Source organism: Macrosteles quadrilineatus, unplaced genomic scaffold (genome assembly GCF_028750875.1).
Source record: "Macrosteles quadrilineatus isolate MER2022 unplaced genomic scaffold, UCM_ALF_1.0 Scaffold_9__3_contigs__length_116548681, whole genome shotgun sequence".
In the NCBI taxonomy this organism is placed as follows: Eukaryota; Metazoa; Arthropoda; class Insecta; order Hemiptera; family Cicadellidae; genus Macrosteles; species Macrosteles quadrilineatus.
Window position 1 is genome coordinate 105,459,446 of NW_026542602.1, and position 204,867 is coordinate 105,664,312.

Here is a 204,867-nt window from a genome sequence, read left to right on the forward strand (position 1 = left end):
TTTGAGCACTCTCCCGTCTTTCTACAAATTACCAGACGCCTACAATTTTTGACACAAAGAATCAAGAATCGCGTAATTACGTATATAGATACTGGAGATAGATTTATACAATTTAATAAACACATCACCAATATTTATGATTTTTTAAATTTTACTAGGCCTTTCGCCATCTATTTTTTTTATCACCAGACTCATCACAAAACTAAATCCTGAAATTGCATCTTTCGTCGTGTTGGTCTTGCTTTTGCAGTTTAGCTCAAATAACACTATATTTGGCCGCCCAGCCATATCAGCTTAGCCGTGATCGTCTAGTGGTTAGGACATTGCGTTGTGGCCGCAATAACCCAGGTTCGAATCCTGGTCACGGCACTGATAAATTTTGCTCGACACGTCATCCCACAAACATTTTTTAAAGGGGGTTACTGAATAGTTTTTCCAACTATTTTATTGAATTGACCGAAGTGTCGTATAGAAATGTTTGGATGAGTCATAAATTCAGCAAATGGAGTGGTAAATTAATTAATAATTAATTAGTGATTATTTCTAAAAAATCTGCGCATGTTATAAAGTTAGTTAAAATAAGAGAACTAGGTACTTCTACTTTCAAAATTATTTTTGCATATTAATTGTTGTTTTAAATCAATAAATACGCGTGTGGACGTGTGTATGATGAAAAATAAAAATACCAGGAACTGGTTCAAAGAATATAAATGATAGGCTTTTTCAACAATCTGTTGTGTTATTATATTTGAAAGATTCATAACAGAGAATATAGACCATAATAGTTAGCTGTCTGTCGTGGTCTATTTATTGTCTGTGATACTGATAACAGTCACACAGATATTTAAATTTTAACATTGTATTGAAATCTGAAAAGTGTAGAACTTACATTTTAGAACATTTTATTGAATAATAATGTACCTTTTACTTTATATAAGCGATAAAAAAGTTTTAGATGGTTTGTTTTACCAGAATGAAAGGAATTTCCATCATATTATATTCTGAAGACACTTATATAAACTATATCGATTAAAAACCCGAAAAGAGATGAGTGAGCAGAGAATCTGACGATAAAAATTAGTTTATTTTCTGCCAGAGCGCAGTGAAGTGAACGACGCTGGCGATGCCATGAGGCCATTCCGGGAACTTGCTCCTTCCCCTTTAATCTATGTTACCGACCTTTCAACAAGTGGGAATCTCAAATATTAGTGTATTTATTTTATTTACGTTTTATTGCACAGTATCCAATAGTCAATGTTATTATTAAGTTTTCAACAAGCCAACACTACCGCTTAATTTGAATTTGCAAACATTATTATCTGTTACTGTGCTTTAATTACAAATTACCTGCTCAAGAAAAAGAGGAGCTATGGTTGAAAAGACACTTTTTACCCGTGTTATGAACTATATTTTTCATCTTATTGCAACGTTATTTGACAATAGCCATTTGTGTAGCTACTACGCTAAAGTGGTACTTTTGCTGCACTTGAGATAGATCTTTATGCCGGTCTTTATGCACGAGCCGCAGGCGAGTTAGGAAAGTTTCTCGAGAACATCAAAGACATTTTGCGCTCGTGTTAATTACACTTTTCCTACAGTTACTATTAAGTATAAAAATAATTGTTAATATGATATATATATGCGTTGTATCATATATTAAAGGACTCCTTTAATCAATGGCTGTATACAGGTGAACCTTAATTTTGCTGTTTCACATCAAATCAGAATGTAAATTAAATTGACTCATTGCAAAAAAATCAAAACCTAAATTAAATTGTTTAAAAAATTTACAAATAAAAGTCTAAATGAAGTTTTACAAAATAATTAATCAAAATCCGAATGTAATTTTTGGCGTGTGATGTTTATGTTAACAACAACAGGTTATAGATTAAGCGTTAAACGACAAAATAAACACTGTACCAGCCGATCGATTTTAAAAGTGTTGCCAATTTGTTTTCTAGCGTACGGTACACGTATTGTTACGCGACGAATACATACACAATATTGTGTTGTTTGGTTTAAATACCGGAGTGTGGAAAAGTAAAATTAATGCGAAAAAATTAAATGAGTGCGGGAAAGTTTTATGTAGGATCAATTGACTATGACTATGTACCATAAGCTATGACCATGTATCACAATAGTAGTTATAAAGAACAACGTGTTGGACTGTTCCCCGCAGAAAATACCCTACATAAGGATCCCTATCCAAATACTCTGAACTACACTACTCTAAATTCCAATATAGTAATACTCACAAATACGCCCATAAATCACACAGTTAATTAGACTAAAATTTGAATGTAACAACATTTTTACAACATGCATATGTTGCAAAAGATGGCAACGATTCTTTCATACTGTACTGTTAAAGATTTAAAGACCGAATGCCGGTACCAAGAACCGAGATTCGATTTTGGTCAGGAACCGGTCGGTAGGCCTATCAGTACCGAATTTGAAAAAAAAGTGTACCGACGTTTAATCCTCCTACGTACCGACATACTTCTAGCATAGATAAAAGGAGTAATCTATGCTTTTAGCAAACAAACTTGAATCTAAAAGAGAGCTAACGCAGCCAAACCACTTATTTGGTTGTTCCTACTAGTTATCCCCCACCATTTACCAAACAACCAAAGATATATTATGATAAATGTGAACATGGCAGTTTGTACGAACTCAGCAAGGTTTCAGTTCTCACGCCGAGGCTGCTAACGAGTTTGCAATAATTCCACGTCATGTATTTAGTGTGTTGAATTTTCCTCGTACGACAATTTTACCTGTTCGTAACAAATTGTGATCTTAATTTCTCGCATGAGAACCAATAGTTTGGTAATTTGTTGTTTAATGGTACACATTAAACATTCTCTTGATTTATCAACATTTGGTGTCAGCTGAATGCATTAAGTTATATCTCTGTCCTGTTTTGTAGAGGAAGTCTGTATTAGTAGAATTAATTGTTACCTCAACAAATCCCAATTCTAAGACTTTATCATTGTTATAACAAATACAACGTTATAGTTGGAAAGTATTGCATTTCCTGTTCTGTGGCATTAATACCAACGGGTAAATTGTATAGCAAATAATGTAATGTGAAAATTACTGTACAATAGGATAAAAACTTTGACCATTGCATTCTCCGACATGAAGACATGGATGGATATACGTCGGGTTAATGGTTCAGATTTTACAATGGGGTTTGAGAAGTCTACTTTAAGTATCCAAAGTTGACGAATGGCAGTCCAGAATTTGTGCAATTTTGTCATTGAATTGTTATGAATCTAACTAATAGTTTTGTAGGTTATGGGAAAAGGACCGTAAAGACGCCATAGTTCTATCCGAAATTGTTATACAGTTATGGCACAGACAATGGAATATTGTCTGTGGTTATGGTTTAATAAAGCTTCAATTTCACCTTTAAGATATATATAAGAACCTTCTTTTTCATACAGTCACCTGACAAGTGGCCTTCCTTGCACTGATTATAGCACAGAAAGTAGCTAATTGCTGCATCTCCTTACTTTTGCTGCAAAGTAGTTTTCGTGCACTTAAGTCGCCCACTAGTTACGCAAATAACTATTAAAAATAAGTATATACTAGAGCTCGCCCCGTGGTCGAAAACTCGATCAAAAGATGTATAGTGCAAACTTCTCTATTTTCACTCCACGCTGTAAATAAGACATGTGATTGTAATTTCTTCCATTTATTTGATTTTCTGTTTATATTTTGTTGTTATTTCGTCACCAACATGGCAACCCATAAGGCCCATGTTAATTTTGAACCTTATTTTTGATTCTACACATCTACGAGCAAATATCTTTCTAACAGTATGCATACAGTAGATTTACCTGCGATGCACACAAGCTGAGAAAAAAGGTTTTAAAGAAACATGCTTGCATATCTTTCTTCTAATATATAAAATTCTCGTGTCACAGTGTTTGTCTGCAAACTCCTCCGGAACGACTTCACCGATCGTTATGAAATTTGGTGTGTAAATTCTGTAGGTATGCGAATCGGACGTAAACTATTTCCCGTTTCGAAATTCTTAAAAGGGCTCCGCCCCAGTGGCTCTGGAGTTTCCCATGTTAACCTTATGAGAAATGGAATTAATGAATCTTAACAGCTGTTTCAATTAAACAAGTTGGTTCTGTTCTATGATGTTTAATAGCATTAAAGTTACAAGGATTACCAACAGGGTGCAGCACTATTATTTCTTTTACATTTATGACAACAGCTAATTTGCAACCAAAAGGTGAGTGAGCGTAGCGAACGAACTTCAACCTGGAGGCGAGTTAGCGTAGCGAACGAGCTAACCTGAAGGCAAGTGAGCGCAGCGAACGAGCTCCAACCTAAAGGTGAGTGAGCGTAGCGAACGAGCTCCAACCCAAAGGTGAGTGAGCGTAGCGAACGAACTTCAACCAGGACGTGATTGAGCGATGCGAACGAGATCATCTTGAAAATTAAACGTAACGGTACTTTCTTTGCATCGGTCTGTCTTAGGGGAAACCTATAACTTAGGCGATACGAAGTTCGCCGGGTCAGCTAGTTAATATATAGAATTAGTCCCATGTTAAATCTCCATAAGACAAGTTGAATTTACATATTTGACCCAATTAACATAAATATTTTCAAAATAAAAATAAAACCTGCACATTTAAGACCGATAACCTTCCTTTTGGTACAACCCGCGTGTAAATCGGTCTAATAGTATGGTCAGGGTGGCTGTCGAAAGCTTAAACATTTCGACCCATGTTAAATCTCCATAAGAAAAGTTTATTTCCATTTTTGACCCAATTAACATAAATATTTACAAAATACAAATAAAACCTGCACATATAGGACCGATAACCTTTCATTTGGTACCAACCGCGTGCAATTCGGTGACCAGTAGTATGGTCAGGCTAGCTAGCATAAGTTTTGCAAAAGTTTTTAATAGCCTATATTAAGATTAATGAGACGGGTTTTCCTAGCAGATTACCTGAGACACTGGTATGTCACCTTACCTAATTTCCAATAGAAAAGTCACGAACGAATAATGAAACAACATATTTCGTTTCCGAAACGTTGTCTAGCGAAAGAAAAACAATTGTTACTATTTCCAAAACCACTAGTTTTACAAGTAGCTCTACCTTGAACGATGACATGTCCCCGTCGGTATTCCTAGTTTTGAGGGTCCGCAGCGGCGCTCCCATCATTTTGGAGACCCGGGCCTTGTTATGCTAAGTGAACTGTCAAAACACAAGTACTGTCACTGAATACCAGATCTATCACGTCACGCATTGTTATTACTGTACAACCATTACAGCGTGAGGCAATGCTGGACCTCCTGGATGAGTTAGTCGCGAAGGCCGAGGTGTGTGTTCTGCTAGGCTGGAGAAGACCGAGCCCCAGAACAGTTGTGATCACCCACTAACAGCTCATCACCCACTAAAACATCATGAAAGAAAAGGAAGGGTCTTATTCCCCCGAGGGTGGGGAGTGACCACACCATAATTCAGCTGATGTGAGACCTGTCACTTCAGATATCATCGTGTATATTTGTATGAATCTTACACGGTAAGGTGAGTATTTTAAGCAGGGTGCGTTATTTTGGTAATTATTATATTAGTCATGATCTTATTTCAGTATGAAAACAACGTTAGAAGGCTTCCTTCAGATCACCTCTGCAAAGATACCTGCGGATAACGTTTTGAAGGTGATGTTTCGATGCGAGGTAAGTGCTATAAGTCCCACACAGTTCCCGCCTGGGTTCGTGCATTAACCATTTCCCTTAAAACAAAAATAACACCTGGATCTTCGTGCTAAAGTTGTTTTGTATCAACAAAAGAAGTCTTCGTCCGCACATTTTGTACCATAAGCGCATTGCAAAAGGTAGCGCAGTAAGCTTATAACTCATGGGGTGCAGTACAGTAAATTGACAATATTTGTTCTTACTCTTTTGGGAGAAACCTTTATTTTTGTTATAATTAAAAAGACCGACAATTCTTCAAAGGTATATGACAACTTTTATGACGTGATAATATTAACAATGAGATGAGACATTACAGTACAGAAGTCTTGTTGTAGTATTCACGATCCATTATACATTGTTCCACACCCCGTTACCACATTTGTGTTCCCACAAGTTGCAGCTTGCGGAAGCCAGGTGACATGGCCAACTCCGCCAACTCGGTAATCAATTCGCTCATTCTGTTCAATCGTAAACCGAATCAAATAAACTCTAGCGATAAAAAGGAAATGGATAAAGCGGGATAGGTAAGAATGCCTATTTGATGACGCGGATCGAATGGTGCAAAACCGGTTGAGCGAAACGAGCGGCAGAGTGCAGAGGCGGAGTGTGGGAGGTGCAGGTCCACCGGTCCACGCCGGGAGTCGGGAGTCGGGAACCTGCTGGAGCAACGGACCAACGGAAACTCGTCATGTTAAATCTATCTGTTTATCTACAACAAGCTATGAGTATCTGGGTGGTTGTATTTCCCACCCAACATTCACAAGGTCGTTCGTTTGATCCTGGAACACCAAGTAAAAATTATCTAAAAATCATTATTTTAAGAAGCAATCAGAGGCCGCAATCAGTTTTTAAATGCCGCATTTAAATGATCTAATACAGATTGATCACCTAGATCATTCCACGGTCTAAATGAATCCAAGTAGGGGGAGGGGCCCGTCACTCAACATTAAGATACTGATTGCCTCCCGGAATTGAAGCCTGTTTTGATGCGAGTTTCACGACCGGTTAAAGGCTGGAGTGTGCTCATGTAGAGTAAATATTTGTATCTTACTTCATCATTAACATTGCCGTGAGGGCTTTATTATTGGGTTATAACATCAAAGGAAAAGAAACAGTGTGTAGATCCTCTATTTGATCGTAATAGTTTAAAGCTGGTAAAAGGATGAGAAGTAAATAAAAGAAAGCATAGCACATTAGCATTACTGGACATATACAAACGTTATTGCAATATAGTTGTATTTAGCTAAGCTATAACGTGAATATAATAAAAGTATTAGAAAATATGTCAGTAAATTATAGTACCGTACTTTAGTCCAAAAGCATGCGTAAATTTGCGTTTCGAAAATGTTCAGTAACCAAAAATATTCGTATTGTTTGACATACACAATTGTTTTACACCTCGGTTGTAGTCGGCTACCACAGGATACGGTAGTTTTAACGAATATCATTGTATTGTATCAAGTAGTAATTTCAAGGCTAAGACATTAAAACAAAGAAACTTATGGGAGTACTAGCAGCCTGCGTCACTTTGTCACTTCAAAATCCGTCATATGTTGATAAGGGTGAAAATGATTATTTCTCATCATATCCCTATCATTTGCACTGCGTGGTCTTCGAGGCATGAAAACACTAAACCCTATCACAACACAAAATCCATCGTAAGTACTGTAAATTTCTTTTTTTATATTTTATACAAAATAGCATTACACTATTTTACTTGAATTCACCGAAACATAACCAACTACAGATAATTCCATTTTCGTATGGATCCAAACAGAATTGTATTACGGCCATTTGTTTTTATGTAAACAAATGTAAACTTGACACAACAGTTCAGACATAACATTTTCAGATGCTTTGTTTGAAGTCATCGTTGGTGATGGTGAGTTAATGTTGTTCAAAAGTTTATTGCGGACATTTTCCATCACGATTGTAAAAAAAAAACAATACACAACGTTTCGGTATCTGGAATCTGACCCCTCCTCAGGTGAAAAAAACGTAACTAACACATTACAACTAACAATACACAAACGCCCAACCTAAGTTGGAATATACTACAGAAGGTAGCAGTCAAAAATATACACTGCTACACTGCTACAGTGCATATTTTTGACTGCTACCTTCTGTAGTGTATTCCAACTTAGGTTGGGCGTTTGTGTATTGTTAGTTGTAATGTGTTAGTTAAGTTTTTTCACCTCAGGACGGGATCAAATTCCAGATCCCGAAACGTTGTGTATTGTTTTTTTACAATCGTGATGGAAAATTTCCGCAATAAACTTTTGAACAACATTTTCAGATGATTGACAACAGAATTCAGCCAGACTCTGACATTTTAAAAGCCTGTAGGACGAAGGGCTTTCACGAGAAATATCATCCGAACCCGCAAAAGACACATCTAGAGGAGTCCAAGGATGTTTACTGCTTTATTTTAGTAAAATTGAAGCCTACATTCAGGTAATTTAGTCTTATTCTCACAACACAAAGTAGACATATTAAATTCAAGAATCTATTTAACGTTTTGGTCCGCTTGGCCGAACTCATTTTAATTTCCTATGATACTTACTGAACGATCTATTTAGTTGCATACATTTTATTAGATCAAAACCGTTCAATCAAATTTAAAACTTACAATTGCAAAAACGTAAACCCCAAATACTAGAATTTAATCTTTTTAACAATCAATGAAGTGCCTGCATATTTTTTTGACGTGGCCATATATTTTCTTACTGCAGGAGAGCCGGATATAAATAGAGATGATTATGGGTGGCCGCGCATCTACATGACACTGTTATCAGTCAGCTGGTTAGTTGAAACGTCCGATCAGCTGTTCTGTTCTCCCGCCGTGCCGCGGGTCATTCGCGCCGTCGACTCCGCCGCGCTCGCATCTCCATATCGCCTCGAACATCTTAACTGATTTTTTACGATTTCCATAAATTTTAGTATTTTTTATATTTTCCCCCGAAGATTATAACGATGTATATTACATAACCGGAACAACTTTGTTCGTGTGTAGTATACTCGTTACAATACATTGATGTTACAATGATAGCAGTCGTGTAGGACGTGTATAGAATGGCTGTGAACATCGTAGTCCTGGCTATCCTGGTCGCTGGGGGTTTTGCTGATCCAGATCCTGCCACTAGACCAGAGGCACCACCGCAGATCACCGGCCCTGTTGGAGGGTAAGTTCGGACGTTGGTTCTTTTAGAAAAGAATATTTTACGTGTCAAACAATTCAACTTCAGTTTACTTTGTTTATTTGAAAGTTTATATTGCGGTTTGTATTAAAATAAAGGAAATTTATTCATAGTGAAAGAGTAGCATGGCATCACAAAGTTTACAGACCTTAAAGTAACACCTCGAATTAAGGAAAACCTCGAAATGTCATCGGTAACATTAACATATTAACGTTTTGTTATAGAACGTAAAAAAGATGTATCAAATGTGTGTATGCATTCTTGAGGTGTTTTGTGGCTGGCACTCGGCTAAAGCACAGTGCTTGGTGACAAAATTAGTACTGAACTTGTTTAGCTAAATAATAACTAACCATACTCCCCCACGGATTAGCCATTTTCGTAATTCAGCTGAAGATTATTTTAAGGATGTTTCTGCCGTTGTAAGACGTAGGTAGTTTATGTTTTGATCTGTTCTATATTTATTTATTATTGTTTTAGTATTTTACTAACTCTCTAATTACATAATCCATATTCTCGTGTTATGGTTACAGTGGTTACGTATTATTGTAATACGTATTCTAATATGATAGTTATAGGTATAGTTGGTAGTTACTTGAACAGTAGTCTCCTATTGGAAGAGGCTGAGATTGGTGGAGCTAAACTTTCTTAAACAATATTATAGTTAATCTTCTTGTCTAGTATTTCTTATGAGTTACAATTTGTAGATATTAGCAGAAAAAACTATAATTATTCCCTTTGCCAAAATACTCTGCAGAAAGAAGTTAATAGAATAATTATATTTTATTGTCAAAATTGTCATCGTGTTTGGAATAACAGTAAAGGAAATGGTAAAAGTGTGTCGCAATATCATATTCCTTCCTACGTAAATAGCTGAATTATCAATAGGATTATTGAGAAAAAATTCAGCGTCCGTTTGATCATCTGTTTTCATAAAAATGCCTGAATTGTAAAAAAACAAAACATAAAATTACATTAATGATAAAATTAATTAAGACTTCAATTAGCATTTCTTTGACTATATGTCTGACTAATCAAGGCCCCACTAGAAAAAAACAATCCACCTTTTAAATCTAACGGGTTTAAAAGTGATGGGACCCCGTTTTGATTGAAATTGTTGTACTAAGAAGTCGATAGTATATCAATAACTTTGAAAAACTGCAGTTTCTATGTAAACCGTAGGTTTAGTGTGTTAACGAATGTGTCAATTTCTTAAGCATCTACATTATCCGAAACATAATTTTTTAAATATATACTAATACTATAATTTTTGAAACCAAGGTTTAAATTACGTGGTTGAATCTTCATCCTATATGATGATAGCTTAGACATAGGTTAACCTACAAACAAAATTAATCGTTATCGATTTTCCCCCTAGGACGCTAGGCACGAGCCCGGAATCGTTTTTCACATTACAGTACTTCAGGCTAGACCTAGGGGTTACGGCATTATCACTTAGATAAAATCCATTGGTTATTTGGCAGGATTTGAACCCGGGACCCCTGGAATCGGAGTCCCGCGCTCTAACCACTAGATCAGCTCGCTCCCCCAATCGTTATCGATTACGATTAATAATAAATACGAGTGGTATAAAAACTACTGAAGTATTCCAAATGCATTTATCTCAGCCATATTGTTTCACAATTTACAAGACGATGATACAGTTCAATAAGGAACTTTTCCTCAGTTACGCGTCACTTTTTCCTCTAGCTCAGTACTCAAACCTGTTCATCAGCTGAACGTAATCAATCTGGAAAATTGAAATTTGCAAAGCAATCAAGTTTTTACTCTTGTGATCAAACTGGTCCAACCAAGGTCGCGTCTCATTGTAATTGCTAATTGTTTGCCGATAAACTGATCGTAAACCGAGTAGATACAGGAGCGGATGCTCGCCTACATGCGTCAAGTGGGTGGGCATTAACTGGTAAATATTAGATAGGATAGGAATGCGTAAACTAGCCCCTGACCTCGTACTATACAACTATATGAACCAGTTGGGCAGAACAAGTGCAAAAAAGTGTATGAACGTGGGCTGCCAAAGGAGGTTAGCTAAATTATGCATTAAGAGATTTTTTAGGGATTGGGCGATCCAAAATATTGTTGAGTATATTAGCAGGAAATATCGAGTGTTTTATAACCACCCGCCGAGTGGTTTCACATGTGGTTAGAGGTAAGATTAGTGAGATCTATAGGCCTGGATACCAGAATATTTTACCTATTAAAGTGTAAATTTGACGTTTTTGAAGTTTTGTGTTGAAGTTTTTTTAATGATTAAATTATCTACTGCAAAGCTGGTCAATCTGCATTGGTTGCGAGCTCTGAAAAATACAAGTTATAATATTCTACATGAATAAGTCAATTAAATTAGTAAATAATAAATTAATTATTTCCTGTACAAAATTTAAGATAATCTGCAAAGATCACTCTGTTCCGAAAGTACAGATTACAGGTACAAGAAATTGCATATACGAGTTAATATCAAATGAAAATCATTGTGATTGTGAGTATATTTTAAAATTGAAATATCTTATACAATGTTAAAACTACTACACTACAGTATAATGAAAATGTTTTTGAAATAAGATTAGACCTACATAATATTATCATTGACTAACTTGGGTATAAACATTGCAGTGAACCCTTCCGCAATGTAGAAATAAGCTACCATGAACATTCTCCTTTATTTCCAAATCGGGTTTTCCAATTAAATAAAGGTAAAAATATGACGTTCAGACATACGTTGTGTCTATTTTAGTAAATTACTCATACGCTGCCAAACGGACAGAAATACAAAATCTACGGGAAAAATAAGCAAAAAGTTAAGTCTTCACGAACTATACTGTAAATGGATCGGTAAACGTCAAACTGGACCCGTACCTGTTGCCTCTTCTATGCTAATGTACGCTATACAGCCAGCTCATTACGCTAAACACCGGCATTCGTATGCTAACCGCAGCACTCACTGATTGGTCCTATTATCCTCACGTGACATTGCAATGTCTCCATCCCTCCAGAGTGCAGGACTGTCGTTTGTAAGGTGTGTAGAGTCATCAGGAAGGACTATGTTGAGTGAGAATCATTCTATGTCCTCGTGAAGACTACGTTGCACATTGCAATGTCTCCATCTCTCCAGAGAGCAGCGACGGTCGTTTGTAAGGTGTGTAGAGTCATCAGGAAGGACTATGTTGAGTGAGAATCATTCTATGTCCTCGTGAAGACTACGTTGCACATTGCAATGTCTCCATCTCTCCAGAGAGCAGCGACGGTCGTTTGTAAGGTGTGTAGAGTCATCAGGAAGGATCACGTTGAGTAAGAGGCATTCTATGTCATCGTGAAGACTACGTTGCACATTGCAATGTCTCCATCTCTCCAGAGAGCAGCGACGGTCGTTTGTAAGGTGTGTAGAGTCATCAGGAAGGATCACGTTGAGTAAGAGGCATTCTATGTCCTCGTGAAGACTACGTTGCACATTGCAATGTCTCCATCTCTCCAGAGTGCAGCGACGGTCGTTTGTAAGGTGTGTAGAGTCATCAGGAAGGACTACGTTGAGTGAGAAGCATTCTATGTCCTCGTGAAGACTACGTTGCACATTGCAATGTCTCCATCTCTCCAGAGTGCAGCGACGGTCGTTTGTAAGGTGTGTAGAGTCATCAGGAAGGACTATGTTGAGTGAGAAGCATTCTATGTCCTCGTGAAGACTACGTTGCACATTGCAATGTCTCCATCTCTCCAGAGTGCAGCGACGGTCGTTTGTAAGGTGTGTAGAGTCATCAGGAAGGACTATGTTGAGTGAGAAGCATTCTATGTCCTCGTGAAGACTACGTTGCACATTGCAATGTCTCCATCTCTCCAGAGTGCAGCGACGGTCGTTTGTAAGGTGTGTAGAGTCATCAGGAAGGACTATGTTGAGTGAGAAGCATTCTATGTCCTCGTGAAGACTACGTTGCACATTGCAATGTCTCCATCTCTCCAGAGTGCAGCGACGGTCGTTTGTAAGGTGTGTAGAGTCATCAGGAAGGACTATGTTGAGTGAGAATCATTCTATGTTCTCGTGTAGGCTACGTTTTACGTAGCAATGTCTCAATTCCTTCTTCTGAATGCATATTTTAAATTTAAACAGTCGTTTGAGTCTAACTGGTTGCTGGCCTGGTAATGAGATCCACACGCAATATGATGCCTGCTTACCTTGAATAAGTTCTATTATTGGCCTTGAATACGATGATTCTCTAGTCCTTGTGTTTATCAACCGTATGAATATTTACTTTACATTCTTGCAGATAATTTGTAGTAAGACAAGTTAACTAACTATAATTAAGTCTTAAGCTATTCATTATTAGATTCTTCATTACATTCGTAATCGCTTCTATTTTACCACAATGGTCAGAGAAGGAATAAACGTTGCTAATACTAATGAAGATAACATAATAAGCAACTGAGTTTATCCGTAGTTTGCAATTAAATTTAACTACAACTGTTTACACGTCTACAACTGTTTAGACCCAATCAGAATAAGAATGTCCATCTCACATCTCAGAATTTCAGGGTACCCTTTACTTTGGTTTCCAGAATCGTTAGCGGTTGATATTGATCGCGTCCTATGCATCCCCATTTATGAAAAGGGTGATTTATAATGCCATAGTTTTTTTTCAGTTTGTTTTTAAGTGGTTTTGTTGCTGACGTATCTTTCTATCTACGAATTTCATGTTCGGTTTTTCCAAACCAGTTTCGTCTAACCAAGCATACAAACGCCAGGGATTAAAATTTGTCCACATTAGTCAGGATAATTCATCCTGTATAGCACTCATTTTGAAGAGTTTGACTAATCGGAGATATAAATCATAATCTCTGGAGCCACGTTAGTCATGGAACGCTGGTTGAGGATAGTGATGTAGTGTGTGTAAGTGTAAGTCTCTTGTGGGCACACACACATGCAGGCTCGTGTTATGGGTCCATACTGTACTTGTGACGCCTGTTAGCCGGCCAGCAGTTAATGCAGCCTATAGAGTCACAGCAATAAGTTAATTCCTATCTATGAGGGCCGGTTGTTAATGGTACACATGTTGTCGACTCTCACACTAACACACATGATTACGCAACGGGACCCCCTGTACGGCGCGCGTGCAACTCCATCTCCATCTCGCTCTCGCTGTGGGAATTGAAGCTCTTCGGTGTTTTATGGTCAAGTTTGAGTGAGGTGATTGTTTTGAGTGGTCGCAGTTGGGGCACAGTTTAATCAAAGTGAACAAGATAATGAAGCATATGTAGGGCTTCTCTGGCCAAAGATGATTCAAGTTGGTAACCCCAGTACAGTATACGAGTACCCAGTACTTGTGTCGACTCTTGCGTATTATATCAATAATAGCGGGTTTTCTGTCACTGTCAGTCCGTGAGATCTTCATGATTTGCCCCTCGTATTAAATCAATAGTGGCGATTAGTGATGAAAATTGACCCGCTATTATAAAATGTATCCCATATCTGAAATTTGAATAACAGAAAAGGCCAAAAGAATTTTGTTTGTGTTAGCAGAAACGAATTGTGAACCACGCATACTTTTGAAGTGACAAAGGAATACTCTATTATAATGAAAATGGCACAATATGCTACTTAATTCCTGAGTTGAAAGGGACGCTTTTGGATTGACAAGAGCAAAAGAAACATAAGATCTACTAATCCAGAGAGAAAGAAATACGGTACTAGATCATATGTAGAATAAATAAATAAATAAAAAAATGCCAATTCGTGAAGCTAAGCCAGAAGTCCAGATCTTAATTCTGGTTTCAGATTCAGATTGAGATAAAGCTAGTACGCACACTATTTAACTGAATAAAGTTGGTTTTTAGAGTAAAATATTTAATCACTAGCAGGGCACCCGTCCTTCGTACGGGGTTGGGATATAAGCATAAAATGCTTATTGCAGTTATACTCAAGCTTTGCGTTTGCATTGAGAGAGGACACAGTTTGATAAAATTTGCTTCTTTAAATTTACAGTATTTTATAGTATTACGCATCTACCATAGCCATAATGTTCTACCACTTCACCTAAACTATAGAGAAGAATAAATTATAAAATAATCGCAAAATATCACAAAATATTCATGAAATTTAAAACAAACATAGCTGTAAACAATCCTACTTTGACAGTTAGTTCTAATTGCGTCTCACAGTTTTTTGTTGCTGCTTAGTTCAAATTTGCTGTTTTCATAAATGAAAAAAAATTTAGTGCTGCACCCTGTTGGTAAATCTTATAACTTTAAATGCTTTTGCTTATCATAGAACCAACTTTTTAAGAACCAACAGCTGACTAAATTCTTTAATTCCCTTTGAATATGAATACTCATAAGATTAATATGTGACACTACAGAGCCACTGGGGCGGAGCCCGAACGGATTTTTGAGATGAGAATTTGCCTATATGTTAAACGGTAATGTGAGCTGTCATCATGCCAAATTTCAGCCAAATCCGTCCAGTAGTTAAAGCGTGATTGAAGTGATCAAACAAACACACAAACTTTCACATTTATAATAATTATAAGATTCATCCTTAAATTAGGATTACCACTTAACGCTCTTCAGGGAAAACCCTCTGTTTATGTAGGGCAAACCAGTTTCTTACAATACGATGTTTTTTTTTCTAAATGCTCTATGCTCAATTCAACTAACAATATATAAAGAACCGTGCACTCTGTATGTACCGTTATACGTTATGCCACAGAAAACGTACTACTATAAAGTACGTTTTCTGTGGTTATACTATGAAGACCGGGTAATCCACGAGGACGAGCCAACAACGTGCAATCATTAACTGAGTGGTTCGTAGTCCGTCACTCCACTCAGCTGCATGACATGAACAGTGCCGTTTACTGTTGTAATGTAAAACTTTTTAAAAACTAAAACAACCAATTTAGCAGGTAAATGAGCTGCCTTTATCTAAACATACACTTTAGAAGAGTCATTCACAGGCGTAACAAGAGAGGGGAAGAAAGTGATATGACAGCAGTTAAGATAACTCCAGAGTGACCGCAATGTTTGTGGCTAGCGCGTGCCTGAGGTATTTACATAATACACTAGAACACTCACGGGTGTGTAGGCCTACATTAGACAATTGTCCTTAAGGAGTTCAAGTAGGAAGTACACTCTTCATTCTCCTGTAAAATGTAAAATCTGGCGAGGTTAGAGTTCGATGAAGTAAACTATGTCAGATGGACCTGCGGCTTGCGGTTGGTCTGTAATTATTATTATTATTAACGATACCGGTAATGATAATAAGGACGTTTCTGACAAATTAATAAAGAAAACAATTGAATCCTCGACGTTGTTTAAATTATCGGCTTTTTAAGTAACCACATATATGTATTACTGCATTCCCTTTTAAAAGGAGAAAAAACGGAGCGATGTTTAATTTAGTTCCAGCAAACCCTGTTGTGTGTCGCAACAATCTTAAGTCGGGCAAACACATTGTAATCCCCAGCGATGAAGAAACGGGGCCAACCTGCGTGTGTAGAGTAAACCTTGTAAATCACAATCACAGCGTAGTACAGTACTGTAGTTCACTATTTTACTGAATATTGCTAAATATATGCCAGGGTTTGGACCATCAAAACTAGGGTAAAACAGAAGGGTAAATCATAAAGATAATAACTCTGCTGATAAGTTCCTTAAATGTATCAAAACGTGTACCTATTTCATCTTTCAGTGATAACATGCATAAAAATATAAGGCTTTAGTTTTTTTTTATACGAAAACATAATGCTGCATGTTCCTGCATATTACCTTTGATTATGTATACTGAAAAACACATCCTATTTATATCGACCAAGTAGCCAAGTATCATTCAGCTTTTTACTTAAATAGAACATGAAATGAGCGCCGCTTAGAGTGTGCTAATTTTGACTGTTCATTCTTTTTATAATACAATTTAAAAATAATTTGTTCTTTGTGCTGATGAGAACAAGGTACTTTGATATAATTTGAAGTAAGTTTCGATCCCTTTAAATTTTGACAATATTTAAATTTTTGTGTAAAATCATTGACTATATATACGACCTATAGTCAATGGTAAAATACATACATTTCACTATTTCCGAAGACCATATTGGTAATCTTCCGTGACCGTGGAAGCATATCTAGATAAAATACATACAGTAATATTTTTATTTTACGAGTAGATTATCACGCCCTGACGGTGGTTTGGTTCGTGCCACTGACCTTTGTGAAAACAGATCACCATAATATATCTACATATGAGGCGTCGAGAGGCCAAGGGAGATATGTGACTTTTTAAAAAATGTCATTGTATTTTTTTCATGGTCATAAAAAATAAATAAAAATAAAAATAAATTCACTTATACCCCTTGGCTTCCAACTCTTAGGTGTTTAGTTTGGAGGCCAAGGGATATAAGTTAATTATTTGTTGAAATTCTACCCTTTTTTAACAAAACCCGTTACCATGACAACATTTTTTAAAAAGTCACATATCTCCCTTGGCCTCTCGACGCCTCATATAATATAGTAGTCTCTAAACATTTCCCCACGTCGGCCCTTGTCCAGTCCCGTATTGTTTATACCGCTATGCTATAGTAGTGGGCGAACCTGAAATCATCCGCCTAGTTTTGCCGATAATCAATTCAATAACTACACCTTATACTTAACCTCCAAAACTATCATCGTGATTGCCCGCAGCCAATTCGACTCAATTGCCTCCTCCACTTGATTACAGCCAAATGTTAAACGTTTGATGGAAAATCAGTTTGTTAGGGATTCACTAATGCGTTTGACTTTAGCTATACAGTACCTACTACGTGAGGTAGACATTGCATTCCTACTTTGAAGTCGTAGTTAATACCATGTTTAAATTGGGTTAGATTAGGAATATTGAACATATCAGTTGAACAGCCTCAGAATGTGCTGATGTACTTTGCTGATTTCTGGCGAATATGCCAACATTTTGAACCAAATCTTAACTGAAGTACAGTACGACTTATTATTACATAATACAAAATCGCAATAAAATCTGTTTTATCTTTGTCAAGTTAAATATCATAGGAAAAAGTGAATCGGTCCATAATTAACAAACTGAATTGTTCGTAGTTATTACACCCTCCCAGTCGCAAAAAGTATCGATTCCTTGCTACAGTACAAGGTATTGATAGGTTATAAGTTACCGTGAATAGTCAAAGGCTATACGGAGAATCCCTCCTAAGGTAAACAAAAGATGGAATCAAACAGAAAAAGAATGGCATATTACATACAATTGGAAATACTCATAAGCAGCAGTCCAATGAACTAGTTTGTATTTAAACATTTTGAATTATTGTTTTGATTTGTTAAATCTTTCAAGGAGCAAAAATGCTGTAACAAGTTGCATCATTAAGAAATAACAAGAATGCAAAATGGCCATCAAAAAGAATTTCTTAGCATCGTACAACAAAATGTCAACCTTCGGTGAAATTTAATCCGCAACGATTTTATTTTATTTAAAAATGAAACGAGTTTCATTCTATACCAGCTTCTATACCGACGTAAACTGGGAAGTAATGTTTGAATGAAGCCCATTGAACGATTGAGCGTCAGTCATGACAGTTTAAAGCCAAGGTTCATGATACGCTATCACGGAGGTCTCTAGGCCATATCACCATCTGGACCATTGCAATCTACTTCCTCTTACTCTTCCTCTATAGTGGAGTTGAGGTTAAATAGGAGCTGGCGCCATCACATAACCGTGGAAATTAATCTGGATGCGTAACGGAGAGCAAAAATATAAGAGAAAAAAAAACATGAGATTGTACGCTAATCATAGTCATGTGTACGAATCATTCCATGTTAACAAATGCAAGGTTAATTGAGAATATTGAGGAATACGTAAAAGGAAATGAGCAGGCAGTTTCAAGTGTTTTCTCAAAACTAATCTACGGTACTCTATGTACTTTTAGAAAATGTCGCCTAATTTCTATCAAGTAAAATTTGTATACTCAAGATGTTAGTAAATTTTGAGAAACACAAAATACAAAAGTAAAAATAAAATAACGGACTAAAATTTCTCACTCCGACGTTTCGCCGCAACAATATCAACGCAGGGCGTTTTCAAGGTAATTTTTCTCACTTCACTTAAACGCTGTGAGCGCTTCTTTTTAAAGAAGTATAGTTTGTAAAACGCGCACTATGTGCTAATGAAAAAATAAAATAACTTTCGATTAGAGTACAATAAAAACAACGTTTTAAATTTATTAATAAACCCAACAAACTCATACATTGCATTTTCGTATTTCCCTGATTTAAAATGAAATTCATGTTTTCAGCCCCATGACTATTTCGTTAAGACAATCATATTTCAAATAGTCCAACGATTATTTAGATTGATCAGCGCAGCTAACATACTTCGTTGTGAAGACAACATTTCCAAAGCCTACAACTCGTCAAAACAAAATTAAAACAAACACAATACGAACATAAAAAAACCGCAGTATACACAACGATTAATTAGATAGCTCTATCATAATATTACCTGTTGGTCCAGTGGGGTGCGGAGACAAGAGTTTGCGGTAGGAAAGGTTGACATAGTGTCGGGTCGGGCGAGTTGAAACAAAACTTCCAAGCTCTATCTTTAATCAACCACCTCATCGAGGTATTTCATTTGCGCGTTCCATTTGTTATTGTATAACGAGTCAATACGTTTTGTGGTAAACATGGTTGGCAGCGCTGGAGAGAATGTCGGTGAGTTGAACCTAAAAATCCAAGAAATCCACCACCTACGTAGAGATAACGCGTTATATTTGTTACTATATGACTAAACGATAAGAGTTTGCGGTTGTACAGGTTGACAGCGCGGTATGGTGTGGGTTATAACATGACCTCGAAATTCAAGAAATCAACCACCTAACATCGAGATGTTCCGCGTTCCATTTGTTATTGTATGACGAGACAATAAGAGTTTACGGTAGCAGAGGTTGGCAGCAGTGCAGGGAGTGTCGGGCGGGACCGGCACCGGAAACAGCAACGGCCACACACGCCTACCATAAACACACAACTGGCACATTGTCACTAGCACAGTGGAAATAGGGAAACTGTAGCTATAGCATTGTGTCACTTACTTTAGTAAAGTAAACGAATAAGTGTGTTCATCCCTATTTATAAAGCTTTATATACCACACCAACACCCAACACTCATCATCAAGATAAGGTGGTATTTAGATAAGTAACAACAACCAAAACACGAAGGCCAGTGTTGAATTTTTAGTTTTTCAGCGCCATTGGCTATATTTTCCGGTGGGAAATTCATTTCTTGTCATTAGTCATTATTATTGGGCATCCCTCGACTTTGCCTTTAGAAATGTCCTGTATGCACGAAACTACAGTTCTTATTGATAAATTCAGTATGGCCCATACCAAGAGCATATTATAATTGACTTTATAACTTACCTACACAGATATAAAATGTAGATATAAAGTCAATGATATTACATTAAAATCCTTATGTCGAATCTTAGTCTTCATGAAAAGGCCGCGTCGTTGAACTCCTTTAATTTATGGTTGAACTGACGGACTGGCCGAAGTTTCGCATGCGCTGTGGCTATCATCTTCGAGGCCAGCATAAGCTAATTCAACTACTGTACTTTGCAATAATACATGGTATATAGCAGTGGCGTCATTTCACCAAATCCTTGGGGGGGGGGGCAAACACCGGGGGGTATGGAATACCCCCCAGCAACAAAGAGGGGTCCGGGGGTCCTCCTCCGGAAGATTTTGCAGTTTTGAAACAAAAAAAGAGGGTATTAAGCTTATTTTAACTGTCAAAAACACTTCAAATAAAAAAAAATTATGAGTTTTTAACAGTTTATTTTGATTTTTAAATAAAATACAAGTATTCAAGAACTTAAAAGCAAATCAAATTTTATCACCAATAAAATAATTTGACACAAAAGTACAAAAGGTTCTATTTAACTACTGTATATTAAATTGGTAGTCTAGAATGTTAAAAAATTACGTAAAATGTATATAAGTACATGTATAATTTTAATGCTTGAATAATTCATAAAAGTAAATGACAAAGCAATGCTTCTAAAAAAATCTGAATTTTGATGTATACTGTTTATATAAACTAGAAGTAAGTGGTTTATCGTACAGCACCAAAAAGAAAAAGTAAATGAATAACAAAACTACTAATTTATGTAAACTCAAAATGTGCTATCTAAGACAATAAAACAATAACTAGGTGGCGTTCGCAGAGGCATCCACAAAATTGAGCGGAGTCATCAAGGGTTTATATTATATTGTTTTGGTCATACTGCAGTAATACTAGTCGTTTTTAATGCATGCGTTGCGGGTCTAAAGTAGCAATTTTACTCTTTAGGAAGTAAAAAAAGTTTTTATCCTCTATGGAGTAAAAATAGTTTTTATCCTCTATGGAGTAAAAATCAGCTGTTGTCAACTCAGTTGTAAACTTCTATTATAAACGATTGCATGTATCGAAATATGTATCGATTCGTGCTTCGAAATTATTTTAACCTACAGTCTACAGTCTCGTCCCAAAGCGTTTTAGCTTTGCAGATACATTTATCCGTTCCCACATTCAACACGCTCACCTTTACTACTTCCTTCACCACCCCCTACGTCGTGGACATATTTCCCTCTCTTCCCATAACATTTTAGGATTGCAGATATATTAATGCAATTGCCAAAGACAGTTCCCACACTCTGCACTGCAAGCCTTACCACTTCCTTCACCATTTCCTACGTCATAGACTTGTTTCCTTCCCTTCTCATAGCATTTTTGGATTAAAGATACATCAATCTAACTGCCACAGACGGTTTTCACACTATGCTCATACTTTACTACTTTCTAAGCCTTTTTCTACATCGTGGGCCTGTTTTCATCACTTTCCATAGCAATTTAGTATTTTAGATACGTTAATCTAATTGCCACAAACATTCCCCACATTCCGCACTGCTAGCCTTTACTACTTCTTCCACCATTTTCTATGTCGTGAGGATGCTTCCATCCCTTCTCATAGCATTTCAGCATTGCAGATACATTAATTTAACTGCTACAAACGGTTTCCAGTTCCCACACTCCACACTGCTCACCTTACTAATTCCTTCACCACTTCATGCGTCTCGGACCTTTTATCTCCCTTCCCATAGCATTTTATGATTGCAGATACCTTAATCTAATTGTCATAAACAGTTCCTATACTCCGGACATCTAGCCTTGACTACTTCCTTCATCACTTCCTACGTCGCGGACCCGTTATCCTTCCTTCCCATAGCATTTTATGATTGCCTTCGTGACGGACCTGTTTCCCTCCCTTCCCATAGCATTTTATGATTGCAGATACCTTAATCTAATCGTCATAAACAGTTCCAACACTCCGGACTGCTCGCCATTTCTACTTCCTTCGCCACTTCCTACGCCACGGATCTGTTTCCCTCCCTTTCCTTAGCATTTTATGATTGCAGATACCTTAATCTAATCGTTATAAACAGTTCCCACACTCCGGACAGCTTGCCTTGACTACTTCCTTCATCACTTCCTACGTCGCGGACCCGTTATCCTCCCTTCCCATAGCATTTTATGATTGCAGATATCTTCATCTAATCGTCATAAATAGTTCCAATACTCCGGACTCCTCGCCTTTACTACATCCTTCACCACTTCCTACGTGACGGACCTGTTTCCCTCCCTTCCCATAGCATCATAGGATTGCAAATACCTTAATATAATGGTCATAAGCAGTTCCCACACTCCGAAGAGCTTGCCTTGACTACTTCCTTCATCACTTCCTACGTCGCGGACCCGTTTTGCTCCCTTCCCATAGCATTTTTACTTCCTTCGCCACTTCCTACGCCACTGAACTGTTTCCCTCCCTTCCCATAGCATTTTATGATTGCAGATACCTCAATCTAATCGTCATAAACAGTCCCAACACTCCGGACTGCTCGCCTTTACTACTTCCTTCGCCACTTCCTACGCCACGGAACTGTTTCCCTCCCTTTCTATAGAACTTTATGATTGCAGATACCTCAATCTAATTGTCGTAAACAGTTCCTACACTCCGGACAGCTTGCCTTGACTACTTCCTTCATCACTTCCTACGTCGCGGACCCGTTATCCTTACTTCCCATAGCATTTTAGGATTGCAGATATCTTCATCTAATCATCATTAAGAGTTCCCACACTCCGGACTGCTCGCCTTTACTACTTCCTTCATCACTTCCTACGTCGCGGACCCGTTTTGCTCCCTTCCCATAGCATTTTTACTTCCTTCGCCACTTCCTACGCCACTGAACTGTTTCCCTCCCTTCCCATAGCATTTTATGATTGCAGATACCTCAATCTAATCGTCATAAACAGTCCCAACACTCCGGACTGCTCGCCTTTACTACTTCCTTCGCCACTTCCTACGTGACGGACATGTTTCCCTCCCTTCCCATAGCATCATAGGATTGCAAATACCTTAATATAATGGTCATAAGCAGTTCCCACACTCCGGACAGCTTGCCTTGACTACTTCCTTCATCACTTCCTACGTCGCGGACCCGTTTTGCTCCCTTCCCATAGCATTTTATGATTGCAAATACCTTAATCTAATCGTCATAAACAGATCCAACACTCCGGACTGCTCACCTTGACTACTCCCTTTATCACTTCCTACGTCGCGGACCCGTTTTCCTATCTTCCTTTATAATTTTTGGAATGCAGATACCTTAAATATAATCGTCATAAACAGTTTCCACACTCCAGACTGTTCACCTTTAGTACTTTCTTTAACACTTCCTACGTCGCGGACCTCAAGCTAGTGTCGTCATTTGATTATTTTATGATCCATACCACCGTTTATGTTCTAATATCTGTGGAATAATGCTATCAGCTATTTATTTATCTACTGCATTCAAAAGTCAACAGCTGATCATATGTCTTTGTTTATGTGTCAAATACTGCTTCCATAAGGATTACATTGAAACTTTGAGACCCAGTGGGGCGGATTCCTGAGAGTTATTTTTAACGCCATATAGATGTTGGCACTCACCGATATGGTCTTTATCACCATCCAAAATTTTAAAACGATTGATTCAGCCGTCTAGGAGGAGTTTGCGTATTACGAAATGCATAAAAGTCGACGTATAAGAGCTTCGCTCGCTTCGCTCGCTCCGCTCAATAATTTTGGTTTCAAATTACTGTACAAGAATATACAGATTTTTGTCTGCTGTGCTTTTTAGGATTTGACAGGAGAAAATATTTATTTATTGGCTAGTTCAGCATATTTTTTTCTCTAGCCCAGGATCCAGGGGGGCGAATGCCCCCCCTGCCCCCCCCCCCAAATGACGCCCCTGGTACATAGCAACTAATATTCGTGGTGCATAGTACATTTCAACGGTTAACGAAGTCTACCATGGCCGCGGAAGCCTAATTCTAGTTTAAAACTAGATGGATCAATAGAATCATCATTGAGAGGCCTACTTTCTGTCCTATACATGTTGAGTCAATTGTTATGTATACAATTTGATTATTGTTATATTCTCAACTTCAAAACCAATTCAACCAACTAAAACTATGAACTTGTATGATGTTGGTTTTCTAATGGCAATGTCCAATACTCATGCTAAAGAGTAAACCTTTTAGTTGTGAAATTTGCCCAAACATAAAATACATACATTTAATAAACAATTACTCTTCTAGATTTTTGATTTACCACTCATCGAACAAACAGCAAAATGTGGTTCTAATTTGACAATACAATTAAAGGTTTATTTGCAGTATATCATGTGAATAGTTAAAATACAGAAAAATATTTTTGTTCTCTTTGCTTAAACATGTAGCCTGAAGCCATTACTTCTGAATGAAATCTACTATGATATTCTTGTAATTGTGTCATTAAACAAGAACTGCAATATTTTCAAAATTGAGGTGATGTTTTTCGCTCGAGCATACACTTTGCCCCACTACATTCCAATGAGAGGCAGGCACGTTTGTACTGTGTAGAAACATACAATTACATGAATTACAAACCAAGCACTGACAACCAGGAGACAATGGGTGATTGCTTTTTTTATTTCTTCAACGATTTTTCAGCACCATTGTTATGCACGTAAACTGTTGTGTACTTATCATTCTGAAGAAGCGCTTGTTTTGGATAATTTAAAATGATGTTCTAAAACCAATATAGTGTGAAGCATATTGGACCTATTTGTCACAATAATTGTCATTGCCAGCTCAGAATATGTAGAAGCATTGTTGTTTACATATCTATATCCAAACCTTCTGTTATAATGTATTATTAGGGTAAAGCTATACATGTTCTTCAAATCCTAGCTAAACTCTATGTGTAAAACACTATTATGAAACAACACTCATGTCCTGTGTAGTGTTCTTCTCCGTTAACTATTTTAAGTATTTAAGTCCACATAATTTCAAAGTTAGAACCACCAAAGTGGATTTGATTAGCCTATAGATTAGGGCATTCGATCATTTTGTTGACATTAGCTCAGCGAAAACAGCTATCTATAAGAAGTAATCAACAATATAAATGTTCAACAAATATACAGCCATTAAATGTTCTCAACTGCTTACAGTCGGTTCCTAGGTTGGAGCGCATTCCAGCCATCAAGGCTGTGATGGCGAGGTCAATAATCAATCTTCTTGCGCCTCCAACTCTAGACTAATTAACCATCTTGTCAGAAATCAGAACAGGCCATCTCTGACAGTCTGCACGCCACAATGCTTGACTCATGCGGTATTCAATGGCCAAGGGCAAATCGGCAAATCAGCAAATGGCGTCACACATTTTTGTGATATGCTTTCAATTTTTTCCTATGAGACTTCATTGTCGAGGGATATTCCTCCCTGATGATGACGTGAGTGTATTGGTCGAAATCAATCGCAATTGTAACACATACATTTTATATTTAACGAGTAAAACTAATAGTATCGAAGAATTCGTTCTAAATGTAAAATTTATATTTAGAACAAATTTTTGTATTTTTTTGTGTCCATACATTTTTTGTAACTAATATACACAATCTATGTAACGAAATACAAAACTCTGTTTTTGGTTTTTACACATAATGTGTTGGTTAGGCGTGTGTCTAGTCTTAAAGTGTGATTTATAATTTACACAGATCTACAGCTCAAGGTGTGTTTTATGATATTCCGGGTGTGAAAAGCTTTATAGGTTAATAGTTTCTGTGTTTACTGCTTGCTTATCACAGACCAGTAAACATAATGGTCCAATCTAAGGATAATCTTTGAAACTACGTGACTTGTCAAGGATTCAGACAATGCTGCGAAAACAATAAAGTGTTTAAAACAAGTCTAGCTATGATTGTTGAGGTTACCTAATCACAATTTGAGTCATATTTTTAGTAAGGTAAAACACAACCGATGACTTTATGTACAATTGTTCTCATTCAACTTCGAGTTAATTTTATTATAAATTGAAGGTTCTTTGTCTATTTTTCGAAAACCTTCAGAAATATCCTTTTAGCCTATTTACGTAATTTGTTTGTTGGAACCTTATTGAATCATTTAAAATCCAATAAATGAATTGTACAATAAAACCACTGGACAAAATCAGCTGACATTTTGTACATAGGTACCACACAACACACCACACACATAGGTACCACACTGGTGGCATTACGCATCCAGGATGCCTTGATTACTAGACTATACCACACGCACTCCTACTCTGCGAAGACCTTTCCATTCAACTCTCTGAGGTAGAGCTTTTGAAAATAATAATGTTATTACGTAATCAATGGTATACTGGGTTTTTGGGACGTTTAAACAAACATTTTTAGTCAATTTTCAATTTGCAATCAAGGGTAAATGGTCTATTCTCATAGATGAGAATCAAAGAGGTTCTGATATTGTTAAATACGAAACTTTATCCAGTTTATGATGATACAGCAAGGATAAGGCGAGATAAAGTCAGTTACTCATCTGAGATTAGCAATATAATTACCCAGAATTCGTATCGAGTGACGTGGTCACCACTTTGGGAGTTAGGTGAGTCTTATCAGTGGCGGAAACTGTTAAAATAATTTCACTTGACAATGCGTGTTTGTGTTTTAAGGAACTTAAAAATAAATCTATTATATATCCGAATCAAACCCCATTTGCAACGGAGTTCGCAAGTACTCGTCTATATGAGTAGTGGAGAACTACCGGTTTAACAGCACTTGGGGCGTTTTTTCCCATAAGAATAACATGGGGATCATTTTTTGGCCACCAAAACCAAAAATCCTGATCTTTGCCTAAATATCCCTATATAATTGTCAAACCTTATTTCTTACTTATTCCCTATAAATATATTCGATATTAAGCTAAAAAAACTATTTCTTACATTTATTTACCCTTACAAGTGTACATTTAGAGTAGATACAATAGGACAATATGACACCACTTTAGGCACGTTTTCCCCATAAGAATAACATGGTGAGCTTTTTTTGACCACTTTTTTAAAAATCCAGCTCTCGACCAATACAAGCCTATATAAATGATCAATACCATTGTATAACTTCATTACTATTTCAAATCCACATGCATTCACATGTATATTCTCAAAATCATCAACTTGACAGTGCGAGGTTTGTACGCGAACTCGTGCGCGCTCCCGGCTCATGGCGTGCTCCCTTGGACATCCTTAGTGGAAATCCATGAGTTCTGGCTACTTGGGAACCCAAGCCATTTGACATACAATAAATCACCCTTCCTCCTAATTACCTTCTCTACCAAATACATGTCTTTATACTTGGTCTTTAACAACTCCTCTGTATAGAAGCCTCCCCTGATTATATTACCATTTTCATCTTTCAAGATATAAGTCACAGGCTTTGTATTCTTAACTTCTGCTATTGTAAATAGCTCACCTGTCCAATTTGGAGTATATCCTTTACTAAAAACATGTTTATACTTGGAAATCCTCACACTATCACCCACCTTATATCTTGGCTTTTTAACTTGCACTACTTTAGAAGTCCTTTCATGCAACCTCTCATGCACATATTTACTATTCTTAATATTCACTTGGTTAGGCTTCATACCTATAGATCTATGCACCTTATTATTATATTTTCGAATTAACTTTGGAAGTAAATCCAACCATTTATAACTTCCCTGAGCACTAAATTCCCTATATAACCAATTTTTTAAAGTTCTCTGAAACCTCTCCACAATTGCAGCCTTAGTTGTAGAAAACGTGTGATAGTGATTAATATTTAATTTTTTCATTAGTTTGCTAAAATATTGATTAAAAAATTCTTTTCCATTGTCAGATTGAATGTTTTTAACCCCCTTTGGTAGAATGGTTTTAATGGCTTCTGTAACCACCAACCCTGTCTTATTCTTTAGCGGAGCAGCATAAGCTTTTTTAGAAAATGTATCTATTAAAGTTAAAATATATTTATTGCCAGAATTTTCTCTAGCATAGTTTTGCATATCAATTAAATCTATTTGTAAGGTTTCGTTTATACCTAATACTTTAAAAGATCTTCTAATGAAATTCTTTCTTGCAGGCTTATGAAGTTCGTATGCAATTTCATTCATTTTTTATAACATCACTCTTTCCTTGTACTGTAAATATATTACCATTAGCCCCAATCAATAGATTATCTTCCATTCTTTTAAATACATAGTTTTCTGGTATATAAGGTCTATTATCTATATACTTAAATCCACTCAAAGATGTAGGGTCGGCAACTAATAAATCAGGATTGTATTCCATCAAATTAAATTTTCTTCCTGCATATACAAATTTTGATCCATCATAATACATAGCTTGTGACATTAAACAAATATCATCTAAATATTCCCCCTTTGGCAGATTCCTTATAAATTGTTTTTTGGCATCCCAACATTTTTCTTTTTTATCAAAAGTTATAGTCTGTTCTTTTGTAACACAGTCAGTGTCATCAACGGCGGGTTTTACACGTACTAACCTTTTATTATTAAAATCCCAATAGCCTGCTTCCATTTTTGGAACTTGTGAAACATTCACAGCATCTTTACTATCTGTACCTTCCATCAAATTGCTAAGTTTCTGTTTCTTAGCATTCCAAACACCATTCTCAGATTCTAAAAATTCATAATTATTATCGTCTTGTACAAATTTACCATCTTCTTTTCGTATTAAAGTCTGTTGTAAAGTGGGCACATCATTTAAACTTTCACCCTTTTCCACATTAGTAATTTTCTGTTTCTTAGCATTCCAAACACCATTCTCTGATTCTAAAAATTCATAATTATTACTGTCTTGTACAAATGTACCACCGTCTTTACGTATTAAAGTCTGTTGTAAAGTGGGCACATCATCTAAACTTTCACCTTTTTCCACATTAGTAATTTTCTGTTTTTTAGCATTCCAATTTTTATTCTTGGATTCTAAAAACTCATATTTAGTTTTACCTTGTAAAAAGACATCACCTTTTCTAGTTAATGTCTGTCCCAAAGTTGATACATCATCTACAATCTCCCCATCTTTAACATTACCAATTTTACGGTTTAAACCATTCCAACTATCGTCTTGTAAATTTAAAGTAGGTTCACTACTAGCCCTGGGTTCTGCAGGCTTATTATATGGATTATATAAACGATAAAATTTATCTATAAACATATTTTTATTTAATAAATAATACCACTTTCTCTCAATTCCTCAATAATGGAATCTATTTCATTATCTACTCCTGAGTTACCGGCTTGGCGACTTAGCCAAAGAAGTCTTAACCTATCTACAAGCTCATTAGGATCATCCCAATAAATATAGTCTATTTTATTACCAGTCACTTGTCTCAAACCTTCACCAACAGATTTAAAAAGAGGTTTAATTATATTAAGATATTTAGTATGTCTATTACTTGAAATTGGTGCACCATCTTTGTAACTCTTTAAATGCCCATTTGTAGCTTCCAAAATTTCTTTATAATTTTGCAAATCAGCCGGAGTATAATCCTCAGGTTCTTTTAAAGTTAACAATTGCCACAAACCTTTTGTCCCCTTGTAAGTTTTATTTGCAATTGTAACATCAGTAGTGATTAAAGGACAAGAGTAGGGAGGGTGGAGGCGGTGGATAATTAGTGTAATTACTCTAATTAGTGTAATTACTCTAATTAGTGTAATTACTCTAATTAGTGTAATTACTCTAATTAGTGTAATTACTCTAATTAGTGTAATTACTCTAATTAGTGTAAGTACTCTAATTAGTGTAATTACTCTAATTAGAGTAATTAGTCTAATTACTCCAATTATGCTAATTAAAAGTGATTAAATATTGCAATTTAATTAAATGAATAATTAAAAAATCTTTTTATGCAAATGATAATATAAATTATTATTAAGTAAATTTATAAACTCCCCCCACCCATCGTCTCTATCCGATCAAAAATGACATTTACAAATAGACACCTGGTGTCCATTAATCTTTTTCTAGTCTTATTGTCAATGATTTATATTTCCAACCTTTTGTGTGAACATCTGGCACTCAACAATATACATTCCATCGCCCCATTGTTATAATTTAACTTTCAACCTTTTGTGTGGACATCTGGCCCTACCTTTTGTGTGAACATCTGGCACTTAACAATAAACATTCCATTGCCCCATTGTTATAATTTAATTTTTCAACCTTTTGTGTGGACATCTGGCAGACACTTAAGGTTCCATTTTCCTTTGTCCACATGTAATTCCTGACTCCTTCCCCCTTCCCCTCCCCCTTTTTTTAATTCCGTGAGAATACTTTGTCTCAGGGCTTCCCACACTAATCCCAATAGGTTTTGTCACACAATGGATCCATCAATCCATATTCATTATCAATGTGTCACTTTACATTTGTTTTTCTTAGCTTTTTATATGTTTTTTATATTTTTTCACTTTTATATTTCATGCTTCTATTTTTTTTTTATTTTTTTTTTTTTTGCATTTTATATATATATTTTTTTTTACATTTATTTTATCGTACAGTACATCTTAACATCTATTTTAAAACTAATTTCGACGGTTCTGTTCTTCCTCTCGCTGTCGGAGTTCCGCATGGACATTATTATAATGTTGCATGAATCGATTATATTCATCCCATTGGGCTTCGTCTCTGGGTTGTCCGCTCCAATTAAAGACAATACTGTCATCGACATTTTGTTGCTCAACAATTAGTTTCTCAAATGATAATGTTTTTAATATTTTTCTGTCATACTCCGATTCAGCAGCAAATAAAGCACTAAGCAACTGTTTGTCGGAGATGTCTGTGGCAAAGGTGGATTGAGCCATAGCTACTATTCGGCGTTGTAAAGAAGAATGATCCAAGTGAATCTCCCAAAGCTTAGCACTAAATCCCCCCTCCCCATCCCCCTAACTCGGTTAGTCTCCTTCTAACCACACCCCTTCCTCACCATCCCCACCAACTTTCCCCTACTACCAAACATAGTGTACTAAAAGGAGCGACTATATATTGAATTATTTAGTTTTATTTATTCAACATGAATGAGAGTGCGAGACAAGTAATAAATGTTTCAATGAATAAATTTTGGCGATACAACCGTAAAAATAAGGATATGCGCAAGTTACTTTTAATTCAAAGTGTTCTCGATCGTGCGAGAGAAGCATTCTACGAGGAAGAGTTCAACGTAAAACAGAAACGAAAGAAGTAATTGATTTAAACATGAACCAATGTAGGAAAAAGAGTGTCTCTTTTACAAATCCTATTGTTACGGTATTTTACTTTACCGATTACGAAGATAGAAGGTGTTTCTCTTATTTAGACAGCTTCCGTTTTAAGCTCAAAATATTACAAACTGAAACAATTTTGCAAAAATATATGCTGCTAAGGATGCGACATATAAAAGAGTGTTTACATGCAGATCATACATTATGTTAAAATATTTAGTTTGGTACCCCTGCGGATCATACATTATGTTAAAAATATTTAGTTTGGTACCTCTGTAAAATTAATCTCACATCGAGGACTAATAACTCGACGTTTGGTTAGTTGAAGCAGAGCAGTTGCACAGTACACATCGCAACAGAGAAAATGAACATTGCTTCCACATCCGAAACTATTGATGAATATATCCAATCATTCATGGAAGAACATGGATTGAACGACAACGCGTCTACCCAAACTCCAATTGCAATCAATGATAAAAGGAAGAAAAGATCGTTACCGAAAACCATTGCAGAAAAGTCAGGATGGGTGCCTAAACCACCAGCAAATTGTCCCATAATATCATGGGTGGAGAAAGACAATATGTACGCAGTACAAAATCCAGAAAACAAAGGTTCTCTACTTTTAAAAATGGAATTGTATGACGGTAATAATATGAAGTACATGTGCGGTTTATTTTTGGACAAAGACAGTGAAATGTACGAGAGTGTTAATACAGTGATTGAAAAAATAGAAAACATGTGGATAGACAAAACAACAGGAGTGCCAAAACTTCCAGGTTTAACTCAAACAGTTACGACTTGCAAAAGTCTCAACACATCAGATAAGAAGCGAGTAGTGCGTAAAAAACAAAAGATTGATGCATAGAAACCTCTGAGTGATCAATCATGGTAGAACACCTGCCTACACACCTGTCTACACACCTGCCCAGAACACCTGCCTACACACCTGCCAGAAATACAACCCCTAATCCCCTCCCCTTCATCGGCGAGTTTAAAAAGCCGAACACTTTCACAGTGAGTATCATTCTTCGCTAGTTCACCAGTCAGTTAGATCAGACCTCTACAAGATGGACACTGTCATCCCACAGAGCATTGAGCAGGAGCAGCAGCAGCAGCAGCCGACTTCCTACGTCACACTTAGACCTATAGAGTCCATGCTGTCCACTACATCGATGCTATCAGCCGCACCAATGGATCTCAAAGACGCACTCAACTCATGCAAGTCCAACAACCCCACATACACCAGAGTTGGCGACCTGTTGGCGGAAGTGCCCTATTTAATCACATTGATTGAGAGGGTTAAATCTCCATACGGCGAGACAGTCGTTGTGATCCTGGAGGGCCAAACCGGAGACGACTTCTATCTGCGCGTGTATCTACCGAGACGTTTCAACGCTGCGCTGGGCGATTCAGACATCGAACGCTACAACAACGGGTTTGGTGACCGTCTTCGCTTGGTGAAGCACGAAGCCCGTGGAGGTAGCAGATTCACTCCATTGGAGTTTGTGTAAATATTCTAATGTAAAGCAAGAAACTTTTAGAAATATGTTTAAATAACCTTTATACATTTTGATAGTTTTCGTAAGCATTAAACATTATAATATATAATCAGTTGTATTGATTTACATAAACCTCAACCAATATTATACTTAAGTATTAAGGAAGGTGTTTGGTATCAGTACCAATTATGAGTTTGAAGTGGTCACATCCTTTCTCTACCATTGTAGCAGGACCGTCAGGTAGTGGAAAGTCAGTATTTGTTTCAAAGTTTATTGATAATGTAAGAGAAATGAGTGATACAAAATTTGTTAAGATATCCTGGTATTATGGTACTGGAGGTGGTGTAGGTAATACAAAAGCTACCAATATAAATTACATAGAAGGTCTTCCTATTTTAGAAGACTTTGATGGTAAAGATCCAACTCTTGTGGTTATAGATGATATGATGCGTGAAGCAAACAATACAGTAGTTGATCTATTTACCAAAGGATGTCATCATAGGAATATAAGTGTATTTTTTATAACTCAAAATATTTTTCACCAGGGGCGGGGACAGAGAGACATATCATTAAATGCTCACTATCTGGTTTGTTTTAAAAATCCTAGGGATAAAATGCAGATTAGGTGTTTAGCAAGACAGATTTATCCTGAAAATCCAAAGTTTATAGAGGAAGCATATACCGATGCTACTAGTAAACCACATGGTTATCTACTCATAGACTTGAAACAAACAACACCCGATGATATGCGAATACAGAGTTGTATTTTTCCCGATGATGAAAAAAATTTTGTGTACATACCAAAAAATAAGAAAAACTAACACCTCTATTCACTTTAGTTGTCATCATGGTGTGTTTGAAGAAGGACAGAGCTCTACTTGAGGCTTTAATACATGCAACTCCAAAGGAGCGCAAAACACTGTTGAAGGTGTGTGATATAAGTCGCATTCACGCAATATGCGAGTGTGTTCACAATTTGTTGCGTGGTAATGTACCTATATCGGATATAAGTAAAAGAAAGTTGAGTAAACACAAGTCTACCCTTCGTTTAATTGTGAAACGAGGCGAAGGATGGGCCAAAAAACGCAAGTTTTTAGTTCAACAAGGAGGTGGATTTATCATTCCATTATTACTGAGCACAGTATTACAAGCAGTTGCACAATCAGATCTCACTAGATAAAAATCTCATAACGTAAAAAATTCTGATCATTCCATTTCTGGACTCCGAACGGAAAGCTTTGATGAACATAACCAGGGTATAATGGAACACGCAAGAAAAATGGTTATTGTACCACAAGAATTGATTGACAAATTTCAATCATTTGATTCTAGCCAAAAGTCAGCTAAACGAGCGTATAAGAGTTTGGATGATGAAATGGAAGAGATCATGAAAAATAAAAGATTCGATGATAGTGAGAAGTGGAAGTTATACAATCAAGTTTTACAGAGATTTTTAAATTTAGCATCAAACAAGCGTAAACCAATTAATATTCCAATTGTAAATACAACATTTACTGACCAAACACAGCGACAACCACTACAGGAAGAGTGGAATGAGGAACCTCAAACTCACTATATTCCGCCTAATCAAATAGAGGAAATTACTGGATCCTTTAGCAAGGCGTATCAGAACGATGCACGTAGCCTATTACGTTTCATGATACGCAATGGAAGTCCAATTAGTTGGGATAATAATCTTGAACTGTATATAGATGGTAAAAAGATTCCTGGCTCCAACATTGTGGACTTAACACATTACGTTGTAAGAGCACGTTCAGCCCAATCATTACCAGAAGGTGCTCGCACATTGTTGAACGTGTTGAAACAAATGAACGTTCCTAAGGAATATTTCCATAACAGAAGAGCATTACAACATTTGACTGATGATCCAGATGCAGAGATTCCACCTTCACCCCTTGCAGATGATGAAGTACCGTTACGCAGGACTCCAATGCGTGATCGTTTACGTTCTAGAGAAAGAAGAAACATAGTCAATCAATCATTTTTGGAATCACTTGATAATTGGGAACCGTACGAGCCGTAAGTGTAATGGAACAATTGTATTATGATCCGAACCATCCTGCCTCATACGGTGGTATTGCACCGCTGGTGCGAGCGGCAAAAAAGAATCAAATATCCAAGAGTGATGTTATTAATTGGTTACAAACACAAGACACTTACACTTTGCATAAGCCCGTGCGCAAACGGTTTACACGCAACCCGTACATAGTTTTTCGACCATACGAACTCTGGCAAGCAGATCTTAATGATATGCGTGGACTCAGTAAGTACAATGATGGTGTCAACTACCTATTAACTGTAATTGACGTATTCAGTAAACGTTTATATGTCAGAGCATTGAAACGAAAAGGAGGCGCAGAAGTATCCAGTGCATTTGAGGATATTTTTAAAGAATCAGTTATAACACCAAAATGCTTACAATCTGACAAGGGGAGTGAATTCACTGGCAAACAGACCAAACAAATATTTAAAAAATATAACATAAAATATGTTACTACACAAAACCCCGATGTCAAGGCCAGTGTTGTAGAACGTGTGAACCGTACGTTGAAAAGTCGAATGTGGAGATACTTGACTTGCAAAAACACATATCGATATATCGATGTGATTGACCAAATGGTTAACGCATACAACAACAGTTCGCACAGAAGTTTGGGAAACGGATTATCTCCACTCGATGTGGACTCCAGTGATGAAAAAGTAGTATACAGTGTTTTTAAGAATATGTTTAAAAAAATGCCACAACGAGTTAAGCCAAAACTAAAAGATGGTGATACTGTACGCATAGCCAAGGAAAAAGGAACATTTGCAAAAGGTTACGAAACCAATTGGAGTAATGAAGTATTTTTAATTCATCGAGTTAACACATTGATGCCATTACCGTTGTACTCTATCACCGACCTCAATGGTCAAGAATTGAAAGGTCAGTTCTATGAACATGAATTACAAAAAGTAACAATCCCTAGCGATTACTTATTCAAGATTGATAAAATACTAGACACTCAGGGACGTGGGCGCAGTAAGCGTTACCTTGTCAAGTGGGAAGGATACGGAGACGAGTTTAACTCTTGGGTGCGATCACAAGACTTAAAAAATGTGTAACAACATCAGTAGCAACAACAACCAATTTTTCTTGACAATACCCAGTAACAGTTCAATGGATTATTTCCCAAATAATACAGTGTCCACTTATACCACACATTTGTCGAAACAAGTTCGCTTGGAAGGAGGTGGCAACGAATGGGAAATGTCTTTAGTAGAGGCTCATTATCCATGTTCATTTCCATCAGTGATCAATAATTCGTTCATATCATTTACATATGAATCTATTTTAGCACGCACTGCACTTACTGATAAAGAAGAAATTGTGATCAAAGTCAAACCTGAATATTATAGGAATATCAATAATTTATTAAATTATATCAACAATTATGAGGATGTGTACGAACATTTGGAATTTAAATATGACATGGATCTGGACCGAGTCAAAATAAGACTTTTCAACTCAAATATAACCGAAATTAAATTAAGTAAAACGTTATCTTTACAACTAGGGTTCGATCCCCTTCAAGAGAATTTATTGAGTAAAGACAATTATGTCAGCGAAATCCATAGTTTGTGGGCACCGAATCTGAACATGGGACTTCCGGCCCACATGTATGTTTATTGCGATCTAGTTGAGCCACAAATGGTTGGTGATACTACTGCGCCACTCTTGAAGATTGTTAACATAGACAGAGAGAGTTATTTTCACGGGGCTTACAATTCAGTGACTTACACTACTCCTCATTATGTGCCTTGTATGAAAACCACGTTTGAAACTATAGAAATCGACTTAAGGGATCATACGGGAGGAAAATTACCATTCATGTTTGGGACGTCGTACGTGAAACTACATCTTAGAAGAGCTCAGGATTAATAACAATGCTCAATTCAAAGGATCCTTATATGATGTACTACCATCGACAGCAGCAGAATCAAAAACATTTACAGGTCGGGGGCACTATTGACCAAGTATTTCATGGAGCATCATTCCAGAGAGGTCATGGTGTGGGTAGTTTTCTTGGTGGTATGTTCCGTACCATTGCACCGTTACTCAAGTCTGGAGCAAGAGCATTAGGGGAAGAGGCTCTGAGATCAGGATTCAGATTTTTGGGTGATATTACAACCGGTGGTATGAACCCAAAAACAGCAGCCAGCACAAGACTAAAAGACTTCACAGGTTCGCTTAAACGTAAATCTGACGAACAATTTGATCGTGTGCTACACGGTGGGGGTATTTGTTCTAAGAGACGTCGCGTTACGCGCAGGAATTCCGCAAAACGCGTCATGCGTGGTAATGGTGCCGGTAGTCGTTTGGTTCGTGTCACCCCTCAGTCATTAGCGAAGCTCCTTAGAGGCAAGTCGTCATCATTGTCCATGAGACGTCCCATCGCTAAACTTAAAAGGAAGAAAGTGTCCAAAGGTAGGAAGAAAGTGTCTACAGGTAGGAAGAAAGTGACTAGAGGTAGGAAGAAGGTATATACAGCCGGGAAACAGATTAAGAACCGTAAGAGTAGGAGGAGGAGATCATCAGTTAAAACTACAAAAGCAAAGAGAGATATTTTCGACTTCTAATTACATCTTCAAACTATTGTTATAATGTCTTTTTTACATCAGAAATCTTGTGAATGTGTGAAAACCGAACTGGACTTGTTCTCCTTACCACCTACTCAGACTAGTATTGAAAACGGGAAATGGGTTCAGTACAAACCAATCTCAACTCTAACCAACGATTCACCTATTGAGTTTGTTGTACCAGGCAATGGCGATGAATACACTGACCTATCACAAACGCTGATTCATATCACAGCTGCAATTGTTAAGTCTACAGGAGCAGAAATTACAGATGATGCGGAAGATAAAAAAGTTGGTCCAGTCAATAATTGGTTACATTCGCTATTTAGTCAAGTGGATATGAGTATGAATCAGAAACTTGTAACACCACAAAATAATACCTATGCTTATCGGGCGTACATTGAGACATTGCTAAATTATGGATATGATGCTAGGAAATCACATTTATCATGTAGTTTGTGGTCAGCAGATTATACTGGGAAAATGGATGATTGTCAAGATGGAAATGAAGGTTTGAAAGAAAGGCGCATATTTACATCAAAAAGTGAAGAAGTTGACATGATTGGGCATTTGCATGTGGATATGTGCAACCAAAATAAATTCCTACTAAACGGTGTGGAATTACGATTTAAATTTATCAGAACAAAAGACACGTTCTCAATTATGGCGCATGATGGTGCTTATAAAGTGATGATTACTGAAGCTAACCTATGGGTACGAAGATGTAAAGTCAGTCCTACCGTTTTGTTGGCGCACAACCATACTCTCCAATCAGCTACAGTCAAATACCCAATCACTAGAGTGGATGTTAAAACGTTTACTCTTCCCACCGGTATAAGGAACAAGACTCTTGACAATGTATTTTTGGGTCAAGTACCCAAACGAATTATTGTTGGTATGATCACTAATGCCGCATATAATGGGGATTTCACTAAGAATCCGTTCAACTTTCAACATTTTAAAACAAACTTTTTCTCATTGTACGTTGACGGTGAGCAAATACCAGCTAAACCGCTACAGCCTAAGTATGAAGGAGCTGATAACAAGGGGAAATACGTTATGGCATATCACAGTCTTTTTTCAGGCTCTGGCATTCACTTTAAGGATACTGGTATTCTAATAGGAAGAAAGGACTATGACGAAGGGTATTGCCTAATGGCTTTTGACCTAACACCAGATTTATCGGCTAGTGATTCCACACATTGGAATCTGGTACGCAACGGATGTGTTCGCGTTGAAATCGGATTTGACGATGCACTCACAGAAACTGTCAATTTTCTGGTATATGCAGAATTCGATAATGTAATTGAAGTCGACCGTCATCGCAATGTCTCTGTGGACTTTGGTGGTTAGACCCAATGAGTTTAGTATTTATGAATCACTCACACAGGATGGATCGTTTACGCAGAAAGCTGCGCAAAAGTAATCAGTCAGCACCTATTATTGTGGATATTCAATGTTTCAAGGATAATAAAAACGAATATATTCTGAAGGAGGTTTGCGTCTTGGATGGGGACACGGGTGTTTTACTCATGCATCATATTGCTAAACCACCTTACAATCAATCAGAGTTGTCAGACAACAAGCTGAAGGAAAGCTACTGGCTCACAAAACACTGTCACGGTCTACAATGGGAAGATGGTGATATTCCATTTTATGAACTACACAACAAATTGACTGATTGTATTTCAAACCATTCCACTGTATTCGTTAAAGGATTGGAAAAAAAGGAATATTTAAAACGAAATCACGTTGCGGAATTTGTCACTACTAATATAATTGATGTGACAAATATTGGTTGCGGATCAATATCATCAATGAACAATCTGATGTCAACAAACATTGTGCGCTGTCATAATCATAACTCAACAAACGTGCGTTGTGCACTGACCAACTGTATCTCGTTACGTGGCTGGTTACACTTAACAACTAAGATTAATAAAGATGAGGATACCTACTTTTGCTCTTGTTTTAGCTCTACTAGTACTTCTACTGTTGCCACCACTGTTGGTTATGATACAGTAGAATGAATACATTACAAATTGAAACATATCTATCTAAACTACCTGTACATAACGTTGGTGTTTATGCGGCTGATCATTTGCCTCGATTTATCTCCCCATCTACAGCTCTGATTGTAAACACTGATCCACACAGTGAAAGTGGAACTCATTGGGTGGCATTTTACTTGGATGAAGATTATAATGATGGAAGAGGAATTATTGAATTCTTTGATAGCTACGGACAACCACCACATCTTCACTTTTACCAAGGGTTCCTGAGACGTAACGCTCGTCGTTACTTGTACAACGAACACCGTCTTCAAAGTGATGACTCACAAGTATGCGGTCACTATTGTTTGGTTTATCTATACTTACGAATATGTTATGGATTAAAGATGGCAGACTTTGTGCAGCTCTTCTCTGAAGACACACCCACTCTTCACAATGATTTACTAATTGAAAGACTTTTTAAATATTTTTACTTAAAAAACAATAATATTTAAGAGTATTGAAAATGAAAATTAGCATTGTATTTTAGTACTGAATAAATGTAGTCAATTGCATTTTGTTGTTGTTTTTCTTTTTATATTTTCCTTATGACTCTGTCTCTTAAGCTGTACGTTTCTGGATATAAAAGTGCGAAATGAATTTCCTTATAATTTAGACTATGTTTGGGAAATAAAAATAACAAGAATATAACAGTATTTGTACTTTATTTACAATAAGATACATAGAATGGATTTTTTTAAATTACACAGAATGCTAGAAGTTTACATAGTGTAAGAAATATTTACATTAGCCAAGAATATAATACAGGTAGAATGGTTTAGTTCAAAATTATACTGAATACTAGAAGTAATACTCTTGAAAAAAACATTAATATTTAAGAGTATTATAAATTAAAATTAACATTGTATTTTAGTACTGAATGAATGTTGTCAATTATAATTTGTTATCGTTTTATTTTATATTTTCCTTTTTTTGAAATAAAAATAACAAGAATATAACAGTATTTGTACTTTATTTACAATAAGATACATATAATGGATCATTTTTTAAATTACACAGAATACTAGAAGTGCACATAGTGTAAGAAATATTTACATTAGGAACATAATAAATATTACATTACTTAATAACAATATTTACACAAAGATAGGTAAAATGGATTAGTTAAAATTGTACTGAATGCTAAAAGTGTTCATAAGAAATATTTACATTAGTCAAGGATGTAACAATAAACATTGTGATATATTTTTGACACTAATATGGAATTAATTCAGTCAATTTCTATTAGCTCTATTGCTAGTGGTTGTACCGGAATAATTGGAGCTTCGGGCAATGGTGGTGGTCTTGGGGGAATTGCATAGTGACCCCAGGGAAGCGTATTGATCCCATCTTCTGGCATTACATACCGTTTGTCGTCAAATGCTCCCAAAGAGCGCTTCTGTACCACAACTGTGTACAGAATATGGTGTCGACTCTGAAAACGTTGATTGTTTGTACTCTTTGTGGTTTTGTTGTACAAACATTCGATGTAGTCCTGGATGGTAAGATCACGCTTTACGACTGATCGATTAACTCCTTTCGCTTTCTTCACAGGCGGTGGTGCACATATGGCTTTATTTTCATTGTTGGCTTCTGGCGTACATGTTAAAATACTATATGTTAAGCAGTACAGTTTTGCCATTAATCCAACAAACATCTTAATTGCTACACCTGCGGCCTCGTCCTTAAACTTCCCGAGTACTCTAGCGTTTCGAGCGTCATAACATATGTGGTTATGGGGGTAGTTACTCGTATCGAAGTCGTCCAAGTGTTCTAGCATGTCACGGTAAACATTTCTGGTACAAATACGATATTTAATCCCGTCTGTATCAATATATGCCATTCTTAATCTTTCGATGCCGTATCGTTCTACCATTTTGTAGTGGAAGCCGTACATCCACATTTTGCTATGATCCAGAATTACCATTCCCGCGTATACTGGTTTGTTTAAAACAACCCGCACTTTTGCCATGTGGAGTAAGGCAAGGTTTTCCTTGTACCAGGTGCGATCAGTGAAATTTGACTTGGCAACATATTTGGTATATTTATGGCGACATGATATGATTTTCATGTTTTGGTGTTTACGCACATTCTGGAGACTCATCCCATAGACAGCATTCACCATCAATTTAAACAATTCTACTTCGAATTTATTGTTTGCACGCTGCCTAAGTTCTGTATTTAGCGTCACGTATGGCTTCAACCATGGTGATTGTTTGAAACGTAGAACTCTGTGGATTTGTCTAATACGTAATCCATTCTCCAAAGCTTGTTGAAGGTACCGATAGTGAATAACGTATTTATCCTTATCCAATAGAGTAGTCATCAATTTCTCTGACTGCCCTGCTCCACTATTAATAATGTCCTCGGATGAGTATGGTAATTGACATACTGGTGTCTTTCGCACCTCAGGACAGAAAGGTAGGTCACGATGTTTATCATGTAGTGCAGGATCTCTAGGATACTCTAGGTCGACTTCCAACACATATCCATAGTCACCATCTGATGGGATTCTCTCAATTACCAATTCATTACACTCCTCGGGTGATAACCATTCAAATTGAGCGTATGGAAGTGATTCTGACATTGCCAATCCATAAAGATTATTGGCGTCGTAGTACATGATAAATGTATCATCATTATTCTCACTATCAACACAATTTTCACTTGTTGATGCGTTCTGACCGTTTCGATCACCGCCTAACTCTTCCATCCTAGTGTACTTATTGTTGGCAGTGACGTGTCTCGTAACGCATTGTGTTATTCCTCCTCGAATTCCCTTCTCAAAAAATAGATACATATCGACATCTTGAAGGGTATCGAGAACCACACCAGTTTTAAATAACATCACATCCCAAGCGTATGATGGTAAGGTCAAGTAATGCGCTGGATCCAATCCATAATGTGTTAAACACATTTCCCTAAAACCCTCGAACACGTCTGCCAGTAGAAGGACATCAGTCATCAGGTATATATCAGCATATTGTCCGAGCGTTGTACAATTGAATTTATCCCATACTTTTTGGGCGTGGGAGTAGTCTTCTGCACTCACGTTTTCTCCAAAAACTTCCTTAGGTGGTAAATCATTTTCCTCCAGTGCCTCCAAAGACGTAATGTGTTCGTATGGAAACACACCTTTTCTTCTCAGAAGATCAAATTCTTCTTGATCAGGGTAGCGTGATTTAGTAATCTTTAATTTGTCAACCGGCAGGATACCAGCCAATGTGCCCAATGCTTTTGAAAGAAGACGATACGAATCAACAAACTGTAGCTGAATGCTACCTTGGCGACCGGCTCCTGGATATTTAAATCTTTTGGAGAAAGTAATAAATTTCTCCTCTGTGTTTGCAAGCACCTCAATGTTTCCTTTATCAATGGATAACTCTCTGACTATAAAATGAGCGTCATAGTTTGATAGGTTGTGTAGGTAAATGTGAATTCTTTCCTGCTCTTTGTGCCGAAGGTTACAGGATCTATGTGCTGCTCCCCTATAGATGTATGGAGGCGAATGTTGATGATCCCTGACCCGAGGATCGGCGTCAGTAAATACATTTTTGCAAATATAACAATTTGTTTCCTGAAGGAAGTTAATTTGATCTTGAGGTGTTAATTGTGGAGGATCATTTGGGATGCGTTGTCCATAAAGAATATCTCCAATTTTCTTAACGTCATCCCTTACTGAGTTTATAAAATGTTTAGCAGCATCCTCGCCTCTATACAACCGTAGTTTGGAGAATGTTGTGTTTGTTGGATCATTATCGTCTGTGTCTCCATCGACAATGTTCCTATGGTCGTCGCGAATATAGTAAGCATATGCATATGGCTGATGGACATTCCTGGCATTTGGCATTTCCCGAGGTATACGGTTTGTCGCTCCTCTTGCCGCTGCAGGATCCCATGCTGGAGGTTGGACTGTTGGAGGAGGATTGAGTGGATCGTTATCATACGGTACAAGCAAACATTCAAAATCGGCATAAATTGTAAACCTACTACGTTGAGTACGCTCAAATCGATTAAATTTTATATGTTTTTCCTCTGAAACATCAGTCCTCAATGGAGCGTGTGCGTAACAGTATCGTTTATGTTCTGTGAGACGGTCGGCTCCTCTGAGGCCTAGCTTGGTTGGACGTTCGTCGAAGTATGCAAAGCATCTTTTGCATATATGAACACGACCTTCGTGACGAGTCAATTGTCTACAAACCAACCTCTCAAAGTTCTTAATTAAAGCGTAGTGCGTTGTTTCCTCGTTGGTTAGGAAAAGCAAGTCAAAATGGTTTTCTAGCTCTTGACCTGAAACTCGAAGTGGGTAGACAATGTGTTCACTAACAGCAGGAACATTTTTCTTTTTCTTTATGTCCAAGCCATAAACGTTAACGCTTACACCAGGGTTGTTATGTTCAAATTTTCGAATTTGGTCCAGACTAACTGGAAAATTTAAAGTATTAAAATTTAGATTTGCTCTTGCCCTTACATCTGCAGTGAAACTGTTGGGGGTGAGATGAGTATTAAATGGGTTGTCAATAAATTTTGAAAGGATAGCATATTCAAAACAACGATGATCCGCAATATTTCTCACATTAACCACAGCTTTTTTCATTGCGATATCATGAGGTAACAGGATAAAGGAGCTACCTCTGAGAGGATTGTACACATTGATTCTAACTTGGAGATCTAGAACCCTAACAAAGCTCCATCCCGATCCTTTCATTTCGCAAGTTTCCTTTTCCAACAATAATTTATTTATAAACTCTTGAACAATTTCATCTACGTTTGATGCTTGAAACATTGGCACATTTTTTGTTTTAAAAGAACGCCTACAAGTTTCGTTATGAATATTTGTAAATTCACATTCAACAAATAAATTGGCTTTAATGGATTTGATGCGGTTTAACGTTCGTTGAATAAGTGTAATTACCTTTTCAAATACATTTGACAGAAATTCTTGAAGCGAGACAAACTCTTCCGCTGGTTCAATGAGACGGTACGATTTCAATCGTCCACGAAAAGCTGTCTCAAATTCCTCAAATCCCTCTGGCACTATGTCATCGTGGGGAGTAGGAGCGTTGACGTCATCTTGATCATCAATCACTGAGTCGTTTGACGATGTTGAAGTGGCAGGGGAAGCAGGTTCTTGGAGAGCTGAGCTTGGTCCAAATTGTAGCGGTTTCTGGTTCTTTTGGCATGAAAACAGTTTGTGTTTACGTAGGGCATCTGGTCTTTTGAACACACTGCCACAGTGATCACACACAATACCTGTAACAGGATTCATCTGTGCATTAGAAATGTGAAATATAAATTGATTAAGTCTCGAGAATGTCATTATTGAAAATATATATCGGGATTTTGTTATTAAATATAAAGTTAAATAAAAATAAAAAAGAACTTAATGGATTTATAAGTCTTTAATATAATTTAATTATAATTGAAAGAAACATAAGGTTATTTGTACAAACATTATTAATTATCTAGTAACCGACCTTTAAACAAACCGAGCTACAACGAAGAAGTCGATTATAGTTTTATACAAAAGTTATACAATTAAAGTTTATAGTTTTCAAATAATATATTAATAATTCTTCAATACAGACATATCATTAACTGAAAGTGATAATTAAACTATTCATGAAAATAAATATTATTTTTATTTGTATATGGTAATGATATGGAAATGATATGGAAATGATATGGAAAATAAAATGAAAGGAAATCAATTAAAAGTGTAAGTAAATATGTGTTACCTGTAGGGTTGTTTTCTATAGGAAATGAAGCTGCACTGGATGAAGGTAGTCTGGGGTCTGTCATTGACGCAGTATTTCGATTTGCTTGACATGAATACGCCTTGTGTCGACGTAGGGCGTCGGATCTTGTAAACACTTTGTTACACTGATCACACACATTGTCTGTAACAGGATACATAATACACGTTAGAAAAGAAATTATTTAGATTATTTATTGTCTTTCCAGTGGAAAGAACTAGAAATATTTAATTATTGAACTATTGATACCTTAGCCTTTGTTCTTACAGACAGATGTTATTCCTCCAGCACAATTTCGCCCATAATAATCCCAACCTCAATAGTAGCCAAGCAACTTAAACAAAATCCTACCCACGAAAACGCATTTCCTGATTCATTAACAGTTCTAAACCAGATTCATTAAAAACAATAACTAAAGTACAAGAGAACTACCAAATTTACAAACACATCAACAATGGACCTAACAACCTACTTAACAAAAAGAATAGTATAACTATTCAGTAATTTTTGAAACCATTTATAACATGGAAAATTCAACACCAAACGGCAACAATGTAAATCTAAGAACGAATTGGCAACCCCGCTATAGTGAAAGTTCCCTGCCCCAACAAAGCATAGCCTTTCAACCTGCAAACCATCCCTTCTCGGCAGTAGGTCAGAGTCAGTGAACAAAGACATTGTCATTGTACCCTACAGGTGTCCGTTGTGCGTTCTCGCTCGCATTCGCGAAGTCGCCGCGACGTGAGTGTGTCCTCTTAGTGATGTGTGTGTTGGTGATGTGTGTTGGTGATGTGTGTAAATATCGATGTGGCGAAATATATTGGAGGATAACATCTGTATGCAATAACAAAGGCTAAGGTAACAATAGCTCAATAATTAAATAGAAATTATTTGTTACTAATACCTTAAAATGTTATAGGCTAACTGATAAGACTTGGAATAATTTTATAAATAAATTTAAATAGAAATAGGACGTATGTATATTTCATAGTTATTTTTAATTATCTAGCGCCATCATAATCGACCTAATTTAAATCAATGATTTGTTTTTGTATTCATTGCGTAAGTTTTGATTTTCCAATAGAGCATTTATAGTCTTTTTCATGACGAATATTTAATTATATTAAACATAATACTGTTTATAGTATTCAAATAATTAGTATAAAAATTACATAGTATAATCGAGTTACCTGTAATGTTGTTTTCAACAATCGTATCTGGTGCGCTAGACGGTCCGGGTCTCGGGTCTTCTCTAAACGCAGGATTCTCCGGTTGGAAGGGTAATGGACGATGAACTATCATAATATGATATTGAAGGTCTTCCTCCCTGGTGAACCTGGTTCCGCAATTGGAGCATGCGATAACATCACCACCGTGAGCAGTCCTGCTGTGGCGTAGAAGATTGTCTCTTCGTGTAAAACTTGCGTCGCACAACATGCACGAAAATCGCTTTCTAGTGGAGTTCTCCATTGTCTGAAAATTAAACCATGATGTATAAGTTTACACTCTATAATGGTAATGAATATTGAATCATTTTTATTTGGCACTAATATTTAGTATATGCTTCTAAAACCCTTACGGGAAATCTCCTACCTTTTAAACAACGAGAATGTTAATTTTATAATAACCTGTAATTCGTCAAAGACAATTTTGGTATTTTTTCAGTCTAAATTTAATATTTCAGTAAAATATTTAAATGGTCTCAAGCTTACACATAAAATAACATCAAAAGATTTAAATGGTCTCGAGCGTACACATAAAATCAATGAAACCTTAGCTATCAGTATAAATTTAATATTTCAGTAAAAGATTTAAATGGTCTCGAGTTTGCATATAAAATCAATTAAACCATTACCTTATAGTCTTTATAAATTATACAATTTAGCTAAATATAACGGTTATCTGTTACGTAAGTATTTGGAATGTACATAATATGATAATAAGATAATTCAGCAATGTTTAACATCCACATATATGCTCATTAACTAACTTGCAAATATTAATATTTACAAGTATCAAAATTCATCTTTTAAGATAGAAAATGAGATTACATTCTCCAATAGTTTCTTGTTTAATATGGGCGTTTAACGTAAAAACAAATCTTTTAAGTTATACAATATATGTTTGATAAATAATAACATTAATATTTACAAGTATCAAAATTTATCTTTTAAGATAGAACATGAGATTACATTCTTCAATAGTTTCTTGTTTAATATGGACGTTTAACGTAAAAAACAAATCCTTTAAGTTGTACAATATATGTTTGATAAATAATATTAAGTACTTACATTAATATCTTGAAGTTGTCGCTAATGTGACAGCACCGTAGTATATACCATGAAAGTAAAGCACAGACTGGTGTTTGGTGTTTATTCCGATATTTATATGGATGAAATAGAATGTTAATCAAATAGTGGGAGGGATAAATGGTTAATCTGGTAGTAGGGGAATGGTTCAACCAATGATCTAATAGGGGGGAATGATCTGACCAATGATCAAATAGTATAAAAAATTGGGCGGGATTAAAAAGTAGGGATTTGTGATTGGGGAGGGGAGAAGGAATCATTTCTATCTTGATGTCATTCCTCGCCCTATACTCCACTAAGCAACACGATGTCGTTTGGAAATTATATTAATGATGAGGAGTTGCTGGAAGCTTGCTGTTTGGTGGAAGCTGAAGAGAGCATTATGCAATCTATTGATAATGCATCCCTCCTCGAAGCCGTTTTTGACGCCGAAAACCGTGTAGAAAAGGAGATGATGAAAGGAATGAGAGAAGAACAGTTGATATCTGCAATTGCAGATGTCAACTTTGAATGGGAGCTACGAACTTTTTGCGAAACTAACTCACTGGAGACGATGAGAATTCTGATCCAACGATACATAAATCTGGACGCAGAAATAAAAAGTCGAAACCCCTAATATAATTACCATTAGTACATATCTATATAAGTGTGTATTAAATTTATGTCTTCCTCTTTCCTCTTTCCTCTTTCCTTAAACAATGTACATTAAAATTAAAGAATAAAAAAAAACAACAAAAAAAAACAACAAAAACAAAAACTTTGTAGTTACTAGTGATGTGCAAAATGTGCATCGACCTCACGGCTTTGGTTTAAGTCATTGAGATAAAAAACTCAATAATTTAAATCATTTTCGTGTGGTGCGTGTATATTAAAATGCATTGTTTCCGGAACGATGTATTGTGCCACACGCAGGTTCTACAAAAGGAATTAACGAGTTTAATCAAACTCAATAACAATTATCCTTTTGTAGAACCTACATATGTTACATTGCAAAGTTTCCACAACTATGCAATGCGTCATGCGCTCTACAAATGATTTAATCTATTGTTTTTTTGTTGTTGTTGTTTTTTTTTCGTTATTTATTTATTTTTCATTTTTTTATTTATTTATATATATATATTTTTTTTTTATTAATTTGTACAATATTTACTTATAACTAATTAAAACTAAAGGATCTTTATTTACAATTTAATTGTACATTTCTGTGTCTCCATAAGTATCTCCAAACTCAAAGTCTTCGAATGATACGTCGAAGATCCGTACTCTCATAAAGTAGCCCCTGCCACTTAGTACTGCTTCGGCGATGAGGTACCAAAGTACTTCGATGATTCTCTCGGTCGGCTTTCTAAATTTGTTCAAGCTTCTATTTAAGAAGCCGTACTGAATTCTTACTGACTCATAAGTCTCGTCAAGATAGACGAGCTCATTAAGTTTTGCAAGGTCGTCTTCCTCTGTGAACTTCCATTCCAAGGTGTAAGACATCTTTATGGGTGCAGAGTAACAGTTTGAATGAGATTAGGACTCACAGTTGAGATTTGGTGGAAATGTATAATGGTAGTGGGGATGAAATGGGTAATGGGGAATGAAAGGACCACAAAGGTCTTAATTTGAAAGGATAGTGGTGAGAATGAAATGGGAAATGGAGAATGGAAGTACCACAAAGGTGTTGGTTTCAAAGGTTGCTATTATGCTACAGATAACTAAGCAATAGCGGATGATATTTATTTCTCACGGCCCTAAACCCTCACCTGTGAACGCAAAACACATTATTGAAGGAAAACCATGAAAGGGTCCTTTTAACAAACGAATCGTTTCAATAGACCCTTTACAGCCGGTGGGACACGTCAACACAGGTGAGGCTTCAAGTCATTTTGCTTTGTTAAACACAACAAATGATAAGTCATTGACAACACGACAGAGGGATGATTGATGCGCCCAGCTGCTTGTGCTAAAGGCCCAAGATATTGTTATCAATCTTGGAATGCGTGGTAATGGCTAGGTGTCCATTTGACAATTGATAATCGACAGAGGGATGATTGATGTGCCCACCTGCTTGTGCTATAATTTATATTATAATTTTCATAAAAGATTTTCAAATTATTCATTTAATTAAATTACAACATCTAATCACTTTTAATTAGCATAAATTGTAGTAATTAGACTAATTAGAGTAATTTTACTAATTAGAGTACTTACACTAATTAGAGTAATTACACTAATTAGAGTAATTACACTAATTAGAGTAATTACACTAATTATCCACCGCCTCCACCCTCCCTACTCTTGTCCTTTAATCACTACTAACATCATCATTGGCAATATCAACTTCCTTATTTCCAATAAAAAATTTATTTGCTTCTCGTCTAATACCATATGTAGTGTCTGTCATACTACTTTTACTGAGGTAATTTCCTAAATAGTCTGATGCTAAAAGACCAAAATCTAATTTCTGTGGAGTAGATTGTTGTAATGGTTGTAATCTTGGTATTATTGGTATTCTAGATGGAGTCATTGGGAGAATCTCCATTCGAGGCCTCTCTGTTTTGGCGATTTTTTTTAATTCTTGTAATGGCTCTATTAAAGGTTGGAATGTTTGGAACCTCTCTTCAGCCTCTAGAAACTTGCCACGTTTTAAAGCTCTATATTTCTCTCGTATTTGATTTGCAGAGTCAACCAATTCTTGTTGAATGTTTTTCATCTTTTATTTACATTTTATTTATCTCATTTGACAAAGGATTGTACTCAAACACTTTATCATGTATTATCAAACAATATGCAGATGTATTTGCTGGCACATTTTCTGCAGTTTCAATCTCTAATTTAATATCAACAATTCCTTCCTTCACTGTTTCGTTCTGTCTAGAACAGTCTATTACAATTAGTGGATATTTCTTCATAAACTCAGCCCTACTAATCATAGGATCTGGGATAGTATTATAGTAAGTCTCTCTAAACCTCATAAACATCTCATAAGCTTTAGAGACATCTCCATTTTCAAAGTCGAGATTTAAATCACTATAAGGATAATATTCAGAGTTTAGAAATACTTTGAGATTTTTTAACTTACAGTGATCAAATTCATCAGTTCTTTTTCGTGCACTATTATCCCTAGCTGTTTGGAAACCAAATATAATATACCTAGGCTTCTCCAAACTTGAAGATGTCTTTACTGACCATGTATGTCTTGTAGTATTGGGATATGATGGAAGTTCATGCAACTCTAAGCTTCTAAATGCAATTTGCAAATTTTTATTTTGCAGTAACATCTTTTGTAATTGTAACTTCTCCCCATCTGATGGTATTACATGTGGCATCACCCATTGAATTGAGTTAAGTGTAATTTTAGGAATCATATCAGCAGTACCACTGGCTGGAGCACTAGTGGTTGTTAATATACAATTCAAATCATTTTTGGATCTTTTTAACACCAATTCTTGTTTGACATTTACTAATACCTTATTAAAATCCTCAAATACACCCATTAACAGTTCTAATGGCAAACAAGTACTAAACTTGCCACTTTTATGGAACTCTTTTAAATTCGTGTCAGAATCAAATGCCACATTTGACAATTTAGTAGTTTTATTGTAAGAGCTCAATATTTTCATAAGACTAGAAATTCCTGGGTTTCTTACAATGTCTATTTCTTTACCTGCGACTTCATATCTAATTTCATCAAATAAGAATGCAAATGCATTATTTATAAAATGACCTTTATCATGATTTTCAATTTCTCCCTTAATATACAGATAACTCCTACACGGGAGAGTTAGCAAATCTTGATTATTAATACATATTCGAATTTCATCGGAATTATTTATTGCCAAAGTGTTGTGGGGAACATAGGAGTGATTTGTAATTTTAACCACACTATCGTCGAATTGGGATTTCCCTGTAACGTCTAGAAAATCTTCCATTTTTATTAATAGAAAATTTTAACTTTAGTCCTATTGATCGTAGGAACCTAGCATTTTGTACACTTATAGATAAATTCTTATAAATTCTCATATCTTTTTTATATGACAAGTAATTGTAGTTTCTTCTCCATTAAAGTCAATTGCCTTGTCATGCTGATCGGCAAATGTAATACTGACAACATCTAAACTTCTCTTATTTACAGGAAAATATATAATATTTCTTGGAACTTCAATAATTTTGTAGCCAGGAGGAGCTTCTGGATAAAAGCTATGTATGGTGTGTGATTTGTTTCCGTTTAAATAGGACCCGTTTGCAATATTACATTTTACTCTAATCACATTTACATTATTAATGTTTATTTTATTTGTAGATTCAAACTGAACACCAGGAGTAGAAACACCTTTAAATCCCAATAAAACAGACCCTAAACATGGTTTTGTAAAATCAAACACGTGGCTAGAAAGTAATGTTGCTTTCATAGTTTTATTATTAGCTGTAAGGAAAAAGTCTGGGATTTGCTTTTGAATTTCCTTTGCAAGCTCAACCACCTCATATGTTCCTTCAGAAATTTCTATTGTAACTGGAGCTTTGTGGTCATAATAGAAAACATCATCACCTTCTTCAATGGTTAATTTGTTGGCTTTAAGTTGATTTAATTTTGGAATAAGCCCTTTGAATAAAAGTTTGACTTTAGTATTAATTAATGCTTCTCCATTCTTATGTATTATAACTTTAAGTTTACCATCTAATAACTGGTTTAAATCATCAACTAAGATCTCTCCCTTTGGTAATGTTTTTTTCTCTACTTTGTAATATGTTAAAGTATTAAGTGGTTTTTTTACATTAAATATAGAATTATAACTTTGAAAATCTACTAATCCAATTACATAATCATCATTTAATTCTATGGGAGGAAAGAACACTGACTTTAGCTCTGGCTCTGTACCCGAAAATGTTATAGTAAATGAATCCATTTTTATAAACAAAAATTTTTTATGAATGATAAACATAAAATTCCACAAATAGAACTATTTAAATCTTGTATTTGATCGGTTGTATAGAATATTTTATGTCCCTCAAAATATTTAATTACTTCTTTTGGAGGTTGGATTCCAAATGGGTCAAAATAAATTACAATATCTTTATTTTTACGATATGCTGTCCAATGTGTGCCAGATGAACTGTCTAAATTAACTATTCCACACTCTTTTACTTTTGGTGTTAGATTTTTTAGCTCGTTTTTTAGGTACACCCCCCGGAAGTGAGGCACGTCTTTTGCGGCCTCTAACAGCTGGTAGTTGTCCATCTTTTTTATTAAATTTTAATCCCATTCCCATTTTTGCTTTTGCCTTCATCAAATTTGTCACCGCATAAGCTGCAGCTCTTTCAGCAAGATTTGCGTCATTTGCCGTTACTCTAGTCCAAGCTAAGTCTGCTAATCTCATGTCTGCTTTGTTCCGAGCAGCGGTATCGGGATTATTCATGTAGAATATGTCATGCTCTTTACAATAAGAGTCTAGCTTATTTTTTGGAGGTACATTTTTGGCTAAATTTTGACGTATATTCGTTCCAGGTCCACAGTACCGATATGATGGTATGTGAAGTGGAAATGGAAGATTATTTATAAGAGTATTCAATAACCCTCGACCCCTGTAAGGCTTTAAGAATAAACCTTTGCCCTTTTTACATGTTTTCTTATTATTTTTCACCATTTTTATTATATAAAAAATGTCTTTTATTCAACAAAAACATAAATTTAAAATAGTACATACTAAGGAAAATATACCAAAGAAGTTGGGTCTATTTCCTACCAATATTCGATGTGTTATTTGTGGTCCAAGTGGAAGTGGGAAGACGGTTGTAATTTACAATTTAATTGTGAAAAAGGAAGGATTAAAATTTACAAACTTATATTTAATATCTAAATCTTTAGAACAAGAAAAATATAAAAAAATAATTGAAATATTTAGTTTGTGTGACGAAGTGAAATTACACACGTTTACTGACTGTGAAATCACACCAAATGATGTAAAATCACAGTCAGTTGTTGTATTTGATGACATAAATAGTCAAAATATTACACAATTTTTTTCAATGGGTCGACATAAAAATATTAACTGTTTTTACTTGTGTCAATCTTACAGCAAAGTACATAAACATTTACGTGATAATGTAAATTTCCTAATATTATTTAAACAAGATGATTTAAATTTAAAACATGTATATAACAATCATGTTGGTAATGACTTTTCATTTAACCAATTTAGAAATCTCTGTCATCAATGTTGGGATAAAACTAAATATGGCTTTTTCGTGATAGACAAGGAAAGGTCAAAGAATAATGGCAAATATAGATTTATGTTTGATCAATTTTATAATGACCAAGCGCAAGAGTATTGATGCCATCTTCCAGAATAAACCTCTTGTCATCGTCAAACGATAGTACTTTCTTATTCATAGTTAAGGTTTGAAGATGATGATTTGTAGATTTAATTCTTGTCACATTCTCATAATAATCTTGCCCAGTTGCAAGACAGTTTAAATAATGTTGATGTCTGAGGAGATGTTTAACTGTAGCACCATCAGCTCCTTTAGCTTTTTTGACCTCTAAAGCTTGCTTGTCTTCTTCATATAACCATTTTAGAGGAATATAAGAATATAACTTTGGTCTTAAACCACAATATTCATACATAATATGACCATCTAATTCGTCTTTAAACTTGCCAGTGACTTTTTTATTTTTATCAGAGTATAAGAAATGGTCTTTACTATATCCAGAGGTATCAAAAAAGTGCAAGTCACATTCTATTTCCTTGTAAAAGTCCTCTGTAACTATAGAATACATTAAAGAATCTGTATCTGTCATAAGAAATCTTTTGTTCTTAAATTTTGACATATAATTATAGTGGAAATCATACATTATTACTTTACTGATATCTAAAATGGTCATTCCTAAATATATCGGCTTATTAAACTTTACAACTAATTTATTTAAATGTATAGCATGTAAATTGTTATCGAACTTTTTGCTACAGTCGAACCTTGGATTAGTGACATATTTAGTTAATAGTGACTCATCCTTGAGATATATATCACGAAACTTGCGTTGGTTCATAATTGTTCGACCAAAGAGACTATTATTTAACAATTTGTAAAAGTCTTTTTCAAAATCATTTTTAGCACATTTGCGTTTTTCAATATTAAAATTAATATAGGGCGCAAGCCATTTAGACTGTCTAAATTTTAAAATTCTATGGTATTTTGTAACAATCAAACCCAATTCTTCATATTTTTGTAATGCTTTATAATGTAAAATATATTTAGTTTTGTCATTTAAATTAGGTATTAATTTGCCATTCATTTTCTCAGGTGCTAATGGATAGTCATTATGTAAATCATGTAAGCTTTTATCATATTTTAAATCAACTTCTAAAATGTATCCAAACTCATCATTTTGATTGTTTTTGTATATTTTGTAGTCTATCTCATTCGTCCAACGAAATCCATCCATGGGTAGTGTCTCACACATAGCTGTGGAGTATAGCGAGTTACAATCTAAATATACTAAATACACACTCTCTTGTTTGGGGTCATAATGTTCACCCATATATCTATTATTGGCTTTAGCGTAACGTGTGGAAATCATACTGACTCCTCCTCTGATTGCACTTTCTATGAACAAATGCATGTCAATATCTTGAAATAATTGTAATTTTATACCAGTCATTCTAAGACAGGCCTCCCATGTAAGTCCAGGAAGTGAATACATATGTACGGGGTCAAGTTTGTAATCTTTTAAGCACAGGTCTCTAAAAGTCTCAAAGACATCAGCCAGTAGCAATACATCTGTTTTAAGATATAAATCATGATATTCTTGTAAATTATTTATATTAAAATGTGTCCAGATATGTTTTGCATGTTCATATTCGATGGGAGAGATATGTTCTTTAGTTAAAGTACTGTAAAATTTTTCAATTGGAGGTAGAGACTCTGCAAACTTATCTGGTCCTGTCATATATTCATAGGGAAATACGCCTTTGCGTTGTAGTAGTGGATTGTCTATAAATCTAAATGTGTTTAAATTGGAAGCCAATTTATATAATGGAAGGGACAGAAAGTTGTATGAATCTAAAAATACTAAATCATCTACAGAGAATGATATATATTTTTCCATATCTTTAGCTATGCAATTTAATTTACGATTAAACTTTCCCAAGTGTTGCATTATTAAATGCCCATCGTAATTTTTCAAGTTATGGAAGAATACTGGTATTTTCTTTGTTACTTTATAGTTTAAATTACAATCATTGTGGGCAGCTCCACGGTATTGCCCAGAGGAATGGCAATGATCTCTCACCCTATCAAAATATAGGGGCTTTTCACAAATATGACAATGTGTTGAGTTTTGGAAAGATACCTCTTGCTCTGGAGTCATTACAAGGGGAATGTATATTGACATTTGACGTTTAATGAAGTCATAAGTCTCAAACAACCTTTTGAAAAACACATCCATAACGTTTGCACCACTATATAACTCTTCAGAAATAATCTTAGAATCTCTCACGACAACAAATGCAAATCCAGATGGAGTATGCTTGTTAGAGTTTATAAAGCATTCAAAATCTGCATAAATCACAAATGGGGCTTTAAGTTGATATTTATAGTTTTTAAATTGTAATGTATCTTGTTTAGACATTTCCACTCGTTGGGCATCAAAGTTTTTACAATATGTTGCATGACGTTCTAATATATCATTACTGTAAAAATGTTGCAAACACAACTTGCAAAAATGCTTCTTATGGTCATCTTTTGTAGAGTGGAACATTAACTTATCAAAATCACGAATTAAACAGTAATGTAATTTACGACCTTCTTGTAATAATAATAAATCTATATGAGTACTACTATTTAGTTTGGTTGTTCTTAATGGATATATAAATTTATCATATTCAACCCCAAATACATTAACACTTATGTTATTTTGTATTTCAAATTTATCTATATCAGATATTTTCACAGGATACTTTATGTTTGTCATATTCAACTGACTTTCATAGGGTACATAATTAGAGACTCTATTAGCACTTTCATTAGAGTTCCTTGGATATAAAGCTGCTAAAATTGACCAAAGGAAGCATTTATTATCAGAATTTTTTATATTTAAAACTGCATGTTTTGATTGAATACTTTTTGGTGTGGGGATATATGACTTTGGAGTTAAAGGCTTATACTTATAAACATGCAACTGCCAATATTTAGTATGGTCATATATCCATCCACTGCCTTGGGCTTGATATTTATGAATCGACGCATCAATCTTTAAAAGTGCATTTTCAATTTGAGGTTTTAAATCTCTCTTCTCAATAGTTAAGGTAGTAAGGCTTCTAAAATCTGCAATACATTCTTTTTCATTAACTAATTTTCCATTTTGATCCATTGAATATTTTATAAATTTGATTCTCCTAACTAAAGTCCATTTTATCGGCAGAGGACAAGACTTCAGAGTACTTTCAAGGTCAGTTCTAATCGATTCACCGACAAATTTAATCATTGTATATGGACATTTTATGCAAGAATTGGCGTGTCTTTTAAAATGTCCAACAACATTCGTTTTACAGAAATTACAAGTCTTGTGACTTTGTAATATATGTGATTTTAAAGCCACATTATTATCACAGATTAAATTGCAAACTTTGCACAGTTTCACCTTCATTTTATGAATTACCTTGTAGTGGCGAATCAGGTTACTTTTGGTGGAGAGCGACACGGAGCAGTGTTGACAGGTCGGCATCATGCACGAGAATGAGGTCTTGGGCCAATGCCACCTCTATTTATAGATTTTTTGAAATTTGCAAAATTTTTTACCAGAAATTGTGAAATTTTCTAAATTTTTTACTAGAAATTAAAAAATTTCAAACAATTTAACTAAAAATTACTTCAACAGGAGGTCTCCCAACTAGGACTAGACCACTAGAGACAAGAAGACCGACCATGGGTCAGGAGCAGGACCATGAGCCGGGAGCGCGCACGAGTTCGCGTACAAACCTCGCACTGTCAAGTTGATGATTTTGAGAATATACATGTGAATGCATGTGGATTTGAAATAGTAATGAAGTTATACAATGGTATTGATCATTTATATAGGCTTGTATTGGTCGAGAGCTGGATTTTTAAAAAAGTGGTCAAAAAAAGCTCACCATGTTATTCTTATGGGGAAAACGTGCCTAAAGTGGTGTCATATTGTCCTATTGTATCTACTTATATGTGTTGTCACTGTTGCAAATGTGTTTAACTCCCTTGGATCAACAAATAGCGCAGCTCTTTTTTAGATACGTTCCTACTGACGTGGCCCGGTGCATAGCTCAGCTTCAGTTTGTTCGATGAGAACTGCTTCACTGAAGATCTTCCACAAAAGTCATTAATCATACACCGTTGAGCGTTGGCCAGTTAACACCAGCTCACTAGTCCCTGACCTACGTCACGGTGTTAAACGTGACCACACGCACCTCCCTCGCCCTGTAATGTCTCTATACCGCCATGCCACACCTATACTTTACCTGTGTTACAGTTAGGGCAATCTGGCCGACCATGAGAATATCCACACCTGAGACTAAACTGTTATAAATGTCCTCAGTTATGGGCAATGTAGGCTAAACAATAGGCCTACTAGAGATCAACATATTCCTTCAGATTCATCATCCTCGATGACAGCAACACCAACAAGTGTGGATGATTGCGGGATGAGTGTAAAGAAACTTACGTATTATACCGACCACACAGATTAATCGAATTCCAAATACGATTTTACCTAACCCTTAGGTCAGGTTAGGTTATAATTATTAGGTATGGTCGGTATAGTACGCAAGTACCCATTTGTGACTTTTGGGCTTTTGGATACTGTAGACGTCCCATAATTTGGACCAACTGTAAAATAATTGACACCATTCTAAGTGAGCTATAAAATCTAAAATGCAATTTCCTCAGTCAAGTTTTGTTACTCTGATAGTTGATGTGACATATAATATACCATAGACTACAAGAATTTGCATTGCAGTTAGGTTGCGTTAAAAAAACCTTGGCGACTTCGACAGAAAATCACCGATTTAGATCTGCACACTTTGTTCGTGGCTCCAACCACGTTAAGTTTTATTCTTGAACTGGCAAAAACTTAGCAATTGGAATGAACTGAAATGTCTAGTTCTATAAAAGACAGTTACCGGTAGTGGTAGTTCTATAGACTAACAGAGGTAGTTGTGGTATACTAAGAGGAAACCGAATGTCCCGATTTCATTGTTAGTTGCGTAGTTTATTTATTTAGAATGAAATGCCCTTATAAATAAACGTTCAACAAGTTTTAGCGATGGGTTGTTTACGAGCGACATCTGTTGTGGCAATTTTGTAAACATTAACTTCCTTCAACATTTACAGAAACGTCTCTTGTTAAACTATCGAAAGACTTTTAGTGAAGGGTGAAGGGCATTTTCTTAAATAGGTAAAATTCCTCACCTAGGCGTATATTTGTTGTATTTTACATATTATTCTCAACTAAGTGATCTCTTTACATGATTACCAAAATGATATTCTGGTATCGATTGGCAGGATTTGAACCCGAGCCGTCAGTCGCTCCAGCATTTAGAACAGTCTCGCCTTGAGCCTTTCCATTGGTACAGTTGACTTTGAATAAAGTCACATCTCATTTAAGTCATAAAGTCTCATCTTACAATAATACTCATCGTTCTTCTGTAAATTTGAAATATGTTTCGTATGTGCTTAATGCTGTTGACGTTTTTCGCTCCATTCGAATATTCTTTGCTTATTATACCTCAAATAATATATTTTATTATAAGTACTGAACTTGTAAATTTAAACTGTATTTTATAATTCCTTGTAATTACGGTATATATTTAATTTGGTTTCAAAAAGCTTTGAAATTTGTCAATACAAAACATATCCATTCGAATATTCTTGGCTTATTATACCTCAATAATATATTATATTATAAGTACTGAACTTGTAAATTTAAACTGTATTTTATAATTCCTTGTAATTACGGTATATATTTAATTTGGTTTCAAATAGCTTTGAAATTTTTCAATACAAAACATAGGAATGTCCTCTACATGAATCGGACGGAATTTTAAAATTGTCTTCAGTTGATCCAATGTGCATGTTTTATCGTCAGTGATTGTGATATGCAGCCATAATCCGTATGATAGAGACATGACGAGATTATACGTGACACAGACCCTGTAACTATTATTATAAAACACCAAATAGGTAGCTGTAGAATAATTGATTCGATTATAATTTAAATATTTGTACTTATATTATGCTACGAACAGCGTCCTATCGGCAACTCCTTACAATTCTCGATGCAATGAATGTACACCACTGTGCAGAATTAGTACTGCAAAGATTGCAGGCGTATAAGCTATAGAATACGTACTGTGCACGAATACGTGGAAGAAATACAGAATAACAGAATACTGTGCAGTTTCGTACACTATAACCCCAGCCCCGTTGCAAACGTGTAAACCTACGTTTATTCGAACGAGTTCGCGAACCAGCATAATCAGACTTTGGGAACAGGGGTTTATGGGGGGTTTTATGGGGTAAAAATTGATTTTTCCCATTGTGACGATAAAAAACAAAATTTTATAATTTCTCTCCAAACCATTTTGTAGAGCTTAAAAAAGTAATAATTTTGTATATTAAAGCATATGCCCAACGGTTACGGAGATAATTAAAAAAATTGTGAATGATGTTCTACCACTTCCCCTAAACGATAAAAAGTGAAATTCTCATTTTCACAGCATTTTGTTGCTAGTTGGTTCAAATTCACCCCTTGTTTTGCTGGATACGTTCCACGCACAGATCTGTAGTGTATGTGAAAGGGCAAATGCAAGGTTAGGAGGCCGCAAACCTCTTAAAAAATTAAAAAAATAAATTGGATGTTGTCATAAAAATGAAAAAAAGAAAATAGTGTTGCACCCTGTTGGTAAGCCTTATAACTTAATGCTATTTTAATATAAGAACCAACATTGTAGTTGAAACAGCTGACAAAAGTCTTTTATTCCTTAAACATGAATACTTATAAGGTTAACATGGGAAACTCCAGAGCCAATGGGGCGGAGCCCAAAAGGATTTTTGAGATAAGAATACGTCTATATGTTAATCGGGATGGTAAGCTATCACCACACCAAATTTCAGCCAAATCCGACCAGTATTTTTCACGTTTACTTGTCACAAACATCCATCTACCCATCCATCCATTCATCCATACATCCAAACATCCAAACTTTCTCACTTCTTATAATATTAGTAGGATAGTAGAATAAATAAACTGTTGTAGTTTGCTTCTTTATGGATATATTTGAACCAAATTTGTAAATTTGGTTTATTTGATACTAAGCTATCAACATTGCAATAAAAAAAAAAAAAAAAACACCTCAATATCTTCCCGTAGCAGCAAACCTATAAGTAGGCCTGCTCAGTACTCACTAAAATATAATGTTACAGTATTTAAATAGGAAATAAATCTGAAAATTTGTTAGGGAATATTTTAGTAGAAATAGAAATCCAGCCAGGTAAATGAAAATTCGCTTAGTCTGCAGGTTTGCTGTGGCGGGAGTATTTTAATGTTGTCAGTGTTAAATCGTATAGGACCAAAAGCTTATGGTAAATTTAATATTCCTATATAACTTTAGTATACATACTAAATCTTATATCCTATATAAATCTTGGGAAACATTTGAAAATATCAACCAAAATAGCAAGTAAGCTTGATAAGCTTGTTTATTTAATTGTTAAACATGTTTTAATTTATTGTGTATGTTAAACATAGGACTGTTTTGTTTCAGACCAAATGTTTGCAGAAGTAGGCATAGAAACTACTGTTGTCCGGGATGGTCAATGAAACCTGCCACCGGCCTTTGTATAATACGTAAGTTGGAACAATACGTGCAACCATAATGGAAGGAAAATTTAATGTTTTTCCTTCCACCATGAAATGCAACTATAGTATATTGAGCTGAATGCTGAATGAGTAGAATTTGTTTTTTGTATATCATGATATTATAACACATTATGATAGTATTTTACCATAATTCAACCTAGTCGAAGGTGTCAAAAATGAAAATTGTTTTATTTGTATAACGTTCCAATGTATTCGAATATGAATGATATAGGTACTTAAGAATATTTATAAGCTATATACTTGCTGGGAAGTATCTATGAAAACGATTATTGATTATACTTTAAGATTTCTAAAACCCAAATTTATGTTTTTATAGTATACTGACGATAACTAAAACTACCTATAACAGCTATAAAATGGTCGTTGGTAGGACTGTACTTAGCACACAAGAAAATCAGCGATTTAAATTCGAAAACCCAGAACAGAAGCAGACGTCAATTAATTATTGTCATTTGTCAATTGAATGATTTGTAAAGAAACACAAACAGAGTAGAATAGTAGAAGACAAGACGACATTTTTTTAAGTAAGTGTCCTGAGAAACGATGATTAAAAATAACGTTTGAAATGTTTCATAGGGTTTTAGAAATAGCAGGTTTAGTGATTAACTGGCAGCATAACCCATCTATGTTTTGTCATTTGACAGATAGGCTAATTCATGCTATGCTGAATATTGGTCACATTTTTCGTTTAACATTATTGTAGGTCCTGCGCTTTTTAGAATTTAGATAGCCTATTTTAAAAAAAAATGTTGGCCTGAAAGGTCGGTAAAAATGTTAAAATACGCTTTTTTATCATAAGTTTTAACGCATACAAATTATTTTTAGAGAAAGAATATTTAACAAATGGGGGAGTGCAATAGATTCTTAAAAACAAGAATCTGCAGTTAGTTTACTTTAAGGTTTAAGGATAACGATGTAATCACCCAGATTCAAAAGGCTTGTAAGCACTAGGGGAGGTATTTCTAAACTTAAGTGTCTCTGCTACAGCAGATGTACGAAAGTAGGTGAAATGAAAGTGTTGTTTATTTTACTATTTCAGCTATTTGTATTCGTAAATGTGGACGTGGAAGATGTGTCAAACCCAATCTCTGCATGTGCGAGGATGGCAACCTTCAGTCCACTTGCAACCACAATCAACCCAAACAGAATGGTAAGCCATTGCTTTTGTGTACCGTAATGAACGATTAAAAAGCCTAAGTATTGGTCAGAAAGAATAAGTACAGCTAGGCCTATAATTATATTTTAAATAGCCTATTTTTAATTTTATATAACGTAGGTATCAAATATGCCTTAAAACCTAACACCATATATTTGGTTGGATATTTTTAGCATAAATTAAACATAAATTTAAATGACTTATTAAGGCTACCAATTTTGAAAATTATTGTGTTAGGTACCGAAAAATTGGAACTCTTTGCCATAGCCTATCTTTCCTCAATTAAGTTAACGGATCTCTAAGTTTCTGTTAAAAACTAAAATGAAACAACATTTTTATGTTTCAACCAACAACACTTTTTTATTTAAGTTAAACCACACTTTGTGCTTAAGTCTTAAACGCTATTGTTTATAGCTCCGGAGGTCTTTTATGAAAATTTAAATACAGTAGAGTTTTGTTACTAAAAATTCAATTTATGTTAACTGTATTTAGGCGTTATATTCTATAAAATAAGCTTATTAATGCTTCACACCCTCCTAAGAAAAACATAGCAATTATCTTTAAAATAGTTAAGAAATAGTAGTAGAAAACGGTCTAATATTTGCCAGGCCTACTGTTCTATTATTTTAGGAGACAGAGAGAAAAGTAAATCATCCGGTAATGGAGAAAGTTCCTATCTGACTAATCCCCACCCTGATGCTCCACCTAATGGACGGGGGTCCCCCACCAACAACGGGGGCTGTCGAGGGCCTTGTCACAACGGGGGCTCTTGCGTCGGCTCAAAGTGTGTTTGTGCTTCCGGTTACCAAGGAGAGTTCTGTACTGAACGTAAGCTTTGCCTGAACTTAAATTTCATTTAGATTTAATTTAGTTTATAACGTATTCTCTAAAGCTTAAATTTGTTTGGTTAAAACTTTCACTAGTTTGTACAACACTTAAGTCACCTACGAATGACATGCACCTTGCACGTACCATGCCACATTGCCTAAATGGCACATTTACTGTAAATAAAATATAGCCTACATGCTCAAAATAGTATGGTTCATTAACGTCTATGACCACAGATAAATAAAATGTTAAATGATCAACTTACAAAAATATAAGTTGCATATTATAAGTAAAGAACCTGCAATTTTGCCATGCTATAATAATTAAGGCAATCATTTGTATTCAATTGCGCCTTTTTGTTGCTCAGTACTATGTCTGTCTCTTTTTCAAAGTAGCCTGTTTATAATACTACAAGCAACGCAAGTCCTCAAGTATCTCATATATATTAACATCAACCTTCTTATCATTACCCAAGTTTAGTAATATTTTTTAGTTTTAAAAGGATTTATCTTAGTAAAGGAGGGAATTGAAAATGATTGACCTCTATGATGTGTATACTCACAAGCATTGTTCTTTCAGCTGTCTGCCGTGAGCCATGTCTCAACGCAGGCCGCTGCATAGGGCCGGACAGATGTGCTTGTGTGTACGGGTTTACTGGGAGACGCTGTGAAGCAGGTCAAATTCTTTTCTCATTCACTTTTTTTATACTGTAAAAATTTAAGCTAGCCCATAACTTATTTAGTTGTAAAACAGAAGTGGTTTCTGACAGTAAATAATGTGTTTTTGAGGAGCGAAAGACAATTTTAAGCTGCAACTTGACAAAAAGATTTCACAAATGTAGATTGTTATCATCCCTTATGTAGACATCTATTCATTTCCTTAGTAGAACTCCAATAATCTGAACTCCAACCATCCAAATCGCCAATCATCCACAGTAATAAGAGTTGTTATTAAAAGACAGAAACTGTGATTACTGCAAAATCCAAATCCTCTCTCGCGGTTGTATCATTGTCACGGGAACATCTTCATTGTTTTTAGCGATCGTGGCAAAATCTCGTACTTTTAATCTGCGGTTTTGTATCTGGTTAGGCATCATTGTCTCCGGCAGTCACGGAAACATCATCATCATTTTCCATGATCGCGGCAAAATGTTTAACATTCCCACGGTCCTGTGGACATGCTCATCATCTCATGCAGTCATGGAAACATCTTCATCGTTTTCCGTGATCGCGACCAAATCTCTATCTTCTACGGTTGTGTAGATATGATTATCTTCTCCTGCGATCATGGAAACTCGTAATCTTTTTAGCAACTTGCGGCAAAATCTGGAATATCTTAATAGGTTTTGTTAACTTCGTCTTCTGTTATCAGGGGAAATCATAATTGTCCTTCGCAATCGTGGCAAAAGCATGAATAAAAAATTTTGATATAGCGAAACTTCGCAGACACGTTTTGCGATCACAATAGTAAAAGCTCGGCATGTTTTGGCCCATTTTCTGGAACCACCCCAAATTTTGGAAAAATCCAATTAAGTCATCTGAATTTTTGATTATTCGAATGGAGAACGGTCCCAATCGATTCGGATGATTCGAGTTCTACAGTAGGCCTACTTCACTCTGTGGACGTGCAAAGCTTTGAGGAAGAGGTCTTGGATGTAAATATTCAAATGACTCAATGTCAGGAAAACCTTACGCCATCATCATCATCACTCTTTCCCATGCATGTTAGCCTGCTATCATAAGAACAATCCTTAAAACCTAGTAATTTATAAAAGTGATAAAGTTACAGCTGTGTTATTTTTAAAAGCACACCTAATTTTTCAATGTTTCTCATCATTCGGCTTTTAATAAATGGTATTAGCTAAAGAATCAGGTGATCTTGGACTGTAGCAAAGCTAACATACCAAGCTGTTTTGTCTAATTCATTCAACATATTTCATTCTTCATCTCCGCCTTAAAAAAGGCACCCTGCTGTGTCAGCAATATAAATCTTATATGTGATCCAAGATAATTTAATTTTGATAAGTAATACAAAGCGGTTTTACACTAGTGTGTCATAAACTAACTACTTGTTTGTTCCCTACAGACTATCGTACAGGGCCATGTTTCCAGCGGGTGGTGAACGACATGTGTCAAGGTCAGTTGGCCGGGGTCGTCTGCACCAAACAGCTGTGTTGCGCCACTGTTGGCCGAGCGTGGGGCCATCCTTGTGAGAAATGTCCAGCAACCCTCCCTTGCGACGAAGGCTACCTCAAGAACATCCACAGTGGCCAGTGTGTCGGTCAGTATCACTAATCTGATGAACATTTTTACTGTGAATATTTCTTATTCAAAACCAATAAAGCTTTTAAAATAACACTTTTGAGTAAAACTAGTATCTAAAGATCTTTATAGAAAAACAAATAAATTTCCCAAAGGAATAGGCCTATTGGTAGAATCCTGGAAACATGTTAACTGTTAATGATACGAATACTTGTCCAATCATGCCAATGATATTTTGGTTAGGCTACTTAAAACTATCAATTCATAAACTTGATATGACAATCTGAATGCAAAATGGTTTTAGTGTTTTTTTTTGTGTGAATGAATCGATTTTGTAGTAAATATGATAGTATTTTAACAGTTCATAATAGTGTTCAGTGTTGTACAGTTGTAATAAAATTGTCCATAATAATGCACACAGTGTGTCTAAATATTACTTATCAGATCATAGATTTTCCATAGAATTGCTATTTTAAAAAACTGACCTGAAAATAAATAAAAAATACACTACCTTTATCTTCAAAAACTTAAAAACAGTCACCGGCACTCAAAATCACAAATTTTTGTTGTTCAATCAAGTTATTAGTTGATATTAAACTTTTGCAAAAATGCAAAGTAGTAGGCCTACCGGTAATACAAAATAATCTTGAACTTTATCCCCCAGACATTGACGAGTGTGAGGCTATCCCGGGCCTGTGCCTGGGTGGCAAGTGCATCAATACAGTTGGATCGTTTGAGTGCGAGTGCGGCGCAGGACACCGGCGCGACCTCGACAACAACGAGTGTCGAGACCTAGACGAGTGCACTACTTCCCCCTCCACTTGCCAGGACGGCCGCTGTGTCAACACAGAGGGCAGCTTCTACTGTGTGTGCAACCCGGGCTTCATACCAACACAGGACCGAAAAAACTGCATAGGTAAGCTATGAGACAGTTGTATGCATATTAAAATATGAGGTAATGTTGAACACTACCTTGTTATATTTAGAAACCAGCTGTGCCAGCTGTGTGCTGTGTTGATGAGTGGTTTTAGTGCACATCTGATAGCCAAAAGCTTGCATTACCGTATTGGTTCAAAATTGGACCCAGCTATCCTTGACTATTAGGCTTTTGAAAATGATTGTCCTGACTAAAAAACAGCTTGTCTTAGGCAGTAACAAAAGTATGCATTACACTAGACATGATCATTCCATTCCACACTCACCCTGCATTCACATTCACATATTTCGATTAAAATATGCACAGTTATGTTCCAATCTTAATAACAAAACTATCTTTTAGTACATTTCTGTCATTTTGTATTATTCGAATTCTGAATAATACCTTTGAACATCCAGTGCCTTGAAGGAAAAATGTCATCTCTATGCCATAAAGTTAAGGCCAGTTTTTAGAATAAAGATTTATGACATAAAAACACTCAACCTGTTCTGTTTCAGATGCACGCCAAGGTAACTGCTTCTTGAGTGTGACACCGAGCGGAGTTTGTCACAACGAGCTGCAGATGCGACTCTCACGCAGGGACTGCTGTTGTGGTATGAACATGGGTAAAGCCTGGGGCGACGACTGTCAACTGTGTCCTGAGCATGATGAAGGTAAATATTTTTCATCACGGTTTAGTAAAATACAAGTTTTACAATATTTGCAATTTGGAATCTGACTCCATCTTCAGGTGGGACTGATGCTTATGTACTGTGATAAGATTTGTTACAAAAACTAGGTGGTGGCATGAAACACAATAGCTGTACCGGTACAAATGTTTGAATAAAGGGAGAAAAGTTCTCCTTGCTATATAGCTCTGATACTGTTCAGTTGTGAAGTGACTGTGTGTTAAGTGGTTATTATTGATTTATTTTCCTTAATTTTTGCCTTTTGTCATTTGGTTGCTTCTACAATTGTTGTTTTCACTTTTCAGCTGTGGTTCCCGGTGCTGCACGGTTTGTTACAGCCTACTAAACTTGTTATCTTCTAGGTTCTTCACTCCCTGAAGAAAACTTCAGATTTTAGATTCCAAAACAATATAAACTTTGTGTTTAAATAACTGGCGATTAAAAATTTTTTTTAACTACAACATTTTAATTTCAAGATGTAACATACACTGCATGGTATTTTTTCCATAACACAGCCACACAACTTGGTAGGCTATACAAGTTTTTTAAATTCAACCTTCAAACATTAATTCTGTTTTATTTAAAAAATCAATAGTTTGTGGCTTTCAAGAAGAAGGGGCAAGTATCAAATCAAATTATCTTTATTCACAGTAGGCCTACATAGGCTTATCATGTGTACTTATGCCCTTTCCTCTTTCAAGCATCGAGTTATAGTATACTCTAAAACCACTTTTAAGCATTTTGCAAACTATCGTAAAACTGTTACAGAGGGGTACAGAAAGCTGTGTGGAGGAGGTGTGAACGGTGGTGGTCCCCCGATGGCTATAGATGAGTGTGCCTTGCGTCCCACTATCTGTGGCGGGGGTGACTGTATAGACACACCAGACGGTTACATCTGCCAGTGCCATCCAGGCTTTATTGCGAAGGGCCAGTCGCAAGTGTGTGAAGGCTAGTTCAACACTATAATACCTTAGTTACAATACTTGTTTTATTTGCATAATACGGTACACCAAGCATTTTTTTAGGTGTGTTTTTTTGCTTGAGTGATATAAAAGGGCAAGCAATGTGGATAATTTAGGAGGGGTTTTTAATTGATTGAGTTAAGCTAGTTTTATCTGAGAAAATGAGTATTTTCCCTCTCGGAGGAAGTTCTAAAGTAGAGAAAAGTAAAAAAAAAACGCCTTACTCAGCTTTTTATATGTGTTATTAAATTTACAGATACTGCACTATAGATTAAGTTAATACATTTGTCTTGAAACAAGTTAAGCAGTGATCCAATCAAGTGCTTGTAGTAGCATCCTGTGCCACCCATTCATGGTGCGAAATACTTTTTATTGTTACCTTTCCTGTGATGAAGTGTCAAAAATATTGTCTTAACATTTAACTTTATTAAGATAGCGTGCGTCACCCTCAAAGTTTTGAAGATAGTAGCTGAAATCTAGCCATACACCTAAGTAACTACTTGGTTTTCATCGCTACACTATAAGATGTTTTGTTTACATATTGTCTCCTATTGGTGGCTGTTTAATCAGTCAATAATCAATGTTGGTGTGCAATAAGCAGGTACAATAAATGTTTATGTTTGCATGTTACAGATATAGATGAGTGCAGACAAGGGTTCTGTCAAGGAGGTCAATGTACCAACACTCCGGGCAGCTTCACCTGCCACTGTCCTGTAGGGTTCGATGTCTCCTCCGATGGCAGATTGTGTATTGGTGAGAATTTAGTTATATCATAAAATATTAGATTCAAAATAAAAATTTCTAGTTGCCACACAGCGCCAACACCGACCCGGCACCAACATATCCTCTAGTGTGAAAGCGGTCCACAATATTACATGCTTTGTTTCAACCAATGTTGTTGGGCCGACATCGTGCCGATATTGTGTCGGTGTGGGGTCGGCTGGTGTGAAAACGGCCATTACGGGAAACAACAATGCTGTTGAGATGGTCCATGTTTGGAATTGTTGTGTGAAATTGCTATCATCATTGACACAAGCAGTATTTTCACTATTCCCTGCAGTTCTTAGGTTTTTTAGCAGAGGTAGTAGATGAGTTTTTAAAAATTTAAAAATGTTCATAGTCACAATAAGCTATTAAATTAAAATACCGGTATCAATATTTCCAAGCAGATGAATTTTTTTACTGCTGTTGTACTCATTGATGTAGGCCTATAGCTTTAATTTACTAGCAAAATTCCTGACATTTAAGATTTAAAATCTACCGTTTTAATTAAATATTAAATTTCTGTTAACTTTCGGCTACTGTACTCAATGATCAAATAAACATCACCACATGCCATACATACAAAAATAAATCTTCATTTTAGAAAACAATCTCAAATATCCAAAGTTTTACATCTGGTTTGTGTAAGTGTTTTATTGTTTTACAAAGCTAGTGATTGGCTGTTGCAGACCATGACGAGTGCAGTCAGACTGGCATGTGCTACAATGGCTTGTGTATCAACATGGACGGATCATTCAAGTGCAAGTGCAAGGAAGGGTTTATACTTTCTCCCACAGGCCATTCATGTATTGGTGAGTTTTAATGTTTTTATTTTACACTTTTTCACTTCTTACTTAGGAAGTGGAGGGATAACTTCCAGACTTAACTCAGGAGCTCCATGGGAAAAATATTTTTTGGCCCAAGTACTGTATTAGCTATTTCTGTAAAAATTAAAATGAATTCTAGGCCTTTTATAACTGTAAAATATGATAACAATAATTGATTTATTGTCTGAGCAGCCGAGTGCATGTCCTGCTCGTCTTCAAATCTGGAGGTCACTAGTTCAATTTCAAGGGAGACTCAGATTTTTACCAGATTCAGATTCAGATGCCATTTGTCAATTAACTATGAATTAATGATAATATCTAACAAAAGGTCGATGTTAAATAGTAACGAGACCAGGGTTTCCCTTATTCACTTACGAAAAACCCCTTAAAAGTTCCAATGGCATGGATCAACATCAAATTTAAAATATTCATCTTAACTAAATTGATTTTATGATTAAAACAGCATAGATTACGACATCATTTAAAAAAAAAAGTTTAATTTTTATGGTGTCATGTTTTGTGTCATTTTATTGTGTAGGTACTTTTTATTCCATGGACTTAATGTTCCAAGGTGAACCATCTAATTTTTGAGGTTCTTGACAAACTTTCTATAACTAATCTTTTGATTGTTGAATCTGAGGATCTAGACATCGTGATTCAATTTTCTGTTATTATTTTCTCATATGAATTTATAAATAAATTGTTTCTAGATGTGGACGAGTGCTATGAGAACCCCCGGATCTGCCTGAACGGTCGGTGTGAGAACACGCCTGGCTCGTACCGGTGTGTGTGCACCGCTGGGTTCACAGTGTCGGCTGACGGTTCATTCTGCGTGGACACCAACGAGTGCAGTGTGGGCGGCGCATGCGCTGGAGGCAAGTGTGTCAACATGGACGGATCATTCCGCTGCGTTTGTGACTCTGGTTACAAACTGACGCCGGACCGGCGCTATTGTGTTGGTAGGTGGTAGTTTCATTTAATTTGGTTGAAGACCATAGGTGAATTGGATTTCTGAGTATTTCCTACATCTTTGAGTACCGGTAGTAAAAAGTAGGCTACTCAAATTCCGAGCTAAGTAGTTGTAACTGTAATTAAAAGATGTACTCGGAGAATGACTATTCTTGTCCACCTGGTGCTTCAGATGTTCTTTTAAAGCTTGTACAAAATTTAAAAAAGGAAAACATGGAATATTTTTTTCCAACAGTTCAACAAGGTGGCTTATGTCACAATCCTAAAAAATCAGAACATATTTAGCAAGGAACTTAAAACATAATAATATATGTACAAACAAAAACCTGATCAAACATAAATCAAAATCCAGTTTAATAATAATTGTTGATAAAACACAGTGCTTTTCCTATTACAAATATTTCTTAAAAGTTTCTCTTTCAAATTTGCTTGTTTGATTAATTATTTACTCCGTCCATGACAATGTTGACTTTGTTCTGCAGACATAGACGAGTGCCAGAGTTCGCCGTGCCAGAACGGAAGATGTATCAACACTGAAGGCAACTTCCGATGTGAATGTTTGCCAGGCTTCACTCTAGGACCAGATGGCAGATCTTGTGTGGGTAAGTCCTCATAGCAATGGTACTGTAACCTTATAAAAGCTCATAGTTATACCTTCCACCCTATCCTCAAGGTTCAACCATAATTTCACAATGGATATGAAGCCCATCAATTGAAAACTCATACAATTTAACTCTTAATCAAAACTTTAGTCAGGGAACCAACAAGGAGTAATAGTGGGGTAATATAAAGTAGAGTCTTGATTACCTATTTGACTTTCTAAGTCGTCCAACCTTACTGTTGAAAACTCAGGACGAAAAGAGGCACTGTACGCCCTACTGATGAAATATAATATTTCACAGACTATTGCGTTAGATTAGATCAAATTTATATGTTGGCGACACGTCTTCACATGTTTTAAGGCAAAGATAACATAACAGACGAATGATTCTTGACATACTTGGGAAAGTTAGTAAACAATTCTAACTAGTTAGAAGTTATTAGTTAGTCCCGTAAAAAGTAACTGATAGAAGATATTATTTATTTAGTAAAAAAAGTAACTGATAGAAGTTGTTAGTTAGTTAAAAAATTAACTGATAGAAATTATTAGTTAGCTAAAAAAAAAACTGATAGAAATATAAGTTAGTTTTTGGAGAAGTTTGCTGTTTGTTGGGCAGTTGTTTTAAAGGATTTCATATGAAACTAGCTGTACCCACGGGCTTTGCCCCGTTTAACTTCATAAGTATTCGCATGGCTCAATCACGTCCCGGTTGAAGTTCGTTCGCTACGCTCACTCACCTTTAGGTTGGAGCTCGTTCGCTGCGCTCACTTGTTTTCAGGTTAGCTTGTTCGCTACGCTAACTCGCCTCCAGGTTGATGTTCGTTCGCTACGCTCACTCACCTTTAGGTTGCAAATTTTAGCCGTTGTCATAAATTTTAAAAAGTCATCCCTTTTATCGTTTATAATACTTTGATAAAGGTTTTTATGTTTTAATATTTAACATTGGAGAATTTAAACGTTGTTAAGTGCACAGGTGTGCTGCGATTGGGTTTAATACATTTGGACTTATTCAAAAGTAAAATAGTTTTCTGTGCTGCACTCTGTAGAAACACTGGCACTATTTCAAATCATGACTAATGCTAATACAGAATGTTGTAATTATTCAAACCTACAAAACAGTTGGTGAAAGTAATCATCTGCTTTTAAATTATATTTATTTGTAAACATTGTAGATCAAAAAGTCTGACATTGGCCCACTTTTAAAACCCTCTGGGGCAGAGCCCTTTTGACAGATCTGCACCAAACTTCACTCGAACCATCCTTGAAAGATGCTTAATAATGCCTGAAAGTTCCATTACAATCTGTCGAGCGGTTTCGGAGTCCATAACGTATATACATAGTTCCTCTTTTATAGATATAGATGAAATAATGACACTCTTGGTATGTAATTGTGTTATTAATAATTAAACACTGTCACATTACCTTAATAACTTATTAAAAATATTACTTAACTAACACTAAAATATAACAACTAAGAAAGCTTATAGCATGTTCACTTAACCGGGACACGTTCCAGGAAAAATAAGTAAAATGTAATCCAGACATACAGTCTTAATTAGCAACACAAGTCAATGTTTTTAAACTAAGCCAATGTTGTTGAAACTGCAGTGTCTCTTTCTGGGTAGGAAGGGCAGTTATGATGTAAAACATACCAATAAATAATAAACCACTGTCACCAGCCAGGCCTGGGGCCACTCAAGGTCATAGACCCTACCCTCTGCCCCAGTTTGCAATACAATGCTCCAATTATTGCAGACAAAATTGTTTAACAAAACATGAAAGTAGAGTAAAAAAATATATTTCTTTGTTCAAAAACAGAAAACTGTTACAGATTATTTTCAAAGAAATTTATTTGTGGTAGTTTGTTTCTTGTTAATATTTTATTTGATCTTAAATACCAGATCTGCTTTGTATTTACGAGTGTCATTGTGATCAAATATGTGTGTTATTCATTGTGATTTCTGTCAAATATAACATTCAATTATGTTTTAGTGCAATATAAACATGTTAATTACCATAATTTTATACTGTATTGTATTTCAATACACTCAATTCAATAGTATTTTGTTGATTAGCGCGATTTTACGTATCCAGGAAGCCCTACTTTATCCCGGTTAATCGGGAGTTGAGTATCACAGGTTAAGGTTGCTACCACAGAAAAAAATACTTCTCACACTTGTCAGAGAATGAACATCAACATCAGCTGACTGAAGACAATGTCACTGCCCCCCCTCCATGGTCAAAATGCATACCAAATTCCAAAGCATGTGGACTTTCCCTTTCCCCACTTCCGCGTTGTTTGTCAACAAGGGCGCTGACCCTCTTATCCGCACACAACCCTCACCGATCGATTGCTCAAAAAGGTTTTTGAGGTTCTTCCACCTGTCCAAAAATCTAACTATTTAAACTCCTAAACTACTAATGAGTATATTATCTATTCGTTAGTTAGAATCTAACTGATTAGAAGTTAGATTCAGTACTTTTTAAAAACTTACGAATATGATAGAAGTTAGCCGAAAAACGAAGGAATATCGCTAATCATTAGAATTTCTATTTGTTATTCCCAAGTATGATCCTTGAATGGATAAGATGATAACTTTGTCAATGACTAAGATCATGTGGTTCCTTATCGAGGACCATTATAAAAGCCCAATGATAAAGGATAGTTTGGTACAGCTTTAAAGGATCAAAAAGCCACAAAGTTTTCTCAGTAAACTGGCTACCTTTTGGCTATTTGTTAAGCTCTATAACTACTCGGCTATCAAGCTTATAAAGCCTTACATGTAAGTTATACAATTAATATTTTTATGTTTCAGACAGTAGACGAGACCTGTGCTATGCAAGATACAAGGACGGCCAATGTTCCAATCCATCTACAGCGCCAGTGACCAAGTCCAGCTGTTGTTGCTGTAGTATGTTCCCTGATCAACCCATGGGATGGGGCACACCCTGCCAGCCGTGTCCTCCGCTACACAGCCCGGAGTTCAACCAACTGTGTCCTCATGGGCCCGGCATGACCTACAGTGGAGATGGTACGTTTTATTACAGTTAAGACTACTCTGCAAAATTTAATTTCCACACTTTATTTTAAATTTCTAGTTCATTAAAGGTTGTTATATAAATGAGTAAACAAGCAGCTCCCACTGTTAGGAGTGGGATTTTTTAAGCCAGACTCTCAAAGATTTGGGCAGGTGTAACTTCTGAAATGTATGTGGGTAGGAGCACAAATCAGTCATGTGCTCCTGCTGCTGATGCTTTAGAAATGAATCTTGAAATATTAGTGAATCACGCATATTATGAATAATTATCCTTAACGGTGATGACCAGGTTGTTTTGCTCTGCTTACAACCCAGATGAAGCAGTACTAGCTTGGATTAAAGAGCTAGATTTTGTTTTGTAGTTAACCACAGAACCAAAAAGGTTTTTTATCAAACATTTTTTTAATACAATTTTTAAAGAAAGCGATACAGGTCACTTTGTTTTTAGCGAATTTCCCATATAGGGAATAAGCTATTACCGTAGTACTCATGGTAAGACCTGGACGCGGGACCGATTTTTTTTTCGTTTTGAGGTCCCTAGAGGCCAAAAACACCATCCGTATATATATATATAAATATATTTATATATTTATATATATATATATATGTGTGTCCGTCAGCACAATAACTCGAGCAAAAATGATCCGATTTTGATGAAATTTGGTACAAACGTGTAAACCTACGTTTATTCGAACAAGTTCGCGATCCAGCATGATCGGACCATGGGAACGGGTGTTTACGGGGGGGGGGGGGGGGGGGGTTTATGGGGTAAAAATAGGTTTTTCCCATTTTTGACCCAAAAAACATAAAATTTAGCAATTTATTTCCAAACCATTTTGTAGAGCTTCAAAAAACAAATAATTTAGTATATTGAAGCGTTATTATGCGCCTAATGGTTACGGAGAAAATTCCAAAAAATTGTAAATTTAAAATTCCCATGTTATTCTTATGGAGAATGAGTAAACTGTTGTAGTTTGCTTGTTTATGAACATATTTTGATCAAATTTGGAAAATGTTTTTATTTCTTACTAACTATTAACATTTTACAAAAAAAAAAAACAGTTTTACCCTCCCTGATGCAGCAAACCCAAGTACTTGTTAAACTAATTCTATTTAAATCGGGAATAAATGTTATATTTTTAAGTAGACATTTCAGTGTAAATCCAATCAGTCAAATGGAAATTCGCTTAGTCTGCAGGTTTGCTGCGGCGGGGGTATTTTTATATTTAAAACTACATAGAATTTCACTGGTACCATATGTTTACTATTCACTTTGAGAAATTTTTTTTCATAATAGTGCCATATTTCAATTTTGAAAGTAGAAACACTGTACTGTTCTTAACCATAAAATAAACAATAACTGAGTGCTTTTTTTCAAGATTCAAATGTTTAAATGCCAGTAATTTATAAAATATATAAGCTCAACTACTTTGAAACATATATTTTTCAGACATCAACGAGTGTGCTCAAAACCCCAATGTCTGTGTGAACGGAGCTTGTGAGAACTTAATGGGGACCCACCGCTGTATATGCAACCCTGGCTATGAGGTATGAACTTAGTTGATCTATCTGCATTTTAATATTAGCCTTCTAACCGGTTGTCTACTAACTCGTTCAGTCTAGTAACAAAATCTTGCTATTCAATATATATATATAAAGTGGATTCTCTTTTTTTTTGACACTTTGGGACCGAATATTGTCAAATTAAATACATCTTTTTAAGAAAGCATGTACTGTAACATGTGTTTCATAAACTAAGTTTTGGATTTTATTTTATTGGAATCTAATGTCAGTAAATCTACTAGTATTCTCATACACGTCTGTAATGAAATACACTCAACATTAAGTTAATAATTCAAGAAGTAAACATCTCAATCAAAAATATCAATCCTGTTCCAAATTGAAGCCCTGCCCTCCCTATGATAACCTCACTCATCCCCAAAAACATCCTCACACAGCATGTTTACTACAGTCTGTAATCTTGAATCATGTAGATCTAAATTCATGAAATAATCTTGAATGTCCAACCATATTTTTTACTAGCCAGTTTTATTTGAAAAGTGTAGTCTTATAAAGATATCTATTGCCTGTGAACATGTGCCACCCTGGGACAGTGGTGCCCATCCCCCCCAAAGCTCACGTCGCAGAATCCCCCCCAAATTCGTTGTTTAACCCATGCCGGAAGGTCTGGCGGCTAACCCATAGTTATGTTTATAATGCGGGGAGGGAAGGGGTGCCCCCGACACTTCTTTAAATTTATGGGAATTTAAGCGTTTTAATCAAACTTTTAACCCAATTTAAATGGACAATTTTCCTTTATAACTCTAGTAGCAAACTATTTGTTAGTTTAGTTTTAATTTAAATGAGTTGGATTTTTAACATGCACACAATTTGAATCAAAATTGGCCATGTAGTTTTTTTTTATCCGATTTTCCATGAGTTAATAGGTTTTAAAAGGGAAAATCACAAAAGTTGAAATAACTTTTGAACCACAATTTTTACGGCATAGAGGGTTTACACAATTTTTGTGTAAAAGAGATTGTTGTGTCAAAGAGTATAACATGTTAATTTTTATTCAAAATCGTTCGGGCCAATTCTGAGAAAATTTTATTCATCCATTATTTTATAGGGTTTTATAGAATATCACTATTAAAAATCCAAAATGAAAAAAAAAACATCTGGAGAGACCATGGATTGGTACCTACAGACAGACACACACATCACTTCAAAAACCACTTTTTTGGGATCAGGGTTTTTACATAAACAATTCTTTTACCATATTAAATTGTAGGGGAGGAAGTACTTTAAGTTATGTCAAAAAGTTTGAGATATTTTCTAAATTGCCCTTTAATCCACTTCTGAGTTTGGTCCTTTTTAAATAAGTGTAAAATATTCAGTCTCAAAAATATTACTAGGCCTAAACTTAATAGTATATTTCGTGCCTAGGGCCAAAATGAGGTTTTGCAGGTTCGAGGTAGTTTTTAAGTTCGATACGAGGTCGAGGACTTAAAACGATTGAGAACTGCAAAACCATTTCAGTCCGTGGTACGAACGCTATTATTCACCACCCCACACTATACCCTATTACCACTAATTCACCTCAATGATAATGCACTGCACACTGAAATAGTCAACACAACTACAACTTTAAGGTCATGTGGACAAATAATTTGTGGAATTAGCAAAAATAATAATAAATAGTTGCTAGGCAGCGGTGACAATAAAACAACTATATTGCAATGCTATGGATACTGATTGTGTATTTAAAACGGGCAGCTGATTTTGCGGCCCTAGGGATGTAAAAACCTGCTCGATCCCCAAATGACGATGACAGCTGGCATGGCCTGCAAAACGTAACTTTCAGCCAGCACCAATTAATGTACCTATATGTAAAACAGTTAAAAACATCATAGTGTGGTAAAATAGTATATTACGTTACTAGTCCTGAATCCCGTGCGAGACGAAGTCGAGTAGTGTTTTTTTTTATACGAGTCCGGCAAACACATCTTGGACGAGTGACGTACGATAGTTTACGCCATACTACTAAATCCGTTCAAATCCCTATATTACCACCAACTAAAGGACTAAAAATCACTAGTCATAACCTCTAAGAGAGGTTATGTTTTTGTTATAACCACTCATTGCCACCCAAATACAGTATAATCAGCTGATTGGTGTCCGGCAAAACTCATTACAGTACAGTGTAGTACTGTATGAAACCCCATTTGATTAAGGACAAACAGCTGTTTTCTGGACTAAATCCTTGCATGGGAAGTTCGTCAAAATAGTGTAGTGTGGCGTAAAAATAATAATTATATATCTATTCTAAGACTAGTAAAATTTGTTTGAAGCTCTTTCTAGATTCAAGAAAAGACAATAACAAATACAATTTAATTAATCCAGAATCATGTGTTCCAGTTCTTGATTTTTATGAATCAAGAATATATTATAATAAACAAACCTAAAAAACCATCAATAGGTCCTCAAGGCAATGAGACTATTTGAGAATGAGTTCATAATGAAAGGTAAAAACAAACTCAAATTGCAGATACAATTTAATAAGCAACCATAATCCTTTGACAGCAGTTGGCATGGAGTTGTTCTCACTGTCAAACATGATATGAGTCAGAAAGTGGAAATCCACATAAAAGTATCTATATATTTTATAGCAATTATAAAATGATTTATTAATCAAGATAAAATGTCCAACGTAAAAATTATCTGATTAATCTTTTATGTGCTTTTAACCAACCAATGGCTTGAATCCCCCCCAAAATCATAAAATCCCCCCCAAATAAAATTCTGATGTCGCATTTTGCGACATCAAACCCCCCTGTGGGCATCCCTGCCCTGGGAGCAGCTTAGTTAGCTTCATTAGAAATATGTCTGCAATTTTGTTATGGTTTTCATCAGGAATAGATGGAAAGCTTTTATTTATTCAACTCACAAGTATGTTGTGTATGACAGGTAGATCCATCTGGTAAACATTGTCTGGATATCAACGAGTGTGAAGATGAACTTATCTGCAGCGGAGGACAATGTCGCAACACCCCAGGCAGCTATCAGGTAGCCTGATTTGTGTTCAACTTTTAGACAATTTATTTTCTTTATTTAAGTTTAGATAAAAAAACCATTTGGCGATTTAAGGAGTTTGTTTAAGGATTAGAGTGAAAGATAGTTTATCCGGGATCTTTACACTGAACAAAACTGGTATTTTACCCTGGCGTAGGAATGTCTGGCGAGGAATAAGAAATTGACAGTAAGACCCCTTGCAGTCTATGACAAAATATCAAAGTGTTGTCTTCAGAAAGGTCTCCGGCTAAGCAAACTCTACTACTTAAAAATTTTTTATTTTTATTTGGGGTTATAATATTGGGATACACATGTAGTTGGACGTTTTAAGGACTTTTTAAAGGTATGATAAGCTGTCTTGCCTGAAAAAAAAATTATTTCTGGGGGTTATAGATGGATACACAAAATAGTTACAAAAACAATCTTGATAAATTTTTTCCTAGTGTGGGATTTCAAAGGATTGATCAGGAAAAATGACTGGTAAATAATGCAAAATAGTCGATGAGCAGTTAGTTTTTTTTTTAAATTTAAATATTTTAATAACCATAAGATGATTTAAAATCCATTTTTAGCCCCTGAGCTGTGATATTAATTAAAAATAGGTATTTACCTTCGTCTACAGCTCAATCTGTTGTAACTTGAGTTACGGCCGTTTCGGCATTATAATGCCATCGTCAGACGTTGAACATTCAGCTGAAGTAGCGTCGTCATAGTTGAAACACAAAACACGAACACGAATAACATTTTACTTTTACAATTACTAACGAAAACACAACGAACAGGCCTGTCGCACACACGGTACCGGTTGACATTGCCACGATCTGAACTGGATGCCGACTGGAGGTTAATCCTGCATCGTTCTTTGCGTAGTGGTGTTATCAGCTGACCTTTGTACTCCTGCCTTTTGTCTCTTGTCCTGGTCTAAAATACTATTGAAAATGATGTGTGATTTATATTGTAGTTTGTCATTTAATATTGTGTCATCAAAATTATTTTCTGTATAGGCTCTGTAAATTTCGTATTCTTCTAATGTGTCCAATTTATTTCCTTTCTTGCTTGTGTGGAGTATATCGAGGCCAGTGTTCAGATCATACATGTCATGGTTTTTATCAACCAGGTGTTGCGCAAAGGATGATTTTTGCTTGTCGGCTCTTGGACATGGGTGATGTTCTTTGTACCTGGTTCCGAATGTCCGTCCAGTTTTTCCTATGTAAAAGCTCGGGCAACTAGCACATTTAATTTTGTATACACCTGACTTCTCACTTTTGTCGATTACACGATCAGGAACGTTTAATTTATTACTTGTCTTGTTGTTGGTCTTGAACGCCAATTCAAGGAAACGCGACGAGGAAATAAAGCGCCTGATGGTTACCAACCCCACTGCACCAGTGTTGCGAGGATTGCCTAAAGTGCACAAGGAAGGCGTCCCAATAAGACCGTTGGTGGACCACACCTCTGCACCAACTTACTCACTCGCTAAAAAGCTCGAACAAATTTTAAGAAACCAGATCCAATTCCAGAATAATTTTAGTCTAAAAAACATCTATGATTTTATTGAAAAAACTAAAGATTTAAACATAAGGATGCATGATTTATTGGTTTCATTTGACATCGTTAATTTGTACACCAATGTACCGGTGGAGAAAACTTTGGAATTAGTCCAAGGTCACCTGACTTCCAGTTCAAATATGTTGCCAGAAGCAGTCGATGAATTTTTAGTCCTTCTGAAAGAAGTACTCCAACAGAATTATTTTAAGTTTGAAGGAAAATTCTACTCACAATCTGAGGGCCTAGCAATGGGCTCCCCTCTATCTTGCATACTCGCTGACATTTATTTGAATTATATCGAAAATGAATTTATACTATCAGATCGTAACAAACAGAAACAAAAAATACTGCAGTACCACCGATATGTAGATGACACCATTCTTTTGTTTAACGGTAACGTCCGACAACTGGAATTATTACACAAATATCTAAACAATATTGCCCCAAATTTGAAATTCACGATGGAGATCGAGGAGTCAAACAAAATGAATTTTCTAGACCTGACAATAGAAAAATTGGACAATAGATTGGATTTCAGCATTTATCGTAAGCCAACCACGTCAAACCAAACCATCCATAACACGTCATACCATCCACCATCACAGAAATATGCCGCTTATAATAGTATGTTATATCGATTATTAAATGTTCCAATGTCAGACAACAATTTTAATAAAGAACTCAATTTGATCAAACACATAGCGCTATCTAATGGGTACAACAGCAATATGATTGACAGGTTATTAAGTAAGATGAAAACTAGGGATGGACGATATTGGATTTTTAGTTCGAGACGAGACGAGACGAGATTTTTTATTTCTCATAAAATTTCGAGACGAGATCGAGACGGGATTTCCCTTCTCATACACAACGGGAAATGCACGTTCAAAATTTTTACCTGATTTTGTAACATTGTTAGATGACTGTTTAAATACAAAAATAATGATAATAGGCAAGAATATTTACAATCTTTTATTAAAAGACATCAGCATAACATTTTTTTATTAATCATGCCTAACTTATTAAAAATGCCTACGATTAGGAAACATAGTGATATCAGTTAGGATAGAGTTCAACTTATCCTAAAATAAAATAAATCTTAAAATAAAAGCAATATTAATTTTTATAAAATAGTTACTTGTTTTGACTTTTTATAGTAATAAAACATTCCTCACACTGCTTACACTTAACAAAACTTCTCAAATGTTATTAAAGTAATATTATTAAAATAATTAAAGTAGCCTAATATTTACATTTAAAGAATTAATTAAATAAGAACGCGTTCGCAAAGGAAACGCAACTACAACACGCTTCTGTATTGCGGGTATTGCATTGACTTTCTGCAGGCGTTTTTAATTTTTTTTATTTTTTATTCTCGTCTCGATAAAATCTCGGCCAAAAATAAATCTCGTCTCGTGTAACGAGATTTAAAATTTCCCGAAAATTTCCCGAAATTTCGAGACTTGACCATCCCTATGAAAAACAAAAAGTCTGGAGACGTCCAACCACAAAAGAAGAAGTATGTGTGTGTAGAGTACTCACATTCAATTCAGTACTCACTTACGAAAGAATTGAAAAAACATGGTATCGAATTGGCGTTCAAGACCAACAACAAGACAATTAATAAATTAAACGTTCCTGATCGTGTAATCGACAAAAGTGAGAAGTCAGGTGTATACAAAATTAAATGTGCTAGTTGCCCGAGCTTTTACATAGGAAAAACTGGACGGACATTCGGAACCAGGTACAAAGAACATCACCCATGTCCAAGAGCCGACAAGCAAAAATCATCCTTTGCGCAACACCTGTTTGATAAAAACCATGACATGTATGATCTGAACACTGGCCTCGATATACTCCACACAAGCAAGAAAGGAAATAAATTGGACACATTAGAAGAATACGAAATTTACAGAGCCTATACAGAAAATAATTTTGATGACACAATATTAAATGACAAACTACAATATAAATCACACATCATTTTCAATAGTATTTTAGACCAGGACAAGAGACAAAAGGCAGGAGTACAAAGGTCAGCTGATAACACCACTACGCAAAGAACGATGCAGGATTAACCTCCAGTCGGCATCCAGTTCAGATCGTGGCAATGTCAACCGGTACCGTGTGTGCGACAGGCCTGTTCGTTGTGTTTTCGTTAGTAATTGTAAAAGTAAAATGTTATTCGTGTTCGTGTTTTGTGTTTCAACTATGACGACGCTACTTCAGCTGAATGTTCAACGTCTGACGATGGCATTATAATGCCGAAACGGCCGTTACTCAAGTTACAACAGATTGAGCTGTAGACGAAGGTAAATACCTATTTTTAATTCATAAGATGATGTTTTTACAGATGGCAAATTTTAAATACAGAAAATTGTACTGTTACTCTACATACTCCTGCTGACGTTTTTGGGATAAAAAAACCACTTTAGCCTAAAAAAATACCAAAAACTGTTTTTTTTTATAACAAAGAATATTTATATAAACACAATCTATTTTACGTACTTTGCACAAGAAAAACGGCAGTATTTGTTTCAGTGTATATGTCCCACAGGGACCCAACTGAGTGTGGCCAAGCACGTGTGTGAGGACGTTGACGAGTGTCGACAGTTGGGTCCGGAGGCGTGCTTCAACGGAGAGTGTGTCAACACGATCGGCTCCTACGAGTGTGAGTGTCCGCCTGGCAGTGTGCTGGATAACACAGGTCGCATCTGCATTGGTGAGTCTCTATACTTTGTCTCTATACTTGCATTATTTGGTTGGAGGTTGCAGGATTAGAGTGTCCATAAGCCATGTATTTCAATAGACAGTTTCAGCGATACAAGCTGTCTTCAAATATCAGTGCAACTTGCATATTTACCTTTTAAACTAATTAACATTTTTGATTACTGATCATCCATATTAATATCCAAATCTAAGTCAAAATACCTAACTTACTTGGTAAAAAAGCATAAAGGTGTAAAAATAAATAAATTGTATAGTTAATACAACTAACACTCACTTTTGTCCAGTGATAACACTGATTACACTGTTATCTTGTATAGTTAATACTTCACGAGGGTTGTGATACAGTTGAAACAAGCAGGCTACGCTTCACTATTAACATGATATTTTACAGCGTTAATGATATCACGATTCCTACTGCTGTACGAGTTCTACTGTAGTAAGTAGTAAGTAGAACCTGAATTGTACAGTCTTGAGGGAGAGTGTAGAACTTGATCGTTATCAAATATCAATGAACACATTATTAGAGATCCACCTCAGCCAAGAGCACAGGTGATATTTCAATGTGCTTAAAACTAGATAAATAAGATTAGCAGAACACTATGAAACAAACCGTAACTTGTAAAATGTGTAACATTGATTGTCTGTTGGTCAGATGCGAGACGAGGCACATGCTGGTCTAGACTAGTGGCAGGGAGGTGTGAGAACAATCTACCTCGCCTTACATTGCGCTCAGAGTGCTGCTGCAGCATAGGCCTAGCATGGGGCAGCCCTTGCGAACTGTGTAACCTGCACCACTGTGACTGTAGCAAGGGATTCGCTAAGGTAAATTTGATTTTAAAACCTTAAATGTGGCTGACTTATGACTCTTGATTATGTAAGAATTGATGCACCGATGGATAAGCCCGAGGATAGTCATCGTAGTTGATATGTTGTTACAGGCACCTTGTGTTTTCTGGAATCATTTTCAGTGGCTCCCAGCTTGATCGTACTAGATAAACATACATTGCAGTATTTATTAACACTCCTTAAGATGAGTAAGACAGCGACCTGCCGGCTAGTACCATAATTCTTCATTTCTGGAGCCTGAAAATTGATTTCATTGTTTCTTAATGTCATGTGTTAACTGTTGAGTTGGCAAATTTTGTCTGTAGGTCTATTTTGATGCCTTAAAAGATACCTTGTGAAGTTTTTAAATCATTCCTACTTCTTTGTATTGTCTCCAACTGACAATAGAGACAACTTAAATTTAGCTCAAGAGCATCAAAAGGTGACTTTTGAAGCAAAACTAAAGAATTTTTGTTTTCCTACCTCATTTTTACATACCATAAAAAACAATGTTTAATTACAGTGACTTAATCATATTCCTGCTAGAAGCAGGAGAGAGTACAAAATTAAGAAATAATAGTGAAAAATACTGGTCGAAGTGTTAAAAGAGAAAAGCAAAACTTGGGAATTGATTGCAAAAGAAGCAACCAGCCAAGTCAGGTGGAGAGGAACAGTTAGAAGCTTCCTCCGAGAGAGACAACATTATTAAATGCAGTCAGTTATGACAAACAATAACCCTTAAATGTTTAGACTAAACTTTGAGCAATAGTCTCATTAAATCTGATTACACCCTAGAAACAGCACTAACAGCTGCAAAATAAATTTCACAAAAACCACCAGTTGTCTAACAAAAACCAATGAATACAAAACCTATAAGTGCAATGCCATTGTTAAAAATTAAGTCCGTGAATATTTTGAATTTTGGTTAGTTCTTGTGGCAGCCATTAGATAGACTATCGCAAGCACGCGGCCAAGTCAGCTGACTGAGTGGGAAAGTGGAGACAAAAAATCGGCTTAAGAGGGATAGAGTAGCACGGCTGCCGCGCGAGCGATCCTAGTGGCGGCTGCACGAAGCTCATTTCGGGGGCAAAATTCCAGCCTAACTATTCTCCATAATTAAGCATTTCAATTCTTAAAGAGTTTGTATTCGGACGCGTTGCAGAAAGTCAACAGTCCCGGAAGGTCAAATAATTTATACCTGTGCCGCTAGGTCAAAAACTACAATGTTTGCAGTGTCTGTAGATCAAAAATCCCAGTAAGTCAAATAGTACAGTCCGAGCTAAAAACGTGGTCTATGTTAAAGCAATTGACTTATTGGGAATTTGATCTAATGCAACAGCAGTTTTAATATAACGAAATAAGATAAAATATAAGTTCAGTTTCGCTAAGTCAACAGTGCCGGAAGGTCAAAAGTATAATCTGTTAAAAACAACGATAGTCCTCTCGACGCAAGACTTCAATAATTTCGTGTTTTGGTGTACTTAAAGTTGTGCTAAAATTTTGAAAAATGGCACAGAGCTTCTTTGTTAGTCCTACTCGATGACTATTTTGTCGGAACTTTAAACTAATTACCGATCTAATTAATAAAAATTGATATGTATGGTGAAATAGTTTTAAATTGTGATTTCTAACATGAAAAAGTTAGCATGCGAGATTTTTGTTTGTTTTTGGGTTAGAGAGGTTTCGTCTGTGGCAATGTTGTAGCCAAAAGTGTGATGCGTAAAATATATTTCTTTTTTTAATTTTTTACAATCAGTGGTTCAATAGATAACTTAGGTTGAAGAGGACGGCAAATTTAGCATTTCGCAACGCATGGAAAGAACTACATCGTACGATGCGACTGCTGAGTAGACTTTTAATTTACAGTTCTAAGGACAAGAAAAAGATGAATATACAGATCACCAGTACATTTATATTATTTATAAAACATCTTTCTGTATTACCAGCTTACATTTTTCACTTATAAGAATACATCATAAACAGGGTGTTTAAAATAAGCTGGGAGATACTTTACCTAGTAATTCCTTTGGTCAAAATAAACAGAAAATCAAGGATAACATTTTTTTCGAAATCGTTTCATTAACCAGATATCCACCATTTTGTATTTTTTACATACAAATATTTATCTTTGCACTTTTCCAACCGATGTTTATGAAACTTGGTATGTATGTTAAGGTAGGAGAGACCCATGTTATAAAAAAAGATTCATCTCGATTCACCCTAAAATTTCAAAATTTAACACTTAACTACAATATAATATACTTAACTACACCACAATATTTACGTATCACCATAAATCTTTAACAAAATAAAACGTTAACATTTTTAAAATCCAAAGTAAATCAATATAATCTTTCTTTTTTGAAAAATATATTTAAAAAAAAGGCGATGGTAAAATAACGACAGGCGAGTTTCGATCTGGGTGTTTCAGGTTTGAATCTAGGAGGATTTAACATTAATTAGGTAACATTAATGTTTAATCCTCCTAGGTTTGAACTGATTGAGAGGAATACATGAAACCGAAGGGGGGAGGTAGCAACAAGTGCACTAGTATTTACTAGTGTCCAATTCCAATTTGATGGATTTAACCAAAACCTTTTCTATTTCACTTATTTTCAGCTGTTAAATTTCAAACGATACGTTTTAGCGACATCATTAACGTTATTATCATCATCATCGTTTGAGTTTGGGTTTGCGGCAATGTATTTTTATGAGTAAAACCTTTAATTTGATACCAAACTTGACCTCTGCTGCTATTAATTGACTGTATGCACTATTAATTAACAGCTGTGTCTAAGGATTATGTCGGCCTTAGTCACAAACAGGACAACAAGATCGCTCCACTCATCCCACACTCATCTCCATTCATACTTGGCTTAAAATGCATACATTTGTATGGTCGCCATTTCAAAGCAACATGGCTACATTATCAATGACAAACGTGGAAAACCTTATACGAGTGTGAGTAAGTCCGAAAACAACTCTAAAAAACAATAAGCAATAAATTGCAAGAACCGTTGCTTATATCATTGGGTATACACGTATGTACTGACGTGTATACTCAATGCTTATATCGAACGAATGTACATCGTGAGAATTTCCATTAGTTGTTCCATTTAGTTGTGTGTCCATTAGTATAATAGTTTAGTTTACTCTTTTAAAGTCAGCGGAAATTGTGACTGTTATTACCCTTGAAATAATGTTTGTGTAGTACTTTGCAATCCTACCAATGCTTATAGAATCATACGATTACAATTTTCTGGTTAGAATATGTCGCATAGACTGGTGACTACTGTATCTTTTTGGTTTGCTTGTAAAACAGGATCAACAGAGATTTTCCATCGACTTGAACAATACGATACTCTCAAATTGTTCATTGCTATAACAAAATATCACACAGTTTGATGAATATCTGTGTGTAAACCACATACACCTGTATTCTATCTATTTTTCCTTTTATTTTTCCAAGACTTTATAGAAAATCACGCATTACGTGATCAGTGAAGAAAGGCTGTATCCCATGTGTTTTATAGGTAAAGAAGTAAAGAAGAACACTGCTTCAGGTCAGAGCATTCAGTTATCATCAGCAATTGTAATTCCCGAATCAGTAACTGAATCAATAGTCAATTATGTTAGGGTTTGTTGATTATTTATAATGCACTTTACATGCTCCATTTGATAGTTTATAATAATTTACTCGGAATCTATAAGACACCTTTGGCTTGTATTAAATATTGGGTTGGGCCGTTTAGTATTTTGAATACAATAGGGGTACTCGTCAAACAGTTAAATATTATTATTTCTATGAATTTAATGGGTAACTTTAAAGATTAGGTGGAATTTCTAACAATACTTCACCGTAATCAGCAGCAAACATACATAAGGAATTCCAGTTATTGCAACAGACGCTCTGACAGCCCGTCAACAAAAGACCTGCAGACGGGTCAACGAATATGCTGAAAAAATAACGAGATAAGTGAGTGTAAAGTGACTATTTATATCCGGTCGTCATACGCCACGAGACATTCCGTCAATGAATGGGAGGGCCCACACAAGGGTGAAGATCGATAACGCGCTGCATTTGGAATGGAATAATTTGCACAGGTCCTCGAAAAGTACTAAATTCTCGAGTCCCGAAAAAGTCAAGTGCCCAGAATGTCTTATACACATACGCAAATTCAAGTCCTCAAAATATTGCAATTGTGTATTTTCGTATAAATTCTTGAGACCCGAAAAAGTCAAGTCCCCAAAATGTCTTATACACTTACATATATATGAATTTGAACGGATGGTGTTTTTGGCCTCTAGGGACTCAAAACGAAAAATTACATCGGTCCCGGGTCCAGGTGTTGCCATGAGTACTACGGTAATAGCTTATTCCCTATATGCGAAATTCGCTAAAAACCTAATAATTCTATAGAGTAACTAGCTGTACCCGCTGGCTTTGCCCCGTTTAACTAATTAATTTTCAAGATGACCTCGTTCGCATGGCTCAATCACGTCCTGGTTGAGGTTCGTTCGCTACGCTAACTCACCTTTAGGTTGGAGCTCGTTCGCTGAGCTCACTTGCCTTGGGGTTAACTCGCCTCCAGGTTGAAGTTCGTTCGAAACGCTCACTCAGCTTTTGGTTGCAAATTAGCTGTTGTCATAAATTGTTTAATTGACACAGCTGTTAAGATTCATTAATTCCTTTTAAATATGAAAAATCATAAGGTTAACATGGGAAACTCCAGAGCCACTGGGGCGAAGCTCGAATGCCCTATCATAATAAAAATTACTCAGTTTTCCTATTTAATGCCCAAAGAATCGGTGTATCGAATTTCAGCCTCCTAGGTAAATGGGAAGTGGGAGAATTAGTGATGATGAGTGAGTGAGAGTGAGTGTGTCAGTGAGGGATTTGCCTTTTATAAGTATACATAGCACATTCAACCAGCTGTTAGTTAAAACAAATTATATTGGACTAAAACAAATCGATGATTACAAAGAATACTTTAAAAATAATTAATTTGAACATCCTACTACTGTATTTTACTATGCATATTTAATTAATGTGCCATCCTCGTACCGAAGAATTAAATGTATCAATGGTCAGCATTACACATAGTATAAATAAGCCAACCATAAGTATGTATATAAATTTTCTTCCAAATGCTGAATTTGTGTCACAAATGCTGAATGTTACAGCTGTTATGTTAAGCAAATTATATTGTACTAAAAGCTAGCTAGAAGCATTGACTTATTGGAGAAGGTTAGCATCGGCTGCTAGACTTTTTAAAAACTAAAACTTAATTTATAAAAAACTGGGACACTAATTATAAATTATAGCTTTGAAATTCCCTAGTTCTCAAAATTGTCTTTCTTTCAACACAAAACTAATGAAAATCCATCGTCTGGTTGATTCAGAATCGTGAAAAAACCCCATTTACGTTTTAATAATATATATGATAGTTTGGACAGGTTTCAACCCTTCCAAGGCGTAATACATTTACACAGTTTATATGTAGACTACATTAATACTCATAAAATAGTTCTACAATTAAATGGATCTCCTTTTACAAACGTATATGTTAACCAGAAATTTTCAGATCGTCCTTGCGGGTATTTTATGCCACAAATTTTAATGAAATGCTATACCTATTTACAGTGTTGACCAAACAGTTGGCAAGAAGCATTAATAGATAAGCTATGTACCAAATATGATAATTTTAGCTCTATTCTAATTATGACAAAACACGAAGTAACTAAAAGCGAGTTTTGTTGGTGTAGTAAGCGTTGCAGGAGGTCTACTTTACACTGAATCGACGTTCACTTTTATTGCTTTTGATCTTCCGGCACTGTTGAGTCAGCGAAACTGAACTTGTATTTTACCGTATTTCGTTATATTAAAACTGCTGTTGCATTAGGTCAAATTCCCAATAAGTCAATTGCTTTAACATAGAACACGTTTTTAGCTCGGACTGTATTATTTGACTTACTGGGACTTTTGATCTACAGACACTGCAAACATTGTAGTTTTTGACCTAGCGGCACAGGTATAAATTATTTGATCTTCCGGGACTGTTGACTTCCAGCAACATTCCCTTGTATTCATTGCAAAAACTCAGAAATCTATCTTTTTTTTTTTTAAAGAGGTTGGCTGCCTCTTTTAACCTTGCACTTGCCCGTCCACATAGACTACAGATCTGTGCGTGGAACGTATCCAGCAAAGCAAGGGGTGAGCCGGTACAGTACAAAGGTGAACAGTACTGATAAAAGTTTGTGGCAGTGACCAGGATCCGAACCCACGACACTTTTGCCTTGGGCCCAAAGTCCGTGACGCTACCAACTGAGCCACCGACTCACCAAATCTGACTCACTGCTGACACTACTGGTTTAAAACTACTTGCTGAATAACAAGCTAAGTGAATTGCATTGTAACCAGTGATGTTGTTGGACAGGTGGATGGCAAGATATGTACAGACATCAACGAGTGTGAGCTGAATGCAGGACTGTGCAGAGGAGGAGGGACTTGTGTCAACACTGAGGGATCTTTCACCTGCGTCTGTCCTCCTGGCCTCACCCTCGACTCTACAGGTACAATATACAATAAATAGACAGTACAAACGTTAAAATATACAGGTTATTTGGGTAGTTATTAATAAGCATAAGGAAATTAGTGCAGTTTTCTTTTTCTACTAATTTTTGGGTGAACTCGATCCCAGCTTAAAGCACCCTCTAGCAGCCAGTCTGTCAGTTTGCTCTTGAAATGGTTTCTTCGTTTCTTGCTTTAGCTGTTCTGGAAGCATATAAAAAGTTACAGCTCCTTTATAGTACCAGGGCCACCGAGTGTGTTAAACTCTTTCAACAATTCTGAAATGCATACAAAGCAAGAATCTCTATTGGTTTTCTATAAATCACTGTTCCTTATCAACAAAATTATTCAACCCAATGTAAAATGGTGTTACTGAACGAGTGAGTATCATGACCCGCAAGATTGAAATACGGTAACATTGACACTCGTTAACTGCCTGGAGAGCCTGGAGGCCTGGAGATTATAAACTAGGCACAAAACTGTTGTAACCAAACATGTCTAAATGATCCAGAACATTGACTTACAAAGTGGTAGGGAAAACCAAATACTTAACCACCTAAGTTGCCCAAATCCTTCTACCCGTGTGAGAATAATATGTTCTTAAAGCATCTGTCTTTTCTGCTACACCCTGTATTTTGAATGTGTTTGTCGGCAGGTACCATGTGTCTAGATGTGAGACAGGAGAGTTGTTTCACAGAGTACAGACACGGCGGGGGTGTGACAGTGCTAGAAGGTGTCTACCCCCGCAGTCTGTGTTGCTGCTCTACTGTGGGGAAGGCGTGGGGTGGACCATCCGATGGAACCAAGTGTGAGCAATGCCCCCGTCAAGGAACTGACAATCACCAGGAATTGTGTCCAAAGGTATGGTTTTAAGTTTTTGAAAATTCTAACACTATAGAATAGTCTGTTAAGTGCCACAAACTCAGTAATGTGGACTGGAATGGTGCTAAGTTTGAGAAATGCCAGGTTATCAGTAAAATTGCCCAAAATAAAAGCCAAGGTCAGGTCATCAGATATATGACACAGTTTTTAAATTTATTCAAAGTAAATGTTTGTTGAAGGAAGTAAATCAACAAAGGAACTTAAATTACAGTAAATACAATACATTACCAATGCTGTTTCAGGGTTATGGGTTTGTTGATCGCAAAGACATCAATGAGTGCACAGAGTTCCCCGGAATGTGTACTAATGGACGATGTAAGAACACAATTGGAGGCTTCAACTGTCGCTGTAACCAAGGGTACGCGCTGGACGAGAATGGCATCAAGTGTATCGGTGGGTTGTAAACCATATATCCTTTTCTTCTCTTAATCCCTTGTCCTAAATCCCTTGATCAAAAAATTGTGCCAGAAAAAAAATTGTAAAATTTATATTGTAATGATATTGAAAAATTGAAAAACTTGATTCCACCTGGTTTCTTGGAGTGTTGATGTGAAAGACATTGTTCGGTGCAATCCAATTTTGTTAAATTAAAAGTGTGAAGTTTTTCACGCCAAACACCAGACAGTTTTTGAGCATTCCTAACTAGAAAAGAAAGCCGAAGGTTGAAGAACCCAAAAACCTGAAGAATACCCCCGCCGCAGCAAACCTGCCGTCTAAGCGAATTTCCATTTGGCTGAATTGATTTTCAATTGATCTATTTAAATAACATTAGGTTTAACGAGTACCTAGGTTTGCTGCTACAAGGAAACTAATAAAGTGTGTGTTTTAAGTAAAATAATTATTGCTTAGTATAAAATGAATATATTTGCCAAGTTTGATCAAAAGATATCCATAAACAAGCAAACTACAACATTTTACAATATTCTCCATAAGAATAACATGGGAATTTTAAATTTAAATTTTTTTTAGTTTTCTCCGTAACCAATAACCGTACAAAAACACTTTGATATACTGAATTGTTTGTTTTTTTAAGCTCTTTAAGAAGGTTTAGAGAAAAATTGGAAAATTTTGTGTTTTGAGGGTCAAAAGTGAGAAAAACCAATTTTTACCCCATAAAACCCCCCATAAAATCCTGTTCCCATGGTCCGATCATGCTGGATCGCGAACTCATTCAAGTTTATCCCGCCTTACACCTTCAAACCAAATTTCATCAAAATCGGATAAAAATTACTCAAGTTATCGTGTTCACGGACACATATATATATAAATCTATATATATATCTATATATATATATATATATATATACATATATAAAAATTTGAACGAATGGTGTTTTTGGCCTCTGGGGACATCAAAATGAAAAAGTAAATCGGTCCCGGGCCTAAGTCTTACCATGAGACCTACGGTAATAGCTACTTCCCTATAGGGAAATTCGCTAAAAGTGATAAAGTCGTCATCAATTTTACTGTTAATCAGGGTTTTGATTTAAAAGCTAAGGGGTTTAGTGTAGATGTATACTATTGCAGTATTGACCAATTTTAGTTGTTGGGGTATAGATAATTTGAGTCAGTTTCTATTATCATTGGTAAGGAATTAAACCACATTTGATGAAATTGTCTTGTGTCTGTACCACATGTTTGACACAAATTTTGTAAGAAAATTAAATTGTATTTAAACTTTTTAATTACATTGATTAATTTACCATATTGAAAAATATATTGCTGAGAAATAAATTTTATGACCAAAATTAAATCGTTTTGCTTATATTGTCTCAGGGTTGCCTCAATTTGGGTTTCAATTGGAGTTCAATTTTCCTGGTACTAAAGTAGCTGCAGGAGCAGGGAGGATGTCAAAAAAGCTCCAAAATTTATATTATTATTATTTTATATATTATTTTTGGGCAGGTTATTGAAGACCTTTCGTCCCATGTAAGAAGGATTCCGCTGTATTGAGTTGTATGTTGAGTTGGGAGAAGATAGTTTATAGCTCTTCGAGTGTCGTGGGAATGAAAATCTTCTCCTATTCTAAGTTCACTCTGTTCAGTATAGTTAATCATTGCAAGGATGTATACATATAATACATTTAGAGAGCTAATGAGAGAGCTAGTATAATCTTTCAGCTGTAATCTTAGAACTAAACTATAGTATGAAATATTTGAATGTTGCAGACATAGACGAGTGCAGCATCATGCACGGTGTGTGTGGAGACGGTGTTTGTCGCAACACCCCAGGCAACTTTGAGTGTGACTGCAAGGAAGGATACGAGAGCTCTTCCATGATGAGAGTCTGCATGGGTCAGTACTTGTTAGTTTGGCTGTCTGCCAACGTGGTTTAGACTGATGGATAAGTAATGTTCCACCATTTTCTATTTGTAGCCCTAAGCGTATATATTTGAGACATTGTCTGTGACGCCCTTAGCTTGTATTTTTTTTCAATTTTTTTTAAATTTAATTATTTAATATAATTATTTTAAATGATTATTTTGTTTCACTGTTAGATTTATCTTAAGCAGTATTAGATGCGTTGACACCTAGCCTGTACTCTATTGTATTTATTAGTCTACAATTTGTGTCTTCGGATTAAAGATGATTTGATTTAGAAACTCTTTAACTTCAGATATCATTGCATAGGTAGATTGAATCTAAGACATAGCTTTTTTAATGGCTGAAGAATTTCAGTCAGTGTTCTGCTTTGCAAACATTCAAAGTGTCCTTGTAATATTTATAATGGTACAATACTGCATTCTGCTGATGATGTATAAATTATAAATAAATGTTTTAGATGAAAGTATATTTTTCATACACTTTTTTTGCTGGGAGGGGCGGGAAGTCTTTAAGGCGATTCATCCAGATGTATCAGATTATTGCACTTTCCAGGGTCGTCACATAGCTAAAAGCCTTTGAAGAATAACAGAATCTGAACCCTGGGAATCGAAACCATACGCTCTACCGCTACACCATCTCACTCGTTTTTTAAAAAAGATATTCATTATTTGAATCAATGTATAACGTTATTGCATTAATCTTTTTTAACTTTAAACAAGGCTGCTTCTATATAATTTTATTATAAGCTGGTCAAAACAGGCGAACTTTAGTAGAAAGAAGGATGATAAATTTAATTTAGTAGGTATTATGCAATATTATTTTTATCTTGGAACCTAGGGATTTCAAGTCATGATACAGCAGAGAATGAGTAGTCATGGGAAGTGATGGTGTGTAGAATATTTAGATTGATAAACAAACAGCTTAATCAAATATATTTACTTGGTAAAATAAGACTTATTAATAAAATAATGCATTGAATGAATAGATTCACTATTTGTTGATTGAAGTTTCTCTAATCTGCCGCAGATATCAATGAGTGTGAGAGGACGCCTGGCCTGTGTCGAGGAGGAACATGTCAGAACACACCTGGCAGCTACAAGTGTCTCTGTCCGCCGGGACATGAACTCGCACCAGACAAACAATCTTGTAAAGGTAAAATAAAAATTATCGGCAGGAATATTTAATGATTCAAACTAAAACAATAAACTTTGATATAAGTATGTTTGATTTGAATGTATGTAGGCCTAAGTATGTTTTAAATATCAACTCTGAAGTTTATAACTTAAATTAAGGTATGCTACCCATCAGTGATGACATTCCGATCCTTATGTTGATTTATCATCTGTTACTTTCGGTACCTTTTTTTAAAGTTAATACCAGTACCTTATCATGGCCCAATCGATACTCCGTTTTTGAAACCGTTAAAATGGTTGATTTTAGGGATGGACGAGATTGGATTTTTAGTTCGAGACGAGACGAGACGAGATTTTTTATTTCTCATAAAATTTCGAGACGAGATCGAGACGGGATTTCCCTTCTCATACACAACGGGAAATGCACGTTCAAAATTTTTACCTGATTTTGTAACATTGTTAGATGACTGTTTAAATACAAAAACAATGATAATAGGCAAGAATATTTACAATCTTTTATTAAAAAACATCAGCATAACATTTTTTTATTAATCACGCCTAACTTATTAAAAATGCCTACGATTAGGAAACATAGTGATATCAGTTAGGATAGAGTTCAACTTATCCTAAAATAAAATAAATCATAAAATAAAAGCAATATTAATTTTTATAAAATAGTTACTTGTTTTGACTTTTTATAGTAATAAAACATTCCTCACACTGCTTACACTTAACAAAACTTCTCAAATGTTATTAAAGTAATATTATTAAAATAATTAAAGTAATATTTACATTTAAAGAATTAATTAAATAAGAACGCCTTCGCAAAGGAAACGCAACTACAACACGCTCCTGTATTGCGGGTATTGCATTGACTTTCTGCAGACGTTTTTAATTTTTTTTTTTATTCTCGTCTCGATAAAAATCTCGGCCACAAAAGGAATCTCATCTCGTGTAACAAGATTTAAAATTTCCCAAAAATTTCCCGAAATTTCGAGACTTGACCATCCCTAGTTGATTTGATACCTAACTAAATATACATTCTTTAAAAGACAGTTGAGTTTCAAATGCAGACTGTTTTATTGACATATTCATGATTGTGAAAAGATGTGGATACTAAACAGAAAGAAATAAGCAAGTATTGCAGTTTTTCATCATTCTTAACATGGGGTCTAGCCATAATTTACATTTCTAAAGACTTATTCAAAGTCATTGTACTAATTGACAGACTAACTGGCTAGACTACAGGCAGCTCTCCAGTTGTCAAATATGCTCGACTGCTTGACTCCCTGGTTATAGTTTTGGCAATAGCGCTCGGTCCGATTGGCAGAGACAATGCACTTTGTTACTATTGGTGCTGTCAAATTCTACAGTCCACACTAGAGTGGCTCCTAGCAGGGCCGGATCTAGACAATTTTTGAGTGGGGGCAAACTAAAATTTGCCGCCCCTCCCCCCCCTTCACCCACAACAAAAATCCCTCACAAATTAAACAAAAATGGAGGGTTAAGTGGAATAGGTAGATATAACGAATTCCTTGACATAACGAATTTTTTTAATTCCCCTAGAACTCTCCATAAGACACAATGTATATTTTACCTCTACATAACGAACAAACTATAACAACGACCTTGATTTAACGAATTTTTCGTGATTTCGGCTAAAATAAGACACCTCAATATAACAAATTTATCATTGTCAGAACCTCTACATTGCGAATTTAACCTCTGCATAACAAATTGTCTACGTCTTTCCCTCGATATAACAAATCCCCCACCCAATTATTGTTTTGGGAAAATCTGTTTCTTTATCAAATGAAATGGAAAGGTCACGTCATCGCTTGCGCTAACATTCGTCTGCTCCGTTTTACATCTTTGTCTGCTGTCTCTGTGCGCGCTATGTTGCAATTGAGAACTGATTTCATTCACTGAGGACTGATGACGACGTAATGTTTAGTAAGCTGTGATTGGGCGATATGGGATAACTATGGCGAATTGTACAATTTTTTTGATAAAGAAAAACCTAAGAAAGAATATAAAAACAAAACCAAAGAGAAAGAATAACAACATCGTTTTTTTAACATTCCTTTTACGAGTATTTTTACTATCCTTAAGTTGGCTATGATTATACACTTTTATAATGACTTATCTAATAATTTATTGTTTTCAATACGATTTGTTTCAACTATTAGCAACACCAATGCTATAGTTAATGATTATTATTGACATTCCTCTGTTGTGATAAATCAGTACTGTACTGTAAGTAGCCTACCGGCATATCGCGGGCAGTAGCTACACAACTTTCTACTGTTTTGTTTTGTTCTTTACATAATTTATGACTACGCAATACAGTGTTTGGCTAGGTTTTAGGAGGGTTAGAACAAGCTGTGATTTTAAACTTATAGTTTTTAACTTGTACCAAGGTCAATGCCATTGTCATGATTGCGCAATATTCAAGATCCCTCCCCTTTATTATGCCGGATAATTTAGGTTCTACTGTACAATGTAAACACTGTACTGTAAAGTATTGTAGCCCATGCTACTTTAATTGTACTGTATTTTAATGAGGTCAAGTCCCGACCTATATTGATCGACGCTGGTTCTGAACCTCGACTTAGCGAAATTCCTGCAAACCTAACCTCTATATAACGAACCACGGCAGTGAGGCAGGGCGGCATGGCGCCTTGACAGGGATGGCGATCAGCTGAAATTACAGTATAAACAAACTTTTCTGTGCTGCTAGCTACTAGGGCTCTCAGTGTTTTCTACTCCGTTGCAATTTATATTGATTTCTATTGTAAAATCATTGTTTGTTTATTACGTTATGCAGTTTTGAAATTACTTAATTGATGTTCCTTATGACGTTCGGCTCATTAAAAACTTTTTACAAACTGTATTAAACAAATTTACTGCAACCAGAAATTTGCCGCCCCTCAACCCTGCCGCCCGGGGCAACCGCCCCCTCTGCCCCCCCCTTGTTCCGGCCCTGGCTCCTAGGGTTCTGTGCAACTTCTGTAGGTACACATTATTTATGGGTTCACAAAGAATTTTAACTGAAGGGTTATTGGGTGCCAAGTTTGTGGGAGTTTACAGTATTGCAAAACTGTAGTATTTCATTAACATTTGATTGTGGTCATGTTTCAGACATTGACGAGTGTTCCCGCACATCAGGAATCTGCAGCAATGGAGTATGTGAGAACATGATGGGCACCTACCAGTGTGTGTGTGATGATGGATATCAGCAAACTGACATGAAGTCTCATTGTGAAGGTATGCCTACTGCAATTAGCTTTAACCATGATGTTTGCCTTTAGATATTTGTTTCCTTTATTAAAATGCTGACATAGGCCTAATGATTTTCTTTTTTCTGAGAAATTTAATGTTTGTTTACCCATACAAATTTGTATGTGCTGTGTTTTTGCTTCTGAGGACAAGTCCAAGGATTGGCAAAAATTCAATATGGAACCTTTTCATAGGAACCTAATCATATATTATGATTTATACTTGACTTGAGCTTAGATTGACTCCCCTATTGATAGATTTGAAATATTTCGCTTGGGTTATATTTAAGCTATTCAGAGACTAATTTAACCATCTTTTAAGTCCTTTAATTCCCATTTTTTAGGTTAGCTAGCTAAATTTTACTACTCAAACAAATCAAAAAGTCGGATACTAAGTTTAGTTAATCTATTAAATAAAGTCACTAACCTAGCCGTTTCTGAATAGTTCTGAACAGTTTTCAGGACTTCCCATACATTTGAACAAGATTAACTGATAGCTACTTTCCTTAACATCTTCTTGTTTACTGACTGATGAAATGTTAACAGACATTGACGAGTGTGCCAGTGGCAACGGAGGATGTCAGAGCTTGTGTCTCAACTCAGCCGGCAGCTACTCTTGTGCATGTAGGTTAGTGATGTTATCCTTACAGACTCAAACTACATCAATCAAGTCAAATAATTAATCACTAATTGATCATTAATTGATATCCTAACAATAACAATAAATATCTTCTAGGTCCAGAATTGACACTTGGGATTGAACCATTAACCATTAGATTTGAAGATAACCACAGTAACCATAACCAATTAGCTATCAATAAAAAAACAAAGATCTCTCAAAAAGATAACTTTCTCCATTTTAAAGAATTTCCTTAATTTAAACCTTTTGTAAAAAACAAAACTACTTGCACTGTTTTATAAGTAAACTGGCAACACGTACCTGTAAGGTAAGTATTATCAACATTAAAGTGGGAAGGACGCTATGTGTTGCAGTGATGGATACCGCCTCACTCCTGATGGGCGGGGCTGTGTGGACGTGGACGAGTGTAAGGTGAACCCCCGCGTGTGTCTGGGGGGTCAGTGTACCAACACGATGGGCAGTTACAACTGTCACTGTACAGACGGATTGCTGCCGGGACCTGACGGATCGTCATGTGTAGGTGAGTAGGTGGAGTGCACTCTTTGAAATGTTTAGCAGTCTATAAGTAGGCCTACATCAGATTTTCTGTTATGAAAGTCCCTTACTTGATTTCTGTGGCTCCTAGATGGAGCTTAGCGCCTCATCATAACAGCATTTAACTTTGTGTCCAGCTAGTGCCTACTCCTCCCTCTATCTCATTCATCTTCTCTTGTTCCCTTTTTAAAATGTTTGCTTGCTTTGGCCATCCTCTCCTTCACTATTCCTAATGTTTCTATCCCAATGCCTGTATTACTATGGCATCCTGTTCATTTTGTTAGGTATAACCTATCCACTGCCAATTCCGTTTTTTTTATTTGCTATTCTTAGAAGCTCCTGTGGTGAGGCTATCCATTTAATCTCTTGTGAACCTTTTGTGTGCCTTTTAACGCCTAATTTAATTGTGTTGGTTAGATGGCATCTGTTCTCCATCTTCTATAATGTATTGCAGTAATACGTTTTTTGCAACACATTCAACCTTTTTTAACTGTAAATTCCCTTAAAAATATGTCCCGGAATGTGCCATTCTACAATATCCCTTATGATTTGATGTGAGTATATTTAACAAAGTAGAATCGTGAGTGGCTTAGTGAAATTGATGTACTGATTACACTAATTCCTAGCTAAATTATCCTACCTTAAGAACGTCCCTGATATTTGAAAATGCAGTCTACTCCAGTTAATTATACATTACACATTAACAGTTAATAATACACCACAGAGTTTTAATTGTTTAAAAGTAGCTTTTGGGAAAATGATTACTGGATCAGTTTTACGATTTATTTTCAATATTCCTTAGTTTTATTAAGTGTCAGAATTTGTAATCAAAATATGGGTAGAATTGATGTACAAAAAATGAAATCATATAAGCATTTGTGACAAAACCCAAAATCAGATGCAGCACGTTAACACACTTGATTATCCCCAATCAGCAACATTTCTTAACACTCTTGTGATTTTATTCCAGATGTGAACGAGTGTGAGAGCGGCAAAGACGTGTGCGGTAATGGTGAGTGTGACAACACAATCGGTTCGTTCTTGTGCCGCTGTGAGGACGGCTACAGTGTCAAGCCCGGTCGAGGACCGCAGTGTTCGGACGATGATGAGTGTGCACTGGACACACACCAGTGTGACATCAATGCTCACTGCATCAATAACCCAGTAGGTATCTATTTGTTTTTTTCTTCTATTAACTTTATAATTCCAGAGATTGTTTAGTGATTTGAGCATATTTAATCACTTTTTTCCACTGCACAAAAGTTTTAGTTATTTAAAAGTTTTCAGTGTGGTTTGGAGACACCTATCAAAATATCCTGTCAATTGCCATCCGAGCCGTCCTCTGTTTAGGTGGGCCTTTCTCACCTAGCATTGTTACAGATAGGTGAATTTCTCATGAGCTGCACAACACACTGACTGAGAAGGGATTAAAGCTCTCAATCTGAGTTGCTGTCTCCTGGACAAAGAGACTTGCCATACACTATCACCAGACTTAGATTAGCCATTAATCAGACCTGTCTACCACACTATCAACTCTTGTCCACACAAAGCCCAAGCGTAGTAGTTGTAAAATAAAGTTTACCATTGATGAGTAGTTAATCAGTACAAAGGATAATCTTTACAAATAGGACAATTTCTAGCACTTCCTATAAAAGAGTGGAAATGAATGTTTCATTGTCAATATACTGTACCATGGCCATGAGTAGACTGTACTACATGAAACCTATAATCGTACTCTTTGTTGATGAACACCTGTTAATTGCTTGTTTGGAATGGCTCTTAGATTATTATCAAAAGCAAAAATATTTTGTGTTACCAAAAAGATCTATTGTGAAATTTACTATAAAATACATTATATTTGACCTTAACCCAGATGGTGTGTGCTGGTTACAGGGTTCTTACAGCTGTAGATGTCCGGACGGGTTCACTGGTAATGGACAGACATGCAGAGACATCAACGAATGCCTCACCAACAACGGAGGGTGCGATCAGAACGCTCAGTGTATCAACGCCGATGGATCTTTCAAGGTAGACCTCCGTTGCAAATAACAGTTTAAACACTCACAGATTGATTGAACTTATTTCTTTGATGTGTGATCATTAACAGGGAGGGAGAAAGTTATGTTTTGTTAGAATTGTGTCACATCACTATTATGGTGAGTTAACGTTTCAGCCTAGTTGCTGATGGCCGTCTTCTGAGACGTAACAGAGTTCTACCACTTGTCTACTTGAGATTTAATCTGACAGTATTCATAAGATCGTAATCTGTAATCAGACCAAAGCGTTAGCACACCATGTTAGTGATTAGCCCGGTTCTACCTTACGACCACCATACTGTTAAACGTTACTGTGATAGCCTTACTTCTAGTGATGAAAAAATATATAGTTAAATATTTTATTAAATTATTTCTAATAAATTATTTTACATCAATAAAAAAAGAGAGATAAAAAAACAGAGACCAACAGTTTAGACATAAGAAGTCATAAAAGCAACGAACAACACTGCTGTAGATAGTAAAACTTCATAAAAAATAACTTATTGCCTAAAGGAAACATCTATAGCAAAAGGGAGAGGTGGAAATCTATTTAGGAAGAAGGATGGAAGAGGTACGGGAAGGACAATCAATGCAAATTATGAATATAAAAATAGTACCTGTTTGACTTTCTCAGTGAATTACTATTGTCTGTTTCACCATTCCCTCACAGTGTGTTTGTGACTCCGGGTTCCGAGGAGACGGATATTCCTGTCAGGACGTAGACGAGTGCACTGACAATCCTACGTTGTGTGAGAACGGTCACTGCCTCAACTATCCGGGCAGCTTCCGCTGTGAATGTGAGATGGGCTTTATGCACCCTGACGACAAGAGGGAGACAGCTTGTGTCGGTAAGAATCTTCTTTTGATCTAAAAATTTCTTGATTAGCATAAGAATTCACGTATTAGTGTGGTTATACAAATACATAAAACACATCTTCCCACACTTTCCAATGAAGGCCTATCTACACCTATACTTTCAAAAGCCATATTAATAGTTTTTAAGTAAGGACGTCATTAAAAATCTCTCTGTCTCCGATTGAGCCTGATGATGAGCAGTGTCACTGCTTGGAATCGATCTCCATTGTAAACTCTTTTTTTAAATATTGATCATTCATAAACCCGACCGTTCACAGATTAGGTAGATACATTAAAAGTGTTAAAAAGACACATTTGATAAAATTTGTGTGTCTATTAAATTAATTTATTGAATCTTATCAATTAGTAAAAGAACAAATTATTTGCAAAATAAATACATCATGGAAGAAAGCACAGGTTCAAAACTAAACTAACTAGTGATGGGCGGATCCAAGAAAATGTTGGTACCGGATCTGGATCCGGATCTTTAAAAATTCGGATCTGGATCTTCGGATCCGGATCCAGATACACACTGTCATAAGGGCTTGGTAAAAAAAAGTAATTAACAGAATGCTAATTTAAATCCTATTGTTTAAAATTAAATTGGTAATGTTTAAGGGTTAATATAGCTTATATATAGAGTAATCTCTAGTTGAGCCCATAATCCCTCATTTTTTGGGGACACTAAAACTTTTCCAAATCTTAAAATGAAACTATTAGTTGGGCAATGTCACAGTATTGTATATTTCGACATCAATAACCTCTATGGTTAGGCAATGTCACAGTACTGTATATTACGACGTCAATAACCTCTATAGTTAGGCAATGTCACAGTACTGTATATTACGATGCCAATAACCTCTATGGTTGTGCAATGTCACAGTACTGTATATTACGACATCAATAACCTGTATGGCTGGGCAATGTCACAGTACTGTATATTACGACGTCAATAACCTGTATGGTTGGGCAATGTCACAGTACTGTATATTTCGACGTCAATAACCTCTATGGTTAGGCAATGTCACAGTTCTGTATATTACGACGTCAATAACCTCTATAGTTAGGGTCCTTTCACACGAGGCCACTGGTGGCCGCCACCGGTGGCCGCCACTGGTTGCCCGCCACAGCTTTAACATTATTTTTAATGTGACCTTTCACACGCAGCCACTCTAGTTGCCCGCCACTACACAGTGGCCGAGCAGTGTCTCCTCGCGCAACTGCTAGTCGGCAACCGCCGGCAACTGCAGTGGCGGCAACTCGTCGCGGGGCATTGAATTAAATGGGAGCTTTCACACGTAGCAACCAGTGGCCGCCACCGTGGATGAGCGCGCAGCTACTATTTTGAATCAGTTCACGTGCAGACTGCAAAGACAAACGCACTATGGTAGTTGTTGAGTGTTTTCGTGTTGCCTTGTTTGTTTGTGAAAATGAGTGATTAGAAGAAAAATAAAGAGGACGTTGCTGAAAAAGAAAAAGACAAAGGAAAATAACAGACTAAGAAATAAACAAAATAATAGAAGACAAAGTGGATACTGAAGATCTAATTTGCGAATTTGAAAAGTAACCAGCAATTTGGTATAGTACGCCTGTGTCTTTGCCTTATTTTCTTTATTATCAACGCGAGAAGAAGGAGATGTTCATTGTACAACAGCACTTTCACAACTACCATTGTACAGTGGCTGTAGTAAAGTGGCTTGTAAGTTATATGTATCATCCACTGCAGTTTCCCGGCCGGTAACTGGTGGCGGACACCGGTGTCCGCCACCAGTGGCCTCGTGTGAAAGGGCCCTTAGGCAATGTCACAGTACTGTATATTACGACGCCAATAACCTCTATGGTTGTGCAATGTCACAGTACTGTATATTACAACGTCAATAACCTGTATGGCTGGGCAATGTCACAGTACTGTATATTACGACGTCAATAACCTGTATGGTTGGGCCATGTCACAGTACTGTATATTACGACGTCAATAACCTGTATGGTTAGGCAATGTCACAGTATTGTATATTACGACGTCAATAACCTGTATGGTTGGGCCATGTCACAGTACTGTATATTACGACGTCAATAACCTGTATGGTTAGGCAATGTCACAGTACTGTGTATTACGACGTCAATAACCTCTATGGTTGTGCAATGTCACAGTACTGTATATTACGACGTCAATAACCTGTATGGCTGGACAATGTCACAGTACTGTATATTACGACGTCAAAAACCTGAAAAAATCGGATCCATCAAAACCGGATCCAGCCCAAGATCCGGATTTTTTTGGATCCGATCGAGTGCCGGTTCTAGCTCGGATCCGGTAATCCGATATCCGGATCCAAAATATGACAGCAATTAAGAAATCTTGATTATTAGGAGTTGATGGAATGCTTATTAGGGTTGTTAGTTTTAGTGATGGTCGGATCCGGATATCGGATTACCGGATCCGACCATCACTAAAACTAACAACCCTAATAAGCATTCCATCAACTCCTAATAATCAAGATTTCTTAATTGCTGTCATAAAATAGCACTCATACACCTACTACCACACACTTTGCCATTTATAGTAAGTTTTTCATACAATTTCTAATGAACTGTGTATGTAATTTCAGATATCAACGAATGCATGATGTTTAACAACCTTTGTGTGTTCGGGCGGTGTGAGAACATTTTTGGAATGTTTCGTTGTGAGTGCAACGAAGGCTACCAACTTGACAACTCTGGTGGTAAGTGCTCCTTTTGTTGTAATCTTATTTGTCGTAGTGTCAAGTGTTACATCTATAAATTAACAGGCAAGAAGCATGTTTCTTTAAAACCTTTTTTCTCAGCTCCTGTGCATCACAGGGAAAATATACGAATACTGTTACAACAATATTTGCCTGTAGATGTGCAGAATTTCTTTATAAATTAAAATAGGCTCAAAAATAAGCACAACAAATTAATTTAAAAAAATTAACATGGGCCTTATGGGTTGCCATGCTTGTCACAAAAAATATATCACTTTCTCTAATATCACCAAACTGAAGTTAGTCTACCATAGTCTATGAATTAAGGTAAAATGAAGCCACATACCAAATTTCACTAGTACAATGATCTAAATAGCAAAGTCTTTTTCTAAGATAAACCTATTGTTTTGCAGGTAACTGCACTGACGTGAATGAGTGTGATAGTCCACAAGCCTGTTTGTATGGAACTTGTATCAACACTCAAGGCAGCTTCATCTGCCAGTGTCCACCCAACTACCAACTGGTGCCAGCCGGTAATGCGTGCGTAGGTGAGTGATATCACTAGACTACAGGACTAGACTTCCCATTCCTACATCACACATAATATTGATTAAACATTATTATTATGTGTAAATTATTGTTTTTTAGTATGTTGGTTTATCCTACCAAATCATTATCCGGCCAAATCGTTATCGGGCCAGGGGCTTGGTCCGATGCTGGCCGGTTATGAGGGGTTCTACTGGAGGTATTAATTAAAACCTAATGATCAAGGAAAGCTAGATCTAGTTTGAACCATTAAAAAGCCAAAAATATGGCTAAAGTTGTAGCATAGCTCATTTTTGGGCCACAGATAGAATGTTAATGCTATAAAACACCATTTCTTCCTTATAACTTGAAGATGATGCCACTCTGCAAAAGGGATTTATTGTTCTATAATTTGTCATCATAACATGTCATAAGTCCTTGTCAACTATCATGGCAAGAACAAGTAAAAGATTAAATAAGTTTACCTCAATGGGTAGGAGTTTATTCCGACACAAGAATCATAGTAAACGTTACACCATAACTTACTTACTTACTGCCGTGGCTCCACAAATCTCAGTTGATTCTTTGCCTTGTGTACCAGCCTCGTCCACCCTTCTCTGTCTTCTGCCAAGTTGACACTTGCACCCATTGTCCTGATGTTGTTCAATACTTGGTCAGTCCATATCAATTTCGGCCTGCCCAATGGACGTTTACCTCCGGGTGTGGCTCTCCAAACTTGATACAGTCTTGTTCCTTTCTCTTTTCTTAGCACATGCCCTACCCAACTTAACCTTCTTCCTTTAACTATTGCAACAATATCTGGGTCGGTGTATAGTGATCTTAGCTCTTTATTTTCCCTTATTCTCCACATTTCTCCCTCCTGCACTGGTCCAAATATTTTTCTTAGGACTTTATTTTCAAACACCATGAGTCGGTTTTCATTTTTCTTAGACAATACCCATGTTTCACTACTATATAGCAGGATATGTTGAATTATTGTCTCATATAACTATATTTTGGTTCTGTGAGATAATACTTTAGATGAGATCTACTTCTTGCAGGCTCCCCAACACTTATTGGCATTTGATAACTTAGTTAGTATATCTTCGTCTTCTGAGTTTCTACTATTTACAGTTACTCCTAAATATTTAAAAATTTCTTTACCCCATAAACAAGATTTAAAATATTTCACTGTCACTGACAGCATTTTGAACCATGAGAGGTTAGAGAGTAGAAAAAGAAAGTTAGTTTTCTTATGCTGTTATTCTTATCCTAGAAACTAGAAATCCAGTCAATGGTTGTAAAATACTTTTATAATTGTATTGTGTTTTTGTGTTTATCCTGGTAAAAAATTCTTTAAACTGGTACACAGCCTGTATTTTAACAACAGTCTGTTACAAAACTATGTACTCTAATCTGTCAGAAGTAGGGATGATTGAAGATGGAGAATACTGATTAGGATGCTACCACTAGGCTAGCAACAAACCAAAAAAGCACACTTTGTTGCAAAAGTCTATTGATTTGCTAAAACATATAATATAGCCTACTAATGGCAATAATGTATATATGTTAACAGACAAGCGAGAATCCCGCTGCTATCTAGAGGTGGAGGAATGGCGGGGTCGGACCCGCTGCAGCCAGGAAATGGGAGCCCCCGTCACCAAGGCTACGTGTTGCTGCAGTGTAGGGCGGGGCTGGGGTCCTACCTGTGAGGCGTGTCCCCCCACAGACTCTGAGGAGTACAAGGCTCTGTGTCCCGGCGGCACTGGCTACAGACCTAACATCCTTACTGTGAGTAGGCCATACCTTAAACATAACAAGAATGATCACCTGAGAACCTGAAATGAAAACTTTGAGCAATAATCTCTGAAATAGGCCTAGCTTAAACTCACCATCACCAAAAAAAAAAAAAAAAAAAAAAACTTTAAATAAAAAATAGCACACTTGTTTTGAAAATTTCAGTATTTGAATGTATGTTAAACCCTGTATTGATTGCGCCAGGTTGTATTAGAGGACATCAATGAGTGTGAGGAACACGAAGGGATCTGCAAGAATGGCCACTGTACAAACACCTTTGGCAGCTTCATGTGTTCTTGTCACACAGGCTTCAGACTGGACGACACCCATGTCAACTGTGTAGGTGAGTGGTACCTGTAGTTTGACCATTGACTTTGAGTACTGCAAGTAGATTTCTCATCCTATTTTTAGTGTGTGTTTTAATTTGACATTGTGCACACTTTCATTTGCCCAGAGAACTATAAATAGTAGGGGTCTGCGGTGCACCGAAAAAGTCGGTACGGTACGGTACAAGCTTAATTACCTCACCGGTTCGGTACAGCATTTTACACGGTACAAATTCGGTTCGGTACAGCCTATTATAATAATAAATTACTTTCAGTTTACTATCGTAGTCATGCAGTTGGTTCTGAGCACATAAAAGTCTTATCAGATGTTTGTTTACGATCTTCATAATTTATTAGGAGGGTGATGATGCAATAAAAAACCCATTAGCAGTCCCAAATCCATTAACTTTTTATCACGACAATAATAGTTCTATTCAAGTACTTCCAAGAACTGTTGAGTTTTATCCAGTGGCAGCGGGGGGCCCGCGAGCTACGGGGGCCCGTGAGCCCTGACTGGGATTTTTCGGGAAATTTTACCGGGACACGGGCCTGCCATTGTGTGACAGGCTCAGCCACACGGGCCCGCTATCATAACAATATTTATATGAAAATTACCATAAGTTTTTTTATGCCGAAAATTTGTTAAACCCAGTAAGAGCACTAGGACAAGTAGTTTACAACAGCTTAACTGACACTATTATTTGGCCGATCGATATAAACTCTCTACCAACCTAAGTAAAAGAATTGTCATCAGTCATGCAGGTTGCATCAACAGTCCTCATGGACTGCGTGAAGGCGCTATTTATAATAGGGCCGTATTTAGAACCAATGTGTCCCCGGCCTAGGAGGATAAAACATTAATGTTAATCCTCCTAGGCCCCGGTGGGACACACCAGAGAGGGCCCTCAATGCTGATTTAACTTTAATGAACTTGACAATTTTTTACGATCAAGTCGGCGAATTAACCTAGGTGCCTGATGCACTAGCTAATAAATAATTCCATTCTTTCATTGACGCTAAAGAAGGATTTTCATTTCACTTCATTTCTTACTATTAGGAGGCTGCACTTAAGATTTGTTTACTTCGCACTTTAGATTTGTTTACTTAGAGTCAGGTAAAAAATTTTACTTACTTATAGGCCTCGGGCCAAATTAGAGCGGTTCAAAATCGGTTTGCTTTGGAAACTGTTGATTTTTATATAATGTCGATTTTCGAGCCGAGCACTCGAGCAGAGCCTGTATATAAGCTTGAGAGATCAAGCACAAAGTCAGAAAATCAAGCTCAAGCGATTTTCTCAGTACAATAATGCCCAATTAAAATTAAAGCTTTTATGTCCGCGAGGATTACGCTCACGAAATTGAAAGATAGGCCTACGTTTTTGCCGCAATCGCGGATATTGACGAGAACATTCCCCGCGGGTGACGATGACGATGTCTCCGCAGGAGACGTTCAATATTTTGCCGGATTGCGGAAGACGTTATTGACGTTTTTCTGCGAGCGAGATATATTTAGGATTTTGCTGCGATTGCGGAAAAAATTATTTCCCCGTCACCACGGGTCGCGGGGCAGGAGATATTAGGGATTGGGCCGTGAATGCGGGAGACGATAATGTTGTTATCTGATGATGTCATAGGTCATTTTGCCGCGATCATGGAAGACGATGATGACGCCACGGGAGACGCCGTACCAAGCTAAAGTGCAAGTTTAGGCGGTAATACATGTGATATAATATTTTATATATAATATTTTTTAAGATTAGTGGGAGGGGGCCCAACTTGTGGGTCTTATCGCCGCCACTGAAAAACTCTTTTATTTCTTTACGACTTTCCCCAATTCTGTCTTATCAAAAAAATAATAGTTTTATGATGACTGTTAAATGTTATCTCTAACTCAGTCAGTATTTTTGTGAATATTCAATTTGCCGCTGGCCATTGCCTACTGCAATAAAACTGTTTATGGCTACATATGAAACTTGTAACTAATCTACAATCTTATTTTATAAGTTAAAATATTTGTTATAGATAATTTATCTTTCTATTGGCGAAACCTCAAGCATAGTTGTTGTTGTTTGCATATATATTTTTTTTTTATGCAATCCTACTCGGTCTCAAATTATGTCATTGCATGTTCTGTATCTTGTCTAATATTGTTAGATGTGGCTGTTTAAGGCTTAAATGTTTTTTAGTTTCCTGTATTTTTTATTGTGTTGAAGGTACTTTATGCAATCTAAATCTTATGAACTAGATAGTGATTTTGCTACTCTCATTATAAATAAATTTATATATAGGCCCTCCTAAATAATTAGGTCTAGGCCTGGGTCCTTTGATTCTTTGGAAGAGCTTTAAAATATACTAAGAAAATTTGATTGAGCCTGAGATATAAACTAATGATTGATATGATTGATATTGTGGATGTTAACTTTGTAAATGAAAAGACAATAATCTTACTCTGTGATAATCCAAATTTTAGTTTCATAAAAAAACTTTGCAAGAGTTGTATCCATCTTTATTACCTATCTTAGTTTTGAAGCTGATAAAAAAAGATACTCTTTGCCATTACTTCATCATAACCTCCAATTCTTCATTGTCTTTTGCTGTGAACAGCTGGCAAAACTACACTGTCTTCGTACTGAATGCTTTTATATGTTTTTAACAGTTAAAAAAAAAAAACAACTAGACATTGTGTTGGTTGGAAATAATTTACCAGTTTTGTGAAATTATCTTGTCAATAAATGTTTCAAACATGTTTATTTATAAAAACTCTTATCCTATTTTTAAACCACTTTATCATGGCTATTCAAAGTATCTCAGAGTAAATAGGTAAAGCCTTTATCTTAACTGTGATTTTTCTTGACACAATCCTCGTAGTAGTAAAAGGTTTTGTTTTAATAATGTGTGGTACAGTAATTGTTGTTAGAAAACCATGAATGTAGGATACTATCCATTTTCATAGTAATGTCAATGTATTAAAGTTAAAAATAATGGTTTAAATACAGTTCTGAGAAGAAAACCACAAAAATACGGGTACCCGCGTACCGTACCAATTATTTACCGAGAACCGAGGTACCAAATATTGTACCGTACCAAACCGTACCGACCTTAAATTTTCTATACCGTAGACCCCTAATAAAATAGGCATTTTATTGAGTTAACTTATAAAATGTAAGTTATTTTTGTTGAACATATTTTTGAAATCTTTTTGTTTGTCCATTATTTTGTTTTGTAAAAGTGAGAATCTTAGTAAGACTCTAGAGTCTATAGCGGTAATACAACTTTAAATAGAAAGTTGAATTTACATGAAGTTAAACTAACTAAATTAAATATAATCCCACCTGAGGGGACAGTAGAAGCCACAAGCATTGTATGATATTGTTCCAGATATCAATGAGTGTCAAGAGAAGCCTGAGATATGTGGTGTTGGATTCTGTATCAATGATGATGGAAGCTACCACTGTGTATGTCCTGATGGTTACATGCTTCTACCCAATGGCAGTGAGTAATACGTATTTATGTTTTTTACCAAGTTGTATTATATTTTACTGTTCATGTTTTTGGTTATGCTATGCTTAGCCTGTAAGTTATGTCTAGCTTTGTTGTAGTTTTGTATACTTTCAAGACCATGAAACAAAAGTTAGTTTACGAATGAATCTATTTATTGAAAACAAAACCGGTGCAGTAATTTATTGGTGGACAATAAGCTAACTTTTTTCTGCTCTGCAAGTGCACTATGAGACAGCTATTTAACACCAAACACATAAATATCAGATAGTCCTACTGTCCTACACCAATTTGCATCATAGTTAACTGGCGTTACCAATTTTTAATATATATTACGTCCAGAATATATTTAGTTATTGACTGCTAAGTTAGGCATACCAACATCAATGATTCTTTAAGTTATTTTTATTATATTTGTATAAAAAATAGCACTGTCCCTGTTTTGATATTCTAATGACTATCCATTGATAATATATTAAATTTACTCCATTTTAAATGCATGGTGCTAGTAAAATTGTGGCAAATTTTAAAATTCTGGCTATTGTAAGAATGGGCAAAAAATGTCTAGATTAGTCAGTAATCAGAGCTGCATTTGGAATTGATAATCAAAGTCAACATTTTAATCAGAAGTTTTTTAATGATTATTGAATCAGCCCTTTTACCAATACCTTGCCTTTTTAACCATAAAGCAAGATTGACATAAGTTTTGTGTTCTAATCCAACCTCTTTCACCAGCTATTATGAGGTAGCATATGTTTGTTGACTTTCTAAGTGTGTGACTGTGTATAGAGGAGTGTGTGGACATGAGGAAGGAGCTGTGTTATCTGTCGTACGAGGGCGGCCGCTGTACACAGCCGATGACCAATGAGCAGACTCGGATGTTGTGCTGCTGTAGTATGGGACAAGCCTGGGGCGATCCCTGCCAGCCCTGCCCAGCCGACAAGTCAAGTCAGTATCAGTGAACTCGCCAACCTGAAATCATATTGGTATTTTGGGGATCATTTTTTGTACATATTCAAGTATAGCCCTCTTTTTCAAATACATCTATCATACAAATTTAGACTTACTACTATTAGTGTTCACATGTTCTCCTTGTTAGGGCAAAAGTTCATTATTGCCTTTTATGTACAAAATAAACCTAACATACTCCTAATTTACTTTAATAATGCATGTATGTACAGTTTGAATAAAGGCAATTTTATCTCTTATATCAATCAATACAATGTTGAAGTCTAACGCACAGTTTCTGTAACATTCACAGAGGACTATCTGGTGCTATGCGGCACACAGCCAGGTCAGATCATGGACCCGATGACCAACGCCAGTGTAGAGATAGACGAGTGTACACTGATGCCGACCATGTGCAATCACGGCTCTTGTCTCAACACTCCCGGCAGCTTTGAGTGTCAGTGTAACCGTGGGTTTGTCTATGATGTGGAGAGTCATCAGTGTATAGGTGGGTGTGTAACTAACATAACCTAACAACCTTTAAAAATTGGATAATTGTATGGTTTTATTTAACTGTTCTACAACATTAGTAGTTTTGAAGTTTTTTTTTTAGGTTACATATCAAACCCTGGTCTTGTTAGGCATATAACCTAATGTCAACCTTTTCTAAGTATCCTTATCTAAGCATCTAACCCCAATCTTGTGTTAGATAGTGCAATTTATTGATAGCCAGATGATAATTGCATCTGGGTTTAGAACAAAAAATCTGGGCTTAGATTTGGGTGGGCGACACTTTTACTGCTCGGCTACCTATATAAAGTTGACAATGGCGTATTTTTTTTTGCAAATTTTCTATATAGGAAATAAGCTATTACCGTAGGTCTCATGGTAAGACCTGGACCCAGGACCAATTTACTTTTTTGTTATGTGGTACCCGGAGGCCAAAAACACCCTCAGTTTAAATTCATATATGTGTGTCCGTTAGCACAATAACTTGAGCAGAAATGATCGATTTTGGTAGAATTTTTGTACAAGCATGTAAACCTATGTTTATTCCGAGGAGTTCCCGAACCAGCATGGTCGGACTATGGGAACATTTAGAGGGAGTATTTTAGTGGAAATCTAGCCAGGTAAATGGAAATTAGCTTAGTCTGCAGGTTTGCTGCGACAGAGGTATTTTTATTTTTGCTGAAGGTACAATTATTGAATAGAGTAAAACTATTGTATTTTCACTCCAGGAAAGGTCTTGAAGTTTCTTTGACTCTAATACCAGTGTCACCTGTTTGTTTTTGTACTTGTTTATTAGTTGACTAGTACTAATCTTTTTGATTATGTGTTTGTTGTACCAGATGACAACGAGTGTCTACGTATTCCCAGCCCATGCAGAGGCAATGCCCAATGTATCAACTCCCCGGGCAGTTACGAGTGCCAGTGTCCCCTGGGATACAAACTGGGCATGAGTATGCGTGACTGTGTAGGTATGTCTGACCTCATATGCTGGCAATCATGCTTTCTACAAATTAATATTGTAATAAAATTACCACGTACTGTAATGTAATAGTTTATTAATACAACAAACTCTCTCTAGCTAGGCCGAGGTTTTTTAACCAATGGATGGTTGATTGTTCTCAAAATGATGTGATTCTACACTGTATTTTCCATAGTTTCTGATTGTTATGTGAAAAAATACAAATTATCTGCATGATTTGACTATTACCGTCCAGGCTAGGTGGATAGCTATGACAGAGTGCTTTATTCAACCCATTAAATAAAAATATTGTCAGTTTTAAATTTATTGTGAGTTTTTTTATCAAGCTTTATTTCTATAAAGTGTCATTGCAATATTTTGTGCCCCGCATTAATTAATATTATTCCATATAGTCTAACAGTAATATTTTCCGACGCAATCTGATTTGCATTTGTATTTGCCCAGACGTGGATGAGTGTGTGGAAGGAGCCAACATCTGTGAGCACGGAGACTGCAACAATGTGCAAGGTAGTTTCCAGTGCATGTGTCACAACGGGTACGCGCTGACGGCAACACGCGAGACGTGTGCGGATGTAGACGAATGTGCGCGACATCCCAACATATGCAACAATGGCACCTGCATCAACGCTGTCGGCAGCTTCAAGTGTCACTGCTTCCCTGGGTTCAAACTGAGCCATAACAACGACTGCATAGGTTAGTTTATACATCTTATCTTCCAGTTTTGTAGTAGAATAGTGCTAGAGGCATTTGTTACGAGTTTAGAAATACTTCAACCATTGACTTTGGATACTGCTAATAAACTTCTCTTGAAGCATGCAAAATTCATGTCCAGATCTGTTTTAGTCAGCTTTTGTCTAGTAAATGTGCACGAGACAATGCACAAGCAAAATCCATGTGCACAGAAGGAAGCTTTTGTGGTAATAGTGTTTTCTATTGCGGTAAGCGTAGTTTTACTTATTTATTTTAACTTTGTTTTATTAGAGGAAAAATTTAAGTTTCTATACGTTTTGTTTTACTTGGGTTAAATTATTTTAATGTCGGTGAAATAATATAAAATAAAAAGTAAATATAAAATTGTACTTAATATTTACGAGTTAGTAATGATTATACATTGAGTTTTAACTTTTTACTATAATAAGACATGTGTAGGAAAGCAGCTAAATTGCCAAACCAAGCCTAGCTTTTTTATATGCAGGATATTATCGTAATCTTTATAATTAATACGCTACATGAAACTTTGTCGGTTGAACTCCTCCGCCATTTCTTAACCGATTTCATCCATTGACGTCTCATTGGAAAGAGCGTGTCGAGTAGATTTGCAAACTGGCCTTACATTTATGAAAAAGTCCCTTAGGCTCTGCCCCAGTGGCTTTAAACTTTAAAGGTTCCCATGTTTTCCTTATGAAGAACATAATTGTTTACATTTTGATCAGCTGTATAATTTAATTACTGTTATTTATCTTTCAATTCAACGAAACGCATTGGGTTCATTTACTGATTTTGGTTGAATAGAAATGAAATAAATGTACTACTTTAATTTACAATTTAAATAATCGAGAAAGCCTTGGCAATTTGATATATTTTACCTCCTATATAATAAAGAACACCTACAGTATGAATATTCCCACAAAAAATTAACAAGGATGTTAGTCGAAGTTTTACTATTTTGTAGGAAACACGGACTTAACTTTATGATTATTGGCAAAGGAAAACACTCTAAGGCTGAATTAAACTGTTACGGCAAGGATATTAAATATATGTTTTATTAGAAGTCAAGAGATTTTAAAATAATATGACTACATCCAAAAAACTTTAATAAAACTTTCATTGAAGGATTTGCATTATTCACATTTAAGGGAAACAAAAAAACCATCTGAACAATATTAGGCCTTTCAATTCTGCATTTTTTCAGGTAAATTTATCTATTGAGTATACACGTATATAATTGAATATACGTGTACTCAATTATTTAACATACGTTATAACAGTAACTAGCCAAATTATTGCCAATTGAAGCGAATACAATTGTGATAGAGAGGTTATGCAGAAAATCAGGCAGTTCTTAAGTAATGTAAACAAAATGTTATCGTTGTAAAAAAATTACAAAAATTTGTAAACGTACTGGCAACAATGGGTAGTACCATGCAGACTACATTATCATTGACGAAGATCAACATGGACAACCTAATGCGGCTATAAGTGGGAAATATTTGTAAAATACACTAAAAAACTAGATCAGCTTTTGAAAAATGATAAAATATTTACAAGAAATGTTGATTATATGGAACTGTTAGGTACGTGATCTATGAGTTGAGTCTTTTAAACTCATCGGAAATTATGACTTTTATTAGGTTATAAATAAGTTATTTGTTTTTAAACAACTACCGTACTTTACTTCTTTGCAATTGCTCGATTTCGAGCAACATGTACACTTGTGTTAGAAGATTGCGTGATTCAAAATACACTGTCGCCTTCGGTGGGGAGATAATAATAATCTCTTCAACATCACAGAAGTTTACAATTTGTTGCCATCACTAGCATAATGTTAGTTTTTATTTCCTTGACTCTATTCATGTATGTATGTACAGCTTGAATAAAGATGATTTGATTTGATTTGAATGTATCAGCAACCATGGGGGGCTTGTGCTTTTGTTAAAGCTTGATTAAAAATCTCAAGGTTGCGCAGATGTTATTATTTGTGTATAACAATGATTAAATGATGTGTGGACAGATGTGGATGAGTGTCACATAATGCCGTACCTCTGTCGTAATGGGAGATGCCGCAATGTGATTGGGTCATTCCGTTGTGAGTGTGCGGACGGCTACACTCTCTCACCGGACCAACAGCAATGTCAGGACGTCGACGAGTGCCATGAGGTAATGTCAGGTCTGGCTGATAAGTTTGGTATCAGAACTGTTTTTCAGGTAACATTAACTGAAGTTGTTTATATTAAGATGCAGACTCTAGATCCAGGTCTGCATTAGCTTATAGTGTATATAAAAATTTAGGTGGATTGATGCTTGCTTGCCTGTCACTGACTGTATCTCTGATCCAACAACCTGCGCTTCTTACTTAGAGCAAGTGCTTTGTGTAGGCCAGTACTTGTAGCAGATCAAGTTATTGTTTCCACTTCCAACACTCATCCAGCCTACTCTCAAAACATCACCAAACACTTCCCCTTTACAACCTGGTGGTAACCTAATCGAGAGCATCACAACAGGTGTTGTATTCATCACATCTACTTGTCGTTCCTGTTGATAGGTGTGAGCACAATTGTTTACACCTAATACTTACTTGCATACATCCTTTACAGGATATTTTAGTAATTTATTCAATAAACAGTTTCTAACTGTTCTCAAGACATGCTTTATAAATTTGGTTTGTAAATAAGGTATGGTAACAATTACACTCAAACATACAAAAGTTAATTGGACGAAGATAGCTGACATTTAGCTTTGTTGAGGTTGTTTTGTGGTGTCAGACAGGTGGGATGTGCGGGTCGCCAGGTCGGTGTCAGAACCTGATGGGATCTTTCCAGTGTTCCTGTCCCTCAGGCTACAGGCTGAGTCCGGACAAGACCAAGTGTCAAGGTTAGTGGACATTACCTACCTAGTGTAAGGGATAAATAGTTCTCCATCAGGCTCCTCCCTCAGAGTAGACCCAAACCATAAAGTGCTATTATGGAAGCCATACTTCTAGTAATGAAAGGGGCTAACTTGGTGCATAGATGGGTTTTAAAAGTTTAACGGGACAGTGGCAGAGACATTTTCTCAGTTTAGCTCGTTTTCTTAGTTGAGCTAAGTTTAATCCACTTCTAAAAGAACTTGAAAATGGTCTGTTAGACATCTTAACTCTTAACCTTGTTGCAAAGAACAATCACAGCATAAAGTAAGAGGATTTGTGTGATGAAACACAGTGTTCTGACAGGCTTAAACATGTTTTGACAAGCTTTTGATTTATTGTAGACATCAACGAGTGCCAGGACAGTGCAGGTATATGTGAGGGTGGAGCCTGCATCAACACAGAGGGAGGTTTCATCTGTGAGTGTCCTGACGGATTCATCCTCAGCCAGAACGGCATGAAATGTATCGACGTGAGGCAGGACATGTGCTTCGATGACTTGCATGCAGGTGAGTTTATGATGAACTGATTGTAGAAATAATGTACAACTACTGAAATGATTCATGAGTAAAAGGGTTGACTGTAACAACTAAAGTTAATTCTTTTTCTGTTTATTATCTGATCTATACAGCTTTTATTATTTTCTCTTGGCCATTATTCTCCCCGTAGTGTGACATTAACACTAGTTTTGCAAAGTGACTGAATTACAACATAGGAAATTTCCCGGAAGTCATTATGTTTCCAGGGGCTTCCATTAACATCCTTACAAAGTTTTGTGTTTAAGCTTTTTCCTAAGCAGTTACACCACTTTTCCAACACAATCCCCATATAGAATATTTGTTACTTTAATGGTCCGGTTTGTAGGATCTCTCAAGCCCTGGTTGCCACAGCTTCTGCAGCAGACTCGGGATCTACAAAGTGGTCTTGTAACACTGCACACCACCCCTACTGGTTTTGATGTTTTCTTTAGCTTTGTCTTGTGCTCCCTGCTTTACACACCATACCCCACATTGTTGTCTCCAAGACCAAAAATTGTCACCAAGTTATAAGCAGGATCTAGTTGGGTAAAAGTTAGGGATGGACGGGATTGAATTTTTAGTTCGGGACGGAACGGGACGGGATTTTTATTTCCTTCCTGATTTTCGGGACGGGACGGGACGGGATTTTTTCCTGTGCATGAAAAGAAAGTCTTGAGTATTGCAGTTACCAAAAAGGACAAACAAAATCAATATTGACCATTTTTGTTAATGATCTATAAAAACAAAAAATGGGGAGGCCTAAAAATTTACAGGTATAGAAACTTGTGACTCTTGGTCGAAATGACTCTTGGTCACTGAGCAATCGTCAAAATGACACGTGGTCAAGGCGGAATCGTCGGTATGGGTGATCGTCGGTATGACTCATGGTCACGGCATGATCGTTGGTATGACTCCGCGGTCACGGATAGATTGTCAGTATGACTCGTGGTCACGGCATAATCGTCGGTATGACTCCGCGGTTACGGCAAGATCGTCGGTATGACGTGGTCATGGCGCGATCGCCAGTATGACTTAAGTATGAGTTCAGGGTCACGGGTAGATCGTCGGTATGACTCGCGGTCATGGCGCGATCGTCGTTAATTTATATTTATTTATTGAGTTACGTGTCAGTACATCATAATAACAGGACATATTGTCAATGGTTAAATAAAGACTTAAAACTAATAGATAAAACTAATATATCTGTATTTACACAAAATCAACTGAATCTTCCCAAAATACAACATTGTTACATGAAAAAAAATTGAGCTATAAGGAGTGGGAAGGTTAATTTATACCTAATTCCAGCAGTCCTTAAAATTATCTGCCAATGAAAAAACTTGTACTTTGAGTAAAAAGGGAAGAGGAGGTTTGGTGGTGAGAAAGGAATGGGCCATAGCTTTTAAAATAATACTTACTAAAATAGTTTAAGAAATCAGGCACTTCTTAAATGTGCAGCTGTATTTTTCCGTGTTTATAGGTAATCCATTCATATATGAACAGACACTCATCCCATGACTTGATATTTAATCCAAAACATAGAACAGTATTAACTTATTTTGTAAACTTTTATTTTCTTGTTATTTTTTTTAATTAATGATTTTAATTTATTTTTTTTCAATGGTTGTTCTCAAATAGTTAAAGCCATAATGTACAATTTTGACATGGATGATTTATATTTATTTTTTTTTTTATTGCTTTACTACTCAGTACGTATGTGATTGTCAGGTAAATGCTCGCTGGCCAGACGAGAGCCAATGACTGTGAAGGAATGCTGCTGTTCTATGGGAGCTGCCTGGGGCCGCTATTGTGAACAATGTCCCAAGCAAGGCACTGGTGAGTCTCCGAGACAAAGATAATTGAGAAATGAATTCAATCTGTTCTTGTGCGTAAGTAGTTGCTGGTTTACCTTATAGAAGAAAACATATAATCAGTAGAGAAATATAATACAGAATAAACATGCTGTTAAAATATTTAAATAATGTTTTTTTTTTTAATTAAAAGTTAATGCAAGTTAAATTACATACATACAATATATAGTTGCAATTACATAATTACAAAATACAAATTAATATTTAAAATTAATCCAAAAGACTTTGCAAAGATGTTTGCGTATTTTTTACTTTAATTGTGAGTGAAAACAGACATGTTATTAAAATTCTCCTGATAGTAATAAATGGTAAGTTTGAAGACTATTGTGGTCCAGTATGCCTCAATTAATAAGGATTTTTTTTTAAAGTGAATTAAAATATTTCCACACAACAAATTTCTTTCATTTTACTAATCCGTCCAATCCATTTTTTTTTAAATTCATTCGTGTGGTTCTATTCCCAATTTTCATATTTTTGTTTATTTTGTTCATACATCCACTCCTTGAATCAATTTACTTGTTTCTCAGTTCATCCACTTTATCTTCATTTTATCAATATCGCGGATATCCGAAAAATCATCGGGTCGGATTCGGTTCGAACCGAGCCCAAATTCGATATCCGACACTATCCGTTATATATCCGACTTTTTCGGATAGAAAATATATTTTGACGTTTTGGACAGAAAGCCTCTATAACCACCATTAGTTTCCCAGGACAAAATTACAGCAATACGTTTCCAACGACCTAACAGCAAACGGCAAAGAAGCCGTATGATGCAATACTGATAACTAGTTTAGTCGTTATCGGCTGTTTTGCTTTACGATTAGATTCGTCTGGACCGAACAGACATAAAGCAGAAAAGAACTACCATGGTCAAATGAAAGTCAACTCGTGCTTGTCTTGCTCCTGATACTAGGGGCGCTGCGTAATAGTTTTTTTACAGTACTGTTTCAAAGTAGAAAAATCTAGCCTACTACTGTGATGTTACGTAAACAATAGATTAAATGTTTCCCGAAAAAAAGTCAGAATAGAAACAATAGAAAGGCAACACAATAGAAGGGTGGGAGGGGTTGGGCAATAACCTCGAAAGGAGCGCCGGTAGTGAGTCAAGTAGGACCGGAGGGGGAAGGGGTGGGTAAGACCTTGAAGCTATATATAGACTTGCACTACTTCCCTAAACCGAAAGGACTGGCCGGCGAGTGGTATTCCAATCACAGGACAAGATACGTTGTTTTTTGGGTATTCATTGCCCGGTTTGACTTTGGATTGTCTTACTGTGTAGAAACTTTGAATAATAAAAAATAAAGTTAGAACTAACCACGATTATTTAGCATTTATTGTGTACATATTAAATGATTTAACGATAGGGACCATGGATATATACAAACTTTTGTCGTGATTTTAATTTCAACATCAAAATACAATATTGCACAATCGTGATATTTTAGGTCATTGACCTTTATTATGCATCCGGTATTGCTGTTTCAGAAGAGAAGCACGTTGATAAATTATAAATTGATATTCCCGTAGTTAAAAAGAATTATTTTATAAACCTATAAAACAAAATCATAAAATCTTACATAAAGATAACAAAAAATAACGGAAATTGTAAAAAGGGAATACAGATAACAACGTCATTATTCTTTCTCTTTGTTCTTCTATTTCTTGGGTTTCCCTTATCACGCATTCAAGTCGTTATCAGCTTTTATGACATAGCGCACAGCAGGGGGTAAAACACTTGAGTGCAGCCGAGCGGCACTAATGAGGGTCGGACCTTCTTGGGGGTGAACAATAGACGGCTTATCAGACCCTCCCCTCCCCTCCCCCGTGGTCTGGAGAAAGCTTGTAAACAAACTATTGCACAAGCGGTGACTTGACATTGGGCTGCTTCAATTATAATTTTGTCAAATGAACTGTGATGTTTCAAAATCAAAAACAATAATTTGGGACCATACTGCTTAACAATAATGGACTGCAATTATTGTTGAACATACAATCCATTTTTAACAAACTAAGATTATAGATTCAAATACAATTATAAAGATTATCTTGGTATTTTACTTGGGGTAATGAAGTTATGTCTAGGCTAGTGTAATTCTCGGTTCATCAAGGTTCTACTGAATTATGTTTGGCAGTGAATATGTGTAGAATGCAATTTATAAATTCAGGGACCTTTTACACAGTTATAAAGTCTAATTGCCCAACATCAAATCGTGAGCTAGAGCCAATTTAGTGCATTAGTGATTCTACACTTGGCAAACCCACAAAATGCCACTTAAGCCCAATAATCCGTTCCAAAAAACGTAACAAATACAATGTGAAAATAAACTTGAGATCGAACTCCTTGGCTTGTGAGAACCAGGAAACAAGATAAATCATAACCTCAAGTAAACAAGCCCAAACGTTTGACACCAGTCCTGCTGAGCTAAGGTGTTTGTGAAGATTTCGGCTGCTAGTGTACTTAATTCAAGCAACCAACTTTTGAAAATAAATGTTGTGAATTGTGATTTTCAAGAGAGAGAAAACTGTGGACTTGGCTAATTTGAAATTCTATAGTTCAAAATCGTCATTTAAGTTTATTTACACAGCTTTACATTGTTTTGTAGGTTAAAAATACATATGCAGCTTATTATTAACCGCGCCGAACTATCCGAATCCGAAAATATCCGAATCCGAACCTCCCAATATCCGATCCGATCCGAACCGAGCCTCAACTATCCGATCCGAATCCGATCCGAAATGAAATTTCACTATCCGCACACCTCTAATATCGTATCAAATCTAGTTTATCTAATCTGTCCAGTCTGCTCATTTTGTCCAGGCCATCCCCTTTGTCTAGTTAATTTGCTCTTATATTGTCCAGAACAGTTTGACCAACCAGTTTGTCTACTGTTTATATCTTATCCAGTTTGACCTTTTTGTCCAACTTCTGTTCTTTTTCCACTTTTGCCTCTTTATTCACGATGACCGTATTAGAAAATATCTTCACCTTGACAACTTTGGAAATTGTGGATGTAAACTGCAATAAATATTTCTTTAAGTGAGTCACACATATTACACAACACATATTATGCAATTCCAAACACTACAAAATAAGCAAAACATAATTTTTGAATTACCATATGAAAATGATATTTTAGCTTTTGTCGAACAAACAAAATTTGTAGGCTTAAATATTGATAAAAATTTGACTTGGAAACATCACATTGAAATATTAGCTAAAAAATTACATACAGCTTGTTTCCAGATGTATGTTTTAAGAAACATAATAGATTCTAAAACAAAGGTCATAGTTTATTATGCCATATTTTTTTTCCATTATGCAATATGGTATTGAGTTATGGGGCTCAACATCATATGCCTCAACTATTTTTAAGATACAAAAGAAGTTTTTAAGAATCTTATCATTTACACGCAAAAAAAGTCATGTAAACCGCTTTTTGAAACATATGGAATGTTAACAATGCCTTCACTTTACATTTATAAAATTCTGGTATACTTCAAGAGTAATGCACGATTATTTATAGACAATCAATTTATTCATCAATACCAAACACGTTCAAAAAATAATTTTCAGTATCCAAGACATCGGCTATGCCTGTATGAAAGATCGCCGTACTACATGAGTCTGAGGCTTTACAACGGTCTACCTGCTCATTAAAAAAATATCAATAGTATTGTAAAGTTTAAGAAAGAATTAAAAACATTCCTTATAAAAAAGAAATATTATACAATAGAAGAGTATTTAAATGACTGTTTTTTAAAAAGTGACTAGTTTAATTTTAATCCTTAGTTTTAATTTTTATTTTTGTTAGCTAAGAATGGCAATGTCATCTGTTTCACCAGCTTTGCTGGGAATGTAAAATGTTTTATGACAATAAAGTGATATTATTATTATTATTATTATTAACTCTCCAGCTGGAGTAGCGCTACACATTTACTATCAGTATGATAATTTTGCCAAATTTTTGTTTAATTTTTTCCGTGTATTTGTGTTTATGTATGTGTTTGTGACAATTATTGCTAGCTTCATGGATGAATATAATCTCTAAAATAAACTGTTTTACTACTTGAGAATGCAACTTGAGATTTAAGACTGTGGTTGCGAAGCCAATCACTCGATAGAACAACTGGAATTTAACTTTTATTAGTCCTGAGGCTAAAATGTTTCCTTTCGTTACAGAGGATTTCTGGAAGCTGTGTCCGCAGGGCTCAGGCAGGATGGATACAGGTGAAGACCTCAACGAGTGCCAGCTGATGCCCCACGCCTGTGATGGTGGTGACTGTATCAACACTGATGGTTCGTACCGCTGCGAGTGTCCGGCCGGCTACACACTCGACGGCACTGGCAAACGTTGCATCGGTGAGTTAATATGACATTGAGGTATATATTCTGTGATGGTCAAAACCAGCAATTCCAAGTCTCAAAACTGATATAAAAACTTTAAAAATCTCAAATCTCCAATCTCAAGACCTATTATGTGAAATTTACTGGCCTGTTTCAGTTTACAAAAAAATACAGGTAATATAAAATGTGAAATCAGAATTGAATGAAATTGGTCTCCTGACCACAACCAACCACTGTTGGCTTAATGTGGGACTAAAATACACTTTAAACTTATACCTAAACTTCTTACAGAATGTTAACAAATTATTTCAATAGAGCTAAAAATTTTTATAGATAATCTACAAGTGCAAATTATTTAAAATGATCCATATTATTTGCGAGGAGTAAAATTATTTGTTTTTTCGTATAGGCATTTGTGGGTTTTGCACATTTTTTCAAGAGTGGAAAGGAGTAAGGGGTGTTAAGGGAAGAGCGAATGATGTTTGAGGACCAATGACAGAAGGCTTGTGACTTTGTAGGAAAGATTGGTGGTAGCAGGAGACTTGCAGCATAATTTATCTAATTTTTATAAACATTAAAAATGGTACAAAAAATGTTGGCAGTTTCAGTTTTGAATCTCAAAACTTGCTAATCAAATTTTAAAAACTGAAACTCTTCCAAGTTTTAGTGTTTTTAGATTTGAGATTCGTTCATTCATGAATAACAACAATCTATCCTGAGCAGTTTTAAATTTTGCCGTTGTATCTAGATAACAATACTTTCTAATTCTGTGAACTTTGGTTATTATTCTTAATATAATTTTCCAGACGAGGATGAATGCATGAGCGGAGCAGGGGTGTGTGGCAATGGGACTTGTACCAACCTCCTCGGAGGTTTTGAATGTTCTTGTTCTGATGGGTTTGCTCCTGGGCCAATGCAGGTAATGTTACACATCTAAAATTTGTTAGAATACAATTTTTTTTTGGTGCATTTGTTATTTAGTCAAAATCAAAGGTTCATGCTTGATGCCTTGCCTTCAACAGTGTGCTATGGGAAAGGCAAATATGATTTAATTCATAGATAAACAGAATTGAACCCAACTGTACTCTTGATCATTGTAATAAAATATTGGACATATTGAACTTTGCCTATATAAAATAATTTGTGTTTGATTTAATGACTATTTCCCTTTTGGTAAATTTTTTCAACATTTATAAATTGGCGTATTACGTACATTGTAAGGTTTGTTAGAAATTTAACTAAAGATGTTGTTCCTCCAACTGACCAAATTGCTCTTTGAACAAATGTCATTTACAATGAGTATAGACGTAAGTGTTAATTTATTTTGATATTGAACCTTCTTAGAATGAAAAACTCATCAAAGTAACAAGAAACTTGCCTAGTCTGCATGTTTGCTGCAGTTAGGTTATGCATATTCTGAAAAAGGATATGTCCTTCTTGAAATACTTGTATGCACAGTTTTGAATGGAGAACTAGATTACATTAACATACTAGGACGCCAGTATTTAGATTTGACATAAGTTGATTGGGGATTATACAACCAATGTTCACCTCACTGTGCAGACTTGTGAAGACATTAACGAGTGTCTAGAGACGAACAACCAATGTGCCTTCCGCTGCCACAACGTGCCTGGCTCGTACCGCTGTATCTGCCCTTACGGCTACTCACTGGCTCCTGACGGCAGACATTGTGTCGGTGAGTATAGCTTTTTGAAGCTGATCTCTGATGAATCTTTATGATTAATTTGGCTTTCCTAGTCAATAGACTCAGTAAATTTAAATAGAAATTTAAAATAAATTCCCGAGGTATGTAAATTTGTACAGGGCTATTTTTGTAGCCTTCATATAAACTAGGGATGGACGGGTCCCGAAATTTCAGGAATTTTTTGAGAAAACAATATTCCCGATTATCGGGACGGGATTACATTTGATTCGGGAATTTTTCGGGACGGGATTTTGTCTGATCGTCGGCGATTTTGCCGCTCCGCGAGCGCCGATGACACCGCTATTGCGAGAGATAGGTCCGCGAACGCAGGAGACGAAGTCATAACGACGATTCAAACCCGTCCATTCCTAATATAAACTTAGGTTATCTCCGTAGTTATCTTGTGTAGTTTTAACAGACTTCCATATAGGGAATAAGCTATTTCAGTACCATTGGTCTTAAGGTAAGACCTAGACCTGGGAACAAATTTTTTTCACCGTCTATTCAAATATGTGTGTTTGCATTTGTCCAATAGATCGATAACTTGAGTAAATAAATCACACAATTTTATTGAAATTGGGTACAAACAAGTTGACTTATGTTTATTCTAACTAGTTCGCAAACCCACATGATTGGACTATAGAAACTAAGTTTATAGTGTTACTAAAAATAGTTTTTCCCCATTTTTAACTCTCAAAACAAATTTTGCAATGGATGAAAACAGAATCATAGAAACTTATAATTATGTGGAAACCTGTTTAGAAAATTTTATTAAACATACATGTAATTTATCCATCACACAACAATTGTAAATTATTTTTTTTTTTTTTTAGCAGATATAATAAATAAATTTACATAAATAATTCCAATTGTTTTCTAGATGTCGACGAGTGTGTGACACCAGCCAACAACTGCAAGTACAACTGTAAGAACCTGATTGGTTCGTTCCTCTGCAACTGCCCGGACGGCTACACACAGGTTGGCAACACTGACGACTGTCGAGACATCAACGAGTGTGTTACGTTGCCTAATGTGTGCCTTAATGGTCGCTGTGTCAATATGCAAGGCAGCTACCGATGTGACTGCTTTGAAGGCTTCAAACTGAGCTATGATTACAAACAGTGCATAGGTAGGTGGACAGTTTATAATTTTATGATTATTTATTATTTCTAAATAGTTAGAAACTTTTGTATAAAGGATTGTATTAATTTTGTTCTATACTAGTGTAAATTAGATTTATAAATTGCAGTAATATAAGTTGATTGGATTTACACTTAAAACTTTCATAAAATTTCTTGGCTCTTTTTTAAATTGTTTGTAGATACAAAATCTGTACGGAAAATGCAATTTGATGATGGATGATTTAATTTTGGAAAGGTATAAGATTCATCTTAGATCTTACATGGAATGGTTACGAGGGTTGTCCGTTAAAGGTCACCATTGAGCTTCCTGTTTTTGCCAAGTAAGCTAGATTAAATATGAGACCAACATCGTGCTTCTTGGTTCATCCACTACTACCTATTTATGTGGTTCCCACCCTTGTGGAACGATTAGTCTCGTCAAAGTATTAAAAAAAATATGTAAAAAAAATTTACCCCCCCGCCAACCTTGAATCACGTTCTGTGATTATTTTTCTCTTGAAAGGGGGTCAATTCCGGTTGTGTAATGTTGCCAGTTAACAGACGTGTATACAGACAAGTGTTTTGACTTAGAAAATGTGAATAATTGGCTTAGTGAGTCTGCTAAAAGCAGGCTTCTTTTGCACAATGGGACAGGCAGTGAGTATCCACCAGTTTCTATCGCGACAGTGATTGATTAAGACCACAGAAATCAAATCACAGATTGCAATTTATACTTGGTGGAGCGTCAATTTCCTTTCACAATAAATTTTCGCTTTCGAATACTATGAGGAGACTTATATCCCCATAGGTGTGGAAACTAAATGGAATAGTAGTTGATGAGCTACTCAATACGACTCTCAGATTTTATCTGTTTTGCTTGGCTAGGACGTGAGCTTGATAGAGATCAGGCAAACCTAGTACAACATTTTATAAACAAACTTGCTGCAAAAGCCAGGAAAATTTGGCTTGTTTAGCTCATAGAGATAAACTTGTTTTTGATAACAATGTACTTTGTCCCTTGGTCAGTCCTTGAGTAGTTCATGAACTCGTAGTAACATAGTTAAAGGTTATTCAAAAACACATTTATTACAAATCTAAGCAGTTTTAAAGGAGTGTTGATTGACTTTAACAATTTGACACATCAACACTTATTTTAGTTATGTGACCTATTGTAGTGTAGGCCTACCTACATGTGCCGAGACTTGTATTTTTCCAAGCATAAGCTTAGAACTAAAATACATTTGGCCCCAAAAACTTAATTCTAACAGTTATGTTTATGTTTAGAAAACTAAAGTAATGCTTGTAAATTATTGATTAAAAGTATACCATCAACACATGTTTCATTCATGAGAAATTTCAAACTTACAAGGCTTTAGCACAAAACTGGTTAACATCTTGAGGTCAGCAATTGGTTGAATGTGAAGCACAGCTATTGGTTTGTTGTCTACTGTGCACAACTACTTTCTGCCGCTCGTTTTGTGTCTACTGAATAGTGAATACTGAACGGTTGGAAGTGGAAAATGCACTATTATGTTCATAAAATAAGATTTTCTTGGATTGTAAATAAGTTCTTTTGTTGGTTTGCTTATTGCTCTTTAGCAAACGTGATATGTTGCAGATGAGCGGCAAGGCTACTGTTTCCGCAAGCTTATGAACGGCCGATGTAGTCAGGTGACACACAGTGAGGGACTGATGTCAGTGACGAAGGCTGACTGCTGCTGCACCATGGGAGCTGCGTGGGGACCACTGTGTGAACTGTGTCCTAGCCCGGGGTCTGAGGAGTACCAACAACTGTGTCTGGACACCGGCTACTCCATTGACGGCAGCGGTCAGTATCATAAGCTTATAGACGTAAAATATTTGAATGTTTTCCTTATGATAATTTGACACAATGGGAAACGTCACATGGCGGATTTAGTGTGAATATTTGTCACTAAATTAATGGTAAGCTTTGAAAAGTCACTATTTCTACAAGTTCACCCAGTATATTAGATATCAGAAATGTTGAGATACATAAGAGGTGTTTAAAGTTTTACTTCACTGATATTTAGATTAAATTTTCATGACTGGGACACTCCCTGGTGGGTATTTGAAAGAGAATATGAGTGGAACAATGATTATTGAATGAATGAGATGACAGCTTTGTTACCAACTATGATCAATTACATATTTAGCCTGGATCATTTATTCAAATCCCAATTATCAGAAAAGCTGGGTCCAATTTAAAATCATTAACAAATATTTTGACTTTTGTTAGGATCAAACCAGCAGCATTCTCATTACTAGGCGAGCAAAATGGTCACTTAGCTACCCAGCTATATCAACAGGGTGTCCACATTCTGGAAAGTCAGGGATAGTCATGGAAAGTCATGGAAACAAATTTTGGTCATTGAAAGTCACGGAAATAGGCAAGAAGTCATGGAAAGTCATGGAAATTTCCAATTATGGATGGATTTGAAGGGACCATTCAATGCTCTAGTCAGCCGTAACCTGGACTGTTGTAGCATTTTTCAGGATTTTTCACAGATGTTCGACAATTCAATTTATTACAGTTGTATTATTTTATGATTTTTCGGTTTGTTTTAGTTCATTGTTGTACCTATTGTACTCCATTGTTATATGTTATTACATATTTTAGTATTTTCTGCAAAATAACATGCCCAGGCAGTATTATTTGTGTGTGTATGTTATATTATAATTTGCGTGTTTAGTTCGTGAGTCATGGAAATCAATGGTAAATGGTCATGGATAGTCATGGAAATTCATGGAAATTAATAACAAATCTTTTGTGGACACCCTGATCAACCATCATAATCGTAATGACTTTTTCAGAGGGTCAATTGTAATGTCAGTTTTATCCAGGAAAAATATACGTGTGGTGTAAAGTTATCTTTATATCTCTTACTAACCCCATGTTCTTTTTGTGAGTAAGCGACAGTAGTTGAATTCAATTTTTTCAACTTATTGACACAATTTGTAATTGACACACTAAGTAAGCTAGCAAACAAGATGTGTCAGTTAGTGGCTCAGTCGGTAGCGTGACAGAACATGAAACTAAGGCAGGAATGTCTTGATTTATTGGTCCATGTGGGAGGGCAAGGCTTAAAGAAGTTGCCAAGTTAGACAATTAAATAACAGCTTTGATGGATAGATGATAAGAAATAAACTAGTCTGCTAATTTAAGGAGGTAAACTCTAAAATTTATTTAATCCAGCCTTTTAGGTCCTGCTGGATTTTGTAACCTAAATGTAATTTTGTTGACAGACATTGACGAGTGCCAGACAATCCCAGACTTGTGTCGCAATGGCCGCTGCATCAATACTCTCGGCTCGTACCGCTGTTTATGTAACAAGGGGTACAAGCCGGACCACACTGGCAAGCACTGTAGAGGTAAGGTCAAACATAGTTTATTGACAATAGAAATAAGGCTTCATTGGTTAGTATTAATAACACGATTGTGGCCTTTAATGTGAAACCACTGTGTCACATTACTAACATAACGAACACATTAGCAGCCCTTCTTGACTGAAGATGACTATCTATAAAGAGACACAAATGATAGTACATGTTAGTGGTGTGACACAATTTGATCTTAAAGACCATGAGTTTGTTAGCTTTTCACAAATTAATGTTATGGTCGTCATTGGTCCACTTTAGTTAGTTTTTTATGTATTTGAAATCACTCTCTCTTCCCTCTAGCCGTTTACTTTCATAATTAGTTGTAGTTTTCTCATCCTTAAAACGGTATGTAACTAAATCGCTGATTGTAGCCCAGAATTCTAATTAATGTTTGGCCTGATTAAATTTACACTTTAAATCACATATAACCTCTTTGTATGTTGAAAATTTCTAAAAAATGTGACTAATCTTAAAAATATTTTTCCAGAAATCTTAAAAAGTAGACAAAGGAAAAATTAAAATTTAACTGCTTAGGAATAAGGAACTACTAGTAAAACTTTTAAGTAGAGATGCATAGCACGGACTGAAGGAAAAAGCCTACACTTTATTTATTTTCTTACATATACATCAGTAATGTTATACTATACATTTCTATGTTAAACATGCAAGTGTTCAATGAGCCACTGGGTTTTTTTTCTTCCATCTAAATTATTGTCACATTAAATGCCATACTATGTGTTACAGATGTTAACGAGTGTGATCAGAAGCCTTCCCCGTGTCAGTTCGCTTGTCAGAACACTGAGGGCAGCTTCACATGTTCATGTGCTGCAGGATACACTTTGCACTCTGATGGTGTAAGTTAAAGAGTTTGGAGTGTTATATTCTGAGGCCACACTTGTGATGATTACAATCCTTATCATGAAGGTTTTGAAAATAAGGTTGAAGTATAAATTAAAACAACAAAACCACACAATAGTTATGACATATTTTGTTGTCATTGGGGTTTGATTCACTATGTTTATTATCTGCTTGAAACTTTGAATATACAGGGTGTCCATAAAAAACGTTTCAGGACTTTGGGAAATGAATCCCCATACTAAAAGGAAGAAAAAAGTTTATGGGAAGGTATGTCCGAAAATGCATATTAACCCAGATATCCGCCATTTTGTTTTTTATACAAAAATATTTTTATCTGTAAAGTTTTTTATTCGACGATTATGAAATTTGGTATACATGTTAACATACACAAGACCTATGATAGAAAAAATAATAAAGTTGTTCCAATTGTAAATTTCAAAATGGCGGCCGTTTGAATTTTTCTAACTTAAATAACTCAAAAACGGCTAATTCTATGAAAAAATGTCAAGAATACTTTTTTTTAGCATTTTTAATTTCCTATCAAACGATACCAAGATCAAAAAGATCGGACAAAAGATAACTGAAATATAACGTTTTTTGTGTAAAAATAAGGCAAAAATTAAGGGTTCCCCGACTAACTTTGCCTTATTTTTACACAAAAAACGTTATATTTCAGTTATCTTTTGTCCGATCTTTTTGATCTTGGTATCGTTTGATAGGAAATTAAAAATGCTAAAAAAAGTATTCTTGACATTTTTTCATAGAATTAGCCGTTTTTGAGTTATTTAAGTTAGAAAAATTCAAACGGCCGCCATTTTGAAATTTACAATTGGAACAACTTTATTATTTTTTCTATCATAGGTCTTGTGTATGTTAACATGTATACCAAATTTCATAATCGTCGAATAAAAAACTTTACAGATAAAAATATTTTTGTATAAAAAACAAAATGGCGGATATCTGGGTTAATATGCATTTTCGGACATACCTTCCCATAAACTTTTTTCTTCCTTTTAGTATGGGGATTCATTTCCCAAAGTCCTGAAACGTTTTTTATGGACACCCTGTATATTAGGCCTATTCAATAATATTGAGCCCTGCTCAACACTAAAACAATCATTCAATTATTTACACACCCCCTAGGGTTTGTATTCAATAAATATTCTTTTTCTTAAATAATATCAAACCGATTTAATTCAAAGCCAAATAACAGAAAAACACACAAAAGGATTCATAACTTGATTTGTCTTAGGTTATATTATAAATATAAATTTAGCATAATGTTCGGTATAATCCTAAAAATACTGAAATCCGATAAATATACTGGTAATCTAAATCCCTCCCAGTACTTTTAGTGCCAGATATGAAGACTATCAAGAGTTGTCTGTATTTTGTATGTTAGCATTACCTTTGCTGATCTGATATTCAGGTGAGCTGTGTGGACTTGGACGAGTGTGCCACAAGACAGCATGTGTGCCAACATCAATGTGTTAACACTCAGGGCAGTTACCAGTGTGCTTGTCCTTCAGGGTACAACCAGGTCGGCGACCATTGTCTGGGTAAGTCACCTACCTTATTGTTATTTGTTTTATTATCTTAATGCAATTGTCTTTGTTTTTACATTTTTGAAGGGAACCACCCACTATCTAACTTACTTGTTAGATCTTCTGTTAGATTAGATAGCATTATCAATTGATAGCCCAATGACAAATAGCATTTGGATCCAGATTCTACCTCACAAGGAATTGAACCAGCAACCTTTAGATTTGAAGGCAAGCATTATGAACACTCAGCTAGCCAGACAAAATTAATTGATTTCTCCATCTGTTTCCCCCAAAGTTTACTTTCATGGTTTGATAATTTCAAATAAATATGGAGCTTTTAAACATATTTACAAGCAAAATGACACAATTTTATATGCAACAATACAGCAAACATATACATACAGTAAATACATATAAAAGATTATATATAATGGCTATGCATTTTGGCAAATTAATTACACTGGTCATCATCAGGACTAACATACGATTGGGCAGCACTTTGTTGCAGAAATTATTAAAATTTTGAACAAGCTAAACACAGTTATGGCATTTGTTTACTCTTTTATTTTCTACAGACATAGATGAATGTGAGACAGACGCCATGTGTCCTCTGCCTGGCAAGTGTGTCAACACTCTAGGCAGCTTCCGATGTTTGTGTCCCCGGGGCTTCAAGCTGGACAAGACAGGATCTTACTGCCAAGACGCAGACGAGTGCACTGATGATTCCAAGTGTGAACATGGCTGTCAGGTAAGGATGAGTGGAACGGGGGATGCCCCTGTGGCCTTTCTTTGTCCCTATTAAAACTGCCTTTGAGCACTATTTAACCCTTTTGAACTACAAAGATTAGTAATTTAACTGTGCAAATTTTTACCAACTTTAAGTCTTTGTATTGTTGTATGCACAGACACTTACTAATGTAGATTAGTTATGGTTTGCAAGGTGCTTTTAATCCATTTCAATCTATTTTATCAAAATTGCATTCCAACGTCCAGCACTACCACTAGTTTACTTAATTAATGAATAGATGAATGAATGAATAACTTAATAACTGAATCTACACCTTAATATGCGTGTTACCAAGGGTTGTAGAAAAGAAAAGTCAACTATAGCTAGTTTTAAAGCTGATGTCTTCAAGTTTTTTTGGTACCCTTCAACAGTAATCAGCATTAATCAGCTATTGTTGTTGCCACGTTTTAATTTTCAAAACATTAAGTTGCAATTTGGAGGTGCAGTTGAAAGCACTGTGTATTGAATGGTTTATAGAGACAAAATTTGTTGTGTGATTTTTTCTGGGGGTTTGTGAACAATCGAGTGTATCTAGCAAGTGTATTGAGATCTACCAATCTCAAAAATTAATGCTGATTAAGAAGTTATTCATTGAATGTGTAACTGTTTTATACAGTAGAACCTCTTATTCTGCTTCCTCACATCTTATGAAGCAAAGGAAGAGCAAGTATTCAATAAATCATATTTGTTGTTTGTTACAGAACTTCATGGGCACCTACAGATGCGGTTGTCCGGATGGTTTCCTGCAACATGTGTACTACAACCAGTGTGTGGATGACAACGAGTGCTCACAGAATCCTTGTGGGGATCAGAAGTGCTTCAACACTATTGGCTCGTACCGGTGTGGCTGTCCAGACGGCTTCCAGTTTGACCAGGCAATGCTTGTCTGCATCCAGGTAATTTGTATTTTGGTAAATATGTAAGCTTTGGTTTGGAACTTGAGTGGACTACCGTACATACTATTCTTTTTATTTAATACTTAATACAGTCCAACCTCAGTATAACGAATCTGAAGGGACCGAACTGAATATTCGTTATATCAAGGATTTTGTTAAAACGAGGTTCGTTATATAGAGGTAAGGTTTGCAGGAATTTCGCTAAGTCGAGGTTCAGAACCAGCGTCGGTCAATATAGGTTGGGATTTGACCTCATTAAAATACAATTAAAGTAGCATAGGCTACGCTACAGTACTTTACAGTAGGCCTACAGTGTTTACATTGTACAGTAGAACCTAAATTATTCGGCAAAATAAAGGGGAGGGATCTTGAATATTGCGCAATCATGACAAAGGCATTGACCTTGGTACAGGTTAAAAACTGTAAGTTTAAAATCACAGCTTGTTCTAACCCTCCTAAAACCTAGCCAAACACTGTATTGCGTAGTCAAAAACCATGTAAAGAATAAAACAAAACAGTAGAAAGTTTTGTAAGCTACTGCTCGTGATAGGCCGGTAGGTTACTTACAGTACAGTACTGATTTATCACAACAGAGGAATGTCAATAATAATCATTAACTATAGCATTGGTGTTGCTAGTTGAAACAAATCGTATTGAAAACAATAAAGTATTAGATAAGCCATTATAAAAGTGTATAATCATAGCCAACTTAAGGATTATAAAAACACTCGTAAAAGGAATGTTAAGATAACGATGTTGCTATTCTTTCTCTTTGGTTTTGTTTTTATATTCTTTCTTAGTTTTCTCTTTATCCAAAAATTGTACAATTCACCATAGCTTTCCCATATCGCCCAATCACAGCTTACTAAACATTACGTCGTCATCAGTCCTCAGTGAATGAAATCAGTTCAGTTCTCAGTTGCAACATAGCGCGCGCAGCGACAGCAGACAAAGATGTAAAACGGAGCAGACGAATGTTAGCGCAAGGGATGACGTGACCTTTCCATTTCATTTGATAAAGAAACAGATTTTCCCAAAACAATAATTGGGTGGGGGATTTGTTATATCGAGGGAAAGACGGAGACAATTCGTTATGCAGAGGTTAAATTCGCAATGTAGAGGTTCTGACAATGATAAATTCGTTATATTGAGGTGTCTTATTTTAGCCGAAATCACGAAAAATTCGTTAAATCAAGGTCGTTGTTATGGTTTGTTCGTTATGTAGAGGTAAAATATACATTGTGTCTTATGGAGAGTTCTAGGGGATTAAAAAAAAATCGTTATATCAAGGAATTCGTTATATCGAGGTTCGTTATATCAAGGTTAGACTGTACTTCTAAATGAAATGGCGACCATACAAAGTAGGAATTTTAAGCCAAGTATGAATGGAGATGAGTGTAGGGTGAGTGGCGGGATCTTTAGTCTTGTTAGTGACTAAGGCCAACATTCCTTAGACACAGCTGTTAATTAATAGCCCAAACAGCTAATGGCAACTAAGCGACCTACAGTTTATAGTGGAATCCGAACCACATTTTTGCCTTTGGTATATACAAATTGGTCTAATTATCAGGATAGTACTGTGGATAGTCGTAGTACTCACCTGTGCGGACGTTAATCCACACCAGGGAGTATCGCATCCACTGTGCATGCCTATAAATATCCACAATTCGTCTATTGTGACAGATTACCAAAGTTAGATTTTACAGTGTCGAAACTCCAGGGTCTGCATTTTATAGCAAAATATATTGAAAGGTGAGCGTTGGATAACAAAAATTATAACTTTGTTATTAAATTTGTCATGAATTTTTTTAATGGAACTAGACGCCCTGTGATGAACAGATAGATTCTATCTGTCTTTAAAGTTCTCCAAATTTCTATAACATTTACATTTCACATTACTTATAAAAACAACTGATCAAAAAAACATAGTTTTAGGTAGATTTTAAGAATGATGAAATAATTTAATATTTTTGTTCTATTTTATTTTGTTTCTACGCCAGGGGAGTTTTCCTATTTTTGTCTAAGGTAAACCAAACCCTGGTTTTGATACTATCTGTACTGTCCGTCAACCAGTTGTTACTGAAGTAAGTCTATATAAGGGAAACACATACATTCAATAGAGCTTTTCCTTCTATCAGTAAACATAAAACATAAAATTTAATTTTCTATGTTTCTTTTCCTAACCTGAAATTTGCAGATAGTCACCCAAAGCTATAGTTTTGAACATTGCATGTAGTATTTGATAAAGGGTCAAATAGTCAAGGCAGAAAAATAAAACACATCATTGGCATTTGCATGTGAGTGTTCTGAATAGATAAGGTTCTATTCTATACTTAACTTTCCAGGAGGAAATAAATTTGAAATTACCGTACCCCTTATATGGATTCTTTTTTGAAAATTCGTGTTAAATTGATACTGTGAGCCTTATTACATATTTAGTTGCAAAAATAATGTTCGTGTGTACTTGATATGATCAGCTTTATTTTATATACATACAAGCTGCTATACCCGTGCTTTGCAACGGGAAGAAAATGTGACCTAGAGAGCTATTAAAGCAATCCTGATGTGTGTTTTAAAATACGGCAACTTTATGATTTAGTTTGAAAATATAAACTCTGATTCAAAAGTGTAAACCTGCTTACTTTCAAATCCCTACTTTTTTATGTTAATAGATCCAAAAGAATATGACAACATACCTTAGTGTAGCAATAACATAAATTATTTCATATTGATGCTTCACGAATGACATGTTTTACCATAATTCTTCAACTTTAGTCAAGCCTCTTTACATTTAGCTTACTATATAAATTACAAAATGAAACTTTGCGCAATTCTATACAAAACGTATACAAACTTTCTTTAAAACCAAACATAACCCTCCTAAATCTACATAAAGCTTCACAAACATCTTTTTCGAGTAAATAAACAAACACCATTCATTGTACTGACCAGCTGTTTCATTAACTAAATTAAATTAAATCATGTAAACTTAGGAAGCATGGCAGGCGTAGCCCTTTGGAAATCAGCCTGTGGGGCAGAGCCCTTAGGAAATTCGTCCATATCAATACTTTTCGGCAAATCTACACACTCTAAGCTTCATTTGTATGTGTCATATGCCTATATTTTTATTTGGTAAATGACCTTAACCGTTTACATAAAATTTGATTGTATCACTTTAATAATATAATAGATTTTTAATTGTGAGTCATCATTGAATAAAATAATAACACAATATAATTGTTAGTAAAACACATGATTTTAAAATATGTGACAAATTTTAAGGTTGATTAATTAATGATATCATTATCTACAACTTATTTACATTTACAACAAATATTTTTTTTGTTTTATGTTGTCAAGATGATGTTTATAAAAAAATGTAGTCTTTTTAATACTAATTTCCTCTCAACAACATATCTGTGCAAAGAGCTAGAACATTAACCTTTAGAGCAACTTTTAATGTAAGGTCTGGTAAATTTGTTGGATGATTTTTGGTACTTTGGCTTTGTAATATTTTCCATTGTATAATCTCAGTAAATTTGGGTCCATAGCACCACTGTTACTCATGTTTGCAAACTCTTTCATGTCAAATTCAGCCATGTCAAGAGCATCCTTTTCTTCAGCGAATGTCATGGGCAAAGTTTGACATGCGATTACAAGAGCAAAGTCAACCGAATTCTTTAAATCTTGCCATAACTCTTCAGAAGTGTACCTCTCTTCACATCCTAGTAGTTTTAGACATTCGTTGAGTTCTTGTAGGTAAATGTCGTACAACTCTTGTAGTCTGTTTTCCCGCACTTCTTCGTCTGCACTGGTCCAGGTGAAGTACAGAATGTCGATGGCCGGGCTCGTGTATCGTAACACTTGAAAGTCAATGAACTTTACTTCCTCCACTTCTCCTGACTCTGAGTGTTTGAACATCATATTGTTGTTCCACAAATCTCCATGGTTCATAACATTCAAACCTTCTTTTTTGGGTTTAACAATTTCTATCAAGGAATTGTACAGTGTTTCTTGCTTGTCAAGCAAAAACTGTAAGGCAGGTTCACCATTTTCTGTATTTTTCAAGCTTTCTTTTACAATTTCTATCGCAAACACCAAAAGTGACTTCATCAATTCTTTCATGGGATTACCTTCCCTAAATATGGGCTCTATTCCGAGTGTTTCGATTTCTTCAGGATTTTCACTGTGAAGAGCCACTGAAACGGCATGGAATTTCGCTAAACTTTTCAACACTACCTCACAATGAGCGTAATCCAATTGTTTAAATTTATCACACATGATGTGCCCTGTTTCTTTCAGATCCTGAAATACCAACACACTTTTTTGTGCACTGTAATATGTTTTAGGACCAAAGTCAACTTTTATCTTTTCTTTCATTTTTGGCAAAATAATGTTGTATATAACCGGTTCTTTGTCGAACCATTCACTTAGTCCAAGTTCTGCTCCCATGTCCTGCAACTGAGTATGAGGTGCCTTAACAATAAGAGTTGTGGATTTATCTTCTGATCCATTTGCTGTGTATTTCACGACCACCCTGAAGATTTGGCTTGTGTAGTTGTTACCGGCCGCCACCGCTAGTTCTGCAGTAAAATCATTAACTGTCACTTTGGGTTCGTTATCTTCTCCTCCTTGAAGAGCAGCTTGTAGGAATGTCTTGTCCAACCACTCTGGCAGCTTTTGTGTCATTCTGGCTGAAAAGGATAAAACTTAAGTGGTGCATTTGTTAAATCAGGCTACATGAAGGTAAAGAATTCTCCAAACACGTAGGTAAAGTATTAAACCAGAACTGTTATAAATCTTTGATAATTCCATAACAATTGCTGTATCAACCTAGGCTCTGCTCCTAAGTTTTCAAAGTTAAGCTTGTGAAATTATCTTATATGGTCGATGTTCATGGAAACCGAGGTATGATTACAAGTTGTTTTTTTTTAAATTATTTTAGTAATTTTATGGATACAATTTAGTTTGACCTAAAGGTACAGACTTTTTTACAAGGAGATACCTTGTAGCCTATACTTTTACGAATTTAAGATAGCTAATTTCTAATCTTAATTTTATATTATTCCAATGAATTATGAGGATTTTAACAGTAGTAGCTGCTACTTATCGTTTCTTCTATAATTGACTTCATTACTGTCCTTGAAAAACTAGGGTAAATCACTCTTGTTTAGAAGCAAAGTTACCAGTTTAGCTTTTAATTTTAATTCAAAATCAAATATATAAACAGAGTATACCATAAATTTTGATTTGACTAAAACACAAGTGTGGTGTTCATAGGTCATACAAATATAATATCCACATAATGTGATAAATAATCTTTGCTCAGACCAAGTTGATTGTATGTAAAAAAAAAATTGGAAAGTTAAACATCCTTTGAATTCCTTTACAATAACTTTTTTAAAGTGTGTGGCCAAATTAGCTAGCGTAAAAAGAGTAGATTATCTCTTTCTAAAGATAGGAATGTACTACTTCAATTTTGAATTGGCTATCAACAGCTACCATACACTACTGTTAAACATGCTCTGCACTGTTTATAACTATTAGTACCTGGGGACCGAGCTTTGCTCGGGAAACTAAACATTAAAGAATAAATAATAATAAATTTAAGCTTTAATTTAAAATACCTTATGTTACACGCTTTCATAGAACAAATTGTCCTAATAACAACACCATTATGGTGTATATGGCATAATTAATGAAAATATTGATTGACATCAAATCAAGAGTTAAGTATTTATTTTATCTATACAAAAGACACTTTAGGGTTGGATAATGAGTAGTTTTAACTTGTTTTGCAGCCCTTGATTGGGGTTTCCATTGACAAATATTTCCTGTATATTTAGTTTTTGTTTTGGATTGGTTTAGTTGTATTACTTAGGCCTATTCACAAAAAAATGTGGATAGCCTAGCCTAGTTTAGGAGAAAACCCCTGGACACTTAAAGTCATCACACTCTTGTGTATGCCTACAGATAATATAGGCTATAATGCTTAAGGATAGATAGCTTCCAGAGCAAATTCAAGTTTTGACGTTTGTCGTTTTGTAACATTTGTCGACATACGACACGCTGCAACACAAACATTTTAAAACTTTTTAGGCAGTTTAGGAGAAAAATCCCTATACACTTTTCAAAATCATCACAGTCTTGGGTACAGATAACATAGGCTACAATGCTTAAAATACAATAGATAGCCTCCACTCTCCAGAGAAATTTCGAGCTGGTGACATTCGTCGGTTTGCAACATTTTATGACATGCGACGCATGCTTTAACTTGGGATATGTTATATCATATTAATTTGCCAAACTTAGCTCAGTGATACAGAACTTAGTTATTCCGTAAATATAAACGTTTTTGTTAGGGCCGATTCCCAGATCGAGTTGACAATTATTCAAACTTTACTCGTATTATATATAGGATAGGATAAACATTCTGTTAATGTTGTTTTACAAAAAAATATAACCAGGCCCGTTTTTGACCCTGTCAGCGCCCTAGGCACGTCTAATAGTAGCGCCCCTTTGCAATATATATATATATAACAGGGTGTACACCGACCGGGAAATCCGGGAATCATGTGGGAGATTTTTGAACCGTGAATTTTGTATTTCTACCTGGAGTTTTCAATTTTCCGTGATCGCGCATGACAACAGTGACGTTTCCGTGACTGCGGGAGACGATAATATGTCTACCCACGGCCGCGAGGGATGATCAAAATTTTCCGCGATCGCAGAAGACGATAATGGTATCTACAGAGCCGCAACGGATGATCAGAATATTGCCACAATCAAGGAAAGTGGTGATAATGTCCACACGACCGCAGGAAACCGCAAGAACTTTGCCGCGATAGCGGAAGACGATGATGATCTCCACAAAACTGCAGGACATGATTAAAATTTTGCGGCAATCGCGGGAGACGATTACCATGGATTCATGACTGCGGGATACGTACGATATCTACAGGACCGCGGGTGATACAATAAAATTTCTACACGGCCACGAGGGATGATCAGAATATTGCCGCGATCACGGAAGACGATGATAATGTTCACACGTCCGCGGGAAACAGGAAGAATTTTGCCGCGATCGTAGAAGACGATGATGATCTCCACACGACTGGAGGACATTATTATCATTTTACCGCAATCGCGGGAGACGATAACGATGTCTTCACAACTGCGGGAAACGATTACGATGTCTACAGAAACGCGGAATACAATAATGCCGCAATCGCTCAAGACGATGATAATGTCCAAATGACCGCAGGAAAAGATGAGAATTTTGCCTCATCCGCAGAAGACGATTATCTCCATATGTCCGCGGGAGATGATTACCATTTTGCCACAATCGCGGGAGGCGATTACTATGTCCAAACGACCGACGGGGACGATATAATAATGTCTTCACTGCCGCGAGGGGCGATCAGAATTTTATCGCAATCGCGCAAGACGATGATAATGATAATGATAATGTTGCCTAATTTGCGTAAGAGGATGATAATCTCCACAAGATCGAGGGAGATGATTACCATTTTGCCACAATTGCGGGAGGTGATTACTATGTCCACACGACTGCGGGGGGTGGTCAGAATTTGACCGCGATCGCGCAAGACGAGGATAATGTCCTCACGACCGCGAAGAAATATCAGAATTTTGCCTCATTTGAGGTAGACGATGATAATCTCCTCACGACCGCGGGATATGTTCATATATTGCCTCGATCATGGAAGACAATTTTATGTCCAAACGACCTGACTGCAGAAAATAGTAAGAATCTTGCCGCAAACGCGGGACGAATACGATGCCTACATGGCCGCGGGGGGTTATCAGAAGTTTACCGCGATAGCATGCAAATACTACCACGAATTTTTTTAATTTCCAAATTTTTGGCGCCCCCAAAAAAGCCAATTGCCTCGCGCCCTAGGCACGTGCCTACCGTGCCTATTCGGTAAATCGGCCCTGAATATAACCACACAATCCTACAGATTTGAGAGTTGTCAAGTTAGGAATAGGTAAATGAAGATCTTCAATTTAATTTTTACTACAGTTACCTGACAAAGTGGGCTTCTTTGCACTGATTTATAGCACGCAAACTAGCTAATTACTGCATTTACTCACTTTTGCCGCACTCTTTTTCTTTTCCGCACTCCTGTGTTTTATTTTAATCAAACAACACAAAACAGTGTTCTTTTATTGGATTTAACCTAACCTAAAAAAGTTTTGTATAGTGTTTGAAAGACTACTTATTTATATGGTTTATAGTAACTGTAGGAAAAATATAATGTGTATCGCAAGTGCAAAGTCCCTATGCTGCACTCGAAAACTTTCCATGTGCAGCAAAGTGCCACTTTGCACACTAGTTGCACAAATAACTATTGCTCGTCAGTTCTCCATCATCAGATTTGAGTTTGGCCATGCCAGTTAACACTGACTATACAGTAGATGTACTTGTCTGCCACTCAACTGCTAGTTGCTGGGGACCTTCAATCTAATCATAACTTTGTGACTGATAGCAGGCTTGTTTTTGTTTTCTTTCTTAATCAACTTCTAAGAACTCATAATAATGCTATCTTGTCTTAATCAGGTTTGAACACTTTGTGAATTGTTGTTATTATAAAGGTTTTATTTATGCTTTTGATGATATGTTGGTAAGGGTGTAATGTATTAATATATGCAATATATATATATATATTATATATTATGTTTGTAATTACTTAGCCAACAACAATTTTCTTCTAAATGTAAAAAAATCATTCAAATATTTTAGTGTTACATTTTTGGTAATTATATTCTTCTCCACACAACTTCTTAAATGTAAAACCCTATAACACCCCGTTTTCATTACCCTGACTGCTGGCCTGCAACTCAATCAAGTTCATCCAGCTCTACATATTCATGTCAAACTTTTATCAAAATTGGACAAAAATTACTCTGTATAAATACATACAGGACAAATTTGACCAATAATTCGTGTTTTTGGTCTCTAGGGACACAAAAAAAGTAAAACAATCCCAGGTCTAGGTCTTTCTGTGCAACCAACAGTAATCGCATCTCCCTTGTAGGGAAATTCACTAAAACCTTAAACTTTACACAAACATTACTATTAGAATAGTTCACTGTCACCAACAGCACTTTTACAAAGGAAAGTTCAATTTGGAAAAAAAAATATCTTTAGGTCCAATAATTGTGGTCAGGAAGTTTTTATTTTTGTGAATAGGCCTAGTGTAATATTTGGGTTGCCGGAATTTTATCCCCCTGGAATTTTACCCCCTGGGCAAAGTTGACGTCACTATGACGTAGTAACCTGAGCGTTTGAAAGTTTGTTCGCGGCCAGAATTTTACCCCCGCAGATTTCGAGGTCTAACAAAAATAGACAGAGTGTGATTAATTAGATTAGCAATAAAAACCGGAATTTTACCCCCTGTCCATATAACTAGCGTTTAGACAACTGAAGATGTACGGGCTGGATTTTTACCCCCGGATTTTTACCCCCTGGAATTTTACCCCCTGGCCAGATATAGAAATTATTAAGAATGATTGATTTTCCTATTTCTGTTTTTATTTAATTGTTAACATTTTATTATTAAGTAGCCTATCTTTATTTATTTATTTTGTAATCTCTTCTAACTAAACAAAATTCGCTGTTTAATTTTGATATTAGGAATTTGCGTTTGATTTACGTCTTTATTTGATGTGTTCTGATTAAATTCACAACCATGAAAATATACATTTACTGTCCGCAAGAGTAAAGATGTCCCTTGAGCCAGAGCGATACGCAGCTATGTTTGGAGGGTATCGCGCACTATTTGCAGGCGCTAAGCATCTGGGCGCCTCGCCTCGATGTCTGTCTGTATACAACTGTTGTAAACATAATTACTCATATCTTTGTTTTGGTAAGTGGATTATCATCATGTGGTCACGTCATTCGATTCATTGCAGTCTCTTGTGTTCGCGTAGTGAGTTCGTTTTGTTTTGAACGGTCCTTGTAGTTATGGATTTAAGAAAACGTCATGCTACTATACATAGTGGAGAGAGGGATTTAATAATTAGACGGGTGATCAAGAGTTGTGACAACGAATGTAAAGACAAAAATTTATTAGTGCCGATAGAAACGGCAACAGAACGTGCCGCAAACTATTGTAAAGTTCCAAAAAAAAACTATTAAACGAATTAGAAAAGCCGGCAAACAAACTCCCGATGAAAAACTCTGTACACCCGGGAAAAAACGCAAGAAGGCTGACCACCATAAATTACAAATAGATAGCTTTGATAGGCGTGTAATTGTAGATGTAATACGTGATTTTTACAAGAACAAAAAAATTGTCCCTACATTTAAAAAACTATTACCTGTTTTGAGAGAAAGAATTAATTTTAAATGGAGCGAATGGGCACTTCGGCGTCTCTTAAAAGATATGGGGTTCAAGTGGAAGAAATTTGGTCCTAAAAGAAAATGTTTGATTGAAAGGTCTGACATCATTAATGGAGGTATAAGTATTTGCGAGAGATAAGAAAGCTAAATGAACAAAAAGGAAAATTTTCTATCTAGACGAAACTTGGATGGACAATAATATAACGTTCCAGAAATGTTGGAAAAGTATAGACGTCAATGGCGTGTTACCTGATGTGAACGCGTCAAACCGCGTGATTGTTGTAGACATTGGGTCAAACGAAGGGTTTTTGCTTGTTTTCGTGTTTTCTTGATTCTTGATTTTGCTTAGGTTTATGGTAATAGGATTAATAACTTTAATAATGAGTTGTTTATTGCGATGCATGCTATTGAAACTGCTGTACTCAGTGTATAATGCTTTCAAACTCAGATTAATAATTATTTAAAAAGGATTTTATTGTATTGTATTTTATTGGTATTTTTATATTTAACTAAACAAAAATCATATAGTAGAAAGGTTATTAATATGCCTTAGTAACACTAGAAAATGGGTTTCCTTCGATTGTATGACTATGCAAAAAAATATTATGACATAGATTTATAAAAATCATACAGATATTAAATACAAAAATTAAGCCTTAAAACTAGCAGAGCAGCGTCAAGACGGCTCTACAGTAATTGTCACGCGAAACGTTCAAGCGTAACGCCTTCAAACTACGAATAGGCCGGAGCTCAGGGGACTTCTTTAGTCTCGCGGACAGTAATTCTGCGTTTAATCCATGGAACTGATATCGCTAAACTCAAAAGTTCGCGGCCAGAATTTTACCCCCTGTTTTGTGACGTCACGTTTGCCCAGGGGGTAAAATTCCAGGGGGATAAAAATCCGCTACCCCTAACATTTTTGCCTCATTGTGCCAGGTTGGACTCCTTCCGGTTTCAGTTAAGTCTTGTATCCTAAAAAACATTTTCAGGTATTCATTAGGTTTTTAAAATTTAAACATATTTTATTTTAAAATATTTGAAACTACTTTTGTTTTTAAATATTAATGTGTAGTCACAGTTCATTATCTCAAATTAAGTTTGGAATTAAGTACAAAAACACACTGTGATTGGTTATTTTAATGATAACACCACTTGTATCTCAATTTTCTGATTACCTTATAGGTTCCTTATCTAATCATAAAGGTTTCAAATCTCCTCAAAACCCCATAAAATTACTGTCAATCAACAGTAAACCCTTAAGAGTAATTTGCAATCTTATATATTAAAAAATTTTGTTTTTCTTTTCCGAGTTCGTTTGACTCTTCTACCTGACCGATTTTGATGATCGAAATCTCAAATTGAAGATATGCACGCACAGATTTCACATCAAGCATTGGCATATATTTATCTATTGCATTACTTGACCAAAAATCATAAGTTTTATTATTTCTCGGATATGATATTCATTTTAACGCTTCGAAGCAGCATGGGCCCTCTAGTTCCTATTTAATTTAAATGTAACAGATTTAATTTAATTTAATTTGGTTTGGTGAATACACAAATTTGTTTGTTAATATTTTAAACACATGTTATTATTTTAACAAATAATAGGAAACATTATCCTGATATCATCATTTTTGGAAATTCAAGCAAGGTTCTAGATCATAAATGTGACTTTTTGGGGTAAATTTAAGTGAAAAATTGCTATGTTGGTAAGCTCAAATCAACATTTGTGTGAAGCAATACTAACTTAGATTAAAAAGCTAGATTTGGCTTTGCAAAGATATTGCCAATATTCTGCAAATCATGATTCACTTTTATTTTTATCATTTTTAAAAGAATTTACCCAGACCACATACCCACATTATAAAGTTCGAAATGACAACTAGTACCATATCCTCAATTATTTAGAAACAGCTATAGTGATATAGGAGTAGAAGTATCCCAATTTTCCAGGCTATTCAGACTCTAGTCATCCAAGGTCAATGAGGATGTGTATGTTTATCCTCATATTGCCTCATTGCTCATAGGATAACGGCCAGCTACTCAAGGCCATCAACTAGTTCTCTAATTTTAGTATCTAAACAGAGGATTGTAGTCTCAAACAATATATTAAGAATTAGTAATATATGACATTGGTATGGAAATATTGAAAGTGAATTAATATGTGCTGATGTTGTGATTTAGTAGTAATCACTCTTTAGGTTCATCAAATTAGTATGGTTGTTTACTTAAATGCAATTGTATTTTTTGTGGGTTTCCCATAAAGGGAATATACTGTTACCGTATGTCCCATACCAAGCCCTACACCCGGGACTGATCTACTTTTCATTTTGATGTCTCAAGGGGCCAAACATCCGTCCAAATGTATATTCATTCATATATTATATATATAGTATATATATTATTAACAAATAATACACCATAGTACCCTTTTTTAAAATTATTTATTTATTTAAAAAAAAGGGTACTATGGTGTATTATTTATTAATATTATACTAGAGGTCATCCAGTGGTCGAAACTCGACCAAAAATATTTAATGTACAGACTTCTTTATTTTCATTCCACACTTTGAATAGAACATGTGATTGGAGTTTCCTTCATTTGTTTTGATTTTCTGTTTATATTTCGTTGTTATTTCGTCACCAGCATGGCAACTCATAATATCCATGTTAAATTTTTCAAAATTTTAAATTCATATTTTGTGCTTATTTTTGAGCCTATTTTAATTTATAAAGGGATTCTGCACACCTACAGGAAAATAGCTTTCTAACGGTATGCGCAGATTTACCCCACGATGCACACAAGCTGAGAAAAAAGGTTTTAAAGAAACATGCTTGCCTATTAATATATAGATAGATTACAGTAGCCCTACACATGAACAATATCAAATATAATATATATATATATATATACATACATATTGTATGTGTGTCCGTTAGAACAATAACTACAGTTAAAATCATCCGATTTCGTGAACCAGCATGATCGTACTATGTGTATGGGGTTTTATGGGGTAAAAATTGGTTTTCCTGTTTTTGACTTTTAAAGTATGAAATTTCACAATGTCACTCATAACTATTTTGTAGAGCTGCTAGCACATATAATGAAGTATCTTAAAGCATTGTTGTAGGCTTAATGGTTATGGAGAAAATTCCATAAAACTGCACATTTACAATTCCCATGTTATTCTTATGGAAAGTAAGTAAACTGTTGTAGCTTGCTTGTTTATGGATATATTCTGATCATATTTGCAATGCTTACTTATTTTTTTATCCTAAGCTATTAATATTTCACTAAAAACACACCTTAATACTGTACTTTATTGTAGCAGCATTATTATGAATCAGACATTTTTAAGGAAATATTGAAGTAAAAAAAAAAAAATAGAAAAATGCAAATTAGCTTAGTCTGCAGGTTTGCTGTTTTTTTTTGTAACTAATCAAATAAATAATCAAAGTTATTAAAATATTTTTAGAATTATTTAAAATAATGAATCCAGTATATTTTTTCCAAGTGCAAGTTGAAAAGCCTAATGTTATTGATAAAAAAAACAACAACAATGTTCTCAGAAGTATTGGCTGAAACTATAATAGTATTTGACTTAAAAAACATTGAAGTTTAATATACAAATAATTGAAAAAAAAATCTAAAATAACATTTTGACCTTTACATAAATGTTTTTAAACCGATCATAAGTTTTCCTCCACAAACTGAAGTCCAACAGAACTCAAATGAACAATTACAATTCAAAATTATATTACAAATTAGTAAAAAAGCATACCTTGTGTTTGAAAGGATGTAGGTCCAGTGATGGAGGAGACTAACACATTGGGCCTACAATCATCTGTGGCCTTGGTGCAGGGGCGTCGCCTTGTGGTGGGGGGATGGGGGGGTAGGGGGGGAGCCTCCCCCCCTAGAATCTGGGAAAGAGAAAAGTTGGGAATTTCCTTGCCACGAGTTGGGACAGTTGGGAAGTCAGATACAAGAAAAATATATTTTTAAACTAAATAAAATTTAAATATTAGCAAAAATCCATCAAAGATAAAAATTTCTTTGACTTGGACAAATAAACTTGACGCTTCTTTTATTTAATTTAACTTTGATTAAACAAGGCTAAACCATGGCTAAACACGCCTTATTTTAAGAAATCAATAATCAATTAGCGGTATAGCTTGTTGGAATTTCGTTTACGAGAAATTTTGTTCCTTATTGGACGTATGTGGGCTACCTTGATCCTGTCCTGTGTTGATGATTCTGAATGATTCGTCTGCGAGACTGCGAGTTTGAATTTTGAAAGTGCAAGCAATGTAGCTCTTCTGTTCAATTATGTTGTTTGTTAGTGTTTACAAGAAATTCTAAAATATTTTTCACGTCAGTCTAATGAAATATATTTTATACCTTTTTCGTGGCATTTGGAGCAGGCTAACGGACTCCGTACTTGCTAATACGCAGATTAAAATAACATTAAAGATAGGTTTTGTGTATCGGTATTACCTCTAAAACTCTTATTTTTATAATAACCTAAATGGAATATGTATTCTCTGAATATATTTAAAAAATCTACACAAGTTTTTCTCATTCCTAATTAAGGATTTACAAATGAATCAACTAATCACTCTGAAACAGATCTACGTGGGCAAAACATAACCTAAAATTTGATGTTTGACTTTCAATCTCTCTAAGTTTGATTTTTGTCTAAGTTCTAGTTTCATGAAGATGAAGGTTAACATTTTTATTGTATGTATAAGTTTATTATCAACCAAGTTGAACGTTTTTATTTTATACGAGTCTTATTTTAGGTTTATTCTTTTCTATAGGCTAGAATAATATTATTCACAACACTGATATTTCATCCTAATATTTCTTCATTACAAACTTGTTTAGGCCTACCCTAGTTGTAAGATTTATGAAAGTTAAAATGTTGATCTTAACTTCTAAAAGTATTTTAATTTCATTATTTTTTTATACAATATTTTTTCTATACTAATTTGTACTCAGAGGCTTATTTTATACCCCTAAAATGTTACACTGCTACGTCTGCTACCACAATGGTTTGCAAATTTTTTTGATTTGAAACATTACTTGTTCAAGTCATAAAATTTCATTATGAATTGGTAAATGTTTTAGAAATTGAGTAATTTTATATATATGTAAAACTAATATAAACTATAATATTTATAATATATATAACTATATATATAACTATATAAATACTGAATTGAATGTTACTGCAGTGTAGTATAATAATTTGTAGATTTTTAAAAATAGTACAGAAATTGATTTAAAAAAAAATAGTTGGGAAATCTATGTTAAACATCCTGACACTTCAAAGCTAATGGAGTTATTTATATTGCTATCATAATAACAAGTAATAAGATATTCTCGTTCAAAACAATCAAGTTATTTTGATTTTAGGAAATAGTCATCAGAATAATTTTGAAAGTTGAATACAATGAAACAAATCAAATACCTACAGAGGATTAAAGTTTTTTAACGGTGAAAGTGCAGCATTTTTTAATACAATTATTGAACAAATCTAGTCATTTTAGAACAATTACCCATACACCACTAAGCATAAAACAACTTTACCTAATAGAAACACAAATTTATATGCTATAGAAAAGTAATCCGATGATTAAAATTTCTTAAGTACCTACCTTGCAACAGTAGACATGAATAAAACTAAAAAAAAATTAATTGACAGATTATTTGGTAGAGAAATGAATATTCAGACACCTTTAGAATTAACACAGGACTAAGACAAGGCGATGCACTATCCCCATTATTATTTAATCTAGTCATTGAAGAAGCGCTGAGATAGGTGAGCAGTCTTCAGGGAGGTGCAAGGTTAGCGGGAAGACAAAGGTTCTAGCATTTGCAGACAATGTGGCACTTATAGCAGAAAATAAAAATGATATTAAGGAGCTAGCAGAAAAGCTAATCACTGAAACACAAAAAGTGGGACTAAAAATAAATGAAGAGAAAACTAAGATAATGAAGATAAGTAGACTACCTGATAACCAACCATACTTGGAAGTCTTAAATTTTAAATTCACAAAAACTGACAATTTTAAATATCTGGGAGTGACAATAACAAGTGAAAGCAGACAAGACGACGAAATCCAATGTAGATTAGCAGCGGCTCAACGGTGCTATTGGAGTCTAACAAAACTATTTAGAAGTAGACTCCTGACCAGAAGAACTAAAATAAAGATGTATAAAGTAATAATACAACCAATTCTACTATATGGGTCTGGACGCTTACAAAGCAAAATGAAAAGAAATTGATAGTTTTTTAAAATAAAATCTTACGTAGAGTGTTTGGAACTATTAATGACAATGGTGAATGGCGGATAAGGAAAAACCAAGAATTAAGAGAACTTTATAATGACCCAGATATGGTAAAGAGCAGAAGATTACAATGGCTGGGACATGTATATAGAAGAGATGTTAACAGTATGATTAAGAAGGTATGGATGGGGCAACCAGAAGGACGACGGCCGCTGGGACGGCCCAGATTAAGATGGAATGACCAAGTGAGGCAGGACCTCAGGAGGTTAGGAGCAAGTTTGTAGGCAGCAGTGGAGGAGCATTGTTGGGGAGGCCAAAAATCACTTAGGATTTGTGTGGCCACAGGAGTAGAGTAGTAGTAGTAGGGAGTATCGCATCCACTGTGCATGCCTATAAATATCCACAATTCGTATATTGTGGCAGATTACCAAGGTTAGATTTTACGGTGTCGAAACTCCAGGGTCTGCATTTTATAGCAAAATATATTGAAAGGTGAGCGTTGGATAATAAAAATGATAACTTTGTTATTAAATTTGTCATGCATTTTTTAAATGGAACTAGACGCCCTGTGATGAACAGATAGATTCTATCTGTCTTTAAAGTTCTCAAAATTTCTATAACATTTACATTTCACATTACTTATAAAAACAACTGATAAAAAACATAGTTTTAGGTGGATTTAAAGAATAAGGAAATAATTTAATAGTTTTGTTCTATTTTATTTTGTTTCTACGCCAGGGGAGTTTTCCAATTTTTTCTAAGGTAATGGTCCAAACCCTGGTTTTGATACTATCTGTACCAACCACTACTATCTGATACTATCTGTACTATCTGTGTCAACCAGTTGTTACTGAAGTAAGTCTATATAAGGGAAACACATACATTCAATAGAGCTTTTCCTTCTATCAGTAAATATAAAACATAAAAATTAATTTTCTATGTTTCTTTTCCTAACCTGAAATTTGCAGATAGTCACCCAAAGCTATAGTTTTGAACATTGCATGTAGTATTTGACAAAGGGTCAAATAGTCAATGCAGAAAAATAAAACACATCATTGGCATTTGCATGTGAGTGTTCTGAATAGATAAGGTTCTATTCTATACTTAACTTTCCAGGAGGAAATAAATTTGGAATTACTGTATATGGATTCTTTTTGAAAATTCATGTTAAATTGATACTGTGAGCCTTATTACATATTTAGTTGCAAAATAAATGTTCGTGTGTACTTGATATGATCAGCTTTATTTTATATACATATTTTTACTTGTGAGTCATCATTGAATAAAATAATAACACAATATAATTGTTAGTAAAACACATTAATTTAAAATATTTGACAAATTTTAAGGTTGATTAATTAATGATATCATTATCTACAACTTATTTACATTTACAACAAATATTTTTTATTAGTTTTATGTTGTCAAGATGCTGTTTATAAAAAAAATGTAGTCTTTTTAATACTAATTTCCTCTCAACAACATATCTGTGCAAAGAGCTAGAACATTAACCTTTAAAGCAACGTTTAATGTAAGGTCTGGTAAATTTGTTGGATGATTTTTGGTACTTTGGCTTTGAAATTTTTTCCATTGTATAATCTTAGTAAATTCGGGTCCATAGCACCAGTGTTACTCATGTTTGCAAACTCTTTCATGTCAAATTCAGCCATGTCAAGAGCATCCTTTTCTTCAGCAAGTGTCATGGGCAAAGTTTGACATGCAACTACAAGAGCAAAGTCAACCGAGGACTTTAAATCTTGCCATAACTCTTCAGAAGTGTACCTCTCTTTACATCCTAGTAGTTGTAGACATTCGTTGAGTTCTTGTAGGTAAATGTCGTACAACTCTTGTAGTCTGTTTTCCCGCACTTCTTCGTCCGCACTGGTCCAGGTGAAGTACAGAATGTCGATGGCCGGGCTCATGTATCGTAATACTTGAAAGTCAATGAACTTTACTTCCTCCACTTCTCCTGACTCTGAGTGTTTGAACATCATATTGTTGTTCCACAAATCTCCATGGTTCATAACATTCAAACCTTCTTTTTTGGGTTTAACAATTTCTATCAAGGAATTGTACAGTGTTTCTTGCTTGTCAAGCAAAAACTGTAAGGCAGGTTCACCATTTTCTGTATTTTTCAAGCTTTCTTTTACAATTTCTATCGCAAACACCAAAAGTGACTTCATCAATTCTTTCATGGGATTACCTTCCCTAAATATGGGCTCTATTCCGAGTGTTTCGATTTCTTCAGGATTTTCACTGTGAAGAGCCACTGAAACGGCATGGAATTTCGCTAAACTTTTCAACACTACCTCACAATGAGCGTAATCCAATTGTTTAAATTTATCACACATGATGTGCCCTGTTTCTTTCAGATCCTGAAATACCAACACACTTTTTTGTGCACTGTAATATGTTTTAGGACCAAAGTCAACTTTTATCTTTTCTTTCATTTTTGGCAAAATAATGTTGTATATAACCGGTTCTTTGTCGAACCATTCACTTAGTCCAAGTTCTGCTCCCATGTCCTGCAACTGAGTATGAGGTGCCTTAACAATAAGAGTTGTGGATTTATCTTCTGATCCATTTGCTGTGTATTTCACGACCACCCTGAAGATTTGGCTTGTGTAGTTGTTACCGGCCGCCACCGCTAGTTCTGCAGTAAAATCATTAACTGTCACTTTGGGTTCGTTATCTTCTCCTCCTTGAAGAGCAGCTTGTAGGAATGTCTTGTCCAACCACTCTGGCAGCTTTTGTGTCATTCTGGCTGAAAATGATAAAACTTAAGTGGTGCATTTGTTAAATCAGGCTACATGAAGGTGAATTAAAGAATTCTCAAAACATGTAGGTAAAGTATTAAACCCGAACTGTTATAAATCTTTGATAATTCCATAACAATTGCTGTATCAACCTAGGCTCTGCTCCTAAGTTTTCAAAGTTAAGCTTGTGAAATTATCTTATTGGTCGATGTTCATGGAAACCGAGGTATGATTACAAGTTTTTTTTATAAAATTATTTCAGTAACTTTATGGATACAGTTTTGTTTGACCTAAAGATATAGACTCTTCTCTTTTACAAAGAGATACGTTTGCGATAGCTAATTTGTAATCTTAATTTTAAATCACTTCAATGAATTATGAGGATTTTAACAGTAGTAGCTGCTACTTTATCGTTTCTTTTATAATTGACTTCATTACTGTCCTTGAAAAACAAGGGTAAATCACTCTTGTTTAGAAGCAAAGTTAGTTAAGGAGCGAAGCTTTTAATTTGAATTCAAAATCAAATACATAAACAGAGTATACCATAAATTTGAGTATACCCTAAAACTCAAGGGTAGTGTTCATAGGTCATACAAATATAATATCCACATAATATGATAAATAATCTTTGCTCCGACCAAGTTTTTTGTATGTAAAAAAAAAAAATAGGAAAGTTAAACATCCTTTGAATTCCTTTACAATAACTTTTTTAAAGTGTGTGGCCAAATTAGCTAGCGTAAAAAGAGTAGATTATCTCTTTCTAAAGATAGGAATGTACTACTTCAATTTTGAATTGGCTATCAACAGCTACCATACACTACTGTTAAACATGCTCTGCACTGTTTATAACTATTATAAACATTCTTTTAATGCTGTTTTACGAAAAAATATAACCACACAACCTTACAGATTTGAGAGTTGTAAAGTTAGGAATAGGTAAATGAACATCTTCAATTTCATTTTTCCTACAGTTACCTGACAAAGTGGGCTTCCTTGCACTGATTATAGCAGGCAAAGTAGCTAATTACTGCATTTACTTACTTTTGCCGCACTCATTTTTTTCCACACTCCTGTATTTTATTTTAATCAAACAACACAACAGTATTCTTTTATTAACAATGTAATATGTGTACTCTTGAAAATAAGTAGGTAATACTTAAAGATACTACGACTACAATCAGCTGGTGCAGCGTTTTCCATTTTGTTCAACGCTTGGATTTAACCTAACCTAAAAAAAACGTTTTGTATAGTGTTTGAAAGACTACTTATTTATATGATTTATAGTAACTGTAGGAAAATATAATGTGTAACGTAAGTGCAATATTCAAATATGGTACGCTAAAGCATAAAATTTACATCTTGTTGTCACATCTCACTAAAAATAAAGAATAACGTTAGCAAAACGCTCTCTGTCTGCTAGACTCGGTTTGGCTCTGGTAGTGAACACGGATATGTTCGGACTTTGGAGTTCGAACTGGCCGGCAGACGCAAATTAAAGAACTAAAAATATGTCAATAGCGAGTACAAGAGTTGCATTTTTCAGTCATTGCATAGAATAACAATATTTGTGAACACAAACATTTTATTTATTCCAAATGTGCCGTTATACAATGTATTTTGATTGACAGTAAAAAAAGAGGAGATATCCCACTTTTTGCAGAAATCCCCCGGAGCTAAATTTTGACCGTCAAAATCCTGTAATCACCGGGGAAATCCGGGGATATGGCAACCCTATCCATCACCAGATTTGGGTTTGGCCATGCCAGTTATCACTGACTATTGATGTACTTGTCTGCCACTTAACTGCTAGTTGCTGGTGGCGACCTTCAATCTAATCATAACTCTGTGACTGATAGCAGGCTTCTTTTTGTTTACTGTCTTAATCAACTTCTAAGAACTCATAATAATGTTATCTTGTCTTAATCAGGTTTGAACACTTTGTGAATTGTTGTTATTATAAAGGTTTTATTTATGCTTTCGATGATATGTTGAAAACGGTGTGATGTATTAACATATGTAATATGATATATATTGTATATTATGTTTGTAATTACTTAACCAACAACCATTTTCTTCTAAATGTAAAAAAAATCATTCAAATATTTTGTTTTACATTTTTTGTTTATTATAAATTATAATCTTCTCCATACAACTTCTTTTAAAAATTTAAAACAAGTAGATTTGGCTTTACAAAGATATTACCAATAATCTGCAAATCATGATTCACTTTTATTTTTTTTCATTTTATAGGGTATCAATAATCAATTTCTCTTCCTCCCCTATTTAAATAACATTAGGTTAGCGAGTACTTAGGTTTGCTGCTACAGGAAAGTACAATAATAAGGTGTGTTTTTTAGTGAAATATTAATAGCTTAGGATAAAAAAATAAGTAAGCATTGCAAATATGATCAGAATATATCCATAAACAAGCAAGCTACAACAGGTCACTTACTTTCCATAAGCATAACATGGGAATTTTAAATGTGCAGTTTTAAGGAATTTTCTTCATAACCATTAAGCATAAAACAATGCTTTAAGATACTTCATTATACAGGGTGGCTGAAAAGTAACTTGCACCCCCCCTTAACTTTTGAACCTTTTGAAATAATTTGAAATCGGTTTGTGGCAGCAATATTGTAAAATTTTTTAGTCTGCATGTTTATGGATATATTTTGATCAAACTTGGCAAATTCATTTATTTCATACTAAGCTATTAATATTTTTTTACTAAAAATACACTTAATTAGTTTCCTTTTAGCAACAAACCTAGGTGCCAGTGCTCATTAAACCTAATGTTATTTAAATAGATTTAATTGACAAAATGGAAATTCGCTTAGTCGGTAGGTTTGCTGCGGCAGGGGTATTATGAAACTAAAGAGTGATTACAGTACTACTAAATCAGAACATCAGCACATATTAATTCATTTTCAATACTTCCATACCAATGTCATATAGTACTAATTCTTAATATATTGTTTGGGACTATAATCCTCTGTGAGACTCTAAAATTAGAGAACTAGTTGATGGCCTTGAGTAGCTGGCCGTTATCCTATGAGCAATGAGGCAATATGAGGATAAACATACACATCCTCATTGACCCTGTATGACTAGAGTCTGAATAGCCTGGAAAATTGGGATACTTCTACTCCTATATCACTATAACTGTTTCTAAATAATTAAGGATATGGTACTAGTTGTCATTTGGAATTGTAAATATAATGTGAGTAAATGGTCTGGGTCAGTTCTTTTAAAAATCATAAAAAATGAAAGTGAATCATGATTTGCAGAAGATTGGTAATATCTTTGCAAAGCCAAATCTAGCTTTTTAATCTAAGATAGTATTGTTCTACACAAATGTCGAGTTGAGCTTACCCACATGTATGATCTAGAAACTTGCATGAATTTCCAGAATGATGATATCAGGATAATTTTGTCTATTATTTGTTAAAAAAAGAATAACATATGTTTGAAATATTAACAAACAAATTTTAGTATTCACCAAACCAAATTAAATTAAATTAAATCTGTTACATTTAAATTAAATAGGAACCAGAGGGCCCATGCTGCTCCGCAGCTTTATAATGAATATCATATCCGAGAAATAATCAAATTTATGATTTTTGATTGAGTCCTACAGTATCTTGAACTTAACTGATTCAAACAATCAATAGCTGAAATTAAAGCCTATAATTAACTGATTATTTTGAGGCCGATGCTTGATGTGAAATCTGTGCGTGCATACCTTCAATTTGATACCTCAATCATGAAAATGGGTCGGGTAGAAGAGCCAAACAAACTCGGAAAAGAAAACCCAATTTTTTAATATATAAGATTGCAAATGACTTACTGTTGATTGACAGTAATTTTATGGGGTTTTAAGGAGATTTGAAACCTTTATGATTAGATGAGGAACCTATGAAGTAATTAGAAAATTGAGATACAAGTGGTGTTATCATTATAATAACCAATCACAGTGTGTTTTTGTACTTAATCCTAAACTTAATTTGAGATAATGAACCGTGACTACACATTAATATTTAAAAACAAAAGTAGTTTCAAACATTTTAAAATTAAATATGTTTAAAAACCTAATGAATACCTGAACATGTTTTTAGGATACAAGACTTTAACTAAAACCGGAAGGAGTCCAACCTGGCACAATGAGGCAAAAATGTTACACTAGGCCTATTCACAAAAAAACTATAATAGTATTTGACTTAGAAAACATTGAAGTTTAATATACAAATAATTGTTAAAAAAATCTAAAATAACATTTTTTACCTTTACATAAATGTTTTTAAACCGATCATGAGTTTTCCTCCACAAATTTAAGTCACACAGAACTCAAATGAACAATTACAATTCAAAATTATATTAGAAATTAGTAAAACAGCATACCTTGTGATTGAAAGGATGTAGGTCCAGTGATGGAGGAAGACTAACACATTGGGCCTACAATCATCTGTGGCCTTGGTGTAGTGGGAACCTTGCAGTAAATAGTGTCAATCTAATAACCACTTATAACCATGATATCACCACTACACTGAAACATCCTGACACTTCAAAGCTAATGGAGTTATTTATATTGCTATCATAATAACAAGTAATAAGATATTCTCGTTCTAGACAATCAAGTTATTTTGACTTTAGGAAATAGTCATTAGAATAATTTTGAAAGTAGAAGAAACCAATCAAATAACTACAGAGGATTAAAGTTTTTAATGGTGAAATTGCAGCATTTTTTAATACATGAAGTAAACAGTAAAAAAATAAATTGACATATTATTTGGTAGAGAAAACTTTGTTAAACCTGGAGGATTATTTTTATTTCTTTCTACCTTCCTATTTAGCTTTAGTTTATATCAATTTGTTTGTAACATTTTCTCACATTGTTTCTTATTTATGAGACCTCACATTATCAATGTGAATTGTATTTACTTATTCTTAGCTGTATGTGAAGCCATTCAGTCTACATACTGTATACAAATATTTATTTACATAAAGTGAATAACACTAAATGTCATGAATGAAGAAATTTGATTCATTTTTATTAGATCTCTATTTATAAAAAAAAAAAACTAAAATGATCAACTTTTTAATCTGTTTACATTTACAAACTATACATTAGATATTTTAATATAGACCACAAAAATAGTTATTTAATTCTACTAGGTTTCAAAATATATTTCAACTGCCTATTTACATACGCATTTAGTTTTATAGTATCCTGCAATGTGTAGGGAAATGTTAAACGAATCTACAAATTTTAAAAACCTATCAAATCAATTGAAATATGTGACATGGAAGTCTAAATATTTTAAATGGACAAATATTGTTAGTGCATAGATGATTGTTTTAGTCTTGTTCCATACAAGTTTTGTACATAATATGACCAATATTGATTGTCTGTTTTTGCAGCTCTTGGTAGCAGATTAAAGCATTAAAGTAAAGATTCATGTAGATGTTTGATTTTAAACAATCAATTAGCTATTCATCAGTTGATTTTCAACTTTCTTTCAATAATGAACCCTTTTGATAATTTACATTGTTGTAGATTAGTTAATAATAACTAAAATTTAAAAGAAGCTAAGTTAGCTGTGAAAGCTAGTTCAAAGAACTGCAATTATTTGTATCATATTTTTTTCATAATATAGTTATATTCCATTGGCAAACACACATATTATTATCACTTTATTTTACAATAATCTACTGTGAATTTGCCTGATGATAGTGGGTATTTTGGTTTTGAAGTGTTTTCCATTGTATACTCTGAGTACCTTGGGATTGATGTTGCCATTGTTAGCCCATTTTATGAACTCTCCCTCATCAAACTTTGACATATCAAAAGCTTCGAGGGGCTCTACCATCATCAACGGTAGATTTAAAAGCGTAATTGCCAACACAAATTTTACCGAGGACTTCATATCTTGCCATAACTCTTCAGAAGTGTACCTCTCCTCACAGCCTAGCTGCTGTAGACACTCGTTGAGTTCTTGTAGGTAGACATCGTACAACTCTTGTAGTCTGTTTTCCCGCACTTCTTCGTCCGCACTGGTCCAAGAGAAATAGAGAATATCTATGGCAGGACTCATGTAACGCAACGCTTGAAAGTCAACAAACTTAACATCTTCTACTTCTCCCGAGGATTTGTGTTTAAACATCATGTTGTTGTTCCACAAATCGCCATGGTTCAGAACATTCAGACCTTTTGCTTTTGGTTGGCAGACTTCTATAAGCGATTCAAAAAAGTTTTGTTTGTTGTCGAGTAAAAACTCAATAACCTCTTTACTATTGGCAGTTGCCTCCAAAGCTTCTGTGACAACTGCTATTGAGTGTGTTAAAAGTGGTTTCATCATTGCAACAAAAGTACTCCCTTCAGTGTACAAAACTTCTTTTCCCAAATCTTCAACCATTTCAGGATTTTCACTGTGAAGAGCTACAGAAGCAGCGTGGAATTTAGCTAGTCTCCTGAAAACAAGCTCGCAATGAGGATAGTCTAACTGTGTGAATTTGTTACACATCACATAACCTGATCCTGTTAGATCCTGAAGTACAAGTACGTTTTGCTGGGTGCTGTAATAAATTGTCGGTCCTAAATCAAACTTGATTTTCTCTTTCATTTTCGGAAGAATTTGTTTGTACATTATTGTCTCTTGTTCAATCTTTTGAAAATGAGGATAGGGTGATTTAACTATTATGCTTGGAGAGTTGTGCAAGTCTTCTGATTTGTATTTCACATTTACTCTGAAAATTTGGCTTGTGTAGTTGTTACCCGCTGCAACTGCTAGCTTAACAGAGAAGTCTTCAATTGTTAACGTTGGTTCTTTTTCTTCCTGTCTCTGAAGAGCCTTTTGTAGAAACGTTCTATTCAACCATTCTGGAATCTCAGGTGTCATTGTTTGCTAAAAAGAAATAGAATTATTAACTCTCTTTGAAAATGTTTAGCTGCTTGTTGAAAAAGGTACATTTCCACATAAAAAAATAAAACGTAATTTGAAAAAGTAGATATGGGATTTTCTTTACCTAGGAGTCACTGTTTGCACATTTTATTCACAGGAAAAAACCATTCCAAGTTTGTCTGAACTTATTTAAATATTTGGAGTTTTATCAAAGTGTTGTTTGTAATGGAATCAGATTCTGCCTAGACACCAACCATTTTTTTAACTTTCCACAAAAAATCATGGGAACAAAGGCGTTGGCTTAACTGAACAGGCTAAGTCAGATATCAGGCCATGATACATGTTATAAAGCTTGTGCTATAATATCTTGCAAAAAATTAGCCTCTTAACTCTAGCCACCCCAAAATCCACCATTAATTTTTTTTTTATGTAAGTAAACTCAGGGCTTGAGTGTAAGAGGAACACTTAAAACAGCTTCTGGGCAGACCTTTCTTTCTTGAGAAAATATTTCTAACTCTTAAACTTGTTTAAGCAAAGCTTTTAAACAAATACTGATGCTGCAGATTGTTTTACTGGTTTTTAGTCATACAAGGTAGAACTACAAAATATGTGGAGAGCCGGGAACAAGAGAAATGGTGAAGGATGGAGTAGAGAAAGTAAACGTTTGCTAGTTTTTAGCTGTGGTACTTCAAATTCTAGAAATAAAGTGCTAAATAAACTCTTAAAGGAAAAGTAGTTTTCTAATTTACTCGGTCACACACTTAACAGCTTCAAAATAGTACACTAATTTTAGCGGAAACAAACTGCAATATCATCCTGCAACATAATTCATTGCATAAAAATAGATTTTAATGCTGACTATTTTGTTCATAATTTAAAAAGTTTATTCTAAGTGAAAAGATTTTAAACCTTTGCCTTTACATTTATTTGAAAAATAAAATTCATCTACTTACGCTTATCCTAACTGAACGAAGTCTTTTGAAGTCAACTTCTGTTGCAACTGTGTTTAAAGTGACTTTGTCTATCTAATCTTACAAACACCCAAATAACTTTACTGTTCTTAATTCTACCTATAAGCTTACATTGCAGACAGATAATTTTGTCTGCAACCATCTTTTTCCTCAACCAAACACTATAACTAGACACATCTTAGTTAACTAGAAAACTACATCCCTTAGTATGATTTAGATAAAAACTGCAAATTATCTTTTAGCTTTCTAGAAAATAAAAATAACTGAGCTAGGATAGAAAAGAAATCACAATAGAAAATGGAATTGTGTGAAATAGGTTTATTTCATAGTAGGCCTACTTACTTGATTCATATAGCTTTGACTGAATCAAACTTACCATCTTAAAGCTACAGCCAGTTTTAGGATAAAAATCAAACCATAAACATTTACAAGTTATAGTTAGTTTTTATAATTTATATTATGCAATTCTGGTTTAGCACCAGGTGCAACTCGTCCGCTCGATTCTAGTTTGAGCACAAACAAGAATTTCTTCTTGATCCCCGGTGTGACGGGTTTGAACTGGAAGAGTAAACTACCGGTAACTCATGTTGCAGAGAGAACAGTTGAAAACATTATAAAAACATTAGTAACCTTTTAACTCGTGATTTGTGTATATATGAAAATCTTCTTTAATTTTTTTTTTCATATTCTAGATTTTATAAATTTGTATTTATATTTTTGTATTCATGTCGCGTTTTGATTAGGTGCTCTGCAAAATTTTATTTCATTGTTGTTTTATATATATTATATGTACCTATACAATTTTTAACGAATAGTATTTTTTGCCTCTGGACATCAAAACGAAAAAGCAAATCAGTCCCAGGTCTCTAGTTCTTACTATGAGACTAACAGTAATAGCCTGTTTCCTATAGGTGAGAAATTCACTGAAAATTAAAATGAGGGAGAACAAATAATTTTGACAGGAGCACACTGTGTAAGTGTTTCATTCAATTATGTTTTTTTTATTTTTATAATTTACTAAAGCTGGTCCATATAGATGGGATGTCTACTTCAGTACCTATATAAAAGTCAATGGTAAATCTTTGTTAGCACAGTTTTGATTTCATTTACAACGTAAGACTAATCGTAATGCATGTTGGCAGGTTGCGTCCAGTTGTCTTGGCAGCCCTTGCGCTTTCGGTTGCTCTCCAGGACCCAGTGGTAATGGTTTCCAGTGTGGCTGTCCCTCTGGCTACGAACGAATCGGACAGGTAAATCATCCGCTTATTACATTTAAATATAGCTTACACCATCCAAATGTTGCTTACCGGTATGTTAGGGTTAATTATAATATATTCTTATTCAACTCACATAAAAATTGTAAAGAATCAATGACAATAAGATTTCATAGTTTACTTTTATATGTGTCATTATGAAACAAGGAAGATGTTTGAAAATGCATTGTATCAAAACTTACAACTGCATATTGAGTAATGTTCAAAAACCTTTTCTGAGTAAATTTGTTCAAGTTCTAAGTATGGTACCCTATATCAGTTTTTTATACCACAGATGAATTATTGTGATAACATTTATGTGCAATACTAAAATAAATACTTACTTAAAACACTAAAATAAATACCTAAAGTGGATAATTGTTTTGTTAGGTTTTCCTCGCTATATGATTGTCTGGGCAGCTGAGTGAATATTGAGCTCGCCTTCAAATCTGTAGGTTCATGATTTTATTCCAAGGCAGATTGTTTCATCAAAGGGTTGACTTTAAATAGCAACCGGACCTGGGTTTAAAACGTATCCTCACAAAAAAGGTAAAACAAAATTCCTTTAAAAAGGAATTCAAATTTTTCTTCAAAAAAGGTATGATAATTTAAACTGTCAATGTTATTACAAAGTAGATGTATATATAATATTTTAAACAACTAACAGTAGTAAAATTTAACACACATAAAAAGTTGTAAGGGTTATAAATTACACAGATAATTAATTATCAGATCAGAATTAATTAATTATCTGTGTAATTTATAACCCTTACAACTTTTTATGTCTGTTAAATTTTACTACTGTTAGTTGTTTAAAATATTATATATACATCTACTTTGTAATAACATTGACAGTTTAAATTATCATACCTTTTTTGAAGAAAAATTTGAATTCCTTTTTAAAGGAATTAATTATCTGTGTAATTTATAACCCTTACAACTTTTTATGTGTGTTAAATTTTACTACTGTTAGTTGTTTAAAATGTTATATATACATCTACTTTGTAATAACATTGACAGTTTAAATTATCATACCTTTTTTGAAAATAATTTGAATTCCTTTTTAAAGGAATTTTTTTACCTTTTTTGTGAGGATACGTTTTAAACCCAGGTCCGGTTGCTATCTAAAGTCAACCCTTTGATGAAACAATCTGCCTTGGAATAAAATCATGAACCTACAGATTTGAAGGCGAGCTCAATATTCACTCAGCTGCCCAGACAATCATATAGCGAGGAAAACCTAACAAAACTGAGCCATTCATGATTTGAAAATGTATATCTGTTATTCTTTGTAAAACATTACCTTTTAAAATTAAGATGTTTGTATTTACTATCATTAAATGTAAGTATGCAAGGGTATAATAAACCCATGGATTTTATCTATGTATGAACTATACTGTTGTGTTCAACAGGGACATTGTCTGTCTACCATCAACCCGGCAGGACTTGGCTATGGTGGAGGCTATGGTGGAAGTTACGGGGGAGGTTATGGGAGCTATGGTGGGGCCCCCAACTTGGGTAGCAACATCCCCACATACCCCATAGACAAGGACCCGTATGCTGTTCCCCATGACAGACTCATATCTACCGAGGGCTGCTTCTCATGCAAGGTATGCCAGTCAAAAAAATAAGCTTATCGGTAATAATATGTTTAAAATATATTCACAAAGGAAAATGTGTCTAGAGGTTGATGCAAGGGAATTTAATCCTGAAGATGTGGGGATTAAATTTTGCTGATCAGTATCTAATGGTTTAACTATTAGATAAAGTAAGTCCTTGTTGCTGTAGTGCAATTAGCTTTCGTTCTTCTGTCCTACAAGCAGTAAAAAAACAATCACTAGAGTTTTAAATTGAAGGTTGTTTGTTGTCAATAAAGTTCAATAAAAACGAACACAAGAAAGAAGTACATCACATTTTGAAAAAATACAATCTGTAGACTTTTCTAACCTTTGTGAACTTTATTGACTGTAGTGAAAGCTACGTTGTTTCTAGTTTCTGTGGGTATATTGAAAAAGAATAAAAGGTTAATTGTCTCAAGGTTAATTTTTTTTTTTTTTTTTTTTTTTTTAGGGAGAGGAGGGAAAATGCTTTTACGCACACAGGTAGCCAGCCTGTAGTGTGAGACTCCTGAAAATTATCAGACTACTCACTAAAAAACCCCCTCTACTCTGTTGGACACAGACCTGGAATTGTTTGTCACATTACTTCAAGTCTGGCCAACATGTGACCTAAGCCCTCAGGGCTCGCACCGTTTCTGGCATTTAGATTCTTAATGACCTACACCGCATCCCGGTCAAGGTCGATCTTCTTGGCGCGGAGAATACTCTGGATATAATGTGACACACAGGTCCAATTGTCCTCACCCTCCGTCATAATCGGTATGACCGTGTCCACCGACAGCAGTCCTATTAATTGTTGAGCCTCCAGGCGGGGCCTTTCCCAGCGCTGGCAGTGGAAAAATGTATGTTCCACGTCATCGAGAATGCCTGGGCAGTATATGCAGTCGGGTGACACGGCTTTGCCCATCCTGAACAGGTACAACCGGAAAAAGCCGTGTCCCGTCAGAAATTGGGTGAGGTAGAAGTCCACCTCTCCGTACCGCCGATCAACCCAAGGTTGGACTTGCTGTATCAGTCGCCTGGTCCAGAGTCCCCGTGTCTCCTGTTCCCAGCCCTCCTGCCACAGCTGGTAGGTGCGGGTGCGTTCCTCTGTTCGTGCCTCGTCCTCCCCACGGCGCCGGTAAATTGCCTTTCTCTCCGCCGCCAAAAGTTTGACGGGGATGACTCCAGCAATCACCAGGACGGCGGGCTCGGACACTGTTCGGTAGGCAGATGCTACCCTCAGTGCTGCCTGACGCTGCACTCGGGCGAGCCGCATCCTGTATGCCTCCTTATTTAGTGCGTCTGCCCACACCTCAGCACCGTACAAGAGTACGGACTGGACCGAAGACATTAACAGCCTTCTACTACTGGACCGAGGCCCTCCGACATTGGCCATCAACCGGCTAAGAGAAGAAACCACCCTAGCGGCCTTGTCCGCTGTACGGAAGATCTGATCCCGCTAGCTAAGCTTGCTGTCTACCATGACCCCAAGATACTTGGCAGAACGAACAGTTTGAACCTCGACGGCTCCCACCCTCAACGGCACGATGGTGTCAATCCGTTTTTTTGTCAAAATCACGATCTCGGTTTTGCTCAGAGCAAGCGAGAGACCGTGGTCTGCCATCCATGCGTTTATGGTACGCATAACTCGGTTTAGCTTTAGCTGAGCCAGCTCAACGCTACGTGCAGCTATCAAAGCTGCAACGTCGTCTGCGTACCCAACCAAGACCGTTTCCTCAGGCATTTCAGACCTCAGAAGGCTGTCATAAGCGACGTTCCAGAGGTCTGGGCCGAGTATGGAACCTTGGGCAGCACCAGAAGTGACACTCATCGTCCGCGGGCCCTCCGCAGTGTCATACGTTAGGAGGCGAAACCGGAGATAATCCTCTATGATGCGCATGAGGTATGCCGGCACGTGGAAGGTGTTCTCCAGAGCATCCAGCATATCGCACCACCTCGCCGAATTAAATGCATTTCGCACATCGAGCGTTACGAGCAGCACAACCCTGCGAGAGTAGTGGGTAAAATCCTCAGCTCTCATCACGGCTTGCTTCACCTCCTCAATCGCATCAATCGTTGATCGCCCCATCCTGAATCCATACTGACGAGGGGAGAGGTCCCCCGCAGCGACAACGGCTGAATTTAGCCGGGAACGGATCAATTTCTCGAGGACTTTGCCAGCCGTATCCAACATACACAGAGGTCTGTAAGAGGATGGCAGATCTGGGTCTCCCTTGCCCTTCCCAACAAGCACAAGCCTAGCTGTCTTCCAGCACAAGGGGAATACCCCTTCAACCAGGCAGGCGTTGTACATGCCCAAAAGGATCAAGGGGTTGGTAGTCAAAACCTTCTTGAGGACTTCACCGGGCACCCCATCGGGACCAGGAGCCTTGTTGTTCTTCAGGGACATGACGGCCGCCACCAGCTCTTCAGGGCTGAAAAGTGGGACGTCGTCCACCCTTCCATAATCCCGCAGTGGGCGCAACGCGTGAGCCGGGAAAAGGGACTCGACTATCCTCTCCATAGTGACCCTGTCCATGACGGAAGGTGGTGAGCGGGTTCCAAGTTTCTTGGTTACAAGTTTGTAACCCAGGCCCCACGGGTTGGAATCAACATCGTCCCTTAATTTATCCCAGCAACTGCGTTTACTCCGATTGATGGCTCGACGAAGATACCTCCTAGCCACCCTATAAGCATCCGACTTACGCCGTCTGTCTAGGGGTTCTCTAGCCCTGGTAGCAAGTCTTCTGGCCCTCAATGCCGCCCGACGCAATTCCGCAATCTCGGCAGTCCACCAGTACACAGGACGCTTATTGCACCGGTATCTCCTGCGAGGCATAGACTCATCGCAGGCCGAGACAATCAGTTTCATCGTGGATGCAACTAACGCCTCTGCGTGAGGCACGCCAGTTGCAGGATGAACCACCGGCGTTCTTCGTAGGATGGCTCCGTTGAATTTTGCCACGTCCAGTTTTTTAATGTTCCATCGAACGGGCACTTGACGAAACGCTGCCACTTGTCTCTGATGACCATCCAGGACGTCAAAAATTATGTACTGGTGGTCACTGGCCGTGTAATCCTCCAGGACTCTCCAGGCTCTGATCCTTGGCAAAAGAGACTCAGATGCAAGGGTAATGTCTGGGATCGTTCCCCGCATCCCAGGGCGCCGGAAAGTTGGCGTGTTGCCCTCGTTGACGACAACGAGTCCGGCTCTGGCAGCAAAGTCCAGAATGTACTTGCCCCGGGAATTTGTGAGGGTCATTCCCCATTCGACAGCCCTAGCATTAAAATCCCCACCCACGACGACGTGTCCTGTGGTATTGCGCACGCTCTCTTCCAGGCGGTCTATCTTCTCACGAAAGTCACGGATGGCCTCATTGGGAGTGAGGTAGACACTAAAGTAAGTGACATCCCGGCACCGAACCCAAACGAAACCTCGGCCCTTCGCGTGACCCCGTACTTGTACTGTAGCTGCATTACGCGCCCAGATTGCAGCAGTACCAAGACTATCAGGGAACCAAAAAGCTGGATCCCTATCACGGTACTGGTACTGTTCGCTGATTAAGAGAGCGTCGACATCGTGTTCGAGGGCAAACTGACAAAGAAGTGCGTCAGCCGTCCTGGATCGCTCCAGATTGCACTGAAGGATTCTTATCTTCGTGGGAGAGATTTCGCTTGCTGTAGAGCAGTTTTAAATACACTACACTGCCCAGACCCAGCTATATGCTTTACATGTTTGTCAGCGAGCCCATTTTCTTTGCAAAGGAAACAGGACTCGACTTTGCAGTCCTTACGGATGTGACCAACCTCCCCGCACCGAAGGCAGTTCTTGCTTCGGTCGGGTCCCTTGCAGTTTCGGGAGGAATGGCCGAAACAGAAGCATTTAAAACACCTCTTCACTTCCACTCTCCGTCTGAGCCTGCAGTTGACCCAGCCGACTCTCAGATGCTGGAGTGCCAGTACCCTAGTGGCAAGCGCGTCTGCCATTTCGGCGATTGCCATCCGCTGCTGACTCCTATTGGGTTTTGTGAGCCAAACCCTTAGGATGGCCGTTTGCCCGGCAAGCTCGGGTACAGCTTTCTTCAGGGCCTCAACAACGTCACTCTCCGTCGACACACAATCAATGTCTCGAACCTCAATTGATGTCTTGGGCTCAAGAGCACGGACGGTACCCTGGCCTTCAACAGCTGCCTTCAGTTCGGCAGTAAAAGCAGCCTTGTCTTTCGACTTACCCAGTTCAAGGAGAACGTCCCCTTCCCGGGTTTGTCTAATCGACCGTACAACCGTATCGGTCTGCTCCGGTTTAGCTTTGGCCTTTATTACGCCCAAGACCTCGGCAAAAGATCTCCCCCCTGAGGGTTTGACAAGGATTGCCTCCGTCCTGGGCTTTTTGGGCCGCGACCTTTTCGGAGCAGGGACCGAGCCGGGCCCAGTTTGGGCCACGCCAGTTGGCTGTGCCTTCACTGCCTCATTCTTCATGGAGGCGACCTCCGCCCGCCTCAATTGCCTCTTCTCCTTTTTGGAAAGGCGTTTTTCCCACACAGCCTCAGGTGTCTCCACCACTGACCCCTTTCGGGAACTTCCCTGAAGGGGGGTCGTGGGTTGCTGTGCCTGTCGGCGCCTCGCTGGAGCTGCAGCTACGTCCGAAAAGGATCTGGACACAGCAGACGAGAGGTCCGTCTGAGTCGCCTTGGCCTTAACCGTGGTCTTTTTGGTCTGGACGCCTTCTTCTCTTTTTGGAGGACTCTCCGATGTGGAAGGCCTCCGACGTTTCTTAGAAGGCAGCGCTCTTTCATCGGGCAGGGACACTACCTTTTCGGCAATCTTTTCCATGGTCGCCTTGCTTACCAGACGGCAGGCAAAGACAAAGCCAAGGTCATCCTCTAGTTTGGCCATTCCATTTTTGACACTTGATTTACGGCTCTCTGGGTCCGGAAGGTGTCCAGCATAGCCTTAATGGTCTTTTCCATGTCACGGAGCCGGGTTTCAATGTTACTATCTGCGTCAAGATATTCCTGACGCAGAAGCACAATCTCAGAGCTTTCCGACCGCAACGTCGCTGTGAGGGTTTCCTTCGGCATCCCTACAGCATCTACGTCGCCAACATTTTCTGTCCCGTTCCCAGCTTCACTTCCCGAAGGAGATCCTAACGGGGGAATCGTAGAGCACTTGAAAGGTGCAGGTGGCGGAGATGTCCTCACGTTTTTCGGTGGTGGCGACCTCTTAAGTTTGGAGCTTCGGACAAAAGGGCTCTGCTCCACTTCAAACGAATTTACTTGCTCATTTGAGCTCCTCTTCAATGATGTGTTTGGGGTATTTTTATCAAAACTCATCGTGTTTTCTCCAGCGCATCGTGCGGCAAGGAGCGGCCCGGAATCAGTCAGGAACGGGTATACCCTCGGGGACAAAAACCCCTACCCCGGTTCCCCGGGGCCCGACCTCCGTTTGCCCAGCACCGGATACCTGACGTGCCGGGGGTCGCCCGTCGCAATGCAGAGCCCGACCTCTGCATCCATGCCGCACTCCCTGACCAAGGACCGAAGTGGCTGGTTTCTCACGACCCACTGAGAATACCCATCGGCAGTGCAGAGCACACATCAACCCCTGCAACACAACAGGGGCACTCCCAGGGACTCCCAGTGAGTTCGTCGGTCACCCTTTTTGTCGCCTCTTACGACAAGCCCGAGAAGGCTGCGGTCCTATTCTAACACGGTACCGCACGGGGAGTCTCAAGGTTAATGGAAATAAGATATTTACTTACTTATCTGATAAAAATTAGGTTCAGAGACTTCATATAAATATTTTTATAGCATAAACCTAATAAATAATTTTAGTGAAGTACTTTGCAGAAAGTATAATATTTAAAAAGAAAACTAGTCAAATCCCATCCATTTAAAAAATAATCATCATTCTAGTTGTTTAGCTTGCTGAAAGAAGTTTTTTTTAGGTGAATGGACGCCATCGCAGAACAATAACAGACACAAAGCACAACTCCACAGACCCATCTTACAACCCGAAAAAACTGAGAGAACTGTGGCGGAACAGGGTAAGTAATATGACATTCGATTTAATCCAACAAATGTTTTCACTATGTTCAAGCTAAATTTTCTTTGTTGTTCCGATGGCATTGTTATCAATAACAAACTTATCAAGAAAGGATAGATAACTAACGAGAAAGTCACAAACCTCCCTTTCACATTCCTCTTGATCCATATTTTTACTATTAACTCAGCCTTTAATTATGGATAGAAATTTTAATTCCACTCCTAGGTTAAAGTAGTTGCTAGTTTCGAAATAAAGTTCAATTGGGCTATCAACAGAGTGCGATGATATCAATTTCTAAATTTCTGTTGAATAACCTGACTGACTTTTTATTTTATTTAACCATACTAAACTGACAACTGATTGTAAAAAATATTGACTCTTTTGTCACGTAACTTATCACAGTAACAGAAACTAAAGGGAAAAATATAATTATATACTGAAGCACACTATGTCTCATTCAACCACGTTGATTTTTTATATAAAAAATAGCTACAGCTGGTTTATATAGATGGGTACCATTTTGTGTTTGCATTTTAGGTTTTTGTGTACCCACAATTACTTTGGAGTCGAAGCTCAAAACTCTCACTTTTTAATCAAACACTATTCTATACCTAAAAGGTACTCAACAATATTTCACATATATCTAGATTTAATGGTACCAAGATTTGTGGAGATCTATTCATTGTATTTGTGCCTGGGAAAAGCTGAGCTTTGCTGCTAGATACGTTAAAAAATATGTCAGTCATAAGACTGTTCATAAAAATTTACTCATTCTTCCATTAATAAGATAGTTCTAATAAGATAGATTTAAGATTTTTATGAACATCCTTAATTTAAAATACCAATTTTTCTAGGTCGATCCCATTAAAAATGATTTTGTAAATAGTTTTTGTCCTTAGGAATTTTTGTTTGAGGGCTCAATACAACCTAGTTCTACATAGTAATATATTAAAGAGAGTCTATTTAATTAATACCTCAAATAATTTCAAATAATAATAATCTATTTAATTCCCATCTCAATTAATAATAATATAAAAAATAAAAATAAACATATAGTAAAAAAAAGTTGTTGAGACAGGTTCTGGATCAATGTACCATTAAATCCTGCTAGCTGAATGGATGTGCTTGGGGATCAGAAGGTAGCTGATTCGATCCTTAGAAAAGTTAGTGTTCTTTTATTTGTTTAAAACTGAGCCCAGCTGAACTTAACCATTGGGTCTTTTGATATTAATTCTGTCTTAAAAACCAGCTTGTGGTCAGTAAGAAAGCTCACCTACACTCTTTGCAGGTGAGCAGACATCGTAGACATCACCACGGAGACAGACCTCGTACTGAGCAGCCTCACAGACTGGTGCGGCTCAGTCTCGCTCAGACCAAACACCGGACCAGAGTCATCAAACTGCAGCCAGCCATCAAGGTAGCAAAACAACTTTATAATAATCTTCACCCCATGTAAATCTTCAGTTCGGACATTCCAAATTGCTTCTTTACCTGCTTGTAGGAACTGGGGAATATCAACTAGTTTCTGTCACAATATGATGCTTTGTTTACCATAAAGGAAAGTTGCATTTATATTTCCATACATTTTTTATTGTGGTGTTCCCGGACCAATTGATTGACAAATAATTGGACTTCCATACAGTTGATGATAGTTTTTTTATTGCCATAAAATGTATAAATTGGTGCTATCACCAATGTATTATTTGGTGCTTTTGGTGCTTCACTCAGCAATAAATATGAATTTAAATTTAACACAAGCTTTGCTTTTAATGTGCAAAAGCCAACATGAGAGACCATCAAGTTTAGTAAATAGAATACAGTTAAAACATCTGAAAACATGTAATATTCTAGAACTAGCTTGCTGTCTTCAGATTGCAGGTGAAGACATAACCAGAAGAATCCTCACTGAGCCTAAAGAAATGTTGCATTTGAATCTGCTAGTGTCCACACCAGAATCTAGGAGCACTGCTGTTGCTCACAGGCAGGCTAGGCCAGACGTCCGAACTTTCGTTACTACACCGTTGCTATAAGCTGATCATATATAAAAGTGAAATGTATGCTTAAAAAAATCACTGTGACAGCAGCGCTCCTAGATTCTGTTATAGCCACTAGCAGATTCAAACTCAATGTTTTTTTTTTCTCAGTAAGAGTTTTTGGTTAGGTCTTTATTCTGTACTTCAGACTAGAGTGGGGGAACAGCGAAGGGCCTTTAAATAGGTCTTATTCATTTCATACCTAAGATAATTTTTGTGACTCAGCTTTGTTAAAATAATTCTTCATATTTATAAGAAATCAATTTCTCCTGTACAATCACTACGTAATATAGATTATCAACTGTATGTAAGTATTTTTTAAACAAAATTTTTAGTTTTACACGACAAGATTCGTCTAGGTAATTTAATTTTGTTTAAAGAGGTTGGCGGCCTCTTCTTCTTTACACATCATGAAATTTAAATTATTAAAATACAAGTCTAACTTATACTCCATTGCTTTTGACCATTGTATAGTAATCCAATAACCCTAACAACCTTTTATGATTGCAGAACGATTTTGAATACAGCATAACCAAAGGAAACGAGGGGGGCCAGTTTGAGATGGTGCAGAAACACGGGATTTGGGCGTTACATTTCCGAAAGAGGTTGAAACATCCGGGAACGTTCCCGTTGGAAATCACAGGCCGACGGACAAACAGGGAGAGTTCTAAGGACGGCTGGGAGGCCCCGTTAGTTCTGCATGCTACAATCATTGTGTCATGAGGCCCTGCTTGTTAACACCACTGTGTTCATCTGTACATTACCAGTTGTGTTCATCAACCGAGAACACGGTTGCTACTCGCGCCTCGCTTGAGTGGCAACTTTATCTAGGTATCGTATTTGTCTTCTTAGTGTGGACTTATTTTCTTTCCCGAATTTGAACTAAATGGTAGTGTAGGATTTTAAATTGTTATATATTTTGTGAGCTAAGCAAAAATAGTGTTTGACTTCTTGTTGGTGTGCACCAAGCATCTTGATTATTTTGTGAATTTAATCAAATATTTCATTTCCTATTAATAGCAACCAAACAAGTTTCTTCCTGGTGATACTTGTAAACCATGTGATTTTCCTGTAACTCTAAAGTTATTTATTTTAATTTGAGACATAAATTAATTTGTTATGACACCATCCAGTTTGATAGTAGAAATTTGTGTTTTTATCAATATCCAAAGACTTTTTCAAAAGTAAACCGCTCAAAAATTGGTATTACAGGAGTTTTAATATTTGCTTCTATTCAGCATTGTGCTCATAAGAAATTTGGTATCACAGTGCATCTACTGTACTCTTACTACTTCCAAAATTTAAGTCAACATTTTCATGCAGCCTGATAAAACAACTACTTTTAGCCTAAAATTGCAAATTGCTGTAATCAATTACATAAATATTTGTTTAATACCTGACTCTGTCAATAGTATTGTTCAATGTATTTTCTTTATAAAAAAGTTTGGTCTAAGATATTTTATGTAAGAAGTAAACAAATAAATTAACACCGTTTTTAATTCTTGAGAAATGTTTAAAAATACCTATATTCTACAATTTTTATTTATAATGGTTTGAATGTATAAACCAAAATCACTCATAAAATGATATTTTTGTAAATAATAATGTTTTATACCTAATTATAAGTATAGCACCTATAATCTATTATTTTAAAGGGCTATCAATCCTTAATGCTGTATGTTAACTCTTGCTACTTAAATCTCTGTTTAATGTATTATTGTATAAAAATTATAGAAAATTGAATAGTATGATGTTCAGTGTATTTGTTATATTCCTTGGTTACAAGTTTACTCCCCTCTTTTATAAAAGTATGTGTTTTTTAGATATTAATGCTAGTACGATTGATGCATTATTTTTAAGATTTTAACTGTAGTATTTTATTTTCTAGAGGCCATTTTAACTTCATGATAATAAACAGCAATGAAGTATTATCTTGAGCAAAACCTATTCCACTGTTTTGACGTTATTCCCTAAATTACAAGAGTTCAAAAACAAAACTTACCATTGACTCTACTTTGGATTATATTCACTTGAGCTTGAAACTAGCTACAGTTGGTCCATATCAACGGTTATGTTATATGGACCAACTTTATTGATTTTTTTTCAACCAAGGAGACTCAAATGACCCTAATAGATATTTGTTATACAATAAGTTGCCCTTTCAGTTTGGCTTGGTTAAAAAGTCAGTGATTAAGAAAGTAGTTTAACAAAGTATTTTTTCCTACAGTCACCCGACAAAGTTGGCTTCCTTGTACTGTTTATAGTACAGAAAGCTGCTAATTGCTGCATATTTATACTTTGCCGTACGGTTTATACTTAGCCGTACGGTTTATACTTTGCCGCACATCAGGATTCCAACGAAACAACACAAAACAGCGTGGTTCTATTATGCACGTAATCCGTGTACGCTTGGAAATAGGTTGGCAACACTTAAAGATAATAATACTATGAGCAGCTGATTGACTATTATAACTTCGATTTAACCTGTCATATCGTGTTTATAGTTTCGGTATTTCTGAACTTCCTGGACTTTTCTTTTAAACGTTTTAAAAACATTCCTACGATCTTAATAAAAAAAAAATGAATTTAAAGCATTTTTTTAGGCGCGGAAACCACTTCAAATTACAAAAACATACGGAACTATATTCTCAAAACGCGGAGCACATTTCTTGCCGAGGAAAAATAGCGGAGTGATACGGACCGCGGGTACTACTTTCTCTAAGGACACCATTTGTGTTGCCAGCTGAATCTAAAAACGTCTTGTATAGTGTTTGAAAGACTTATTATTTATATGATTTATAGTGACTGTAGGAAAAATATAATGTGTAACACGAGTGAAAAAGGCCTTTGCTGCACTCGAGATCATTCCGCACTCGCCTGCGGCTCGTGCCTAAACATTGCTCTCGTGTGCAGCAAAGTGCCACTTTCACCACTAGTTACACAAATAACTATTTTCCTACAGTTACCTGGCAAAGTTGGCTTCCTTCCACTGATTACAGTACTCCAAGTGATGCATTTACTTACTTTTGCAACACTCATTTTACTTTTGCTGCACTCATTTTTTTGCCGCAATCCAGTATTGTACACTTAAAATTAAGTTGGCAACACTTAAACTACGATTAGCTGATGCAATGTTGCTCATTTCGTTCAATGCTTGAATTAACCCAAACTAAAAAGTGTTGTATAGTGATTGAAAGACTTACTATTTATTTTATATGCTTTATAGTAACTGTAGGAAAAATATTATGTGTAAAGCGAGTGCAAAGTTCTTTTGCTGCACTCGAGAAACTTTCCACACTCGCCTGTGGCTTGTGTGTAAACATTTCTCTCATGTGCAGCAAAGTGCCACTTTGCACACTAGTTACACAAATAACTATAGAGTAGGTAGCACACTCTGGCTTAGTTTAATAAATGGTTTTGAACCCTTTAAGACTGGATTTTTTACCCCTACTAGGGTGGGTTTCTCCCAAACCATGTCAAACCATCTCTTGTTTTGTCCTTGTTAGTCATTGGGTGTTTGTGCTGGTCATGCTTAAATTCATTATCAAAACATAATTCAAAAATGCCTATGGGTCTAGGTCCATTTTCATAACTAAATTGTTCCCTATAGGGTTCAACATTAACTTCCTTATCAACCTTTCATAGTTTTCACGTTTGAAAACGACACATCTGTCTCTGTCGCACTCACTACGATCAAGAGCAGTTGTAAAAGATTGAGCAACTAGTGAACAATGTGCTGTATACAGTACTATTTCAAAATAGTTCACTGATTCATCGTCAGATGCCACCACGACCAACTACCCGGGTTGCGTCATCATGAGTGAGTTTTGTCAAACCGTAGCAGCGCATATTTACAAGTGACGAGTAAAGGCTCGTCAAACCGCCGTGAAAGGCTAATTCTAAAACTAGCTAAAAGTAAGTAGACATGGGTAAAGGATAGTCAACTTTTTGTTAATGTATACTCATGGATACTAAAAAACTCGAATTCCGTTAATTTTTCTATAGAAATAATTTTGGAGAAGTAAATTGAAAATTTGAATGTAAACAAAAAATAATTTTATTGAACTACATATCAGCTTCAGTACATGGCACACAATCTTGAGAATTTTACTGATGCTTCAATATTTTGGTATCCAAGCCTTAAACTAAAGTCTTAATTCAAGGACTAAACAAATTATAACTAGAGTAAATAGGTAAACACATTCAGTTTTTCATGAGTTCTATAATGCTGGTCATTAAGCATGAGTATTATTTTAACCATTCTGATTAGTTCAACATGATCTCATGTTGGTAATATTATGTGAAACTTGCATTTTTCTCAATTTCTACTTCAATATTATCAATAGCCAGTTTTAGATTTGAAGAAGTTTTATTAATTCAATGTAACTAAGAATAGTGGTGGCATTATTATTCACATTAAAAATTATGAACCCTTCTCTAAACACATGGATTCTATTAAACTCAATACTTAAAAATAAGTTGGCAGCTTAGTTGAAATTGATAAATACCAGGGGTTTTTCTATGAACAGACATTTTATCTAAAATAAATCAAATCTTAAATATAGTTAAAGCTAAAGATTTAATTTCTCATAAAATCAAGTTCTAATCTTTAATATTACATACCTGCTTATTTAAAAAAATCAGACCTCCACATTACAACTTTTTCCATCATAAATATTTTTTTACACAAAAAATATCAAGCAAAATGTATTTCTGTCAGTTATTTTATCCAATAACCATAGCCTACCCTGCAATTCTCTGTAACCTAACTTAAATTCGTTTATTGACTGTAAAACGTAAAACAAACCAAAAAATACAAGATTCTACCAATAAAATTTATTATTCCAAGTTAAAATTCATGTACAAAATAAATAGTTAATTACAAAAACGCAGTTTAATTAGTAAAAGGTATTTTACAATTTACACACAACTTAGCTGCTCAATAATGAGGGTTTAGGTTATTTTCAAACAAACCTTAAAATTTATTATTGACTTTACTTGAGACCAACAAAAAATCAGCCATTAGTTTTCAAAACATTATACACAACACGTAGCCTCCTCAAACACAAGACCGCGGTGAGACAAAAGTGGTAACACCGCTGTCCCGTCAAAACAAAACAGCTGTTGCACTAATTTATAATGGACAGTATAGGCAATGTTTAAGTTTACCCTTTTGTTATTTCTGTTATTACCATAGCAATAGGCATGATGTTGCCACACACCAAAGCCGCGGCCTTGTATTAGGGGAGGTTATGACAACACTCTTAATTATTGTAATGGTAATACAATTTAACTCCAAAAATGAAATATTATTTCATCAATACTATTACTTACCAAGCTATGATTTTTAATTGCGTTAACATTGTTATTGCTTTTCTTTTCTTTGACAAACTCATTCTCTAAAATTTGTTCTTACATTCTCTAATTATTTAACAGATATCAATATTTCTACAAATTATAAATTTTAGTCCAAAGGATAAAATGTTTCATTTTAGAGATAATTTACAACATAATCATCTATCAACTAATCTCATCAGTAACAACATTGTCCAACTCCAGGATGCAATCGTAAAAAAATCATAGTAACATTAGTTCTAAAAACTCCAGTAACAAAACAACACTATTTGTACAGATCTAAAAGCTTACTACTCTCGCCATTAACTGAAAGAAATTCACAACCCGGTATACCTGATAATTAGTTACAGAACAGTTATTATAAACAATTATTTAGTAAAATATGCTAAATACAATCTGATTACATTTATTAACAATGGAAATGTACAATAATATTATCTGAGTTAGTTACAAAGGAACGTAGTCCCTCACTTGCTGCAACGTATCGGCGTCAACAGTCTGCAGCAACTGGGCAAAGACTAGAGGTCCGGCTTGGTTCTGCAGTTCTTTCAGCTGGAAAATAAGTGTTCTAGAGTTATGTTTCTTTACGCATACACTCGAACGGAGATCATAACCCATTTTTGAACAATTCACTACACAGCAATCAACAACAAAACCAAAACCTAAACAATTCGCCATTTGCAAACTAACGACAGCTGTTTTATTTCAGTTCCGTGTCAGTCAGAGAGAATTAGAGAAACAACATATAACGATAAAAATACATCACTAAACGGCCGTCTCTAACAGTCACCACGAAGCTCTGAATTAGCTGAACAGTTAGTATAAGTAAGCCGGGGCATTGATTACGCATATCAAAATAACAAACAAAACATAGTGCCTACAAACTCGCCCAATTTTGGGCGGGTGACACTTAAAGGGTTAAAGGATCAACCATTGATTACATATACTCCCAAAGTGTGTTTATAGTCAATGATATTATATAAATACATGAGCGTATCAATGACCATAGCATTAGACATAGTATAAATAAGTCAACCCTACGTATGCCATTTCATTTTTATCCAAATGCTGAATTTGTGTCATACTGAATGTTTACAACTGTTACGTTAAGCAAATGGTATTACGGTAAACTCCCTCTTATCTGGACACCTTTTAACCGGACATCGGTTTGACCGGACTACACTCGGTAGAAGTGACATCTCTTTATCCAGATAATTTTTATCAGTCGGTTTAACCGTACTAGATTGGCAGGAAGTGTACTGAAACGACTGTTCTCGTGGGAAAGATTTGAGACCAGTGATTACGTGTCTAAATACAATGCTCTCCTAATTTTAGGTCAAATACTGTATAGAGTATGCATTTAAACGGTCCGTTTTAACAAGATTTTGGGGACGTTGGTTTAACCGTAAAAGCCGTTATCCGGACTGGCCTCGGTCCCGAGGAGTCCGGTTAAGAGGGAGTCTACTGTATATTATACCACAAGCTAGTCTAGAATGTTAGTGTCGGCTGCTAGACTTTTTAAAAATATAACCTTAATTTCTAGAAAAACTGAAACCCTTAACTAAAATTATGGCTTTGACATTTCCTAGTTCTCAAAATTATCTTCCTTTCAACACAAAATCATGAAAATTCGTCAAGTGGTTGATTCAGGATCGTGAAATAAAAAAACAGGATTGTGAAATAAAAAAACAGGATTGTGAAATAAAAAAACCCTGTCAAGTTTTAACTATGACGTTACATCTAAATATAAATCTCAATAATTTAATTGATTTTTAATCATTTCAAAACTGTTTACATTAGAATCAGAACAATATTATGGTCATCTCCATTCTCCAACAATCTGTAGTCACCCGCAAGATCCAATAATCTAATTCTCACCTGTTCGCCGAAGTATTTCTGCAGCTCAAGTTGGTACACAGGGTCCGAGGCAGCCAGCTGTTCTCTTCTTTGGTCGTGTTCAGTTTTGTAATCAATATCACTGTCATACTGACTGTTCGGACTCAGGTCATCTCCGTTCCACATTATTGAACTGAAAATAGAAAATAAATGTCACATAATAATTCAAACAACTAATTTCATTGATCAAAAAAGGAAATGTTTAACAATAATGGTTTTGACTAAGATCTATTTCAATAAACTTATAGAATGGCTTATAAATGCTTTTACTAATTTTTCATCTAAATGTAGAATTTCAGAGAGTACCGTACTGAGTTTCTGGAGTCTACTCACTTACACGAGGTACAAAATATCAGAGATATCTTATGTGACCTTTTATTGAGTATCTATAACAATTTAGACTCTACTCTAACTTTCCAGTTAAGCTAGCTAAATTCTACACCTTTTCAAAAGAAACTTCTTAATAAGGCACTCGACTTCCCTTAAATATGATTCTAAGGTAGACAAATTTATGAGAGTTGAGTCCTACAGTTGTGTAACCAATGAATTGCTAATAAAGCAAAACACTCACTCAATAATCAGTCCCATATCATCAGTTCGAGTAATATCATTGAGAACTTCTGATACACTCAATAAAATACTGCAAAACCTTTGCAACACCACCCTGAAACACATAATAAAACTGTTAAACCTGAAATCAACACATTTAAACCAAAGAGATTTTATATGTACGAAATATGATGTAATGAGTGTAAACTAAGACAAGCATATAAGAGAGCATAAATAAAAATAGATACACAATAAAAGAACATTAAATGTAACACTGATATTTTGTCCTGATGTAGGGCTTCTTCAGAGAGCAGGCAGAAGGGGAAAAAGTAGGTTGATTTTTCTCTCTGAAGAAGTCTTATACATCAGGATGAAATATCATTGTTATGTTTAGTGTTCTATTATTGTGTATCCATCAGCTCCTGGACTTTTTAATTTTTCTCAGGTTTCACAAGCTAGCTGAACTGTGTTCCTAAATAAAATCCTTACTAGCCGATTGGCTTTCCAAGAGAATCACACGCCATTAATATCCCTTATCACTTGAGGTCATCTTTAGGTAACTAACTTTAGGTATAACAACCTAGGACAATATGCGGGCTCGGATAGTCGGGAATGTACTGTTGCAGAATCGAGCCACTGTCATAGCGCACTAAAAATAAACAAATGATTCCTGATTATATCTAAACATATAAAATGCTAAGCCCTCACTCACTCAGTCATTCATCACTAATTCTCCTACTTCCCATTTACCTAGGAGGCTGCAATTTTGTACACTGATTCTTTAGGCATTAAATAGGAAAACTAAGTAGGTTTTATTCTGATCGGACATTCGGGATTCCCCCAGTGGCTCTGGAGTTTCCCATATTAATATTATGAGCATTCATAATTTAAAAGGAATTAATGAGTCTTAACAGCTGTTTCAGTTAAACAAGTTGGTTCTAGCATTATAAAGATACAAGGTTTACGAATAGGTTGCAGCACTATTAATTTTTTGTTTAAAGGTATGACTTTACGAGCTAATTTGAATCGTTTATTGTAGATACCCCATAACATTTTTAATTTTAATTTAATTTTTCCTTTTTAGTATATTAATGATGTACAAATTGAAATAACTTACATCATTTGGTGCAGAAATCACACAACTGCAAAAATTTTAGTTATGGGGTTTCTGCAATATTTAAATGAACTGAGCAGCAACAAGCTTAAAAAAACACAATGAGAACTGTTTAGTTAGGTATGTTTGTGGTATTGTGAGAATAGGGCGATTTTATTTTTAAGTGCATAATTTGTCAACTTATTGACTTTATTTTGATCTAATCCAAAATGTTTATAAAAAAAAAAACTATTGTGTTTGATTTACGCCAACGAAATTTCTGGGAAACGGATTAGTGTGTTAATAATTTTTGATCAAGTCATTGACTTGGATGGATGAAACTAATATTATAGATATGAATGTTTCAAGTATGTCAATAACGTGAAAACTACTTGACCAATTGAGCTAATTGACTACAGCACTGCACTTTGTGATTAACTGATTCAACTGTGTGACTTGAATATGAAATAGGCTTAAATTGGCTTTAGCTGGTTCAATGGAATGTCTACTCACGGGCTCTGTGAAGTTATCAAGGAGGCGAGTGCTAGTGACAGAAGTTTGCTCCGCTCCGGCTGTGTGACCAGAGACATCTTGTCCAACCAGACGTCCAGGATCTTGGAAGTGACTGACTCTAGAGTCACCTTGAGTGACTCAGCCAGGTGAACCACCACCTACGACACATGGGAAATCTGAAGAATCTTCTTCACGAATGCAAACATGTCTTGTTAAACAGTTAGCTTATTGATTATTAGCTTATCAGTTAGATTATTAGCTTATCAGTTAGCTTATTACTCATAATTATTATGAATAACTAATAATAGTGATGTCTGTTAAATAACAGACTTTTAAAATAAAAAATAAAAAACAAGTTACTTGGACAGTTTGTAGTCTAGAATAATTTTTAAGGTAGGGCCTACAGAACTGAGACCGCAAGATGTGCTTACAGGTATTTTTTAAATTGCAGGAGACCAGGATTGCTGGTAAAAATACTGTATATGTAATAATGTATTTTAATGTTACCAATCTTAATTTAGAATAACGCAGGCTATATCATTTTTACTGACAACGATCGATTATCCGAAAAAAACAGTTATTTAACAAATTGAATAGTCGAAATATTTAATTTATCATGATTTTGCACAAACTAATTTATCTCTTCTGCATAGAAGGCAGAATTCTGCAATTCTTACAAAAATTCAGTTTTTTGTTGCTGATTTAAATTTTTCAGCATTCATTGTGAAATCAGTTTAACCAGTTTAAAAAAATCACTCCACCATAGCCTTCCTTAGCTTTCATAATTTCTTTTTCCAATAGGTCATGATTGTTTAAACAAAATCTATGGGGCTTCTTAAAATCAGGATCATATTTGACAACTGGCAGGATTTTAAATTTCAGTATTTTTTTAAAATTTAACTGTAGACAAAGTACATACACAGTCGACTACAGCTGGAGATGTACCAAGCATATGAACACTTTGTCAGCTAGATCAAAAAATAAACTGGATTTGACTGATTTGAGCTTGTCTTGTAAACTGAAGATCTAATCATTTACCAAATAAAGGACTTTTACTCACTCTACTAAACATATCCCTCGAGATGAGAAGCACTCTTGCAATAATGGAAAGATACATAGACATCACCATTGGGAATTCTTCACCAACATACACAGCTCTAAAACAAAATATTTACACTGTCAATTTTGTTCTACTTGGAATAGGTTACCGACCACCAGGAGAATTCTCTTTTCAATTAATACAAATCTAAATTATTCTAAAGAAACCATTTTTTTCTGTCTTCTACCTGATATTAATGTTCATATAATTTAATAAGGTAAAAACCAATAGAAATCCAATGAGAAATGTATTTGGCCGCAATAAATGATCACCATAATCACAGGAGATGCTCCGGGATGATACCACGATCACATGATTTTGTGGCGATTGCAGGGATAATCAGAGATGTTGCCACATTCATAGAATATGAACACAAATTAAGCGATCTCAATTTCAATTTGTCATTTTTATCCTTTTCTTAAACTATAAGTTCAATCTTGAATTTATCTAGGCACATAAGCAAAGTCAACATAAGGAGGACTCACTGGAATATCCTGGGATAGACAGGCTCCAGCAGAGTGACAGCTCTAGTCGGGTTAGCTTTCAGACACAACTCCAGCAGTCTCATGGTCATCACAATACCTTCACTACGCATGTCAGTCAACAGGTACATACAGCTGCGCATCACCTGCTCTCCGTAGTGCTGCACACACACAACAACACTTCATTGCTTCATGTTCATAAGGTTGAGTTTAAAATGTCTACAGAAATTGTCACAAATATTTTACATTTCCATCACTGATTAGTAGTACAATTTTAATTTTGAATAGAATCTCTCTCTGCCTTGGGAAAGGAACCAAAAACCCTTACAAGATCACTTACCGATCCGGTTTGGGTATTCATTGTGCAATGTTCATGTCAAGTTCGATATCACCTGAAGCAGGAGTCACATTCTAGACTGTGAAACGTTATGGAAACAAGAGTTTGAATGTTTAGAGTTAGAAAACGTCAGCCATAATTGTCAAGGTCAAGGTACTAAAACTTACACATTTACATGAGCACATCATCAGTAATGTGTGTTGCTATACTACGTAGTACCTTTTATCAGTTGTTTACTTGCCAGTGTGAAGCATTTATAAATTTACCTGTAAGAAAATTTCAGGTGCTAAGAGGATGTACGCTTGAATGATGTAAAAGCATGTCCTTAAGTTTTCTGATGAAAGTTCTGGGAAAAAAAACACAATGATTAATATCCATACCAACTAGTGATATATATATCATACGAGTATCACTAATTATTTTTTAACTGGGGCCAATATTATGAACCTCAATAAAAATAAGTGTTAGACACCAAACTTTCATAAAATAGATAAATCATCGATAGCCCAAGGACAAATGGTTTCCAGGACCAAAATCAATCCCACTCGGCTACCCAGAGGACTTACAAGCAACATGCATAATCATACAACTACCAAATAGAGTATCTCTGTTGTACCTTGGGCATTGTATGATTGGTAAGCCAATCATTTCCGGTTCGCATGTATGATCTCTACAGTCATCAATTGCTTGACCATGTGTCATATACCTAAAGGTACTACAAGTCTACGGGTCCCTGATATTTTAGGTCGGGTCAGGCCAACAGTTGGCCAAACGAATCGGTTCAATGCGGAAATAATTTTCGCACAGGTTGAGTAATTTAAGTTAGAGGTTTGCAAGCTGTCTCAACCTGCAATCGCAGAGAGGGACTGCTAACTGTGCAATAGACAATTCATGATTTTGCCTTGTTTGGGGCTGTTACCCACAGCTTTTCTGTTATCCCAGGAAAAGGTATTATTTTACACTGTAAAAGGAAATCTCAATTTTAACGTGATCACAATTGAGTTTCTTTTGCCAAGGTCACAGAAAAAGTGCACGTGCAACTTTGCAGTTATCGTAACAGATGTTCTCGATTATGACATGACTACAGAAGAAGTTCACGATTTGGCCTTGACTGTTGAAGATGTTAACGATTTTGCTATGGCCAGAGGTATTTTTGACTTCGCCATGTTGTAGAGAGTTTATGATTTTAATGTGATCTCGGAAGATGTGTGCAATTTCACCGATATTGAAGGAAATATTGTAGCCTACAATATTGTATAAACCAGTATGTAGTATTACAATAGGCTTATTTTAAAATATCAACATTTTCCAAAGCATCACGATTTTGGCCCAACTCCTAGCCCGACATTGAACGATGACACAACTTTTTAGCTAACCCACAGTAAAACCAATTAGTTTATCCTTTCACAACAAGATGTTGATGTATACATTTTAAAAATGCTAGTTAATTATAGCTTTAGCTTACCTAACAGTTGAGTCATGTTGTTGTACAGGCCCAGTAACGGTTGAGAGATAGTAGCAGAGTTCTCTAGCAGAGTAAGCCACAGCTCCAGTCCATCCTCCAGCAGATACACATGACTGGGCTGTTGTGTGTCTGTAGATAGTTGTATTACACCTAGCAGGAACTGTGCCAGGGACCCACTCTCTGACACTGTCCCCAGAGCCTGCAAGAGAAATACAAGAGAAATGCTCATCATCTCCACATCTGAGGATAAATATGCCTAAAAGGAACGATATTGTGGTACTGATGAGTTTGTGGTAAGGCTCAAGAATAACCACTGCATGTTTACTAAGTAACTCATACAGTAACTTTTAATTCTGAAGTGACTTTTGAGGAGCAGACTGGAACTGAGTAGGAAGGTTAAATTTGTTTCCTCTCCTTTCCAAATGAATTCCAAAGCCAAGTAACTTTCTTTAGAGGAATAAACTATCAATACCGGTAGCTACATCTATCACTTTGACCGGCCTTACCTTGACTAGATGTACAAGGGTAGATACAATTGCGCATCTCAGCATGTTGTGGTCGGTGGATTCTTGCCACAGCAGAGGTAGATATTGAACCAAAGAGTTGGCATAGGGACGGATAGCAATCCCTACTCTTTCTACCACAAACGACAACACACCCAGTACGTGCATCTGGACAAACAGACAAATTATCTTAATTTATGTAAACTGGTAAAATAAAGATAACGATTTACATGGGTTGAAATGGATCCTTGAATTGAACTAATAAAACCCCAAAAGTTATTCATTGATTTAATTTTTTATAAATACAATGTACGTATAGAGCAGAGCTAGTTGTTATTGGACGGACACACACAAATAGTTAAATATTAGTGGAACAAACAAAATGACTACTAAATATGTACCTCTTAAGGAATTTACCCAACCTGCCCACTTCTACCAAATACGTCTATTGTTATTTTATGTAAGTCTTGGCGATAGAGGTAAGGAAGTTTAACTCAATCTCTTTTAAAAGAGCATCCTTGTTTATTTTAATTAATATATTTTTATGACCTTCATTTTGACAAATTTAGTAGGTACCTATTAAGTTAATTTTGGTGTTCATCTTTTCACCCAATATTTCGTCATTTGTAATTTAATATTTTCATTTGAATTACTAAACTACTTTTCTCCGTCCATTATCCTTCTTTTTCATCCTTGGCTGTTCCTTAATTAGGTATTATTATTCTCTATTTTGTTCTACAAGTACTCAAATCCTACTCAAAGTTTTATACATGAACTATTAACAATAAATCTCACAACAACCCACCTTTGTATCACACTCGTGAACTTCTTTGAGCAAAGCGAAGAGAAGGCCAAAAAGTGGGTCTAGGTATTCCATGAACTGTTCAGAGTTGAATTCAAAGTCATCGACGGCACTCTTGATGGTGCTGCAGGCAGTAAGTCTTACTGCAATATCCTCGTCACTACGCAGCAGAGGTAACATTGCTGCGTACAGAGCTGGCCGCAGATCACATGATAGTTTCACTCCAGTCCATTGTCCCACTAGCCAAGCAACCTGCCACAATCAAATTCAACTTCAAAATAAAAATCTTTATTCAACTAGTGGCATTATCAATTTAAATGTACAGTATATTAAAAGAACTATTTCTCTTAGTGCATAATTAAATGCCTTTAACCGTTGTAGAACTTGGGTTTGTTATGTTGATAAGTTAAATAACAACGGATTCATTTGAACAACAAAACCAAAATACACTTACCCTCCTTCTGATAACCCTGTAGTTTCCTTCTTTCATCTGAAGCTCTGTCCTCAATGTAGTTGTGAACCATTCGTCAAAGTTAACCTATAAAAAAATTTTATATAGAAAATGTTATAAACAAAAAACCCTGTTGTACAATTTTAAGCAGCGTTTTAGATCAACTTCTTATCATAAACAAAGTATGTTTTAATGTGCTTTTCATATCCAGTTCGACCAAAGGTCTAACTCATATTTATTGTGAATTTTACGGTGGTATTGGAAGTCTTTTGTTTTAAGTCAGTGACACCTTAAAACCTTTAATTTTAAATTCTATTAGTATTACAGTCAATCAAATTATTACAAAATTCCCCCAATCTAGAATCAATAGTTTTTCTAGCATTACTTTTTTGTTATCATGTTAAGAGTTGTTTACAGGCAGGTGATCACCATGGACCAACCTTGTCTTCTCAAATGTGGCTTTTCTGTTTCCGAGTCGTTCATCACCAACTTATCAAATTTTAATTAGAATTTTAATAGTTGAATTTTAATTGATCTAATTATAATCTTTAATTTTTTTTATGATTGAAACTGTTCACTAGTGTCTTGGTGTTACAACATAGCCACCTCTAATACAAGGCCGCGACGAGAAAAAAGTGGCAAAGCTGCAGTTAGCCGTTCTGAAAACACCTGTTGCACTTATTTATAATCAAGCGTACGAGCAATGTTTATGTTTACAAGTTTGTTATTCTTGTTTTTCCCTTGGCAATTGCCATCCCGGTGTGGCGTAGCCACACACCAATTCCGCTGCCTTGTATTAAAAGTGGCTATGGTTATATTCATCCAAGATCTACTGTACTGGTGGAGTGTGATATTTCATCCAGCTGCTTTGGATAATTTAAAGCCCTGAGACTGAGATGAGAAGAGGATCAGGGAGATATGCAAGGTATGAGGACTTAATGAATTGTGTGGTTCTGCAGAGCACATAAACAAAGAGAAAGTACAGTCAAATATGGTGTCTATCTTCAGAGTAGTCAAGGGTTGGATAAGATGTTGTTTCAATGTTGTTACATCTGAGTCCAGTCATGCTAAACAGACAATTGAGACGCTACTGGCTGGTGACTCACCTCATCATACAAGTCAAAGGCAGCCAGTCCAACAGCGTTGTATACAGCGTCCTTGGCCAGTATAGCGTCCAGGTTGTGAGGATCCACTGGAGTGTGGTTCTCCGTGATCAACTGCAGCAGTAGAGGACTCAACGTTGTGCGGAAGTCGTGAAACAGTCCGACAAACAGTGTCTCTGTGCATGGCTGTACAGTAAACAAAACACACAAAAATATTGAATACACAGTTAAATCCGAAGAAACCCTTAACCGACTTACAATGGTGTTGAAAGAATATTACAATACAACAATTGAGGCAATGTGGGAGTGTGTACATTATGCCTGATTGTAGCAAAGAGTGTATGATTGTGGGACAGAATATTTAAAAAAGGATTTTTACTAGATCTTATTTACTGCCTTATAATATTTTTTGTACACTATTTTTGCTTATGATTTTAGATGTTTACCATAATAAACATCTACAAAGTACTAAGTTTGCTTTAATTAAGAAAACATAATAATTTTATCATCTAATGCCTTTAACGCCTCGATTTATATAAAATCACATTGTTTGGGGCGACAAAAATGTAATGCTTGAACTTAACTTATAAGACCTTTTAATTTAAATAGTCTAGATGGATAAGAGCTTACTGATAAACAGTTGTTTTTTCAACAAAGTTTTATTTACAATCTATTTTACATTAAACAATAAGTAAATATGATGGCATTTATATAAATAAAATAACAATTAGAAAACATGAGTACAAATCATGTTGTACAAATCAAGTCGGAAGGTCTAAAACATTTTCTCTTTTTAGTCTGTAGACATGTTGACTGTTGTCTAGGAGGTTGAGGGCCAAATGGTTTGGATGATACTCAAGCTTGGAGATGTATTTTTTACTGCAGCTCATAACTTCTTCAGTAACAAATGGAATTTTGCAATCATTGTGAATGGTGACGTTGGATACATACCAAGGGGCTTTCAGTATGGTTCTTAGTAATTTTGACTGAAATCTTTGTAATATATCCAAGTTTGATTTTGAAGCTGTGCCCCACAAAGAAATGCCATACCGATAAAAAATTAAAAACATATGATTTAAGACAGGTTATAAATCTAATGATACAGTAGAACTACAATAATTCAAACTCATATTTTTGAAAATCCAACTAGGCTATCTGGATTTCCATTATCTGGATGGTGTCCGATCCAAATTGATCAAGATGATTGGAGTTTTACTGTGCGTACGTTTTTATATTACACTAGTGATCGTCCTGTGGTCGAAACTCGACCAAAAATAATTAATGTACAGACTTCTCTATTTTCTCCCCACACTGTAAATAAAACAAGTGATTGGAATTTCTTCCATTTGTTTTGATTTTCTGTTTACATTTTGTTGTTATTTCGTCACCATCATGGCAACCCATATGGCCCATGTTAATTTTTTGAAGTTTTCAAATTAATTTTTTGTGCTTATTTGTTAACCTATTTTAACTTTTAAAGGCATTCTGCACATCTACAGGAAAATATCTTTCCAACAGTATGCGTGGATTTTCCCTGCGATGCACACGAGTTGAGAAAAAAGGTTTTAAAGAAACATGCTTGCCTATTAATATATAGATAGATATTTGAGGCTGAAAAATATATTAAATATTGAAAATAGAGAAATTTTAGAAAGGTATGTGTCGCTAACTGAAACATAGTCATTGTTAACCGTTTGTATAGAACCTTCAGCAAGAAAATGATTTGAAGTGTTAAAGGAACATAAAATAGTCAGTTAATTCATCCAATAAATTTTAGAAGATGAATAAATAAGCCATGCAAAATCAAAATTATCTAATGAATAATACCCAAACTGTTTCCTTACAAAACTCTCACTGATTTCTATAGTATTAACTTGTAATGTTTCCTTACCCTTAAACTGTATTTCCAACATTCACCTCCCTCGTCAGTAACTGTAAAAAATAAACAAACAAAAATTGGTTACAGTCAATGTTGCCTGCGAGTCTATGTCAACTTAAAAAGTTAACAATTGTTAAACTGTGCCACAATACATAAGCAATATGACTTAAAAAAGAGATGAGGATGTTGTAAGTGAAACAAGGGAGATCTGCTGGCCTAGTGGTTAAGAGGCTGCCATTTACTGATGACTTTTGGCTACTAAGAGATCCAAAGTCATGTTCCTGATGATTCCAACCTTAAACTTTAAGTAAAAAAGGGATAGGTATGCAAGGAGAACTCCCTATAAAATACAGAACTCCTTCCACTAAAATCCAATACTATATTCTAAATTCCAATAAGGTATATGACCTGTGACCTACCGAAGCCCTCAGGATCGGCGTCCCATTGCTGGAGGTCCTGAGGAGCCAGAAGGAAGTAGTGTGTTATGAGTTTGCGGCACATAATGTTCAGGATGGGCGTCTCAAAAAAGCTCATCTTGATCTGATGAGCCCTTAGTGTGTCTGGCTCTTTGGTTTCTGAAAAGAAGTCAAAAGGTTTGGTATATTTTTATTTATCATCAAAATCAAAATAGCAAATGTTTATAACATTAACATTATGCATACAACATTTTTTGTAAAATTGCAAAAATACATTATATCACTACTGAATAACCATTCTTTCTAATAGAGCTAGTAAAAGAATTTGAAATAAACTTGGCAAAAAAATTCACCTTAGTACGTATCAAGCTGATACATAAATAAAGGAAAGGGATAGATACTAGCATACCCCACAAAATAATGGGCATTAACAATTTTGAATGACTATTTTAGGTCTAAACTCTTGATTTTTCACATAGGCAAGCCCATATAAATATAATATGTTACCTAAAATACACAATCATAAATCATGATATATAAGTTGATATATAAGTAGGGTATATTACCCTAAGTTCAATCTGGCCTTTCACCCTAGTTGTTTGTATATCCATAATATATTTAAAATTACAGATTTTTTTAAAATTTCCATTTATTTCATAAAGTTTTAAAATGCATATCACTTAAAAAATAAATACTAACCTTCAATAATTTTGGCAGGCTTGTACTCCGGACATAGTAGAATACCCTTCAGCAGGTTTAGGCACTGGATTAGGAAGCGTTCAAACAACAGTGGTGCGCCTTCTGGTGTGAAAGCGTAGTGAACGGTAAAGTTAAGCGTAGCCGGCAAACAATCAACAAATGAGAGAGGATGATTCTCCAGCACAGAGAGAAGAACTTTTGTCAACTTTACAATACAACGTTCCACCTGAGACTGAAGTTCCCCCCTGGTTGATACTCCTGTAAAAAACCAATTAGCTGATTTCCGATTGGTTGAATGGAGCAGACCTTATTCCTAGGAACATCAGCTACATGAGGGTTTTTAACACTCTCCCTTTTGTACTTTCGAGCCTGTCAAACTTGAGGTGCTTGATGAACTGCAGCATCCTGTCTATGAGCTCCTCCTGATGAAGGTTTACTGACTTGGTTGAAATTAAATATTTACTTTTTGAATTTGGGCTAGTGTAAATATTACAATGGAAAAAGCTAAAAAGCTTGGACAATTTGATATACTAAAAAGAAAACTGCATTAACACTGAGCTGCATTTCTTGAGCAATCATTAGAAGAGCCGATTTGCAAACTATGAAAACATAGGAAAGTCATAGAACACCACCAAGTAAACCTAATGCGGCTATGAGTGGGAAACATTTGTAAAGAACACTAAATAACCAGATCAGCTTTTGAAAAATAAGATATAAGCAAGAAATTTATTAGATCGAACTTTTATGTACATTGTGAATATTTCCATAATCTTTGTCGACTCTTTTAAAGTCATCAAAAATTATAACTGTTATAAGTTTTAAAACCACGCTTGTAAATTTTATCTTACAAGATCAATCCAGACATCTGGTCAACGATCGCCAGTTGGTAGTGGTAATGGTAATACTTCGCAATTGCTCGAATTCGGGCAACAGGTACACTAATCTTAAGAAATGTAGGTGCTATTTCAGGTAACCATGACTTGTGATCATTCCTTTGACCCGTCTCAGTTGCCTTCTGTCTAGTAGAAGAGTTCAGACAGAGGGGAACGAGTGAGCTTATTTACCCTTTGATGCTGAAGCCTTACCTATCTTCTCCTGTGTTCTTTCTGAGCCCATGACATACAAACCCACAAGAAACAGTTAGCTGATGGACCAAGTTGTTAATTTTGTTTGAGTTTTATGAATAAGGAACAACATTTATCATTCATTCACATTTTGGTTTAGATACGCTAAGTAGCGGCCGCATCTCAATTTTTAATGATTTAATAAATAGCAAAGAATGATGTAACTTACTGCAATGCAACATTGTTTTCGCCCGTTCAAAGACCAATTTGAGGAAGGTGTTAGCATCTGGGAACTCATGAGGTTTCTTGAGTCCATGAATTGTCAGTTTTGTTAGAATCCTCAATGATAGCATTGCATTCTCTAAACATTTGTTGGGCTCACTGTTGTTAGGCCCAACACTCTGGAGCTGAAAATAATATATTCTTTAGTTTAGCCTATTTTTGGAATCACCAGCTCAACGTGGTTCAACAACAATCACTAATTATAACCAATATTGCATGATTGAATGCTATTTTTTTTTTTTTTTTTTTTTTTTTGCTTTGTGGGTTGAAATCAAAGGCCCGAAAATAAAAAGATTTTCAGGAAAAATATTAACGAAATCAGCAATGAAAGAAAAGTCTTTATCAAGATTTTTAGGTGTTAATTAGACATTTCTGCTAACTAGGAATGGACGGGTCCCGAAATTTCGGGAAATTTTGGGGAAAAAATTCTCCATTTTCGGGACGGGATTACATTTTACTCGGGAATTTTTCGGGATGGGATTTGATCCGATCGTCGGCGATTTTGCCGCTTTGCAAGTGATGATGACGCCGCTATCGCGAGAGATGTTCACGATAGTTCCACGAACGCAGGAGGCGAAGGTATTACAACAAACGCGAGTCATTTCGACAATCGCGATATGACCGCGAGTCATTTTGACGATCGCGTCGTGACCGTGAGTCATTTTGACAATTGCGTCATGACCGCGAGTCATTTTGACAGTCGGGTCATGACCGCGAGTCATTTCAACAATCACGTCGTGACCTCGAGTCATTTCGATGATCGCGCCATGACCGCAAGTCATTTCGACGATTTTGCCGTGGCCGCGAGTCATTTTCACGATCACAACAGCAAGTCATTTCGACGATCGCGACGGCGAGTCATTTCCATGAACGCGCCGTGACCACGAGGTATTGTGTTAGGTAGCAATATTCCTACATACATGTACAAATTTAGGATTTATTAAGCTCAATTTTTTTACTCATAACCAATTCAGGCAACTCTACACAGTTTTTTAAATGCAGTGAGAGATAGTCTGTTTCAAAATACCTGTAAGGTATATTACAATACCTTAAGTACTAGAAGTCCTTGTAAATTACACTTTCAAAATTTAAAAATCCAAACACTCACAGGACTATACATTTTTGATTTATTAAATTACATACACAATATAGATAATAACCTACCCTTCTGATACATGATATGACATTATTCAGTCAAAACGTTTTTTCTATACCTGTAAATTTTTACCAATTATTTGTTTTTATAGATTAGTGCCACAAATGGTAAAAATAGATTTTTTGTTTTCTTTTTTGTTAACCGCAATACTCAAGACTTTAAAACAAACCCTTTTAAAGTCACAGGAAAAAATCCCGTCCCGTCCCGAAAATTGGGAAGGAAATAAAAACCCTATCCCATTCCGTCCCGAACTAAAAATTCAATCCCGTCCATCCCTACCTAAAATTGTTGCTAATGCTATCAACCACTTGCTTATATTTAATCAACACAATTGTATCACTAATGGCTAAAAAGCTAGCTACTGAATATAAACTATAAACAACAAAAAAGGTGATTAAGTTTAAATACTCGATAATAATTGTCAATTACTGTCAAATTAAACATATTATTTGCAAGTGACATAGAGCACAGGCTTACCAGGATGAGAAGGAATCTAATTAAGCATAAGAAAGACATAAATACAACTCAGTATCAAGAATTGACAAATCTCTAAATAAAACCAATAGCTCATTTTCCTTTTAGAATATTTACTCAAAAAAGAAAAAATGGGAAAAGCGAAGGTACCTTTTATACGAAACAACCTTGCTAAAACTACACTAAACTCACCTGAGAGATAGCCAAACAGGTGTGCTCCTCCCACATAGCCAGCATGAAGCCGTAGATGTTGGCAGTGAGCTCCTGGAAGGTCCTACGGTCGCCGATGAGCCGCTTGGAGCTCAACGCCTTGATGACGTGATACAGAGTAAGTAAAGCTCGGTGCTGCTGTAGGGGGTCACTCAGCTTAACTGCCTCTAGCAGAGTCGGCATCAGCGAGCCCCACTCTCTTGGCCAGTCCAATCTGTGCAGCATATTCATGTTCATAATCTTAACTTATATTTATTAATAAAGATGAGCCTACATTAAATAGTATCAAAATTGGCAATATTAATAGGGCTTTTATAATGGCTACAAAAATATAAGATGAGAGTGAATATTAATGGTAAAAATAATAATAACAAGCATTCAGTTTACAATGGGATACTTAATTGAAATAACTTTAAACAAACTATGCCTGGAAGGTGGAGAACTCTTCTATCAAATATATATAAATTTAATATATTTTTAAACATTACAATTGTTTTAAGCTGCAATGGGTTGGTATTTTTTTTATTTTTTATTTAAGCCTGTGAGGCTAAAACCCCCTCATTTTCCTTTAAGAGAGCTGGTTATGGATTTTTCACTTAAAAACTCTTGTTTTTAGCAGTTAGTATAACTTCATAACTGCATTGACATAGACTGGGTTCTTGGGCTGAACAGGTGTTTGGTTGTCATAAAACAAGACATGCAATATTATGAGTGACTACCTTTTTCAGGTATAATATTAGGTGTAATTTTATTATTATTAACATTACTGTTGAAACAGCAATGCCTTCTAGGTGTGTACCATATTTAGGCTTTGGATGCAGGATGAGTATAGAATCAGTGCGAAACTAGAACATATGGCTTTGGGGGGGGGGGGGGAGAGAGATGGAGGAGCCCCAACACCGGGGACCTAGAGGGTATGGAATACCCTGCAGTAAATAGAGGGGTCCAGAAAAATTTCCTCTCGGAAAATTTTGAAAAACTAGAACTCAAAACTCGCGTTTTCAGGCATTCCAGAGGTGTAATCATGTTCAAAATAACTCCAAAAATCAACCCAATTGAGGCTGTAAGTTTTTGTTGTACTGTAGCCTACTGAGCTGCGCGTGAAGAGCCGTATCTACTGAGTTTTTATTATAAATTGATTTTAACAGGCTGAAAACTTAAGCTTACAGTGCATGAGCGGCAGCGTTGCAAACCTAATGATGATTTTCCACGTAATCGCCACTGGAAATCCCCGATTTTATTCCCAAAGATTATGATATTACCCGCGACAATTCCTGATTGATCCTCTGTGAACAATGTTCATTATGAAACCATTATGGAGGAGGTTATTTCGTCAACAGTTCTTTTGTTATTTTTGCCTTTGGGGGGGGGGGGTGTTCTATCCCCCTCATCCATCCCCCCCAGTAGTTACGCCACTGTATAGAATGGAATAAAATCCCAGGTAGCTTAGTTACTGACTAATACAGCTGTTTTCTGTAGTTAGGACTGTGTCTATAACTTGATTATGTTGATTCCAACTTTCAATAAAACCGAAGTTATTTTCAGCACAATAGATAATCTAATGTAATACCACAAGATTACCTGGCCATTTTAGATATAGCTACTGCCAGTTGCACGGCGATTTGGTTCACAGGTTCATTGAAGGTGGAGGCTATTTTTTGTCTGATCCCTGCTTTCTCTTCTTCTGAAATGCCACTAAAACATAAACAAACAAGTAGGCCTAAATTTTGATAATGAATAGATACAGGCATAGGCCTACTAAAAATATAGCCTATTGTGATAATTTATGATATGTTCATTACAAACGTAACTAACAAGCAAAATAACTCATCTGGGGATGGCAACCTAACAGATATGAATTTTTTTAGATATGCTCAACATAGTGATTAAGATTAAATGCCTCTTACACTTTTTGATAACAATTTGATTTTGCAAAAATTAAGGACAACAATAATTATTAGGTTTAAAAAACATAAGTTGTATAGAATGGTGGCAGTCTAAAATACTTCAGACTGCAGTCTTTGTTTCCATTAGGCCTTGTTGGGTAAGAAAGTGGGGAAAAAATTCTTAGCAGAAGAATGTGTGATTATATTGAAAAGATTACCCTTCGGTAATACTGAGGTTTATTTCTGCACTTGCAAATATTTTGTTTATAACTTTTTTTAAGTGTTTGGCAATCTGGCCTTGAATATAACTTATAGACTACTTTCGAGCAACTGGATATGATTAAATTTACGTTGTTTCAACTATCCGACCGGACTGGTATTAATTTTCTTGTTGCCAGGGCGCGGAGGTAGCTTCCACGGTTGTATCTGATGAATCTACAGTGAAATTATGTTTAGTACAGAATTTGTTATTACTTAACTAGGTCTAGTATAATTTGTTTTTTCCAGCCCAAATTCGTACTCAATGTAGACAGTGAAATAAACTTTGTTAAGAAGATCAAAACAACATTATTTGATAGCTAAAGTGAGGGTTTTACTCACTTTGTAGCACCTTTTCTCCAGTACTTCTCAATTCCATTCTTAAAATATAAAACAGCAAGCCATCTGACATTGACGTCTACAGTGTGGGTTGAAAAAATATCCTGCAAAGACAAAAAAACATTATAAACTTAGAGAAGAAGAAAGGAATAGACAAGAATACTTAGAATAGGTACATAGTAAACTTACTCTCATTTTTTGTTAAGACGACTATTGGCATATGACACACACGCTCCTATAGGCTTCCCCAGCATTTTTTTGTAAGTATCCAGGAATAAAAAATAAGTCATAACTTATTTGTCTGGTGCAGTTTGGTACAGTTGTTATTGCTCCATTACTATGTTGTCCAGTACTATTTTTTTAAAGAGGTTAACAGCCTCTTTTATCGTTGCATTTACCCGACTACATAGGCTATGGACCTATGCGTGGAGCGTATCCAGCAAATTAAAGGGTGAGCGGTACAGTAGGCTACAAGGGTGAACTGTATTGATGAAAAGTAGAGGCAGTGATCAGGATCCGAACCCACGACATCGCTGCATTGGGCCCGAAGTCCATGACGCTACCGACTGAGCCACCAACTTTCAATTTTTTTACTATATTACACTATATTTTACTTATGTTACATACATGTGTTGTATTGAAATTTGTTCATTCATTTTTGTAGGCCTAATAACTTCTGAGGGATAAAAAATTCTTAGTTTGAACAAGAGTCCGGTTCGGAGGTGTCCACATGAGAGGGTGTGTACTATACTTAATCTCAACATTTTGCTTAGTAAAATAAGTAGGATTAGGCCTAGTGGCCTATAGTATTTAATTGTAAGTAGAAAGGTATAATTATATGAAGTTTAAATGATGATTGATACATCGGAGTTCTTTGGTAATCACACATTGGGAATCTCCTTCTAATGTAATACTCAGTGAAATGTGTCAACAACAAACGATTTTATGCTAACAAGTATTTTTTAAGAACAAAATAACAAGTGGACTTACAAAAAGAATGGTGTAAAACCCAGGGACACCTTCCCACTCTTTTAGTTTTTGCTCGGCAGGTTTGAGCACGTCCGAGTTTTGACTTGCTGCTTGTTGTAGTGTTTCAAACACCAGTGTCTGAGCTGTCAGTAGATCCATCTTGCATGGACATGCCCTGGACAGAAATTGACGTTCCAGTATTTATTAAAATAAACATCAACCAAGATTACATGCTTAAAATTAAATGTACAAATGTATAACACTTCATGCTATACAGAATCCACATCTGCAGTACCGGTATGATGAAATTTGTGAAGGGGAAATCTCTATGCATAGCCTATCTATAAGTTCTATAGGCGTAAGTCAACTTAAAATATCAAGCTTCAGGTTTGTACAGAATGCCATTCCAATGCATATGATTATTGGTACCTACACTACTATATTTAAAAGTACGTTTTTAATAATATGCTACTTTTTTGGAATGAATAAAACTAATATCTACTAATAAACTTAGTTTTAGTTTTTCAAAACTTTTTTAATTCGTTTTTGGTAGCCCTTACAAAATGTACTAATGTAGACCAGTAAGCATTTTTTCATTGCTTAAATTTGCCCAAGTTCATTTAAGTATGTAATTGTTTTTTTAGGGGCATTTGTTTTATTTTAATTTTAAGATCATGCTGTATTGATGGAAACGTCCGGACTCTATGTAGATCCAGGCATGTCAACAATAGCTCAATGTGCATAGACAGACCTCAAACATATTGACAAAATGTGACTTTTGTTAAATGTTTTCCAAAAACAACAACATTTCCAACTTTGTCCTCAATTTTTGGTACAAATGCTTCAGTTCTGTGTCCTTAATAGAATTTGTACAATTATTTTTTACTGTGTAAATTATATCCAAACAAAAATAAGTTAAAGACTTGAAGTAGATCAAATTAAATAGCCTACCAGTAATTTTACTTGCCCTTAATAAACTCCATATGTGTAGAAACAAATCCAATACAAGATGTTTACTATCACAACACTTTAACATGGCAAATGATAACAACCATGATGTGAATCTCAACAAAAAACAGTAACCTTTCATTTCATTCAAGTCACATAATTAGAGGTTTATCAAACATAACATGTTATCAGTAATGAGTTATCTACAACACAAATGGGAGAGCCTACTCGTTTTCCCAAATAGATTTACGGTAAATTTAAACTTTAAATAAAACATGAATAATTATATGTAGCAACCCCCTATTTTTAGTACCTAGCTTTTAAATTAAAACACATTAAGGCCTATCATCTAACTGGTACCCAGGAAAAAGACTATTGTAAATTATTAGGCCTACTTTTGAATTTTAACTAATCATGAATCAACTGAGATAACAGACAACAGTAAAGCATTGTTTTTGTATAGGCCTACTTAAGCATACAATTTTATGTCCCTAAGTTTGTATGACAAAAATATAACTGATAATTTTTGACATGGGCCTAGGCCTACAGTAAAGGGGTGTGAAGTAAACCTGGCTAGACCTACATCCCTTTCAGCAGTTATCGCCAGGCTACAAAAAGATTCGTTTCTCAAAATAAGCTAAAACACAAAAACACAGATTACACGTTCACACAAAAATTAAGAAATAATCAATCACAGATGGCTTTTGGACTACATATGTGTAAATTGCCCCAGGTGGCAAATTGTAGACTGGATATTCATTCCGACAGATAGGCTAATCTGTTCTGACGACACCTTATAAGTGGATCCTTTCGTAGCCTGATGATGGCGGAGTCCTGGATAACAGCCAAAACATGCATTGCAGGTTTACATCACACTACTTTACAGCATTATAAGGTTCTTTATATTTATGCCAGTGGCATTTTTAATTGAAATCAAAGTTGGTTAATGTAAACGCTAAAGATCGGGGGGGGGGGGGGGGTCCAAACTTACACCCGCTTACTGTGGGGGGAGGGGTCCAAACCCATTTAAGAGCCAGGAAGTTAACCCGTCCAAGTCTGAGATGCTAAGCACTGGGCTTGCAACACATCCAAATTTTGAGTGGTGCGACTGGGATAACCCAGGCAATGCTACACACATGAGACTGCTACCCATGCTGGCGGCATGAGAAGCTGTAGCGCTAATATTTTAGATAAATCTGTGATAACTTTTTACCCGACCATTTAAAATTTCCAAGAAACCGAGTGGTTGTAACTTAGCGTTTGCCTTATAATTTAAAGGCTTTCAATTAGTTCATATTGATGTTCTTTGGTCCAGGATCACTTCTTGAATATTAAAATTATATAAGATTACCTGTTTCCGTCTGTGGTCTTAAAATATGTTGTATTGAGCAACCGGTTTCAAGGTTATTACCTATTACCTTATTACCAAAGCTGCGTTGTTGACCAGCATAGCTGGATGAACTGCGTGAATTTTTAAATATAAATAAAAATTATTTACAACAAAAAATAAATATACTTGTATCTTTCAAGGAAACAAATTTGAAAGTTTCAAAAAATCAAATAAAAACTTGGCGGGTGACTACGGAGGTGATGTGCACTCTACCATTTGTCTTCAAAATACTCTCTCATGGAGTAGTAGGCTCTTTGAAGAAGCCTATCTCGTACAACCCTGGCAAACCTCATCATCAGGCTCTTGTTGTCACTCTTGCATGATCGGCGAGTTTTAGAAACACACAAAAAGACACATTTAAATCAATAAAACACAAGACCTATTGATATGGATTTTAACATAAATTCGGGAACTAACTCCATACACGACGGGGCACGGGCAGACGGTTTGTCATGACTTATCAATATGTCTCGTGTTTTATTGATTTAAATGTTAGTGTCTTTTTGTGTGTTTCTAAAACTTGCCGATCATGCAAGAGTGACAACAAGAGTCTGATGATGAGAATTTAACCTTGAAAACGGTTGCTCAATACAACAAATTTTATGATCACATATACGGATACAGGTAATCTTATACCATTTCAATTAGTGATGCTTTTTAGAGGTTACCCTTTTGTAAAAAAAACCCCTAGGTATTTTTAAGTGAAAAGATTGATTTTATCCGTATATTATAGTAACCGTAAATGAAAAGGGGTTAAGATTTAAGATCAGCAATGCGAAGGTAAAATCAAGATTTTTTCTGGCTCAAACTAACTTATTTCCTAGCTTGTAACTTAACTTTTTTTAGGCCTAAGTGTCATGACTTATCAATAACTTATGCCTCGTGTTTTATTGGTTTAAATGTTACTCAGTGTCTTTGGCTGCACTTTAGTTTACCTACGTCCTACACTTATTCGAACGAATTTATCGATCGATAACTTATATCGATTATTTCATTCGATATATCAAGAGATTGATTAGTGAGGTTAAAACCTAACCTAACCGAACCTAACAAACCAACAAAACCGAACCTAACCGAACCTAACAAACCAACAAAACCGAACCTAACCTAACAAACCAAATGAAATAATCGATATATCGAATAATCTATAGGCCTATATCGATATTTTTCATTCAATTGAGTGTAGGTCGTAAACTAAAGTGCAGCCGTGTCTTTTAGTGTTTCTAAAATTTTGAAGCATGTAACTTGTAACTGTAATCGGTTATGCCTACTTTTGAATTTTGTTAAGTTTACATTTCAGGAAAGAGCGAAACTTGTAACTGTAACTAAACTTAACTTTCCCAAGTCTGAAAAGATCAACTTACCTAGTTAGATTAGGTTAGATTGGTAGTTAGGTTAGTTTCGAAATTTAGCAAAAAAAGGTACCTATATAATACAGTTATCAAATAACTATATTATTAAATTATTGAATTAATTATGTTCAAAGTGTGTCGTGAAGTTGAGAAAAGGCTTGTTACTGACTTTTGACTTAGGCCTAGGCTAAGAATTTGATCTTCACATTATTTAATAACATCAAAATAAATACCATTGAGAGCTATTTATAGAAAGGAAATATATTTTAGGCCGTGTTTTATGTAAAGTTGTATACTTGGGAGAAGTTTAAATTGTAAAAATAAAGGTGATATGACATAGTTCACAATGATGAACACGATGCCGATGAAACTGTTGACTCCACCTTTAAAAGCTTACCTTTTATTTTTCCGAACTAATTAATTCTACAACATGTTGTTAGTACTGTTTCAAATATTAGTAAAAAACTATTTCAGACGGTCATGAAACTTTGAAAATAAAAAAAGTACTTTAAAAGTATACAAAAATTCCTCCTTCACAGAACAAAATAACACACTGTTTTGATTTGCTATGCGTTTGACTTATTGTTTTTAGTTTTTGGTTTTTGACGACTAATCTAAATCTAATCTGGCTGGTCGGTTTTTCAGTCTCGTCTAGTCCAAAGCCAGTCAGGCAGGTATTATTAAGTTTTATTGGTCGTGGCATTGATTTTATATTTAAACAATATTCACATGTTCAGCTGCAGACCAATCTCTTTACCTATAAACTAAGTATACATTCTTTGTTATAAATGTTATAGATGCTAAGAATGGCTCAAGTTATTGCCAAAATATCAAACGTCAGACTATAGTCATAGACTAACCAACACAAGTAGACTCATCCCATTGTAAATATTGAAGCTGAAGCTCGTTTTTCGTGTGTAGTAAAAGCACGGGTCACACTAGGCTACTCGTCAGCCGATGGTGATCAGCAGCTGGCAGCAGCATCACCGGCTCACCAATCCAGGCTGGGTCAGCTCAGTGTCAGCTGCGAATTTTGTGGTCACATTAAGCTGACAGTCGCGGCTTCTTTCAATTCGCCGCTGATGCCAAGCACGGGTCACACTAGGCTGGCATCAGCGGCGAATTGAAAGAAGCCGCGACTGTCAGCTTAATGTGACCACAAAATTCGCAGCTGACACTGACACTGAGCTGACACAGCCTGGATTGGTGAGCCGGTGATGCTAGTGCCAGCTGCTGATCACCATCGGCTGACGAGTAGCCTAGTGTGACCCGTGCTTTAATGTCTGGTGCTGATCACTAGTGTCGACGAAATTTTGTTTCTATTGTTTTAGCTTAGAAAAAACATACTACTTGAGGAGTATGTTTTATCTATGGTTTTAGTTATGTGCTTTACTGTTTAGTTATATAACTGGGGACGAGTTATTGTTTATGATTATATAGTTTTATTTGGTTAAACGAGGTTTTAAATAAATGAAATGGCAAATAAACAAACTGTAAACAAAACACAACCTCTACATTGCACCGGAGAAAACTAACAAAAAATGGCATCATCTGTTCTATAAGGATGAGAAATCTACCAAGGGAGAACGTTTTACCATAGATGAAGTAATATAAATGGTGTTTATTTATTCTATGGTTTTACCATGCTATAGTCGACTTCGACCTGCTATAGTCGTGGTGCTTTATCCTCCCACCATCCAATGCAATGAAATAAATTAGACATATAGGCCCTTGTCATTATTCATAATTAACAATAATTTATTCATTCTTCCTTGACCAAAATTCATAACTACATACATGTAGATAGAATGCGTGAATACGCACACACGAACACATTTACATCCATAGATATAATAGCAGCTGTGTAAAATAAACACCCTTAGTAGATGCTTAAAAATAAGGCATACTCCCTTAGTAGATTTATCATCCTTATGGAACAGCTGAAGCCAGTTTTATTGATAGTTCTGTCCGAGTGTCCGGTCCACTGCAGCGTAGAGGTTGTGCGTTTTGTTAACAATTTGTTTCTTGCTATTTCAGTCTTTTAAACCCTTGTTTAGCCAAATAAAATGATCTAATCATAAACAATAACTCGTCTCGTATAGTTATAAAACCAAACAGTAAAAACCCAAATCATGATATTAACCCTAAAATAATATAAACAAAATTCCGTCAACAATAGCAGTCATAGTGTCACCGGACATGAACTAGACCCGAAAAACGGGCTTCAAAATTTACAGTGTGATGAGAAGGCTACTCGCGTTTTTTTTATTTATTTATTTATATGTGTTGGTTAGTCTATGGTAGATGTAGATGTGATGATATTGTCACATGAATGGATGAAAATAATATAAGAATGGCTATTGCTATAGATATATTTAATATATATTGAGACCAAAGCACCGCTTACTTTTAAACCCATTCTCTTATGAAGAACCGGTAGAACTGTATAAGTTAACATACGTATAAGTAAATTTTGTGGTCATAGAGCACCGATTCTCTTCTAAAATTATTAGTGATTTTGTCACCGGTTACTCTCAAGTTGCATTATACAGGGCTAAAATAAAAGTACAATAAGTAATATGAAAACAGAGAGGCCATTTTCTCTAGATAGTTTTGCCCATTGGAACATTTTTGTAGCTGAAATAAAACACTTTACTCTATATTATATAGACATTGTTTTAAATTAATTTGTCATACACACCGTGGTAATACATAGGCTATTTTTAGCATTTATTTATTTATTCATTTAATGGTTGCAACCAATACAGTTAAATATATTGTTGTGCATGCTTAACAGTAACAAATCAACTATGATCAAGAGTGAATACATGGACGGCTGTTCATTTATGTTACTCTAAATAAATAACAAGTGACAAAGATTGAGTGCAATAGAGTAACAATAAATAAATATTCTCAAAATAAATAACAACTAACAATGAAAAATTAACAACAGTGAGTAACAATTAATGAATAACAACAGTGAGTAACAATAATTAATTAATAGATAACAACGGTGAGTAACAAATAATAAATAACAAATCTTAGATAACAAT

General features: G+C 35.7%; 4 protein-coding genes and 1 non-coding gene across 6 annotated transcripts; 2 read left to right on the forward strand and 3 right to left on the reverse strand.

Annotated features, from left to right (window-relative positions):
* The first annotated feature begins 297 nt into the window (after window positions 1-297).
* Trnah-gug (transfer RNA histidin (anticodon GUG)) lies at window positions 298-369 on the forward strand. The gene has a single exon. It is a non-coding gene; the product is annotated as a tRNA-His (tRNA).
* Window positions 370-8,619: 8,250 nt separating this feature from the next.
* Window positions 8,620-174,543, forward strand: LOC129003934 (fibrillin-2-like). Its single transcript, XM_054432279.1, has 57 exons — window positions 8,620-8,907; window positions 61,599-61,681; window positions 62,754-62,864; window positions 63,501-63,698; window positions 64,278-64,373; window positions 65,784-65,978; window positions 66,624-66,875; window positions 67,394-67,549; window positions 68,333-68,512; window positions 69,160-69,279; window positions 69,978-70,100; window positions 70,826-71,074; window positions 71,567-71,686; window positions 74,502-74,717; window positions 76,174-76,271; window positions 79,191-79,289; window positions 83,385-83,565; window positions 84,226-84,395; window positions 90,836-90,971; window positions 91,625-91,830; window positions 92,094-92,244; window positions 94,020-94,145; window positions 95,202-95,327; window positions 98,450-98,575; window positions 99,133-99,214; window positions 99,580-99,746; window positions 100,731-100,924; window positions 101,654-101,788; window positions 102,467-102,644; window positions 105,261-105,374; window positions 105,788-105,922; window positions 107,476-107,690; window positions 107,901-108,039; window positions 111,400-111,513; window positions 112,309-112,467; window positions 112,781-112,975; window positions 113,817-113,945; window positions 114,401-114,649; window positions 116,688-116,833; window positions 117,439-117,547; window positions 117,923-118,087; window positions 119,825-119,932; window positions 124,151-124,330; window positions 125,122-125,234; window positions 125,879-126,011; window positions 126,901-127,149; window positions 128,760-128,969; window positions 130,406-130,531; window positions 131,285-131,394; window positions 132,828-132,957; window positions 133,518-133,690; window positions 134,431-134,625; window positions 163,055-163,162; window positions 164,578-164,775; window positions 170,714-170,812; window positions 172,100-172,228; window positions 173,355-174,543. Exons 1-57 carry the CDS (start codon window positions 8,798-8,800, stop codon window positions 173,565-173,567), a joined length of 8,727 nt encoding a protein of 2,908 aa, XP_054288254.1. The 5' UTR covers window positions 8,620-8,797; the 3' UTR covers window positions 173,568-174,543.
* LOC129003933 (uncharacterized) lies at window positions 137,094-148,860 on the reverse strand. 2 transcript variants are annotated; one of them, XM_054432278.1, is made up of 2 exons: window positions 148,777-148,860; window positions 137,094-139,315 (listed from the first exon to the last, which is right to left on the reverse strand). In XM_054432278.1, exon 2 carries the CDS (start codon window positions 139,312-139,314, stop codon window positions 138,082-138,084), a length of 1,233 nt encoding a protein of 410 aa, XP_054288253.1. In that variant the 5' UTR covers window position 139,315; window positions 148,777-148,860; the 3' UTR covers window positions 137,094-138,081. The 2 variants fall into 2 exon arrangements, with proteins under 2 accessions (XP_054288253.1, XP_054288252.1); XM_054432277.1 differs by lacking the exon at window positions 148,777-148,860 and adding an exon at window positions 142,741-142,924.
* LOC129003930 (uncharacterized) lies at window positions 152,476-158,613 on the reverse strand. Its single transcript, XM_054432276.1, has 2 exons — window positions 158,441-158,613; window positions 152,476-154,050 (listed from the first exon to the last, which is right to left on the reverse strand). Exon 2 carries the CDS (start codon window positions 154,043-154,045, stop codon window positions 152,813-152,815), a length of 1,233 nt encoding a protein of 410 aa, XP_054288251.1. The 5' UTR covers window positions 154,046-154,050; window positions 158,441-158,613; the 3' UTR covers window positions 152,476-152,812.
* Window positions 174,544-176,883: 2,340 nt separating the features above from the next.
* Window positions 176,884-202,362, reverse strand: LOC129003234 (importin-11-like). The gene is made up of 21 exons (XM_054431528.1): window positions 202,212-202,362; window positions 198,146-198,299; window positions 197,159-197,259; window positions 196,254-196,367; window positions 194,655-194,886; window positions 192,780-192,957; window positions 191,487-191,744; window positions 190,791-190,946; window positions 190,384-190,424; window positions 188,496-188,678; window positions 187,393-187,476; window positions 186,942-187,190; window positions 186,140-186,304; window positions 185,634-185,832; window positions 184,435-184,514; window positions 183,835-183,992; window positions 183,311-183,407; window positions 182,251-182,408; window positions 180,667-180,759; window positions 180,078-180,228; window positions 176,884-178,751 (listed from the first exon to the last, which is right to left on the reverse strand). Exons 2-21 carry the CDS (start codon window positions 198,281-198,283, stop codon window positions 178,647-178,649), a joined length of 2,940 nt encoding a protein of 979 aa, XP_054287503.1. The 5' UTR covers window positions 198,284-198,299; window positions 202,212-202,362; the 3' UTR covers window positions 176,884-178,646.
* Between the last annotated feature and the right edge of the window lie 2,505 nt (window positions 202,363-204,867).

Excerpts from the sequence above, each read along its gene's own strand:
- LOC129003234 (XM_054431528.1), bottom strand. The coding sequence starts at position 198,283 with ATGGATCTACTGACAGCTCAGACACTGGTGTTTGAAACACTACAACAA. Across the intron at positions 186,305-186,941 it reads TTCACGAGTGTGATACAAAG|ATGCACGTACTGGGTGTGTT; the intron begins GTGGGTTGTTGT and ends CTGTTTGTCCAG. Across the intron at positions 183,408-183,834 it reads GTCTATCCCAGGATATTCCA|AGCTGTGTATGTTGGTGAAG; the intron begins GTGAGTCCTCCT and ends ATTTTGTTTTAG.
- LOC129003930 (XM_054432276.1), bottom strand. The coding sequence starts at position 154,045 with ATGACACAAAAGCTGCCAGAGTGGTTGGACAAGACATTCCTACAAGCT.
- LOC129003934 (XM_054432279.1), top strand. The coding sequence starts at position 8,798 with ATGGCTGTGAACATCGTAGTCCTGGCTATCCTGGTCGCTGGGGGTTTT. Across the intron at positions 61,682-62,753 it reads CACCGGCCTTTGTATAATAC|CTATTTGTATTCGTAAATGT; the intron begins GTAAGTTGGAAC and ends TTACTATTTCAG. Across the intron at positions 62,865-63,500 it reads CAATCAACCCAAACAGAATG|GAGACAGAGAGAAAAGTAAA; the intron begins GTAAGCCATTGC and ends CTATTATTTTAG.
- LOC129003933 (XM_054432278.1), bottom strand. The coding sequence starts at position 139,314 with ATGACACAAAAGCTGCCAGAGTGGTTGGACAAGACATTCCTACAAGCT.